At 44.8% G+C, this 281332-nt stretch overlaps 10 protein-coding genes across 19 annotated transcripts in view; 5 read left to right on the plus strand and 5 right to left on the minus strand.

Annotated features, from left to right (window-relative positions):
* Window positions 1-8799: 8799 nt before the first annotated feature.
* On the plus strand, window positions 8800-15321 carry LOC139366706 (thiosulfate:glutathione sulfurtransferase). The gene is made up of 4 exons (XM_071104395.1): window positions 8800-9121; window positions 14477-14599; window positions 14722-14884; window positions 15016-15321. The coding sequence occupies exons 1-4, from the start codon at window positions 8971-8973 to the stop codon at window positions 15068-15070; spliced, it is 492 nt and encodes a 163-aa protein (XP_070960496.1). The 5' UTR covers window positions 8800-8970; the 3' UTR covers window positions 15071-15321.
* A 16044-nt stretch (window positions 15322-31365) lies between these two features.
* On the plus strand, window positions 31366-60204 carry LOC139366707 (D(3) dopamine receptor-like). Its single transcript, XM_071104396.1, has 7 exons — window positions 31366-31677; window positions 32276-32388; window positions 37707-37843; window positions 41763-41959; window positions 44047-44112; window positions 49624-49993; window positions 60008-60204. The coding sequence occupies exons 1-7, from the start codon at window positions 31384-31386 to the stop codon at window positions 60202-60204; spliced, it is 1374 nt and encodes a 457-aa protein (XP_070960497.1). The 5' UTR covers window positions 31366-31383.
* A 51190-nt stretch (window positions 60205-111394) lies between these two features.
* Window positions 111395-135651, minus strand: LOC139366958 (queuine tRNA-ribosyltransferase accessory subunit 2). 6 transcript variants are annotated; one of them, XM_071104760.1, is made up of 11 exons: window positions 135600-135649; window positions 134878-135082; window positions 134725-134780; window positions 133409-133485; window positions 131299-131508; window positions 127042-127241; window positions 120925-121103; window positions 113543-113654; window positions 112655-113374; window positions 112334-112531; window positions 111395-111997 (listed from the first exon to the last, which is right to left on the minus strand). In XM_071104760.1, exons 2-9 carry the CDS (start codon window positions 135075-135077, stop codon window positions 113116-113118), a joined length of 1293 nt encoding a protein of 430 aa, XP_070960861.1. In that variant the 5' UTR covers window positions 135078-135082; window positions 135600-135649; the 3' UTR covers window positions 111395-111997; window positions 112334-112531; window positions 112655-113115. The 6 variants fall into 6 exon arrangements, with proteins under 6 accessions (XP_070960861.1, XP_070960863.1, XP_070960860.1 ...); XM_071104763.1 differs by having other exon boundaries at window positions 111396-111997; window positions 120952-121103; XM_071104762.1 differs by having other exon boundaries at window positions 112033-113374; window positions 120952-121103.
* A 779-nt stretch (window positions 135652-136430) lies between these two features.
* Window positions 136431-171129, plus strand: LOC139366803 (coiled-coil domain-containing protein 191-like). Its single transcript, XM_071104507.1, has 18 exons — window positions 136431-136505; window positions 142178-142216; window positions 142353-142488; window positions 142566-142718; window positions 142864-143045; window positions 143232-143449; window positions 143650-143797; window positions 143870-144060; window positions 144401-144653; window positions 145516-145648; window positions 153204-153504; window positions 154064-154155; window positions 157336-157418; window positions 157631-157732; window positions 161365-161508; window positions 164946-165098; window positions 170552-170706; window positions 170961-171129. Exons 1-18 carry the CDS (start codon window positions 136431-136433, stop codon window positions 171127-171129), a joined length of 2727 nt encoding a protein of 908 aa, XP_070960608.1.
* A 2470-nt stretch (window positions 171130-173599) lies between these two features.
* LOC139366960 (palmitoyltransferase ZDHHC23-B-like) lies at window positions 173600-196475 on the minus strand. 2 transcript variants are annotated; one of them, XM_071104765.1, is made up of 5 exons: window positions 195981-196475; window positions 194921-195094; window positions 194116-194808; window positions 191916-192083; window positions 173600-173980 (listed from the first exon to the last, which is right to left on the minus strand). In XM_071104765.1, exons 2-5 carry the CDS (start codon window positions 195055-195057, stop codon window positions 173707-173709), a joined length of 1272 nt encoding a protein of 423 aa, XP_070960866.1. In that variant the 5' UTR covers window positions 195058-195094; window positions 195981-196475; the 3' UTR covers window positions 173600-173706. The 2 variants fall into 2 exon arrangements, with proteins under 2 accessions (XP_070960866.1, XP_070960867.1); XM_071104766.1 differs by having other exon boundaries at window positions 191916-191996; window positions 195981-196432.
* An 856-nt stretch (window positions 196476-197331) lies between these two features.
* Window positions 197332-215526, minus strand: LOC139366709 (protein Aster-C-like). 2 transcript variants are annotated; one of them, XM_071104397.1, is made up of 18 exons: window positions 215443-215526; window positions 214373-214510; window positions 211483-211621; window positions 211185-211285; window positions 210855-210950; window positions 210277-210357; window positions 206489-206613; window positions 206198-206357; window positions 205833-205989; window positions 205550-205690; window positions 202576-202694; window positions 202359-202501; window positions 201792-201895; window positions 200272-200448; window positions 200023-200086; window positions 199727-199846; window positions 198991-199096; window positions 197332-198880 (listed from the first exon to the last, which is right to left on the minus strand). In XM_071104397.1, the coding sequence occupies exons 2-18, from the start codon at window positions 214460-214462 to the stop codon at window positions 198815-198817; spliced, it is 1989 nt and encodes a 662-aa protein (XP_070960498.1). In that variant the 5' UTR covers window positions 214463-214510; window positions 215443-215526; the 3' UTR covers window positions 197332-198814. The 2 variants fall into 2 exon arrangements, with proteins under 2 accessions (XP_070960498.1, XP_070960499.1); XM_071104398.1 differs by having other exon boundaries at window positions 198674-198880; window positions 214373-214482; window positions 215443-215524.
* Window positions 215527-217092: 1566 nt separating this feature from the next.
* LOC139366961 (V-type proton ATPase catalytic subunit A-like) lies at window positions 217093-234525 on the minus strand. Its single transcript, XM_071104767.1, has 15 exons — window positions 234431-234525; window positions 227516-227612; window positions 227160-227288; window positions 225789-226003; window positions 224914-225051; window positions 224680-224831; window positions 224244-224406; window positions 222575-222683; window positions 222325-222447; window positions 222073-222187; window positions 221834-221897; window positions 218620-218823; window positions 218390-218484; window positions 218018-218189; window positions 217093-217831 (listed from the first exon to the last, which is right to left on the minus strand). Exons 2-15 carry the CDS (start codon window positions 227595-227597, stop codon window positions 217739-217741), a joined length of 1854 nt encoding a protein of 617 aa, XP_070960868.1. The 5' UTR covers window positions 227598-227612; window positions 234431-234525; the 3' UTR covers window positions 217093-217738.
* A 1281-nt stretch (window positions 234526-235806) lies between these two features.
* Window positions 235807-252611, plus strand: LOC139366962 (N-alpha-acetyltransferase 50-like). Its single transcript, XM_071104768.1, has 5 exons — window positions 235807-236004; window positions 249248-249384; window positions 249528-249647; window positions 249927-249993; window positions 250936-252611. Exons 1-5 carry the CDS (start codon window positions 235997-235999, stop codon window positions 251111-251113), a joined length of 510 nt encoding a protein of 169 aa, XP_070960869.1. The 5' UTR covers window positions 235807-235996; the 3' UTR covers window positions 251114-252611.
* Window positions 252612-253729: 1118 nt separating this feature from the next.
* On the plus strand, window positions 253730-263962 carry LOC139366963 (basic helix-loop-helix domain-containing protein USF3-like). 3 transcript variants are annotated; one of them, XM_071104771.1, is made up of 8 exons: window positions 253858-253939; window positions 254436-254491; window positions 254859-254983; window positions 255065-255096; window positions 255198-255280; window positions 255868-255964; window positions 256494-261445; window positions 261628-263962. In XM_071104771.1, the coding sequence occupies exons 3-8, from the start codon at window positions 254940-254942 to the stop codon at window positions 263356-263358; spliced, it is 6939 nt and encodes a 2312-aa protein (XP_070960872.1). In that variant the 5' UTR covers window positions 253858-253939; window positions 254436-254491; window positions 254859-254939; the 3' UTR covers window positions 263359-263962. The 3 variants fall into 3 exon arrangements, with proteins under 3 accessions (XP_070960871.1, XP_070960873.1, XP_070960872.1); XM_071104770.1 differs by lacking the exon at window positions 254436-254491 and having other exon boundaries at window positions 253730-253939; XM_071104772.1 differs by lacking the exons at window positions 254436-254491; window positions 255868-255964 and having other exon boundaries at window positions 253851-253939.
* Window positions 263963-264166: 204 nt separating this feature from the next.
* Window positions 264167-281332, minus strand: part of LOC139366964 (brother of CDO-like) — a 48784-nt gene continuing 31618 nt past the window's right edge. Inside the window, exons 4-17 of the mRNA XM_071104773.1 lie at window positions 276366-276512; window positions 271619-271762; window positions 271168-271461; window positions 269606-270150; window positions 269136-269301; window positions 268946-269014; window positions 268257-268469; window positions 267840-268018; window positions 267506-267728; window positions 267177-267359; window positions 266148-266359; window positions 265902-265990; window positions 265625-265788; window positions 264167-265475 (exon numbers count right to left, since the gene is read on the minus strand). Coding sequence (XP_070960874.1) covers window positions 265324-265475; window positions 265625-265788; window positions 265902-265990; window positions 266148-266359; window positions 267177-267359; window positions 267506-267728; window positions 267840-268018; window positions 268257-268469; window positions 268946-269014; window positions 269136-269301; window positions 269606-270150; window positions 271168-271461; window positions 271619-271762; window positions 276366-276512 — 2780 coding nt within the window. The 3' untranslated portion in view covers window positions 264167-265323. The remainder of the gene's footprint in view (window positions 265476-265624; window positions 265789-265901; window positions 265991-266147; window positions 266360-267176; window positions 267360-267505; window positions 267729-267839; window positions 268019-268256; window positions 268470-268945; window positions 269015-269135; window positions 269302-269605; window positions 270151-271167; window positions 271462-271618; window positions 271763-276365; window positions 276513-281332) is intronic.

Genomic DNA, 281332 nt, shown 5'->3' on the forward strand with positions numbered 1-281332 from the left:
AGGAATGCCGCGTAGAACAAAGTCAGTCCAAAAATGTCTTATATGCTGCTGCATAAATGATGTAATATGCCAGGAAAATATGGTCAGCCATAACAGCTATGTTTTTTTTTTAAGGCAGTAAACGAAGCTGAATGAATTGTTTCGCTGCCAGATAAGACTCTGCTGATCACCTGGTGTAGCGGTGGTAAAGATTCACTCCATTGTGCTGGCAAGAAAGCTCTGCTGTTGGGACAGCTTTATGTAGGCCCGAAACGTTTGTGGGCACCGCTTGTCGCCGTTATAGTGCAATTCATGTATTGTTTAGTGTTGTGTAGTGGCTTTGCTGGCATGCAATCTAAAAAAAAATTGGGGGAGTTTACCCCCACCAAGATTTACATCCCAAAATCGCCACTGGGCCAATAATATTAATGTGGATTATCCAATGATAAACGTCCTCCGGCCATTGAAAATAAAGACTGGATAATCTGCGCAGGTTTGAACAGAATTTGGTGGCGTTCCATGCTGCCTACATTGCAGACATGTTGAGCAGATTATCACATAGTTCCTCATATGTAGAGATCTAATATACATTTGATCTGTATCCGATCTCTGAAAATGTGGACGTTGTGTTAGACATGGCATATTGATGTATTTACACTGAACAAAAATATAAATGCAACAATTTCTAAGATTTTACTCAGTTCATATAAGGAAATCACACAATTTAAATAAATTAATTAGGCCCTAATCTATGGATTTCACATGACTGGGAATACAGATATGCATCTAATAGTCACAGATACCAACAAAAAAAACGGGCATGGATCAGAAAACCAGTCAGTATCTGTCAGTTACCTCATGCAGCACGATATCTCCTTTGCATAGAGTTGATCAGGCTATTGATTGTGGCCTGTGGAATGTTGTCCGACTCCTCTTCAATGGATGTGCTTACTTGCTGGATATTGGAAAACTCCAATATCAACTCCGTTGATCCAGAGCACCCCAAACATGCTCAGTGGATGACATGTCTGGTGAGTACACAGGCCATGAAAGAACTGGGACATTTTCAGCTAACAGCAATTGTGTACAGATCCTTACGTCATGGGGCTGTGCATTATCATGCTGAAACATGATGTGATGGTGGCGGATTAATGGCCTGACAATGGCCTTCAGGATCTCGTCACGATACTTCTGTGCATTCAAATTGCCATCGATAAAATAAAAATTGTGTTCATTGTCCGTAGCTTATGCCTACCCATACCATAACCCCACCCCCCTCCACCATGGGAAACTCTGTTCACAACATTGGCATCAACAAACTGCTCGCCCACACAACGTCATACACGCTGTCTGCCATATGCCCGGTACAGTTGAAACCGAGAATCATCCATGAAGAGCACACTTCTCCAGCGTGCCAGTGGCCATTGAAGGTGAGCATTTGCCCAATGAAGTCAGTTACGACGCCAAATTGCAGTCAGGTCAATACCCTGGTGAGGATGACGAGCACACAGATTAACTTCCCTGAGAAATTATTTGGTTATGCAAACCCACAGTTTCATCAGCTGTCCTTGTGGCTGATCTCAGATGATCCTGCATGTGAAGCCGCATGTGGAGGTCTTGGGCTGGCGTGGTTGCACGTGGTCTGCGGTTGTGAGGACGGTTGGACGTACTGACAAATTTTCTAAAATGATGTTGGAGGCGACTTAAGGTAGAGGAATGAACATTCAATTCTCTGGCAGCAGCTCTGATGGACATTCCTGCAGTCAGCATGCCATCCTGTGGCGTTCTGCATTAGCATCGAATAGTCCCCGCGATATGCAACTTTTCAGGGAAGTCAGGAACCAATATACTCAGTCAGTTAGGAAAGCGAAGCCTAACTTTTTCAAACAGAAATTTGCATCCTGTAGCACTAATTCCAAAAAGTTTTGGTTTTACAAATCAGCCGGGCTAGACAATCTGGACACTCTCTTTCTAAAATTATCCGCCGAAATGGTTGCAACCCCTATTACTAGCCTGTTCAATCTCTCTTTCGTATCGTCTAAAATCCCCAAAGATTGGAAAGCTGCTGCGGTCATCCCCCTCTTCAAAGGGGTAGACACTCTAGACCCAAACTGTTATAGACCTATATCCATCCTGCCCTGCCTTTCTAAAATCTTCGAAAGGGAAACAGATCACTGACCATTTCGAATCCCACGGTACCTTCTCCACTATGCAATCATGTTTCGGAGCTAGTCATGGGTGCACCTCAGTCATGCTCAAGGTCCTAAACGATATCATAACCGCCATCGATAAAAGACAGTACTGTGCATCATCGACCTGGCCAAGGCTTTCGACTCGGTCAATCACAGCAATCTTATCGGCAGACTTAATAGCCTTGGCTTCTCAAATGACTGCCTCGCCTGGTTCACCAACTACTTCTCAGATAGAGTTCAGTGTGTCAAACCAGAGGGCCTGTTGCTCAGACTCCTGGTAGTCTCTATGGGGGTAACTCTGTTTTGTTTGATTTTGTCGCACTGCTCTGCTTTATCTTGGCCAGGTCGAGGTTGTAAATGAGAACTTGTTCTCAACTGGCCTACCTGGATAAATAAAGGTGAAATAAAATGAATACAAAATTGCACATTCTCTCTAAACTTGAGACATCTGTGGCATTGTGTTGTGTGACCAAACTGTACCTTTTAGAGTGGCCTTTTATTGTCCCCTGCACCAGGCGCACCTGTGTAACGATCATGCTGTTTAATCAGTATCTTGATATACCACACCTGTCAGGTGGATGGATTATCTTGGCAAAGGAGAAATGCTCACTAACAGGGATGTTCAATGTATAAACCCCAATTCGAGGTTTTTAAGCTACCAGCTGCCATATTTGTACTCCTCGAAAGGAGCAGTCCTCCATAGGAACAGATGGAATTTTACAGTATTTCAATAAAATGTCTCAAGGACAAAATTAAATGTATGTATTGTCCTCTGCTGCCCTCCACTGGTTGCAGCTCTCTCTCTAATTCTCTCTCTCTCTCAATTCAATTTAAATTCAAGGGCTTTATTGGCATGAGAAACATATGTTAACCGTGCCAAAGCAAGTGAACTAGATAATAAACAAAAGTGAAATAAACAATAAAAATTAACATTAAATCAAATCAAATTGTATTAGTCACATACCCATGGTTAGCGGATGTTATTGCGAGTGTAGCGAAATGCTTATGCTTCTAGTTCCGACAGTGTAGCAATATCTAACAAGTAATCTAACAATTACACAACAACTACCTAATACACACAAATCTAAGTAAAGGGATGGAATAAGAATATGTACATATAAATATATGGATGAGCAATGACAGAGTGGCATAGGCAAGATGCAATAGATGGTATAAAATACGTTATATACATATGGGATGAGTAAACATCATTATTAAAGTGGCATTAATAAAGTGACTAGTGATCCATTTGTTAGAGTGGCCAATGATTTCAAGTCTGTATGTAGGCAGCAGCCTCTCTACGTTAGTGATGGCTGATGGCCTTGAGATAGAAGCTATTTTTCAGTCTCTCGGTCCAAGCTTTGATGCACCTGTACTGACCTCGCCTTCTGGATGGTAGCGGGGTGAACAGGCAGCGGCTCAGGTGGTTGTTGTCCTTGATGATCATTTTGTCCTTCCTGTGACATCGGGTGCTGTAGGTGTCCTGGAGGGCAGGTAGTTTTCCCCCGGTGATGCGTTGTGCAGACCGCACCACCCTCTGGAGAGCCCTGCGGTTGTGGGCGGTGCAGTTGCCATACCAGGCAGCGATACAGACCGACAGGATGCTCTCAATTGTGCATATGTAAACGTTTGTGAGGGTTTCAGGTGACAAGTCAAATTTCTTCAGCTTCCTGAGGTTGAAGAGGTGCTGTTGCGCCTTCTTCACCACACTGTCTGTGTGGGTGGACCATTTCAGTTTGTCCATGATGTGTATGCCGAGGAACTTAAAACTTTCTACATTCTCCACTGCTGTCCTGTCGATGTGGATAAGGTGGTGCTCCTTCTGCTGTTTCCTGAAGTCCACCATAATCACCTTTGTTTTGTTGACATTGAGTGAGAGGTTGTTTTCCTGACACCACACTCCGAGTGCCCTCACCTCCTCCCTAGAGGCTGTCTCGTTGTTGTTGGTAATCAAGCCTACTACTGTTGTGTCGTCTGCAAACTTGATGATCGAGTTAGAGGCGTGCATGGCCACACAGTCATGAGTGAACAAGGAGTACAGGAGGGGGCTGAGCACGCACCCTTGTGGGGCCCCAGTGTTGAGGATCAGCGAAGTGGAGATGTTGTTTCCTGCCTTCACCACCTGGGGGGTGGCCCGTCAGGAGGTCCAGGACCCAATCGCACAGGATGGGGTTGAGACCCAGGGCCTCAAGCCTAATGATGAGCTTGGAGGGTACTATGGTGTTGAATGCTGAGCTCTAGTCAATGAACAGCATTCTTACATAGGTATTCCTCTTCTTCAGATGGGATAGGGCAGTGTGCAGTGTGATTGCAATTGCATCATCTGTGGACCTATTGGGGCGGTATGCAAATTTCAGTGGGTCTAGGGTGACAGGTAAGGTGTAGGTGAAATGATCCTTGACTAGTCTCTCAAAGCACTTCATGATGACAGAAGTGAGTGCTACGGGGCAATAGTCATTCAGTTCAGTTACCTTTACCTTCTTGGGTACAGGAACAATGGTGGCCATCTTGAAGTATGTGGGGACAGCAGACTGGGATAGGGAGAGATTGAATATGTCCGTAAACACACCAGCCAGCTGATCTGCGCATTGTCTGAGGACGCGGTAGGGATGCCGTCTGGGCCGGCAGCCTTGCGAGGGTTATCCACTGTATTGTAATAACCTCTGAACAGTGGAAGGGGGCTTCAAAAGCCTCTGCATTTGGGTGGGGTCGGCTGTGAAACTCTCCTGACATTTTTGGGCTCAAGGGATTTGACACCTCTCACTGCTAATTGCAGTCAGAGATGTTCTGTCCTAGCAAGCTTGGTAGCCTTACCTTAGCATTCAGTCCTTATAAATAAAATATATAATTGTATTGTATTTTTCTTCTTGGCTTTAAAAGTAGATTCAGACTAGACATTACTCACTCAGTTCCAGGTTAGATGGTGTTTTCAGGTTTATGTTGTTTGTTTGCCAGAGCACCCTCTGTATAGCTTGGAAATAAGAGTCTTGGTAGTATGAATCCTTCCAGGAAATGTTTTCCAAAATCACATTGTAGGTTTGGAGTTTTGATTTGGAGTGAAGGTTATGTTGTGGAGGGTAGTATCTTGTATATGTTCTTGCAGAAAAATTCACGTTTATCTAACTCTAAATCTATCTTTATGTAAAAACATGATAAAAAATGTGGGCGCTCATCTGCTCAATTCAATTCAAGGGCTTTATTGGCATGGGAAACATATGTTAACATTGCCAAAGCAAGTGAAATAGACAATAAACAAAAGTGAAATAAACAATAAAAAATGAACAGTAAACATTACACAAGTTCCAAAAGAATAAAGACATTTCAAATGTCATACTATGTCTATACAGTGTTGTAACTCTCTCTCTCTCTCCCTTTCCTCTGCGCAAGCTCCACTCATTCACTGATAACTCAGAGCCACACAGAATGTGATAGGGACAGCTGAAAGATAGGAGAGACGTGTGGCAGCGCAAAATTCAAGTCAAAATGATTTTTCTAATCCAGTTTTTAATACAGTCAAATATATCATCATCTGTGTGTACCTATGAATGCATAAATGAATATACATATTGTCACAGGTCTGAGCCCTCACCTAGCCTATAGATGCACCAAGTTAAGGCCTACATACAGGCCCATACACAAGTCATTTTAATTCATGTTCACCTCAGTTAGGCCTACATCATGCCGGTATTATGATACTGATGGTCTGTGGGGTCTGACAGTTTCTACCGTTGTGGCTAGATTGAGTACAGCTCCATCTAGTTGTCGCGTCGGGGACAACAGTTGTTGATAACAAGGATTTTACTAAGCCTAACACTAACCCTTTTCTCTAACCTTAAACTCATTCTCCTAACCTGCTACGTAAATTATCCTACACTGATACTCAGTGGCAATTTTAGCATGTAAATCTTGGTGGGGCAAAAACAAATAAAAAAGTGGGATCCATGGCAGCAAAGCCACTACACAACAAAACACTAAACAATACATTAATTGCACTATAACAGTGACAAATGGTGCCCACAAAACACCTGCATAAAGCTGTCCCAACATCTTACCACTGCTACACCTGGCTATCAGCAGAGTCCCAACATCTTACCACTGCTACACCTGGCTATCAGTGGAACCTTGTCTGGCAGCGAAACAGTTCATTCAGCCTCATTTACTGCCCTTTGAAAAAACATAGCTGACATGGCTGACTTGCTTAAACAAATGTGGTTTCTAATGACAATTGAGATGTACAAACTATTGCATAATGGGATGACAAGCGGATAAGAGGCCATCCGAAATTTCGATTAAGACATTGATGAGCGATCTAGGACAGACATAGTCAATATAACTATTTGTTTAGCACTTTTGAAATGTACAGCGACACAATTCAGAACATGGGCCGTTCTTACAGTGTTCTCCTTGTACACCAAGTCAGAACTGTAGGATAAATAAAGGGGCCATATAAACAGACAATGAAAGCTCTTACAATATTCAATGATTACATTTTTCTAAAACAAGTTATAGGCTACATGTGCACCACCAAGTTAGAACAGTAGGCAAAATTAAGAGGGGTAAAAATACCAAATTATTAGGGTGAGGCACATGGGCTACTAACATCTTATTACTCAACATAATCTTAGTATTACCTTCTTAGCTACAGGATACATATCTCCCTGGCATATTGCATAATTTATGCAGCAGCATACAGCATACTCATCTTGCTGTGCTGTACTCACTTGAACAGAAATGTGGCGCGGAGGTCCTTCGTGGGCAAATTTTATCATCAAAGTCTGACATTCTCTGGATTTATGGTGCTTTCACAACAACTGGGAACTCTGAAAAAGTTGAATCATGATGACGTCATTTATCTTCAGGTCGGAGCTCTAGAAAGAGGCCGGATTTACAATTCCGTGTTGGATGACCGTTCAAAACGTATTTTCTCAGTCAGAGCTTGTTTATTCCCGACTTCCCAGTTGTCTTGAACTCACTGAAGTCAAGTTATCGCAGTTCCGATTCAACAGTTATTTTGAATGCGGCACAAATCATGCATTGACATTCATTGACAGCATGGCGAATGTTGAATGTTTATCATTTTAAACTTGGACCACACAGCCACTCCACTGAATAGCAGGTGAGTGATTGCTTTGCAATGCTTGCAGTTAACCACTGTCACTGATTTCTTCCAAACCACTCATTGTTGAATTTGCCATTTCTACCTTGTTGTGTAATGTTTATGTCCAATAGTCGATGAGCACTGATACGTTTATCTATAATTTCCCTTTATTATTTATCTTCATGTGACAAGGATTAAAAAGTATTTGCCAGTAGATTGTCGACTTGATACATGATGATGACTGCTAGCTAAGATTTTTAAAGTATGATGTTGACATGATCAGTCCAATCAAAGCTACTGTAGATATAATGTGATTTGACATAATTTTATCTGTAGCCAATAACCTTGTGCCTTCTTGGATGGGCACTTCTAATGTAACTCTATGGCAGCACCCAAGGAGCTAGAATTCTCTAGCTCTACCCTTTGACTTGGTGGTGATGTAGTGTTCCCATGAGTGACAGAACACTGGGCCAATCACGACGCAACGCTGCATATTTTCTGCTGGCTTGCCCCACCACCACAGAAAGCACTGAGCTAAGCTGAAAGACCTGCATTTTGGAGCTGTATTAACTCAATTATATATATATTTTTTTTTTACATTGTTTAAAAAACTGATATGTGACACATATTAATGGCAAAATTACATGCAAAACAGGCAAGCCCCCCATCCCACACAATTTTTTTAATTACATTTTCGGTATTTCATTTTTTTTTAGGTATAAATGTGGGGCTCAAAACAGCCCCACCTGCCCTGAATGATGGGTCACCACTGATACGTTAATTATCCAAACCTGATACATTAATTATCCTAACCTGTCACATTAATTATCCTAACCTGCCATGTTAATTGTCCTAACCTGTCACGTTAATGATCCTAACCTGTCGTTAATTATTCTAACCTGTCATGTTAATAATCCTAACCTGCTATATAAACAAACCATCAGACCCGACAACCCATCAGTGTCAGCACGCTGGCAGACCGCTGATGTAGAAGTAGGCCTATGTAACTTTTTAGGGTCCACTGTAAATAATTCCCATGCACTGCACTGGAACGCAACATATTGCCTGTAAAATAGGCTAAACTAGAACAATGGTCAAGGTTCCTTTCTGTAGAAGATAAAATACACTTTATTAGTCCACGCCAGATGGGACTTTGTCGTCTGGGCGTTCCCTTTCTCTGGCCAGAAAAAAAAATACCAAGTGCTTATCTATGGTCACGTTTGTGTGGGTGAAACAAAAATACATTAATTAGAGCCTCCCACAATGCAGGCGATAGCTGCAGGATGCAGTTGGTGAAGAACTGCAGTAAAAAACTAGACTTTTTTTTTGTAAAGTTCATGCAGTCGACATGTAGGCGCAAGTCGGGCAATTTTTATTCCTGAAATGCAACACACGTTGAAAGGCAGTGATCAACGATGGTCACCTACTTGACAAAAGTAATCTGCTCGAACGCGCCCATTCACTAAGGGCCTAATTCCTTGAACTCATAAATCGACGCAATTGCCTCTTTCTTATCTTTCTCGATAATATGACTCGAGATAGGCATGGCCGAATTTCTCAACACTTTAACAATGGTTAGGGTACGTGCACTCTTGAAACATTGTTAACACGTATTTGTCGGCAGAGGGCAGAAAGAAAACACTGTGTAATACATTTATGATAAAGTAGTTTGTTCCTTTGCTTACAACGGGAAGCCGGTCTATGGTCAACATGGTGTCAGGTCTGCTGTTACGGAGAATATTTCTGACCGTTGCGGAAACCAGCAGCCGCGTTTCGCTCGGTATGAGAGGCCAATGGTGTGGTTTCACGACCTCAACAACCAGATTCAGCGAGTCCTCCTTGCCCAACCCCGGTAGGCTATAATGCTTTCATCTGTCACGGTCACCACTCTTCTTGAGGCCTGTCAATTTGGTTAATCAGTTGTTCAACCTGAATCCAACATAGACCTAGTTGTTGTTCAATGTGACTGCGCTATATAAACCCGTGCCTATGTGTTACCATGTCATCATATAGCCTAAGGCACCTTTTGAGTATTAATTTAAGGGCAATCTGCGATTGATACAACAATTTTGGACTTTTGAATTAATTATGTATAGCCTACCCATTGACGGTGCTTAAAATGTATGCACTGTGCAGAAATCACTCTGCTATTTCCTGGTTGCTAAAATATTAATAGTTTGCCTAATTTCAGTTTGTGACAAAACAAGCAACTATAGTAGAGAGTCATTGCACCATCTAAACCAATGTGAAATATATTTTCCATAACCAAAACTATTTTGTATTAAGCTACTTGAAGCCGGTGTGCAAAACCGAAGTTCAAGATGCAAAACCTAAACTTAAGAAAGGGAAATATAGAAATAGCGCTCTTAGACCGCTTCTTAGAGTGGCTTCCACTTTTCAATGTGAATTTGGTCAGGTAGCACAAAAAGTTACATATTGCAGCTTTAATTTGAGTCACCTCTCAGTTTTGGACTGTTTCGTTCCAGAACCTATTGTATAATTTTCAATGCAATGTAAAAGTTAATTGGAATGGCCTTCTAGTAAAATTTCCTGCCCCCTAAAAAAACCGTAATGTAGATTTTCAGCCGCTGCCTCATTATTCTAAGACTTGATTCTGGTTGGGAGGCCTGGGTTTATGGTTTGTGCAACTTTGTGGACAGAATGGGAAACAGGAAAATGCTCATCCAGAGGTGATGCTCCTAGTAGCCGGACAATATTGCAGGGAAACTTCAATCTGTTTTACTTAATTTCTACCAGCATGTTAAATGTGCAACCAGAAGAGAAAAAAAACTCTAGACCACCTTTACTCCACACACAGAGACGCATACAAAGCTCTCCCTTGCCCTCCATTTGTCAAATCTGCCCATTACTCTATCCTCCTGATTCCTGCTTACAAGCAAAAACTAAAGCAGGAAGTACCAGTGACTCGCTCAATAAGGAGGTGGTCAGAGGACACAGATGCTAATTCTGCTATGCTCTCCGACAAACCATCAAAGAGCCAAAGCGTCAAAACAGGACTAAGATTGAATCATACTACACCAGCTCGAGTGTTCGTCGGTTGTGGCAGGGCTTGCAAACTATTACGGACTACAAAGGGAAACACAGCTGCCCAGTGACACAAGCCTACCAGACGAGCTAAATAACTTCTATGCTCGCTTCGAGGAAAGCAACACTGAATCATGCATGAGAGCATCAGCTGTTCCAGATGACTGTGTGATCACGCTCTCTGTAGCCGATGTGAGTAAGACCTTTTAAACAGGTCAACATTCACAGGGCCAGACGGATTACTTGTACTCTGAGCATATGCTGACCAACTGGCAAGTGTCTTCACTGACATTTTCAACCTGTCCCAGACTGAGTCTGAAGCCATTCTTGTGATTATTGTTACTTGCCATTGTAATTGTTTGTAAGCTTGTGTAGTCTAAAATGAATCTATGATTGTATGCTATCCATTTGTTGTTTGTATGCTGTTCTTTGTATGCCATTTTAATAATTGAGAATTAACCAATGATATTAGGCCACTCTTGGCCATGATTACAGACACCTGTGTCTTTTGACACTATATAAACGAGTAATTCCGCAGTGTTTGTGATTATACCCTGATGACGGCTTGGCTGTTGGTAATTACATTTTTGCATCTGAGCTCCTAGAGTGTGCAGCTCTTTTATTTTCAAGTTTTTCGACTCCGCTAGCCAGCACCTCGCCTAAATAGGTGTGCATTTATTTTTCTTCTAGATGAGTCTTTAATACCAACATGTTTCAAGCAGACCACCATAGTCCCTGTGCCCAAGAACACCAAGGTAACCTGCCAAGATAACCATGAAGTGCTTTGAAAGGCTGGCTATGGCTCACATCAGCACCATTATTCCAAATATCCTAGACCCTCTCCAATTTGCATACTTCCCTAACAGATCCACAGATGATGAAATCTTTATTGCACTCCACACTGCCCTTTCCCACCTGGACAAAATAACACCTATGTGAGAATGCTATTCATTGACTACAGCTCAGCGTCCAACACCATAGTGCCCTCAAAGCTCATCACTAAGCTAAGGACCCTGGGACTAAACACCTCGCTGTGCAACTGGATCCTGGACTTCCTGACGGGCCGCCCCCAGGTGGTGAGGGTAGGTAACAACACATCCGCCACACTGATCCTCAACACGGGCTCCCCAGGGGTGTGTGCTCAGTCCCCTCCTGTGCCCCCTGTTCACCCATGACTGCATGGCCAAGCATGACTCCAACACCATCATTAAGTTTGCTGATGACACAACAGTGGTAGGCCTGATCACTGACAATGATGAGACAGCCTATAGGGATGAGGTCAGAGACCTGGCAGAGTGGTACCAGGATAACAAACTCTCCCTCAATGTGATCAAGACAAAGGAGATGATTGTGGACTACACAAAAAGGTCTGAGCAAGCCCCCATTCTCATTTACAGGGCTGTAGTGAAGCCGGTTGAGAGCTTCAAGTTCCTTGGTGTCCACATCACCAACAAACTATCATGGTCCAAACACACCAAGACAGTTGTGAAATGCGCATGACAATGCCTATTCCCCAACAGGAGAATGAAAAGATTTGGCATGGCCCTCAGATCCTCAAAAGCTTCTACAGCTGCACCATCAAGAGCATCCTGATTGGTTGCATCACCTCCTGGTATGGCAACTGCTCGGCCTCTGACCGCAAGGCACTACAGAGGGTAGTGCATGTGGCCCTGTACATCACTGGGGCCAAGCTTCCTGCCATCTAGGACCTCTATACCAGGTGGTGTAAGAGGAATGCCCCAAAAATTGCCAAGGACTCCCGCCACCCTAGTCATACACTTTTCTTTCTGCTATTGCACGGCAAGCGGTACCGGAGCTCCAAATCTAGATTTTTTTTTAAGTCTTAAAACTGCATTGTTGGTTAAGGGCTTGTAAATAAGCATTTCACTGTTCACTACACCGTTCGCATGTGACAAATAACATTTTGATTTGATGTTTGAGAACAACACATGGCTGACTGGCCAATTGTTTGCCAATTGTGGTAACATCATAAGAAATGGATGATGCATTGAAATAAATTTGACAAAGTTATAGAATTACTGCAGTCTGTTCAGAAATAAATGAAACAATTCAGAATACTACACCAGGAGAGGCTTATAACTTCACCACAGAGGATCCTAGCTGTTGATTGTGTGTAGCCCAATCACAAGCCATAGCCTACAGTCGGGAACTTGCTGCAAATCTTTCAGTGAACAGCATACAGCCAAAACAGGCCTTTCGCAACATTTCAAATACAATCACAGGAAAACACAGGTTGGAAAGCAAATGGCTCCTGTTGATCAAAGGGAAGACTTTTTAATCTGTACATTTCAGAATGGGGAGGCATGTCCCCCCCGTCCCATGTGAAAGTTGCGCCCCTGCATATACAGGTTAAAGGACTATTTTTACCCATGTAATACAGTGGTTTTGTTGTTTTTACTCGTCTATTGTAGACACATTCACAAAACATTGTATTTTAAAACAATGTCTGAGTCTAGATATCTAGCTTTGAATGTCATGATCAGTCCTGATGTTCCCAATTCCAACAACTCCCAAGATTCCCCTCTCTCTAACTAGGTGGAGTGGGCGGTGTGTGGGTTGAACCTCATCAAATATAAAACCGAAGAGATTGTTTCACAAATGTTTGAGTGACGAAAAGCAGCTCGCCGCCATGCTCTGTGCTCTCATGTCTGGTCATTGAGCCCAAGCGGAGTTGCTGCTATACTCACTCAGAGCAGCCATGAGCAGAACACATGCAGAGCGAACAGCACGCAGGTAGCGGGTGACACAGGGAAAAGCGGCTAATGGGTTTAGGTGTACTAACACGAAGTTATTTCTAGTTTCGGGTAGAAGCAATCGTGCCTGGGTAGGGTCTTAACAGGCATGGGTAGGGTCTTAACAGGCATGGGTAGGGTCTTAACAGGCATGGGTAGGGTCTTAACGTAGCAGGCATGGGTAGGGTCTTAAAGTAGCAGGCATGGGTAGGGCTGAGGCAGGGATCTAGTAAAAATTGGTCACAGAAGATAATTAGAATTAAACCCCCAAGAATCTGGACCCTAGGATGCTAAAAATGTTCCACGTGTGGAATGTATAAGTGCCTCTACTCTACTGCTCAGTGCTCTATGCCACTACGTAAATGCGGTGACATGCATTGCGTTATTATAAAGGGAATTTTTTTGGTTCCTTTGCCACCAGAGCTCCCAAGGAGAATGAAAAAAAACCCTCTCGCGCTCACTTTTTGTTCCGGCACCTCCTGATTTACACATTTAAGCACTACCCATTGATTGTTGAAGAATATAACTTATAAATGCCTCATGAACTCACTCATACCCCATACAACTGTCATGCCCCATCAGAACCCAAAATATAAGCTTGTTTTACTCCATTGTTTGTAATGTAGTTTTAACAGAGTTCGTTTACAATTATTATTTTGATCTCATGGTTAGTCAGTGCTAGCATCCATAACTCTGTCTATGAATTTGAGAGTGGAAACATTTATCCAGCCACATCCCTCAGATTTTTACCAATACAGTGGCGGGGTATCTGCTTTGTGATCATTTGATTGGCAGATTTCCCCTTTAAGGAAACTAGTTAAAGGCTATTTAATTGCAGCATTTCTGCTGTAGCCATATTGGTGACTGGTTCCATAACATGCTCCCTAACATGCTCTTGTTTTCAAATGCTCACCTAGAGTAGCAAAACATAATTAGAATGGCTGATGAGTGGATTGGTTGGTTAGCCCAGATGTTAGGACTAACTGAAAAAAAGGTAATCAGCACTTTCCAGTAAAAAGTGTGTGTGTGTGTGAATGGATCTGCTGCCATGCAGTTTGTGGTTGGGCCTGGTTCAAGTGATTCATTCATTGGCTTATTCATACTTTTCAACTATAGACTGTGTTTGGGGGTCCAGCACTATAGTCAACCTTTGTAACACAGCCTGCCTCTCATCCTCTATTAGTAAACCTCTGTCCTGAACAGTTTAGTTTCACTGAATTCACCACCACCAAATTTTGGCTGAAATTGTTCCTGGTTTACGAGTCTTTCTTTCAAGCAATGGATGGTGAGTCCAGGTTTATCAAGGTTTTAACAACAGACAACAATGTATATTGATGGGACAGGGGATATGATTATGGAATAGCAGTGAACCCATTATAGTGGTGTGTGTGTGTGTGTGTGTGTCTCAGATTTGGTGGTGAGCTACAAGCAGCTGAAAAACATGTTGTCCACTCACAACGTCCAGCTGTTCGATGTCCGCAACCAAGATGAGTTCATGGCTGGACGCATCCCGGACTCTGTAAACATCCCATGTGAGTAGACTACACATCATGGTGTATATTAACCTATCAAAGGTGTGTGTTTTTATGTGTACTGTATCTGTGCATGCGCGCAATCTCTACTGATGTTCAGCGTGTATGTGTGGGTCTGTCAGTGAGCCAGCTGGAGGAATCTCTAAAGCTGTCACCAGAGCACTTCCAGCTGCAGTTCGAGGTGAAGGCTCCTGGGAAAGATGATGACAACATTGTGTTCCACTGCCAGAAGGGCCGGAGGAGCGCCGAAGCTCTAGCCATTGCCCGACAACTGGGCTTCAACAGGTAGAACACACTTTAACTCACCTGGCATACCTTATTAGGGTACATTAGTGTGGACATACAGTATTCTCATATACACATACTGGAAGACACCTGAAAGATCTCCCCCTCTCTCCTCCCCTTCTCTCTCCTAGGGCTCGGCACTATCAGGGGGGGTACAGTGAATGGGCCGCACATGAGGGAAAGTGAGTCACTTTACATCCATAACATGAAGCCTGTATTGGAGTTCTGGTCCAGCCCTATAACTCCTCTAGTCTGAGTACTGCACCAGAAAGCCAAGACCCACATCGAAACACACGTCTTAGAGGACTCAAGTTTTCAGTTACTGTTCCTGACTGATTGACCTCAGTTATCTATGACAACTAACTTACTTGGAAGAGGTTGTTCTGGATCCTTATTTCCTACCTAATTTGGCTGAAAGACTGATGTGAAATGTAAAAGGCAAGATCATAAACTGAGAGACTTACTTCATCAATAAAGTCAATATTTAGGATTTATATGGTTGTATTACTGTTTATTTTATGCAGGAATTTTACATAAATTAACAATAAACAATGACATACAGTACCAGTCAAAAGTTTAGACACACCTTCTCATTCAAGGGTTTCTTTATTTTTACTATTTTCTACATTGTAGAATAATAGTGAAGACATCAAAACTATGAAATGACACATGGAATCATGTAGTAACCAAAAAGTGTTAACCACATAAAAATATATTTTAGATTCTTCAAAGTAGCCACCCTTTGCTTTGACAGCTTTGCACACTCTTCGCATTCTCTCAACCAACTTCACCCGGAATGCTTTTCCAACAGTCTTGAAGGAGTTCCCACATGCTGAGCACTTGTTGGCAGCTTTTCCTTCACTCTGCGGTCCAACTCATCCCAAACCATCTCAATTGAGTTGAGGTCGGGGGATTGTGGAGGCCAGGTCATCTGATGCAGCACTCCGTCACTCTCCTTGGTCAAATAGCCCTTACACAGCCTGGAGGTGTGTTGGGTCATTGTCCTGCTGTAAAGAAAAATGATAGTCCCACTAAACACAAACCAGATGGGATGGCGTATCGCTGCAGAATGCTGTGGTGTGCCTTGAATTCTAAATAAATTACTGACAGTGTCGCCAGCAAAGCACCCCCACACCATCGAATCTCCTCCTCCATGCTTCACGGTGGGAACCACACATGCGGAGATCATCCTTTCACCTGCTCTGCAGCTCACAAAGACAGCGGTTTGAACCAAAAATCTCAAAGGACATATTTCCACCAGTCTAATGTCCATTGCGCATGTTTCTTGAACCAAGCAAGTCTCTTCTTATTATTGGTGTCCTTTAGTAGTGGTTTCTTTGCAGCAATTCAACCATGAAGGCCTGATTCACTCAGTCTCCTCTGAACAGTTGATGTTGAGATGTGTCTGTTACTTGAACTCTGTGAAGCATTTATTTGGGCTGCAATTTCTGAGGCTGGTAGCTCCAATGAACGTATCCTCTGCAGCAGAGGTAACTCTGGGTCTTCCTTTCCTGTGGCGGTCCTCATGAGAGACAGTTTCTTCATCAGCGCTTGAGGGTTTCTGCAACTGCACTTGAAGAAACTTGAAAAGTTCTTAATTTTCTGTATTGAGTGATCTTCATGTCTTAAAGTAATGATGGACTGTCGTTTCTCTTTGCTTATTTGAGCTGTTCTTGCCATAATATGGAGTTGGTCTTTTACCAAATGGTACTATCTTCTCTATAGCACCCCTACCTTGTCACAACACAACTGATTGGCTCAAATGCATTACGAAGGAAATTAATTCCACAAATTAACTTTAAACAAAGCACACCTGTTAATTTAAATGCATTCCAGGTGACTACCTCATGAAGCTGGTTGAGAGAATGCCGAGAGTGTGCAAAGCTGTCATCAAGGCGAAACGTGGCTACTTTTTGAAGAATCTCAAATATAAAATATTTTGTTTTAACACTTTTGGTTACTACATGATTCCATATGTGTTATTTCATAGTTTTGATGTCTTCACTATTATTCTACAATGTAGAAAATAGTACAAAAAAAGAACCCTGGAATGAGTAGCTGTGTCCAAACTTTTGACGGGTACTGTAGGTGTGCACCTCTGCACCTCTGTTATCAAATCAATAGTGAAACAGTTTGCAATTCACCTATTCAGCCATAAGATGGCAGCAGTGTTTTATGTACCCCATAACTTTAACGTCTCCACTGATAACCATGCTCTTCTTAGTCAATTATATTGTTGTTTATGATGGTCCCCTGAGCGTTCACGGCCATTGATGTTGTTCAAACCTGCATTATGCTGACAGGGATGCAGCTGGTAAATAACAGCCAGACTCAACAGCTGTCAAACCCCATGGTCAGCTGTCAGACACAGGGTCAGCTGTCAGACACAGGGTCAGCTGTCAGACACAGGGTCAGCTATCAGACACAGGGTCAGCTGTCAAACACAGGGTCAGCTATCAGACACAGGGTCAGCTGTCAGACACAGGGTCAGCTGTCAGACACAGGGTCAGCTATCAGACACAGGGTCAGCTGTCAAACACAGGGTCAGCTATCAGACACAGGGTCAGCTGTCAGACACAGGGTCAGCTATCAGACACAGGGTCAGCTATCAGACACAGGGTCAGCTGTCAAACACAGGGTCAGCTATCAGACACAGGGTCAGCTATCAGACACAGGGTCAGCTATCAGACACAGGGTCAGCTGTCAAACACAGGGTCAGCTATCAGACACAGGGTCAGCTGTCAAACACAGGGTCCGCTCATGGTCTCTGCATCACCCATTCAGTAGGAAAGCTGCTCCCAGCTCTCTTTTTTTTTCTCTCTTTCTCTCTGTCATTTCTCTTTTCTCACTTTTTTTTTTATTTTTCTCTCGCTGTTTTTCTTTCTCTCCCTCATCTCATTTCATGTGTCTGCCGGTCAATGTCAGTACAGTAGACAGTGTGATTTCCCCCCCCCCCCCCTCCCTCTTGTAATGTTTACTAACTACACTGCTGATTTTTACTGGGGGGAGGGACATAAATACATATACTACTTAACTAAAACAATAATTGTCTGCCTCCCGGTTCAGCTGTCAGCGATTTGATCACTAAATGTATCAGGACATAGTAAACATTACAAACTACACTGCAGATTTTTACTGGGGGGAGGAACAGGGCGTATAGGGGGGGTCACAATCTCACCATTTCAAGGACGTGATAGTAGTCTCCCAGCTGGAAGGGAGTCAGGATAGATGCTGGCCTTGGTGACATGAAGAAGTTGTTCTCCCTCGGCTCTGACTTACTGTTGATTGAGCCTTTCATTCCCACATAGTCTCCTGCTAGTCTGCTCTAATGCTAGCTGACACTGAGCAGCTTTGATAGTCCACAGTTCTGCAGAGATTCTATAAAGCAGAGGGAGCACCACCCTAACCACGCTATCATCCAGAAGGCGAGGTCAGTACAGGTGCATCAAAGCCGGGACCGAGAGACTGAAAAACAGCTTCTATCTCAAGGCCTTCAGACTGTTAAATAGCCATCACTAGCTGGCTACCACCTGGTTACTCAACCCTGCATCTTGGAGGCTGCTGCCCTATAGACATAGACATGGAATCACTGGTCACTTTAAATGTTTACATACTACTTTACTCATTTTATATGTATATACTGTGTCCCATTCTACCGTATTTTTGTCATTGCCACTCTGACATTGCTCGTCCTAATATATTTATATATTTTTTTAATTCAATTATTTTACTTGTGTGTGTATTGTTGTGAATTGTTAGATATTACTGCACTGTTGGAGCATGGACACAAGCATTTCGCTACACCCACAATAACATCTGCTAAATATGTGTATGTGACCAATCAAATTTGATTTGATTTGAAAACCATGTTGGAGAAGATTGTTTCTCTCTGCATCTCTCTCTCGCTGCTTTGGGGGCTGATAGTCTACAGTACATGTATCAAGTGTGGATCTGGCTCTAGACTCTAAAATGCCTTTTCCAATTCTCTTTTCTCTTTCCTTGGCTCCTGTCTTTCTCGTCTCACCTCCCACTCATAGACCACTGGTGTGCAGCATACAGCATAATTCATCATCAGGACAAAAGGCCTCTGAAAATATAATTAGATGCTGTCAATCTTTCTCATACCCATTCATTTAGGGTTGAAGCCTGCTCATTTCCTCTAATGCATAGTGATGGTGTGTAATAAGGGGGAAAAAATGATTCATCATTTACTGCATGAGGTTGCAGGAAGTAGGGGTGCTGCGGGTGCAGAAACATTCAAATAAACATTTAAAATAAAATAAAAATTGATGAAAAAAAAACAAACAAGCAATGCACTGGGCCTTTATTAGTCTTGAATTAGCGGACAAAAAATGATCAACTATTTGCTCTGGAGTTATACTGACGCTGCATACCCTGTTCTGTATGTCCTGAACAGACCTTGAGCTTTTCAGGTTGGCTACTTCTCTCTTGTGTTTCTAACAGAACACACCAGACACAGACAGAACATTTTGCTAGAAGGTTCTGGTAACTTTTGTTTCAGTCAGTTCTAACAATTAGGCTAACCCAATAAACAACTCAAGGTGTCATGAAAAAATCAACGGCCTCCTCCCCAAATTGAACACCCCCCCCCCCTCATAGAATTAACCAAAAATAATGTTTACGACCACAACTAATAATAACTGTAGCAACCCTTTGTTTATAAGTGTGGATATCTACTTTGCCTCTTCAGGATGCTTTTGTGGCACAGCCGATGCCACGCAGGGCTACGGGCCAGAAGGTTGAGGGTTCGCCGACCACCACTGAAGAGCTCACGCTCACTGCATGTTTATTACACTACGATCAGAGCCAGTTGCAGACAATGATCAGCTAGGAGGAAATCAGATGTTCAACATTTTGATGCCATATTTATAGTTGTGTTAAATATATGGAACAAATTTTCCACCAACAGATTTCTGAGCCAATGCACCACAAAACCAATAAACAAAGCATATTAACTTTGGGCACTTCAATAGCATGGTTTGTGTTTTCAACACCACAATAAGTCGTCTGTCAATCTGGACTAACAGAAAATACATCACTCCCCACCTTGTAGGCTTACCCAGTATAGAAGGCTTGGCTTGACAATCTCTGAATGTCAGTAAACGTTTTGGTGTTTTGTTACAGATGTCTCTTTCCATTAATCAATTGGCCGCTGCACTGTTTGGATTTTTTAACATTTTTTTTATTTGTCAGTTTAAAAAAAAAAAAACATTTTTTTTAAGTGACTGGGATTGCACAATAAAGTCTGGGACATATTTCCATTTTGGTCCCTATTTGTTTTACATAAATACATATACAATGACATAGATACAGAGAGACAAAGAAAATGCTCAACCTCCAGATGAGTATGAGGGGGAATTTAAGTACAATTCTTACAAGCTTTTTTGGTTGGAATCCTATTCGTAACCATGATGTGCAGGCACAATCAAAGTGACAGTGGACTAGCACACTGGCTTGGTGTGTCTATAGCTAGGTTTCCATCCAGTTGGCGACAGATTTTAATGTGGATATTCTAAAATCTTCATGAAGACAATATGCCATTTCAGAGTGTACTTTAGGAAAAGTTGGCGCCGGACAACATGACAGGGAAGATTTTAATTTACCAGACATTTCAGAGTGTACTTTAGGAAAAGTTGGTGCCGGACAACATGACAGGGAAGATTTTAATTTACCAGACATTTGAGAAATGTTATGGGCATCCATATACATTTAGATCCAACCTGGTGTAGCCAGCTTTATTAATAAAATATGGATGTTGGCCAAATGAGACGCATTTACGTGTCCTTAAACAGCCTATAACAAATGATAACACTATATTCCTTGTGTTTCAATGTGTAATATATGCAAAACTTTTTAGCCTATTTTTATTTTTTATTTTTTTGGTTACTTTCCTAAAACAATAATTGTCCACCTCACGGTTCAGCTGTCAGTGATTTGATCACTAAATGTATCAGGACATTACATGCCAGGGCCTATAGGTTTAGGTGTCCACCACAGGAGGTTGGTGGCACCTTAATTGGGGAGGACAGGCTCATGGTAATGGCTGGAGTGGAACAATATCAAATCCATCAAACACATTCCATTCCATTTACTCTGTTCCAGACATTATAATGAGCTGTTCTCCCCTCAGCAGCCGCCACTGGTGTATACCGTGTGATATTCCTATATTATATATATATATATATATATATATATATATATATATAGAGAGAGAGAGAGATGCCACCAGCATAAAGAAATGTCTTTATGTCAGACGGCTACTAAGTCTGCTATGGGCGGCAGCGTAGCCTAGTGGTTAGAGCGTTAGACTAGTAACGGTTGCAAGTTCAAAACCCTGAGCTAACAAGGTACAAATCTGTCGTTCTGCCCCTGAAACCCACTGTTTCTAGGCCGTCGTTGAAAATAAGAATTTGTTCTTAACTGACTTGCCTAGCTAAATAAAATATAGATAAAGACATACAGAAGGAGGGTAATTGGCTAATTTTCTATCTGACTATTTTGTATAAAGATAACCATTATTGTTAGATTATAGGAGTAACTCTGTTAGGTCTGAAACAGTCTTCCTCAGCTCAAGTTAATCTGTCAGTCAGTTGAACACCGGTGTACACTGCCTTCTTATCATAAGCCTACAGTAGCCAAAGCCTAATAATAGCCATACCATACCAAACCTTCACAAATGTTTCTTAACTTTTTTAGGATATAACAAAATTAAGCCAAGCCATTGTTTATAGGGAAAATGTGTTCAGAAGAGCAAATGTAAACTAGGGAAAAAAACGCACTACCCTCCCTTGTACCCCCCAAAAAACACGCAACCCTCCCCAAAGCCAAAAAATAAGTTTCACAACCCTCCCCTATTTTGGACCAGCCCCCTCCCCCACAGTACATTTCCATCTGGTCGTTACCTCTCACTACCTGTGAATATTTCTTTGGGGGATTTCAATGAATCTGCACACTGGAGTGAAGTTTTATATCTTTTTTTAAATATAAAAATACTCAATGGCTCACGCAGAACCGACTTCTTAACCACATATTGAATGAGTTCGTCTCAGATGGGGTGTGTTTTAAGACATTTCAGATAATTAGCAGACGCGCTTATCCATAGCGATTAGAAAGTGCGCTCATTTTTGTACTGGTCCCACGTGGGAAACGAACTCCGAAACGAACTCCGGCTTTGCAAACGCCATCCTCTATCAAGTGAGCCACACCAGACATTTGCTCTTTAATGGCAACCGCACCAACAGTCACGGGCGCAATAAATGTCTCCCACGCTCTTTCCCCTAAAAAAAAAACGGTTGTCAGTAATGGGATGTTTGGACCTGCAGCCTGATGTAAACTAAGCTGTCATGCATTTTTCCATCGACTTCTACACGGGCATTTGACTAATGTTTATGAATGTACTTTAGGCCCCCATAGGGCATTGTTCATTTTCTGATTTGTTTTCTTCAATCCCAATAGCCTAATTAGCGTCAACCATATAACTGTATTTCATTAAGAACACTTATATAGGCCTAAATAGTACATTTGCTTGAACATGACTTGTAATGACCAGGTAGATGAACCACCACCACCATTAGCCTACTAATCACACTTTAAGCTCATTTTCATCGAGCCTAGTTGGCTACATCACGTTCCGAGATGCAGTCTCGTGCGCAACTCCAGAGATCAAAAGGGACAAGTGAACCAGTTGCTTTGCTAGAATAACTCAAGGGACAAATAGTCAATCGGAGTGGGTGAGTATTTATAGTCTTGTGCATTAATGAGGCTCCGTCTCTGGGCTCTCTGACTCAGAGCGCGCGGAGAATGGGCGCCTCGCAGCTCTGGGTACGGTTGGAATGCATAAAAACAGACCGGACAACTTTTACCTTTCAACCGACAGATTCCGCGATGGCACCTCGTGCATTCTGCGCTGGAAAAGCCTAACAGGTAGGACTGTCTGTTTTTGGCGCACACATAATACAGGTTTAGATTCATGTTGGGATTGTTATGGTCACCTGCCAAGTCTTGTTCTGATGCTTAAACGTTTTACATCCAGGATTGTTTTTGTGTTTGTTTATTCTAGCCCAGCCTACTTGATGCATGACTTTCAATGATTTTCAAAAACTTTATTCCGACTATTACCAATTTTCATTGTATGTGTTCCATTTGGGAATGCATGTTGGCTTGATATACTCCCCACACGTGATTGTGGTTTAGGTATCAGGGACTGACCCCTATTCAACGTCTTTTCCACGTTGGTTCTACGTAATTTCCTTGAAATGAAGTGGAAACAACGTTGATTCAACAAGTGTGTGCCCAGTGGTTCACGAGAGGCGTATCGAAGGTGTCGTCTGCCTCTCATGTAAAATGGAACAGATTTTCTCATTCACAAAAGTTGAAGGAAATGCAGCGTGACAACATTTCAGTTGACATAATATGTATATTAACTGTAATATGTTATATTGAATTTCTCAGAGGTGTGCATATTTCTAACAGACATGAGGATGTCTTAACACCAGGAAAAATTATTCAGATAAACATAAATAATTTCAAGAACTGCAGGTGGGAGATAGCATCCCCAAATTGATTTGTACAGTCAAACTGATTTGCTAATTGAACATTTCCAGTGATACTGACTGATTAGGAGTCAATCATTGTGATATAGACTATCAGAATAATGTGTAACACCTTTATTTTTGATAACCAGATTACATATGTCTATTAGCAATGTATTCTTGGATAAATGCTTTTGATGCCTACTGCTCTGTCAGTCCAGTCATTCTTCTCAGGTCAAAACCTTTATGTAAACCTGTGATTGCAGTGTGTGTGGGCCGTCTGATGGAGGTCGGTGTTATTGCTACATGTCCAAGTACATTGGCACCTTAACCTGAGCCAACAACATGACAAACATGCACTGCTCTGTTCCCAAGCGTGTATGTGTGCGCTTATGTGTGTGCGTGAATCCATGGGTGTGTGTGCATGTGTGTGGAAGAGACACACACTCTGCCAAAATATGTCTTTCTTTTTCTCTGTCTCGAACACACGCAGACCCACGCTGCATTGCTGTATTTTCGTTCCACATTTCCCATGATAGAGGTGTTTATTATCAGAGAACAGGAAGTGTGCAGCCCCAGTCACCATGAGCACTCTGAGTCACCATGTCTACATGCTGATGGAAGATCTCCCTCCCAGTAGACTCTGGTTGGGTCTGTTCAATCTCAGTACATGATCAGGAACTAGACCATAGACATAATTAAGTGATAAGGCGGTGTTTGGAGGATATATTTGCACAGGTCTTGTTAGGCTCAAGACGAAGTCGAGGGCTCGCAAACCGTGCCAATATATCCTCCAAACACCTGCTTTATTACAGCTGTGGAGAGTAGCATACGCAAATATGAGTCTGGAACAGCAAGGCTAGTATGGTGGGGATGGGGAGTAATGGGAGCTCTGTGGGACTACAAAACTTGAGGAGAAGAGGGAAGGGAGAGAAGGGAAGAGGAGGAAATAATACGAGGGGAGAGGAGGAAACAATACAAGGAGAGAGGAGGAAATAATACGAGGAGAGAGGAGGAAACAATACGAGGGGAGAGGAGGAAACAATACGAGGGGGGAGGAGGAAACAATACGAGGGGAGAGGAGGAAACAATACGAGGGGAGAGGAGGAAACAATACGAGGGGAGAGGAGGAAACAATACAAGGGGAGAGGAGGAAACAATACGAGGGGAGAGGAGGAAACAATACGAGGGGAGAGGAGGAAACAATACGAGGGGGGAGGAGGAAATAAAATGAGGGGGGAGGAGGAAACAATACGAGGGGGGAGGAGGAAACAATACGAGGGGAGAGGAGGAAACAATACGAGGGGAGAGGAGGAAACAATACGAGGGGAGAGGAGGAAACAATACGAGGGGAGAGGAGGAAACAATACGAGGGGAGAGGAGGAAACAATATGAGGGGAGAAGAGGAGAGGTTAGAATACGAGGGGAGAGGTGGAAACAATACGAGGGGAGAGGAGGAAACAATACGAGGGGAGAAGAGGAAAACAATACGAGGGGAGAGGAGGAAACAATACGAGGGGAGAGGAGGAAACAATATGAGGGGAGAGGAGGAAACAATATGAGGGGAGAGGAGGAAACAATATGAGGGGAGAGGAGGAGAGGTTAGAATACGAGGGGAGAGGTGGAAACAATACGAGGGGAGAGGAGGAAACAATACGAGGGGAGAGGAGGAAATAATATGAGGGGAGAGGAGGAAACAATATGAGGGGAGAGGAGGAGAGGTTAGAATACGAGGGGAGAGGTGGAAACAATACGAGGGGAGAGGAGGAAACAATACGAGGGGAGAGGTGGAAACAATACGAGGGGAGAGGAGGAAACAATATGAGGGGAGAGGAGGAGAGGTTAGAATACGAGGGGAGAGGTGGAAACAATACGAGGGGAGAGGAGGAAACAATACTAGGGGAGAGGAGGAAATAATACGAGGGGAGAGGAGGAAACAATACGAGGGGAGAGGAGGAAACAATACTAGGGGAGAGGAGGAAATAATACGAGGGGAGGGGAGGAAACAATACGAGGGGAGAGGAGGAAAACAATACGAGAGGAGAGGAGGAAACAATACGAGGGGAGAGGAGGAAACAATATGAGGGGAGAGGAGGAGAGGTTAGAATATGAGGGGAGAGGTGGAAACAATACGAGGGGAGAGGAGGAAACAATACGAGGGGAGAGGAGGAAACAATACGAGGGGGGAGGAGGAAACAATACGAGGGGAGAGGAGGAAACAATACGAGGGGGAAGGAGGAAACAATACGAGGGGGGAGGAGGAAACAATACGAGGGGGGAGGAGGAAACAATACGAGGGGAGAGGAGGAAACAATACGAGGGGAGAGGAGGAGAAGGTTAGAATACGATGGGAGAGGAGGAAACAATACGAGGGGAGAGGAGAGGAGGTTAGAATACGAGGGGAGAGGAGGAAACAATACGAGGGGAGAGGAGGGAACAATACGAGGGGAGAGGAGGGAACAATACGAGGGGAGAGGAGGTAACAATACGAGGGGAGAGGAGGAAACAATACGAGGGGAGAGGAGGAAACAATACGAGGGGAGAGGAGGAAACAATACGAGGGGAGAGGTGGAAACAATACGAGGGGAGAGGAGGAAACAATACGAGGGGAGAGGAGGAAACAATACGAGGGGAGAGGAGGAAACAATACGAGGGGAGAGGTGGAAACAATACGAGGGGAGAGGAGGAAACAATATGAGGGGAGAGGAGGAGAGGTTAGAATACGAGGGGAGAGGTGGAAACAATACGAGGGGAGAGGAGGAAACAATACGAGGGGAGAGGAGGAAACAATACGAGGGGGGAGGAGGAAACAATACAAGGGGAGAGGAGGAAACAATACGAGGGGGGAGGAGGAAACAATACGAGGGGGGAGGAGGAAACAATACGAGGGGAGAGGAGGAAACAATACGAGGGGAGAGGAGGAGAGGTTAGAATACGAGGGGAGAGGAGGAAACAATACGAGGGGAGAGGAGAGGAGGTTAGAATACGAGGGGAGAGGAGGAAACAATACGAGGGGAGAGGAGGGAACAATACGAGGGGAGAGGAGGAAACAATACGAGGGGAGAGGAGGTAACAATACGAGGGAAGAGGAGGAGAGGTTAGAATACGAGGGGAGAGGTGGAAACAATACGAGGGAAGAGGAGGAGAGGTTAGAATACGAGGGGAGAGGTGGAATCAATACGAGGGAAGAGGAGGGGAGAGGAGGAAACAATACGAGGGGAGAGGAGGAAACAATACGAGGGGAGAGGAGGGGAGGTTAGAATACGAGGGGAGAGGAGAAACAATACGAGGGGAGAGGAGGGGATGAAACAATACGAGGGGAGAGGAGGAGAGGTTAGAATATGAGGGGAGAGGTGGAAACAATACGAGGGGAGAGGAGGAAACAATACGAGGGGAGAGGAGGAAACAATACGAGGGGAGAGGAGGAAACAATACGAGGGGAGGGGAGGAAACAATACGAGGGGAGAGGAGGAAACAATACGAGGGGAGAGGAGGAAACAATACGAGGAGAGAGGAGGAAACAATACGAGGGGAGAGGAGAGGAGAGGAGGTTAGAATACGAGGGGAGAGGAGGAAACAATACGAGGAGAGAGGAGGAAACAATACGAGGGGAGAGGAGGAAACAATACGAGGGGAGAGGAGGAAATTATACAAGGGGAGAGGAGGAAACAATACGAGGGGAGAGGAGGAAACAATACGAGGGGAGAGGAGGAAACAATACGAGGGGAGAGGAGGAAACAATACGAGGGGAGAGGAGAGGAGGAAACAATACGAGGGGAGGAAACAATACGAGGGGAGACGAGGAAACAATACGAGGGGAGACGAGGAAACAATACGAGGGGAGAGGAGGAAACAATACGAGGAGAGAGGAGGAAACAATACGAGGGGAGAGGAGAGGAGGTTACAATACGAGGGGAGAGGAGGAAAACAATACGAGAGGAGAGGAGGAAACAATACGAGGGGAGAGGAGAGGAGGAAACAATACAAGGGGAGAGGAGGAAACAATACGAGGGGAGAGGAGAGGAGGAAACAATACGAGGGGAGGAAACAATACGAGGGGAGGGGAGGAAACAATACGAGGGGAGACGAGGAAACAATACGAGGGGAGAGGAGGAAACAATACGAGGAGAGAGGAGGAAACAATACGAGGGGAGAGGAGAGGAGGTTAGAATACGAGGGGAGAGGAGGAAACAATACGAGGAGAGAGGAGGAAACAATACGAGGGGAGAGGAGGAAACAATACGAGGGGAGAGGAGGAAATTATACAAGGGGAGAGGAGGAAACAATACGAGGGGAGAGGAGGAAACAATACGAGGGGAGAGGAGGAAACAATACGAGGGGAGAGGAGGAAACAATACGAGGGGAGAGGAGAGGAGGAAACAATACGAGGGGAGGAAACAATACGAGGGGAGGGGAGGAAACAATACGAGGGGAGACGAGGAAACAATACGAGGGCAGAGGAGGAAACAATACGGGGAGAGAGGAGGAAACAATACGAGGGGAGAGGAGAGGAGGTTAGAATACGAGGGGAGAGGAGGAAACAATACGAGGAGAGAGGAGGAAACAATACGAGGGGAGAGGAGGAAATTATACAAGGGGAGAGGAGGAAACAATACGAGGGGAGAGGAGGAAACAATAAGAGGGGAGAGGAGGAAACAATACGAGGGGAGAGGAGGAAACAATACGAGGGGAGAGGAGGATAACAATACGAGGGGAGAGGAGGAAACAATACGAGGGGAGAGGAGAGGAGGTTAGAATACGAGGGGAGAGGAGGAAACAATACGAGGGGAGAGGAGAGGAGGAAACAATACGAGGGGAGAGGAGGAAACAATACGAGGGGAGAGGAGGTGAGGTTAGAATACGAGGGGACGGGAGGTATGAATACGAGGGGAGAGGAGGAAATAATACGAGGGGAGAGAAGGAAACAATACGAGGAGAGAGAAGGGGAGGTTAGAATACGAGGGGAGAGGAGGTAACAATACGAGGGGAGAAGAGGGGAGGTTAGAACACGAGGGGAGGGGAGGTATGAATATGAGGGGAGGTTAGATTACGAGGGGAGAGGAGATATGAATACGAGGGGAGAGGAGGAAACAACATGAGGGGAGAGGAGGGGAGGTTAGAATACGAGGGGAGAGGAGGGGAGGTTAGAATACGAGGGGAGGGGAGTTATGAATATGAGGGGAGAGTAGGAAACAATACGAGGGGAGAGGAGGAAAGAATATGAGGGGAGAGGAGGAAACAATACGAGGGGAGAGGAGGAAACAATACGAGGGGAGAGGAGGATAACAGTACGAGGGGAGAGGAGGAAACAATACGAGGGGAAAGGAGAGGAGGTTAGAATACGAGGGGAGAGGAGGAAACAATACGAGGGGAGAGGAGGAAACAATACGAGGGGAGAGAAGGATGAGAATATGAGGGGAGAGGAGGAAAGAATATGAGGGGAGAGGAGGGGAGAGAAGGAAACAATACAGGGAGAGGAGGAAAGAATACGAGGGGAGAGGATGAAACAATACGAGGCGAGAGGAAGTAAGAATACAAGGGGAGAGGAGGTAAGAATACGAGGGGAGAGGAGGTAAGAATATGAGGGGAGAGGAGGTAAGAATATGAGGGGTGAGGAGGTAAGAATATGAGGGGAGGGGAGGTTAGAATACGAGGGCAGAAGAGGTATGAATATGAGGGGAGAGGAGGAAATAATACGAGGGGAGAGGAGGTAAGAATACGAGGGCAGGGAAGACTACAAGGGGAGGGGAGAGTAGTGGAGGAAAGAATACGAGGGAGGGGAGGAAAGAATACGAGGTTAGAGGGGGGAGGAAGGAATACGAGGGGAGAGGAGGGAAGAATATGAGGGGAGAGGAGGGAGGAATATGAGGGAAGAGGAGGGTTGAAGGGGCATCACCAGGAAGGAGACAAGTTGTACGTTTCCAACTTCCAATCCACTCTCTTTCTTCTGCCCTTGTGCACACCCCCTGCTGATCTGAAAGGTCTGGATAGGTTAAATGAATATAGCTGAAAGGTTTTTATAGGTTAACTTAATCTACCTACCACTGGGTCAGGTACAGCAAAGGTACGTCATGCTTGGAGTGTGTATTTGGACTGCACAGGTGTAGGCATTACCATTTTGCTGAGAGAGAGAGTGAGAGAGAGAGAGAGACACCGCCATCTAGGGAGTGATTAGCTCTCTCTGATGGCGAGGATTTACCGTAACAGGCCAAAGGCAATAAGACATGACTGTTGGGGATGATTGGGAAATCATCTTTTTTTTTTATTAAAAAGTGAATAGTTTCAATAAAATGAGATTGATGATGGTGCCAACCAACTATGTGTCTGCTGCAGTGCTCCAGCAGAAAACAATAACTTAACCTCTTAACCTCTACCAGCCTTCATCAAATACACATCTCCGACATTAAGCTGTTAAACTGCCGGAAATATAAAGTGAATAACAACAGTAACGTTTTATTGTAAAGACTGAGAACTCATTTATTTTGTCATTAAGACGATAAGATTTCTTTCTGCTGGGAGTCTGAGATTACGTCCCTCTGACCATGGCCTGTCATTCTCTGGAGGATATTGTGTTTTGTGTTTGCTGCGATGGCCTCATTGTGTAGGTGACACTATCATATGTGATGGCTTTATATCAGATGTGAGAGAGGGATAGTGTGTTCTGAATGGGGAATGGTTGACATATATTTGTGCAGGGTGGCATTTTTTGAGATGGAGGCAGCTCTGCAGAGTGGGCACAAAGTCATAAAATCTCATTTTAAACCAGACCCTAATCACACTGCTAACCCTAATGCCTAACCTTAAATTTAAGCACATTTTTACGATATAGCCAATTTTGGCTTTGCAGCTGGCCTATTTAGTGAAAATCGCTCAGTTCTGACTCTAGGACAAGACTTATGACAACAAACGTCAACCTTATGTGTATTCAATATCGTATATACACTCAGTGACCACTTTACCAGGTACACTCCTTTGCTTCCAGAACAGCCTGAATTCTTCGGGGCATGGAAACGTTGCTCAATTGGTATCAAGGGACCTAATGTGTGCCAGGAAACATTCCCCACACCATTACTCCACTGCCAACAGCCTGTACCGTTGACACCAGGTAAGATGGGGCCAAGGACTCATGCTGCTTACGCCAAATCCTGACTCAGCATGACGCAACAGGAACTAGGATTCCTTGGACCAGGTGATGTTTTTCCATTCCTCAATTGTCCAGTGTTGGTGATCTTGTGCCCACTGGAGCCGCTTCTTTTAGTTTTTAGCTGATAGGAGTGGAACCCGGTGTGGTCGTCTGCTGAAGTAGGACTGATGAGTTGTGTGTTCCGAGATGCCGTTCTGAACACCACTGTTGTATTGTGCCATTATTTGTCTGTTTGTGGCTCGCCTGTTAGCTTGCATGATTCTTTCCATTCTCCTTAAACCTCTCTCGTCAACCAGCCCACAGGACTGCTACTGGCTGGATGTTTTTTGTTTGTCGCACCATTCTCAGGAAATACTAGGCACTGTCCTGTCATGCATGAAAAGCCCAGGAGACGGCAGTTTCTGAGATACTGGATCTGGTGCGCCTGGCACCAACGGTCATACCACGCTCAAAGCCGCTTAGGTCACTTTGCCCATTCTAACGTTCAGTCAAACAGTAACTGAATTCCTCGATGCCTGTCTGCCTGCTTTATATAGCAAGCCACGGCCACGTCTGTAGGAACAACCCTTTTCGTGAACGGGGTGGTGTACCTAATAAACTGGCCTCTGAGGGTAGATCTTGATCATGGCGATGTATCAGATTAGATGGTGATGTGACTCAGCGTTTCCCTATGGGGAGGACATCTCATATGACGTGTATGGAGCTTTCTCTTAGTGGTTGTAATGGGATCAGCTCCGTCCCTGTCCCTCTCTCCCATGCAGGTCTCTCACCCAGCCCCTCTCCCATGTCACCGAGACGTCTCCATGGCAATGTTTCGCGTCACTGAACGCTTCTTCTGGAATGACTCGGAAGGGATTCGGGAAGACCTCCTCCATGGGAATTCCTCTGGTGGTTGGGAGGAGGATACAGAGTGTAACTACTACGCCATGCTGTATTCCCTGCTCATCCTGGCCATCGTGTTTGGCAACGTGCTGGTGTGTCTGGCTGTGGTGCGAGAGAGGTCCCTCCAGACCACCACCAACTACCTGGTGGTGAGCCTGGCTGTAGCTGACCTGCTGGTGGCCTTGCTGGTCATGCCCTGGGCTGTCTACCTGGAGGTGAGGGTCCACCTGGGTGGGGGGGTGGGGGGACCCGGGATGGGGAGGGAGGGTATTTGGAGGTGAGGGTCCACCTGGGTGCGGGGGGGACCAGGGATGGGGAGGGAGGGTATTTGGAGGTGAGGGTCCACCTGGGTTGTTTGGGGGAGGGAGGGAGCTGAGCATCACATAGGGTGTTTGACTGGACCCCATAAGGAGAGGAAGGGTGCATGTGGATGGGTGTGATTGTGTGTGTTCCCATCTAAGACCAGGAGATCCAGCAGTCAGGCGATGCAGCTCAGAACACATCTCTGTCAGACAGTTGTTACCACGTATTATAGTGCACAAAGGGAAGGCCTGTCTGAGCAGCACTATCTGCCTGGCTGAGGCGGGCTGGAACTGGGAGTGTGTAATTGTCCTTGTTAAGGGTGTGAATGTGAGGGCATAATTGAACTGTGTGTGAGTTTTTTTTCTCGATCATGTTGTATTGTGGAAGGGAGAGAGACAGAGAGAGAGAATCATATATTTGATGTTGTGTGTTATTTATGAATGATGATGATTGATATTGATGATAAAGCTGTTTGATTGTGTGTCATGTGACCCTGTGTTTCCTGTCCAGGTGGTCGGAGGGGCGTGGCTCTTCAGCAGGATGTACTGTAACGTCTTTGTCACCCTGGATGTTATGATGTGTACCGCCAGCATTCTCAACCTGTGTGCTATCAGCATCGACAGGTAAGGGGCTAGTTGTGCGTCTGTGTGTGTGTGTCTGTGCGTTTGTTTGTGAGCGTGTGTGTAAGAGATAGTGTGTCCGTGTCTTGAGTTATTTTTTGTTGTTTTGAAAGTGTGTTGAAATGGACATATACAGTAGGAGTGAGGTGTGTGTGCCTTAAATATTTGATTATAAACACTCTCACGAGAAACATTGCATTCATAAACATTTGCTGGCTCGGATCACCTTGTTATGTGCGTTTGCAGTATGGAGGTGCCTGTACCCTCTAGGTTAGCGTGCTGTATGGAGGTGCCTGTACCCTCTAGGTTAGCGTGCTGTATGGGGGTGCCTGTACCCTCTAGGTTAGCGTGCTGTATGGGGGTGCCTGTACCCTCTAGGTTAGCGTGCTGTATGGAGGTGACTGTACCCTCTAGGTTAGCGTGCTGTATGGAGGTGCCTGTACCCTCTAGGTTAGCGTGCTGTATGGAGGTGACTGTACCCTCTAGGTTAGCGTTCTGTATGGAGGTGCCTGTACCCTCTAGGTTAGTGTGCTGTATGGAGGTGCCTGTACCCTCTAGGTTAGCGTGCTGTATGGAGGTGCCTGTACCCTCTAGGTTAGCGTGCTGTATGGAGGTGCCTGTACCCTCTAGGTTAGCGTGCTGTATGGAGGTGCCTGTACCCTCTAGGTTAGCGTGCTGTATGGAGGTGCCTGTACCCTCTAGGTTAGCGTGCTGTATGGAGGTGACTGTACCCTCTAGGTTAGCGTGCTGTATGGAGGTGACTGTACCCTCTAGGTTAGCGTGCTGTATGGAGGTGACTGTACCCTCTAGGTTAGCGTGCTGTATGGAGGTGACTGTACCCTCTAGGTTAGCGTGCTGTATGGAGGTGCCTGTACCCTCTAGGTTAGCGTGCTGTATGGAGGTGACTGTACCCTCTAGGTTAGCGTGCTGTATGGAGGTGACTGTACCCTCTAGGTTAGCGTGCTGTATGGAGGTGACTGTACCCTCTAGGTTAGCGTGCTGTATGGAGGTGACTGTACCCTCTAGGTTAGCGTGCTGTATGGAGGTGACTGTACCCTCTAGGTTAGCGTGCTGTATGGAGGTGACTGTACCCTCTAGGTTAGCGTGCTGTATGATATTGTCAAATACTTAATCGTGTTTACTGTTGATGTGCATTTTGTAAGTACAGTATTTATTTGCTTAGTTCATATTTAACAACTCTGTGGGGGCTGAACCCACACAATCATTGGGCACAACATGCTCCCTGTTGCGACTCTAGGGGCAGTATTTTCATTTTTGGATAAAAAACGTTCCCGTTTTAAACGGGATATTTTGTCACGACAAGATGCTCGACTATGCATATAATTAACAGCTTTGGATAGAAAACACTGACGTTTCCAAAACTGCAAAGATATTGTCTGTGAGTGCAACAGAACTGATGTTACAGGCGAAACCCAGATAAAAATCCAATCAGGAAGTGCCGCATTTTTTGAAAGCGATTCATGCTCATTCAATGACTCCTTATATGGCTGTGAATGGGCTACGAATGAGCTTACGCTTTCTACGTATTCCCCAAGGTGTCTACAGCATTGTGACGTCTTTTTACGCATTTATGTTGAAGAATAGCCGTAAGGGACCACATTGAGCAAGTGGTCACATGATGGCTCCCACAGAAAATCTTGCATAAAGTACTGAGGTAGCCATTATTCCAATCGCTTCTAATGAGAAACAAATTGTCCCGACGGATATATTATCGAATAGATATGTGAAAAACACCTTGAGGATTGATTCTAAACAACGTTTGCCATGTTTCTGTCGATATTATGGAGCTAATTTGGAAAGAAAGTTTGGCGTTGTAGTGACCTCATTTTCCGGTCGATTTCTCAGCCAAACGTGAAGAACAAACGGGAGCTATTTCGCCTACAAAAATAATAGAGGAACATTTGCTATCTAACTGGGAGTCTCCTGAGTGAAAATATCCGAAGTTCTTCAAAGGTAAATGATTTAATTTGATTGTTTTTCTTATTTTCGTGAAAATGTTGCCTGCTGCTAGCAGAGCCTAGCATAGCATTATGCCATGATAAACTTACACAAATGCTTGTCTAGCGTTGGCTGTAAAGCATATTTTGAAAATCTGAGATGACAGTGTGATTAACAAAAGGCCAAGCTGTGTCTCAATATATTTCATTTGTGTGTGTGTGTGTGTTTTGCTTGTTTGTTTAGAGTGAAGGCGTATGGTTATTCGCTGTGTGTGTGTGTGTGTGTGTGTGTGTGTGTGTGTGTGTGTGTGTGTGTTTTGTTTGTTTAGACTGATTAGCAGCTTAGTCCTGACAGGTGAATCATTAACACCTCCGTGTGAAGGATGTTTGTATGCACGCGTGCGGCCGTGCGTGTGTGTGGGCGTTTGAACATTGGTGTGTGTGTGTGTGTGTGTGAGAGAGAGAGAGAGAGAGAGAATGTCCAGTGTGCATCATGTGTACACGGTATGTATTGTAATGATGCAGTGCAGCGACGGTCCTAATGATTTATCATTGCTCTCCCAGGAAACATTGCAACTTTATTATTTTTTCCAGAGAGAATTACCCTGCAACTGGGGGCATACACAGTACCAGTCAAAAGTTTGGACACACTTACTCATTCAAGGATTTTTCTTTATTTTTACTATTTTCTACATTGTAGAATAACATTGAAGATATCAAAACTATGAAATAACACATATGGAATCATGTAGTAACCAAAAAAGTGTTAAACAAATCAAAATATATTTTATATTTGAGATTATTCAAAGTAGCCACCCTTTGCCTTGATGACAGCTATGCACACTCTTGGCATTCTCTCAACCAGCTTCACCTGTAATGCTTTTCCAACAGTCTTCCAACAGCACCACACATGCAGAGATCATCCGTTCAACTACTTTGCGTCTCACAAAGACATGGTGGTCAAATTTGGACTCATCAGACCAAAGGACCGATTTCCACCGGTCTAATAATGTCCATTGCTCGTGTTTCATGGCCCAAGCAAGTCTCTTCTTATTATTGGTATCCTTTAGTAGTGGTTTCTTTGCAGCAATTCGACCATGAAGGCCTGATTCACGCAGTCTCCTCTGAACAGTTGATGTTGAGATGTCTGTTATTTGAACTCTGTGAAGCATTTACTTGGGCTGCAATTTCTGATGCTGGTAACTCTAATGAACTTATCTTCTGCAGCAGAGGTAACTCTGGATCTTTCTTTCCTGTGATGGTCCTCATGAGAGCCAGTTTCATCAAAGCGCTTGATGGTTTTTGAGACTGCACTTGAAGAAACGTTCAAAGTTCTTGACATTTTCTGGATTGACTGACCTTCGTGTCTTAAAGTAAAGATGGACTGTCATTTCTCTTTGCTTATTTGAGCTGTTCTTTTCATAATATGAACTTGGTCTTTTACCAAATAGGGCTATCTTCTGTATACCACCCCTACCTTGTCACAACACAACTGATTGGCTCAAACCCATTAAGAAGGAAAGAAATTCCACAAATTAACTTTTACCAAGGCACACCTGTTAATTGAAATGCATTCCAGGTGACTACCTCATGAAGCTGGTTGAGAGAATGCCAAGAGTGTGCAAAGCTGTCATCAAGACAAAGGGTGGCTACTTTGAAGAATCTCAATTCCATATGTGTTATTTCATAGTTTTGATGTCTTCACTATTATTCTACAATGTAGAAAATAGTACAAATAAAGAAAAACCCTTGAATGAGTAGGTGTGTCCAAACTTTTGACTGGTACTGTATGCTTAGGATATTTGATAGAGTGCCTTTCAAAGCACAAAAATACAGTGGTATTGCAATGCATTTGCAGTAAATGCAAGACATTCATAATGTCACATAGTTTATGGTGTTTAGTAATAAAAGATATTAAGAGAAACCAAGAATATGAAGATATATAAATAATTACAACCTGATTGATAATGTGATGTGCATGCCCAGGGGTCAGAGTTCCACATGGATCAACTCTGAAGTGTTCTGAAGTGCTCCAATTCCTCTTGCCCAATGCTTCTTCACTGTTGTCATCTAGTTCTGTGAAATTGTTTTCCACACATCATTTTTTGACCTGTCCTAGGATCAGCTTGAAAATGAGCAAAAAGACACAAAGAGAGTAAGAGAGAGAAAATGGGATAGTATTATTTTTAGCCTCTGATTGTTTCTCTCGTGTTTTTGTGCTATGTTACCCTACCTCGAAAGGTAAGCTGGATCGAATCCCTGAGCTGACAAGGTAAAAATCTGTCGTTCTGCCCCTGAGCAAGGCAGTTAACCCACTGTTCCCCGGGCGCCAAAAACGTGGATGACGATTAAGGCAGCTCTCCACACCTCTCTGATTCAGAGTGTCACGTTCTGACCATAGTTCTGTTATTTTATTCTTTGTTTTAGTATGGTCAGGGCGTGAGTTGGGGTGGGCAGTCTATGTTTGTTTTTCTATGTTGGTTTTTGTGTTCGGCCTAGTATGGTTCTCAATCAGAGGCAGGTGTTGTTAGTTGTCTCTGATTGAGAATCATACTTAGGTAGCCTGGGTTTCACTTTTGGTTTGTGGATGTTTGTTTTCCGTGTGAGTGTTTGGTCCACACGGTACTGTTTCGGTTTTCGTTCGTTCACTTTATTGTTTTGTATTTCAGTGTTCAGTTCGTTTCATTAAAGATTACATCATGAACACTTACCACGCTGCGCTTTGGTCCGATTCTTACTCCTCCTCAGACGAAGAGGAGGAAATCCGTTACACAGAGGGGTTGGGTAAATGTGGAAGACACATTTTAGTTGAATGCATTCTGTTGTATAACTGACTAGGTATCCCCCTTTCCATGGCCCTTTATTCCTCACCCCTTTACGTTCGGCGTGAGAAGAAAATGTATAATTACGTTGATGTGGTTAAACAATGGTGATGGCAGTAGGCTGGTTGTAGTGAAACGTGTTGTCTCATCAGTGCCTGAATCGGTGTGCCCCCTAATTACTGTTCCCTCTCTGTCACCGCCTCTACTCTCTCTGTTTGCACATGCTCATTACGCATTATTGGCATATAACACAAGGTTGATACAGGTTTTAATCAAAGCTTTACTGGTCATATTGCTGAATAGTCAAATTGAGTAATTGCGAAACAGTTTCAATATAAAAGTGCTTTGTTTGCTGTTCCATTGTGGGTCTTGACATCACAGTCTTAGTGCTTCCTTCTCTTTCTGTTAACTTCTAATTTATCAAACTTTTTTGGCGTCTGTCTTTTACAAACTTTTTTTCTCCCCCTTTTGTTTCTTCCTCTAACTTTCCAACTTCTTTGACTTCTCCCTCTTACAAATTGTCTGTGTGAGCCATGTCCAGGTACACAGCGGTGGTGATGCCTGTCCTCTACAACACCACACACAGCTCCAGGAAGCGGGTCTCGGCCATGATCGCGACAGTGTGGATCCTGGCCTTCGCTGTCTCCTGCCCCCTTCTGTTCGGATTCAACACATCAGGTGAGACACGTGAGTACAGGTGAGACGCACCCACACCCCCTTGCACATGTCAGACACGCCAGTGTAGATGAGATGGATGCCCAGTTTGAAATGAACCCCTAGCCAGCAAGGCCCTATAACCCTGTACTACTTCCTCATAGATCTGGAAGGATCGGATGGGTATGATATGGTAGCTGCGCCACCAAACCCTTTGGTTGGCTTGGTAGTGTTACCACCACATTGCTTTCGCCCAGCCAGTCCTTTTAGACATCTACAGGACATGTTGAGGCCGTTGTGGCTATTGAGACGGATTTTGGAATAGGCAACAGTCAACGGAACAGATGAGACACACCTTCAAAGATTAGGTAATGGAAGTAGAATTCTGTTCGATACTGCTATACAGACACCACAGAACAGGTGAGATATTAGACTTCACAGGTGAAGAACAGGTGAGATATTAAACCCCACAGGTGAACTACACCAGAACAGGGGACTTGCTTAGCTCCAGTCAGGGTTTGGTAGTAGTACTAGGTTGGGAAGGAGAGGACCTCCAGTCAGGGTTTGGTAGTAGTACTAGGTTGGGAAGGTGAGGACCTCCAGTCAGGGTTTGGTAGTAGTACTAGGTTGGGAAGAAGAGGACCTCCAGTCAGGGTTTGGTAGTAGTACTAGGTTGGGAAGGAGAGGACCTCCAGTCAGGGTTTGGTAGTAGTACTAGGTTGGGAAGGAGAGGACCTCCAGTCAGGGTTTGGTAGTAGTACTAGGTTGGGAAGGAGAGGACCTCCAGTCAGGGTTTGGTAGTAGTACTAGGTTGGGAAGGAGAGGACCTCCAGTCAGGGTTTGGTAGTAGTACTAGGTTGGGAAGGAGAGGACCTCCAGTCAGGGTTTGGTAGTAGTACTAGGTTGGGAAAGAGAGGACATCCAGTCAGGGTTTGGTAGTAGTACTAGGTTGGGAAGAAGAGGACCTCCAGTCAGGGTTTGGTAGTAGTACTAGGTTGGGAAGGAGAGGACCTCCAGTCAGGGTTTGGTAGTAGTACTAGGTTGGGAAGGAGAGGAGCTCCAGTCAGGGTTTGGTCGTAGTACTAGGTTGGGAAGGAGAGGAGCTCCAGTCAGGGTTTGGTAGTAGTACTAGGTTGGGAAGGAGAGGACCTCCAGTCAGGGTTTGGTAGTAGTACTAGGTTGGGAAGGAGAGGACCTCCAGTCAGGGTTTGGTAGTAGTACTAGGTTGGGAAGGAGAGGAGCTCCAGTCAGGGTTTGGTAGTAGTACTAGGTTGGGAAGGAGAGGACCTCCAGTCAGGGTTTGGTAGTAGTACTAGGTTGGGAAGGAGAGGACCTCCAGTCAGGGTTTGGTAGTAGTACTAGGTTGGGAAGGAGAGGACCTCCAGTCAGGGTTTGGTAGTAGTACTAGGTTGGGAAGGAGAGGACCTCCAGTCAGGGTTTGGTAGTAGTACTAGGTTGGGAAGGAGAGGAGCTCCAGTCAGGGTTTGGTAGTAGTACTAGGTTGGGAAGGAGAGGACCTCCAGTCAGGGTTTGGTAGTAGTACTAGGTTGGGAAGGAGAGGACCTCCAGTCAGGGTTTGGTAGTAGTACTAGGTTGGGAAGGAGAGGACCTCCAGTCAGGGTTTGGTAGTAGTACTAGGTTGGGAAGGAGAGGACCTCCAGTCAGGGTTTGGTAGTAGTACTAGGTTGGGAAGGAGAGGACCTCCAGTCAGGGTTTGGTAGTAGTACTAGGTTGGGAAGGAGAGGACCTCCAGTCAGGGTTTGGTAGTAGTACTAGGTTGGGAAGGAGAGGACCTCCAGTCAGGGTTTGGTAGTAGTACTAGTTGGGAAGGAGAGGACCTCCAGTCTGGTTTGGTTTGGTCTGGTTTGGTAGTAGTACTAGGTTGGGAAGGTGAGGACCTCCAGTCAGGGTTTGGTAGTAGTACTAGGTTGGGAAGGAGAGGACCTCCAGTCAGGGTTTGGTAGTAGTACTAGGTTGGGAAGGAGAGGACCTCCAGTCAGGGTTTGGTAGTAGTACTAGGTTGGGAAGGAGAGGACCTCCAGTCAGGGTTTGGTAGTAGTACTAGGTTGGGAAGGAGAGGACCTCCAGTCAGGGTTTGGTAGTAGTACTAGGTTGGGAAGGAGAGGACCTCCAGTCAGGGTTTGGTAGTAGTACTAGGTTGGGAAGGAGAGGACCTCCAGTCAGGGTTTGGTAGTAGTACTAGACTGGGAAGGTGAGGAGCTCCAGTCAGGGTTTGGTAGTAGTACTAGGTTGGGAAGGAGAGGACCTCCAGTCAGGGTTTGGTAGTAGTACTAGGTTGGGAAGGAGAGGACCTCCAGTCAGGGTTTGGTAGTAGTACTAGGTTGGGAAGGAGAGGACCTCCAGTCAGGGTTTGGTAGTAGTACTAGGTTGGGAAGGTGAGGACCTCCAGTCAGGGTTTGGTAGTAGTACTAGGTTGGGAAGGAGAGGACCTCCAGTCAGGGTTTGGTAGTAGTACTAGGTTGGGAAGGAGAGGACCTCCAGTCAGGGTTTGGTAGTAGTACTAGGTTGGGAAGGAGAGGACCTCCAGTCAGGGTTTGGTAGTAGTACTAGACTGGGAAGGTGAGGAGCTCCAGTCAGGGTTTGGTAGTAGTACTAGGTTGGGAAGGAGAGGACCTCCAGTCAGGGTTTGATAGTAGTACTTGGTTGGGAAGGAGAGGACCTCCAGTCAGGGTTTGGTAGTAGTACTTGGTTGGGAAGGAGAGGACCTCCAGTCAGGGTTTGGTAGTAGTACTAGGTTGGGAAGGAGAGGACCTCCAGTCAGGGTTTGGTAGTAGTACTAGGTTGGGAAGGAGAGGACCTCCAGTCAGGGTTTGGTAGTAGTACTAGGTTGGGAAGGAGAGGACCTCCAGTCAGGGTTTGGTAGTAGTACTAGGTTGGGAAGGAGAGGAGCTCCAGTCAGGGTTTGGTAGTAGTACTAGGTTGGGAAGGAGAGGACCTCCAGTCAGGGTTTCGTAGTAGTACTAGGTTGGGAAGGAGAGGACCTCCAGTCAGGGTTTGGTAGTAGTACTAGGTTGGGAAGGAGAGGACCTCCAGTCAGGGTTTGGTAGTAGTACTAGGTTGGGAAGGAGAGGACCTCCAGTCAGGGTTTGGTAGTAGCACTAGGTTGGGAAGGAGAGGACCTCCAGTCTGGTTTGGTTTGGTCTGGTTTGGTAGTAGTACTAGACTGGGAAGGTGAGGAGCTCCAGTCAGGGTTTGGTAGTAGTACTAGGTTGGGAAGGAGAGGACCTCCAGTCAGGGTTTGGTAGTAGTACGAGGTTGGGAAGGAGAGGACCTCCAGTCAGGGTTTGGTAGTAGTACTAGGTTGGGAAGGAGAGGACCTCCAGTCAGGGTTTGGTAGTAGTACTAGGTTGGGAAGGAGAGGACCTCCAGTCAGGGTTTGGTAGTAGTACTAGACTGGGAAGGAGAGGACCTCCAGTCAGGGTTTGGTAGTAGTACTAGGTTGGGAAGGAGAGGACCTCCAGTCAGGGTTTGGTAGTAGTACTAGGTTGGGAAGGAGAGGAGCTCCAGTCTTAGTCAGTCAGTCTCCCTCCTAGTGTCCTTGTGTGGTGAAGCATGCACTATTAATCTAGAGCAAACAGTGTTCAATCACGTCCGAATGAACACAGAGCTAACATGCAATTTGCATACTCCACAACAAGGGGTCAATGCCTCTAATAGAAACGGGCCAATTTTCAGAATATGGAAGGCTTCTCAACCCATGGATTTAAGTGGAGATTTAACAAAATGTGTCAATGCTACCTGGTTTGAGAGGTAGCATTTTACCAATGTGTATCAAACATTTTAAAATTAAGTGTGGGAAATAACAGATAACACTTACTACAGTTATCTTGCTAGTTGGCCGTACGAGCGGTGCTGAAAAGAGACGTGTTGTTGATGTGTATTGTTTAGTCATTTGGACATAGTGGTTTTCTTCTTCTCTCAGACGACCCGACGGTGTGCTCCATCTCCAACCCTGACTTTGTCATCTACTCGTCGGTGGTGTCCTTCTACCTGCCCTTCATCGTCACCCTGCTGGTGTACATCCGCATCTACGTCTTCCTCAGGAAGAGGAGGAAGAGGATTGCCATCCGCCAGGGCAGCAGCGGGAAGGTCCAGCCAGGTTCGGCCCAGCCCTCCGCGGTGAGAACACAGTCATATGGTCCCACAGTGACTGTGCAAATGAACATGGAAGTGAGTGCATTCACTCTCATACAACACACACATACAAACACATATGCATGCATCAGCCTAGCAGTTAAGAGTCTTGGGCCTGTAACCAAAAGGTCGCCGGTTCGAATCCCCAAGCCAACTAGATGAAAAATCTGCCAATGTGCCCTTGAGCAAGGCACTTAACCCTAATTTCTCCTGTAAGTCGTTCTGGATAAGAGCGTCTGGTAAAATGTAAAATGTAAGGATTTCCTTATAGAAGAGATAGCAAGCTCAATGTGACATGGAAAAATAAATAATAAACTCTGCACGCTCACATCAACATTTCACTCATGAATAGCCAATGTGGCATCTGTCATGGTGATGTCAATGTCCACCGACATTGTATAAAACGTGCACAATTGCCATGGAAACGGATTGAGGCGATTATCCAGATATTAGGTTGGCGTAGTTACAGGAGTGACAATGAAAAAACCTCTCCAAGGAGCTGCTGTGAGCTCCGCTCTGCTGTCTAGGTGACCTGGCTCCATGTGATGTAGAAAGGGGAATGTATCTGTGATGTGAGAGTTGAACAGGCTCAGTTCAGGTTATATGATAATGTGGGATCTGAGGAGCCGTAGGCTTGGGGAGTTTCTTTGATCATTGCAGTCACGATCAGTCAGTTTCAGGGTAATTTCCGTTACACTCGAGGTTTCAGTCAATGGAAATTAATTCATTAGACCCTAGTATATATGGATTTCACATGACTGAGCAGGGGTGCAGCCATTGGTGGGCCTTGGAGGGCATAGGCCCACCCACTGGGGAGCCAGGCCCACCCACTGAGGAGCCAGGTCCAGCCAATCAGAATGAGTTTTCTCCCACAAAAGGGCTTGAGAAAACGCATCTGGTGTTCCTGGGCTGGCATGGTTACACATTGTCTGAGGTTGTGAGGCCGGTTGGACGTACTGCCAAATTCTCTAAAACGACGTTGGAGCCAGCTTATGGTAGAGAAATTAACATTCAATTATCTGGCAACAGCTCTGGTGGACATTCTTGCATTCCTGCATTCCCTCAAAACTTGAGACATCTGTGGCATTGTGTTGTGTGACAAACCTGCTAATTTTAAAGTGGCCTTTTATTGTCCCCAGCACAAGGTGCACCTGCATTACTCTGTGCTCATGAAACATGGGACCAACACTTTATGTTGCGTTTATATTTTTGTTCAATGTACTTAGAAATCACATTGTCAAACAAATGGTAATTACATGATAATTCTAAACAAATGACTATTTTGTTATTTGGGATTCAGTAAAATAGGCCATTAAATTATTTTTAGTTCCAAAAAGTGCCAATTGTCAGATAATTGTCTTAGTTACCAAGCAACACCATCTGGAGGGAAGTCAAATAAATAGGATTGTATTAGTGACATGCGGGTTATGAAATCAAATCCTTCATTTGACTGGCAGATTGTGGAATCATTTCCAGTCTTTAAGCCCAGGTTTGGATCATATTCATTATGGGATGGTTGTGTAGTCAGGAGAAATCTGGGATGAGGGAACTAACGGAGTAGAGTGCTGTTTGGGAATGTTAGAACGGGGGTTAGTTCCAGCTAACTGGAGCAACATTTGAAATGGAGACAAGAGCCCCTGTTTATTTTTGCATTAAAGAATGTCATTTTTTTCTCACCTTCTAATTTTATTAGAGTCAAGCAGAGTTTACCTCAAGATCATCAGCAACACAGCAGGCAAAGATATTGAGAATCCGGTTTAAGTTGTTGGAGGGCCCTGTGACACAGGCGGTTTAGTTAACAGCTACTAGATGGATGGGTGGATGGATGGATGGATGGGTGGATGGGTGGCTGGGTGGGGGGATGGGAGGGTGCTGACTGCTGGAAGAAAGTTGTTTACCTTTTGAAGGGTGAGTCAGGTGTGATATTTCCTCTCTGCCACCCCTCTCTCCCTCCTCTCCCCATCTCTCTCTCCCTCTGTCTTGCCTCATGTGTGTTTACCTGTTGAAGGATGAGTCAGTCATCATTTGTATCTCTCTCAATCCCTGTCTCTCCATTCATCTCTCTCTCCCAGGAAAAGTGTCTGCAGGAGGAGTCCCCCAAGGAGAACAGAGACCTGTCCCCCATTAGGATCAAAGTGGTAAGAGCTGTGTGTGTGTGTGTGTGTGTGTGTGTGTGTGTGTGTGTGTGTGTGTGTGTGTGTGTGTGTGTGTGTGTGTGTGTGTGTGTGTGTGTGTGTGTGTGTGTGTGTGTGTGTGTGTGTGTGTGTGTGTGTGTGTGTGCCTTTGTAAATTCCTGTGTTTACGGTGTGTTGGAAGGTATGAGGAAGAGTACTGAAGATGAATAGAAACAGATACATAGATAGATAAACCTGAGTTTTTGGATGACTTGAGTGTGTGTGTGTGAGTGTGTGTGCCTGCGTGTGCCCATGTCATTAGTCTGTGCTAGCCCCCGGGCTGTGAGGGAGCTGAAAGTCTTCATTCTGATACCGGGCTCCTCTCCTCGCCTCACTGCCACTAAACTCCCAGGCTCTGGATGTTTATTTGTCACACCAATCCACAGGGCTGCGAGACATCAAAGATGGAGCAAATGACAAGCTTTAATTCCCCCCTGTAAACAGGGCTGCGAGGCTCGGCTGTTATACGCAAGTTTAGACTGACTGGCGGAAGCACGAGGAACAGGAAGGAAGAAGCAGTGAACCAGGAAGGGGCTGGGTCCCTGACAGGGTGGGGCGGAGATCAGGACAGAGACATGTGGAATCATGAATAAATGTCAGAGAGTCGGGTCAGCTGGTGTCCCAGGTCTGAATCAATCTCTTATTATAGGGGAAATATGAAAGCGAACAGCTGCATCTAAATTTCAGGCAAGGGGTTGTCTTTGGACCTGGGCCGGTTTCCCAAAAGCATCTTAAGGTTAAATTAATCTTATATCTTAATCCTATAAAATGAACTTAACCTTAAGATGCTTTTGGAAAACCGGGCCCTGATCAACAGTATGGTTGTCTATGGACCAGATCATGGCAAAGATGGCGCCGGAGAGGATGACTGACGTTTTATCGGCTCTTAACCAACCATGCTATTTTGTTACTTTTTTCACATTGTTTTTCACAACTTATTTTGTATGTTTCTGCTACCGTCTCTTATGGAAAGAGCTTCTGTACATCAGAACAGCGATTACTCACCAAGAATTAGACTAAGAATTTTTTCTTTAATGAGTCGGGAAGGATATACTTCAAAAACCTGAACAGGCCCTCATCCCCGTCATTTGCTGGAGAAAGAAACTGAGATTTCGCAGAAAGAGATCGGGGTGCCTTGTGAGGATCTGGCTAATCTGCGTTTGCCATTCGTACTGTTAGCCAACGTTCAATCGCTGGAAAATAAATCGGACGAACTGAAAGAACGTATATTCTACCAACGGGACATTAAAAACTGTAAAATCTTATGTTTCACAGAGTTGTGGCTGAACGACGACATTAATAACATAGAGATGGTGGGTTATACACTATCGGCAGGATAGAACAGCAGCCTCTGGTAAGACACGGGGCAGTGGCCTATGTATATTTGTAAACAACAGGTAGAGTATCTCATGATTGGCTGTATTTTTCGTAGCTGTCTTACATACCACCACAGACCGATGGTGGCACTAAAACCACACTCAATGAGCTGTATACCTCCATAAAGAAACAGGAAAATGCTCATCCAGAGGTAGCGCTCCTAGTGGCCAGGGACTTTAATGCAGGGAAACTTAAATCAGTTTTACCTCATTTCTACCAGCATGTTAAATGTGCAACCAGAGGGAAAAACACTCTAGACCACCTTTACTCCACACACAGAGACAGGTACAAAGCTCTCCCTCACCATCCATTTGGCAAATCTGACCATAATTCTATCCTTCGGATTCCTGCTTACAAGCAAAAATGAAAGCAGGAAGCACCAGTCACTCGGTCTATAAAAAAGTGGTCAGATGAAGCAGATACTAAACTGCAGGACTATTTTGCACAGACGGGAATATGTTCCGGACTTCTTCTGATGGCATTGAGGAGTACACCACCTCAGTCACTGGCTTCATCAATAAGTGCATCGATGACGTCGTCCCCACAGTGACTGTACGTACATACCCCAACCAGATGCTGTGGATTACAAGCAACATTCGCACTGAGCTAAAGAGTAGAGCTGCCACTTTCAATGAGCAGGACTCTAACCCGGAAGCTTATAAGAAATCCCACTATGCCCTCCGACAAACCATCAAACAATACAGGACTAAGATTGAATCGTACTACACCGGCTCAGACACTCGTCGGATGTGGCAGGGCTTGCAAACTATTACAGACTACAAAGGGAAACACAGCCGGGAGCTGCCCAGTGACACAAGCCTACCAGATGAGCAAAATAACTTCTATGCTCGCTTCGAGGCAAGTAACACTGAAACAAGCATGAAAGCATCAGCTGTTCCGGACGACTGTGTGATCACGCTCTCCACAGCCAGTAAGACCTTTAAACAGGTCAACATTCACAAGGCCGCTGGGCCAGACAGATTACCAGGATGTGTACACTGAGCATGCGCTGATCAACTGGCAAGTGTCGTCACAGACATTTTCAACCTCTCTCTGTCTGAGTCTTTAATACTAACATTTTTCAAGCAGACCACCATAGTCCCTGTGCCCAATAACTATCGACCCATAGCACTTATGTCTGTAGCCATGAAGTGCTTTGAAAGGCTGGTCATGGCTCACATCAACACCATTATCCCAGAAACCCTAGATCCACTCCAATTTGCATACCGCCCCCAACAGATCCACAGATGATGCAATCTCTATTGCACTCCACACTGTCCTTTCCCACCTGGACAAAAGGAACACCTATGTGAGAATGCTATTCATTGACTACAGCTCAGCGTTCACCACCGTAGTGCCCTCAAAGCTCATCACTAAGATAAGCACCCTGGGACTAAACACCTCCCTCTGCAACTGGATCCTGGACTTCCTGACGGGCCGTCCCCAGGGGGTAAGGGTAGGTAACAACACAACCGCTACACTGATCCTCAACACATGGGCCCCTCAGGGGTGCATGCTCAGTCCCCTCCTGTACTCCCTGTTCACTCATGACTGCACGGCCAGGCTCGACTCCAACACCATCATTAAGTTTGCCGATGACACAACAGTGGGTCACCGACAACGATGAGACAGCCTATAGGGAGGAGGTCAGAGACCTGACCGTGTGGTGCAAGGATAACAACCTCTCCCTAAATGTGATCAAGACAAAGGAGTTGATTGTGGACTACAGGAAAAGGAGGATGAGCACACAACCATTTTCATCGACGGGGCTGTAGTGGAGCAGGTTGAGCGCTTCAAGTTCCTTGGCGTCCACATCACCAACAAACTAACATGGTCCAAGAACACCAAGACAGCCGTGAAGAGGGAACGACAAAACCTATTCCCCCTCAGGAGACCGAAAAGATTTGGCATGGGTCCTCAGATCCTCAAAATGTTTTACAGCTGCAGCATCGAAAGCATCCTAAGGGTTGCATCACTGCCTGGTATGGCAATTGCTCAGCCTCCGACCGCAAGGCACTACAAAGGGTAGTGCGTACGCCAAGCTTCCTGCCATCCAGGACCTCTATACCAGGCGGTGTCACCAAGCTTCCTGCCATCCAGGACCTCTATACCAGGTGGTGTCAGAGGAAGGCCCCCAAAATTGTCAAAGACTCCAGCTACCCTAGTCATAGACTGTTCTCTCTGCTACCACATGGCAAGCGGTACCGGAGGGCCAAGTCTAGGTCTAAGAGGCTTCTAAACAGCTTCTACCATCAAGCCATAAGACTCCTGAACATCTAATCAAATGGCTACCCAGGCTATTTGCATTGCCCCCCCCCCCCCCCCCCCCAACCCGCCCTTCTATGCTGCATAGTCATTTTAATAACTCTATCTACATGTACATATTACCTCGACACCGGTGCCCCAGCACATTGACTCTGTAGCGGTACCCCCTGTATATAGCCCCACTGTTGTTATTTTACTGCTGCTCTTTAATTATTTGTTATTCTTAGCTCTTACTTTTTTTTAGGTATTTTCTTAAAACTGCATTGTTGGTTAAGGGCTTGTAAGTAAGCATTTCTCTGTAAAGTCTACACCTGTTGTATTTGGCGAATGTGACAAATAAAATTTGATTTGATTTAATCAACGGTAAGGTTGTCTAGGGACCAGATCAACAGTATTCTTGCCTATGACTCTCTTCTCTGTATATATCAATGATGTCGCTCTTTCTGCTGGTGAGTCTCTGATCCACCTCTACGCAGACGACACCATTCTGTATACTTCTGGCCCTTCTTTGGACACTGTGTTAACAACCCTCCAGACAAGCTTCAATGCCATACAACTCTCCTTCCATGGCCTCCAACTGCTCTTAAATACAAGTAAAACTAAATGCATGCTCTTCAACCGATCGCTGCCTGCACCTGCCCGCCCGTCCAGCATCCCTACTCTGGACGGTTCTTACTTAGAATATGTGGACAACTACAAATACCTAGGTGTCTGGTTAGACTGTAAACTCTCCTTCCAGACTCACATAAAACATCTCCAATCCAAAGTTTTATTTCGCAACAAAGCATCCTTCACTCATGTTGCCAAACATACCCTCGTAAAACTGACCATCTTACCGATCCTCGACTTTGGTGATGTCATTTACAAAATAGCCTCCAACACCCTACTCAACAAATTGGTTGCAGTCTATCACAGTGCCATCCGTTTTGTCACCAAAGCCCCATATACTACCCACCACTGCAACCTGTACGCTCTCGTTGGCTGGCCCTCGCTTCATACTCGTCGCCAAACCCACTGGCTCCAGGTCATCTACAAGACCCTGCTAGGTAAAGTCCCGCCTTATCTCTGCTCGCTGGTCACCATAGCTGCACTCACCCGTAGCTCGCGTTCCAGCAGGTATATCTCACTTGTCACCTCCAAAGCCAATTCCTCCTTTGGCCGCCTCTCCTTCCAGTTCTCTGCTGCCAATGACTAGAACAAACTACAAAAATCTCTGGAACTGGAAACACTTATCTCCCTCACTAGCTTTAAGCACCAGCTGTCAGAGCAGCTCACAAATCACTGCACCTGTACATAGCTCATCTATAAATAGCCCAAACAACTACCTCTTCCCCTATTGTATTTATTTGTTTATGTTGCTCCTTTGCACCCCAGTATTTCTACTTTGCATACTCATCTACTGTCAAATCTACCATTCCAGTGTTTTATTTTATTTATTTTTTTGAATATTTTATTTTTGCATTTTCCAATTAAGAACATTCAAAACAAAAGTGAAAAGATATTAGACAACGATAGGACAAAGTGACAGTAACAGACTTTACCTCCCTTATCTCACCTCATTTGCTCACATTGTATATATACTTATTTTTCTACTGTATTATTGACTGTATGTTTGTTTATTCCATGTGTAACTCTGTGTTGTTATATGTGTCGAACTGCTTTGCTTTATCTTGGCCAGGTCGCAGTTGTAAATGAGAACTTGTTCTCAACTTGCCTACCTGGTTAAATAAAGGTGAAATATATATATATTTTTTAAATAATTCCCTATGGACCAGATCAACAGTAAGGGCATTGCTCAGCACCTTCCAATGTGACTGACTGTGTTCCTTTCAGGAGAGTATAGAGCCGGCAGGGCCCCCTAAAGCTCACCTTCTGTCTGGGTGTCTGTGGCGTAAGCGTCCCCGGACGGCCCCTGTGGACAACACACTGCTGCCCCCGGTGGACATCCAGAACTACTGCAGCATCAGCCACGCCTCCTGCGGCCGCACTGAGCACGACCGCGCCGAGGAAGAGGTGGCCAAAGCGAAAGAGCGTATTCCTGTGCGGAGGAGCTGCGAGGTCAAGGAGCTGTCCAATGGACGCATTCACACGGCACTCCGTCCCGCCCCCCACTCCCAATCCCTGACCAGCCAACAACAACATCGAGTCAGGAGCATGCAGAACAGGGAGAAGAAGGCTACGCAGATGCTGGCCATTGTGCTTGGTGAGTAGCTCTACTGTTTGTATTAGGCCTATCACCATCTGTATAATGTACTTAGCTCTATTAACTCTACCATGTGATTTGACTGAGAACACGTTGATCATGAGAATGGACCAGTAATTCGTAGAACATAGAAAAAAATAGTTAAGCTATTGCTAAAGTACATTACATGTGCATCAGTGAGGCTGCTGAGGGGAGAACGGCTCATAATAATGGCCGGAACAGAGAAAATGGAATGGCATGGAAACCATGTGTTTGATACCATTCCAGGGCAGTAATTACCCAGAGCCCATCCTCCCTATTTAAGGTGCCACCAACCTCTTGTGATGTGCATTGATGGAATGCACTTTAGGGATCTAGTGAGTGACTATGTATTTTTTTAAATAAAAAGGTCAAATGTTAGTGCACTGTTAAAATGAAGTGCTCTATAACACAAAAACTAGTGGCAATTGAGCTGCCACCACCTTACAAACAAAACCTTGACTTGGCTGGAGTATTGAAACACGTGGTTCTGAGGGTATTGGGACAGTTTTGAAACATTCATCCTGAGGTGTTCTGAAACATGACATGGTGTGTTGTAACACCACTTAATCAAGAGTTGTGCAACACCTTGCCAGGGACTGGGAACACAAAGGCAGAAAAGGTTGAAAACGCTGGCATTTCGAGTCCTGTCTCGTGCAGAATTAGACCCCTTCTTCTGGTGTTTCCAAATACTGTGAATGGGAGTCCCTGCTCAAATATGGCGTGCTGATAAAAGCCTCATCAGTAATTCTAAAAGGTCAAGTGGACAGTATTATGCTCAAACAAAGGACACAAGAAAATACAGTTTTGTTAATAAGTTTGTCCAGGATAATAATGACTACAAAATGTGTTTTTCAAGACGAGATTGAAGCTTCAAATGCTTTCTTATTTGCAAATGATCAAATGACAACAAAACATTAACAGGTCTTTAAGATTTTTACATTGATCTGTAAGGTATTTATCATATTCTTCCAAAAGCAACAGAAATGTGGCATTATATTTCACGTTCATGGAATAAATAAATGCAGGCAATGACTGCTAATGTTAGCAGTAGTAGTCATACAAAACCTCAGCCCCGTCTCAATGCAATCCACCAGTCACCCATTATGCTAATGTCCTGGCCTGCGTCTTTATTTTAAGGTGATGGTACATGGAAGGTTGTACACATGAATTGAATCACAGTACAGTTGAGTTAGAGGATAGGATTGACAGTTGACAGTTGAGTTGGCATTAGTCTGTGATCTGGCTGTGGTTAGGATTGGCCAGCCGGTGTTTTTCTGCAGGGAAACAGAGATGGCTAATAATAATGACAAGCCATAATGAATGTATATGAATGCATCATTAGGATATCAAATGCTATAATATTAATACATTGCAATACAAATACAATTATTAAATATAAATAACAATATGTAAAAAATAATATGTGATTAAGCTATGCAAATATAGAGTCAAGATACCAATATGAATGTCAAGTGGGATGCGGTAGGCCAAAGCAGGAGCAGGCTAAAATGGCAGTGGCTAATTAGTTTAGCATATAGCATGTGGGGTATACATCAAAACAGTAGATACAACTCACGAAGCTAGTATTAACTAAAAAGCAGGCCTTCGTTTGCATAAAAAATAAAGTGCACGAAGGTACAAATACATTACGTGTCAGTTAACTACAGCACAAGTAGCGCCAAGAGCTGTCAGAGCAGCTCACAGATCACTGCACCTGTACATAGCCCATCTGTAAACAGCCCATATATCTACCTCATCCCCATACTGTATTTATTTATCTTGCTCCTTTGCATCCCAGTATCTCAACTTGCACATTCATCTTCTGCACATCCTACCATTCCAGTGTTTAATTGCTATATTGTAATTACTTTGCCACCACGGCCTATGTATTGCCTTACCTCCCTTATCCTACCTCATTTGCACATGCTGTATGTAGATTTTTCTACTGTATTATTGATTGTATGTTTGTTTATTCCATGTGTAACTCTGTGTTGTTGTATGTGCCAAACTGCTTTGCTTTATCTTGGCCAGGTCGTAGTTGTAAATGAGAACTTGTTCTCAACTAGCCTACCTGGTTAAATAAAGGTGTTCTCAACTAGCCTACCTGGTTAAATAAAGGTGTTCTCAACTAGCCTACCTGGTTAAATAAAGGTGTTCTCAACTAGCCTACCTGGTTAAATAAAGGTGTTCTCAACTAGCCTACCTGGTTAAATACAGGTGTTCTCAACTAGCCTACCTGGTTAAATAAAGGTGTTCTCAACTAGCCTACCTGGTTAAATAAAGGTGTTCTCAACTAGCCTACCTGGTTAAATAAAGGTGTTCTCAACTAGCCTACCTGGTTAAATAAAGGTGTTCTCAACTAGCCTACCTGGTTAAATAAAGGTGTTCTCAACTAGCCTACCTGGTTAAATAAAGGTGTTCTCAACTAGCCTACCTGGTTAAATACAGGTGTTCTCAACTAGCCTACCTGGTTAAATAAAGGTGTTCTCAACTAGCCTACCTGGTTAAATAAAGGTGTTCTCAACTAGCCTACCTGGTTAAATAAATGTGTTCTCAACTAGCCTACCTGGTTAAATAAAGGTGTTCTCAACTAGCCTACCTGGTTAAATACAGGTGTTCTCAACTAGCCTACCTGGTTAAATACAGGTGTTCTCAACTAGCCTACCTGGTTAAATACAGGTGTTCTCAACTAGCCTACCTGGTTAAATAAAGGTGTTCTCAACTAGCCTACCTGGTTAAATAAAGGTGTTCTCAACTAGCCTACCTGGTTAAATGCAGGTGTTCTCAACTAGCCTACCTGGTTAAATACAGGTGTTCTCAACTAGCCTACCTGGTTAAATACAGGTGTTCTCAACTAGCCTACCTGGTTAAATACAGGTGTTCTCAACTAGCCTACCTGGTTAAATAAAGGTGTTCTCAACTAGCCTACCTGGTTAAATAAAGGTGTTCTCAACTAGCCTACCTGGTTAAATAAAGGTGTTCTCAACTAGCCTACCTGGTTAAATAAAGGTGTTCTCAACTAGCCTACCTGGTTAAATAAAGGTGTTCTCAACTAGCCTACCTGGTTAAATAAAGGTGTTCTCAACTAGCCTACCTGGTTAAATAAAGGTGTTCTCAACTAGCCTACCTGGTTAAATAAAGGTGTTCTCAACTAGCCTACCTGGTTAAATAAAGGTGAAATTTAAAAGAAAAGAAAACAGATCAATGAATCCAAGTAGTTGTTTTACTTGGACTATTAGCATGTGTGGCCGAAATGTTACACAAAACAAATGTTTTTATTAACTGAATTCCTTTTCTGTTTCGTTCTTCAATGTGATAACATTTTGTTCTCACGTTTTCATTGACCCATGCTTTCTTGGGTTGTTTCAGCTGAGCATTTGGTGTGCTCTCACCTGTCTGAGTTGGTGAAAGACCTAAATACAGGGGAGGTGCCTGCAAACTTGTTTTTATACTTGACCATGCTAGAGGGCAAACCTGCCTAGAGGGCAAACCTGCCGGGAATGCCCTCCATCTTCCTCCATGCCTCAGACTGGGGGGAATTCTGAACACTACAGGAGCACAATGTCTGAAGTTCACATTTTGCCTTAAATCTATACATTTGTCTTCTGATATGAAGGTCTGAAAAAATAAAGGGTGAATTTCACAAATGAAAATTCTCCCTAGGCCCTTTTCAAACTTGAGATAAGTTGATTTAACGTGGAATGAATAAATAGATGAAAATGGACTTTAGTAAAACATTTATTCAGTCCATGTTAAGTCTACTTATGTCAAGTCTGAATGAGGCCCCATGTGCTCAGTGTAACGAGTGTGGTTCAGCACAACAGTTTAGTTGTGCTGAACCTAGAAGACAGGCTGAGTGGACTAAGGCGGGGTTTTGACAAGCAGGGTAACCGGGTTCACATCCACCTTCTCACAAGAATACCAGTGATGAGGACCCACTTTATCAATGTTACCTCTACTATGACTTACATAGCCCGAAACATGTTGATTGTAACATGATTTATAATCTCACAGTTGCCTGGAAACTGTAGCCTATAATTAGTGCCAAAGTCTACCTTAGGAAAAGTATACTTCCCCAGTGTCTTCTTTAGAATCTTAATGGAAATATTGACAGAACATTCCATATTTACAATCAATCTATTATTTATGCCGTGAATCAAATGCAATTTAAAAGCCTTGGATTGTATGAGAGACATTTATTTGAGTGTTTTGGTGCTGCCTTTTACATGCACTGAAACACCAGAGAGGTTCACAACACTCGAAAAAACACAATGATTCAGATTGAAGAGCCACTCCGGGTGTTTCAGAGTACTTCCATTCTGTTTTGAAGTACATTTATTGTATCATCACACCAGATCTCAGTTTAGGTGCATTACTTTTCATGGTTTTACAACACAACGATGGTGTTTTCAGTCCTATTTCAACAGGGATGATAGACTGTGAACACTGTTGTACAATAATGAGGTTATGGCCATGGGAGTCAGAGGACAGAATCACTTTCCCTCACAGATCTATTACCACCATTATAACACCATTATACTCCACAACACAATAGAACAATGTCTGCAGTGCATTACAAAGCCAATATATTGCCTATGTGGGATATCAGTTACAATTCATTCTCTTCACTGCTGGGAGCCTAGCACTAGTTAGTCTGCAGCTTAGGTGAGTCTTTAGTCAATCAGAACAAACCATTGGAAAGCTCAAATGTAAATTGGATGGGTGGATCCAAAGATAGATATCCACTCTATGAGACCAAACACCTGCTACCAAACATCTCTTTTTCACACACACACATACTGTAATGATTAGCGGTGGTGTTGACGGCCATTGGTCCAGGCTGTTCACTGTGGGAGCTGACATGTTGGTGAGTCCAGGCCCTACTGAGTGACACTGAAGCTAATCAGAGGTGTCTACTTAATGAGACAATCTCTCTCTCTCTCTCTCTCTCTCTCTCTCTCTCACACACACACACACACACACACACACGCAGAGCAGATGTCCTCAGCCTCACACTAGCTTATCTTGCCAAGAGATAATTGGATTGGTCTTTGAACTGTGGGGGAGACACTTTCTAAATTCCACATCGACCCTTAGCCTTGCCCCAGCCCTCTACCCTCTAAGCGCTCCCTCCCCCCAGCTCTCTAAGAACCCCCCCAGCCCTCTACCCTCTAAGCACTCCCTCCCCCCAGCTCTCTAAGAACCCCCCCAGCCCACTACCCTAAGCACCCCCCCAGCCCACTACCCTAAGCACTCCCTCCCCCCAGCTCTCTAAGAACCCCCCCAGCCCTCTACCCTCTAAGTCACAGCAAGCACTGCCAAAGTACTGCACGCCAAATGGCAGTGCATCGCCGCACACACACCCCTCCTCCCAGACCCACACACACACATGAGCCAGTCAGTGCGCTGTATCATCTCATCACTAATAGCACTGACCGAATCTTCGACCGGACCGAAAGTTGAAACGTCACACACACACACTCACACACAGAGCAGATGTCCTCAGCCTCACACACTCCCTAGCTTCTCTGGCCAAGAGAGAATTGGATTGGTCTTTCACTAATAGCACTGACCGAATCTTCTACCGGACCGAAAGTTGAAACGTGTTGTAGGCTAAATGTCCATGCCAAGTTTCGGTTCCACGAAACAATATGACGACCATACGGGTATAAGTTACTAATACAGGAGAATAGGGCACACAAGCGACTGCCAGTATAAATAAATATCTACTTTATGAAATTACAGCCTGCTGTGCTCGCTCACTTTGCCGAATTCAGCGTCAATTGCGCTGCTTTCGTGTCCGGTTTACAGCGCGCAGCAGAGGGAAAGTGTTCAGACACATGCCCGTCGTAACAAGGCTACTAAAATGTTGCCGCCTGCCTTCGGTTTTTAAAGCTTGACAATGAATAACCAAAAGACTAAACCTGCAACAAAACACAATACAAAAGAGAAACATGTAGGCCTGTTACAGCAACATTTGAGCAGTAGCCTCGGCTGGCTCCTCAACTACAACACATGTTGAGTGCCCCACGTAGTAATGCTGCACTCAACTGCACCGGTGATCCATGCAGTGCGACATAATAAAGAAAACTGGTTTCAAATGTAAAATTTACTGTACGTTTTTTTTCTTCCATTACACTTTTTGATTAGGGTTGCAGCATATTATGCACATCTGCAAGCATAGCAGCAAAGGCTGGATAAATGATTTCTCTCTTTTAATATGTTAAAATGCTATATACAGCATCCTATACATCAGTGGACATTATAAAGGCACATATTTATCCAAACAAAACAACATCCAGTTTGGGCCAGTTGTATGCACGTTGTTTGTAAAAACAAACATAATAAGCTATGTCTGGCCCGCAAATTTGTTTGTTTTTTCAATATGGCCTGTGCGCTGATAGTTTGACAGCCCTGCTCTAAGCACCCCCCCCCCACACACACACCCCTCTACCCTCTAAGCACTCCCTCCCCCCAACCCTCTATCCCCCCTCTACCCTCTAACCACTCCCCCACCCTCTACCCTCTAAGCTCTCCCTCCTCCCAACCCTCTAAGCGCTCCCTCCTCCCAACCCTCTAAGCTCTCCCTCCTCCCAACCCTCTCTCCCTCCTCCCAACCCTCTACCCTCTAAGCTCTCCCTCCTCCCAACCCTCTAAGCTCTCCCTCCTCCCAACCTTTTAAGCTCTCCCTCCTCCCAACCCTCTAAGCTCTCCCTCCTCCCAACCCTCTAAGCTCTCCCTCCTCCCAACCCTCTACCCTCTAAGCTCTCCCTCCTCCCAACCCTCTACCCTCTAAGCACTCCCTCCTCCCAACCCTCTAAGCTCTCCCTCCTCCCAACCCTCTAAGCTCTCCCTCCTCCCAACCCTCTAAGCTCTCCCTCCTCCCAACCCTCTACCCTCTAAGCTCTCCCTCCTCCCAACCCTCTAAGCTCTCCCTCCTCCCAACCCTCTAAGCTCTCCCTCCTCCCAACCCTCTAAGCTCTCCCTCCTCCCAACCCTCTACCCTCTAAGCTCTCCCTCCTCCCAACCCTCTAAGCTCTCCCTCCTCCCAACACTCTACCCTCTAAGCTCTCCCTCCTCCCAACCCTCTACCCTCTAAGCTCTCCCTCCTCCCAACCCTCTATCACAGCTAGAAAAATGAGACAGATATTTCACCATATGTATAATTGTGAAGCATCCGCTTGGCGTTTCCACTCACTACCATATATGGCAGTGAGAGGAAGGCCAGTGGCCGGCAGTGGGAGAAGATGGAAGGAGATGTCCGACATTCTGCAAATGTGTTCATCGATAAAACATTTTATCTCAAAACAGTTTTCTGCTCCCAAAACTAGAATATGTTATGAACGGAGTGGACTAAGTTTTGTAGACTTGTTTTGCGTTGTTTAGAAGGAGTGCCAAGGTGAATTCAGTTATTGCACATGTGCACTTCACAGAGTAGGCGTTCTCTAACAGAAATATACAGATGTGTGTTAGAACGGGCCAATAGGATCTCGCTAGCCCGTGCTTGGCTCTGCCCACCTCCTTGCTTATTTTGCCCACTATGACTCATCTGTTCCCATTGGAAAGGACAGGCTGTGGTTTATCTTGGTTTACTTAATACAAATCTTTGCCTCTACCATCTAAGAACCCAACCCTCTACAGTCTAAGAACTCCTGTGGATCTGAAACTATGAGAAGGTGTAAGCGAGCCAAGTACTACACTGCTTAAATCTATCTGACTCTTCAAAATCTACAGATATCATATCTTAATTTGATCACTCTGTTGTTGCTAAGAATTTTCCTGCGCAGCAGAAAATTCAAATGAGCCTCGTGATTTACATAAATTCACTGAAAACCTGCAGTTCTCTTTCTCTCTCGCTCAAAATGCTGAAGCACTAAGCAGAATAAATGCCCTGCTACTGTAGGTTCTACTACTGCGACATTCAAATGTTTTTTTAAAATCTGAAATGCAGCCATACACATCAACAACTGTCCTTTCATAAAACTTAATAACACAAGATGGATTGATTGGTCTCCATTACGACATACAAGTGTATCCCAAATGCAGCCTCGAGCTACAACTAAAATATAGTCTAGTGTAGCCTATCAAAACAAATTTCCCATTTTAAATGATCACTTTTATGAGAATAATCAAATCCTCCTGCCGCAGGATTATTTTACTCCTGTGTCAAAACTGGTCAAATTAAGATACTACATCTGTACATAACACATCTATAGGGGTATTGATCTACTTGGAATTCTGCTAGGGTGTTGAAGTTGATGTGTTAAAACATATTATTATTATTGTTACTAATGTACTCCCTCTCTCTTTTAATTTTACTATTTCACTGCCTCGCTTTATCTCCCTTTCCCTCTCACACTTGATCTCATGTTCTCTCTCCCTTTCCCTCTCACACTTGATCTCATGTTCTCTCTCCCTTTCCCTCTCACACTTGATCTCATGTTCTCTCTCCCTTTCCCTCTCACACTTGATCTCATGTTCTCTCTCCCTTTCCCTCTCACACTTGATCTCATGTTCTCTCTCCCTTTCCCTCTCACACTTGATCTCATGTTCTCTCTCCCTTTCCCTCTCACACTTGATCTCATGTTCTCTCTCCCTTTCCCTCTCACACTTGATCTCATGTTCTCTCTCCCTTTCCCTCTCACACTTGATCTCATGTTCTCTCTCCCTTTCCCTCTCACACTTGATCTCATGTTCTCTCTCCCCCTCCCTCTCACACTTGATCTCATGTTCTCTCTTCCTTTCCCTCTCACACTTGATCTCATGTTCTCTCTCCCTTTCCCTCTCACACTTGATCTCATGTTCTCTCTCCCTTTCCCTCTCACACTTGATCTCATGTTCTCTCTCCCTTTCCCTCTCACACTTGATCTCATGTTCTCTCTCCCTTTCCCTCTCACACTTGATCTCATGTTCTCTCTCCCTTTCCCTCTCACACTTGATCTCATGTTCTCTCTCCCTTTCCCTCTCACACTTGATCTCATGTTCTCTCTCCCTTTCCCTCTCACACTTGATCTCATGTTCTCTCTCCCTTTCCCTCTCACACTTGATCTCATGTTCTCTCTCCCTTTCCCTCTCACACTTGATCTCATGTTCTCTCTCCCTTTCCCTCTCACACTTGATCTCATGTTCTCTCTCCCTTTCCCTCTCACACTTGATCTCATGTTCTCTCTCCCTTTCCCTCTCACACTTGATCTCATGTTCTCTCTCCCTTTCCCTCTCACACTTGATCTCATGTTCTCTCTCCCTTTCCCTCTCACACTTGATCTCATGTTCTCTCTCCCTTTCCCTCTCACACTTGATCTCATGTTCTCTCTCCCTTTCCCTCTCACACTTGATCTCATGTTCTCTCTCCCTTTCCCTCTCACACTTGATCTCATGTTCTCTCTCCCTTTCCCTCTCACACTTGATCTCATGTTCTCTCTCCCTTTCCCTCTCACACTTGATCTCATGTTCTCTCTCCCTTTCCCTCTCACACTTGATCTCATGTTCTCTCTCCCTTTCCCTCTCACACTTGATCTCATGTTCTCTCTCCCTTTCCCTCTCACACTTGATCTCATGTTCTCTCTCCCTTTCCCTCTCACACTTGATCTCATGTTCTCTCTCCCTTTCCCTCTCACACTTGATCTCATGTTCTCTCTCCCCCTCTCTCTCCCTTTCCCTCTCACACTTGATCTCATGTTCTCTCTCCCTTTCCCTCTCACACTTGATCTCATGTTCTCTCCCCCTCTCTCTCTCTCTCTCTCTCCCCCTCTCTCTCCCTTTCCCTCTCACACTTGATCTCATGTTCTCTCTCCCCCTCCCTCTCTCTCTCTCCCCCTCTCTCTCTCTCTCTCTGTCACACTTGATCACTTGTTCTGTCTCTCTCTCTCTCCCTTTCTCTCTCTCTCCCTCCGTCATGCTCCCTCTCTCTCTCTCTCTCTCTCCCTCTGTCACACTTGATCACTTGTTCTGTCTCCCCCACTCTCTCAATCCTTCTCTCGTTCCATCTTCCAGGGGTGTTCCTGATCTGCTGGCTGCCGTTCTTTGTGACTCACATCCTGAACACCCACTGCAGGACGTGTCGTATTCCCCCGGAGCTCTACAGCGCCTTCACCTGGCTGGGCTACGTCAACAGTGCCCTCAACCCCGTCATCTACACCACCTTCAACATCGAATTCAGACGCGCCTTCATCAAGATCCTCAGCTGCTGAGAACACCATGGTCCACCATGACTGGGTCATAGCCATGCTCCTGACCTGTACTGGACTGCACTTTGGGCCCGGCATCCCTGAGTATGGATAAGATACATGAGCCATGGCCTCAGCCTGAGTACCCATTATCAGGGCAATGACTGTCCTTTATCGAGATCATTGTCAGACCAGGGTTCTGAGCTGTACTGGACCTCAGGCCAGCCACACCTGAGCATGGATACTGCACTTGAGCCATGGATACATGAGCCATGACCGTCCATCTTCAGGGTCAATGACTCGTCTTCATTAAAACCATCTCCTGCCGAGAGGATAGGTCCATAATGACCATGTCTGACCATTCTCTTCCACTGGACCTCCCAGCACACTGGTCCTCTCAGCACACGGGTCCTCTCAGCGCACTGGTCCTCTCAGCACACTGGTCCTCTCAGCACACTGGTCCTCTCAGCACACTGGTCCTCTCAGCGCACTGGTCCTCTCAGCGCACTGGTCCTCCCATCACACTGGTCCTCCCAGCACTGGTCCTCTCAGCACACTGGACCTCTCAGCACACTGGACCTCTCAGCACACTGGTCCTCCCATCACACTGGTCCTCCCAGCACACTGGTCCTCTCAGCACACTGGACCTCTCAGCACACTGGTCCTCCCATCACACTGGTCCTCCCAGCACACTGGTCCTCTCAGCACACTGGACCTCTCAGCACACTGGTCCTCCCATCACACTGGTCCTCCCAGCACACTGGTCCTCTCAGCACACTGGTCCTCCCATCACACTGGTCCTCCCAGCACACTGGTCCTCTCAGCACACTGGTCCTACCATCACACTGGTCCTCCCAGCACTGGTCCTCCCAGCACTGGTCCTCTCAGCACACGGGTCCTCTCAGCACACTGGTCCTCTCAGCGCACTGGTCCTCTCAGCGCACTGGTCCTCTCAGCGCACTGGTCCTCTCAGCACACTGGTCCTCTCAGCACACTGGTCCTCTCAGCACACTGGTCCTCTCAGCGCACTGGTCCTCCCATCACACTGGTCCTCCCAGCACTGGTCCTCTCAGCACACTGGACCTCTCAGCACACTGGACCTCTCAGCACACTGGTCCTCCCATCACACTGGTCCTCCCAGCACACTGGTCCTCTCAGCACACTGGACCTCTCAGCACACTGGTCCTCCCATCACACTGGTCCTCCCAGCACACTGGTCCTCTCAGCACACTGGACCTCTCAGCACACTGGTCCTCCCATCACACTGGTCCTCCCAGCACACTGGTCCTCTCAGCACACTGGTCCTCCCATCACACTGGTCCTCCCAGCACTGGTCCTCTCAGCACACTGGACCTCTCAGCACACTGGTCCTCCCATCACACTGGTCCTCCCAGCACACTGGTCCTCTCAGCACACTGATCCTCCCATCACACTGGTCCTCCCAGCACACTGGTCCTCTCAGCACACTGGTCCTACCATCACACTGGTCCTCCCAGCACTGGTCCTCCCAGCACTGGTCCTCTCAGCACACGGGTCCTCTCAGCACACTGGTCCTCTCAGCGCACTGGTCCTCTCAGCGCACTGGTCCTCTCAGCGCACTGGTCCTCTCAGCGCACTGGTCCTCTCAGCGCACTGGTCCTCTCAGCGCACTGGTCCTCTCAGCACTGGTCCTCTCAGCACACTGTTCCTCCCAGCACACTGGACCTCTCAGCACACTGGTCCTCCCAGCACACTGGACCTCTCAGCACACTGGTCCTCCCATCACACTTGTCCTCTCAGCACACTGGTCCTCTTGGCACACGGGTCCTCTCAGCGCACTGGTCCTCTCAGCACACTGGTCCTCTCAGCACACTGGTCCTCTCAGCACACTGGTCCTCTCAGCGCACTGGTCCTCTCAGCACACTGGTCCTCTCAGCACACTGGTCCTCCCATTACACTAGTCCTCCCAGCACTGGTCCTCTCAGCACACTGGACCTCTCAGCACACTGGACCTCTCAGCACACTGGTCCTCCCAGCACACTGGACCTCTCAGCACACTGGTCCTCCCATCACACTGGTCCTCCCAGCACACTGGTCCTCTCAGCACACTGGACCTCTCAGCACACTGGTCCTCCCATCACACTGGTCCTCCCAGCACACTGGTCCTCTCAGCACACGGGTCCTCTCGGCGCACTGGTCCTCTCAGCACACTGGTCCTCTCAGCACACTGGTCCTCTCAGCGCACTGGTCCTCTCAGCGAACTGGTCCTCTCAGCACACTGGTCCTCTCAGCACACTGGTCCTCTCAGCACACTGGTCCTCTCAGCGCACTGGTCCTCTCAGCACACTGGTCCTCTCAGCACACTGGTCCTCCCATTACACTAGTCCTCCCAGCACTGGTCCTCTCAGCACACTGGACCTCTCAGCACACTGGACCTCTCAGAAAAAATACTTTTACATTTGGACAAATGATGAAAAGGAAATTAAAATAAGTGTTCTATGGCACAGGATCTGGACACAATGTACAGCCATAAAAAAGAGCCTGGATGTCCTCTCATGGTGTGATCTTTGTTTCAGGAAACCAGGGATTATACTCTGTCCTGGGTTTGGTGTTTCAGACATTTGTTGGATCAAATATAACGCTAGTTTAACTGGTGACATACACAGATCAGACCACAGTCACAATCCTCCGTTTGATGATGCCTGGAACAGTGTAATGACCAATCATCTATACTGGCTACCAGAGGCCACTTATTCCGACGTCATGTGTCAATCAACACCACAGGGTCTTGCCTCAGTGGATATGAGTCGACAACTCCTAACGCAATCACAGATACATCATGCCTCCCAAATGGCCCCCTCTTCCCTTTATAGTGGACTACTTTTGACCAGACTTAGGGTGCCATTTCTTACACACTACTCCAGGTGATGACTCACAGCTATTACTGTAGCAAGGGTCATGACTTAACTGTCATTTGTTCAAATAGTCACTGAGGTTATCGGGCCATTATATATTCAGAGCAGCAGTATTTACTGTTACTAGTGACATCGTCCACCCCTCTTCCAACAGTCACCCACCACTGCATGCGTGTCAACGTTATCAGGCTGTTTTATATTTCAGTCGCTCAAAGGCTCCGCCCATCTGAATCACTAGGAAGACCTTATATATCTGTGGATGTGGAGATGTTTGGATCGCTGTTGGAGTCGTTTAAATCGATGTCAACACTTATGGATCACAGAGGAAGCATTTTCAAAATGCTTTTTTGGTGCCACTGTAAAATAAATTGATAAGGCTTCAGAGCAGAGGTGTCAAACTCATTTATCCCTGGGGGATTCAGTCTTCAACGAGGTCCGGAGGGCTTTGTCTGGTTATTTGGTTATATTTCCTTGCCCTCAAAATCTGCAAAACATGGTCCTCTATCCATCGTTTATTTCTGATGCTCCCTAACTGTCTAGCTTTCATTTCAGTGATTAATAGCGACCTGGGCTTTGTGGTGCCAGCGAATCGGACACGGGTGTGAATGGCGAAGTGGGCGGGGCTGTAACGGATAGGAAAAGTTTCTCTGTGTTGTGGTAAATAAAAGCTAAATGAAGCATTTCTCATGGGCTGCTTGTCATCTGTACACACACACACACACACACACACACACACACACACACACACACACACACAGACAGAGAAAGAGAGATGTTTGGATCACTGAAAAGATTTGGCAGGGGCCCTCAAATCCTCAAAAGGTTCTACAGCTGCATCATTGAGAGCATCTTGACTGGCTGCATCACCGCTTGCTATGGAAACTGCTTGGCATCTGACCACTACAGAGCGTAGTGTGTATGGCCCAGTACATCACTTGGGCCGAGCTCCCTGCCATCCAGAACCTCTATACCAGGCAGTGTCAGAGGAAGGCCCTAAAAATGGTCAACGACTCAGTCAGACTGTTCTCTCTGCTACCCCATGGCAAGCGGTACCGATGCACCTAGTCTGAAACAAACAGGACCCTGAACAGCTTCTTCCCGCAAGCCATAAGACGGATAAACAGTTAGTCTGGGTAGCTTTTTGGTTAACTATTTAACTGTCTGCATTGACCCTTTTTACACTAACTCTTTTTGACTCATCACATACCATGCTGCTACTGTTGATTATCTGTCCCTTTATTCCTAGTTATATGTACCTATCTACCTCAATGGCCTCGTACCCCTGCACATCCACTCATATGGTCAAGTTATTGTTAATCCTTGTGTATTTATTATTTTGATTTATTACTTTTCTATCCTTTCTCTCTGCATCGTTGGGAAGTAAGCATTTCACTGTTAGTCTATAACTGTTGTTTACGAAGCTTGTGAAGAATAAAATTAGATTTGATGTGCATGTGGAGGGAGATCGTGAGCGGTATGTGTAGTAGGGAGAAGCAGCTTGGGTTCTGGGGCAGTATCACAGCTGGACCCCAGCTGAGCCCTGCCAGAACCACAGAAACATGTAGAGAGATAGAAAAAAATTAGAAGATAGACGGAGGGCTGAAGATACAAAAGGAGAGGAAATATGAACGGAGCTAAATATATTTACAAAGACAAAAGGAAGGAGAGAGCAAGAGAGAGAGAGAGAGGCTAGCAGGGGATAGATGGAGATTGGAGCCAGTCAGTCAGGTGTGTCTCAGTGGAAAGAACACCAGTGACACTCGCTCCACTTAGAGAGATGTGCACCTGTTCCCCAACCACAACCCACACATCACCTCACACCTCCACTTAGAGAGATGTGCACCTGTTCCCCAACCACAACCCACACATCACCTCACACCTCCACTTAGAGAGATGTGCACCTGTTCCCCAACCACAACCCACACATCACCTCACACCTCCACTTAGAGAGATGTGAACCTGTTCCCCAACCACAATCCACACATCACCTCACACTTCCACTTAGAGAGATGTGCACCTGTTCCCCAACCACAACCCACACATCACCTCACACCTCCACTTAGAGAGATGTGCACCTGCTCCCCAACCACAACCCACACATCACCTCACACCTCCACTTAGAGAGATCTGCACCTGTTCCCCAACGACAACCCACACATCACCTCCACTTATAGAGATCTGCACCTGTTCACCAACCACAACCCACACATCACCTCACACCTCCACTTAGAGAGATCTGCACCTGTTCCCCAACCACAACCCACACATCACCTCACAACTCAGACTAATTGTGTACCTGTTCCCTAACCACAACCCACACATCACCTCACACCTCAGACTAATTGTGTACCTGTTCCCTAACCACAACCCACACATCACCTCACAACTCAGACTAATTGTGTACCTGTTCCCTAACCACAACCCACACATCACCTCACACCTCAGACTAATTGTGTACATCTGTGTGTTTGCGCGTGCATGTGTGCGTCCAGGAGTGAGAGAGGGGGAGAGAGAGAGCATAAAGCATATTGATGTAATAGAGAGGATGAGACACAAACACTACTATGTGTTTGTGTATACATATGCATATTGATATTTGCATATGGATATCTGCATGATGATATCTACATATTGATATTGGCATGTTATCTGTATACTGATATCTGCATATTGATATCTACATATTGATATCTGCATGTTATCTGTATATCTGCATATTGATATCTACATATTGATTTCTGCATGTTATCTGTATACTGATATCTGCATATTGATATCTACATATTGATATCTCCATGTTATCTGTATACTGATATCTGCATATTGATATCTGCATGTTATCTGTATACTGATATCTGCATGTTGATATCTACATGTTATCTGTATACTGATATCTGCATGTTGATATCTGCATATTGATATCTCCATGTTATCTGTATACTGATATCTACATATTGATATCTGCATGTTATCTGTATACTGATATCTGCATATTGATATCTCCATGTTATCTGTATACTGATATCTGCATATTGATATATCCATGTTATCTGTATACTGATATCTGCATATTGATATCTCCATGTTATCTGTATACTGATATCTGCATGTTGATATCTCCATGTTATCTGTATACTGATATCTACATATTGATATCTGCATGTTATCTGTATACTGATATCGGCATGTTGATATCTGCATATTGATATCTCCATGTTATCTGTATACTGATATCTGCATATTGATATCTGCATGTTATCTGTATACTGATATCTCCATGTTATCTGTATACTGATATCTGCATGTTGATATCTGCATATTGATATCTGCATGTTATCTGTATACTGATATCTGCATATTGATATCTCCATGTTATCTGTATACTGATATCTGCATGTTGATATCTACATCTGCATGGTGAACAGAATGGCCCCGGAAGGGACGGCTGACATTTTACGGGCTCCTAACCAATTGTGCTATTTTCTGTGTTTTTTCGCATTGTAACTTGTTTTGTACATAATGTTGCTGCTACCTAATCTTATGACCGAAAAGAGGTTCTGGACATCAGAACATCGATTACTCACCTCAAACTGGACAAAGATGTTTTATTTAATGAGTCTTACGCAAAGGATATGCTGTTTCTCCCGAACTAGGCCCAAATTGCCGACATTCGCATGAAGAAAAGACGGAGATACAGGGGGGCAGATCCAGGTGCCTTGTGAGAATTCATAGGTGAGTGGGTAACCCGCCTCTACCATTCATTATATTGGGCAACTTGCAATCACTGGAGAATAAACTGGATGAGCTCCGTTTGAGACTATCCTACCAACGGGACATTAAAAACTGTAATATCTTGTTTCACTGATAATATACAGGTGGCTGGGTTTTCCATGCATCAGCAGGACAGAACAGCTACGTCCGGTAAGATGAATGGTGGTGGTGTGTGTCTATTTGTCAATAACAGCTGATGTGCGATGTCTAAAATTAAGGAATTCTCGAGGTATTGCTCGTACCTCCTGATAAGCTGTAGACCACACTATCTCCAAAGAGTTTTCATCTATATTTTTTGTAGCTGTCTATTTACCACCACAAACCAATGCTGACACCAAGACCACACTAAACAAGCTGTATAAGGCCAAAAGCAAACAGGAAAATACACATCCAGAAGAGGCGCTCCTAGTGGCCGGAGACTTTAATGCAGGCAAACTTAAATCCGTTTCTACCAGCATGTCACATGTGCAACCAGAGGAAAACAAATTCTAGACCACCTTTACTCCACACACAGAGACTCATACAAAGCTCACCCTCCATTTGACAAATCTGACCATAATTATATCCTCCTGATTCCTGCTTACACGCAAAAACTAAAGCAGGAAGTGCCAGTGACTCATCTCAATACAGAAATGGTCAGATTAAGTGGATGCTACGCTACAGGACTGTTCCGGGATTCATCCAATGGTATTGAAGAGTATACCACCTCAGTCAAAGGCTTCATCAATAAATGCATCGACGATGTCCCCACAGTGACCATACGTGCATATTCCAACCACACATCTGCCATGCTGATCCTCAACATGGGGGCCACTCAGGGGTGCATGCTTAGTTCCCTCCTGTACTCTCTGTTCACCCACGTCTGCGTGGCCAAGCATGGCAGATGTGTGGTATACTTCCGGCGCCGACAGAGATGGCCGCCTCGCTTCGCGTTCCTAGGAAACTATGCAGTTTTTTTTTTTTACGTGTTATTTCTTACATTGGTACCCCAGGTCATCTTAGGTTTCATTACATACAGTCGACAAGAACTCATCTTGCCTATGCCGCTCTGTACCATCACTCATTCATATATCTTTATGTACATATTCTTTATCCCTTTACACTTGTGTGTATAAGGTAGTAGTTTTGGAATTGTTAGCTAGATTACTCGTTGGTTATTACTGCATTGTCGGAACTAGAAGCACAAGCATTTCGCTACACTCGCATTAACATCTGCTAACCATGTGTATGTGACAAATAAAATGTGATTTGACTCCAACATCATCATTAAGTTAGCTGATGACACAACAGTGGCCAGATCACCGACAACAATAAGACAGCCTATAGGGAGGAGGTCAGAGACCAGGCCGTGTGGTGCCAGGACAGCAACCTCTCCCTCAACGTGATCAAGAAAAAGGAGCTGATCGTGGACGACAGGAAAAGGATGGCTGAACATGGCCCCCATTCACATCGACAGGGCTGTAGTGGAACGGGTCGAGAGTCTAAAGTTCCTTATTGTCCACATCACCAACAAACTATCACGGTCCAAACACACCAAGATAGTCATGAAGAGGGCACGACAATGCCTTTTCCCCCTCGGGAGACTGAAAAGATTTGTCATGGTTCCCCAGATCCTCAAAAAGTTCCTACAGCTGCACCATTGAGAGCATGGTTGCATCACCACCTGGTATGGCAACTACTCGGCCCCCAACTGTAAGGCGCTACGGAGGGTAGTGTGTACGGCCCAGTACATCACTGGGGCCAAGCTTCCTACCAACCAAGACTCCAGTCACCCTAGTCATAGACTGTTCTCTCTGCTACTGCATTGAAAGCAGTACTAGAGCACCAAGTCTAGGTCCAAAAGGCTCCTTAACAGCTCCTACCCCAAAGCCATCAGACTGCTGAACAAATAATCAAATGGACACCCAGACTATTTGCATTGACCCCCCTCCCCCCCAACCTGCACCCCCGCACATTGACTCAGTACTGGAATCCCCTGTATATAGCCTTGATATTGTTTTTTTATTGTGTCACTTTTTTTAAACTTTCGTTTATTTGGTAAATATTTTCCTAACTCAATTTTCTTAAAACTGGATTGTAAGCATTTCAAAGTAAAGTCTACACCTGATGTATTAAGTGTGTGTGTGACAAATCAAATTTGATTTGGTATTGATATCTGCATGTTGATATCTGAATATTGATATCTGCATGTTGATATCTGAATATTGATATCTGCATGTTGATTTCTGCATGTTGATTTCTGAATATTGATATCTGCATGTTGATACAGTGCCTTGCGAAAGTATTCGGCCCCCTTGAACTTTGCGACCTTTTGCCACATTTCAGGCTTCAAACATAAAGATATAAAACTGTATTTTTTTGTGAGGAATCAACAACAAGTGGGACACAATCATGAAGTGGAACAACATTTATTGGATATTTCAAACTTTTTTAACATATCAAAAACTGAAAAATTGGGCGTGCAAAATTATTCAGCCCCTTTACTTTCAGTGCAGCAAACTCTCTCCAGAAGTTCAGTGAGGATCTCTGAATGATCCAATGTTGACCTAAATGACTAATGATGATAAATACAATCCACCTGTGTGTAATCAAGTCTCCGTATAAATGCACCTGCACTGTGATAGTCTTAGAGGTCCGTTAAAAGCGCAGAGAGCATCATGAAGAACAAGGAACACACCAGGCAGGTCCGTGATACTGTTGTGAAGAAGTTTAAAGCCGGATTTGGATACAAAAAGATTTCCCAAGCTTTAAACATCCCAAGGAGCACTGTGCAAGCGATAATATTGAAATGGAAGGAGTATCAGACCACTGCAAATCTACCAAGACCTGGCCGTCCCTCTAAACTTTCAGCTCATACAAGGAGAAGACTGATCAGAGATGCAGCCAAGAGGCCCATTATCACTCTGGATGAACTGCAGAGATCTACAGCTGAGGTGGGAGACTCTGTCCATAGGACAACAATCAGTCGTATATTGCACAAATCTGGCTTTTATGGAAGAGTGGCAAGAAGAAAGCCATTTCTTAAAGATATCCATAAAAAGTGTTGTTTAAAGTTTGCCACAAGCCACCTGGGAGACACACCAAACATGTGGAAGAAGGTGCTCTGGTCAGATGAAACCAAAATTGAACTTTTTGGCAACAATGCAAAACGTTATGTTTGGCGTAAAAGCAACACAGATGAACACACCATCCCCACTGTCAAACATGGTGGTGGCAGCATCATGGTTTGGGCCTGCTTTTCTTCAGCAGGGTCAGGGAAGATGGTTAAAATTGATGGGAAGATGGATGGAGCCAAATACAGGACCATTCTGGAAGAAAACCTGATGGAGTCTGCAAAAGACCTGAGACTGGGACGGAGATTTGTCTTCCAACAAGACAATGATCCAAAACATAAAGCAAAATCTACAATGGAATGGTTCAAAAATAAACATATCCAGGTGTTAGAATGGCCAAGTCAAAGTCCAGACCTGAGTCCAATCGAGAATCTGTGGAAAGAACTGAAAACTGCTGTTCACAAATGCTCTCCATCCAACCTCACTGAGCTCGAGCTGTTTTGCAAGGAGGAATGGGAAACAATGTCAGTCTCTCGATGTGCAAAACTGATAGAGACATACCCCAAGCGACTTACAGCTGTAATCGCAGCAAAAGGTGGCGCTACAAAGTATTAACTTAAGGGGGCTGAATAATTTTGCACGCCCAATTTTTCAGTTTTTGATTTGTTAAAAAAGTTTGAAATATCCAATAAATGTCGTTCCACTTCATGATTGTGTCCCACTTGTTGTTGATTCTTCACAAAAAAATACAGTTTTATATCTTTATGTTTGAAGCCTGAAATGTGGCAAAAGGTTGCAAAGTTCAAGGGGGTCGAATACTTTCGCAAGGCACTGTATCTGAATAGTGATATCTGCATGTTGATTTCTGAATATTGATATCTGCATGTTGATTTCTGAATATTGATATCTGCATGTTGATATCTGAATATTGATATCTGCATGTTGATTTCTGAATATTGATATCTGCATGTTGATTTCTGAATATTGATATCTGCATGTTGATTTCTGAATATTGATATCTGCATGTTGATTTCTGAATATTGATATCTGCATGTTGATATCTGAATATTGATATCTGCATGTTGATTTCTGAATATTGATATCTGCATGTTGATATCTGAATATTGATATCTGCATGTTGATATCTGAATATTGATATCTGCATGTTGATTTCTGAATATTGATATCTGCATGTTGATATCTGAATATTGATATCTGCATGTTGATATCTGAATATTGATATCTGCATGTTGATTTCTGAATATTGATATCTGCATGTTGATTTCTGAATATTGATATCTGCATGTTGATTTCTGAATATTGATATCTGCATGTTGATTTCTGAATATTGATATCTGCATTCTGCAACATGTGCTGCCATCATGTGTGGAAAATATGGTGTGTGTGTGTGTGTGTGTGTGTGTGTGTGTGTGTGTGTGTGTGTGTGTGTGTGTGTGTGTGTGTGTGTGTGTGTGTGTGTGTGTGTGTGTGTGTGTGTGTGTGTGTGTGTGTGTGTGTGTGTGTGTGTGTGTGTGCTTCTCTCTCCACTTCTACTGACTGAGTGTTTCTACTGACTGAGTGTTTGTTCAGATTCCTGGGTGTTCTGGTGTTCTCCTGTAGTTCTAACTTTACTGTGTGAAGTGTCCCACGTTCCACGCTGTATAGACTTAGGCTAAAGCTGTGTAGACTGGGCCAGCTATGTAGACACTCACACACACCCCTTCCCTTCCGCCTCTCTCTCTCTCCTTCCCATTCCACCTGTCTCTTTCCCTTTCCTCTTCTGTTTCCCTCCCTCTGCTCTCGCTTCTCTTCTTTCTTCTTCACTTTCTCTCTATCTCGCTCTCTCTATCACCTAACAAAAACTCAGAGCCTTGACAAACTGTGTGTGTGTGTGTGTGTGTGTGTGTGTGTTAGCATCCTACCCTAGGCAGATAAATAGAGCTGAAGGACAGTTATGGCACCTCTAATGGTGATAAAAGAAATGCAGGTGTGGGATAACATGTATTCCTTTGCATTTCACTGTGTCCCTCTCTCCACTCACTAGCGCTCACTGTTTCCTCCCACCACTGTCACAGAGCAGTCACACGCACGCACGCACACACACACCCATACTGTGTGTTCTTCATACATACACACACAGACACATTCTCAATAGAACAGTCACACAGTTAACGTAAATTGTGTCTGCATATAAAGTATGTGCACATTTCTGGAATAATTGCGTGAGACGAGGATTACTGTCCCAGAGATTTCCTCTTTGATGATTGTAACAGAATAGAAACAGAGCAGTGGACTGGGAACCATTGCATGCCTATATACGGCTTTGAATAGAGTAAATGTTTTTCTAAGTTCTCGCACACAGCTATATTTACAGTAACAGATGGGGGATGTAAACCTCACTACTCAGCTTCACATATACGTTCAGTGTACTTAGTCACTGCACACTCTACAAAGTTTGGCACTAGACAGACCAAAATGGCGGACCTTCAGTAAAAAAGCGGAACTTTAAAAAAATAAAAACAAATTAGTATGCTGGAGCTGCTCCATGTTCGTAACCATGGCATGGTAACCATAGCGCTGTTGCCGTGGCGCTGTGCTGTGATCATGGTGCTGTTGTGCAGCAGTAGTGTGGCCGTGACTAGACTAGGGTTATCTACAGTGGCAGTCAGTGCTATCCTGCTGGGAGCCCTCTAGCTATGTACATCATTACATGCTCTATCACTGTGGAATGCTTATACACCCTCTTCCCCCATTAACCCATGAAATGCATTCCCCCCTCCTCCATCTCTCCCCCCTCCATCTCCATTTAGTGTGTGTAGTTTACTGTATTTATACTTTGAATATCGCTTTTCAACATTAAAAGTTCATATCACTAGAGGACGTCTTTAAAGATCCAATGCAGACGTTTTTCTCTCAATATCAAATCATTTCTGGGTAACAATTAAGTACCTTACTGTGATTGTTTTCAATGAAAATAGTAAAAAAATAAACAAAAATAGCTTTCTTAGCAGAGGGCAATTTCTCAAGCAATAATTTTACTTGGACTGTCTGAGAGTGGTCTGAGTGAGAAGGGGAAAATGGAAAAATAGCTGTTAATTTGGTCTATTAACTAACTTGTTGCATGGTGATGTCATCAGGCAGGCCAAAACTCCATCCCATCAAAACAGGCTGAAATTTCAGATAGTCTTTTCAAACAGCTCTCATACTAAAAGGGCATTATCATAATTTTCACAATTTCACAGTATTATTCAAACCAGTATTATTCCAAAACACAGGAAAATCACATTTGACTGCACTGGGCCTTTAAAGTAGCTGTATATCCACCTCTAGTAGAGATTAGAGGACCCAGAGAATTACAGCAGAATAGAACCTTGTGTTTATCATCTGTAGGCCCAGGTCACAGCCAGGAAGCTGCCTGCCACTGCACACTCAACGACAGGAGGGACAGAGGAGGGAGATAGAGGGGGAGCGAGAGGAGTGATAGATTAACAAAACTCCAACAATTTATCCCAAAATGTGTGAGAAAAAGGTAAGGGCAAATCAGCCTTCCCACTGGGCACAAACTGGTTGAATCAACGTTTCAATGTCAATTGTCAACGTATAGTGACGTGGAATCTACATGGAAATGACTTTGGATTTGAAAAAAGTTATTAACTGTTGTTTTGAGGGGGAAATTTCAACAACAGGATTATATCATCAATGTAAACAAATATCAACATAGACAACCCCTATATGAAATAGGTTCAATTTGTACCGTCTGATCTTCAACATTATATCCACTATCAGAAAAAAACTATGGACTGGGCAGCACCTCCTACTGGAGAGTTGATCCATCTACAGCTCTTCTCCCATCCAGGGTTTAACCAAGGTCAGCCCTGTTTAGCTTTGATATTTGTCACTGACTACTACCAACATGTTATCATGAGAATGATTATTGAAAGATCTCTTAATAATGAAATATATTCACTGTTGCTATCGAAGTCATTCCAAATGGTAGGTTTAACTTCATTGGGATAGGGGGCAGCATTTTCACTTTTGGATGAAAAGCGTGCCCAGAGTAAACTCCCTGCTACTCAGTCCCAGATGCTAATATATGCATATTATTATTAGTATTGGATAGAAAACACTCTGAAGTTTCGAAAACTGTTTGAATGATGTCTGTGAGTATAATAGAACTCATATGGCAGGACAAAACCTGAGAAAAAAAACAACCAGGAAGTGGGAAATCTGAGGTTTGTAGTTTTTCAACTCAGCCCTATTGAAGTTACAGTGAGATATTGGTCATCTTGCACTTCACAGGGCTTCCACTAGATGTCAACAGTCTTTAGAACATTGTTTCAGACTTCTGCGGTGAAGGGGGGCTGAAGGAGAGGGGAATGAGTCAGAGGTCTGCCAGCAGCCACGAGCTCGTGACGTACGGTAATGTGAAAGTTACCTCGCGTTCCATTGCTTTTCTACAGACAAAATAAATCTCCGGTTGGGACATTATTGAAGATTTATGTTAAAAACATCCTAAAGATTGATTCTATACTTTGTTAGATTTGTTTCTATGACCAGTAATATAACTTTTTTGACTTTTTGTCCGACTTTTCCGCTGGACTTGCACACGCGTTTGGATTTGTTTACCAAACTCCCTAACAAAAGGAGGTATATGGACATAAATTATTAACTTTATCGAACAAATCAAACATTTATTGTGGAACTGGGATTCCTGGGAGTGCATTCTGATGAAGACCATCAAAGGTAAGTGAATATTTATAATGCTATTTCTGACTAATGTTGACTCCACAACATGGCAGATATTTATTTGGCTGGTTTGGGCTCTGAGCGCCGTACTCAGATTATTGCATGGTATGCTTTTTCTGTAAAGTTTTTTTGAAGTCTGACACAGCAGTTGCATTAAGGAGAAGTTTATCTAAAGTTCCATGTATAATAGTTGTATCTATTATCAATGTTTATTATGAGTAATTCTGTAAATTGATGTGGCTCTCTGCAAAATCACCGCATGTTTTGGAACTACTGAACATAACACGCCAATGTAAAAGGAGATTTTTGGATATAAATATGCACTTTATCGAAATAAACATACATGTATTGTGTAACATGAAGTCCCATGAGTGTCATCTGATGAAGATCATCAAAGGTTAGTGATGAATTTGATCTATATTTCTGCTTTTTGTGACTCCTCTTTTTGGCTGGAAAAATGGCTGTGTTTTTCTGTGACATGGTGGTGACCTAACATAATCGTTTGTGGAGCTTTCGCTTTAAAGCCTTTTTGAAAACAGACACTGTGGCTGGATTAATGAGAATTTATATTTAAAATGGTGCCTAATACTTGTATGTTTGAGAAATTTGATTTGTGAGATTTCTGTTGTTTGAATTTGGTGCCCTGCAATTTCACTGGCTGTTGGCGAGGGGTTCCGCTAGCCCCGTTCCCAGACAGGTTAATAGAGTAAATGAAATATCATCAATGATACTATGGCCTATATAGCATTTTCAAAGTCATTGTCATGACTGTCCTGTGAGGATCCGAATGGGACAGATTAACTTGGCAATAGATGACAGTAATCAGACCTCTTTCACCCAAAGAAGAGGGGAGGGGGGAGCTGGTGGGGGTTAACAGCTCACACCCTGTCGTAAATTAATGGAAAGGAGATCCAGGGAGATCTCCCTTTACAAAATCCACAAAGGAATGTGCTTTGTCTACACAGACAGTCTTCCCACTGAAACTATAACACGTCCTAAAGCGAATACTGGAACAATATTTAAGAACGTGGGAATGGTCAGAGATGATCTATGGAAAGTTAATGTCATATTGGTTTTATTTTGTGATGTCATTAAAAAGGTTATAAAGGAAATACTGTGACTTGGAAAGTATGTCCCATTTATCTGTCAAGTTTCCATCCTTAATAATGTTGTATATGAAATAGGAAAAATGATGCAAGTATGTTTGTTAAGATAGGGATTTGATTTTAGGAGCCATAAGAGAATTTGTCTTCTATGAACTGTGCACAGTAAGTAGCCACACCCCGAGTGAGGTCAGAGAGCGTGTCAGCCTGACGGAACCGACCTTTTCGAGAGAGTGCATATAAGTATTGGTAAAGAAATTAACATTAGACCAGAAAAAGATAAAGGGGTAGCTAAACGTTTGAAATGCATCTTCCAGAGTGAACAACAGTAGAAGACGGGAAAGGGGAGACCCCTTTCGGACAATCAGAGCCATACAAGCGTGCAGCTGAAAGGCCAACAACCTTCCTAAGGAGTGCTGGCTCCGACAGAGATAAACAGCGAACAAAGGCATTCACACATAAATACCTTCATGATTTCTTAGTTCATACGGGCGGCAGTTCATGTGCAAAGTATATGATTACTGTGAGAATAGTTTCTAAAGTGTATCAACGATAAGTGTCTCTCTATCTTTTTCTCTCTCTCTCTCTCTCTCCATGTCATTGTGTAAAAAGCCACCATATTGTGTCAGTCTGCTAGAGACTTTTTTCTCATGTATTAAGTGTGTATGTTTATTCTGTGATATTATTTAGTTAGCTAGTAAATAAATAATTAAACAAATTTGTGTAGTACTGAATCATAAGTAAGGCTGGGGTTTTTGCAGATCCAAGAAGGTTACAACTGTTCAGAATGATAATATGATAAGAGGTTATAATTAATATGTTGACTGTTTTATGGATGTGATAGGTAAAGATCTTTCAAAGTTGTTGTGTGTGGTTGTTAATTTTGACAGTGGTGTGGTAGATTAAGTGTTTGTGTATATGTGTGTGGTGTGGTAGATTGAGTGTTTGTGTGTATGTATGTGGAGTGCATGTGTACAGTGCCTTCAGAAGTATTCACACCCCTTGACTTTTTCCACATTTTGTTGTGTTACAGGCTGAATTTAAAATTGATTTAATTTGTGTTTACGAATTTAAAATTGATTGATTAATTAAATATGAACAGCTGTCTTGAGTCAATAAGCATTCAACCGTTTGTTATGGCAAGCCTAAATAAGTTTAGGAGTAAAAATGTGCTTAACAAGTCACATAAGTTGCATATGGACTAACTCTGTGTGCAATAATAGTGTTTAACATGATTTTTGAATGACCACCCATCTCTGTACCTCACACATATCTGTAAGGTACCTCAGTCAAGCAATGAATTTAAAACACAGATTCAACCACAAAGACCAGGGAGGTTTTCCAAATGGTTTGAAAAGAAGGGCACCTATTGATAGATGGATAAAAAAAGAAACAGACATTGAATATCCCTTTAAACATGGTAAACACCCTCTGGAGAGCCTTACGGTTGTGGGCGGAGCAGTTGCCGTACCAGGCCGTGATACAGCCCGACAGGATGCTCTCGATTGTGCATCTGTAGAAGTTTGTGAGTGCTTTTGGTGACAAGCCACATTTCTTCAGCCTCCTGAGGTTGAAGAGAAGCTGCTGCGCCTTCTTCACCACGCTGTCTGTGTGGGTGGACCAATTCAGTTTGTCCGTGATGTGTACGCCGAGGAACTTAAAACTTTCTACCCTCTCCACTACTGTCCCGTCGATGTGGATGGGGGGTGTTCCCTCTGCTGTTTCCTGAAGTCCACAATCATCTCCTTAGTTTTGTTGACGTTGAGTGTGAGGTTATTTTCCTGACACCACACTCCGAGGGCCCTCACCTCCTCCCTGTAGGCCGTCTCGTCGTTGTTGGTAATCAAGCCTACCACTGTTGTGTCGTCCGCAAACTTGATGATGGAGTTGGAGGCGTGCATGGCCAGGGAGCAGGGAGTACAGGAGAGGGCTCAGAACGCACCTTTGTGGGGCCCCAGTGTTGAGGATCAGCAGGGTGGAGATGTTGTTACCTATCCTCACCACCTGGAGGCGACCTGTCAGAAAGTCCAGGACCCAGTTGCACAGGGCGGGGTCGAGACCCAGCAAATTGGAGTGGGTCTAGGGTGTCAGGTAGGGTGGAGGTGATATGGCCCTTGACTAGTCTCTCAAAGCACTTCATGATGATGGAAGTGAGTGCTACGGGGCGGTAGTTCTTTAGCTCAGTTACCTTAGCTTTCTTGGGAACAGGAACAATGGTGGCCCAATTGAAGCATGTGGGAACAACACACTGGGATAAGGATTGATTGAACATGACCGTAAATACACCAGCCAGCTGGTCTGCGCATGCTCTGAAGACGCGGCTGGGGATGCCGTCTTGGCCTGCAGCCTTGCGAGGGTTAACACGTTTTAAATGTTTTACTCACGTCAGCTGCAGTGAAGGAGAGTCCGCAGGTTTTGGTAGCGGGCCGTGTCAGTGGCACTGTATTGTCCTCAAAGCGAGCAAAGAAGTTGTTTAGTCTGTCTGGAAGCAAGACATCCTGGTCCGCGACGGGGCTGGTTTTCTTTTTGTAATCCGTGATTGACTGTAGACCCTGCCACATACCTCTTGCGTCTGAGCCGTTGAATTGCGACTCTACTTTGTCTCTATACTGACGCTTAGCTTGTTTGATTGCCTTGCGGAGGGAATAGCTACACTGTTTCTATTCGGTCATGTTTCCGGTCACCTTGCCCTGGTTAAAAGCAGTGGTTTGCGCTTTCAGTTTCGCGCGAATGCTGCCATCAATCCACGGTTTCTGGTTGGGAATGTTTTAATAGTTGCTGTGGGTACAACATCGCCAATGCACTCGCTCACCGCATCAGCGTATTCATCAATGTTGTTGTTGGACGCAATGCGGAACATATCCCAATCCACGTGATCAAAGAATTCTTGAAGAGTGGAATCAGATTGGTCGGACCAGCGTTGAACAGACCTGAGAACAAGAGCTTCCTGTTTTAGTTTCTGTCTATAGGCTGGAAGCAACAAAATGGAGTCGTGGTCAACTTTCCCGAAAGGAGGGCAGGGGAGGGCCTTATATGCGTCGCAGAAGTTAGAATAACAATGATCCAGGGTTTTACCAGCCCTGGTAGCACAATCGATATGCTGATAGAATTTAGGGAGTCTTGTTTTCAGATTAGCCTTGTTAAAATCCCCAACTACAATGAATGCAGCCTCAGGATATGTGGTTTCCAGTTTACATAGAGTCAAATAAAGTTCGTTCAGGGCCATCTGCTTGGGGGGGAATATATGCGGCTGTGATTATAATCGAAGAGAATTCTCTTGGTAGACAATGCAGTCGACATTTGATTGTGAGGAATTCAAAGTCAGGTGAACAGAAGGACTTGAGTTCCTGTATGTTGTTATGATCACACCACATCTTGTTAATCATAAGGCATACCCCCCGCTCCTCTTCTTACCAGAAAGATGCTTGTTTCTGTCGGCGCCATGCGTGAAGAAACCAGCTGGCTATACCGACTCCGATAGCGTGTCTCGAGTGAGCCATGTTTCCGTGAAGCAAAGAACGTTATAGTCTCTTAGGTATCTCACTACACACAGTTGATAATTATATTAATTGAAATGCTAATCTTTTGCATATGAACGCTCACTTATTCGGGAATAATTTCAATCAATATTTTTCCGCCCATATGTCATTATGATCTTCTCTCTTGGAATCGTCGGTCCGTAGACAGTTCATCAGAGAGTCTCTGGTTACTTCTGGTGGTAGCTCTATCGGCGGCTCCTGTTTGTGTCTGTTGTAATGGATACGGCAAGTGTCCACAGTACTCAGAATAGATGTTTCGGCGGTTGTCAGGATTCGCATCCCAGGTTTACATAATTTCTAGCTGCAGACTAGTAATTAGTATCTAAGATTTGCTCTTATTCTGTAGGGATCAATATTCTCAGAGTTTAACCATTTTTAGCCTTGTAGCCAATGTTCCACGTGATATTGTTTTCTAGTCTTGGTACTCAACTATTCGTAATCACAGCTCCCACTGTGGGTTTGCTTAGTCTGAAGAGGATTTTCTCAGGAGGGTTTTTTATTCATAACAATAGAAAAGGGCGGTTCCATGACGCCAGTTCATATCTGTGCTCACGGGAAAACAATTCTCTCAAAATTAAAGGTTAGCATCACATTACATCATTTTACAAATAATTTCATCTTAAATCATTAATTTTATACAAGAATTAGATGCAAACACCATAACTGAGAAATGTACACATTCAGAGATATTGAATGCTTGTGTGTTTCCTGTCCTTCGTGAGGTCACCAAATGAAACACACTCAACATAAGTGTGCACGGACCATTCCCACAAGTGGACATCTTGCTTCATTCTCCCATTTTGAATATTTAGGAGTTTGACCACGTGAAGTCCTTTGTTCACTCTGTGGTGTCTCTTTCTACATGGCCAGGGGGAGAGAGTCTCCACCAGGAATTTACGACCTGAAATAACATAACCTGGGTGTAGGAGAGAGTGATAGAGAAGCCACGATCTACACCCAGAAAGGGCCACATCATGACACACCCTGTTTACAACAAGGCACTAAAGAAATACTGCCAAAAATGTGGCAAAGAAATTAACTTTTTGTCTTGAATTCATAGTGTTATGTTTGGGGAAAATCCAACACCATCACTGCGTTCATATTTTCAAGTATGGTGGTGGCTGCATCATATTATGGGTATGCTTGTCATCGACAAGGACTAGGGAGGTTTTTAGGATAAAAGGAAATGGAATAGGGCAAACACAAAATCCTAGAGGAAAACTTGGTTCAGTCTGCTTTCCAACAGACACTAGGAGACAAATTCACATTTCAACAGGACAATAACCTTAAACACAAGGCCAAATATACACTGGAGTTGCTTATCAAGACAATATTGAATGTTTCTGAGTTGCATAGTTCCAGTTCTGACTGTTCTCACAGCTGTAATCACTGCCAAAAGTGATTCTAACATGTATTGACTCAGGGAGTTGAATACTTATCTAATCAAGATAAATCAGGGGTTTATTTTTATTTTTTTATTTTGTGTAGATCGTTGACAATTTAAAAAAAAAAAATCAGTTTTAATCCCACTTTGTAACACAAATGTATTTATGCTTGCCATAACAAAGGGGTTGGATGATTATTGACATTTCAGCTTTTAATTTTTAATTAATTTGTAAACATTTCTAAAAACATTATGGAATAGTGTGTGTAGATCCATGACACAAAGAGTCAATTTAATCAATTTTAAATTCAGGCTGTAACACAATAAAATGTGTAAAAAGTCAAGGGGTGTGAATACTTTCTGAAGGCACTGTATCTGCTACCAGGGGTACTCAACATTTTATCCTACGAGGTCCGGAGCCTGCTGGTTTTCTGTTCTGCCTGATCATTAATTGCACACACCTGGTGTCCCAGGTAAATAGGTCCCTGATTAGAGGGAAACAACAATAAAATGAAGTGGAACTGGCTTGAAGGTCCAGAGACACATTTGAGGGTGTTACTGGATACCAGCAGAAGAGAAAGAGAGTGGAGTTGGTTCTCTGTGTACATGCCACACACAGGGGATCTGATGAATTCAGAACACAATATAATTACAGTGTAATTGGACCCAAACCATCGTAATAGTTTGTTAATTTCACACTTCATTTTCACATTCATCATCATTTCCATTTGAAATAGGCCGGCTAGGATTCTTCTCCACAAATCAGAGTAAACACGATAGCCCCCATAGACAATAAAAACCTCTTTCCAGCCATCCTCCGTTTGTTCTGTTCATGAATATTCTCGGACGTCAGGTTGGGCTCTGATTCAGCAACTCTCTCTGCCTCTGTGCCCAAGTTTTCAACTTCAGTTTTATCACATCTACACATCATTCACTGTAGAGTAGAGTAGCCCTAGCACCCTTAGCTGCATCTCTCACTCTCACTCTCTTGTTCTTGCTCTCTCTCTCTCTCTCTCTCTCTCTCTCTCGATTCAATCATCTAACACCATTCCATTTGTGCCCCATTCAACTTTGTAATTATGTTTGTGTGTGCGCGTGCACCCACATGCTCCTCACTCTGAGCACAGTGATTGGATGTCATGTATGTATTGATCGCTCTGTGATAATGCATGAATGTGATATGAAGAGTCAGTGAGTGATTGTGTGTGTGTGTTTTGTTTTTTTCTATCGTTGTGGGGACCAGAAGTCCTCACAAGGATAGTAAAACAAGGACCATTCGGACTAGTGGGGACATTTCGCCGGTCCCCTCAAGGAAAAAGGCTATTTTAGGTTTAGGAATTATGGTTAGGGTTTGGGTTGAAGATTAGGTTAAGTGTTAGGTTTAGGGGTTAAGAAAAATTGAATTTTTAATTTGAATAAATAGTTTGGTCCTCACAAGGATAATAAAACAAATGTTTGTGGGTGTGCCTGGTATTGACAGTTGTGTCACTGTGAGGGACACTGGCTGTATGTCTTCTGCATGTAAAAATGAGAGTGAGATCTTACATACAGGGGCACAACTTTCACTGGGGACGGGGGGGACATGCCCCCAACATTCTGAAATTGCATTTGTCCCCCCCAGTTTTAACATTTGAATGTGATACAAAACAAGGCACTTCTAAAACCAAAGTTGCACCCCTGAGTAAATATATTGCGTTAAAGGGTCACAATAAGTTTAGAAATGAATTGAAGACATGCTGCTGGACGATACGGATCCTCTCTCTCTCTTTCCTTATCCTTTGCTCTTTCTCTTTCCTTACCCTTTGCTCTCTCTCTTTTCTTTCCCTTTAGCTCTCTCTCTCTCTCTCTCTCTCCTTGCCCTTTGCTCTCTCTCTCTCTTTACCCTTTGCTCTCTCTCTCTCTTTACCCTTTGCTCTCCCTTTAGCTCTCTCTCTCTCTCTCTTTTCTTTCCCTTTGCTCTCTCTCTCTCTCTCTCTCTCTCTCCTTGCCCTTTGCTCTCTCTCTCTCTTTACCCTTTGCTCTCTCTCTCTCTTTACCCTTTGCTCTCCCTTTAGCTCTCTCTCTCTCTCTCTCTTTTCTTTCCCTTTGCTCTCTCTCTCTTTACCCTTTGCTCTCTCTCTCTCTTTTCTTTCCCTTTAGCTCTCTCTCTCTCTCTTTTCTTGCCCTTTGCTCTCTCTCTCTCTTTACCCTTTGCTCTCTCTCTCTCTCTTTTCTTTCCCTTTAGCTCTCTCTCTCTCTCTCTCTCTCTCTCTTTTCTTGCCCTTTGCTCTCTCTATTTACCCTTTGCTCTCTCTCTCTCTCTTTTCTTTCCCTTTAGCTCTCTCTCTCTCTCTCTCTCTCTCTTTACCCTTTGCTCTCTCTCTCTTTTATTTCCCTTTAGCTCTCTCTCTCTCTCTCTCTCTCTCTTCTTGCCCTTTGCTCTCTCTCTCTTTACCCTTTGCTCTCTCTCTCTCTCTTTTCTTTCCCTTTAGCTCTCTCTCTCTCTCTCTCTCTCTCTCTCTTTTCTTGCCCTTTGCTCTCTCTCTCTTTACCCTTTGCTCTCTCTCTCTCTTTTCTTTCCCTTTAGCTCTCTCTCTCTCTCTTTTCTTGCCCTTTGCTCTCTCTCTCTCTCTTTACCATTTGCTCTCTCTCTTTTCTTTCCCTTTAGCTCTCTCTCTCTCTCTCTCTCTCTCTCTCTCTCTCTTTTCTTTCCCTTTAGCTCTCTTTCTCTCTCTTTTCTTGCCCTTTGCTCTCTCTCTCTCTCTTTACCATTTGCTCTCTCTCTTTTCTTTCCCTTTAGCTCTCTCTCTCTCTCTCTCTCTCTCTCTCTCTCTCTCTCTCTCTCTTTTCTTTCCCTTTAGCTCTCTCTCTCTCTCTCTTTTCTTTCCCTTTAGCTCTCTCTCTCTCTCTCTTTTCTTGCCCTTTGCTCTCTCTCTCTCTTTACCATTTGCTCTCTCTCTTTTCTTTCCCTTTAGCTCTCTCTCTCTCCCTTTTCTTTCCCTTTAGCTCTCTCTCTCTCTCTCTCTCTCTTTTCTTGCCCTTTGCTCTCTCTCTCTCTTTGCCCTCTGCTCTCTCTCTCTTTACCCTTTGCTCTCTCTCTCTCTCTCTCTCTCTCTTTACCCTCTGCTCTCTCTCTCTTTACCCTTTGCTCTCTCTCTCTCTCTCTCTTTACCCTTTGCTCTCTCTCTCTTTTCTTTCCCTTTAGCTCTCTCTCTCTCTCTTTACCCTTTGCTCTCTCTCTCTCTCTCTTTAATCTATCATCCCCTTTTTGCTCAAACTCCTCCTCCTATTTTCTCTACCACATAGTTCTCTATTCATTTTCCCTTAAAACATTATATAATTCCAACCTTTTTTTCCCTTCCTCATAGCTCTTTCTTTCATTTCATCTTTTCTCTCCATCTCCTGTCTCCCTCTCTTCTCTATCTCTCTGTGTCCCTCCTCCTCTCTATTCATTCCAGCTGCAGGCCACTGTTACCCGTGTGAAACTCGTTATTTAAATCTGTAGATTCAGAGACCCACAAGGGAAACAATGTTTAATGGATGAACACAAATAAACAGCTTTGATTCCCTCCCTCAATTTCAGCACAATGCAACGTCAATTGGGACATGAGCATGAATGCACACACAATCACAAGCACACCCTCTTTATTCACACGTACACACACAGTGCACAAACACTCAACACTTTCTCTCCCTGGCTTTCAGTCTGTTTTTCTCAGTCTCCCAGTCTCAGAATCACTCTCGTTATTGCTACTAATCTCTCATGCACTCTTTAACTCTCTCTCTGTCTTCTCTTTTTAGTCGTTTTTTTTATTCCACATTTGTATTTTTTTGTATTTTTTTGTTGGGGGGTGGCACATTATCCATTTCATATCATACATTTAAGTTGTATAAAAAATAGAAAAGAAAAACAGTAAGAAATGCATACAGAGTTTAAGAGTTTAAGTGACAATAAATACAGTATAAAAAGGAAAAAGAAAAAAGAAGTGTGCCTCCACCCCCAACCTCTCATCCACTCTCCCAACATGTTTCCATCCACCCCCAACCTCTCATCCACTCTCCCAACATGTTTCCATACACCCCCAACCTCTCATCCACTCTCCCAACATGTTTCCATACACCCCCAACCTCTCATCCACTCTCCCAACATGTTTCCATACACCCCCAACCTCTCATCCACTCTCCCAACATGTTTCCATCCACCCCCAACCTCTCATCCACTCTCCCAACATGTTTCCATACACCCCCAACCTCTCATCCACTCTCCCAACATGTTTCCATCCACCCCCAACCTCTCATCCACTCTCCCAACATGTTTCCATCCACCCCCAACCTCTCATCCACTCTCCCAACATGTTTCCATCCACCCCCAACCTCTCATCCACTCTCCCAACATGTTTCCATCCACTCTCCCAACATGTTTCCATCCACCCCCAACCTCTCATCCACTCTCCCAACATGTTTCCATCCACCCCCAACCTCTCATCCACTCTCCCAACATGTTTCCATCCACCCCCAACCTCTCATCCACTCTCCCAACATGTTTCCATACACCCCCAACCTCTCATCCACTCTCCCAACATGTTTCCATCCACCCCCAACCTCTCATCCACTCTCCCAACATGTTTCCATACACCCCCAACCTCTCATCCACTCTCCCAACATGTTTCCATACACCCCCAACCTCTCATCCACTCTCCCAACATGTTTCCATCCACCCCCAACCTCTCATCCACTCTCCCAACATGTTTCCATACACCCCCAACCTCTCATCCACTCTCCCAACATGTTTCCATCCACCCCCAACCTCTCATCCACTCTCCCAACATGTTTCCATCCACCCCCAACCTCTCATCCACTCTCCCAACATGTTTCCATCCACCCCCAACCTCTCATCCACTCTCCCAACATGTTTCCATCCACTCTCCCAACATGTTTCCATCCACCCCCAACCTCTCATCCACTCTCCCAACATGTTTCCATCCACCCCCAACCTCTCATCCACTCTCCCAACATGTTTCCATCCACCCCCAACCTCTCATCCACTCTCCCAACATGTTTCCATACACCCCCAACCTCTCATCCACTCTCCCAACATGTTTCCATCCACCCCCAACCTCTCATCCACTCTCCCAACATGTTTCCATACACCCCCAACCTCTCATCCACTCTCCCAACATGTTTCCATACACCCCCAACCTCTCATCCACTCTCCCAACATGTTTCCATCCACCCCCAACCTCTCATCCACTCTCCCAACATGTTTCCATACACCCCCAACCTCTCATCCACTCTCCCAACATGTTTCCATACACCCCCAACCTCTCATCCACTCTCCCAACATGTTTCCATCCACCCCCAACCTCTCATCCACTCTCCCAACATGTTTCCATACACCCCCAACCTCTCATCCACTCTCCCAACATGTTTCCATACACCCCCAACCTCTCATCCACTCTCCCAACATGTTTCCATCCACCCCCAACCTCTCATCCACTCTCCCAACATGTTTCCATACACCCCCAACCTCTCATCCACTCTCCCAACATGTTTCCATACACCCCCAACCTCTCATCCACTCTCCCAACATGTTTCCATCCACCCCCAACCTCTCATCCACTCTCCCAACATGTTTCCATCCACCCCCAACCTCTCATCCACTCTCCCAACATGTTTCCATACACCCCCAACCTCTCATCCACTCTCCCAACATGTTTCCATACACCCCCAACCTCTCATCCACTCTCCCAACATGTTTCCATCCACCCCCAACCTCTCATCCACTCTCCCAACATGTTTCCATCCACCCCCAACCTCTCATCCACTCTCCCAACATGTTTCCATCCACCCCCAACCTCTCATCCACTCTCCCAACATGTTTCCATACACCCCCAACCTCTCATCCACTCTCCCAACATGTTTCCATCCACCCCCAACCTCTCATCCACTCTCCCAATATGTTTCCATACACCCCCAACCTCTCATCCACTCTCCCAACATGTTTCCATACACCCCCAACCTCTCATCCACTCTCCCAACATGTTTCCATACACCCCCAACCTCTCATCCACTCTCCCAACATGTTTCCATCCACCCCCAACCTCTCATCCACTCTCCCAACATGTTTCCATACACCCCCAACCTCTCATCCACTCTCCCAACATGTTTCCATACACCCCCAACCTCTCATCCACTCTCCCAACATGTTTCCATACACCCCCAACCTCTCATCCACTCTCCCAACATGTTTCCATCCACCCCCAACCTCTCATCCACTCTCCCAACATGTTTCCATCCACCCCAAACTCCCGGAAGCTATGTTTCCCAACCCCCATAACAATTAGGGTTGCCCCCCCCCCCCCCCACACTCCCCAAGTAGCCTATCAGTTAAGAGCGCTGGTTTGACTCGCCAAGCCGCCTAGGTGAAAAATCTGTAAGTGGTCCTTGAGCAAGGCACTTAAGCAGAAACATATGTAAATCAGGTTAAACAAATCCTGCACTAGTCAAAAAAATTGTTTCATTGTAGCCTACAGCGCATTTTCTATATTAACAGGATATGGTCAGATGCCAGCCTCAGATTTTCACTTTATCACACATAGTTGGGTGGTTGCGGATGGATTTATTAGCAGGTGCGAATGAACAAACAGTTGACCTGCGCACCACTACTGTGGACCATACTTTTTTAATGGCTAACTCAGGATATGAACTTTCCAAAAGCTGTTTATATATTATAGAGATCAGTCCTTTTGGGAGCCCAGATCATTTATTTATACATCTCATCATTAGATGGTTCGGTAGTTGGGTTTCCAAGGGACTCCATAGCTGACCTGAGTTGAAAATATAGAAAAAAGGATTGGCCTGGTAATGTGTATGAGTCTTTCAAATCTTGGAATGTTGTCAAACCATTACTATCCATGATATCGGCAAGTGTACGGATTCCACATTTGGTCCATTGGGAGTATGGGCCATTTTGATTCCCAGTTACATTGTTTTTACATTTTGCGCCAAATAGAAATTGTGTGAGCAGTAATAGGACCAAAGCATAGTTTACATTGTTTAAGGTATATATTAGTGAAGACCACCTCTTCTAGAGCAATAGGAGACACCATATTACATTGTTTATGGTATATATTAGTGAAGACCACATCTTCTAGGGCAATAGGAGACACCACATTTCTCTCTACACTCAGCCAGGGGGCAGAGGAATCATGTCTAAACCAATATAGGATGGGAAGAAATGCTAGTGCCTGGAAATACAACTTTAGATTGGGTACAGATAGTCCTCATACGTCTATCCCTCTTTGCAAGTTTGTTCATTTTATCTGGGATAACTTACCTTGCCATATACATAAACACTATGAATTGTATCCTAATAGCCAGAAGGGGGAGCCATGGGAAGCATTGAATGACAGAAATTCAGCCGTGTCAATATACTCATTTTGACAATAGATATTTTGCCAGTTAAAGCAACTGGGATATTAGTCCACCTACTGAAGTCAGTTTGAATTGATTTGAGCATTCTGTTAAAGCATCAGGTTATGGTTTTATCTAAGGAAACAATTGGGATTCCATATGTAGAGATGGAGTCCACATTTGGTTCGATTTATTTTATAACTTGAGATAGATCTGAAATAGTCTATTGATCTTCAGAGCGTTTGGGAGGGATTGAATTACATTGTCTAGATAAAGTAAGATATTGTGGGCGTATAATGAGGTGACGTGATCCGTAGAATCTAGAGATATTGGTGTAATTTAGAGATATTGGTGAGATGGGATCACCTTGACAGCTACTTCTAGTTATTCTGAATGGAACAGAACAAGACCCATATGGTTTCCTGCTTTGAGAGATAGAACTGCCCGAGGAGCTTTGGTTTCTTGCTTTGAGAGATAGAACTGCCCGAGGAGCTTTGGTTTCCTGCTTTGAGAGATAGAACTGCCCGAGGAGCTTTGGTTTCCTGCTTTGAGAGATAGAACTGCCCGAGGAGCTTTGGTTTCCGATAAAGCATGTAACATGTGTAATAGCCCCTTTGAGTTCATGGAGAGAGATTTGGGCTCCCAGCAAGCCGGCTTCCTCGGTTAATAGAAAATGAGTTTTTATATAATTTAAAAAGGATTCGATCTGGCTTGGTGTGAATTTACAATCAGAGGAGTACAAATCTTTATAGAAACGGGAGAATCTTTGGTTGATTAATTTGGGTTCTGATAGTAATTCACCTGATTCAGATTCAATAATTGCAATATCTGCTAATTGATCATTACTGAGAAAGCCTGTATACTTGTATATGTCGAATTTCTATTTTCTGATTTAAGAAAATTCAGGAGTAGATACAAGTATGACATCAATTTGTGAAAATGTTTTGTGCCTGTTTGTGTAGAAAGTGTACTCTTTTGCTTTAGGGTTATCAGCTCGACAGGCATCAATGAGGTTGTAATCAGAGAGCATATGTTGGAGAGCCTTGGATTGCAGTTTGTCTGATGAAATTTGTCCCGTATGTCCAGAATGGCATTCATGTCTGTCCAATAACCAGTTGGAATTCAGTAAAGTCTAACAATATGTTGTTCAAAGAATAAAAAACGTAGGATCATATGAATTTGTTGCATACACAATGGCTCACTTGGTAGAGCATGGCACTTGTCGGGGGGCCAAATGTCAGTCTGTTATATCTGGAATATTTATCCAGTCTTATCCGGTGTCCTGTGTGAATTTAAGTATGCTCTCTAATTCTCTCTCTTCTCTCTCTCTCTCGCTCTGAGGACCTGAGCCCTAGGACCAAGCCTCAGGACTACCTGGTCAGATGCCTCCTTGCTGTCCCCAGTCCACCTGGTCGTGCTGATGCTCATTTCAACTGTTCTGCCTGCAGCTATGGAACCCTGACCTGTTAACCGGACGTGCTACCTTGCCCCAGACCTGCTGTTTTCAACTCTCTAGAGACTGCAGGAGCGGTAGAGATACTCTGAATGATCGGCTATGAAAAGCCAACTGACATTTACTCCTGAGGAGCTGACTTGCTGCACCCTCGACAACTACTGTGATTATTATTATTTGACCCTGCTGGTCATCTATGAACATTTGAACATCTTGGCCATGTTCTGTTGAAATCCGAGCAAGGAGACATCAGAGACTGTAACATTCTTTGCTTCACGGAAACATGGCTCACTCGAGAGACGATATCGGAGTCGGTGCAGCCAGCTGGTTTCTTCACGCATTGCGACGACAGAAACAAGCATTTTTCTGGTAAGAAGAGGGGCGGGGGGGGGGGGGGGGGGGGGGTAGGCCTTATGATTAACGAGATGTGGTGTGATCAAAACAACATACATCAACTCAAGTCCTTCTGTTCACCTCACTTTGAATTCCTCAATCAAATGTTGACCGCATTATCTACCAAGGGAATTCTCTTCGATTATAATCACAGTCGCATATATTCCCCCCCCAAGCAGACACGTCAATGGCCATGAACTTTATTTGACTCTTTGTAAACTGGAAACCACATATCCTGAGGCTGCATTCAATGTAGCTGGGGATTTTAACAAGGCTAATCTGAAAACAAGACTCCCTAAATTCTATCAGCATATCGATTGTGCTACCAGGACTGGTAAAACCCTGGATCATTGTTATTCTAACTTCCACGACGCATATAAGGCCCTCCCCCGCTCTCCTTTCAGAAAAGCTGACCACGACTCCATTTTGTTGCTTCCAGCCTACAGACAGGAACTAAAACAAGAAGCTCCCACGCTCAGGTCTGTTCAACGCTGGTCCGACCAATCTGATTCCACGCTTCAAGACTGCTTCGATCACGTGGATTGGGATATGTTCCGCATTGCGTCCAACAACAACATTGATGAATACGCTGATTCGGTGAGCGAGTTCATTGGAAGGTGCGATGTTGTACCCACAGCAACTATTAAAACATTCCCAAACCAGAAACCGTGGATTGATGGCTGAAAGTGCGAACCATGGCTTTTAACCAGGATAAGGTGACCGGAAACATGACCGAATACAAACAGTGTAGCTATTCCCTCCGCAAGGCAATCAAACAAGCTAAGCATCAGTATAGAGACAAAGTAGAGTTGCAATTCAACGACTCAGACACAAGAGGTATGTGGAAGGGTCTACAGTCAATCACGGATTACAAAAAGAAAACCAGCCCCGTCGCTGACCAGGATGTCTTGCTCCCAGACAGACTAAATAACTTCTTTGCTCGCTTTGAGGACAATACAGTGCCACTGACACTGCCAGCTACCAAAACCTGCGGATTCTCCTTCACTGCAGCCTACTGCTCCCTGTTCACCCATGACTGCGTGGCCATGCACGCCTCCAACTCAATCATCACGTTTGCGAACGACACTACAGTGGTAGGCTTGATTACCAACAACGACGAGACGGCTTACATAGAGGGGGTGAGGGCCCTCGGACTGTGGTGTCAGGAAAATAACCTCACACTCAACATCAACAAAACAAAGGAGATGATTGTGGACTTCAGGAAACAGCAGAGGGAGCACCCCCCTATCCACATCGACGGGACAGTAGTGGAGAGGGTAGTCAATTTTAAGTTCCTCGGCGTACACATCACGGACAAACTGAATAGGTCAACCCACACAGACAGCGTTGTGAAGAAGGCGCAGCAGCCTCTTCAACCTCAGGAGGCTGAAGAAATTTGGCTTGTCACCAAAAACACTCACAAACTTTTACAGATGCACAATCGAGAGCATCCTGTCGGGCTGTATCACCGCATGGTATGGCAACTGCTCCGCCCACAACCATAAGGTTCTCGAGAGGGTAGTGAGATATGCACAACGCATCACCGGGGGCAAACTACCGGCCCTCCAGGACACCTACACCACCCGATGTCACAGGAAGGCCATAAAGATCATCAAGGACAACAACCACCCGAGCCACTGCCTGTTCACCCCGCTATCATCCAGAAGGCGAGGTCAGTACAGGTACATCAAAGCAGGGACAGAGAGACTGAAAAACAGCTTCTATCTCAAGGCCATCAGACTGTTAAACAGCCACCACTAACATTGAGTGGCTGCTGCCAACATACTGACTCAACTCCAGCCACTTTAATAATGGAAATTGATGGAAATTGATGTAAAAAATCACTAGCCACTTTAAACAATGCCACTTAATATAATGTTTACATACCCTACATTACTCATCTCATATGTATATACTGTACTTAATACCATCTACTGCATCTTGCCTATGCCGTTCTGTACCATCACTCATTCATATATCTTTATGTACATATTCTTTATCCCTTTACACTTGTGTGTATAAGGTAGTAGTTGTGGAATTGTTAGGTTAGATTACTCGTTGGTTATTACTGCATTGTCGGAACTAGAAGCACAAGCATTTTGCTACACTCACATTAACATCTGCTAAACATGTGTATGTGACAAATAACATTTGATTTGATTTAATCTCCTCCCGGCACAGCCAGAAGAGGACTGGCCACCCCTCATAGCCTGGTTCCTCTCTAGGTTTCTACCAAGGTTCCGACCTTTCGCTCTGGAGCATCTGTTAAATGACAAAATAATAAAGGCAATTTTCTTTCCATTATGGATACATCTAAGGAAAGTGATTGTGCCTTCTTTGTCTTCGCCTTTACCAAGGATTTGAGTTTCTTATGTATCCTTACGATTACACCTTTAGTTTTGTTTGAGGCTGATGAAAAAGCAGTACTAATGGTTCTCTACTCTATACTGAACAAACATATAAATGCAACATGTAAAGTGTTGGTCCCATGTTTCATAAGCTGAAATAAAAGATCCCAGTAATTTTCTATACGCACAAAAATCATATTTCTCGCAAATTTTGTGCACAAAATGTTAGTAACCATTTCTCCTTTGTCAAGATAATCCATCCACCTGACAGGTGTGGCATATCATGAAGCTGGTTAAACACCATGATCATTACACAGGTGCACCTTGTGCTTGGGACAATAAAAGGGCACTCTAAAATGTGCAGTTTTGTCACACAACACATTGCCACAGATGTCTCAAGTTTTGAGGGAGCGTGCAATTGGCATGGTGACTGCAGGAATGTCCACCAGAGATGCTGCCAGAGAATTGAATGTTCATTTCTCTACCATAAGCCGCCTCCAACGTCAGTTTAAAGAATTTGGCAGCACATTCAACCAGCCGCACATTCAACCAGCCGTACAACTGCAGGTCATGTGTAACCACGCCAGCCCAGGACCTCCACATCCGGCTTCTTCACCTGCGGGATCGTCTTGAGGAGGGGGAGGGGGGTGTATGTGTTGAGGAGTATTTCTATCTGTAATAAAGCCCCTTTTGTAAGGCAGGGTGGCGCAGTGGTCTAAGGCACTGCATGGCAGTGCTAGCTGTGCCACCAGAGACTCTGGGTTTGAGCCCAGGCTCTGTTGCACAATTGGCCTAGTCTCGTCCAGGTTAGGGAGGGTTTGGCCGGTAGGGATATACTTGTCTCATCGCGCACTAGCGACTACTGTGGCCGGTCGGGCGCAGTGCATGCTGACCAGTTCTCCAGGTGCACACATTGGTGCGGCTGGCTTCCGGGTTGGTTGCGCGCTGTGATAAGAAGCAGAGCGGCTTGGTTGGGTTGTGTTTCGGAGGACTCTTGACCTTTGTCTCTCCTGAGCCCAAACGGGAGTTGTAGTGATGAGACAAGACAGTAACTACTAACAATTGGATACCACAAAAAACATTTAAAGCCCTTTTGTGGGGAAAAACTCATTCCAATTGGCTGGGTCTTGCTCCCTAGTGGGTGGACCTATGCCCTCCCAGGCCCACCCATGGCTGCGCTCCTGCCTAGTCATGGGAAATCCATAGATTAGGGCATAATTTATTTATTTCAACGAACTGTAACTCAGTAAAATCTTTGCAATTGTTGCATGTTGCGTGTATATTTTTGTTCAGTATATGGGTGACCTTTTGGAGCAGGTGTGTTTCTTGGAGCACTACTATATCAGCATGGTTTCTTGCTAGGATATCAAGACAGCTGGAATGCTTGATAGGAATATTAAGGCCTTTCAAATTCCATGAGAGAATAGCTAGTGCTGCCATTGTTTTTCTAAAATGTAATTGTTATTTTTAGTGTTGATAAGCCGATGGATGGAAAATAAAAGCAGGACCCACACAGGGTCACTCCCCTGGGTCGCTCCCCAGCCAGAAGACCCTCTCTCTTTATAAATCGTCCCCACCTTTCCTGCCCCCCATTTCCCAGCCCCCTTTCTCTCTAGCCCCCAGTCCTCCCTGCCCAGTCCACTATAATTACAGGGTTGTGATGGTGTGTGGCAGCCTTACATATTAATTATCTTAACCAGCTCTTTCTATTCAACCCCTCTCAATATTTGCTCTCCCCATCTCGTGCACTATTTTCCTCCCCCTTGTCTTTCTGTCTCTCTGGCTGAATCCGAAACCACTCCCTTCCCCCTCCATTTGCGCATTCACACATACCTCCGCCATATGCACAAGTGTCCCAAAGCTGAGGGAGTGAAAATTAGAGGGTATAGGGGCTAATTAGATCCTCCGATAGCCACTTTGGCCAAGCCAGCAAGGTTGCAGGCTTCAGAGCGAAGTGCTATCCCGACGTACACCGCGATATGTTTAGAGTTTTCACAATTTGATACAAAAGAATGGATAGGCGTGCCTAATTGTAGTATGTGCCACCTGTATTTGTTTATGTCTGATGTCGAGGCTTGACATGTAACAGAGGAAATACCTCCAAAATTAAATGTTTAACTGTTTATATCTTGTTGTTCATTTCAATTGAACGCTTGTTTTATTATTTAAAAGTGGAACACTAATTGCATCATTCAAGTCACCGTGGGACTAAACACCTCCCTCTGCAACTGGTTCCTGGACTTCCTAACGGGCCACCCCCAGGTGGTAAGGGTAGGTAACAACACATCCGCCACGCTGATCCTCAACACAGGGGCCCCTCAGGGGAGCGTGCTCAGTCCCCTCCTTTACTCCCTGTTCACCCACGACTGCATGGCCAGGCACTACTCCAAAACCATAATTAAGTTTGCAGATGACACAACAGTGGTAAGCCTGTTCACGACAACGACGAGGCAGCCGATAGGGAGGAGGTATAATGGTCTTCTGATGGATGTAAGACTCTGTATAATCTGAAGCTGGCTCCTCAGCACTGGAGCTGGATGTGGCTATGCTAGTTTTACAGTCAAGGCAACAGAAAGGGCTGAGAATACTGGTAGACCATTGACGTATATAGTCACTGCTGGGATGATGCAAATTGGTATGCCAATGCACGCACACACTCTCTCTCTCTTGCTTCATGCATGCACACATGCGGAACACACACACAGTGTATATTGGATAAACAGAGGGAGTCCAGTACGCGATGCTCAGGGGTAGTTAGTCTCAGCTGTAGGTAGGTAGGTAGGTAGGTAGGTAGGTAGGTAGGTAGGTAGGTAGGTCGGTCCGTCGGTCGGTCCGTCCGTCCGTCCGCCCGCCCACATCTGGCTTCAAGCATGAGAGAGGAGCACAAACATAAACAGTTGACACTCAAGAAAAAAGAACAGAGAAAACACAGACATAATCGTTAAATACACACAGTGGCGTACTCACATGCATAAACACACACGGGGTAATCAGGCAGCTGTCCTCATCACTCTATTTGATGTCCTGTAGGGTGTTGAGTCAGTGGGCAGTGGAGATTTGTGTGTGTGCTTACGCACCTGTGTGTGTCCATCAGACAGCAGTTTAATCAACACAGGCATGGAGTGGTGTCTCTTTGCCGTTCTCCAGGCTGGACTGTACACCACTTTCTCTGGCTGACATTACTCACTCTGAGGGCTCAGCCAATGAGCTGAGAAATGAGACCATAATCACAGGCCACTAACTCACTATTAAAGTCAACTGCAGCTGACTAAGTCATAGACCTTTAATTCATTCTGAGGGCAAAACTAGTCCATTATCCCCTTTGCTTTGGAAACTATAAACTATTTATGCATGCAAGGTTGGGTGCGTCCCAAAAATGTGATGGTCATTTATTTTCCTTGACACCTTTATCTGATCTAAAGGATCTAATGGCAAATCCCCAGTTTCTGATTTGCTTGGGATGCATTTGAGTAGTAGAACAGGAACACAGAAGCCACTTTATAGTATTTAGATGAACCCACTGTGTCCCATGTCCCCAATAGTTCAGCGATGTGACTCCATCCCTTCCCGGTCCAACACAGCAGTGAACACACTAAAAGGAGGACCGACAAACTCAGTGTCTGATCTCTGCTAAACCCCTGGCCATGCCCTAATCCTGTCTGAATGATTTCTGCCCCCTTCAGTCCTTATTAACAGGCAGGATGGAAACTCACCTCCCATCATGGAGCAGCGATATGGGGCTTAAATCCAGATCCTTGAATAATCCCTAGGCTAGAGAATTGCATACAGTGGCAATCTACTGGATTATCTCCCCCACCCAACCATCTCCACACCGCTTCTCTCCCCAACCCAACCCCATCCTTCCATCTCCACACCGCTTCTCTCCCCAACCCAAGCAGTGGTTAGTCAGTTAACCACTGCTAGCGGTCATCAGCTATCCTTTAGCTCCGAAAACTCTCGGCAATTTGCACAACGCGATTCAAACCAGAGCATACCGGACCTATTTTCTCTCCATATACCTGGAACCCTATCGCAAGCTCTGAACCTTTTTTCACCTGGATCATCGCAGCTAGCTAGCTGCAATCCGAGTGGCTACTCCCAGCTAACGTCTCTGTCCCAAAGCAAGCACCAATTAGCCTGGAGCTAGCCCATGCTAGGCCCATATCCCGGCTAGCTGAAGAGGTCCATCAGCCACTCTACAGTACCTATTTTGCCAATTGGCCCGGACCCCTTTTACTGCCGGTACGGAGCTCCTTCACGACTGGACTATCGACGTAATCTGCCCGAGGGGGACATCCCCTGAAGGCCCATCTGCTAACCTGCTAGCCGCGGCCCGCTAGCTGCCTAGAGCATATTGGACTGTTAGCTGAATAGGTCCATCGGCCAATTTCTTTGGCCACTATACCTATTTTGCCAATTGGCTTGGACCCCTTTTACTACACGAAGCCCTGCTTATTCATCACAACTGGACTACCGACGTAATCTGCGCAAGGTTTTTTAATTTTCTCCAACAGGCCCCTCCGTCACGACGTCCCCTGAATGTCCATCTGCTAGACTGCTAGCCGCGGACCACTAGCTGTCTAGAGCATATTGGACTGTTAGCTGAAGAGATCCATCAGCCAATATCTTGGGCCACTATACCTTTTTTGCCAATTGAACTGAACCCCTTTGCTACACGGTACCCTACTACTCCATCACGACTGGTCTATTTGACGTAACTGCACGAGGAGGCTATAACAGACTTCTTCCATCGCGACGCCCCTATAAAACGTGTTATGGCTTGTGTCCAAAGTAAACTGCCTGTTACTCAAGCCCAGAAGCTAGGATATGCATATAATAGGTAGATTTGGATAGAAAACATTCTAAAGTTTCCAAAACTGTTATAATAATGTCAGTGAGTATAACAGAACTGATATGGCAGGCGAAAACCTGAGGAAAATCCATCCAGGAAGTTGGATATGTTTGATGTGTGTAGTTTTCAACTGCCTGCCTATACACTATGTGTTGGGTTAGGACCCAGATTGCTGTTCCTATGGCTTCCACTAGATGTCAACAGTCTTTAGACATAGTTTCAGGCTTGTATTCTGAAAAACGAGGAAGAATGAGACCATATTGTAAGTGGCATGCGGAATGAAGCAGAGCTCCTTTGCGCGCTTGACCGATTGCGCGCCGTTCGTTGTTTTTCCTTTCTATTGAAGATGCTATTGTCCGGTTGAAATATTATCAATTATTTAAACAATAGACAACCTGAGGATTAATTATAAACATCATTGACATGTTTCAACGAACTTTACTGGTACTATTAGGATGTATTCGTCAGCATGTTGTGACCGCCATTGAGCCAGTGGATTACTGAACAAAACATGCCAACAAAACTGAGTTTTTGGGACATAAAGAGGAACTTTATCGAACAAAACAAACATTTATTGTGTAACAGGAACTCTTGTGACTGCAACCAGATGAAGTTAATCAAAGGTAAGTGATTAATTTTATTGCTATTTCTGACTTTCGTGACTCCTCTACTTGGCTTGAAAATGTTTGTATGTTTTTGTAAACGGGGCACTGTCCTCAGATAATCGCATGGTGTGCTTTTGCCGTAAAGCCTTTTGGAAATCTGACACAGCGGCTGGATAACAAGAAGTTCATCTTTAAACCGATGTATAACACTTGTATCTTTTATGAATGTTTATAATGAGTATTTCTGTATTTTGTATTTGGCACTCTGCAATTTCACCGGATGTTGTCGAGGTGGGTTGCTAGCGGAACGCCTGCGCCAGAGAGGTTATTAGCCCTTCTGCAAGCTTACTAGCCCCGGCCTGCTAGCTGTCTGAATTGCTGTGTCTCCAGCCAGCCTAACAACTCACTGAACTCCTATGATCACTCGGTTACACATGCCTCTCCCTAGTGTCAATATGTATTGTCCGTTGCTGTTCTGGTTAGTGATTATTGTATTATTTCACTGTAGAGCCTCTAGCCCTGCTCAAAATGGCTTAGCCAACCCTTTAGTTCCACCTCCCACACATGCGGTGACATCAGCTGGTTTAAATGTTTCTAGAGACAATATCTCTCTCATCATCACACAATGCCAAGGTTTACCTCCAATGTATTCACATCCTACCATACCTTTGTTTTTGCATTTTGCCTTGAATCTATTCTATCGTGCCCAGACACCTGCTCCTTTTACTCTCTGTTCCGAACGTACTAGACAACCAGTTCTTTAGTCTTTAGCCGTACCCTTATCCTACTCCTCCTCTGTTCCTCCGGTGATGTAGAGGTTAATCCAGGCCCTGCAGTGGCTAGCTCCACTCCCATTCCCCAGGTGCTCTCATTTGTTGAATTCTGTAACTGTTAAAGCCTTGGTTTCATGCATGTTAACAATAGAAGCCTCCTCCCTAAGTTTGTTTAATTCACTGCTTTAGCACACTACCAACCCGGATGTCCTAGCCGTGTTTGGATCCTGGCTTAGGAAGACACCCAAAAACCCTGAAATTTCCATCCCTAACTATAACCGTTTCCGACAAGATAGAACTGCCAAAGGGGGCGGAGTTGCAATCTACTGCAGAGTTCGGTCTTACTATCCAGGTCTATACTCAAACAATTTGAGCTTCTACTTTTAAAAACCCACCTTTCCAGAAACAAGTCTCTCACCGTTGCCGCTTGCTACAGACCACCCTCTGCCCCCAGCTGTGCCCTGGACACCATATGTGAATTGATTGCCCCCCATCTATCTTCAGAGCTCGTGCTGCTAGGTGACCTAAACTGGGACATGCTTAACACCCCAGCCATCCTACAATCTAAGCTTGATGCCCTCAATCTCACACAAATGATCAATGAACCTACCAGGTAAAACCCCAAATCCGTAAACACGGGCACCCTCATAGATATCATCCTAACCAACTTGCCCTCCAAATACACCTCTTCTGTTTTCAACCAAGATCTCAGCGATCACTGCCTCATTGCCTGCGTCTGTAATGGCTCTGCGGTCAAACGACCACCCCTCATCACAGTCAAATGCTCCATAAAACACTTCAGCGAGCAGACCTTTCTAAATGACCTGGCCCGAGTATCCTGGAAAGATATGGACCTCATCCCGTCAGTAGAGGATGCCTGGTTATTCTTTAAAAGTGCTTTCCTCACCATCTTCAATAAGCATGCCCCATTCAAAAAATGTTGAACTAAGAACAGATATAGCCCTTGGTTCCACCTCTACGCAGACAACACCATTCTGTATACTTCTGGCCTTTCATTGGACACTGTGTTAACAACTCTCCAGACAAGCTTCAATGCCATACAACTCTCCTTTCGTGGCCTGCAACTGCTCTTAAATGAAAGTAAAACTAAATGCATGCTCTACTACCGATCGCTGCCCGCTCCTGCACTTCTATCCAGCATCACTACTCTGGACGGTTCTAACTTAGAATATGTGGACAACTACAAATACCTAGGTGTCTGGTTAGACTGTAAACTCTCCTTCCAGACTCACATTAAGCATCTCCAATCCAAAGTTAAATCTAGAATTGGCTTCCTATTTCGCAACAAAGCATCCTTCACTCATTCTGACCAAACATACCCTCGTAAAACTGACCATCCTGCCGATCCTCGACTTCGGCGACTTCATCTACAAAATAGCCTCCAACACTCTACTCAACAAATTGGATGCAGTCTATCACAGTGCCATCCGTTTTGTCACCAAAGCCCCATATACTACCCCACTGCGACCTGTACGCTCTCGTTGGCTGGCCCTCGCGTCATACTTGTCGTCAAACCCACTGGCTCCAGGTCATCTGTATTTGCTAGGTAAAGCCTCGCCTTATCTCAGCTAACTCGCCACAATAGCAGCAACCACCCATAGCACGTGCTCCAGCAGGTATATCTCACTGGTCACCACCAAAGCCAATTCCCCCTTTGGCCACCTTTCCTTCCAGTTCTCTGCTGCCAATGACTGGAACGAACTGCAAAAAATCATTGAAGCTGGAGACTCAAAACATAGATGCTTGTTCTAGGTCCCAAGAAATAAAGAGGTCTCCTGTTGAATCTGACAATTAATCTTGATGGTTGCACAGTCGTCTCAAATAAAACTGTGAAGGACCTCTGCGTTACTCTGGACCCTGATCTCTCTTTTGACGAACATATCAAAACTGTTTCAAGGACAGCTTTTTTCCATCTACTGTCCGTAGCATTGAAAAAAATCAGAAACTTTCTGGCCAAAAATGATGCAGAAAAATTAATCCATGCTTTTGTCACTTCTAGGTTAGACTACTGCAATGCTCTAATTTCCAGCTACCTGGAAAAAGCACTAAATAAACTTCAGTTAGTGCTAAACACGGCTGCTAGAATCTTGACTAGAACCCAAAAATCTGATCATATTACTCCAGTGCTAGCCTCTCTACACTGGCTTCCTGTTAAGGCAAGGGCTGATTTCAAGGTTTTACTGCTAACCTACAAAGCATTACATTGGCTTGCTCCTACCTATCTTTCCGATTTGGTCCTGCCTTACATACCTACACCTACGTTACAGTCACAAGACACAGGCCTCCTTACTGTCCCTAGAATTTCTAAGCAAACAGCTGGAGGTAGGACTTTCTCCTATAGAGCTCCATTTTTATGGAATGGTCTGCCTACCCATGTGAGAGACGCAGACTCGGTCTCAACCTTTAAGGCTTTACTGAAGACTCATCTCTTCAGTAGGTCCTATGATTGAGTGTAATCTGGCCCAGGAGTGTGAAGGTGAACGGAAAACGGCCTCTAACCCTATTACAGGGGCTGAGTCACTGGCTTACTGGTGCTCTTCCATGCCGTCCCTAGGAGGGGTGAGTCACTTGAGTGGGTTGAGTCACTGACGTGATCTTCCTGTCCGGGCTGGCAACCCAAGGGGGGCTTGGGTTGTGCCATGGGGGACATTATTATGTGTATACATTCTGCTGCAAATTCTGTTTAGGCAGCCTTTTCAGCTAACTCCTTCTGAGCTATATGAATAGGTCCGTGCACGCTTAACTGCAAGGACAAGATATCTTTGAGTTTAATAAACTGCCTTTTTGCTATACTTGATTCCACTCTGTCCAGCGTCTTGATTTGGTCTCTTTCTCTCGTAGTTAATCATCAACACCTTGCACTCCTTCTAAACAACGTAATTGGCAAAGGGTAAAGTCTACAAAACACAGTCCACTATGTTCCAGATTCTAGTTTTGGAAACAGAAAACTGTATGAAGATCAAATGTTTAAAATCAATGAGAAAATTTGCATAATGTTAGCCAAAATCCATCTCACTCCATCTTCTCCCTCTACCAGCCACTGGGCTTCCTCTCGTCACCATATTTGGTAGTGAGTGAAAACGCCAACCGGATGCTTCACATTTATACATCCGGTGAAATATCTGGCTCATTGTTCTATCTGTGACGTTACTCTGCTCTTGCTCAGTGGCAGAGATGCTGTTTATAGCTCAGTGGCAGAGACTAACTGCAAGTTGAACTTGGTGAGTAAGACTCCTAAATTGATAGTGCAGTTTGTTAAAGCTAGCTTCACATGCTGATATGGACTTTGGTATTATTGTGCGTAGCTATGTTTTCTAGCTAGCCAGCCAGCCCAGAGAGAGCATTGCATTAAGGGTTTTGTAGTGGATTTGAGCTGCAACAGATTTCCAGTAACGATTTTCACATTTCTACAAACCTTTTAAAACAACAAAATGATTGTTTGAACATTTGTTCAAAAAATTGTTTTCACATAGTGTTATTTAACACTGTTAATCAATGGCATTAGTGGCTTGGGGTGGATTATCCCTTTAAACTGTGCTTTCCAGTTACACATTCTGCCTGTCTTTCAGGCACTTCCTCAGTGTCTAGAAGGGTTCCCTCTGCCACACTGACAACACCAGTTCTGCTCAATATCACAGGCACTTTGAAGCCATAGTAATGGCTGCACTTTGAAATGGCCTGACGATAAAACACCACCTCGTGTAACTGAACCACTCCACGGCCTTAATCCTTATTAAACACCACCTCGTGTAACTGAACCTCCCCACGGCCTTAATCCTTATTAAACACCACGTCGTGTAACTGAACCCCCCCACGACCTTAATCCTTATAAAACACCACGTCGTGTAACTGAACCCCCCCACGACCTTAATCCTTATTAAACACCACATTGTGTAACTGAATCCAGCAATGCCTTACTCCTTATTAAACACCACCTCGTGTAACTGAACCCCCCCACGGCCTTAACCCTTATTAAATACCACATTGTGTAATTGAACCCCCCCCACGGCCTTAACCCTTATTAAATACCACATTGTGTAACTCAACCCCCCCCCACGGCATTAATCCTTATTAAACACCACATTGTGTAACTCAACCCCCCCCCACTGCATTAATCCTTATTAAACACCACATTGTGTAACTCAATCCCCCCCACGGCATTAATCCTTTTTAAACACCACATTGTGTAACTGAACCCCCCACGGCATTAGTTCTTGTTACACACCACCTCCCTAGCTCTGTGAAACAGGCAGCAGATAGCTGGCAGAGAGAGCAGGTTAAAGAGGGGGGGCCAGTGGGTAGCTGCCATTGATGTCCATAGCAATCTGGCTGGTGTGTGTCCAGGACCGATGTGAGACATCACACAGAAAAGTTGTGGAGAAACTTTAAAATATCTGCTGAAGTCTGTCGGTGTAATAAGTTCAAGCAGGCTGTGGGGCCTACCTGCTGCGTGTGTGCCACTCACAGGCCCCTTTCAAATGTAAATTGTAATTTTTAAAATATTTTTTAGACGCTGTTATCCAGAGCAACTTACAGGAGCAATTAGGGTTGTGTGCTTTGTTCAAATACTGCCCGCTGTCAATCACACCACCACAGCAGGGCACACACACGCTCTAAAACCTTTCATAATACCCATGAAAACACGCACGCCTACACACATTCACACCAGAACTCAAACTCGCACATGCCCACCTGCATTAATGCTCAATCACTCACACACATGCTCACCTGTCACACACACAAAAACTCAGTTACACGTGCACACATACACAACCCACCAATGCTCTCACAATAATTCCACCTACCCCGTAGTCACACAGTCAATTACAGTCACAATCCCTCAAAAGACTGGGGAACCTCTGGGGAACAGAACCACTGACAAACACTAGCGCATATGTATGCATGTGTATGCATGTAGGGAGCGTATCAATGTGTATATAAGTATATATATAATATAAGTGCATTCGGACAGTATTCAAACCCCATGACTTTTTCCACATTTTGTTATGTTACAGCCTTATTCTAAAATATATAAAAATAGTTTTACCCCCCCTCAATCTACACACAACACCCCACAATGACAAAGCAAAAGCAGTTTAGAAATGTTTGCTCATTTATAAAAACTAAAAAAACACATTTACGTAATTATTCAGACCCTTTAACTCAGTACTTTGTTGAAGCACCGTTGGCAAGGATTACAGCATTGAGTCTTCTTGGGTATGATGCTACAAGCCTGGCACACCTCTTTTTGGGGAGTTTTTCCCCATTCTTCTCTGCAGGTCCTCTCAAGTTCTGTCAGGTTGGATGGGGTGCGTCGCTGCACAGCTATTTTCAGGTCTCTCCAGACATGTTCGGTCGGGTTCAAGTCCGTGCTCTGGTTTGGCCACACAAAGACATTCAGAGACTTGTCCCGCAGCCACTCCTGCGTTGTCTTGGCTGTGTACTTAGGGTCATTGTCCTGTTGCACAATGGACCTTGTGGTGGAATTATTGTAATCAAAAGGAGAGAGACTTAAGATTTTTTCAAAACAATCAAACTTTACTATTTATTAGTTCAGTAATGGAGGTGGTCGGTAATCACCCCTGGAGGTGATCACTGAGAGCTGGTTTAAGCCACAGCATTTTATAGCAAAGTCCATCCTCCTTCAGTCTACATGACACACAACAGATGTATGGAATGGGTAACAAGGTTAAGATTTGAATGAAAGATACTGTCTGCAGTGAATTAATAGTATCTGCTGTAAAAACAAGAACTCATTGTGTAGAGAGCAGTCTCTGGTCCCCAACTCCATACTGGAGCCATCTCTCCCTGGTACTGTATAGAACAGAAACATTAACTCATGCTCTGGAATGCCAAATACATGGTAGATCTTCCAGAGGCCCATCCTCAGAACACACACAGATGAGCGTTCTAACAACCCCTTATTCTTTTGCATAAAACAAATCAAATTTTTAGTCACATGCTTCGAATAAAAACAATCATTTGATGCAATAAAAGTATCATAACATAATCTGATCGTGACTCGTCTCCCAGTCTCTGCTGCTGAGAAACATCCCCACAGCATGATGCTGCCATCACCATGCTCCACTGTAGGGGTGGTGCCAGGCTTCCTCCAAACGTGACGCTTGGCATTCAGGCCAAAAAGTTCAATATTGGTTTCATCAGACCAGAGAATCTTGTTTCTCATGGTCTAAGTCTTTAGGGGCCTTTCGGCAAACTCCCAAGTGGGCTGTCATGTGCCTAGCTGGAGGGGTGCTCTCATTTTATCTACCAACATAGACAGGGCTCTAACTCCTCTAGCTCCACAATTAAATAGGGTGCAGGCCAGGCAGCAGGCTGTTAGCCAGCCACTAGCACAGTCAGTGTAGTCAGCTCAGCTATCACCATTGAGACCGTGTCTGTGCCTCGACCTAGGTTGGGCAAAACTAAACATGGCGGTGTTCGCCTTAGCAATCTCACTAGGATAAAGACCACCTCCATTCCTGTCATTATTGAAAGAGATCATGATACCTCACATCTCAAAATAGGGCTACTTAATGTTAGATCCCTTACTTCAAAGGCAATTATAGTCAATGAACTAATCACTGATCATAATCTTGATGTGATTGGCCTGACTGAAACATGGCTTAAGCCTGATGAATTTACTGTGTTAAATGAGGCCTCACCTCCTGGCTACACTAGTGACCATATCCCCCGTGCATCCCGCAAAGGCGGAGGTGTTGCTAACATTTACGATAGCAAATTTCAATTTACAAAAAAAAAAATGACGTTTTCGTCTTTTGAGCTTCTAGTCATGAAATCTATGCAGCCTACTCAATCACTTTTTATAGCTACTGTTTACAGGCCTCCTGGGCCATATACAGCGTTCCTCACCGAGTTCCCTGAATTCCTATCGGACCTTGTAGTCATAGCAGATAATATTCTAATCTTTGGTGACTTTAATATTCACATGGAAAAGTCCACAGACCCACTCCAAAAGGCTTTCGGAGCCATCATCGACTCAGTGGGTTTTGTCCAACATGTCTCTGGACCCACTCACTGTCACAGTCATACGCTGGACCTAGTTTTGTCCCATGGAATAAATGTTGTGGATCTTAATGTTTTTCCTCATAATCCTGGACTATCGGACCACCATTTTATTACGTTTGCAATTGCAACAAATAATCTGCTCAGACCCCAACCAAGGAACATCAAAAGTTGTGCTATAAATTCACAGACAACACAAAGATTCCTTGATGTCCTTCCAGATCCCCTCTGTCTACCCAAGGACAAAAATCAGTTAACCACCTAACTGAGGAACTCAATTTAACCTTGCGCAATAACCTAGATGCAGTTGCACCCCTAAAAACTAAAAACATTTCTCATAAGAAACTAGCTCCCTGGTACACAGAAAATACCCGAGCTCTGAAGCAAGCTTCCAGAAAATTGGAACGGAAATGGCGCCACACCAAACTGGAAGTCTACCGACTAGCTTGGAAAGACAGTACTGTGCAGTACCGAAGAGCCTTTACTGCTGCTCGATCATCCTATTTTTCTAACTTAATTGAGGAAAATAAGAACAATCCGAAATTCCTTTTTGATACTGTCGCAAAGCTAACTAAAAAGCAGCATTCCCCAAGAGAGGATGACTTTCACTTTAGCAGTGATAAATTCATGAACTTCTTTGAGGAAAAGATTATGATTATTAGAAAGCAAATTACGGACTCCTCTTTAAATCTGCGTATTCCTTCAAAGCTCAGTTGTCCTGAGTCTGCACAACTCTGCCAGGACCTAGGATCAAGAGAGACGCTCAAGTGTTTTAGTACTATATCTCTTGACACAATGATGAAAATAATCATGGCCTCTAAACCTTCAAGCTGCATACTGGACCCTATTCCAACTAAACTACTGAAAGAGCTGCTTCCTGTGCTTGGCCCTCCTATGTTGAACATAATAAACGGCTCTCTATCCACCGGATGTGTACCAAACTCACTAAAAGTGGCAGTAATAAAACCTCTCTTGAAAAAGCCAAACCTTGACCCAGAAAATATAAAAACTATCGGCCTATATCGAATCTTCCATTCCTCTCAACAAGGCTGTCACTGCCTTCCTGAAGACAAACAATGTATACGAAATGCTTCAGTCTGGTTTTAGACCCCATCATAGCACTGGGACGGCACTTGTGAAGGTGGTAAATTATATTTTAATGGCATCGGACCGAGGCTCTGCATCTGTCCTCGTGCTCCTAGACCTTAGTGCTGCTTTTGATACCATCGATCACCACATTCTTTTGGAGAGATTGGAAACCCAAATTGGTCTACACGGACAAGTTCTGGCCTGGTTTAGATCTTATCTGTCGGAAAGATATCAGTTTGTCTCTGTGAATGGTTTGTCCTCTGACAAATCAACTGTACATTTCGGTGTTCCTCAAGGTTCCGTTTTAGGACCACTATTGTTTTCACTATATACAGTGCCTTGCGAAAGTATTCTGCCCCCTTGAACTTTGCGACCTCTTGCCACATTTCAGGCTTCAAACATAAAGATATAAAACTGTAATTTTTTGTGAAGAATCAACAACAAGTGGGACACAATCATGAAGTGGAACGACATTTATTGAATATTTCAAACTTTTTTAACAAATCAAAAACTGAAAAATTGGGCGTGCAAAATTATTCAGCCCCCTTAAGTTAATACTTTGTAGCGCCACCTTTTGCTGCGATTACAGCTGTAAGTCGCTTGGGGCACATCGAGAGACTGACATTGTTTCCCATTCCTCCTTGCAAAACAGCTCGAGCTCAGTGAGGTTGGATGGAGAGCATTTGTGAACAGCAGTTTTCAGTTCTTTCCACAGATTCTCGATTGGATTCAGGTCTGGACTTTGACTTGGCCATTCTAACACCTGGATATGTTTATTTTTGAACCATTCCATTGTAGATTTTGCTTTATGTTTTGGATCATTGTCTTGTTGGAAGACAAATCTCCGTCCCAGTCTCAGGTCTTTTGCAGACTCCATCAGGTTTTCTTCCAGAATGGTCCTGTATTTGGCTCCATCCATCTTCCCATCAATTTTAACCATCTTCCCTGTCCCTGCTGAAGAAAAGCAGGCCCAAACCATGATGCTGCCACCACCATGTTTGACAGTGGGGATGGTGTGTTCAGCTGTGTTGCTTTTACGCCAAACATAACGTTTTGCATTGTTGCCAAAAAGTTCAATTTTGGTTTCATCTGACCAGAGCACCTTCTTCCACATGTTTGGTGTGTCTCCCAGGTGGCTTGTGGCAAACTTTAAACTACACTTTTTATGGATATCTTTAAGAAATGGCTTTCTTTTTGCCACTCTTCCATAAAGGCCAGATTTGTGCAATATACGACTGATTGTTGTCCTATGGACAGTCTTCCACCTCAGCTGTAGATCTCTGCAGTTCATCCAGAGTGATCATGGGCCTCTTGGCTGCATCTCTGATCAGTCTTCTCCTTGTATGAGCTGAAAGTTTAGAGGGACGGCCAGGTCTTGGTAGATTTGCAGTGGTCTGATACTCCTTCCATTTCAATATTATCGCTTGCACAGTGCTCCTTGGGATGTTTAAAGCTTGGGAAATCTTTTTGTATCCAAATCCGGCTTTAAACTTCTTCACAACAGTATCTCGGACCTGCCTGGCGTGTTCCTTGTTCTTCATGATGCTCTCTGCGCTTTTAACGGACCTCTGAGACTATCACAGTGCAAGTGCATTTATACGGAGACTTGATTACACACAGGTGGATTGTATTTATCATCATTAGTCATTTAGGTCAACATTGGATCATTCAGAGATCCTCACTGAACTTCTGGAGAGAGTTTGCTGCATTGAAAGTAAAGGGGCTGAATAATTTTGCACGCCCAATTTTTCAGTTTTTGATTTGTTAAAAAAGTTTGAAATATCCAATAAATGTCGTTCCACTTCATGATTGTGTCCCACTTGTTGTTGATTCTTCACAAAAAAATACAGTTTTATATCTTTATGTTTGAAGCCTGAAATGTGGCAAAAGGTCGCAAAGTTCAAGGGGGCCGAATACTTTCGCAAGGCACTGTATTTTACCTCTTGGGGATGTTATTCAAAAACATAATGTTAACTTTCACTGCTATGCGGATGACACACAGCTGTACATTTCAATGAAACATGGTGAAGCCCCAAAATTGCCCTTGCTAGAAGCATGTGTTTCAGACATAAGGAAGTGGATGGCTGCCATCTTTCTACTTTTAAACTCGGACAAAACATAGATGCTTGTTCTAGGTCCCAAGAAACAAAGAGATCTTCTGTTGAATCTGACAATTAGTCTTAATGGTTGTACAGTTGTCTCAAATAAAACTGTGAAGGACCTCGGCGTTACTCTGGACCCTGATCTCTCTTTTGAAGAACTTATCATGACCATTTCAAGGACAACTTTTTTTCCATCTACGTAACATTGCAAAAATCAGAAACTTTCTGTCCAAAAATGATGCAGAAAAATTAATCCATGCTTTTGTCACTTCTAGGTTAGACTACTGCAATGCTCTACTTTCCGGCTACCCGGATAAAGCACTAAATAAACTTCAGTTAGTTACGCATGCTAGAATCCTGACTAGAACCAAAAAATTTGATCATATTACTCCAGTGCTAGCCTCTCTACACTGGCTTCCTGTCAAAGCAAGGGCTGATTTCAAGGTTTTACTGCTAACCTACAAAGCATTACATGGGCTTGCTCCTACCTATCTCTCTGATTTGGTCCTGCCGTACATACCTACACGTACGCTACGGTCACAAGACGCAGGCCTCCTAATTGTCCCTAGAATTTCTAAGCAAACAGCTGGAGGCAGGGCTTTCTCCTATAGAGTTCCATTTTTATGGAACGGTCTGCCTACCCATGTCAGAGACGCAAACTCGGTCTCAACCTTTAAGTCTTTACTGAAGACTCATCTCTTCAGTGGGTCATATGATTGAGTGTAGTCTGGCCCAGGAGTGGGAAGGTGAACGGAAAAGCTCTGGAGCAACGAACAGCCCTTGCTGTCTCTGCCTGGCCGGTTCCCCTCTTTCCACTGGGATTCTCTGCCTCTAACCCTATTACAGGGGCTGAGTCACTGGCTTACTGGGGCTCTCTCATGCCGTCCCTGGAGGTGGTGCGTCACCTGAGTGGGTTGATTCACTGATGTGGTCATCCTGTCTGGGTTGGCGTTGGCGCCCCCCCCCCCCCTTGGGTTGTGCCGTGGCGGAGGTCTTTGTGGGCTATACTCAGCCTTGTCTCAGGATGGTAAGTTGGTGGTTGAAGATATCCCTCTAGTGGTGTGGGGGCTGTGCTTTGGCAAAGTGGGTGGGGTTATATCCTTCATGTTTGGCCCTGTCCGGGGGTGTCCTCGGATGGGGCCACAATGTCTCCTGACCCCTCCTGTCTCAGCCTGCAGTAGTTTGTGACGGGGGGCTAGGGTCAGTTTGTTATATCTGGAGTACTTCTCCTGTCCTATTCAGTGTCCTGTGTGAATCTAAGTGTGCGTTCTCTAATTCTCTCCTTCTCTCTTTCTTTCTTTCTCTCGGAGGACCTGAGCCCTAGGACCATGCCCCAGGTCTACCTGACATGATGACTCCTTGCTGTCCCCAGTCCATCTGGCCGTGCTGCTGCTCCAGTTTCAACTGACCTGAGCCCTAGGACCATGCCCCAGGACTACCTGACATGACTCCTTGCTGTCCCCAGTCCACCTGACCGTGCTGCTGCTCCAGTTTCAACTGTTCTGCCTTATTATTATTCGACCATGCTGGTCATTTATGAACATTTGAACATCTTGGCCATGTTCTGTTATAATCTCCACCCGGCACAGCCAGAAGACGACTGGCCACCCCACATAGCCTGGTTCCTCTCATGGTTTCTTCCTAGGTTTTGGCCTTTCTAGGGAGTTTTTCCTAGCCACAGTGCTTCTACACCTGCATTGCTTGCTGTTTGGGGTTTTAGGCTAGGTTTCTGTACAGCACTTTGAGATATCAGCTGATGTACGAAGGGCTATATAAATTTGATTTGATTTGAGTGGATTCCGTCTGGTCACTCTACAATAAAGGCCTGATTGGTAGTGCTGCAGAGATGGTTGTCCTTCTGGAAGGTTCTCCCATCTTCACAGAGGAACTCTAGAGCTCTGTCGGAGTGACCATCAGGTTCTTGGTCAACTACCTGACCAAGCCCCTTCTCCCCTGATTGCTCAGTTTGGCCGAGCGGCCAGCTCTAGGATGAGTCTTGGTGCTTCCAAACTTATTCCATTTAAGAATGATGGAGGCCACTGTGTTCTTGGGGACCTGCAATGCTGCATAAATGTTTTGGTACCCTTCCCCAGATCTGTGCTTCGACACAATCCTGTCTCGGACCAATACGGACAATTCCATCGATCTCATGGCTTGGTTTTTCTTCTGACATGCACTTTCAACTGTAGGATCTTATAGGCAGATGTGTGCCTTTTCAAATCATGTCCAATCAATTGAATTTACCACAGATGGACTCCAATCAAGTTGTAGAATCATCTCAAGGATGATCAATGGAAACAGGATGCACCTGAGCTCAATATTAAGTCTCATATCAAAGGGTCTGAATACTTATGTAAATAAGGTACGTTTTATTTTTATTAGATTTGCAAACATGTCTAAACCTGTTTTCGCTATGTCATTATGGAGTATTGTGTGTAGATTGAGGATTTATTTTTATTTAATCCTATTTTAGAATAAGGCTGTAGCGGAAAAGGGGTCTAAATACTTTCTGAAGGCCCTGTATAATACACCAAATAGTGTATTCCTCATGGACGTTGCCCCGACAACCATTCATTTTGCACGACTGTATACCACGGTACAGGATGCATCAGTCACTTTTATACAGTGTGTGTGTTTGCATACGGAAAATGAATGAATAAAACCGTCAGGTATAAAGCACAATTACTTTTATTAGACGTGGGGAAAAAAAGTATCCCAGTTTTCATCAGATACTTGATTGAGTGCGAAAAATATGAATTACAGAAAAAGAGGGACCTAAATGAAAAACAGATAAATAAAGCAATAGGCAATGATGCTGACAGCATCAGAGGTGGTTAAAGACGGATGCTGACAGCATCAGGTGTATTTGTAAAATGATGCTGACAGCATCAGAAGTGTTTATAGAAGGATAACTCCACAGTAACATCGAGACCGATGTATAAAATGTATGTCAAACAAAAAACAATGATTGCCAAGTTAAACTAATGATACAGGTCTGCACAAGGACTACTTTTAACAATTTCCACAGAACATTTGACAAAAAGACATTTACTTGAAGAACAGTGCAGATGTCAAGTTTGGTAACAGAACGACAGTTTGTGCTGTTTGAGCCGTCATTCTGTTACCAAACTTTGCATCTGCACTGCCCCATTTCCACTGGCCCTCCACCTGGTCCTCCTGCCCCATTTCCACTGGCCCTCTACCTGGTCCTCCTGCCCCATTTCCACTGGCCCTCCACTTGGTCCTCCTGCCCCATTTCCACTGGCCCTCCACCTGGTCCTCCTGCCCCATTTCCACTGGCCCTCCACCTGGTCCTCCTGCCCCATTTCCACTGGCCCTCCACCTGGTCCTCCTGCCCCATTTCCACTGGCCTTCCACCTGGTCCTCCTGCCCCATTTCCACTGGCCCTCCACCTGGTCCTCCTGCCCCATGTCCACTGGCCCTCTACCTGGTCCTCCTGCCCCTCCACCTGGTCCTCCTGACCCATTTCCACTGGCCCTCCACCTGGTCCTCCTGCCCCATTTCCACTGGCCCTCTACCTGGTCCTCCTGCCCCATTTCCACTGGCCCTCTACCTGGTCCTCCTGCCCCGTTTCCACTGGCCCTCTACCTGGTCCTCCTGCCCCATTTCCACTGGCCCTCTACCTGGTCCTCCTGCCCCATTTCCACTGGCCCTCCACCTGGTCCTCCTGCCCCATTTCCACTGGCCCTCTACCTGGTCCTCCTGCCCCATTTCCACTGGCCCTCCTGCCCCATTTCCACTGGCCCTCTACCTGGTCCTCCTGCCCCATTACCACTGGCCCTCTACCTTGTCCTCCTGCCCCATTTCCACTTGCCCTCTACCTGGTCCTCCTGCCCCATTTCCACTGGCCCTCTACCTAGTGCTCCTGCACCCTTTTTCCACTAGCCCTTCACCTGGTCGGCCTGCCACCTGATCCTCCTGCCCCCTTTCCACTGGCCCTCCACCTGCCCCCTTTCCACTGGCCCTCTACCTGGTCCTCCTGGCCCTCTACCTGGTCCTCCTGGCCCCTTTCCACTGGCCCTCCACACCCCTTCACCTGGTCCTCTTGCTCCCTCTATTGTCATATCTTTTTTATTTGTTGAGATGCCTATTTTGTTTTTATGGATGACTGCCACCCGCTGCAAAGCCAATTTCTCCTTGGAGTCCCCAAAATGCATCCTGACTGCCTGAAAGTAAATCACTGATCTGACTGGGTAGGTGAGTGCAATTAAACAGAAACTGTGCCTTCATCTAGCCACCTTTCAAACCAACAGAGTCTCCTCAAGGAAGGAGAGAAAAGGTCTCCCAACACTTTCACCTGGATCACGCCCTCCATTCCTCCCACCTTCTCCCCAGCCCCTCCCTGTCCCACCCTTAACTCTAAAACAAACCTATCCATCCCCCTCCCCGCTCATCCCCTTGCCTGGTCCTTCTAGTACTCTTTTCTTGAGGTGGTCCAGCTTGTCGCTGGCTAGCGCCCCCCTGAGGGCAGTGAAGAAGGCGTAGTAGTGGGCTGTGTTGTGGAGCATGAGCAGTACTCCAGCCAGCAGCTCATTGGTCACCAGAAGGTGGTGTAGGTACGCCCTCTGGTGGTTCCTGCAGCAGTAGCAGCCACACCCCTCCACCAGGGGACTGAAGTCCTCTCTGTACCTGGAGAGCAGAGGGTCACACACACACGGACAGACACACACCCAGAGTGACACACACGCGCACACAGATGAAACAGGAACACACACACACACATTCCTTAGAATAGAGTGAGAGGGACAGAGGCACACGTGCATACACCAACTGGCACAAACACTAATGGACACAAACCTATTATCTTTCAGGTTAATCTCAAAAGGAGTCATCTTGGTTTGGTCTTCTTGGGGATTATCGGTTCCATTCTTCTGACCTACAGCAGCTTCGGACTTGTCCAACTCCACAACTGCCAAAATACACACCAATCAAATCAATCCCTTTGGCCACACCCATTCAACTAGACCAATCTGATCCATTTACTAAACCCACACATTCCAAAGTCCATAGCAGTCAGATCATGTCCTAAAACCATACATCCTAAACCAATTATGGCCCATTGTGTTCCAATTTCACGATCTTCTCCTTTCCCACAAAGGAATATCAGTATTTGCTGTATTCAAGGCCCCGTCCACCAAAACCCACAAAAGCATCCCCCCCACACAAGGGAAATTCCTCACCCAACAGCTTCATTAAATTATTATCAGGCACTTCCATCTAAAGGTCAACTGAAGGGCAAACAGAATGATCCAGTCAGTGTGACAGAGAGAGTGCGAGCGAGAGTTAAAGGTGAAAATAAGAATGGAGAGAACAACAGGATGGGGGTGGGGCAAAGGAGGTGGGAAAATAGGTGAAAAATGGAGAGGAGAGAGAGCACGAGAGACAAGTCAGGTCAGGAGGGAATGATAGTAAAGAGAGGGAAGATGAGTTTGACAGATGGAAGGAGAGAGGGGGCAAAAGGGATGGAGGGAGAGTGAATAGAAGGAGTGATCTGAAGAGCAAGGGAGGATAGCGAGAAGGAGAGAGAGAGGGCAAGGATGGCAGGTGGTAAGGCTGTGACACCACCTCTCCACAGAGCCCTCTAATTAGCTGAGGGGGGATTTGGATGCTGTCTCCTCATTCGCTGATGGACCCCAGTCCTGTCCTAACACTCACCTCCAGTGAACCTCGTTACACTCCCCCGTGCAGAATCGATTAGTGCTATCTGATACTTAAATCGGTCTGATCCTCAACTTCTGAATCTGTTACTTTGGCCTGATATAAAAACTTTTACAGTTCTCAAATGGAAAACCTTGCGGGAGGCTTCAATTTCCCTCAGGAACACTTTAATCATATTGTGTTTTCTTTTCCTTTATCAGAGATTAACGGCAGGGCATGATTTAATTGTTATCGGTTTACTGGGTAACAGTGAGATCGTTCATTGATTTAATTTCACCATCTGACCCGTTGGGTTTGTATCTCCACCCATTTATTTGATTTAACCGAGGGCTAGAAAACACATACGGCATCTTATCCCCACAAACAAACACACACGTCTCTATTTATCTTGTTCACACACACAGCAAGGGACACAATTATAAAGAAAGACACTTTATCATATTCACACAGTAATTAAAAAACACACACTCGCTGGTCTTTGCTGCCATAATGCTCAGTGGTATTGAACTGGAAGCTGGTTGGGAACAAAGTTTGTTGATTAATTCATGATGTTAAGCCAAAGAAGCCTCTGTTCAACAGAGAGATCTGTCTACAGTGGCAGACGGATCTGAGTGAATTACAGACTGCTGTACTCTGCTGGACTCCCTGCGGTGAGGGAAAGCCCAACGCCCCATGACTCTTAACTTCAAAATCCTCCTCATCATCATACTGATTAACATCAATTATCTTCAACAGCGTGATCACAGCCTTCGCCCATGAGAGCCCACTGTAATGTTTAATCATGTACAGTGCCTTGCAAAAGTATTAAGTTGGCGGTTTCCCTATTTTGTTGCATGATATCCTGTAATTTAAATTGATTTTTATTTGGATTTCATGTAATAGACATACACGAAATAGTCCAAATTGGTGAAGTGAAAAGCATAAAATAAAACACAGAAAAGTGGTGTGTGCATATGTATTCACCCCCTTTGAAGCCCCTAAATAAGATCTGGTGCAACCAATTACCTTCAGAAGTCACATAATTAGAACTACCCATCCCGGATCTGGGAGAATTGTCATCAACTACACTAATTAGCATATCGCAACGGTCAAAAAAATATTACTAGAAAATATTCATATTCATGAAATCACAAGTGAAATATAGTGAAACACAGCTTAGCCTTTTGTTAATCACCCTGTCATCTCAGATTTTGAAATTATGCTTTACAGCCAAAGCAAGACAAGCGTTTGTGTAAGTTTATCGATAGCCTAGCATAGCATTATGTCCAGCTAGCAGCAGGAAGCTTGGTCACGAAAATCAGAAAAGCAATCAAATTAAATCGTGTACCTTTGATGAGCTTCGGATATTTTCACTCACGAGACTCCGAGTTAGACAGCAAATGTTCCTTTTGTTCCATAAAGATTATTTTTATAGCCGAAATACCTCAGTTTCTTGTCCACGTTTTGTTGAAATCCACCGGAAATTACGGTCACGACAACGCCGAAAAAAACTCCAAATTAGATCCATAATATCGACAGAAACATGGCAAATGTTTTTTATAATCAATCCTCAAGGTGTTTTTCAAATATCTATTCGATAATATCAACCGGGACAATAGGCTTTTCAGTAGGAGCGAGAGGAACAATGGCCGCCTTTGTCTATTACGCACAAATCACTCCGAGAGCAACCAACAGACCACTGACGCAATGTTGTCGTTCACGCTAATTTTTCTAAATAAAAGCCTGCAACTATGTCTAGTGGCTGTAGACACATTAGGGAAGCCATAGAAAAAGGAATCTGGTTGATATCCCTTTCAATGGGCAATAGGGATGCATAGGAACAAAATAAGAGAGTCACTTCCTGATTGGATTTTTCTTTCCTTCGCCTGCAATATCAGTTCTGTTATACTCAGACAATATTTTGACAGTTTTGGAAACTTTAGAGTGTTTTCTATCCTAAGCTGTCAATTATATGCATATTCTAGCATCTGGTCCTGAGAAATAGCCCGTTTACTTTGGGAACGTTATTTTTCCAAAAATGAAAATAGTGCCCCCTAGTTTCAAGAAGTTAAATAAAGTCCACATGTGTGCAATCTAAGTGTCACATGATCTCAGAATATATACATACACCTGTTCTGAAAGGCCAAAGAGTCTGCAACATCACTAAGCAAGGTACACCACCAAGCAAGCGGCACCATGAAGACTAGTGGTCGACCGATTATGATTTTTCAACGCCGATACCGATTATTGGAGGACCAAAAAAGCCGATACCGATTAATCGGACAATTTTTTTCAAATAGATTTGTAATAATGACAATTACAACAATACTGAATGAACACTTATTTTAACTTAATATAATACATCAATAAAATCAATTTAGCCTCAAGTAAATAATGAAACATGTTCAATTTGGTTTAAATAATGCGAAAACAAAGTGTTGGAGAAGAAAGTAAAAGTGCAATATGTGCTATGTAAAAAGCTAACGTTTCAGTTCCTTGCTCAGAACATGAGAACATATGAAAGCTGGTGGTTCCTTTTAACAAGAGTCTTCAATATTCCCAGGTAAGAAGTTTTAGGTTGTATTTATTATAGGACTATTTCCCTCTATACCATTTGTATTTCAGTAACCTTTGACTATTGGATGTTCTTATAGGCACTTTAGTATTGCCAGTGTAACAGTATAGCTTCCGTCTCTCTCCTCCCTGGGCTCGAACCAGCAACACAACGACAACAGCCACCCTCGAAGCAGCGTTACCCATGCAGAGCAAGGGAAACAACCACTGCAAGGCTCAGAGCGAGTGGCGTTTGAAACGCTATTAGCACGCGCTAACTAGCTAGCCATTTCACTTCGGTTACACCAGCCTCATCTCGGGAGTTGATAGGCTTGAAGTCATAAACAGCGCAATGCTTGACGCACAACGAAGAGCTGCTGGCAAAACGCAAAGAAAGTGCTGTTTGAATGAATGTTTACGCGCCTGCTTCTGCCTACCACCGCTCAGTCAGATACTTAAGATACTTGTATGCTCAGTCAGATTATATGCAACGCAGGACACGCTAGATAATATCTAGTAATATCATCAACCATGTGTAGTTAACTAGTGATTATGATTGATTGTTTTTTATAAAATAGGTTTAATGCTAGCTAGCAACTTACCTTGGCTTACTGCATTCGCGTAACAGGCAGTCTCCTTGTGGAGTGCAACGAGAGAGAGGCAGGTCGTTATTGCGTTGGACTAGTTAACTGTAAGGTTGCAAGATTGGATCCCCTGAGCTGACAAGGTGAAAATCTGTCGTTCTGCCCCCGAACGAGGCAGTTAACCCACCGTTCCTAGGCTGTCATTTAAAATAAGAATGTGTTCTTAACTGACTTGCCTAGTTAAATAAAAGGTATATAATAAAAAATAATAAAAATCAGCAAATCGGCGCCCAAAAATAGAGATTTCCAATTGTTATGAAAACCTGAAATCGGCCCTAATTAGTCGGCCATTCCGATTAAATCGGTCAACCTCTAATGAAGACCAAGGAGCTATCCAAACAGGTCAGGGACAAAGTTGTGGAGAAGTACAGATCAGGGTTGGGTAACAACAAAATATCTGAAACTTTGAACATCCCATGGAGCCCCATTAAATCCCTTATTAAAAAATTTTAAGAATATGGCACCACAACAAACCTGCCAAGAGAGGGCCGCCCACCAAAACTCACTGACCAGGCAAGGAGGGCATTAATCAGAGAGGCAACAAAGATACCAAAGATAACCCTGAAGGAGCTGCAAGGCGCCACAGTGGAGATTGGAGTATCTGTCCATAGGACCATTTTAAGCTGTACACTCCACAGAGCTGGGCTTTACAGAAGAGTGGCCAGAAAAAAAGCCATTGCTTAAAGAAAAAAATAAGCAAACACGTTTGGTGTTTGTCAAAAGGCATGTGGGAGACTCCCCAAACATATGGAAGAAGATACCCTGGTCAGATGAGACTAAAATTGAGCTTTTTGGCCATCAAGGAAAACGCTATGTCTGGCGCAAACCCAATACCTCTCATCACACCTCTCATCCAGCAGGACAATGACCCAAAGCATACTGCTAAAACACTTGAGTGGTTTAAGGGGAAACATTTAAATGTCTTGGAATGGCCTAGTCAAAGCCCAGACCTCAATCTAATTGAGAACCTGTGTTATGACTTCGATTGCTGTACCTCAAACTTGAAGAACCCATAAAATTTGAAGGAGCTGGAGCAGTTCTGCCTTGAAGAATGGACAAAAATCCCAGTGGCTAGATGTGCCAAGCTTATAGAGACATAAACCAAGAGACTTGCAGCTGTAGTTGCTGCAAAAAAGGTGTCTCTACAAAGTATTGACTTTGGGGGGGGGGGTGAATAGATGCACACTCAAGTAAAAAAAATTAAAAGTATTATTTCTTGTTGGTTTCATAATAATAAATATTTTGCATCTTCAAAGTAGTAGGCATGTTGTGTAAATCAAATGATACAAACCCCCCAAAAATGTATTTTAATTCCAGGTTGTAAGGCAACAAAATAAGAAAAATGGCAAAGGGGGTGAATACTTCGCAAGCCACTGTACATTTTCAAATCAATGCAACGAGCGTACTGGGATTAGTATCAATCCCACACAAATCAATAACATAACGTCAAAGACGTCATTTTAACACTGTCTGTCACGTTAGTCACTGACCCCATCACACACACGACGAGTCCGACACGGGTTCTGAAAGGTCCGGATAGGCATAACAATATAATGCTACAGGCTTAGGCAGACCTACAATCAGGCCCAGAGGACGTTTCTCCTTCATGACAACACCTGTCCAGTTTTTCAGAGCTGTAACCACTGTAGCAAAACAAGGTAGTGAAAGGGGCTGAAGGGCCAAATGGAGCGGGTCCATGGTTCTGACAGTACTGCATCACAGCGGTCTGTGTGGAGCGTGCCCATGGTTCTGACAGTACTGTATCACAGCTGTCTGTGTGGAGCGTGTCCATGGTTCTGACAGTACTGCATCACAGCTGTCTGTGTGGAGCGTGCCCATGGTTCTGACAGTACTGCATCACAGCTGTCTTTGTGGAGTGTGCCCATGGTTCTGACAGTACTGTATCACAGCTGTCTGTGTGGAGCGTGTCCATGGTTCTGACAGTACTGCATCACAGCTGTCAGTGGCCATGGTTCTGACAGTACTGCATCACAGCTGTCAGTGGCCATGGTTCTGACAGTACTGCATCACAGCTGTCAGTGGCCATGGTTCTGATAGTACTGCATCACAGCTGTCAGTGGCCATGGTTCTGACAGTACTGCATCACAGCTGTCAGTGGCCATGGTTCTGACAGTACTGCATCACAGCTGTCAGTGGCCATGGTTCTGACAGTACTGCATCACAGCTGTCTTTGTGGAGCGTGCCCATGGTTCTGACAGTACTGTATCACAGCTGTCTGTGTGGAGCGTGTCCATGGTTCTGACAGTACTGCATCACAGCTGTCAGTGGCCATGGTTCTGACAGTACTGCATCACAGCTGTCAGTGGCCATGGTTCTGACAGTACTGCATCACAGCTGTCAGTGGCCATGGTTCTGATAGTACTTTATCACAGCTGTCAGTGGCCATGGTTCTGACAGTACTGCATCACAGCTGTCAGTGGCCATGGTTCTGACAGTACTGCATCACAGCTGTCAGTGGCCATGGTTCTGACAGTACTGCATCACAGCTGTCAGTGGCCATGGTTCTGACAGTACTGCATCACAGCTGTCTGTGTGGAGCAGGTCCATGGTTCTGACAGTACTGCATCACAGCTGTCAGTGGCCATGGTTCTGACAGTACTGCATCACAGCTGTCAGTGGTCATGGTTCTGACAGTACTGTATCACAGCTGTCAGTGGCCATGGTTCTGACAGTACTGCATCACAGCAGCTGTCTGTGTGGAGCTGGTCCATGGTTCTGACAGTACTGCATCACAGCTGTCAGTGGCCATGGTTCTGACAGTACTGCATCACAGCTGTCAGTGGCCATGGTTCTGACAGTACTGCATCACAGCTGTCAGTGGTCATGGTTCTGACAGTACTGCATCACAGCTGTCTGTGTGGAGCGGGTCCATGGTTCTGACAGTACTGCATCACAGCTGTCAGTGGCCATGGTTCTGACAGTACTGCATCACAGCAGCTGTCTGTGTGGAGCGGGTCCATGGTTCTGACAGTACTGCATCACAGCAGCTGTCTGTGTGGAGCGGGTCCATGGTTCTGACAGTACTGCATCACAGCTGTCAGTGGTCATGGTCATGACAGTACTGCATCACAGCAGCTGTCTATGTGGAGCGGGTCCATGGTTCTGACAGCACTGTATCACACCTGTCTGTGTGGAGCGGGCCCATGGTTCTGACAGTACTGCATCACAGCTGTCAATGTGTTCTCAACACATCACAAGTAGCCAGCAGAATGAAAATAATTGAATTGGGTGGCATCTGATGCACCCCCATTTGTTTAAGTCATTCAAGTAGCTGGTCACAAAGGGTTAGTAGTCAGCTATTTGGTGCTTATGGAACACACAGACCTGTTGGGGGTACCTGTACACCTGTACCTGCTGCCTCTGGGTCAGTGGTGATGTTGAAAGGGAAGGTGAGAGCACAGCCTCGCTCGGTCACCTGGAAGGGGAAGAAGCTCTCAAACAGGTCCACTCCCGCCTCCACGCACGCCAGCACCTCGTCTGGCCGCCCCACACCCTGCAGCAGCCTGACAAACAGAAAGAGAGAGGCAGGCGGGCAAACAGACAGAAACGTATTACACTGTTGATCAATGATTGAATTACCAGACAAACTGAAAGACTCTTACCCATCTCTCTTATCAGTGTTATCCCTGAAGCACTACAGATGCAGCATCTCTCTCTCTTGCTCACACACACACAAAAATCAATACAAAAACTGAACATCCATACACAGAACACATGCATGCTCATAGCAGACAGAAAAAAACAGATTGCACCCCCCCCCCCCATCTTCCTGAAACCCATTCCCCCCTTAACCCACCTCAGTCTCAAAATCACTCACTTTTCCCCCTCACCCTCTCTACTCCACTGCCTCGAGTTTCCAGGGCCAAACTAATTTACCATCCCATAATGATGGCCAGGGGTAGGGAGTGGATCTCCCAGCACCACCACAACCCAGGGGCAGGCTGACCCAGCACAGGCCCGATGGAGCCTCTTTTCATTATGGAAACGCAGTACGGCCCAAAGGGAGCGTCTGGGGGTCTCTGATACCACCTGCAGCACCACTGTCTCTCTCCACTACTCCTTCTCCACCCTAGAGCCCCAGTCGGCTCCCTCACCTCCAGGGCAAGGAGGAATAGGACAGAGGTCTCCCCACCACCGGGGCACTGGGAAGCAGGCTGAGTTCAGTGGGGAGTCTACTCTCTAGCCAGACCAGTATTCCCAGTGCAGCTGGAAGCAGAGTGGGAATGGGGTTGCCATGGCTCCCAGGAGGGAAGGCAGGGGTTGCCATGGTTTCCTGGAGATTCTGAGTGAGCATTATGAGCGCAGAGTGATGGAAGGACAGAGGGAGGGGTGTCCGTCTTCCTCTTAATCTCCCACTGTGAGTAACAGCAGTCCACTAGGGGGTTTTAGGGTTGAGTGTGTGTGGGGTAGAATTTAATAATAGTGTAGAATATGGGGGGTGTGGGTCGCTGTGTTTTCACCAGGGGTTGGAATTGAAATTATTTTTCAAAACATTTTGTTCGTTAAGTTCCGTTCCACTGTTCCGACCTGCAAAATAAAGTCCAGAACCAGTACGTACCGGTTATATCATTTCTTTGCTACATTAGCTCAACCTTAAATTACTTCACCAATCAGTTTGGACAGAGCAGCTTGCTATAAGCGGGCAAGTTATAGTTTGGACAGACAAGTGTAGGGCGCGAGATACGACTGAAATTTTGAAGGTGGGGAGAGGGCGAGAGAGGGTGGACGAGGGCATTGTTATGACATGTATTATCTGAACTAGGCCCACAGAAATATACCTAAGAAGTGGCGGCTTCTATGAAGGAATGTCTTTACACTGCAGACACTTGGCTTGGTGTTGGAATAAGGTCGCTAACAAGTTTGTGTGTGCACAGCGGCACAAGAATTAAAAACACGTCTTACCTTTTCGTAGTTAATAAATCCAATGTGAAACGTGATAACTATTGCATCCGTAACTAGCATGGAAAAAGTTAATACATTTTTCTCTAATTAAAAATCTCTCCCTAATTTCAGAATCACACTTGTAACGTCAGTAGGCTACCTTGGCCTAAGCTTCGGCGGGGGGAGGGGCAGGTAGCCTAAACACGCACTGACAAAGAATTTCAGCTGGCAGGCAGACACTGGAACACGTTTCTGAGTGATGGACTGAGGGCTTTGCATAGGCGCCGTGTTGCGTTTGTTTTGGTGAAACTGACAAAATGCCTGGAATGTAAGTTATTAATCTGTTCTCATGCTTTTAAAATAGCGGTTCTGTTCCAGAACAGTATAGATCACTTTTCTTCCTGGTTCTGATTCTGTTGCTCTAAAAATGTGGTTGGTTTTCACAGGTGTCACATGATCACTCAATTAGAGCCATTACTTGGTCAGTCAGTCCTCTCTCCTCACTTGGTCCCTGCTGTACATTCTAAAATTGGTCTGAGTGGAGAGAGAGAAGAGCCAGACAGCAGATGAGACAAAGAGGAGTGGAGAGAGGGAATAGACAGACTGGAACAGAGGAGAGAGGAGTGGAGAGGGAGATAATTAAAAAGTGTTAAAGGAGGTATGGATTGTTTTTGAAGAGTATCCTGCTTTGGGGGGGTGGAGTGAGGGAAGGAGAAACACAAATAATTGGTGCTGTAAGGGGAGGAGGAGTGAGTCAGGGAAGAAGAGAGAGTGGGATGGGATGAAGGTGCATTCATATTTAGGGTTTATGGGCGTGTAGGTGTAGACAGGGTGAGTAAGAAGGGTAAAAGCTGGCAACTGGAGCTGGTGTGGAGGGGCAGAGACTGGAGCTGGTGTGGAGAGACTTCGCTAGCAGGAGCGTATGAAGTGTTAATGGGCAGGGTTGCCAACTCGGTAGCTTTGATCTATGTTATTGTGACATTTCAGATTCCTGCCAGCAACTTTTCTTCCCTCTGAAAAAGATTAGCAACATATTCAGATACTTTTTTTTAAGGCAGCCTCAGTTTTTCCTCTGAGAGATGTTGATAGATTTACCAACTAACTTTTACTGCCGTGAAGCAGCCGAAAAGAGGGAGAGAGAGAGTGGGAGAGAGCAGCTGCCTGAGGCAGAGCTGCAGCACACACACAATGTGCTGACAAAAAGCACATTGTTCTGTTTTGACAGTTTAGTCATAATAAACAAAACATAGTGGGATATGTCATTCCTGCCAATGCCCCCTACAGAGGGAGCTCTTATGTCACAAGCTATAGACCCCTTTCCAGTACACGACACACTGATGTCACGCACAGATGCGAGCAACTCTTGGCTGCAGTGAGGGAGTCATCGCCATCTGCGCCCATTCAAAAGATTTACGTTTTTATTACGTTTTATTACTTACTATAACAAAATAACCTTTTGGGGTTCTCACATGATTAAAATGTTTTGATTATTGCTTGAACATAAGCTAAGATTATATTTGGTTGTTATCTTCGCAAAATAACTATTTTGGATGCAGCATTTGTTAGCTAAAATGCTAAAGCTCAATGACATTGGCTGTAACAAAAGCTAGCCAATGTGTTTTTTAAGTATAATTCAGTTGATTTGCGATTATGATGCAAACATTATACACTGCTCAAAAAAATAAAGGGAACACTTAACTTCTTGCGACTCTCAAACCCGGATCCGGGAGCGTAATCATCGACTCAAACGAATTAGCATAACGCAGCGGACATAAATACCCCTAGAAAATCTTCCTATTCATGAAAATCACAAATGAAATATATTGAGACACAGCTCAGCCTTTTGTTAATCACACTGTCATCTCAGATTTTCAAAATATGCTTTACAGCCAGCGCTAGACAAGCATTTGTGTAAGTTTATCATGGCATAATGCTATGCTAGGCTCTACTAGCAGCAGGCAACATTTTCACGAAAATAAGAAAAGCAATCAAATTAAATCATTTACCTTTGAAGAACTTCGGATGTTTTCACTCACGAGACTCCCAGTTAGATAGCAAATGTTCCTTTTTTCAAAAAATATTATTTTTGTAGGCGAAATAGCTCCCGTTTGTTCTTCACGTTTGGCTGAGAAATCGACCGGAAAATGCGGTCACTACAACGCCAAACTTTTTTCCAAATTAGCTCCATAATATCGACAGAAACATGGCAAACGTTGTTTAGAATCAATCCTCAAGGTGTTTTTCACATATCTATTCGATAATATATCCGTCGGGACAATTGGTTTCTCATTAGAAGCGATTGGAATAATGGCTACCTCAGTACTTTACGCAAGATTTTCTGCGGGAGACATCCTGTGACCACTTGCTCAATGTGGTCCCTTACGGCTATTCTTCAACATAAATGCGTAAAAAGACGTCACAATGCTGTAGACACCTTGGGGAATACGTAGAAAGCGTAAGCTCATTCGTAGCCCATTCACAGCCATATAAGGAGTCATTGGCATGAAGCGCTTTTTAAAAAATGCGGCACTTCCTGATTGGATTTTTATCTGGGTTTCGCCTGTAACATCAGTTCTGTTGCACTCACAGACAATATCTTTGCAGTTTTGGAAACGTCAGAGTGTTTTCTATCCAAAGCTGTCAATTATATGCATAGTCGAGCATCTTGTCGTGACAAAATATCCTGTTTAAAACGGGAACGTTTTTTATCCAAAAATGAAAATACTGCCCCCTAGTCACAAAAGGGTACTTACAACACAATGTAACTCCAAGTAAATCACACTTCTGTGAAATCAAACTGTCCACTTAGGAAGCAACACTGATTGACAATAAATTGCACATGCTGTTGTGCAAATGGAATAGACAACAGGTGGAAATTATAGGCAATTAGCAAGACACCCCCAATAAAGGAGTGGTTCTGCAGGTGGTGACCACAGACCACTTCTCAGTTCCAATGCTTCCTGGCTGATGTTTTGGTCACTTTTGAATGCTGGCGGTGCTTTCACTCTAGTGGTAGCATGAGACGGAGTCTACAACCCACACAAGTGGCTCAGGTAGTGCAGCTCATCCAGAATGGCACATCAATGCGAGCTATGGCAAGAAGGTTTGCTGTGTCTGTCAGCGTAGTGTCCAGAGCATGGAGGCGCTACCAGGAGACAGGCCAGTACATCAGGAGACGTGGAGGAGGCCGTAGGAGGGCAACAACCAAGCAGCAGGACCGCTACCGCCGCCTTTGTGCAAGGAGGAGCAGGAGGAGCACTGCCAGAGCCCTGCAAAATGACCTCCAGCAGGCCACAAATGTAAATGTGTCTGCTCAAACGGTCAGAAACAGACTTCATGAGGGTGGTATGAGGGCCCGGCGTCCACAGGCGGGGGTTGTGCTTACAGCCCAACACAGTGCAGGACGTTTGTCATTTGCCAGAGAACACCAAGATTGGCAAATTTGCCACTGGAGCCCTGTGCTCTTCACAGATGAAAGCAGCTTCACACTGAGCACATGTGAGAGACGTGACAGAGTCTGGAGACTCTGTGGAGAACATTCTGCTGCCTGCAACATCCTCCAGCATGACCGGTTTGGCGGTGGGTCAGTCATGGTGTGGGGTGGCATTTCTTTGGGGGGCCGCACAGCCCTCCATGTGGTCGCCAGAGGTAGCCTGACTGCCATTAGGTACCGAGATGAGATCCTCAGACCCCTTGTGAGACCATATGCTGGTGTGGTTGGCCCTGGGTTCCTCCTAATGAAAGACAATGCTAGACCTCATGTGGCTGGAGTGTGTCAGCAGTTACTGCAAGAGGAAGGCATTGATGCTATGGACTGGCCCGCCCGTTCCCCAGACCTGAATCCAATTGAGCACATCTGGGACATCATGTCTTGCTCCATCCACCACGTTGCACCACAGACTGTCCAGGAGTTGGCGGATGCTTTAGTCCAGGTCTGGGAGGAGATCCCTCAGGAGACCATCCGCTATCTCATCAGGAGCATGCCCAGGCATGTAGGGAGGTCATACAGGCACGTGGAGGCCACACACACTACTGAGCCTAATTTTGACTTGTTTTAAGGACATTACATCAAATTTGGAACAGCCTGTAGTGTGGTTTTCCCTTTTAATTTTGAGTGTGACTCCAAATCCAGACCTCCATGGGTTGATAAATTTGATTTCCATTGATAATTTGTGTGATTTTGTTGTCAGCATATTGAACTATGTAAAGAAAAAAGTATTTAATAAGAATATTTCATTCATTGAGATCTAGGATGTGTTATTTTAGTGTTCCCTTTATTTTTTTGAGCAGTGTATTAAGCAGGACATTCATGCAAGCTTTAAAATCCAATTAAAATCCAAAAGTAGTGTGAAATACAGTCATAAGCAAATAAATAGGAACTATTAAGAACTCCCATTGCCCTTGTGCAACAACTTCTGCACATTGCCCTTGTGCAACTATTTTTTTCTAACACAGAAAGGGGTCTGTGATGCATCCATGTAGTGCCTATGAAGAGTTTTTGTATGCTATATAGCCTTTATAAGATTAACATTTGTTTACAGGTGGACCACACACACACACCTGGGTTTGTCCTCAGGCAGCTCCTTGATGACAGCGGTGATGAGCTGGGTCCGGAGGTGTGTCTCCATGGCTGCAGTATGGAGCCCGTCCAGACAGAATCCTCCTACTGGCCGCTTGGCCGTCTCCCTGGCCGACCGCACCCTCTCCTCCAGCACATCTCCTCCCTCCACCACCCCCAACACCTCCACCCCACTCAGCTCCTGGAGACCCCAGAGAACGAAAGACAGGGTTCATACACATTTTGACATGGAATTGTATGACTTTTCCATGACTTTTAACCAAATTTCCATGACCAACGATTGACGGCCTCTCTATGTACAGAAGGTATAAAAAAGTATGCGTAATGTGGTGTCGACACTGGGAGGCTGCTCTCTGATTCCATGAACCATCTCCTGTCTCTGAGCAAGGCACCTCGCACAAAGTAGATTACCTGTTAGGCAACTGTATAAAACATGTGGTCAACCCTCAGACTGGAGAGCTACTGGGTGTGCAGGCTTCTGATCAAGCCCTGCTCAAACACGTCAGAGACAGTTTATCAGGGTCGGTTGATCAGCTTACTTCTAAAGTGTAGTTTGCTAGAGGAGGACAAGAATAAAAGCCTGTACACCCATTGGCTATCCTGGAGGATGGTTGACCACCCTTGATGTAGAACATTGCAACCACATTTTTTTTTAAAGTAAGGTCACTCATTCAATATATTATAAATAAAGAATCCACACATTTTCTTCAGTCATATTTGGCTACCTTAGAAGTGTTTACTTTGCAGGCTGACTAGCATCTATTGAGTTACAATGCCTCAAACTGGATGCCCAAATCAACTGGAAGTATCTACAAAACAAGATCCACATAATCCAAAATAAATGGTACATCTCACAAATTTTCCTAATATTAAATGTTCCCGATTCACAAATTATTCTGATTCAGATGATTCAATTCAACGTGATTCAACCGAACCCCAACTAATACAATGGCAAAGTGAATTGTTTGTTTCAATAAAAAAATGATTGTTGACATGAATCATATAATTTGTTCAAAAAAGTAAATCAACTTTGCATTTATTTTTATTTAACTAGGCAAGTCAGTAATTTTTATATACATATATATTTTTTACAATGATGGCCTACCAAAAGCCCTCCTGTGGGGCTGGGGGATTAAAAATAAAATTAAAATATTGGACAAAACACACATGACAGTGTGGCCTTATTCACAAGTGTCATGACGTTGGCCTGGGGGTAGGTTTATGACAGTCATAAATACCTCTTCCCCCCTTTTTACTCTCTCTACCCTACTGATGTGACATTTGAAAAACCCTTGGTTAACATAGAGATTCTGGGAACATCAGAAGGTGGGGGGAAATTAACTATATTCTGGTAATCCAACCAATTGAACATATGTACTTAATGAATATGATGTCAGTTCGGTTGTCATCTGAGACATTCTCATCAATGATAGGATGACAAACTCTACAGTGGAAAGTCTGCACATTGTAGTTATCGGATTCACATGGAATTGTTGTTCAATTGAAATGTTTGAATATAAAATTATTGGTGAAGAGATTAAATGTAATTTTAGCTTCCAAATGAGAGATTTGGGTTTTCATAAGATTAGGGCTCTGCTCAATCAGTGGCCCGCCCCTGTGAAGAGACATGGGTTATAAAACTTTTCAAACACACCCTTCTCGCTCCACTATATAAAGCCTTGACGTAAATGTAAGCTCCTGTTCCAAGTATGTGAGGTCTGCAGCCTCTGCGTTAAAAGGACTAACATGTCAACTACAGAACTAAGCCAACCTCAGCATGAGCTTTGGTTGCGAATGGTATGAACTTAGAACTCTTATTCACTACAGAAGTGATACCTCCTAGCCGTTGAGTTAGCAACAGCAGCTGCAAACGTGGGCTAGGAAAGAACAGACAGAGTATCCCGTCGACCACACAATGACATTACCACAACGTATCCAATTTACCACCAGAGACATTCTTCAAAGGACTCGGTTGGGCAACACGGCCTTACATCTATCACCAACCTACCGAAATTGCAGCTCAGAGTAAATATTTATTACATTTTCCTTTCCCAAATGGCCGGTAATTTAGAATGCATAAGATACTGTATTTACGATAGCACAGCTTCTCCCTTTGTTCCTCAGTCTTCCCGCTCTTTCACTCAAACCCAGCCCCTTTTCTTTTGTGTAACCAGCTGTCATATCTGTTCTGTCCTGGGACGTTTTCCTTTATGACATAATTTGTAATCAAGGTATAATTCATTCTGTGTATATGTAATTATGTGTGATTAGTTGGGTATTTAGTAAATAAATAATTAAACCCAATTTTGTATTGCTGATTCAAATTGTTAGCCAGGGTTCGTGAAGATAACCGAGAATTTACAACTTTCAGATGAGACTGAATTAAGGTGACGATTAATATTGACTGCTATTGATGTAAAATATTACTAGGTCTTTAAGAGTTTATTCGGAAGATAACAGCTCTATAAATATTATTTTGTGGTGCCCCTGCTCTCTAGTTAATTACATTTACATGATTAGCTCAATCAGGTAATATTAATTACAGAGAAAGGATTTTATAGAATAGCATGTCATATCACTTAATCCGGCAAAGCCAAAGACACGACACAAGTGTCAGTGGTTTTTTGGGACATTGACATCTACGACCAGTAATATAACTTTTTGGACTTTTCGTCCGACCTTTCCGCTGGACTTGCCCGCGCCGCGTGAGTTTCGATTTATTTACTAAACGCGCTAAGAGAAGGTGGTGTTTGGACATAAAGGATGAACTTTATCGAACAAATCAAATCAAACATTTATTGTGGAACTGGGATGCCTGGGAGTGCATTTTGATGAAGATCAAAGGTGAGTGAATATTTATAATGCTATTTCTGACTAATGTTGACTACACAACATGGCGGATATTGCTTTGGGCTCTGAGCGCCGTACTCGAGATTATTGCATGGTATGCTTTTTCCGTAAAGTTTAAAAAAAATCTGACACAGTGGTTGCATTAAGGAGCAGTTTATCTAAAGTTACAATGTATTATTGTTGTATCTATTATCAATGTTTATTATGAGTATTTCTGTGAGTTGATGGGGCTCACTGCAAAATCACCGCATGTTTTGGAACTACTGAACATAACACGCCAATGTAAAATGAGATTTTTGGATTTAAATATACACTTTATCGAACATACAGGTATTGTGTAACATGAAGTCCTATGAGTGTCATCTGATGAAGATCATCAAAGGTTAGTGATGAATTTGATCTATATTTCTGCTCTCTTTGGCTGGAAAAATGGCTGTGATTTTCTGTGACTTGGTGGTGACCTAACATAATCGTTTCTGGAGCTTTCGCTGTAAAGCCTTTTTGAAATCAGACACTGTGGCTGGATTAATGAGAATTTTATCTTTAAAATGGTGCCTAATACTTGTATGTTTGAAAAATTTGATTTATGAGATTTCTGTTGTTTGAATTTGGCGTCCTGCAATTTCACTGGCTGTTGGCGAGGGGTTCCCGTTCCCAGACAGGTTTAAAGGCAGTCAACTTAGTGTATGTAAACTTCTGACCCACTATAATTGTGATACAGTGAATTATAAGTGAAATAATCTGTCTGTAAACAATTGTTGGAAAAATGACTTGTGTCGTGCACAAAGTAGATGTCCTAACCGACTTGCCAAAACTATTAACAAGAAATTTGTGGAGTGGTTGAAAAAAATAGTTTTAATGACTTTAACCTAAGTGTATGTAAACTTCCAACTGTATGTTTTGAATTGTCTACCTACCTAGTTAGTCTGTTCTCTATCACATTTTATAGGCCTACTACCTGCTGCTGCTGAATTGTCCGACTGTCTATCTCTCCTTGAGCAACAGCCCACTCGTCTCACACAAAACAGACACACTTTGTTATTCCGAACCTGGCTGATATATGTTTATTTGACTGTTAAAATATATAACTGTGAATAAATAAATTACATTAAACAGAAATGTAATTCATTCTATGACTTTTCCTAAACTTTTCAGATTTTTTTTTTAAAATTCAATGACTTTTCCAGGATTTTCATGACCGTACACACACTGGAAAGGGTGAGAGAGAGACAGATATTTTGACAGTAAAAGTAGCCCATGTGTGTACAGTATACTTATAAATGACTCCCACACCCCATGTAGGTGAAGCTTTTAATTGAATTCCTCTAATATTGGGAGCATCATCATGGCCTTGTGTGAGGCTACAGCAGCATCAGTCCCAGACAGACCTGTGTTTTGTGGTGGAGCAGCAGACACTCATCCAGGTGGGCCAGGGTGCGGTCCACTGACTTGCGGACCCTCTTGCGAGAAGTGTTGATCTGCCAAGTCTCTCCGTCTGCCATGCTCTGGTACAGGTCTGGCTGGACAGCCTTCTGAAGAGCCATGAACTTCGCAACCGTCAGCTCGATACGACCGCCACTGCCCCACACAGACACCGTCTGGAACAAACACAGACAGTGTTAGCACAGATGGAATAATGAGCCAGATAATTCACTGGATGTATAAATGTGAAGCATCCTCTTGGCGTTTCCTCTCAGTACCAAATATGGTGATGAGAGGAAGCACAGTGGCCGGAAGTGGGAGAAGGTGGAACAAGAAGGGTTTTGGCCGACATTCTGCACATTTCCTCACCGATAAAACATTTGATCTCAATAAAGTTCTGTTCCCAAAGCTATCTTGGTATACAGTGCCTTTGGAAAGTATTCAGCCACCTTGACTTTTCCCACATTTTGTTACATTACAGCCTTATTTTAAAATGGATTTTGCAGATGTATTACAAATTAAAAACACCTTACTTACATAAGTAATCAGAACCTTTGCTATGAGACTTAAAATTGATCTCAGGTGCATCCTGTTTCCATTGATCATCCTTGAGATGTATCTACAATTTGATTGGAGTAAACCTGTGGTAAATTCAATTGATTGGACATGATTTAGAAAGGCACTCACCTGTCGATATAAGGTCCCACAGTTGAAAGTGCATGTCAGAGCAAAAACCAAGCCATGAGGTGGAAGGAATTTTCCGTAGAGCTCCGAGACAGGAGTGTGTCGAGGCACAGTTCTGGGGAAGGGTACCAAAACATTTCTGCAGCATTGAAGGTACCCAAGAACACACCGGCCTCCCTCATTCTTAAATGGAAGAAGTTTGGAACCACCAAGACTCGTCCTAGAGCTGGCCGCCCGGCCAAACTGAGCAATCGGGGGAGAAGGGCCTTGGTCAGGGAGATGAACAAGAACCCAATGGTCACACTGACAGAGCTCTAGAGTTCCTCTATGAAGATGGGAGAACCTTCCAGAGGGACAACCATCTCTGCAGCACTCCACCAATCAGGCCTTTATGGTAGAGTGGCCAGACAGAAGCCACTCCTTAGTAAAAGGCCCGCTTGGAGTTTGCCAAAAGGCACCTAAAGGAGTCTTAGACCATGAGAAACAAGATTCTCTGGTCTGATGAATCCAAGATTGGCCTGAATGCCAAGTGTCACATCTGGAGGAAACCAGACACCATCCCTATGGTGGCAGCATCATGCAGTGGGGATGTTATTCAGTGGCAGGGACTGGGAGACCAGTCAGGATCAAGGCAAAGATGAACGGAGCAAAGTACAGAGAGATCCTTGATGAAAACCTGGTCCAGAGCACTCAGGATCTCAGACTGGGGTGACGGTTCACCATCCAACAGGACAACGACCGTAAGCACACAGAAAAGACAACGCAGGAGTGGCTTCGGGACAAGTCTCTGAATGTCCTTGAGTGGCCCAGACAGAGCCCGGACTTGAACCGGATCAAACATGTCTGGAGAGACCTGAAAATAGCTGTGCAATGACTCTCCCCATCCAACCGGACAGAGTATGAGAAGATCTGCAGAAGAATGGGAAAAACTACACAAATACAGGTGTGCCAAGCTTGTAGCGTCATACCCAAGAATACTTGAGGATGTAACCGCTGCCAAAGGTGCTTCAACAAAGTACTGAGTAAAGGGTCTCAATACTTATGTAAATGAAATATTTCCTGTTTTTGTATTTTTTAATTTTTTAAATACATTTGCAAACATTTAAAAAATAAAAGTTTTTGCTTTGTCATTGTGGGGTAGAGTTATGAGAAAAAAATGTAATACATTTTAGAATAAGGCTGTAACGTTATAATGTGGAAAAAGTAAAGGGGTCTGAATACTTTCTGAATGCACTGTAGTTATAACAATCTGTTGTTAGTGTCAACTCTGACACATACGCACACACAATCACACTTAACTCCCAGAAATGTAAAGCATTTAGACAGACACCAATGCTCAGTCTAAAATATATTTTTTGCTGGATAAGTAGAACCTCAATCATGACCTCTGACCTTGTTGGTGATGTGACCTGGGGGGCATGAGGTCGCAGGGTCGTGGAGGGAGCAGTACAACACTGTGTCATGAAGACCTGTGAAAGGTCAACCGCAGTATTAAAGCATGCATAACACTGCATTCATCCTACTGCAGAACAGACAGCACAGCCGGTCCAGTAGCATGAGTAAAAGACGCATCGACTAATAGTCTACACAGCAGCAGGAGGCAGATACATAGACTTGTTGGTAATGTCAGATAGTTAGTTAATTCTGTTAAATACACACTGGAAGCCATGCAAGAGAGGAGGCGTGGCCTTAGAGGCTAGCTGTGAGAGAAGATCAGAAGGTGACAAAACCAGAACCTAAACAAAAGCAACAAGCACTGGCAGGCGGTGGCACGCTCACTTTTAATTACCCAATCAGGTTACTCCCTCCCTGCCCGCCTCAAGATACAATGTAATAATTCCATGCGTGTGAACAAGTGCTGGGACGCTAATTACATTTTCTCATTTCAACTTGGCTTGCCCAGGGGCAGGAAACAGCTCAGTGGTGCCACACTACAGCCAGCCATCTCTGTTAGAGAGTGATGACTTTTGACTTTCCTACATAAGGACTGTTTCAAAGCCATTTGGGACTTATGAAGCATACATTCGGAGCTCTTAGAAAGGGCTAAGGCCGATTGTGCTTTTCAACACTGCACTTCTGCCTCATCCATTCAAATATTCAGCAACAAAGTGATGTACTTTTCTCTTTATGTCCAACTGCTTTCTAGTTAAGTTGAGACAAAAATGTATAGAAAGTTCTATACATGTGTTCATGTCAAAAACTAAAGACACTTTCACTTACATGAATGAAAGTTTGGTCACTCAGTAGAGCACGTCTAATATGATATGCTCTAAGCATATGAATGCATGACATGTTCGACTTTCCTACTGCACCGGCGCAGACAGTAGATGTAGTGAGGGGGTGGAACGTTCCAACAGGAATCTCTTTCAAAAACTTGGTAAATTACAAGGTTGCCAACAAACAACGCATACAAAGTTGTATAGGGGCAGAATAAGATACCGGGTAGGGCGTGGGCTATTTCATTAAGTTTTTCACTCTTTCCACACTCTGGTAGCCTATGGACAAACATTAAGAATAAGCTACGTGGTGAATTGATGCCTATTCGGCAGCTAGTTAGCTAGGTAAATTGAGCATGCTACTTTGTATCCGTTGCTTGTTGGCAACCTTGTACTTTACCAAGTTTTTGAAACAGATTCCTGTTGCATTGTTCCACAAATTATATCCACCCCTAGTGAGGCATAATATCAACAAGAATAGTCAGTGCCAACCTGCAAACTTCCTGACTCCCTCCTTGAACTCCTCCAATACTTCCTGGTGTTCCGCTCTAAAGGAAGTACACACAAAGCAAGTACTTTAAATACTATTTTGATGTGTGTGTTAGAGAGACAGGAAAAGAGTGTGCTAATGGAAGAGGCTCTCACAGTGTGTTCAGGGTGAGCTGTGTGACGGAGGGCAGGTTGTTCAGTGTGTGCAAAGTGTCCTGGGTGAGGTGTGGCACGGTGCCGCAGCGGGTGTACAGCAGGCACCCCGGCACCTCTAGGGAGTGCTGTCCTGCCCTGCCCAGTCCCGTCAGCACACCTAGACGACAGCCCTGCACTACCATGGACAGCTCCAATTTCATCCTGCCTGACAGACAGAGGAGCGAAACAAGGAGGATGGTGACAGATGATGAAAGAGTGGGCTTGTTTTACATCGATATTTTGACTGACTGATCTACAAATAATGAGTAGTAGATCGGTCAGTCAAAATATACCCACAATGCATCACAGATTTGATGCCCTCTAACACGCAAGTGTGAAATATGGAGTATTGACATTTGTGGTGCAAGTAGAAAGGTATATCATAAGCATATAATAGAACATAATATAAACGGATGATTCCAGTAATTAACAGATGTTTACGGTTTAAAATGTCTGTCCATACGTACTATGGCCAAAATGGGAAAACAACTGGCTAGCTTGACGATGTTGTTAGCATTCGCTATCACTACTGTAGCCAAATTCAGTGGCGTTTTTAATAGTCCAGCATAATAAATGTTTACATTTGTCTGATTTTCGAAAACCTAGACAAAGCTCAACAGGATAAAGTAACGTTTTCATATTTTCAAAACATAGTAATTGAACATTAAGCATCTTTCGCTTACCAGGAACCAAAGCACGTGAAACTATACGTCGCGAACTTATGAACGGCGCACGCACTCCAGTCACTTCCATTACACGTCATCATTTTCGGAGCTTGCAGAGAGAGGGTCGTCACTATTTAACAAATCCCCATTCATAATTATGGCTGAAGCCCGCCTATTTGTACAATTTATCTTATTAAAATCTGCTGCTGCCCCTAACCTAACCTTAAATTAAGACTAAAAAGCACATTTTAGTTTCCATAAATGTGTACGATATTTTGACTTTGTGGCGGTGATAAACTAGTGACAATTTGCAGAACTCTCGTTACAAAACATAATTTGCTGTTGAATAGACAGAGTGTGTGCATACATTATAACATCTGCAAACTCTTTCTGTGGGACTATGATAATGCTGTGTGGACTTTTGCAAATTCAATCAAGGTTGATTTAGGGTATATTTTTACAACACAGTCAAACGTTCAACATTTGGGGAGGGATCCAAAGTTACCATAGTTACCAAAGGGACGCTTCTGTTGACAAAAGGTTGGAATGGGACTTGTAGTTTACTAATGCCACTGTCAAGCAAACAGTGCGTTTGAGAAACGTGGCTATTGACTACATTACCAAGGCATCTCGTTCTATTTTCAACGCACTAGCAAACAGCAGAACAGCATGGAGCTAGCTACATCACGTTTGGATTAGCTTCAGATACCTATTTCAGTGCAAAATTAGACTTCTAACTAAGAATTTTTTAGCTAGTGCTATGAGTAGTTAATATAAATTATGTAGCAAGTAAAATTGTATTCCTCTGTATTAATTAGGTAATAAGTGGCAGCTAATTTGGCGTCAGAAATGGCATACTCACATAACCCTGATATTTTTCGCTGGAAAAGAGTTACTAAGACTAAAAAACCCACTGCAGATAAGGTACTGTCAATATGTATGTGTGCACTGTGTGTGTGTCTAGGTGAGTGAGAGAGAAGTTTACCGTTTAATTTGCTACTTTTGACAGGTATGAGGTAAAGTAAAGTGTCACCTAAAATTGAGTGTCACCTAAAATTAAAGTGATGCAAAAATCATGAATTGATTACCTCGAACTGATCTTTCAATGCATGATCAAACACTGCATGACTGCAAACAAAACTTTTAAAGGCCTGGTGCAGTCAAAAACATGATTTGCCTTTATTACATTTTTTGTTGATTTCCCGCCCCTTTTTTCGTGATATCCAATTGCGATCTTGTCTCATCACTGCAACTCCCCAACGGGCTCCGTAGACGCGAAGGTCAAGTCATGCCTCCTCTGAAACATGACCCGCCACACCGTCCTTCTTAACACAAGCCCTTCTTAACCTGGAAGCCAGACAACCGAAGTCAGCCTGCAGGCTCCAATTATGCTAATGCAATTTTAGTGTAAGCTGTTTAAAAAGACCGCCTGAAATTTCAGCGTGTTTTGTTGGGATGGAGTTTTGGCCTGCGTGGTGACATCACCAGGTGGCAAATTATTTAATAGACCAATAAGAAAGAGAGTTCCAAGCTTCTCTGCCATTAACAGCTTATTTTCAATGTTCCCCTCTGCACTCAGACAGTCCAAGCTACATTTTTACTTGAGAAATTGCTCTTTGCTCAGAAGCAATTTTTTTATTTAATTTTTATCATTTTAATTTAAAACAATCACAGCAAGGTACTTAATAATTGTTACCCAGAAATGATTTAATATTGAGGTAAAAACAGCTGTGTTGGACCTTTAAATATATTCAACTGTATCATATTTTCTGTCTCCATCTCTCAGACATTTCCTTACTGGAAGAAACCTATCGAGATGGGTAAACCATAATAAAAGTGCCCTCAAAGCTATCTTTAGAAATAAAGTGGGGCTTCAGAATGTATGGATTTATACATCCCAGTGACTGGAGAAGGCTGAAGAAGCCCTTACAGTTTAAATGGCCTTTTTGATGTTGTAACTTGACATTAATTAACATGAATCTGAAGACTGTTATTTAGCTAATTAACTATGTTTAATTGTTACCCAATTAAATTAATCATGTAACAATTAATTCATTAGGATCTGGGGCACAACGAGATCGATTCTTTAAAGAGTCCCCCGAATTAAACTCAAAGATCTTTACCTATCACATCTATAAACAGTCAACTTATTAATCATAACCTCTTATCATATACCCATTCTGAACAGTCGTAAGATGACTGAAGATGTAATACGCTGAAAACAGGTCCCTAGCGGAATGACAGCAATGATGCTTCTTTAAAGATAGGCTAGCCAGCCATATCGATGGTTCCCCAGTGGTTTGATGAGAGTAGCATAATACGATGGTTTGAGCAGAGTAAAAGGATGGTCCTGCTTAAATTCGCTTTCGAAGATACTTTACTTAGGAGAGCTAACCAGCCGTACCAGTGATTGTCCGAGAGGTAATTTTATCGTCTCCACCTCGTGTTGAGATTCGAAGTTCAAACCGTTGCAGCTGCCCATTCACACTTTTCTGGTTCAATGTGTTTTTTCCTTAGCCCATCATTTATACCTTTTGCTCAAAGGGCGGTCCCGTCAGGCTGACACGCTCTCTGACCTCACTCCGGGGCAGTGATTACTCACTGAGCAAAGTTATGGAAAACCGTTATCTTTTATAGCTTCTCACATCACATCCCTCTCTTAACAAAAACACTACAGAGATGGCGCCGACAGAGATGGCCGCCTCGCTTCGCGTTCCTAGGAAACTATGCAGTATATAGTTTTTTTTACGTGTTATTTCTTACATTGGTACCCCAGGTAATCTTAGGTTTTATTACATACAGTCGGGAGGAACTACTGAATATAGGAGCAACGTCAAATCACCATCATTACGCCCAGGAATACGACTTTCTCGAAGCGGATCCTCTGTTTTGCCCACCACCCAGGACAATGAATCGGATCCCAGCTGGCGAACCAAAACAGCATCGCCGTAAAATGGGCAGACGAAGCGTTCTTCTGGTCATGCTCCGGAAACGGGCACATCGCGCACCGCTCCCGAGCATACTACTCGCCAATGTCCAGTCTCTTGACAACAAGGTTGATGAAATCCGAGCAAGGGTAGCATTTCAGAGAAACATAAGAGACTAACGTTCTTTGCTTCACGGAAACATGGCTCACTCGAGACACGCTATCGGAGTCGGTACAGCCAGCTGGTTTCTTCATGCATCGCCCAGACAGAAACAAGCATCTTTCTGATAAGAAGAGGGGCGGTGGGGTATGCTGGTATTATGATTAACGAGACGTGGTGTGATCATAACATACAGGAACTCAAGTCCTTCTGTTCACCTGACTTAGAATTCCTCACAAGCAAATGTCGACTGCATTATCTACCAAGAGAATTCTCTTTGATTATAATCACAGCCGCATATATTCCCCCCCAAGCAGACACAACGATGGCCCTGAACAAACTTTATTTGACTCTATGTAAACTGGAAACCACATATCCTGAGGCTGCATTCATTGAAGCTGGGGATTTTAACAAGGCTAATCTGTAAACAAGACTCCCTAAATTCTATCAGCATATCGATTGTGCTACCAGGGCTGGTAAAACCCTGGATCATTGTTATTCTAACTTCCGCGACGCATATAAAACCCTCCCCTGCCCTCCTTTCGGAAAAGCTGACCACGACTCCATTTTGTTGCTTCCAGCTCTCAGGTCTGTTCAACGCTGGTCCGACCAATCTGATCCCACGCTTCAAGATTTCTCGATCATGTGGATTGGGATATGTTCCGCATTGCATCAAACAACAACATTGACGAATACGCTGATTCGGTGAGCGAGTTTATTAGCAAGTGCATTGGCGATGTCGTACCCACAGCAACTATTAAAACATTCCCAAACCAGAAACTGTGGATTGATGGCAGCATTCGCGCGAGACTGAAAGAACGAACCACTGCTTTTAACCAGGGCAAGGTGACCGCAAACATGACCGAATACAAACAGTGTAGCTATTCCCTCCGCAAGGCAATCAAACAAGCTAAGCGTCAGTATAGAGACAAAGTAGAGTCGCAATTCAATGGCTCAGACACAAGAGGTATGTAGCAGGGTCTACAGTCAATCACGGATTACAAATAGAAATCCAGCCCCGTCGCGGACCAGGATGTCTTGCTCCCAGACAGACTAAACAACTTCTTTGCTCGCTTTGAGGACAATACAGTGCCACTGACACGGCCCGCTACCAAAACCTGCGGATTCTCCTTCACTGCAGCCGACGTGAGTAAAACATTTAAACGTGTTAACCCTCGCAAGGCTGACAGCATCCCCAGCCGCGTCCTCAGAGCATGCGCAGACCAGCTGGCTGGTGTATTTACGGTCATGTTCAATCAATCCTTATCCCAGTGTGCTGTTCCCACATGTTTCAAGAGGGCCACCATTGTTCCTGTTCCCAAGAAAGCTAAGGTAACTGAGCTAAACGACTACCCCGTAGCACTCACTTCCGTCATCATGAAGTGCTTTGAGAGACTAGCCAAGGGCCATATCACCTCCACCCTACCTGACACCCTAGACACACTCCAATTTGCTTACCGCTCCAATAGGTCCACAGACGACCCAATCGCAACCACACTGCGCACTGCCCTAACCCATCTGGACAAGAGGAATACCTATGTGAGAATGGGTCTCGACCATGGGTCTCGACCCCGCCCTGTGCAACTGGGTCCTGGACTTCCTGACTGACCGCCCCCAGGTGGTGAGGGTAGGTAACAACATCTCCACCCCGCTGATCCTCAACACTGCGGCCCCACAAGGGTGCGTTCTGAGCCCTCTCCTGTACTCCCTGTTCACCCACGACTGCGTGGCCATAAACGCCTCCAACTCAATCATCAAGTTTGCAGACGACACTACAGTGGTAGGCTTGATTACCAACAACGACGAGACGGCCTACAGGAAGGAGGTGAGGGCCCTCTGAGTGTGGTGTCAGGAAAATAACCTCACACTCAATGGCAACAAAACAAAGGAGATGATCGTGGACTTCAGGAAACAGCAGAGGGAGCACCCCCCTATCCACATCGGCGGGACAGTAGTGGAGAGGGTAGTAAGTTTTAAGTTCCTCGGCGTACACATCACGGACAAAAGTCCAGGTATGTGTTGGAGGTGTAAAGTCCAACATCCTCCAGATTCTTGCCCGCTCTATGTCCAGCGTCAGGATTCAGGAAAAGGTCAGAAAGGACAGATGACTGAAAGTCTACACAGGCGTGGTGGCTTGCATACAATTGGGTCAGCTTTAATGCCCACCATGAAGCCTTTAGACAGCACAACTAGCGGTCTTATTCCGCAACAACTATTGGTTCCTCTGACTGTTATTAACTGGAGAGGGAAGGCCATATTCGACACAGGGGCATCTTACACCCTGATGCAAGAGGCCCTGTGGCAGAACATGGCATTACCTCATGAGGAGCTACGAACATGGGAGGAGGGACCATTGTACTTGGCCAATGGAGAACCTACCACTCCCTTGGGCTGGATTAGTATAATAATAAAACTGCATGGTGAGACTATTAACCTTCCTGTGGCTATTCTTGCAGATTCAAGCCTTGCATTTGTAGTCCTTGGCCTAGATTTCCTGTTCTTCATTGGACGGACCATCTCGATGTCCCAACCCTCCTATCGGCTGCACTCTGACTATTCTCAGCCTCATCCATTTCAACCTGGTAATGCACTGATTACAGGCTGGAGCCTGCTACATTATGCAGAGTCCGGACAAGGTCAAGTCAGAGACAGAGAAAATATAAAGAGACAAAGACAAAAACATGTTCCACCAGTGAAGTCTGAGAACCCAACTATCACCCTGATTACCGCCGTACCCCCCCTTCTATCCGAGAGCAAAAACAAACCTGATGCGGATTTCTACATCAAACAAGCAGTGGACCAGGCATGTCTGTCGGATGATGAAAGGTGGCAGCTCTCCCAGATGTTGGACATGAACAGTGAGGTCTGTACTCTTACACTCGGCCGTACAACCGTTTTCAAACACTAAATCTATACCCGGCATGATGTCCCCATTAAGCAGCGTCCCTACAGGCTGTCCCCCGCCAAACTGGCAATTCGCAATGAACAGCTCAAAAGTATGTTGGAGAATGGAATTGTTATACATTTTGTTCCAGTAGTTGCTTTTGAATGTGTTAGAGTTTCAGAGGGAAAAAGGTCTGTTGAGACAAAACACATTCCTTTGGTGAATTTGGAGAGCGCAGGACTGGGTCTTCTCCCTTGATTTACAACAGGATGTGAGTTGTTAATCCCCACTAATTATTTCCTTCCCCTCTGCGGGTGAGAGGGGGTCTGATTGAAGTTATTCATTGCAAACCTGATCTGACCTGTTGGGATTCTCGTGGACAGTCATGACACGGAGATCCTCTGGTAGTGCTCAGGGTGACACAGGGATACTTGAATCACTCTTAGAAGAGGAGGGAAAAAAAATTACCTGCTATAGGAAATTAACCTGAAATAATCCTCAGACATCAGGCATTGGCTGGACTCTCTTGGTTTTACATCCACCGGTTAACCACTCTCACGGTCTGTGAAACGGTCTGAGCTCCTGCACTTGTCATGATAAATAAGTCTCATTTTCTACAATAACAGGTGCAGCTCAATAATGGGGAGATCAACCAATGGATGAAGGTGAGAACTCTCTTTCACTTTGTCCATCTTTACCTCCTGAAACCAGAGATACACTGTTTGTGTGCAGAGGATATTATTCTGCTATATCTGTCTATAAGGCCATATGTATTCATGAGGTGTGCTTTTGTGTCCCCAGACAGTGGAAATGGCCTCAGACATTGCAGTGACTGAGGTTTTTTCCCTGAAGAAGCCCCATTCAGTGATAAGCAGTCAGTCAATGGCACTATACAGCACAGAGCAGCTGCTGGATCATGACCAAGCATACGGGGAAGGTAGGACGCACACACACACACACACACACACACACACACACACACACACCTTTTTTGTGACTCTTTTTTTCCTGTAGCCCAGGCTCTTCTTAGTGATTGGATGAACAGCAAGTTGCGTCTGGAATTGGAGATGGAGGAAGAGGAGGATGTGATTGTCTCCCCTGAGAAGAACAGTCCAGAAGCCATGCCACCTGCCCAGCCTGTCTCCCTGGACTACAGCAACTTTGATGGTACAGAGACACTAACCTATACAACAACACACATTTAACTCTTAACTTCCATCTGACAATATATGGTTCAGTTAATACATCATACCACAGTCAATGGGTCAATAAGGACCAGATGTAATACAGTACACCTTCGTCTCTTTCTCAGACCTGTATTCCCACCTGGCTGAGGAAGAGGAGAGCTCAGCGGTTAACAACTTCCTTCAAGACCTCATGGAGCGGGAAGTGGTGGATTCTGGGATAGTGGAAGATCTGGCACTAGACTCTGAAGAGCGAGACAGGAGGATGAGGAGGGACCCGAGCCTCACCATGGAGGCACGTCACCGACAGGTACAGAACCAGAGAGACGTACACAGGATTGGACAGTCAGGATTGGACAGATTCCCAAGAAGTTGAAAACATAGGGAGCCAAATGGAAGTCCCAGTGAATGGAAGTGAATTAAGCTGTTTACTATAACCTTCTGCTCTCTTTTATGACATCATCCACGTCTAATTCCTCCTTTTTTCTCATTCCAGGTGCGTGAGAACCGTGCACGGCGGGACGCGGAGCGGGAGAGGTTGCACAGGGAAAGGGTGGCGCGGAGGCAGGCCAGGGAGGAGGCGCAGAGGAGGGAGCAGGGGGAGGAGAGGCGGAGGAGGCAGGAGGCACGCAGGCAGGAGGAGATGGTGCAGCAGGAGATGGTGCGACTGCGCCGCGAGACGGAGGAGAGGAGGAACCTGGAGCAACTAGCCAGGCAAATGTACAGTAACCATGGAAACAGCAAGACAAACAAAACCACGCATTTACTTCCACACTCCTACAATCACCTGCATCACGCCCATGCAATGAGCTCTTATTCAGAATGCTGGGTCTCTAAAATAAGCCAATCCGTTTGGAGCTAGGTCAGGGCCCTGTAGGTCTAACTGTGTCTGGGTGTCTCCCCCACAGGGAGAGGGAGAGGATCGCTAGGAAGACGGCAGCTAAGAGCTCACTGGTACTCCAGCCAGGCCCTTCATTCTCTACTGCACAGAAACAACGTGACACTGAGAGACCACTCAGACTACAGCAAGTAGAGGTCAGGGTTCAGATGCACAACCTTAAGGTTAGTAGAAGGACAGAGTTCTGTTGGTGGTGTGTGTTTAGTGTCTGAACAACACATTGGTGTGTGTTTCAGTGTCTGCAGAGGCACTTCTCTGGCTGGTACTCAGTGCTGTTGGAGAGGAGGTTGCAGATGGGCAAGGCGGCAGCGCTCTGTGATTGGAGGAACCAGCTGAGGGCGTGGCGAGACTGGCAGGCGCTGGTGTGGGCAGGGCGAGAGCAGCGGGAAGCGGAGAGAACAGAGGAGGAGTTACGGACCCAGAAAAGGTAAGCACAGAATGGAGTCTGTCCCAACATTACAATCTGCATACTTTATTTAGCTTGCCTGGTGTTCTGGGAGGGGGAAGTTTTATGTTTCGCACTTTGGTTCAAACAGTGAAGACTATACCTAACTGGCGCGCAGGCTGAATTTAATATTAACACAGAATCTGACTTCTGAACATTGAGGAAGAAAACCTAGACAGTTTTAAATCAGGTCATTTGTTTTGCCTTGCCAAGTAAACAGGTGCCTGTAAACACCTGGTGAAGATGATTAGCAAATCTGGCCCTCAAACTCATCACAGTCACACCAGGTGTTTTGTCTCTAATAGTGCGTAATCCCTCGTAGACGCTGCCAGGTGGCGATGGTGAGTGACCGGAGGCGTTTGCTAAGACGATGCCTGAGTGATTGGCGGCTGTGGTGTCGGGCGGAGAGAGAACGCCGGGAGCTGTTGTCACAGCAGCAAGAGACGCGGCGCAAGATGGCCGCCCTGATTAATGCCGTGGCAACTGGGAAACTCAAGATGATGGAGGAGACGCATACTCCTGAGCCAATCACTGCCCTACCTGAGCCTTCTGACCAATCAGAAACCGTAGAACTGGTGAGTGACACTTGTAGAGCCCTCCCACTGAGGAAAGTCAACACAAACAAAGTATAGGCATAGCTACGTAGGAGGACACAGACAAAATGACAGATACAGATTCAGACTCACACACTGTTGTCTGCCCATTGGATATACATTTGCTGGAGTGTATCACAGTACAGACAGAAGCCCGAAGGTGGTAACGATCTGTAGTCATGAATTAAATATTAGCTATAGCTTAATTCTGCAATGGTAAAATGAATCTGCAAGGCAATAAAATTTGCTTTTGTATTAATTTGGTGAAAGTCATGCATTAGTCTATCAGTATCTACTGAATAAACAAGTTCTGTTTCAGAGTTCCTCTCCTCGCATGAGTTGGCCTGTACTTTTCTCTCTGGGAGTTGATGAAATATTCACAACACTGCAAGGTTTGCTTTCTCCTGAGAGAGAGAGAGAGAGAGAGAGAGATTGAATAGTGCTTGAGGGAGAGAGGAGAGGGGAACTTCTATCTACATCAGGGGTGTCAAACTAATTTTGCCATGCCGCATTTGGTCTTCACTGAGGTACAGAGGGCCGCACTTAAAATTGGTTATAATATTTCCTTGACATCAAAATGTCTTAAAATTAGTCCCATATCTATCACTGTTGGAATTTTCTATGCTCCCTGACTGTCAAGCATTCGTTAGATGACTGTTAGAAGAGACTATAAATGTAGGTCATTATCATTAATATACAGTTTAAATGTCATTTTAGCTGTTTCAATGTCAATTGAGATTGTTTTTCCCAAGAAAAACATTATTTGTATTTTTTCATTATCAACTTCATCCCATTTCCCCTATTTCCATGTGACCCGTAGACTTCACAATTCCTGTCTCTGCAGAAAGGTCAGCCAGGGTCACAACCTGCTGGCCCCACCCCCTCTCCTGCCTGTCAAGGGGACGGACCGCTGGGGGCTGTGGTCCTGCACACCCTCCCCTGGCAGGTGACAAGGCGTAACGCGGCGCTGAGTGCAGGTGAGTGATCAAAGTAAATGTTTAAATATATTAGGGGAAACTCCTACCTACAGTTGAAGTCGGAAGTTTACATACAGTTAGGTTGGAGTCAATAAAACTTGTTTTTCAACCACTCCACACATTTCTTGTTAACAAACTATTGTTTTGGCAAGTTGATTAGGACATCTACTTTGTGCATGACAAGTCATTTTTCCAACAATTGTTTACAGACAGATTATTTAACTTATAATTCACTGTATCACAATTCCAGTGGGTCAGAAGTTTACATACACATACAAGTTGACTGTGCCTATAAACAGCCTGGAAAATTCCAGAAAATTGTCATGGCTTTAGAAGCTTCTGATAGGCTAATTGACATCATTTGAGTCAATTGGAGGTGTACCTATGGATGTATTTCAAGGCCTACCTTCAAACTCAGTGCCCCTTTGCTTGACATCATGGGAAAATCAAAAGAAATCAGCCAAGACCTCAATTTCCAAATGCCTGAAGGTACCACGTTCATCTGTACAAACAATAGTACGCAAGTATAAACACCATAGGACCACGTAGCCTGTATACCGCTCAGGAAGGAGACGCGTTCTGTCTCCTAGAGATGAACGTATTTTGGTGTGAAAAGTGCAAATCAATCCCAGAACAACAGCAAAGGACCTTGTGAAGATGCTGGAGGAAACAGGTACAAAAGTATCCATATCCACAGTAAAATGAGTCCTATATCGACATAACCTGAAAGGCTGCTCAGCAAGGAAGAAGCCACTGCTCCAAATCCCCCATAAAAAAGCCAGACTACGGTTTGCAACTGCACATGTGGACAAAGATCATACCTTTTGGAGAAATGTCCTCTGGTCTGATGAAACAAAAATAGAACTGTTTGGCCATAATGACCATCGTTATGTTTGGAGGAAAAAGGGGGAGGCTTGCAAGCCGAAGAACACCACTCTAACCGTGAAGCACGGGGGTGGCAGAATCATGTTGTGGGGATGTTTTGCTGCAGGAGGGACTGGTGCACTTCACAAAATAGATGGCATCTTGAAGAAGGACTACCGACGTAATCTGCCCGAGGGTTTTTTTCAACTGGCTCTTCCGTCGCAACGTCCCCTGAATGCCCATCTGCTAACCTGCTAGCCGTGGCCCGCTAGCTGTCTAGAGCATATCGGACTGTTAGCTGAAGAGGCCCATCGGACAAGTTCTTTGGCCAATATACCTATTTTGCGAATTGGCCTGGACCCTTTTACCACACAGGGCCCTGCTGATCCTTCACGACTGGTCTGCCGACGTAACAGCACGAGCGGGCTACAACAGACTTCTTACGTCGCAACGTCCCTCTAAGGCCCTTATGCTAACTTGCTATTCCCGGCCCGCTAGCTGTCTGAATTGCCGTGTCTCCAGCCCGCCGAGCTACTCACTGGATCCCTATGATCACTCGGCTATGCATGCCTCTCCCTAATGTCAATATGCCTTGTCCATTGTTGTTTTGGTTAGTGATTATTGCCTTATTTCACTGTAGAGCCTCTAGCCCTGCTCAATATGCCTTAGCTAACCCTTTAGTTCCACCTCCCACACATGCGGTGACCTCACCTGCTTTAAATTATGTTTTTTAGAGACAATATCTCTCTAATCGTCACTCAATGCATAGGTTTACCTCCACTGTATTCACATCCTACCATACCTTTGTCTGTACATTATGCCTTAAATCTATTCTACCGTGCCCAGAAACATGCTCCTTTTACTCTCTGTTCCGAACGTACTAGACGACCAGTTCTTATAGCCTTTAGCCGTACCCTTATCCTACTCCTCCTCTGTTCCTCCGGTAATCCAGGCCCTGCAGTGCCTAGCTCCACTCCCATTCCCCAGGCGCTCTCATTTGTTGACTTCTGTAACCGTAATAGCCTTGGTTTCATGCATGTTAACATTAGAAGCCTCCCTAAGTTTGTTTTAAGCACTGCTTTAGCACACTCTGCCAACCCGGATGTCCTAGCCGTGTCTGAATCCTTAGGAAGACCCCCAAAAACCCTGAAATTTCCATCCATCCCTAACTATAACATTTTCCGACAAGATAGAACTGGAGGGCGGAGTTGCAATCTACTGCAGAGACAGCCTGCAGAGTTCTGACTTACTATCCAGGTCTGTGCCCAAACAATTTGAGCTTCTATCTTTAAAAAAATCCACCTTTCCAGAAACAAGTCTCTCAACGTTGCCACTTACTATAGACCACCTTCTGCCCCCAGCTGTGCCCTGGACACCATATGTGAATTGATTGCCCCCCATCTATCTTCAGAGCTTGTGCTGTTAGGTGACCTAAACTGGGACATGCTTAACACCATAGCCATCCTACAATCTAAGCACTATGCCCTCACTCTCATTCAAATTATCAATGAACCTACCAGGTACAACCCTAAATCCGTAAACACGGGCACCCTCATAGATATCCTCCTAACCAACCTGCCCTCCAAATACACCTCTGCTGTCTTCAACCAGGATCTCAGCGATCACTGCCTCATTGTCTGCGTCTGTAATGGGTCTGCGGTCAAACGACCACCCCTCATTACTGTCAAACGCTCCCTAAAACACTTCAGCGAGCAGGCCTTTCTAAATCGACCTGGCCCGGGTATCCTGGAAGGATATTGACCTCATGTCTGGTTATTCTTTAAAAGTGCTTTCCTCACCAACTTAAATAAGCATGCCCCTTTCAAAAAAATGCAGAACCAGGAACAGATATAGCCCTGGGTTCACTCCAGACCTGACTGCCCTTGGCCAGCACAAAAACATCCTGTGGCGTACTGCATTAGCATCGAATTTCCCCCGCGATATGCAACTTTTCAGGGAATTTAGGAACCAATATACACAGGCAGTTAGGAAAGCAAAGGCTAGCTTTTTTAAACAGAAATTTGCATCCTGTAGAAAAAACTTCAAAACGTTCTGGGACACTGTAAAGTCCATGGAGAATAAGAGCACCTCCCAGCTGCCCACTACACTGAGGCTAGGAAACACTGTCACCACTGATAAATCCGCGATAATTGAGAATTTCAACAAGCATTTTTCTACGGCTTGCCATGCTTTCCACCTGGCTACCCCTACCCCGGTCAACAGCCCTGCACCCCCCACATCAACTTGCCCAAGCCTCCCCATTTCTCCTTCACCCAAATCCAGATAGCTGATGTTCTGAAAGAGCTGCAAAATCTAGACCCCTACAAATCAGCCGGGCTAGACAATCTGGACCCTCTTTACAATTATCCGCTGAAATTGTTGCAACCCCTATTACTAGCCTGTTCAACCTCTTTCTTATCGTCTGAGATCCCCAAAATGCTGTGGTCATCCCCCTCTTCTGACTCTAGACCCAAACTGCTACAGACCTATATCTATCCTACTCTGTCTTTCTAAGGTCTTTGAAAGCCAAGTTAAACAGATCACCGACCATTTAGAATCCCACCGTACCTTCTCCGCTATGCAATCTGGTTTCTGAGCTGGTCATGGGTGCACCTCAGCCACGCTCAAGGTCCTAAACAATATCATAACCGCCATCGATAAGAGACAATACTGTGCAGCTGTATTCATCAACCTGGCCAAGGCTTTCGACTCTGTCAATCACCACATTCTTATCGGCAGACTCAGCCTTGGTTTCTCAAATGACTGCCTCGCCTGGTTCACCAACTACTTCTCAGAGTTCAGTGTGTCAAATCGGAGGGCCTGTTGTCCGGACCTCTGGCAGTCAATGGGGGTGCCACAGGGTTCAATTCTCAGGCCGACTCTCTTCTCTGTATAGATCAATGATGTCGCTCTTAATGCTGGTGATTCTCTGATCCACCTCTACGCAGACAACACCATACTGTATACTTCTGGCCCTTCTTTGGACACTGTTAACTAAGCTCCAGATTAGATTATATTGCCATACAACTCTCCTTCCGTGGCCTCCAACTGCTCTTAAATGCAAGTAAAACTAAATGCCATGCTTTTCAACCAATCGCTGCCCACACCTGCCCGCCCGTCCAGCATCACTACTCTGGACGGTTCTGACTTAGAATATGTGGACAACTACAAATACCTAGGTGTCTGGTTAGACTGTAAACTCTCCTTCCAGACTCACATTAAGCATCTCCAATCCAAAATTAAATCTAGAATCGGCTTCATATTTCGCAACAAAGCCTCCTTCACTCATGCTGCCAAACATACCCTCATAAAACTGACTATCCTAACGATCCTCGACTTCGGCAATGTTGTTTACAAAATAGCCTCCAACACTCTAATCAGCAAATTCGATGCAGTCTATCACAGTGCCATCCGTTTTGTCACCAACGTCTCATATACTCCCCACCACTTTGACCTGTATGCTCTCGTCGGCTGGCCCTCGCTTCATATTTGTCGCCAAACCCACTGGCTCCAGGTCATCTATAAGTCTTTGCTAGGTAAAGCCCTGCCTTGTCTCAGCTCACTGGTCACCATAGCAGCACCCACCTGTTGCACGCGCTCCAGCAAGTACTGGTCACCCCCAAAGCCAATTCCTCCGTTGGTGTCACGTATGTTGTAACGAGGAGACCAAGGCGCAGCGTGATGAAAATACATTCCTCTTTATTAAAGGAAGAACACGAATAACACTTAAACAAACTAAACAAAACAACAAAACGAATGTGAAGCTATATAACACGAGTGCTGAAACAGGCAACTACACATAGACAATAACTCACAAAATACACAAGGAATATGGCTACCTAAATATGGCCCCCATCAGAGACAACGATAAACAGCTGCCTCTGAGAACCAATCTAGGCAACCATAGACATAAAAACACCTAGCCTAGAAACAACCCCATAAACATACACAAATCCTAGACAGGACAAAGACACATATACTTGTGAAGACTTACAGAAAACGTTTGACCTCTGTCATTGCCAACAAAGGGTATATAACAAAGTATTGAGATAAACTTTTGTTATTGACCAAATACTTATTTTCCACCATAATTTGCAAATAAATGTATTAAAAATCCTACAATGTGATTTTCTGGATTTTTTTTCAAACTTTGGCTGTCATAGTTGTATTGTACCTATGATGAAAATTACAGGCCTCTCTCATCTTTTTAAGTGGGAGAACTTGCACAATTGGTGGCTGACTAAATACTAAATATTGGTGGCTGACCTAACCAAAATAATAAAGAAAACAAAGAATACTAAGGTCAGGGTGTGACATTTGGCCGCCTTTCCTTACAGTTCTCTGCTGCCAATGACTGGAACAAACTGCAAAAATCACTGAAGCTGGAAACTCATATCTCCCTCACTAACTTTAAGCACCAGCTCACAGATCACTGCACCTGTGCATAGCCCATCTGTAAATAGCCCATCCAACTACCTCATCCCCATACTGTTATTTATTTTGCTCCTTTGCACCCCAGTATCTCTACTTGCACACTCATCTTCTGCACATCTATCACTTCAGTGTTTAATTGCTATTTTGTAATTATTTCACCACTATGGCCTATTTATTGCCTTCCCTCCCTTATCCTGTAGTTGGATGGGCTATTTACAGATGGGGCGACAGGGTAGCCTAGTGGTTAGAGCGTTGGACTAGTAACCGAAAGGTTGCAATTTCAAATCCCCGAGCTGACAAGGTTCTGCCCCTGAACAGGCAGTTAACCCACTAGGGTTGTCATTGAAAATAAGAATTTGTTCTTTAACTGACTTGCCTAGTTAAATAAAGGTAAAATAAATAAATAAAAATAAAAAATCCTACCTCATTTGCAAAGAATGTATAAAGACTTTTTCTATTGTATTATTGACTGTATGTTTGTTTATTCCATGTGTAACTCTGTGTTGTTGTTTGTGTCACACCGCTTTGCTTTATCTTGGTCAGGTCGCAATTGTAAATGAGAACTTGTTATCAACTAGCCTACCTGGTTAAATAAAGGTGTTCTCAACTGGCCTACCTGGTTAAATAAAGGTAATCTCAACTGGCCTACCTGGTTAAATAAAGGTGTTATCAACTAGCCTACCTGGTTAAATAAAGGTGTTATCAACTAGCCTACCTGGTTAAATAAAGGTGTTATCAACTGGCCTACCTGGTTAAATAAAGGTGTTCTCAACTGGCCTACCTGGTTAAATAAAGGTGTTCTCAACTAGCCTACCTGGTTAAATAAAGGTGTTCTCAACTAGCCTACCTGGTTAAATAAAGGTGTTCTCAACTGGCCTACCTGGTTAAATAAAGGTGTTCTCCACTAGCCTACCTGGTTAAATAAAGGTGTTCTCAACTGGCCTACCTGGTTAAATAAAGGTGTTCTCACCTAGTCTACCTGGTTAAATAAAGGTGTTCTCAACTAGCCTACCTGGTTAAATAAAGGTGTTCTCCACTAGCCTACCTGGTTAAATAAAGGTGTTCTCACCTAGTCTACCTGGTTAAATAAAGGTGTTCTCAACTAGTCTACCTGGTTAAATAAAGGTGTTCTCAACTAGCCTACCTGGTTAAATAAAGGTGTTCTCAACTGGCCTACCTGGTTAAATAAAGGTGTTCTCCACTAGCCTACCTGGTTAAATAAAGGTGTTCTCAACTAGTCTACCTGGTTAAATAAAGGTGTTCTCAACTGGCCTACCTGGTTAAATAAAGGTGTTCTCAACTGGCCTACCTGGTTAAATAAAGGTGTTCTCCACTAGCCTACCTGGTTAAATAAAGGTGTTCTCAACTAGTCTACCTGGTTAAATAAAGGTGTTCTCAACTAGCCTACCTGGTTAAATAAAGGTGTTCTCAACTGGCCTACCTGGTTAAATAAAGGTGTTCTCCACTAGCCTACCTGGTTAAATAAAGGTGGATTAAAAAGTAAAAAGGAAAATGATGTGGTAATATTGAAGCAACATCTCAAGACATAAAGCTTGGTTGCAAATGGGTCTTCCAAATGGACAATAGCCCCAAGCATACTTCCAAAGTTGTGGCAAAATGGCTTAAGGACAACAAAGTCAAGGTATTGAATTGGCCATCACAAAGCCCTGACCTAAATCCTATAGAAAATTTGTGGGCAGAACTGAAAAAGCATGTGTGAGCAAGGAGGCCTACAAACCTGACTCAGTTACACCAGCTCTGTCAGGAGGAATGGGCAAAAATTCACCCAACTTATTATGGGAAACTTGTGGAAGGCAATTGAGTGTGTGTAAACTTCGGACCCACTAGAATGTGATGAAATATATCAAAGCTGAAATAAATCATTCTCTCTACTATTATTCTGACATTTCACATTCTTAAAATAAAGTGGTGATCCTAACTGACCTAAGACAGAATTTTTACTAAATGTCAGGAATTGTGAAAAAATGAGTTTAAATGTATTTGGCTAAGGTGTATGTAAACTTCTGACTTCAACTGTACATCTTAGTTAAGGGCAACTTGTCTGTCCTCTAGTTCTATCAAGCAGCGGTTGGAACCGAAACCATGTTCCAATCATTTGTTCTGAACAGAACCACTATTTTTTTTAGTTCCGTTCCAACCAAGGTACTTAAAATATATATCAGTGATTAGATTTCTACTTCCACAAAGGTTTAAAAATGTGCATCATTTCATGATAAAGTTATATTCTATTCAATAGGCGAGCTGAGGCAAGCACGGGAGAGGGGCGAGGTGGGCGATGGGGACGACAGTGTGGGTGCTGCCCCCCGGTCTCATACAGCAGCGGTGTGTGGGGGCCGGTTCGAGCATCGCCATGCCAGCCAGCAGCAGACCATTGCAGAGCAGAGGAAGCTCCTCAGGGAGCAACAGGAGCAGATCGCACGGCTCCAGGAGGAGCAGAGCATGATGGGACTGAGGCAGGAGGCCCAGACAGCCGCCCAGATCGCTGTCCCAGCATCCCCAAGGCCCAGAGGGATGACCTCTGACCCCAAAGAATCCAGGTTGGTCCCTCTTCACATTACCATGGGAACCCAGGTGAGGAGAAGAGGCGCACAGGTTGCCATTCTGGGGTGTGTCTGACCTTAGCCCAACGTTATACATCAGGTTAGGGCCAAGTAGGGCCTGTTTTTCCATCAATAACAAGGGTACAGGTAGGGCTCTAGCATCACTAAATTGATCACTAACATTTTGAAGCTGAGCCATTTGCGCCTGCTAGTCTTATCTGACTAAGATCATAACATGGTGTCACAAGTGCTTCAACCTCGTCAAATATACGACAGGAGAGATTATTTCACAAAGTTTAGTGTGATGAAAAGTAGCTTACAGCTCCACTGCTCTCTCATGTCTCATCATTGAGCAGAGCAGCCCAAGCAGAGCCGTTGCTATGGATACTCACCCACTCAGAGCCACCATGAGCAGAGTGGATACAGAGAAAGCAGTGTGCAGGGAGCGAGTGGGTGCAGGGCTGGTTGGGTCAGTCTGGTAAATTGGGAATAGAGTAGATCTATATTAGAGAGTGAATATTTAATGTGTGTTTCTGGGTGATATTCTGTGTTTCAGGGCTGGAAGAGTCGCTCGGGGGAACGATGGCCGTTTCTCGGCCTACAGGAAACCAGCTGTCCGTCAGCAATGTCATCATCCCACCGTCATGGGTCAGTCAGCACATTCACCTCCATGTTAAGCTCTGAGTAGAGCTAAACTACACACACACAGATAAATAGTTTCCAGATGGTTGATCACACAATGGTCTATGTTGTCGTGGAGAATAATAAGAAAGAGGATAAAATGTATTTCATATCCGTGAGTGGGATGTATTGTGCTGTAGATGTATAGAGCTGTAGCTAGCGTACATGGAGGAATAAAGAGTCTCTGTTACTCTGTTTGGCTGAAGTTTCCTATACATAGGAATAGAAGGGCCGTGGCGAGAGCAGGGGCAAGGCATGTAGATACTCTCACACACACACACACACACTCTGTCTCTTGCTCTGTCAAACACACATTCTCCTTTGGAACAATACACCACAAATGTACAGTGCATTCGGACGGTATTCAAACCCCTTGACTTTCCCCATATTTTATTACGTTACAGCCTTATTCTAAAATGTATTAAATTGTTTATTCCCCCCTCACTCTACACACAATACCCCATAATGAAAAAGCAAAAACAGGGTTTTAGACATTTTTGCATATTTCTTAAAAATACAAAACTGTACCAGTCAAAAGTTGAGACACACCTACTTATTCCAGGGTTTTTCTTTATTTTTCTTTCTTTATGAAATAACACACATGGAATCACGTAGTAAACAAATCTAAATATATTTTACATTTGAGATTCTTCAAAGTTTGCCTTGTTGACAGCTTTGTACTCCTGGCATTCTCTCAACCAGCTTCATTTGGAATGCTTTTCCAACCGTCTTGAAGGATCTAAAATATAAAATATATTTTGGTTACTACATGATTCCATGTGTTAATTCATAGCATTGATGTCTTCACTATTATTCTACAATGTAGGAAAAACCCTTGAATGAGTAGGTGTGTCCAAACTTTTCACTGATACTGTAATTATTCAGACCCTTTACTCAGTACTTTGTTGAAGCACCTTTGGCAGCGATTTCAGTCTCGAGCCTTCTTTGGTATGATGCTATAAGCTTGGCATACCTGTGTTTGGGGAGTTTCTCCATACCTCTCTGCAGATAATCTCAAGTTCTGTCAGGTTGGACAGGGAGCGTCACTGCTAAGCTTTTTTCAGGTTTCTCTAGAGATGTTTGATCGGGTTCAAGTCCGAGCTCTGTCTGGGCCACTCAAGGACATTCAGAGACTTGTCCCGAAGCCACTCCTGCGTTGTCTTGGCTGTGTGCTTAGGGTTGTTGGCCTGTTAAAAGATGAACCCTTGCCCCAGTCTGAGGTCCCAAGTGCTCTGGAGCAGGTTTTCATCAAGGATCTCTTTGTACCGTTCCCTCGAACCTGACCTGTCGCTGAAAAACATCCCCACAGTATAAAGCTGCCACCACCATGCTTCACCATAGGGATGGTGCCAGGTTTCCTCCAGACATGATGCTTGGCATTCAGGCCAAATAGTTCAATCTTGGTTTCATCAGACCAGAGAATCTTGTTTCTCATGGTCTGAGAGTCTTTAGGTGCCTTTTGGCAAACTCCAAGCGGGCTGACATGTGCTTTTAACTGAGGAGTGGCTTCCGTCTGGCCACTCTACAATAAAGGCCTGATTGGTGGAGTGCTGCAGAAATAGTTGTCATTCTGGACAGTTCTCCCATCTCCACAAAGGAACTCTGTAGGTCTGTCAGAGTGACCAACGGGTTCTTGGTCACCTCCCTGACCAAGGCCCTTCTCCCCTGATTGCTCAGTTTGGCCGGGCGGCCAGCTCTAGGAAGAGTCTTGCTTTTTCCAAACTTCTTCCATTTAAGAATGAGGGAGGCCGGTGTGTTCTTGGGGACCTTCAATGCTGCAGAAATGTTTTGGTATCCTTCCCCAATCTGTGCCTCGACACAATCCTGTCTCGGAGCTCTACGGGCAATTCCTTCAACCTCATGGCTTGGTTTTTTCTCTGACATGCACTGTCAACTGTGTGGCCTTATATAGACAGGTGTGTGCCTTTCCATTTAATTGAATTTACCACAGGTGGACTCCCAATTAATTTGTAGAAACATCTCAAAGATGATCAATAGTGTCACACCCTGACCTTAGTTATCTATGTTTTATGTATTATTTTGGTCAGGTCAGGGTGTGACGAGGGTGGGTGTGTTTTTTGTCTTATCTAGGGGTTTTTCTATATCTATGGGGTTTTTGTATGTCTAGGTATATGTAGGTCTATGGTGGCCTGAATTGGTTCCCAATCAGAGACAGCTGTTTATCATTGTCTCTGATTGGTGATCCTATTTATGTTGTTTCTATTTTGGTTTGGTGGGTTATTGTCTATGTGAAGTTGCCTGTCAGCACTGGTGTTATATAGTTTCACGTTCGTTTTGTTTCTTTGTTAGTTTGTTTAGTGTTTATTCGTTAACTAAAAGAAGAATGTATGCTTATCACGCTGTGCCTTGGTCTCATCAATATGACGAACGTGACAGAATAACCCACCAAACCAGGACCAAGCAGCGTGTGAATGAGGAGCGGACATCCTGGGCCTGGGAGAAAGATGAGTGGAGGACATCCTGGACCTGGGAGGAGGTAATGGCAGGGGACAAGACCCTTCCATGGAAGCAGGTGGAGATAGCACCGGAGGAAAGGCGACGATACGAGGAGTCAAGGCGACCACAGAAACCCCAATAAAACATTTTTTTGGGGGGGCACATGGAGCAGTCGACGGAGCCGAGGAGTAAACCAGAGCCAGTCTGGGAGAAGGAGGAGGATTCGGAGAAAATGGAAAGGAGGAGGATTCGTAACAAATGGAACAGGATGCACCTGAGCTCAGTTTCGAGTTTCATTGCAAAGTGTCTGACTACTTATATAAATAATGTATCCGTTTTTTTTTATTTTTAATACATTTGCAGACATTTCTAAAAACCTGTTTTCGCTTTGTCATTATGGGGCACCATGTGTAGATTGTGGGAAAAATAATTTAATCAATAAGGCGTAACAAAATGTACAAAAAGTCATGGGGTCTGAATACTTTCCGAATGCACTGTATGTACATTAGAAAAAAAGATCTAGAACCAAAAAGGGTTCTTTGGCTGTCTCCATAGGAGAACCCTTTGAAGAACCCCTTTTGGTTTCAGGTAGGACCCTTTCCAAAGAGGGTTCTACAGTATATGGAACCCAAAATAGTTCTACCTGGAACCAAAAAGGTTCTCCTATTGGTCTCTCTCTGCCCTTCTTAGCCATGGAGGAACGTGCTCGTCAGCGAGCGGAGCGCAGGAGGGAGGTGGAGGAGCTGAAGAGAAAGAAGGAGGAGGAGAGGCTGGTGAGAAATGTTTAGGCCAGTGGGGGATATGGAATAGTTTGGTGTTGTTCAGATAGGTCAATAGAGGCTGGGAATTAGAGAGGCTATTGAAGTATATATAAAGTTATTGGGGACAATTAAACTGTTTGCAGGGGAGTGTGTGTGCAGTCCATTGGAGAGAGTCTGGGGCAGTGTGCTAGGAAGCATTACATTCAACTTTCTTCTCTTCTCAGGCCCAGCTGAAAACAGCAGTGAAGGAGAGGCAGAGGGAGGAGGAGGATGAGAAACGTAGAGCAGTGGAAAGGAGGAGGGAGGAGAAGAGACAAGAGAGAGAGGTGACGCAATGTTTACAGTGGAACTGTACTGGGGACAACTTTCAAGTTGAAAGGCGTATTTGAAAAAAAGCTTCCACTTCACAGAGTGTATTTAGGACTTTAGATCCTAGATCAGCACTCCTACTCTGTGACGCTTGATACATACGGACCCAGATATTATTTCTTGCCATCACAGAAACACATACTGAACAAAAATATAAATGCAACATCTAAAGGGTTGGTCCCATGTTACATGAGCTGAAATAAAAGGTCCCAAAAAGCTTTTCTCTAAAATGTTTTGCACAAATGTGTTTACATCTCTGTTAGTGAGCATTTCTCCTCTGCCAAGATAATTCATCCACCTAACAGGTGTGGCATATCAAGAAGCTGATTATACAGCATAATCATTACAAAGGTGCACCTTGTGCTGGGGACAATAAAAGGCCACTTTAAAATGTGCAGTTTTGTCACACAATGCCAGAGATGTCTCAAGTTTTGAGGGAGTGTGCAATTGGCATGCTGACTGCAGGAAGGTCTTCCAGAGCTGTTGCCAGATACAGTGCCTTGCGAAAGTATTCGGCCCCCTTGAACTTTGCGACCTTTTGCCACATTTCAGGCTTCAAACATAAAGATATAAAACTGTATTTTTTTGTGAAGAATCAACAACAAGTGGGACACAATCATGAAGTGGAACGACATTTATTGGATATTTCAAACTTTTTTAACAAATCAAAAACTGAAAAATTGGGCGTGCAAAATTATTCAGCCCCTTTACTTTCAGTGCAGCAAACTCTCTCCAGAAGTTCAGTGAGGATCTCTGAATGATCCAATGTTGACCTAAATGACTAATGATGATAAATACAATCCACCTGTGTGTAATCAAGTCTCCGTATAAATGCACCTGCACTGTGATAGTCTCAGAGGTCCGTTAAAAGCGCAGAGCGCACCGTGAAGAACAAGGAACACACCAGGCAGGTCCGAGATACTGTTGTGAAGAAGTTTAAAGCCGGATTTGGATACAAAAGGATTTCCCAAGCTTTAAACATCCCAAGGAGCACTGTGCAAGTGATAATATTGAAATGGAAGGAGTATCAGACCACTGCAAATCTACCAAGACCTGGCCGTCCCTCTAAACTTTCAGCTCATACAAGGAGAAGACTGATCAGAGATGCAGCCAAGAGGCCCATGATCACTCTGGATGAACTGCAGAGATCTACAGCTGAGGTGGGCGACTCTGTCCATAGGACAACAATCAGTCGTATATTGCACAAATCTGGCCTTTATGGAAGAGTGGCAAGAAGAAAGCCATTTCTTAAAGATATCCATAAAAAGTGTTGTTTAAAGTTTGCCACAAGCCACCTGGGAGACACACCAAACATGTGGAAGAAGGTGCTCTGGTCAGATGAAACCAAAATTGAACTTTTTGGCAACAATGCAAAACGTTATGTTTGGCGTAAAAGCAACACAGCTGAACACACCATCCCCACTGTCAAACATGGTGGTGGCAGCATCATGGTTTGGGCCTGCTTTTCTTCAGCAGGGACAGGGAAGATGGTTAAAATTGATGGGAAGATGGATGGAGCCAAATACAGGACCATTCTGGAACCTGATGGAGTCTGCAAAAGACCTGAGACTGGGACGGAGATTTGTCTTCCAACAAGACAATGATCCAAAACATAAAGCAAAATCTACAATGGAATGGTTCAAAAATAAACATATCCAGGTGTTAGAATGGCCAAGTCAAAGTCCAGACCTGAATCTAATCGAGAATCTGTGGAAAGAACTGAAAACTGCTGTTCACAAATTTTGCATGCCCAATTTTTCAGTTTTTGATTTGTTAAAAAAGTTTGAAATATCCAATAAATGTCGTTCCACTTCATGATTGTGTCCCACTTGTTGTTGATTCTTCACAAAAAAATACAGTTTTATATCTTTATGTTTGAAGCCTGAAATGTGGCAAAAGGTCGCAAAGTTCAAGGGGGCCGAATACTTTCGCAAGGCACTGTAATTGAATGTTAATTTCTCTACCATAAGCTGCCTCCAACATCGTTTTAGAGAATTTGGCAGTATGGCCTCACAACCACAGACCACGTGTAACCACGCCAGCCCAGGACCTCCACATCCAGCTTCTTCACTTGCGGGATCGTATGGTAGCAGCCACCCAGACAGCTGATGAAACTGAGGACTATTTCTGTCTGTTGTAAAACCCTTTTGTGGGGAAAAACCTCATTCTGATTGGCTGGGCCTGGCTCCCCGATGGGTGGGCCTGGTTTGAGTAGTCATGTGAAATCCAAAGATAAGGGCCTAATGAATTTATTTCAATTGACTGATTTCCTTAAATGAACTCTTACTCACTAAAATCATAGAAATGTTTGCATTTTATATTTTTGTTCAGTATATATGCACATAGATGTCATTAACACGAATGCAATACATAATAATAACATAATATAACATTACACTTAAACGTCTGTCCCTTTTAATAGCTGGTCAACGGCACACATTTGAGCAAATAAACACCGGGTCTTTATTTTATTTTAAATGAATTGTTTACGAGGATACCATGAATTGTTTGAGGTTTAATGTTTGATTTGTTATATTAAATCATTTAGCAATGACTTGAGAGAGGAGAAAGAGAAAAAAAAAGGAATCCTCAGTTTTTAATCGCCAGTAAGAAACTGCAAGCCATTGGCTGCTAACAGCTGAGAACTGCCAAGCACAAAAACAGTCAACAATTTAGGGAGAACAGACCCACAGAAATCATCCAATCAAGCCCTCTAGTGGTGAAAGTAATATCTGTCAAATGCAGTCAGATGAGAGTAATTATTCTGTCAAGGAAAATAAATAAAAAATTCCCGAAACAAAGCCATAAAAGACAAAAGAAATGTGACAGTAACCACATTTCCATCCAGTCTTTATGCAAGTCATAACGTATACATTTAGAATAAAAATCACAACAGCTGTGATGAAACAGGAGGTTTCAGTACAATGTTGTAAATGCAGACAGAAGACCAGAGTAGGCACATTTGCTATTTAACGTAACAGTTTTTGTGACAACTATCGCTAGAGTTGAAAATGCAATGGAAACACATTGAACATTCCATTTTTATTCCTTTAGATCTGTAGTGATGTTTTGATGGTAGCTGTTCAAAGCATTGATGCAATGGTTGGTCAATGTTATGTGTGATAATGTTGGCCTTACATTACACTGACACAGCTTGATGGTCAGATCTAACTAGACATTTAGAAGCTCTTGAAAAGGTGGGTCTTAGTTCTGATACTAGCAGCTTAATCACAAACATAAAACAGAACCATGTGTACATAAAGCAGCTACACATTAACACAGTAAGTACCTGTGAGTGTGTGTGTGTGTGTGTGTGTGTGTGTGTGTATGTGTCTGACTATGTGTGTGTCTGACTGTGTGTCTGACTGTGTGTGTGTGTCTGACTGTGTGTGTGTGTGTGTGTGTGTCTGACTGTGTGTGTCTGTGTGTGTGTATGTGTCTGACTATGTGTGTCTGACTGTGTGTCTGACTGTGTGTGTGTGTGTCTGACTGTGTGTGTGTGTGTGTGTGTGTGTGTGTCTGACTGTGTGTGTGTGTGTGTCTGACTGTGTGTGTGTGTGTGTCTGACTGTGTGTGTGTGTGTATTCAGAGGGAGCAGGAGAAACAGTGGAGGTTGGAGCGAGACCAGCAGCTCCAGACCCAGGCCCAGCAACACTACCACAGAACTCTTTTACTACGGCGAGGCCTGGAGCCATGGAAACGCCTAGTCGCCCAGAGCCAAGCCAACACTCAGGTAATCACTGGCGCTGTCGGCCTCGACCAATCAACTGGCCCCATGCAGGGTCTGCACAGAGAGACTCAACACACACTCACACACTCTCCCCTAGAGTAACATAGCTCAGGACAGCCAATCAAACACAGCAGACACCATATTGTATTCGCTGATGGGAGTCCATCGTATCCGATGATGACTTCCATTTCAGAGTTAACAGTGAAGTCTTTGGTGGCTGTAGAGTCCAATCTGAGATCCACACACTTTATTGCAGCATGTCCAGCATGTGCAGTCTGTGTTGGTGGGGACAGGCATGGTAGTATGTCTCATTCTGTGTTGGTGGGGACAGGCATGGTAGTATGTCTCAGTCTGTGTGTCTCAGTCTGTGTTGGTGGGGACAGGCATGGTAGTATGTCTCAGTCTGTGTTGGTGGGGACAGGCATGGTAGTATGTCTCAGTCTGTGTGTCTCAGTCTGTGTTGGTGGGGACAGGCATGGTAGTATGTCTCAGTCTGTATGTCTCAGTCTGTGTTGGTGGGGACAGGCATGGTAGTATGTCTCAGTCTGTATGTCTCATTCTGTGTTGGTGGGGACAGGCATGGTAGTATGTCTCAGTCTGTATGTCTCATTCTGTGTTGGTGGGGACAGGCATGGTAGTATGTCTCAGTCTGTGTTGGTGGGGACAGGCATGGTAGTATGTCTCAGTCTGTATGTCTGTGTTGGCGGGGGCAGGCATGGCTGTATGTGTGTTGGTGGGGACAGGCATGGCTGTATGTCTCAGTCTGTATGTGTGTTGGTGGGGACAGGCATGGCTGTCCATGGAGACCTCTGAGCTCAGAAGAGGCTCAGTCTCCCTCAGCCTTTCAGCTCAGAAGAGGCTCAGTCTCCCTCAGCCTTTCAGCTCAGAAGAGGCTCAGTCTCCCTCAGCCTTTCAGCTCAGAAGAGGCTCAGTCTCCCTCAGCCTTTCAGCGAGAGAGTGATGGAACTCGTCCATTTCTGGAGATTTCTCAAGCCGGGTACAGTGCAGATGCCTCTTACTGCAGGTGTTGTGGGGGGGGACGTATTATCAGTGTCATCTGTCCAGCATTCTGCACCCCTCATGGTAGTTGTCAGCAGGACGTCATTAATGCCAGAACGTCTCACTATGATGTAGTCAATCAGGGGCCAGTGTTTGGAGCGTGGGGGCATCCATGATGTTTTATATTTGTTCTTCTGTTGGAACAAGGTGTCAGGGATGATGAGATCGTGCTCGGCACATAGTTAGCAGTGTCATGCCGTTCTTATTGACCTGGCCAACACCATGCCTACCCAGAACTCCATATCCTGTTGTTTTGTCTCATCCTATTATTGAAGTCACCCAGCAGAAAGGTCTTGTCATTCCTGGGGATGCGCTGAAGGGCCTCGTCTGGTGACAGTCCTTTGATGTATTCGCAGCTGCACTCAAATACACTCATGTAAGGGCCTCCCAGGTGGCGCAGTGGTTAAGGGCGCTGTACTGCAGCGCCAGCTGTGCCACCAGAGACTCTGGGTTCGCGCCCAGGCTCTGTCTCAACCGGCCGCGACCGGGAGGTCCGTGGGGCGACGCACAATTGGCCTAGCGTCGTCCGGGTTAGGGAGGGCTTGGTCGGTAGGGATATCCTTGTCTCATCGCGCACCAGCAACTCCTGTGGCGGGCCGGGCGCAGTGCACGCTAACCAAGGTTGCCAGGTGCACGGTGTTTCCTCCGACACATTGGTGCGGGCTGGCTTTCGGGTTGGATGCGCACTGTTAAGAAGCAGTTGGTTGGGTTGTGTATCGGAGGACGCATAACTTTCAACCTTCGTCTCTCCCGCGATGAGACAAGATAGTAGCTACAAAAAAAATAAAAAATTGGATACCACGAAATTGGGGAGAAAAAGGAGTAAAATTTAAAAAAATAAAATAAAATACACTCATGTATTCACAGCTACACACATGTATTCACAGCTACACTCAAATACACTCATGTATTCACAGCTACACTCAAATACACAAACAGACTATCTAAACAACTACAGGTTTTAAAGGTGTGATTCAGATACCAACAAACCCTCACATAATTCCAATGGAAATATGGCACACACACACAACATCTTAAACCAAATGCACATACACCCAGACATCACGCTCAGAGCTGGAATTATGTTTACAGTATTCTGTTTATGAGCACCTGCTTGATGGTATTAAACACATAGTTTACATGTGCTTGATGCCATTCCATTCACTCCCTTCTGGCCATTATTATGAGATGTCCTCCCCTCAGCAGAATCCTGTGCTCAGCAACATGTTCACTTCCAATTTACTGTATACAATCTTGAGCAGCTGAACAGCTCGTTTAATATCCCATGTTCTATTCTTCTACTGGTTTACCTGGACTCCCAACAACTTACCTGGACTCCCAACAACTTACCTGGACTCCCAACAACTTACCTGGACTCCCAACAACTTACCTGGACTCCCAACAACTTACCTGGACTCCCAACAACTTACCTGGACTCCCAACAACTTACCTGGACTCCCAACAACTTACCTGGACTCCCAACAACTTACCTGGACGCCCAACAACTTACCTGGACTCCCAACAACTTACCTGGACTCCCAACAACTTACCTGGACTCCCAACAACTTACCTGGACTCCCAACAACTTACCTGGACTCCCAACAACCTACCTGGACTCCCAACAACCTACCTGGACTCCCAACAACCTACCTGGACTCCCAACAACTTACCTGGACTCCCAACAACTTACCTGGACTCCCAACAACTTACCTGGACTCCCAACAACTTACCTGGACTCCCAACAACTTACCTGGACGCCCAACAACTTACCTGGACTCCCAACAACTTACCTGGACTCCCAACAACTTACCTGGACTCCCAACAACTTACCTGGACTCCCAACAACTTACCTGGACTCCCAACAACTTACCTGGACTCCCAACAACTTACCTGGACTCCCAACAACTTACCTGGACTCCCAACAACCTACCTGGACTCCCAACAACTTACCTGGACTCCCAACAACCTACCTGGACTCCCAACAACTTACCTGGACTCCCAACAACCTACCTGGACTCCCAACAACTTACCTGGACTCCCAACAACCTACCTGGACTCCCAACAACCTACCTGGACTCCCAACAACTTACCTGGACTCCCAACAACCTACCTGGACTCCCAACAACCTACCTGGACTCCCAACAACTTACCTGGACTCCCAACAACTCTATTCTCTTTATTTACCAGTGGTCAAAGTCCTATCTTCTTTAAAGACCATGAGTTGGAAATAAATGTCAAATTGTACTGTCAATTTCTCAATATATGTTCACCATGTCCGCCTCAATGGCATGCAGGTTCCTTATCCTTTTGTACCATGCCATTGTTTGTTACCTGTGAATAGGTGTGCATGCATACGCAGTATTCTTTTCATTCCCTTCCAGCTGGCCAGGGCTCATCACAGGCAGTCCCTCCTGAGACGGTGCACGCTGTCCTGGCAGCAGGTAGCAGGCGAGTCCCTGGCTCTGAAATGGGCCTCTGCCGACCAACTGCATCAACACATCCTGCTACGGAGGAGCCTGGGCAACTGGAAAAGGGTGAGTCTATGAACACCACACACACACACACACACACACACACACACACACACATAATTTAGCAGACGTGCTTGTCCAGAGCGACTTACAGTGAGTGCATTCATCTTAAGTAGCTAGGTCGGAAAACCACATTTCAGTCATAGTAAGTAAATGTTTCCTCAATAACGTAGCTATCAACAAAGTCAGAACTAGTAAGGGGGAAGAGAGTCAAGTGTGAGTGTTAGTTTACGGAAGTTTCTTGGGTGGGTTTTCAGGGGGGTGCAGTGGGATTATTTAAGATACTCTTTAAGAGGTAGGGGTTTCAGATGTTTTATGAAGATGGGCAGGGATTTATGAAGCTGGTTCTACCATTGGGGTGCCAGGAGAGAGAAGAACTTGGACTGCGCTGAGCGGGAGCGGTCCTCCCGTAGGGGTGGGAGGGCCAAGAGACCTGAGGTGACAGAACAGAGTACTTGGGTTGGGGTGTAGGGTTTGAGCATAGCCTGAAGGTAGGAAGGTGCAGTTCCTCTTGCTGTTCTGCAGGTAAGCACCATGGTCTTGTAGTGGATGCGAGCTTCAACTGGAAGTCAGTGGAGTGTGTGGAGGAGCGGGCTGACATGAGAGAACTTGGGAAGGTTGAACACCAGGTGTGATGCAGCGTTTTGCAGGGGTTTAATGGCACAAGTGGGGAGCCCAGCCAACAGTGAGTTGCAGTAGTCCAGACGAGAGATGACAAGTGCCTGGATTAGGACCTGCACTGCTTCCTGTGTGAGGTAGGGTTGTACTCTACAGATGTTGTAGAGCATGAACCTGCAGGAGCGAGTCACAGCGTTGGTGTTTGCAGAGAACAACAGGGTGTTGTCCAGGGTCAAGCCAAGGTTTTTTGCACTCCGAGAGGGGGACACTGTGGAGTTGTCAACCGTGATGGAGAGGTCTTGGAGCAGGCAGGCCTTCCCCGGGAGGAAGAGCAGCTCCGTTGAGTTTGAGGTGATGATGCCGAGATATCTGCCAGGCACGCAGAGATGCGTGTCAGAAGCAAGGTGGAAAATGAACACACGCCAAATGTGGGTAGAGTTTGTCATTGGTGGGTAAGAATGTCTATTTCACCAGCCATGTTGGTGGGTGGTTACAGAGAATTTGGGAAGCGTTTTTTTTTCAATCCAAAGCCCACATGTAGAAGTTGGTCCAATTGACCTGAAAGGCTACTAAAGTGTGACTTTTATATTCACACGCTAGGTTGTTCAATGTTAGAGTCTGCGACAACGGTCTGCTGCTAGGAAGACGTCGCAGTCTGAGATGTTTTCATCACAGACAAACAAGTGACCAAGTTACCACGGCAATGGCCCATCACTTAAAGTGGCAGCTGAACAAACATTTGTCTCACCTAATGATTAAGCAATACCCCATTACTTCTTACTAGTAATACATTTGTTTTAGAAACATTGGCTGGTTGACCAAAAAGTTAATTTTAGTGAAGGAGAAAAGTAGTTGAGTGTCATCCGCATAACATTGATAGGATATATAATGTGAGGAGGATATGACGGAGCCTAGTGACTTGGTGTAGAGAGAAGAGGAGAGGGTCTAGAACCGAGCCCTGGGGGACACCGGTAGTGGGAGTGTGTGGTGCAGACACAGATCCTCTCCACGTCACCTGGTAGGAACGGTCTGCCAGGTAGGATGCAGAGCCTGAGATGCCCAGTTGTGAGAAGGCGGAGAGGAGGATCTGATGGTTCAGAGGGTCAAAGGCAGCGGATAGATCTAGGAGGATGAAAACAGAGGAGAGAAAGTCCGCTTTGGCAGTGCGGATGGCCTCCGTGACACAGAGAAGAGGAGTCTTGAAGATCTCCAGAGATGGTCTGGGATGGGGTCGAGCTGGCATTTCGGACGGCCAGACCTCACTAGTCACAGTATTTCATCTGGAGAGAGGGGAGAAAGAGGTCAAGGCGTAGGGTAGTTCTGTGTGAGTGGGACCAGTGGACTCAATAGGCTGAGTGAATGATGAGCGGATGTCGTCAACCTTCTTTTCAAAGTGGTCAGCTGCAGAGAGGGAGGGGTGGGGGGTGGAAGATTAAGGAGAGAGAAGGTAGATAAGAGTTTCCTAAGGTTAGAGGCAGAAGCTTTACATTTAGTGATAGAAAGTGGCTTTAGCAGCAGATACAGAAGAAGAGAAGGTAGAGGGGAGGGGTGTTTCCATTCGATCAGTAGGCAAACAGCCTCTAGTATAGATGAGGTCAAGCGTATTGCCTGCCTTGTGAGTTTGAGGGGACTGGGAAAGGGTGAGGTCAAAAGAGGCAAGGAGGGGAAAGAAACAGGTGGAAATAAATTAATCGAAGCCAGACATTGGGAGGTTGAAGTCGCCCAATAAGAGCGGTGAGCCCATTGTCAGGAAATGAGCTTATCAAGGTGTCAAGCTCATTGAGGAATTCTCTAAGGGCACCTGATGGGTGATCGAGTAGCTGGACAAGTGAAGAAATGGACAGGTGAGTGAGTGAGGGAGAAAAGAGAAAATCTCCACTTAGGAAAAATGAGTAGCCCTGTGCCATCACCACGACAACCAGATGGTCTCGGACTATGCGAGAACAAGTAGTCAGATGAAGAGAGAGAAGCTGGAGTAGTAGTATTCTCTGGGATGATCCAGGTCTATGTCTGGGTCAATAAGGGCAGCATAGACTAAGATGAACACAGCGTTCTTGACCGCAGATAAGCAGGTCCAAACCCTGCCGAAGACAAGGAATTCCTCATGGGTTGTGTGCGCAGGGTACACTAAATTAGAAGGGCTGCAGCCAAGGGGTGGGGAGAGTCTGTAAAACCTACAGGGAGAGGAGTGAACAGGCATATTAAAACACACAGTTGACAAAGCTACAAAAGAGCAGAATTAACTATTCTGAAAATAACTAGGTAAGATACTGTTGCAGGAATTAAATTCCTCTGTTTTAATACCCAATTAAAATCAAACACTCTGTCAATTCATAAGGATTTGTATGACCCTTCTTTGTATAAAATGGACAGAAGCCCAATCTTAGTCAACCAGCAGCTTTTATTCACGAGAGTACTGCTCATTACACATTTTACCACAGGTTATAAACTGAAAATGACATCATTAGTTTCAGTACCAGCCCGCGTCATCTCCGCTCTAGTACAATGGCTGTATGGTTCTCACATGTCTCTCCCTATTAAGATAATATATGACTGAGCCAAGGTCAGCTAGTGTAGATAAGCCTTCTAGCCAGACTGGCTATAAGTTCATTCATGTCTACCATGGTACAGACAGTCATTGTTCTAATTCTTGATTATATTTACACACATTATAATTCAGTACTAGGATTAAAAAGAACATTCATACATATACAGTAACATAATAGTATTCTGATTAGTCAGTCCTGATTTGAAATGTATACATAATTAGTCATCATTGATAAAAATTCCATTAACAGATACTCAAGTAAGAGTAGAGCCTTTCTTTCCTTCCTCGAACAACACCACAGAACAGTCTTTTTTAATTGAACCTTTATTTAACTAGGCAAGTCCGTTATGAACAAATTCTTATTTACAATGACGGCCTACACTGGCCAAACCCGGACAACGCTGGTCCAATTGTATGCCGCCCTATGGGACTCCCAATCATGGCCGGTTGTGATACAGCCTGGATTGTTTTGGCTGCAGTCTTAGTTTTGGCCATGAGACTGCCACTGACATGACCGCCGCTGACACGACCACTGCTGACAAACCAGGGAAGACTGAAGAACTAACACTAACTGCTGATTGCCTTGCAGAGGAGAAACCTCTCCCCCTCCAATACAGCCACTGATTACCAAAACAACAGTCACAAATTGCCCTGCCCCTTCATCCTGGTTGATGTGTCAACAATCATCTGCTAGTTATGAGCAGTGAGTAGTTCACACACCAAGTAGGCTACTGGGGAGAGGCAGCACCTAAAGTAGATGGCCCTAGCTAGCTAACCAGTACTAGACAACAGATGAAGACAAAAATGATACCTATCCCTCCTGGAGATATCAGGCGTTCTCTAGCGATACATAGAAGCACACTAACTCTCACACAAATAGAGACTGAGGCATACAAATGGCCACTCTGTAATTTTTCCAACATAAATACATTATAATACTGATCTCAGTTTAATAGTGACGCGGTGGGCAGTCTTTGGTATATCAGTCCCTATTGATATAGACATTCCTGTGTACTGTATCCAGACCTGACCCCTTATCCACCCCTGACCCGTTATCCACGCCTGACCCCTTATTCACCCCTGACCCCTTATTCACCCCTGACCCCTTATCCAGACCTGACCCGTTATCCAGACCTGACCCCTTATCCACCCCTGACCCGTTATCCACGCCTGACCCCTTATTCACCCCTGACCCTATTCACCCCTGACCCCTTATCCACGCCTGACCCCTTATCCACCCCTGACCCCTTATCCAGACCTGACCCGTTATCCACCCCTGACCCGTTATCCTTTGTCTTTGTGGGCTATACTCAGCCTTGTCTCAGGATGGTAAGTTGGTGGTTGAAGATATCCCTCTAGTGTTGTGGGGGCTGTGCTTTGGCAAAGTGGGTGGGGTTATATCCTTCCTGTTTGGCCCTGTCCGGGGGTGTCCTCGGATGGGGCCACAGTGTCTCCTGACCCCTCCTGTCTCAGCCTCCAGTATTTATGCTGCAATAGTTTATGTGTCGGGGGGCTAGGGTCAGTTTGTTATATCTGGAGTACTTCTCCTGTCCTATTCGGTGTCCTGTGTGAATCTAAGTGTGCGTTCTCTAATTCTCTCCTTCTCTCTTTCTCTCTCTCGGAGGACCTGAGCCCTAGGACCATGCCCCAGGAATACCTGACATGATGACTCCTTGCTGTCCCCAGTCCACCTGACTGTGCTGCTGCTCCAGTTTCAACTATTCTGCCTTATTATTATTCGACCATGCTGGTCATTTATGAACATTTGAACATCTTGACCATGTTTTGTCATAATCTCCACCCGGCACAGCCAGAAGAGGACTGGCCACCCCACATAGCCTGGTTCCTCTCTAGGTTTCTTCCTAGGTTTTGGCCTTTCTAGGGAGTTTTTCCTAGCCACCGTGCTTCTACACCTGCATTGCTTGCTGTTTGGGGTTTTAGGCTGGGTTTCTGTACAGCACTTTGAGATATCAGCTGATGTACGAAGGGCTATATAAATAAATTTGATTCGATTTATCCAGACCTGACCCGTTATCCACCCCTGACCCGTTATCCAGACCTGACCCCTTATCCACCCCTGACCCGTTATCCAGACCTGACCCCTTATCCACCCCTGACCCGTTATCCAGACCTGACCCGTTATCCACCCCTGACCCGTTATCCAGACCTGACCCGTTATCCACCCCTGACCCGTTATCCAGACCTGACCCGTTATCCACGCCTGACCCCTTGTCCACCCATGACCCCTTATTCACCCCTGACCCGTTCTGTTTTACATGTTCTGGCTCAGCTGAAGGATCACTGCATGGTTCTGGAGGGGCGGGCCGAGCGGTTCTGGCGCACGCATACTCTGAAGAGGGCTCTGATTGGACTGCTAGATCACGTGACCCAGGAGAGGATGGCAGATTGGGATCGGGAGCAGCAGGCTCAGGAACACAGTACCAGGTGGGTGTGTTTACCTGGGCCTTTACTGCCTGTACCAATAACACCTGTCCTAGAAACATGACACCTGTCCTAGCCACCTGATCCTGCTGTGTAAGATGCAGACATGCTCCATATGTAGGACCTGACTGTATAATCGCTTGTTGTTGTAAGGGATTTCTAAGTTGTTCTGTTTGCTTCTCTCTGTCCCCTCTCTGTCCTGTGTGTGCATGTCTGTCTGTCCCTCTTGGTTTGTCCCCTCTCCTTCCTTGTCCCAGGCGGGTGGTGCGGAGCTGTTTCCAAGCCTGGAGACGGTATCCGGGGTGGCTGCGTGAGGAGAGAGGGAGGGAGACCAGGAGGGAGCAGCTGAGACGCCGAGTGGCAGAGGTCCTCCCTGACTTCTGCTCTTCTCCTCTGGACTGTACCTGGGAACAAGGCCCTCTGTGACCCACAGAACACACACATGTACAGTAGACATACGTACAGTACACTCACAGACAGGCAGGCAGGCAGAGAATACTTGCATAGAGGATAAATCAGTGGATAGGACCCAAAGCAGATGATTAAGTTGCTGCTGTAACAAGCACACACATACCAGCTGTTGGTCTACCTTCATTACCTGAGAAAGGTGGATACAACTTTTAATGAAGACAGTTTGGAAACTTTTGTAACAGCAATGACTCATTTAAAATTGCAGTTAAAATTCAGGTTATTTAATATTTTTGAAGTCACAGTTTGATGCAGTTTGACAAGAGCTTGAAGCCATACAAAATAAAAAGCATTATGTTATTCATATCACCATAAACGATTCTCACTGTGGGTAGTCTGTCGAAGTTGTTCTCCCACAACTCTGTGCTTTTGTTGTTTTATTCTCTTAAGTCCTGTGTAGCTCAGTTGGTAGAGCATGGTGCTTTCAGCTGAGCCAGAACATGGAAAAGGGCTTTGGGCCAGTAACTGAAAGGTTGCTGGTTTGAATCCCTGTGCTGACTAGGTGAAAAATCCATGTTACCTTGAGCAAGGCACTTTATCCTAATTGCTTCTGTAAGCAAATGACTAAAATGTAAATGTGATGTTTAATGCAACAACACTTCATCTACAGAGATGTATCAACACGATGCGGTTTGATAAATACCCATAACCTGTTTTCTTCTGAAGCTCACAGCAACTGTTGCACATAAAAATAACATATAGTGACAACAGCTGTTCCTTTCTTGAGGAGTGTTAATCAGTGTTGAAAGGAACGTCTAGGGCTTCGTTTTATTTTGGTCATGTGGTTTGGTCACCTCTCCCTTCAAAGGCACTTCAACTGAGGAAGGAGAGAGCGAGAGAATGGTAGAAAGAGATTGCGCGGGGAAAATTAAGAGAGAGAGGGAGCGTGAGACAGATCGATGGAGAGATAGAGATGGATGAAAGGTGCACGGAGCAATTGCAGCACTAGAATGGGAGGAAAGGTCAGGGAGAGAGAGAGAGGAGGGGTAGAGATGGTGAGATTTGATTGAGGCTGTCAGTCAGTAAAGTTAACAGAAGTGGTTGTGTGTTATTGTAGCCTATGGTTCAGCTCAGGGACGGTATTGTGGGGGGCGCTACTTCACAACAGAACCGATCACTGTGACACCTTAACAAAGGCTTGTGATTTCAGACTGGCTCGGCCTCCCTCCCAGTCCCAGACAGAATAGGGAAGGAGAGGACAGAAGAACTGACTGGGGAGAACAGAAAGACATAATAGATAGGGAGGGGACATACAGACAGACAAGGTAGAAGACTGATTAACAGGAGAGAGGGAGATGTCTTTACAGTCTGAGGTGTGGAGATATGATGCCACCTGGTGGTGAAAGATAATACAGCAGCCACATCCTCCAACTCTTGTCAATATTTATTTTCATTTATTTAACCAGTTAAGAACAAATTCTTATTTACAACGGTGGGCCAATTGTGCGCCGCCCTATGGGACTCTCGATCATGGCCGGTTGTAATACTCTATATCACAGAGTAGGGTGAAGTTGACCCCCCCCTCTCTCCCCAGACTGATCTACGGTCAGTTTTATGTACTTCCCCCTAACGGTTAAAGTCAGATTGTATGAGGGTAAAAGATGACTCTAGATCTGTAGGCAACTTCTACCTGGATCGTCCAATTGATCAATGACTTCTAACATGCTGACCACACCGCTCGCGTCGCAAAATCAATGTACACATACATGTTATTCAATCATCGCACCCACACTGCTCACGAGCGTACGCGTAGCCAGGCGCTAAAATAGAACTTGGTTCTATTTGTGACGCTTGATGAATCCCACCTCATTGGTTTTTAGGAGCATATACCCACTGGGTGATTGAAAGATGAACTGAGATTCAGCGGTAGTGGTAACGCACCTTGAAGTTGTTTGCCAACCACCATATAAAGTCCAGAGTTGAAAACTGGAGGAGCGATTACTTGATATTTCAACCTCCGTGTCCTGATCACATCTGGTGTGGGTGGACAAAATCAACATGCGCACGAGCGGTCTGGTCAGCATGTAACGATGACATTATGCTGTTGAGCAGCTCAGCTACACCAGAGGAGAGTTCAACAGAGCTTCTGTTTGCGGTGAACATGTTGCCAGAGTAACAATTTGAGTTGAATAAATATTCCAAAATGTTACAGTGAAACTTTTTGTAATGATTTTCTGTGGCTTTTTAGCGACAGTATTCAAACTGAAAATGACTTAGCTACTCCTACTAAATATAGTAGAAAGTCTACATGGCCACTTGATTTTGTAGCGGCAGTTAAGACCTGAAACCGATACTTACGTTCACCGCACACTACCTTCTGACTGTTAGCTAACGTTAGCGAATGGTCGTGGCTAACACAAAACAAATGGAATATGTTAGCTAACATTAGCCAATGTTCGCAAACTATTTTCCTTGTTGAACGCACCCCAGGTCAGTGAGGCTGGGCCAGGGGGTGTCCGGACCTTCTCCAATGGTCAGCTACACCAGGTCAGTGAGGCTGGGCCAGGGGGTGTCCGGGCCTTCTCCAATGGTCAGCTACACCAGGTCAGTGAGGCTGGGCCAGGGGGCGTCCGGGCCTTCTCCCATGGTCAGGAACTCTGCCCAGTTGCCACGGAAACCATGTGAGTAGACTCCTGTGTCAACGACAAGGCCCCAGTAGAGACTGTGGGCAGTCTTGTCTCGGAGAGCGGTGCGCGCCTCTCGCTCCGTCACATTGTAGCTGACATTGATGAGCTGCAGGACCAGCAGGTGTAGTAGTCCACTAGTCACTATGCAGCTATACCACGCACAGGTGAAACACAGCGCTGAGCTGGAACACACACACACACACACACACACTGAATAGAGGACATGACTCATACATTCCTGAAAATCATCTCTAGCCCCTAGCCCAAACCCTCTATTTTTAGAAACCAGATGTGTTAACAATGAGCTAAGAGGAGCTTTAATACACAGATTCCACCTATCTGGTTTCTACAGATCTATAAAACACCCATGGGGAGGGAAGGGGCTATACATATACAGATCTATAAAACACCCATGGAGGAGGGAAGGGGCTATACATATACAGATCTACAAAACACCCATAGAGGAGGGAAGGGGCTATACATATACAGATCTACAAAACACCCATAGAGGAGGGAAGGGGCTATACATATACAGATCTATAAAACACCCATGGGGAGGGAAGGGGCTATACATATACAGATCTACAAAATACCCATGGAGGAGGGAAGGGGCTATACATATACAGATCTACAAAACACCCATGGAGGAGGGAAGGGGCTATACATATACAGATCTACAAAACACCCATGGGGAGGGAAGGGGCTATACATATACAGATCTATAAAACACCCATGGGGAGGGAAGGGGCTATACATATACAGATCTACAAAACACCCATGGGGAAGGGAAGGGGCTATACATATACAGATCTACAAAATACCCATGGAGGAGGGAAGGGGCTATACATATACAGATCTACAAAACACCCATGGAGGGGGGAAGGGGCTATACATATACAGATCTATAAAACACCCATGGAGGAGGGAAGGGGCTATACATATACAGATCTATAAAACACCCATAGAGGAGGGAAGGGGCTATACATATACAGATCTATAAAACACCCATGGAGGAGGGAAGGGGCTATACATATAGCGCCATGGGGGAGGGAAGGGGCTATACATATACAGATCTATAAAACACCCATAGAGGAGGGAAGGGGCTATACATATACAGATCTACAAAACACCCATAGAGGAGGGAAGGGGCTATACATATACAGATCTATAAAACACCCATGGAGGAGGGAAGGGGCTATACATATAGCGCCATGGGGGAGGGAAGGGGCTATACATATACAGATCTACAAAACACCCATAGAGGAGGGAAGGGGCTATACATATACAGATCTACAAAACACCCATGGGGGAGGGAAGGGGCTATACATATACAGATCTACAAAATACCCATGGAGGAGGGAAGGGGCTATACATATACAGATCTACAAAACACCCATGGAGGGGGGAAGGGGCTATACATATACAGATCTATAAAACACCCATGGAGGAGGGAAGGGGCTATACATATACAGATCTATAAAACACCCATGGAGGAGGGAAGGGGCTATACATATACAGATCTACAAAACACCCATGGAGGAGGGAAGGGGCTATACATATACAGATCTATAAAACACCCATGGAGGAGGGAAGGGGCTATACATATACAGATCTATAAAACACCCATGGGGAGGGAAGGGGCTATACATATACAGATCTATAAAACACCCATGGAGGAGGGAAGGGGCTATACATATACAGATCTATAAAACACCCATGGAGGAGGGAAGGGGCTATACATATACAGATCTATAAAACACCCATGGAGGAGGGAAGGGGCTATACATATAGCGCCATGGGGGAGGGAAGGGGCTATACATATACAGATCTACAAAACACCCATGGGGAGGGAAGGGGCTATACATATACAGATCTACAAAACACCCATGGGGGAGGGAAGGGGCTATACATATACAGATCTACAAAACACCCATGGAGGAGGGAAGGGGCTATACATATACAGATCTACAAAACACCCATGGAGGAGGGAAGGGGCTATACATATACAGATCTATAAAACACCCATGGAGGAGGGAAGGGGCTATACATATACAGATCTACAAAACACCCATAGAGGAGGGAAGGGGCTATACATATACAGATCTATAAAACACCCATGGAGGAGGGAAGGGGCTATACATATAGCGCCATGGGGGAGGGAAGGGGCTATACATATACAGATCTATAAAACACCCATAGAGGAGGGAAGGGGCTATACATACACAGATCTACAAAACACCCATAGAGGAGGGAAGGGGCTATACATATACAGATCTATAAAACACCCATGGAGGAGGGAAGGGGCTATACATATAGCGCCATGGGGGAGGGAAGGGGCTATACATATACAGATCTACAAAACACCCATAGAGGAGGGAAGGGGCTATACATATACAGATCTACAAAACACCCATGGGGGAGGGAAGGGGCTATACATATACAGATCTACAAAACACCCATGGAGGAGGGAAGGGGCTATACATATACAGATCTACAAAACACCCATGGGGAGGGAGGGGGCTATACATATAGCGCCATGGGGGAGGGAAGGGGCTATACATATACAGATCTACAAAACACCCATGGGGAGGGAAGGGGCTATACATATACAGATCTACAAAACACCCATGGGGAGGGAGGGGGCTATACATATACAGATCTACAAAACACCCATGGAGGAGGGAAGGGGCTATACATATACAGATCTATAAAACACCCATGGAGGAGGGAAGGGGCTATACATATACAGATCTACAAAACACCCATAGAGGAGGGAAGGGGCTATACATATACAGATCTATAAAACACCCATGGAGGAGGGAAGGGGCTATACATATAGCGCCATGGGGGAGGGAAGGGGCTATACATATACAGATCTATAAAACACCCATAGAGGAGGGAAGGGGCTATACATATACAGATCTACAAAACACCCATAGAGGAGGGAAGGGGCTATACATATACAGATCTATAAAACACCCATGGAGGAGGGAAGGGGCTATACATATAGCGCCATGGGGGAGGGAAGGGGCTATACATATACAGATCTACAAAACACCCATAGAGGAGGGAAGGGGCTATACATATACAGATCTACAAAACACCCATGGGGGAGGGAAGGGGCTATACATATACAGATCTACAAAACACCCATGGGGGAGGGAAGGGGCTATACATATACAGATCTACAAAATACCCATGGAGGAGGGAAGGGGCTATACATATACAGATCTACAAAACACCCATGGGGAGGGAGGGGGCTATACATATACAGATCTACAAAACACCCATGGAGGAGGGAAGGGGCTATACATATACAGATCTACAAAACACCCGTGGGGAGGGAGGGGGCTATACATATACAGATCTACAAAACACCCATGGAGGAGGGAAGGGGCTATACATATACAGATCTATAAAACACCCATGGAGGAGGGAAGGGGCTATACATATACAGATCTATAAAACACCCATGGAGGAGGGAAGGGGCTATACATATACAGATCTACAAAACACCCATGGAGGAGGGAAGGGGCTATACATATACAGATCTATAAAACACCCATGGAGGAGGGAAGGGGCTATACATATACAGATCTATAAAACACCCATGGGGAGGGAAGGGGCTATACATATACAGATCTATAAAACACCCATGGAGGAGGGAAGGGGCTATACATATACAGATCTATAAAACACCCATGGAGGAGGGAAGGGGCTATACATATACAGATCTATAAAACACCCATGGAGGAGGGAAGGGGCTATACATATAGCGCCATGGGGGAGGGAAGGGGCTATACATATACAGATCTACAAAACACCCATGGGGAGGGAAGGGGCTATACATATACAGATCTACAAAACACCCATGGGGGAGGGAAGGGGCTATACATATACAGATCTACAAAACACCCATGGAGGAGGGAAGGGGCTATACATATACAGATCTACAAAACACCCATGGAGGAGGGAAGGGGCTATACATATACAGATCTATAAAACACCCATGGAGGAGGGAAGGGGCTATACATATACAGATCTACAAAACACCCATAGAGGAGGGAAGGGGCTATACATATACAGATCTATAAAACACCCATGGAGGAGGGAAGGGGCTATACATATAGCGCCATGGGGGAGGGAAGGGGCTATACATATACAGATCTATAAAACACCCATAGAGGAGGGAAGGGGCTATACATACACAGATCTACAAAACACCCATAGAGGAGGGAAGGGGCTATACATATACAGATCTATAAAACACCCATGGAGGAGGGAAGGGGCTATACATATAGCGCCATGGGGGAGGGAAGGGGCTATACATATACAGATCTACAAAACACCCATAGAGGAGGGAAGGGGCTATACATATACAGATCTACAAAACACCCATGGGGGAGGGAAGGGGCTATACATATACAGATCTACAAAACACCCATGGAGGAGGGAAGGGGCTATACATATACAGATCTACAAAACACCCATGGGGAGGGAGGGGGCTATACATATAGCGCCATGGGGGAGGGAAGGGGCTATACATATACAGATCTACAAAACACCCATGGGGAGGGAAGGGGCTATACATATACAGATCTACAAAACACCCATGGGGAGGGAGGGGGCTATACATATACAGATCTACAAAACACCCATGGAGGAGGGAAGGGGCTATACATATACAGATCTATAAAACACCCATGGAGGAGGGAAGGGGCTATACATATACAGATCTACAAAACACCCATAGAGGAGGGAAGGGGCTATACATATACAGATCTATAAAACACCCATGGAGGAGGGAAGGGGCTATACATATAGCGCCATGGGGGAGGGAAGGGGCTATACATATACAGATCTATAAAACACCCATAGAGGAGGGAAGGGGCTATACATATACAGATCTACAAAACACCCATAGAGGAGGGAAGGGGCTATACATATACAGATCTATAAAACACCCATGGAGGAGGGAAGGGGCTATACATATAGCGCCATGGGGGAGGGAAGGGGCTATACATATACAGATCTACAAAACACCCATAGAGGAGGGAAGGGGCTATACATATACAGATCTACAAAACACCCATGGGGGAGGGAAGGGGCTATACATATACAGATCTACAAAACACCCATGGGGGAGGGAAGGGGCTATACATATACAGATCTACAAAACACCCATGGGGGAGGGAAGGGGCTATACATATACAGATCTACAAAATACCCATGGAGGAGGGAAGGGGCTATACATATACAGATCTACAAAACACCCATGGAGGAGGGAAGGGGCTATACATATACAGATCTACAAAACACCCATGGGGAGGGAGGGGGCTATACATATACAGATCTACAAAACACCCATGGAGGAGGGAAGGGGCTATACATATACAGATCTACAAAACACCCATGGGGAGGGAGGGGGCTATACATATACAGATCTACAAAACACCCATGGAGGAGGGAAGGGGCTATACATATACAGATCTATAAAACACCCATGGAGGAGGGAAGGGGCTATACATATACAGATCTACAAAACACCCATAGAGGAGGGAAGGGGCTATACATATACAGATCTATAAAACACCCATGGAGGAGGGAAGGGGCTATACATATAGCGCCATGGGGGAGGGAAGGGGCTATACATATACAGATCTATAAAACACCCATAGAGGAGGGAAGGGGCTATACATATACAGATCTACAAAACACCCATAGAGGAGGGAAGGGGCTATACATATACAGATCTATAAAACACCCATGGAGGAGGGAAGGGGCTATACATATAGCGCCATGGGGGAGGGAAGGGGCTATACATATACAGATCTACAAAACACCCATGGAGGAGGGAAGGGGCTATACATATACAGATCTACAAAACACCCATGGGGGAGGGAAGGGGCTATACATATAGCGCCATGGAGGAGGGAAGGGGCTATACATATACAGATCTATAAAACACCCATGGGGAGGGAAGGGGCTATACATATACAGATCTACAAAACACCCATGGGGAGGGAAGGGGCTATACATATACAGATCTATAAAAACACCCATGGGGAAGGGAAGGGGCTATACATATACAGATCTACAAAACACCCATGGGGGAGGGAAGGGGCTATACATATACAGATCTACAAAACACCTATGGGGAGGGAGGGGGCTATACATATACAGATCTACAAAACACCCATGGAGGAGGGAAGGGGCTATACATATACAGATCTATAAAACACCCATGGGGAGGGAAGGGGCTATACATATACAGATCTACAAAACACCCATAGAGGAGGGAAGGGGCTATACATATACAGATCTACAAAACACCCATGGAGGAGGGAAGGGGCTATACATATACAGATCTATAAAACACCCATGGGGAGGGAAGGGGCTATACATATACAGATCTATAAAACACCCATGGAGGAGGGAAGGGGCTATACATATACAGATCTACAAAATACCCATAGAGGAGGGAAGGGGCTATACATATACAGATCTACAAAACACCCATGGAGGAGGGAAGGGGCTATACATATACAGATCTATAAAACACCCATGGGGAGGGAAGGGGCTATACATATACAGATCTATAAAACACCCATGGGGAGGGAAGGGGCTATACATATACAGATCTATAAAACACCCATAGAGGAGGGAAGGGGCTATACATATACAGATCTATAAAACACCCATGGGGAGGGAAGGGGCTATACATATACAGATCTACAAAACACCCATGGAGGAGGGAAGGGGCTATACATATACAGATCTATAAAACACCCATGGGGAGGGAAGGGGCTATACATATACAGATCTATAAAACACCCATGGGGAGGGAAGGGGCTATACATATACAGATCTACAAAACACCCATGGAGGAGGGAAGGGGCTATACATATACAGATCTACAAAACACCCATGGAGGAGGGAAGGGGCTATACATATACAGATCTATAAAACACCCATGGAGGAGGGAAGGGGCTATACATATACATATCTACAAAATACCCATGGAGGAGGGAAGGGGCTATACATATACAGATCTACAAAACACCCATGGAGGAGGGAAGGGGCTATACATATACAGATCTACAAAATACCCATGGGGAAGGGAAGGGGCTATACATATACAGATCTACAAAACACCCATGGGGGAGGGAAGGGGCTATACATATAGCGCCATGGGGGAGGGAAGGGGCTATACATATACAGATCTACAAAACACCCATGGAGGAGGGAAGGGGCTATACATATACAGATCTACAAAACACCCATGGAGGAGGGAAGGGGCTATACATATAAAGATCTACAAAACACCCATGAGGAGGGAAGGGGCTATACATATACAGATCTATAAAACACCCATGGAGGAGGGAAGGGGCTATACATATACAGATCTATAAAACACCCATAGAGGAGGGAAGGGGCTATACATATACAGATCTACAAAACACCCATGGGGAGGGAAGGGGCTATACATATACAGATCTACAAAACACCCATGGGGAGGGAAGGGGCTATACATATACAGATCTATAAAAACACCCATGGGGAAGGGAAGGGGCTATACATATACAGATCTACAAAACACCCATGGGGGAGGGAAGGGGCTATACATATACAGATCTACAAAACACCCATGGGGAGGGAGGGGGCTATACATATACAGATCTACAAAACACCCATGGAGGAGGGAAGGGGCTATACATATACAGATCTATAAAACACCCATGGGGAGGGAAGGGGCTATACATATACAGATCTACAAAACACCCATAGAGGAGGGAAGGGGCTATACATATACAGATCTACAAAACACCCATGGAGGAGGGAAGGGGCTATACATATACAGATCTATAAAACACCCATGGGGAGGGAAGGGGCTATACATATACAGATCTATAAAACACCCATGGAGGAGGGAAGGGGCTATACATATACAGATCTACAAAATACCCATAGAGGAGGGAAGGGGCTATACATATACAGATCTACAAAACACCCATGGAGGAGGGAAGGGGCTATACATATACAGATCTATAAAACACCCATGGGGAGGGAAGGGGCTATACATATACAGATCTATAAAACACCCATGGGGAGGGAAGGGGCTATACATATACAGATCTATAAAACACCCATAGAGGAGGGAAGGGGCTATACATATACAGATCTATAAAACACCCATGGGGAGGGAAGGGGCTATACATATACAGATCTACAAAACACCCATGGAGGAGGGAAGGGGCTATACATATACAGATCTATAAAACACCCATGGGGAGGGAAGGGGCTATACATATACAGATCTATAAAACACCCATGGGGAGGGAAGGGGCTATACATATACAGATCTATAAAACACCCATGGGGAGGGAAGGGGCTATACATATACAGATCTACAAAACACCCATGGACGAGGGAAGGGGCTATACATATACAGATCTACAAAACACCCATGGAGGAGGGAAGGGGCTATACATATACAGATCTATAAAACACCCATGGACGAGGGAAGGGGCTATACATATACATATCTACAAAACACCCAGAGAGGAGGGAAGGGGCTATACATATACAGATCTACAAAACACCCATGGAGGAGGGAAGGGGCTATACATATACAGATCTACAAAATACCCATGGGGAAGGGAAGGGGCTATACATATACAGATCTACAAAACACCCATGGAGGAGGGAAGGGGCTATACATATACAGATCTACAAAATACCCATGGAGGAGGGAAGGGGCTATACATATACAGATCTACAAAACACCCATGGAGGAGGGAAGGGGCTATACATATACAGATCTACAAAACACCCATAGAGGAGGGAAGGGGCTATACATATAGCGCCATGGGGGAGGGAAGGGGCTATACATATACAGATCTACAAAACACCCATGGAGGAGGGAAGGGGCTATACATATACAGATCTACAAAACACCCATGGAGGAGGGAAGGGGCTATACATATAAAGATCTACAAAACACCCATGATGAGGGAAGGGGCTATACATATACAGATCTATAAAACACCCATGGAGGAGGGAAGGGGCTATACATATACAGATCTATAAAACACCCATAGAGGAGGGAAGGGGCTATACATATACAGATCTACAAAACACCCATGGAGGAGGGAAGGGGCTATACATATACAGATCTACAAAACACCCATGGAGGAGGGAAGGGGCTATACATATACAGATCTACAAAACACCCATGGGGGAGGGAAGGGGCTATACATATACAAATCTACAAAACACCCATGGGGGGGAAGGGGCTATACATATACAGATCTACAAAACACCCATGGGGAGGGAAGGGGCTATACATATACAGATCTATAAAACACCCATGGAGGAGGGAAGGGGCTATACATATACAGATCTACAAAACACCCATGGGGAGGGAAGGGGCTATACATATACAAATCTACAAAACACCCATGGAGGAGGGAAGGGGCTATACATATACAGATCTACAAAACACCCATGGGGAGGGAGGGGGCTATACATATACAGATCTACAAAACACCCATGGAGGAGGGAAGGGGCTATACATATACAGATCTATAAAACACCCATGGAGGAGGGAAGGGGCTATACATATACAGATCTATAAAACACCCATGGAGGAGGGAAGGGGCTATACATATACAGATCTACAAAACACCCATGGAGGAGGGAAGGGGCTATACATATACAGATCTATAAAACACCCATGGAGGAGGGAAGGGGCTATACATATACAGATCTATAAAACACCCATGGGGAGGGAAGGGGCTATACATATACAGATCTATAAAACACCCATGGAGGAGGGAAGGGGCTATACATATACAGATCTATAAAACACCCATGGAGGAGGGAAGGGGCTATACATATAGCGCCATGGGGGAGGGAAGGGGCTATACATATACAGATCTACAAAACACCCATGGGGAGGGAAGGGGCTATACATATACAGATCTACAAAACACCCATGGGGGAGGGAAGGGGCTATACATATACAGATCTACAAAACACCCATGGAGGAGGGAAGGGGCTATACATATACAGATCTACAAAACACCCATGGAGGAGGGAAGGGGCTATACATATACAGATCTATAAAACACCCATGGAGGAGGGAAGGGGCTATACATATACAGATCTACAAAACACCCATAGAGGAGGGAAGGGGCTATACATATACAGATCTACAAAACACCCATAGAGGAGGGAAGGGGCTATACATATACAGATCTATAAAACACCCATGGAGGAGGGAAGGGGCTATACATATAGCGCCATGGGGGAGGGAAGGGGCTATACATATACAGATCTATAAAACACCCATAGAGGAGGGAAGGGGCTATACATACACAGATCTACAAAACACCCATAGAGGAGGGAAGGGGCTATACATATACAGATCTATAAAACACCCATGGAGGAGGGAAGGGGCTATACATATAGCGCCATGGGGGAGGGAAGGGGCTATACATATACAGATCTACAAAACACCCATAGAGGAGGGAAGGGGCTATACATATACAGATCTACAAAACACCCATGGGGGAGGGAAGGGGCTATACATATACAGATCTACAAAACACCCATGGAGGAGGGAAGGGGCTATACATATACAGATCTACAAAACACCCATGGGGAGGGAGGGGGCTATACATATAGCGCCATGGGGGAGGGAAGGGGCTATACATATACAGATCTACAAAACACCCATGGGGAGGGAAGGGGCTATACATATACAGATCTACAAAACACCCATGGGGAGGGAGGGGGCTATACATATACAGATCTACAAAACACCCATGGAGGAGGGAAGGGGCTATACATATACAGATCTATAAAACACCCATGGAGGAGGGAAGGGGCTATACATATACAGATCTACAAAACACCCATAGAGGAGGGAAGGGGCTATACATATACAGATCTATAAAACACCCATGGAGGAGGGAAGGGGCTATACATATAGCGCCATGGGGGAGGGAAGGGGCTATACATATACAGATCTATAAAACACCCATAGAGGAGGGAAGGGGCTATACATATACAGATCTACAAAACACCCATAGAGGAGGGAAGGGGCTATACATATACAGATCTATAAAACACCCATGGAGGAGGGAAGGGGCTATACATATAGCGCCATGGGGGAGGGAAGGGGCTATACATATACAGATCTACAAAACACCCATAGAGGAGGGAAGGGGCTATACATATACAGATCTACAAAACACCCATGGGGGAGGGAAGGGGCTATACATATACAGATCTACAAAACACCCATGGGGGAGGGAAGGGGCTATACATATACAGATCTACAAAACACCCATGGGGGAGGGAAGGGGCTATACATATACAGATCTACAAAATACCCATGGAGGAGGGAAGGGGCTATACATATACAGATCTACAAAACACCCATGGAGGAGGGAAGGGGCTATACATATACAGATCTACAAAACACCCATGGGGAGGGAGGGGGCTATACATATACAGATCTACAAAACACCCATGGAGGAGGGAAGGGGCTATACATATACAGATCTACAAAACACCCATGGGGAGGGAGGGGGCTATACATATACAGATCTACAAAACACCCATGGAGGAGGGAAGGGGCTATACATATACAGATCTATAAAACACCCATGGAGGAGGGAAGGGGCTATACATATACAGATCTACAAAACACCCATAGAGGAGGGAAGGGGCTATACATATACAGATCTATAAAACACCCATGGAGGAGGGAAGGGGCTATACATATAGCGCCATGGGGGAGGGAAGGGGCTATACATATACAGATCTATAAAACACCCATAGAGGAGGGAAGGGGCTATACATATACAGATCTACAAAACACCCATAGAGGAGGGAAGGGGCTATACATATACAGATCTATAAAACACCCATGGAGGAGGGAAGGGGCTATACATATAGCGCCATGGGGGAGGGAAGGGGCTATACATATACAGATCTACAAAACACCCATGGAGGAGGGAAGGGGCTATACATATACAGATCTACAAAACACCCATGGGGGAGGGAAGGGGCTATACATATAGCGCCATGGAGGAGGGAAGGGGCTATACATATACAGATCTATAAAACACCCATGGGGAGGGAAGGGGCTATACATATACAGATCTACAAAACACCCATGGGGAGGGAAGGGGCTATACATATACAGATCTATAAAAACACCCATGGGGAAGGGAAGGGGCTATACATATACAGATCTACAAAACACCCATGGAGGAGGGAAGGGGCTATACATATACAGATCTATAAAACACCCATGGGGAGGGAAGGGGCTATACATATACAGATCTATAAAACACCCATGGAGGAGGGAAGGGGCTATACATATACAGATCTACAAAATACCCATAGAGGAGGGAAGGGGCTATACATATACAGATCTACAAAACACCCATGGAGGAGGGAAGGGGCTATACATATACAGATCTATAAAACACCCATGGGGAGGGAAGGGGCTATACATATACAGATCTATAAAACACCCATGGGGAGGGAAGGGGCTATACATATACAGATCTATAAAACACCCATAGAGGAGGGAAGGGGCTATACATATACAGATCTATAAAACACCCATGGGGAGGGAAGGGGCTATACATATACAGATCTACAAAACACCCATGGAGGAGGGAAGGGGCTATACATATACAGATCTATAAAACACCCATGGGGAGGGAAGGGGCTATACATATACAGATCTATAAAACACCCATGGGGAGGGAAGGGGCTATACATATACAGATCTACAAAACACCCATGGAGGAGGGAAGGGGCTATACATATACAGATCTACAAAACACCCATGGAGGAGGGAAGGGGCTATACATATACAGATCTATAAAACACCCATGGAGGAGGGAAGGGGCTATACATATCCAGATCTACAAAATACCCATGGGGAAGGGAAGGGGCTATACATATACAGATCTACAAAACACCCATGGAGGAGGGAAGGGGCTATACATATACAGATCTACAAAATACCCATGGAGGAGGGAAGGGGCTATACATATACAGATCTACAAAACACCCATGGAGGAGGGAAGGGGCTATACATATACAGATCTACAAAATACCCATGGGGAAGGGAAGGGGCTATACATATACAGATCTACAAAACACCCATGGGGGAGGGAAGGGGCTATACATATAGCGCCATGGGGGAGGGAAGGGGCTATACATATACAGATCTACAAAACACCCATGGAGGAGGGAAGGGGCTATACATATACAGATCTACAAAACACCCATGGAGGAGGGAAGGGGCTATACATATAAAGATCTACAAAACACCCATGAGGAGGGAAGGGGCTATACATATACAGATCTATAAAACACCCATGGAGGAGGGAAGGGGCTATACATATACAGATCTATAAAACACCCATAGAGGAGGGAAGGGGCTATACATATACAGATCTACAAAACACCCATGGGGAGGGAAGGGGCTATACATATACAGATCTACAAAACACCCATGGGGAGGGAAGGGGCTATACATATACAGATCTATAAAAACACCCATGGGGAAGGGAAGGGGCTATACATATACAGATCTACAAAACACCCATGGGGGAGGGAAGGGGCTATACATATACAGATCTACAAAACACCCATGGGGAGGGAGGGGGCTATACATATACAGATCTACAAAACACCCATGGAGGAGGGAAGGGGCTATACATATACAGATCTATAAAACACCCATGGGGAGGGAAGGGGCTATACATATACAGATCTACAAAACACCCATAGAGGAGGGAAGGGGCTATACATATACAGATCTACAAAACACCCATGGAGGAGGGAAGGGGCTATACATATACAGATCTATAAAACACCCATGGGGAGGGAAGGGGCTATACATATACAGATCTATAAAACACCCATGGAGGAGGGAAGGGGCTATACATATACAGATCTACAAAATACCCATAGAGGAGGGAAGGGGCTATACATATACAGATCTACAAAACACCCATGGAGGAGGGAAGGGGCTATACATATACAGATCTATAAAACACCCATGGGGAGGGAAGGGGCTATACATATACAGATCTATAAAACACCCATGGGGAGGGAAGGGGCTATACATATACAGATCTATAAAACACCCATAGAGGAGGGAAGGGGCTATACATATACAGATCTATAAAACACCCATGGGGAGGGAAGGGGCTATACATATACAGATCTACAAAACACCCATGGAGGAGGGAAGGGGCTATACATATACAGATCTATAAAACACCCATGGGGAGGGAAGGGGCTATACATATACAGATCTATAAAACACCCATGGGGAGGGAAGGGGCTATACATATACAGATCTATAAAACACCCATGGGGAGGGAAGGGGCTATACATATACAGATCTACAAAACACCCATGGACGAGGGAAGGGGCTATACATATACAGATCTACAAAACACCCATGGAGGAGGGAAGGGGCTATACATATACAGATCTATAAAACACCCATGGAGGAGGGAAGGGGCTATACATATACAGATCTACAAAATACCCATGGAGGAGGGAAGGGGCTATAAATATACAGATCTACAAAACACCCATGGAGGAGGGAAGGGGCTATACATATACAGATCTACAAAACACCCATAGAGGAGGGAAGGGGCTATACATATAGCGCCATGGGGGAGGGAAGGGGCTATACATATACAGATCTACAAAACACCCATGGAGGAGGGAAGGGGCTATACATATACAGATCTACAAAACACCCATGGAGGAGGGAAGGGGCTATACATATAAAGATCTACAAAACACCCATGAGGAGGGAAGGGGCTATACATATACAGATCTATAAAACACCCATGGAGGAGGGAAGGGGCTATACATATACAGATCTATAAAACACCCATAGAGGAGGGAAGGGGCTATACATATACAGATCTACAAAACACCCATGGAGGAGGGAAGGGGCTATACATATACAGATCTACAAAACACCCATGGAGGAGGGAAGGGGCTATACATATACAGATCTACAAAACACCCATGGGGGAGGGAAGGGGCTATACATATACAAATCTACAAAACACCCATGGGGGGGAAGGGGCTATACATATACAGATCTACAAAACACCCATGGGGAGGGAAGGGGCTATACATATACAGATCTATAAAACACCCATGGAGGAGGGAAGGGGCTATACATATACAGATCTACAAAACACCCATGGGGAGGGAAGGGGCTATACATATACAAATCTACAAAACACCCATGGGGGGGAAGGGGCTATACATATACAGATCTACAAAATACCCATGGAGGAGGGAAGGGGCTATACATATACAGATCTACAAAACACCCATAGAGGAGGGAAGGGGCTATACATATACAGATCTATAAAACACCCATGGGGAGGGAAGGGGCTATACATATACAGATCTATAAAACACCCATGGAGGAGGGAAGGGGCTATACATATACAGATCTATAAAACACCCATGGAGGAGGGAAGGGGCTATACATATACAGATCTACAAAATACCCATGGAGGAGGGAAGGGGCAATACATATACAGATCTATAAAACACCCATAGAGGAGGGAAGGGGCTATACATATACAGATCTACAAAATACCCATGGGGAAGGGAAGGGGCTATACATATACAGATCTACAAAACACCCATGGGGGAGGGAAGGGGCTATACATATAGCGCCATGGGGGAGGGAAGGGGCTATACATATACAGATCTACAAAACACCCATGGAGGAGGGAAGGGGCTATACATATACAGATCTACAAAACACCCATGGAGGAGGGAAGGGGCTATACATATAAAGATCTACAAAACACCCATGAGGAGGGAAGGGGCTATACATATACAGATCTATAAAACACCCATGGAGGAGGGAAGGGGCTATACATATACAGATCTATAAAACACCCATAGAGGAGGGAAGGAGCTATACATATACAGATCTACAAAACACCCATGGGGAGGGAAGGGGCTATACATATACAGATCTACAAAACACCCATGGAGGAGGGAAGGGGCTATACATATACAGATCTACAAAACACCCATGGGGGAGGGAAGGGGCTATACATATAGCGCCATGGGGGAGGGAAGGGGCTATACATATACAGATCTATAAAACACCCATAGAGGAGGGAAGGGGCTATACATATACAGATCTACAAAATACCCATAGAGGAGGGAAGGGGCTATACATATAAAGATCTACAAAACACCCATGGGGAAGGGAAGGGGCTATACATATACAGATCTACAAAACACCCATGGGGGAGGGAAGGGGCTATACATATACAGATCTATAAAATACCCATGGGGAGGGAAGGGGCTATACATATACAGATCTATAAAACACCCATGGAGGAGGGAAGGGGCTATACATATACAGATCTACAAAACACCCATGGGGAGGGAAGGGGCTATACATATACAGATCTATAAAACACCCATGGAGGAGGGAAGGGGCTATACATATACAGATCTATAAAATACCCATGGGGAGGGAAGGGGCTATACATATAGCGCCATGGGGGAGGGAAGGGGCTATACATATACAGATCTACAAAACACCCATGGGGAGGGAAGGGGCTATACATATACAGATCTACAAAACACCCATGGGGAGGGAAGGGGCTATACATATACAGATCTACAAAACACCCATGGGGGAGGGAAGGGGCTATACATATACAGATCTACAAAACACCCATGGGGAGGGAAGGGGCTATACATATAGCGCCATGGAGGAGGGAAGTGGCTATACATATACAAATCTGAGCAACATAACATTTATTACAGTGCTGAGTAGGAGACAAAATGGCTGTTACACTACACACATAACAACAACACAAGCATTATCAGCAAACACACACTAACACACATTTACCCATGCCATGCTGAGCCACAGTAACTGCTCTGTAAATCTGGGTCAGTAGGAGGGCAGGTAGGGGAAAATATAATGATGGAGTCTCTTATAGAAACTTCAATCAACCTACATTTCCCCTGTAAATATCCAATTATTCCAAAACATCACAGCTTTAAGTGTCCCAGACAAAAGAAAATACTGCTTTGATGCAAATAAAAAACACTTGTTCCCTTAGAGTTACCAGGATTGGAATTACGAACAGTGGTTTGTTCGTTATGTTCGACTGTGGTGAATGAGCCTACAGCAGCCAAGGTGATAATGGCTGGGGTCATTTTTGCTTGTGTTTCCTGTTCTCCAAATAGCATTTTAAAGTGTTTAAATTGTAAAGAAATGCAGTAAATGAGCTTCAACTTTCAACCCGCTCCCCGACCTCACTAAAACCGTGGTTACGGCCCTGGTGCCAGTGGGTATTTTAGGACACTATTGATCTACACCACCTCATTTTACAGGCTCATTTTAGCCTCTAATGCCTAACATGCTGACTACACCACTCGCGTCTCATGCGTTGCAGAATAAATGTACACATACATGGTATTCAATCATTGCACCCACACTGTTTGCGCGAGTTAACGAGCGTCCACGTAGCCAGGCGCTAAAATAGAACTTGGTTCTATTTGTGATGCTTGATGCGCTGCAAGTTCCGCCTCTCCCATCTCCTCATTGGTTTTTAGGAGCATATGCCCACGTGTGTGATTGAAAGATGAACTGAGGTCCACACTCCAGTCGGTTGTGGTAATGCACCTAACATTGGTTGCCAACCGCCATATAAAGTCCAAAGAAGAAGCCTGAAGGAGATATTACTCAAAACAAACTTTTACCCTTTTATCTGTGGATTAATTGTCGGAGTAGAGGACCTTGTGCATTTCAGGTAAAATAGCCACCCAATGTTAATATACCAGGACAAATGAGCTAGCAACAGCAAGCTAGCTGGTTAAATTGCCATAAATATTTAATGCTTTTTGACAAGTCCCCGAATAATTGGTTCAGTTTGTTATGATATTTCAACCTGCGTGTCCTGATCGCATCTGGTGTGGGTGGACAAAATCGACATGCACGCGTGTGGTCTGGTCAGCATGTAATAGCGTGTGTGTGTGTGCATTATGTATGGTGTGTGTTACCTGTGCTGGTTGTAGACGCCAGGGCAGTAGACCAGAGCGGTGACAAGGTTCTGTTGAGGACACACGCTGCGCAGCACCAGACTGATCCCATACAGAGAGGTCAACAGGAAGAGGAGGAGTGTCAACAGGAAGCTGCGGTGATTGGACTGGCCCACACAGCTGTTTATCCTACCACAGTGTTGACATGACACACACACAGACACAGACAGCCAATACACTGTACTAAGATCATTGGGTTACACCACACACAGTACAGCGCTGACTAATTTGGATGAGAGCACCTGCTGCTAAATGAATATAATGTACAGTTGAAGTTGGAAGTTAACATACACTTAGGTTGGAGTCATTAAAACTCGTTTTTCAACCACTCCACAAATTTCTTGTTAACAAACTATAGTTTTGGCAAGTCGATTAGGACATCTACTTTGTGCATGACACAAGTCATTTTTCCAACATTTGTTTACATACAGATTATTTCACCTATAATTCACAGTATCACAATTCCAGTGGGTCAGAAGTTTACATACACCAAGTTGACTGTGCCTTTAAACAGCTTAGAAAATTCCAGAAATGTATGTAATGGCTTTAGAAGCTTCTGATAGGCTAATTGACATAATTTTAGTCAATTGGAGGTGTACCTGTATTTCAAGGCCTACCTTCAAACTCAGTGCCTCTTTGCTTGACATCATGGGAAAATCAAAAGAAATCAGCCAAGACTTCAGAAAAACAATTGTAGACCTCCACAAGTCTGGTTCATCCTTGGGAGCAATTTCCAAACACCTGAAGGTACCACGTTCATCTGTACAAACAATAGTACGCAAATATAAACACCATGGGACCACAGAGCCGTCATACCGCTCAGGAAGGAGACACGTTATGTCTCCTAGAGATGAACGTACTTTGGTGCAAAAAGTGCAAATCAATCCCAGAACAACAGCAAAGGACCTTGTGAAGATGCTGGAGGAAACAGGTACAAAAGTATCTATATCTACAGTAAAACGAGTCCTATATCGACATAACCTGAAAGGCCGCTCAGCAAGGAAGAAGCCACTGCTCCAAAATAGCCATAGAAAAAGCCAGATTACGGTTTGCAACTGCACATGGGGACAAAGATCGTACTTTTTGGAGAAATGTCCTTTGGTCTGATGAAACAAAAATAGAACTGTTTGGCCATAATGACCATTGTCATGTTTGGAGGAAAAAGGGGGAGGCTTGCAAGCCGAAGAACACCATCCCCACCGTGAAGCACAGGGGTGGCAGCATCATGTTGTGGGGGTGCTTTGCTGCAGGAGGGACTGGTGCACTTCACAAAATAGATGGCATCATGAGGCAGGAAAATTATGTGGCTATATCGAAGCAACATCTCAAGACATTGAGTTGAGGCTTGGTCGCAAATGGGTCTTCCAAATGGACAATGACCTCAAGCATACTTCCAAAGTTGTGGCATAAGCTTAAGGACAGCAAAGTCAAGGTATTGGAGTGGCCATCACAAAGCCCTGACCTTAATCCTATAGAAAATGTGTGGGCAGAACTGAAAAAGCATGTGTGATCATGGAGGCCTACAAACCTGACTCAGTTACACCAGCTCTGTCAGGTGGAATGTGCCAAAATTCACCCAACTTATTGTGGGAAGCTTGTGGAATGCTACCCAAAACATTTGACCCAAGTTAAACAATTTAAAAGGCAATGCTACCAAATACTAATTGAGTGCGTGAACTTCTGACCCACTGGGAATGTGATGAAAGAAATACAAGTTTATTCTATTATTCTGATATTTCACATTCTTAAAATAAAGTGGTGATCTTAACTGACCTAAAACAGGAAATTTTTACTAGGTTTAATGTCAGGAATTGTGAAAAACAGTTTAAATGTATTTGGCTAAGGTGTATGTAAACTTCTGACTTCAACTGTAAGATGTACTTAGAACCCATGATTCCACCAAACACACACACATACACATCTAAAGGGTTTGAAGGTTATTGTTTTTGCACGATTGTGTGTGTTACAGATCAGTGAGTTTCTCACACACAGGCCTATGGCTGATGACAGAGACAAGAGAATGTCACTGATAATTGCTGAGACATTGCTTCTTAGGTCTGGCATGACACTGCGGAGACATTGCTTTGACGTGGCTGTGTAATAATTGACAGATGAGCCTCCTGTGTGTCCAGGCAGACAGGGGTGTTTTAATGGGACCCACCAGACACAGTGGTGGTCCAGCCTCAGGACACAGATGTCACAGATCCTGCAGTGTCCCGCCCTGGGGGGCCGCAAAACCCTGCACACAGAGCACCAGTTCCTGCTCCGCTCACTATTCATCTGCTCCACCCCCTGGCCCTGCTGCTCCGACCCACTACCCCGATTGGCAAGCATTACTTCCTGCCCGACCCCATTGTGGCCGGGGTCTCTGTCCGGTGGAGGGCTGTGATAGGTCACTGTGCTGTGGACGTAAGCCGGGTGTGGCCATACGTAGCGAGGTTCTCTCTTGGTGTGGACAAGGGCAGCCAGAGTCAGGGCCACCCCCAAGGTCACTGTGCCCAACTGGGTCAGCCCTACACCCCCCCTGGGGAAGATCTCAGTGAGGAACAGGTAGTACATGTAGCCCAGGGAGAACAGGGCCAGGCTGAGAAAGAACAGGGTCCGGCCCTTCTTGCGGTGGGTGACATAGTAGTACCATAGAACCAGGACCGGTAGAGCAGTCAGAACAACTATACCCAACAGGAAGTGAAGGGCTGCGACGTGTAGGAGGACAGGAAGTAGGAGCAGCGGGGGGAGCACCGATAGGTCGACACGCCGGGCTCCACCCCAGAACCAGGGAACACGGAGGCGGTCGGTCATCACAGTAACCAGATGGGACAGTGAGTTGGCCTTCTGGGGCTCTTTTTTCAACCATCTGAGGGAGAGAAGCAGACATTCACTTTCTGATGTGATACCAAACTGGATGAAGAACCATTAGCTACGAGTGTGAAGGTAACTGGCCGTAGATGGGTAAGCCACTCTCTCACCTGTCACAGGCATCGTCCAGGTCCTCACAGTCACAGCAGCAGGCTGCCACATGGCTCCGCTCCCCCTGACGGTCCACATACTCACAGCAGCACAGAGGCTCATCCTGCTCCAACGCCTTATTGGCTTGCTTCTTCATGACGGACAGCCAGGGAGCCTGGAAAGTGATCAGTCTCCTGTGGGGAACGAGCCAACAGGAAGGAATGGAGATGAGTGGTGTGTGCGTGTCCTATTCTCATGGCGGTGCAGATAGATAAATGTGTGGCAGGGACTGGTTAATCATTTTTAGATTGGTAGTTAGTCTAGCCAGCTATCTAAACTTGTAGTAATCATGGCTGAATACTGACAAATAATTTTGACTCCTATATCGGTCCACTAATACAGAACCAGTAAAGGCCCAGTGCAGTTTTTCATGGGGCAGCACCCCTATTTCCCGCGGCTCTGTTGTCCAATGAACCCTTAGTATACATCTCTGAGAAGTCTAGCAAATGAGGGAGGCAAGAGGAACGTGTAGGGGCTTCCGTATTAGCTCTGTGGCATTGGCTGTCATTGAAAATCCGAACCGGAGACGGGAGTGGTTTATTTCTCGGTGGTCTCCAATGCGCTTTTACGCAGAGGTCACTGCTACCGATATGGGCTCTCAGCGGGGCGACAGACTGGTGTTTCTGCCAGCCAGTCGTGAAGACTTGTGCGTATCAAATGTCACATCCGCTGTGGCCAAGAGAACGGCCAGTGGAGTAAATGCCTTTCCTTCCTCAATTGTTAAAAAGTTCCTAGAAATGAAGGCCATGTTTTTTTCCCCCTCAGTTAACCCAGGGAATAGTGAATGCATATAGACTTAGGCTACATTCGATCGGGGAGTCGAAAAAAGCTATCTGAATGCTGTAGCAGACGATTGTCTGCCTTAACCCTAAAGCCCTGGATAAAATGTCACCGTCTTGAAAGTTGATACGAAGTATCGTTACATGCGTCAAGATTAGCGGTTACCAGTTGACTCTATATTTAATAACCCTATCGTTAACTACAAACATGTCACGTGGAATGGGAAATAGCATAACCTACCAGTATTCGTGTAGTTTGCTGAAAACGAATCACATGTGCTACTTCCTTACAAAAACTGTAGGCTGGGCTACATTAGAAACTGCTTACTGAACTGTCGCGGAAATGACAGACTGGCCAGTGGCCACAGACAACGGTGTTCGCAACTAAACATGTTCAACTGAATGTAGCCTAGATATGCAATTGATTTAGGCTACCTGCACAACAGTGTTGTCAATCCAACAAGGTACAGTATTTGTCGTCTCCCTTACGGCATAAAAGTAATTCCATAGCGTATCCCAGACCGCGAATTACTATTGTGCCACGGAAAGCACCGGAACCCTATAGTCGCTCCATTTAACCCTTTCAAAAGGCTGCTCATCTCCGATGGTATGTTTGTATTAAAAGTGAGGTCTTCAAATATACCTCCTCCTCCGTCGCTGGTGTAATCTTATCAGGCAAGCCTGCCTCTCCTGTTTACAGAGTGGCAGGGCAAGTGTCTTTCTCCCTCAGACTTCTGACGTCAATACAGGGAGTAACCCTTTCCTTTCCGTAGGTCAACTTTTGCCAATGCGCATCAAGACAAGGTAGTCCTATTGTCTATCAACAATCCCATGTTCAATGAAATAAGCAAACATTAAGCCTATTATAGGCTAACTTGCAAGCTATTTGGGCCCAACGTCAAGGTGTTTCTTCAAAGGTCAAAGATAAGTGTTTGGCTAAATGTAACCTATCAACTGGAGAGCTAAGGCCGCTGTAAATTAAAGCACTTGTCTCTTCTAACGAAGTTGATTTCAACAGCCACAATAATGATGCCTATTCATTTGAAAGACAGTGGGTGTTCTTACACATTAAAGGTAGACTTAGCAAATGACATTGCCTCTAGCAGCACCCCAGATATTGAGATGCAAGATTTCACTCACACACCATATCTGCGCAAGTGCACGTTTCACGCTTTTAGCCAAAACAGCAGAGAACAGACACCATGCGGTCTACTCTCTCGGAGACTACCTTTAGTCTTTAAGGACCTTTAAGGACTTCTCTCAACTACAGTTACGGAATATGCAGCATCAGACTTCTGGAGCTGGTACAAATACTTCACGGACAATCGAAACACGGGGGAGGGGTGTATCTGTGCATGGTCCCAAACCTGGTCCCAAGAGACCAATACTAACGAACCACCCACCTTCAGACTGCCAGCACAAATGCATGGGTGGTATTTCAACAAAGTGAAGTAACCCCTAACGCACTCTCACATGTGGTTAATAAATCCTGTTATGTACCCTCCCCAGAGAATTAGGATCAAGGTATAAAGATCCTGATTGTAGTCAGTGGTTTTAGCATGCCATACCCCCACCTCACATGAACAATAATATGTGGAGAAATATCGTTTCTTTATTCAAAGCATCAAATCTGTCTTACAAATGTGCAAAATAGCCAACGTAATTCAACTTCATATGGATAGTGTGGAAAACAAATAGTGTACCCTTAAACTAGTCACATCCCATAGTTTACACTAATGCAATGTAAACATCAAACAAAACTATGGAAGATTCCTGTGCAATTATAAAACAAGGATGGGTTTGACATACAATATGACATTTTACCGCCACACACAAGTGGCATTTGTTTGAGAAAATGTAAAATGGTGATTAACAATTAAAAAAAACAGAGCTAACAAGGCACTAGTGTGGATTCAACTCAGAACCCGCTGCTCAAATTCTTATAGTGGGTGTACAGATATGCAGTGCAGTGTTTGAGTGACGTGGCTTCCTGAATGGGTTTGTTTTACCATCATGTGGAATGAATATGAATTACAGAACATTCACTAACCCTCTTAATTTAGCTTATTGTATATGGAACGGTCATCAGGACTTTAACGTAATTAACTAAATGCAATCAGTATTATTATTTGCATATTTTAGCTCTAACCAATTAGTCCTGAGAAAGTTCACCTGGGCGTGTGTTCAGTGGGGTGCAACTTTACAGAAGGTTCAGATAGATATTATGTAGAACAAACATGCTTCTCCATCATGTAGAATAAGGATTCATGACAGCTTTATAGAAGGCATTTCTATCTGCAGTGTTCAGAACATTGCACCCTTCTAAATACAACACTGATCTTGAGCTCTGCTGTATATTTACAAACCAGCTGCAAAACCACCCAAAGATAATTTTCTTTTTTTAAATTCATCATCTGTCAATCCAAAACAGCATAATTATTCACATTTACACGAGCAGAAACCCACAGCCATTCAAATATTATTAATAAATTACATTCAAAGTATTTTCTAATTGAAAAAAAATGTATTCTAAATAAATCTAAAAACATAAAAAGTACACAAGGCACTTGTGCAAAAAGTAAAAATCTTACATTGGGATTTATTTCTATAACATCATTGGCTCATCTGCTGTGATGAGCTTGGCAATGGAAGGGGTACGCAGTGAGGCATGCTGGGACTGCATGGAATATACAGTAGTCCAGAAGAACTTCAACTTAATCACTGTAACCCCAGAACATTAAGGAAGAATAAAGTACTCCCTAACCCAACAGACAATAGAACCTCACATAAACCCAAGTCCAACAGTCGCCTCCCAGTGTTGGTGATGTTTGGGAACCATTCTCTTCCGCCACAGCGCAGGACCAACAGTTGAACTTTAAAAGTACATTCATCCACCTAGTAACACACTATCAATGGCCCTGGGACTTGTACCGTTGTTGCTCTTAGTAACACGTAGTCGGTGTGTGGGTAGTCCCTATAGCAACACCCCTACTTGGGAGAGTGAGTCCTCTGAGGCGCATCCCTGTAGCCTTTACGACCCCAGGGTTCATAGGGCGTAGTGAAATCACGACGGCGTCACTGAGGCGTTGCTGTCCTATTGGTTACAAAGTTCTGCTGAAGCACCAATAGAGAGCAGCGGAGCTGTAGAGAAAAGAGGAAGAAAACGGTCAATGACCGTCCAGATACACCTGCAGGGGTCATCTGGGAGGCTGTGACACTGACACACCAACACAACTGGTCATCTGACTCACCTGCTCCAGTAGGTTGATGGAGTCCTGTAGAACAGCTTTCAGCAGCAGAGTCTCCTCTCTGGTCCTGTGTGGAGGGGCCGGTCCGGGACTAAAGTCTGGGGCAAAACTGAGGAGACGGACAAAGACAACAGGAGAGAGAATTCCTCAACATAGCTCACGCCAACCCAACCGTCAGAGCAGTGATTACGCCAAGGAATGGAGAAGGAAAGGATGCTTCCAAGTCAGGTAAACTAAGGGGATGTGGCTGACCAAAACAATATTTAATTTGTTCAAATTAGATTAGGGTTAGGGGTTTGCTTAAGGTTAGGTTATAGATTTTGGCTAGTCGGGCTGTCAATTTTTTTATTTCACCTTTATTTAACCAGGTAGGCTAGTTGAGAACAAGTTCTCATTTACAACTGTGACCTGGCCAAGATAAAGCATAGCAGTGTGAACAGACAACAACACAGAGTTACACATGGAGTAAACAATTAACAAGTCCATAACCCAGTAGAAAAAAAGAAAAAAAAAAGAGAGTCTATATACATTGTGTGCAAAAGGCATGAGGAGGTAGGCGAATAATTAAAATTTTGCAGATTAACACTGGAGTGATAAATGATCAGATGGTCATGTGCAGGTCATGTGGGATGCTGGTCAGAGATGTCCCTTCAGTCTCTCCCACCTAAGTCTTGGAACAAGGCCTCAGCCACTCAGAGAGAAGTACTCGTAGGCTTTCACTCAGTGTGCAGCAGCCTACCTGCTCTCGGCCCTCTCCCGGAGGCGGTTCTTGGTGCTCAGGTACATGCGTGTGACCACGTCCTCCATGGCCCACAGCTTAAAGAACAGCCCCAGGTTCAGTACTGTTAGGATCAGCATACTGGGAAGAGCAAGAGAGAGGAGGCAGTAAGGTTTCTGATTATTTGAGTTCAACAAACACCTGGCTAATATACTGCAAATACACCCATGCCTAAGTACTGTTTGAGCTCATGGAGCAGAATGTACTCAGACAATAGAAAGGTTGCATGCTGATTTACGCTTTGAGTGTTGACTTACATGATGCTCATCCCAGCTACGATGGTAGAGACGTTCCACTGTGGACCCTTCATATCCATGGGATCTGACACACAACCGGAGACAGGAAGTCATTACAGGAGACACAGCTTGAATGGAAGACGGATGACTGTGCATTTTATAGGTGATCAAGTCATGTGCTTGATTACTGATTGTTTGTATTGTATATGTAATGTTATTCATGTGGGCAGAAGATGGTTGTCCAGGGCTAAATAACAGAAGAACATGTACCCGTGTTGCCCTCTCTGTGAGGATCTAGGTCAGGCCTGTACTGGTTGCTGGGGTTCAGGTGCTCCTGTAGTGTCCGACTGAATGTCCTCCTCCGCCGGTGACGCAGCCCGCCAATTGTCTTACCGTGGTCTCCGCCTCCCTGGTTCAGCTCCGCCTCCTCTTCCATCAGCTCCGATTCTGTGATGACATAGGGTGAAAGGAAAAGTCAGGTTAAATGCCTTGGAAGGGGGTGGATAAGGGGGTGGATAAATGACTAGCAGAGGTGGTAAGGGTTATGTAGAGAGGACTGCCGTGCAATCTGTGGGTGGGGGGGGTTCTAATTGACTTCTCATGAGGCGAGTTGGACTGTCAGTGCAGGGCTTTGATTCAGATCTACTCTGACGAGACTGGAGCGGGTGACGAAGACGGGTCGTCACACACACTATAGGAGAGGGGTCGTCACACACACTATAGGAGAGGGGTCGTCACACACACTATAGGAGAGGGGTCGTCACACACACTATAGGAGAGGGGTCGTCACACACTATAGGAGAGCGGGTGACGGGTCGTCGCACACTATAGGAGAGCGGGGGACGGGTCGTCGCACACTATAGGAGAGGGGGGGACGGGTCGTCGCACACTATAGGAGAGGGGGGGGACGGGTCGTCGCACACTATAGGAGAGGGGGGGACGGGTCGTCGCACACTATAGGAGAGGGGGGGACGGGTCGTCACACAGTATAGGAGAGGGGGTGACGGGTCGTCACACAGTATAGGAGAGGGGGTGACGGGTCGTCACACAGTATAGGAGAGGGGGTGACGGGTCGTCACACAGTATAGGAGAGGGGGTGACGGGTCGTCACACAGTATAGGAGAGGGGGTGACGGGTCGTCACACAGTATAGGAGAGGGGGTGACGGGTCGTCACACAGTATAGGAGAGCGGGTGACGGGTCGTCATACAGTATAGGAGAGCGGGTGACGGGTCGTTATACAGTATAGGAGAGAGGGTGACGGGTCGTTATACAGTATAGGAGAGCGGGTGACGGGTCGTTATACAGTATAGGAGAGGGGGTGACGGGTCGTTATACAGTATAGGAGAGGGGGTGACGGGTCGTTATACAGTATAGGAGAGCGGGTGACGGGTCGTTATACAGTATAGGAGAGCGGGTGACGGGTCGTTATACAGTATAGGAGAGCGGGTGACGGGTCGTTATACAGTATAGGAGAGCGGGTGATGGACAGAAACCAGTGAAGCAGCAACATACTTAAAGAGCAGGAGTTTATTATGGCCAACCCAACACACTCACAGGCAGAGACTCATTGGAGAAAGTGTAGGGTCACGCGTACACTAACAAAATCGGGAAGCAAGTACAGGGAGTGAATTTAATACACAAACAATAGAACAAAACCAAGAAACACGAGTAGCGTACAGACATGAAACAAACAATAACGCCCGAGGAAGGAACCAAAGGGAGTGATAGATATAGAGATTCTGAAAGTTGGCGTGGGAGAAAGACGAGATCTCCAAGGCTGCTACTCACCCAGGTGTCTGAAGTAGTCCTCCAGGCCGCTCCAGGAGTTCTTGGTGATAAAGGACTTGACCAGCCCCCACGGCTGCTTCTTATACTTCACATCAGTATACACCCTGAACACATCAGCTCTACAGTTGTAATTTAATCAGTTACATGGGTAATTAGTCCCCACAAACTCTCAAGTACCAAACAGTGCTGATTTTCGTTCTCTGTAATCAGGAACTGATTCAGATTGACCAATAGCTACCAGCAAGAAGAGAGAACCAACAGTACATAGGCCAGCAATATGTGGAAGTGAATGTACCTTTCCTAAAGGATATTGGTCTTCACAAAACCCACTGGGCACACACTGGTTGAATGAACCTTATTTTCACATCAGTGAAAGACGGTTGAACCGACATTGAACAGACATCGAATTGACATCTGTTCCCAGTGGGAAACATGTAAAGGCACCTTTGCACTGAACAAAGACTGACCACAATGAGAAACTCAACCCCAATACCCTAAAAGTCCTTACACTAAAGTAAACAGAGCAAATATTAAATGTCTGAAGGGTGTGTTGTCACTGCTGCTCACCTGAGTCGACACTTGTGTTTGGAGTGGCGGATGATACAGTAGAGGTTCTGAGTGTAGAAGTAGTCGTGGTACGGGACGTCGTGTGTGTAGACTTCCGCGTCGACGAGGTAGTACTGACCCTCCCTGGATTCCTTGTACAGGATCTGACAGGACAACAGAGTTACACACTCTGGAAAACACACTACACAACACACACACCCTGGAGACCTGGGCTCACCTGGTTCTCTGTGGCGGTGGAGAACTTGCCCACCAGAGGGTTGGTGATGGCGATGGTGTAGTTGAGACTCCTCTTCATGGCGCCTGACGCTTCACTCTGCCACGGGGCAAAGCTGGCATCTAAAGACAATCACACATAGGTTAACAAAACACACCTATTATTCTATTTGGTACTGCACTGAAATGGAAAGGCCTGAATTATTTCACACACACACACAACATTTGGATCAGGGATGGGCACATGCGCGCGCGCGCCCCCCCCCCCCTTTTGTAGGCCTGCGGATCAATCTCCTCCCCCCAAAAAAATACTCAGTAGTGTGTTTTCCAGAGTGTGTAACTCTATTGTCCTGTCAGATCCTGTACAAGGAATCCAGGGAGGGTCAGTACTACCTCGTCGACACGGAAGTCTACACACACGACGTCCCGTACCACGACTACTTCTACACTCAGAACCTCTACTGTATCATCCGCCACTCCAAACACAAGTGTCGACTCAGGTGAGCAGCAGTGACAACACACCCTTCAGACATTTAATATTTGCTCTGTTTACTTTAGTGTAAGGACTTTTAGGGTATTGGGGTTGAGTTTCTCATTGTGGTCAGTCTTTGTTCAGTGCAAAGGTGCGAGTCTCAACTAAATTTCGAAATTTGGTTGTGCATCAGCAGTTTCTCTTATGTCAGTCACTCATCTAGCCAAGCCAGCTAACATTTTATAGATTGGTAAGTTAGTCTAGACGATCTAAACTTTTAGCAATCATGGACAAATAACTGACTGGGTGGGCCCCCATTAAATTTTGTTAGTCACTCAGATATACACTTTAGTTTTAAATATCTCTCTGCCCCATGGCAAACTGTATAAAACTGCACATTTCTCTCCGCCCCTCCACCATTGTTTAGTAAGGCAGAGGGGCCCTCCAAACAAATGTTTACTTAGGGCCCCCAAAAGGATCTGACTGCATGTGTGAGTACTGTATGCAGATCCAGGAGACACTGTGGCCCCTCGTTGTGCACATCCCAATTTAGAAATTACAACAACTCTGGCATTCACATTCAAAAGATTGATTAGGATGGATTACTCATCACAAGCTGAGGACTGTGCCATTTAACAGGGAGTGTTGAGGACTGTGCCATTTAACAGGGAGTGTTGAGGACTGCGCCATTTAACAGGGAGTGTTGAGGACTGCGCCATTTAACAGGGAGTGTTGAGGACTGCGCCATTTAACAGGGAGTGTTGAGGACTGCGCCATTTAACAGGGAGTGTTGAGGACTGCGCCATTTAACAGGGAGTGTTGAGGACTGCGCCATTTAACAGGGAGTGTTGAGGACTGCGCCATTTAACAGGGAGTGTTGAGGACTGCGCCATAACAGGGAGTGTTGAGGACTGTGCCATAACAGGGAGTGTTGAGGACTGCGCCATTTAACAGGGAGTGTTGAGGACTGCGCCATTTAACAGGGAGTGTTGAGGACTGCGCCATTTAACAGGGAGTGTTGAGGACTGCGCCATTTAACAGGGAGTGTTGAGGACTGCGCCATTTAACAGGGAGTGTTGAGGACTGCGCCATTTAACAGGGAGTGTTGAGGACTGCGCCATTTAACAGGGAGTGTTGAGGACTGTGCCATAACAGGGAGTGTTGAGGACTGCGCCATTTAACAGGGAGTGTTGAGGACTGCGCCATTTAACAGGGAGTGTTGAGGACTGCGCCATTTAACAGGGAGTGTTGAGGACTGCGCCATTTAACAGGGAGTGTTGAGGACTGCGCCATTTAACAGGGAGTGTTGAGGACTGTGCCATAACAGGGAGTGTTGAGGACTGTGCCATAACAGGGAGTGTTGAGGACTGCGCCATTTAACAGGGAGTGTTGAGGACTGCGCCATTTAACAGGGAGTGTTGAGGACTGCGCCATTTAACAGGGAGTGTTGAGGACTGCGCCATTTAACAGGGAGTGTTGAGGACTGCGCCATTTAACAGGGAGTGTTGAGGACTGCGCCATTTAACAGGGAGTGTTGAGGACTGTGCCATTTAACAGGGAGTGTTGAGGACTGTGCCATTTAACAGGGAGTGTTGAGGACTGTGCCATAACAGGGAGTGTTGAGGACTGTGCCATAACAGGGAGTGTTGAGGACTGCGCCATTTAACAGGGAGTGTTGAGGACTGCGCCCAGGGATAACTGCGCCAGGGAGTGTTGAGGACTGCGCCATAACAGGGAGTGTTGAGGACTGCGCCATTTAACAGGGAGTGTTGAGGACTGCGCCATTTAACAGGGAGTGTTGAGGACTGCGCCATTTAACAGGGAGTGTTGAGGACTGCGCCATAACAGGGAGTGTTGAGGACTGCGCCATAACAGGGAGTGTTGAGGACTGCGCCATAACAGGGAGTGTTGAGGACTGCGCCATAACAGGGAGTGTTGAGGACTGCGCCATAACAGGGAGTGTTGAGGACTGCGCCATAACAGGGAGTGTTGAGGACTGCGCCATAACAGGGAGTGTTGAGGACTGCGCCATTTAACAGGGAGTGTTGAGGACTGCGACATTTAACAGGGAGTGTTGAGGACTGCGACATAACAGGGAGTGTTGAGGACTGCGACATAACAGGGAGTGTTGAGGACTGCGACATAACAGGGAGTGTTGAGGACTGCGACATAACAGGGAGTGTTGAGGACTGCGACATAACAGGGAGTGTTGAGGACTGCGACATAACAGGGAGTGTTGAGGACTGCGACATAACAGGGAGTGTTGAGGACTGCGACATAACAGGGAGTGTTGAGGACTGCGACATAACAGGGAGTGTTGAGGACTGCGACATAACAGGGAGTGTTGAGGACTGCGACATAACAGGGAGTGTTGAGGACTGCGACATAACAGGGAGTGTTGAGGACTGCGACATAACAGGGAGTGTTGAGGACTGCGACATAACAGGGAGTGTTGAGGACTGTGACATAACAGGGAGTGTTTAGGGTGGATGGGGTGATGACTCACTGGTGATCTTCCTGGCATTCATGAATCTTCGCATGAAGTGGGAGTCAGTAAAGAGCAGCTCAAACATCTTCTCTGCGCTGATGTTGAAGACCTTGTTCACATAGAGCCTGCCCTGCTGCTCGGAGACACACACCCTCTCCTCTATAAGAGACACCGGGAGAGGGGTTAACATGATCTGAGGAATGCCTCTGAAAACACATCTAAGATGGTGTCAATAGCATCACACAAACACATACTCTAAAGATGCATGCATTTAACAAACACATTTGGGAATAATTCTCACCCTCCTCTGCGCTCTCCTCTGCGCTCTGTTCAGAGAAGTGGTCCAGGTTAGTGTTGAGGTCCAGAGAGAGCTCTGAGCGCTTGGAGACTCTCTCCGGGGCAGAGCGGTCCAGGGATGGGTCAGGAGTGCACTGAGACGAGGTGCTGTGAGCATCATCCTGTAGGACACAAACACAATGGCAATGTCACTCTTTCTGTCACTCTGGCTATGGAAGCCTTGCTATGTACATGTATGCCATCAATGGGACTCATCCTTCATTTGCAAAACTCAGACAATGAAGAAACAATATGGAGACAGTATGCCTCTACAGAGATCACTTAATATCATCCAAGCCTTTTGTGACATTAACATGCCAGGTGTCGTACCGCATTCCTCGAATTGGCGGTGCTCTGTCCGAGAGGTGAGGGTAAGTCCTCTCCCTGGGGCGTGTTGGGCTCAAAGGAGCCCTGATCCCCTGGCTGGAGGCGCAGAGTAGAAGGCCTCTCCAGCCTCCCAGAGTCCTCTCCACCGGGCCTCATGGTCAGGCTGCCAGGGACCAGATGGGGAAACAGATTAAAGAAATGTGTTAGTCAGACAGATATAGGTGAATGCATGCTGTTCACCATGCAGCACCAGATTGATAGATAAGATAGATGAAGAGTCCTGCTAGTCCTCACCTAGTGTGTGTCTGCGTGGTTGATTCTGCTGATCCCTGTAGACTCTCCATTTCTTCATGGCTCAGGCCCAGATCATTACCATAGTGCTGCTTGACCACCAGCCACAGCTCCAGACTAGTCAATGGCTAGGAGAGAGAGAGGACAGAGGAGAGAGGGGGTTTAATTGGGAGGAACAGAGGTTGGCACACAGCAAACAGTGGGGCTTGATTAGATTTTTGGTATCATGGAAAAGCAACTGATTTTGGTGTACACAGTTTCATCATCCATCAGCTGCTTGTAGGCTATAGCTTGCAAGAGCTCAATAATCAAAATCAGGAGGATTAATTCCTCTGTCTGGCTTCCTCCAGCATAACCATTTTCTACCTGTGCATGAATCTCACATCACCTCCAGTCTTAGTTTCAACCAAACAAAACAGCCCTAACCTGCTCCACACTGATGCCACAAGATATCAAAAAGCAACTCACTGTAGATTAGCGCTTAAGAAATGCAAACAATTATATAAAGAACTGACGCAAAGACGATAGCTGCTACCTTGCGCAGTTAAATTGTAGCCTATAGCTATTGACTAATAGCTACAAAATATACTCAGCAAAAAAAGAAACGTCCCTTCTTCAGGACCCTGTCTTTCAAAGATATTTCGTAAAAATCCAAATACCTTCACAGATCTTCATTGTAAAGGGTTTAAACACTGTTTCCCATGCTTGTTCAATGACCCATAAACAATTAATGAACATGCACCTGTGGAACGGTTGTTCAGACACTAACAGCTTACAGACGGTAGGCAATTAAGGTCACAGTTATGAAAACTTAGTACACTCAAGAGGCCTTTCTACTGACTCTGAAAAAAACACCAAAGGAAAGATGCCCAGGGTCCCTGCTCATCTGCATTAATGTGCCTTAGGCATGATGCAATGAGCCATGAGGACTGCAGATGTGGCAATAAATTGCAATGTCCGTACTGTGAGACGCCTAAGACTGGGCTACAGGGAGACAGGACGGACAGCTGATCGTCCTCGCACTGGCAGACCACGTGTAGCAACACCTGCACAGGATCCGTACATCACACCTGCGGGACAGATCCCGGATGGCAAAAACTGCCCGAGTTACTCCAGGAACGCACAATCCCTCCATCAGTGCTCAGACTGTCCGCAATAGGGTGAGAGAGGCTGGACTGAGGGCTTGTAGGCCTGTTGTAAGGCAGGTCCTCACCAGACATCACCGGCAACAACATCGCCTATGTGCACAAACTCACCGTCACTGGACCAGACAGGACTGGTGAAAAAGTGCTCTTCACTGACGAGTCGCGGTTTTGTCTCACCAGGGGTGATGGTCAGATTCACGTTTATGGTTGAAGGAATGAGTGTTACACAGAGGCCTGGACTCTGGAGCGGGATCGATTTGGAGGTGGAGGTTCCTTCATAGTCTGAGGCGGTGTGTCACAGCATCATCAAACTGAGCTTGTTGTCATTGCAGGCAATCTCAACGCTGTGCATTACAGGGAATACATCCTCCTCCCTCATGTGGTACCCTTCCTGTAGGCTCATCCTGACATGACCCTCCAGCATGACAATGCCACCTGCAAGACAGGAATGTCAGTGTTCTGCCATGGCCAGCAACGAGCCCGGATCTCAATCCCATTGAGCACGTCTGGGACCTGTTGGATGAGGGTGAGGGCTAGGGCCATTCCCCCAAAAAATGTCTGGGAACTTGCAGGTGCCTTGGTGGAAGAGTGGGATAACATCTCACAGCAAGAACTGGCAAATCTGGTGCAGTCCATGAGGAGATGCACTGCAGTACTTAATGCAGCTGGTGGCCACACCAGATACTGACTTACTTTTGATTTTGACCCCTCCCTTTGTTCAGGGACACATTATTGAATTTCTGTTAGTCACATGTCTGTGGAACTTGTTCAGTTTATGTCTCAGTTGTTGAATTTTGTTATGGTCATACAAATATTTACACGTTAAGTTTGCTGAAAATATATCCAGTTGACAGTGAGAGGACGTTTATTCATTTTTTTGCTGAGTGTAGATTGTTTATGGACACTATGACAAATACAAAGTATATTTTTTAAACTATATGGAGGGAGAATAATAAGTAAATGTAGATTAGAAATGTATTTTGAGTTTGTTCAATCGTTCAAAAAAACAATTTATTAGGATTGATTTCCTACAAACAGGCACGCGGGGAACCTGCCCTGGAGGTCAGAGACCCCCCAGATAGCAGATAAAACACGTCATAAGCCATGACAAAATATGTCGAATAGCAGATAATTAGCTTTTAAAAAAATCTGAAAATAAAGTAGGTGCCCCAAGACCCCAAATCCAGCCCTGCCCATGCAACAGAATCCATTCAAGCAAGCCCCATATAGAACCAGTTTCTTCAATCCAAATTACACACACCTGATCATCATTTAGATGAATAATCAGTCACTTGTTACCAATCAAGTCAAAATAACAGTTTTAAAAGATGTTTTACTTACTTCTCGGTAGCCATTTTACTCTGCTCGGGTCTCTGGACTGAACTGTGATAACCTGTACACTGTCACAAAACAATCAGGAAGTCCTAGCGCCCTCAGCCCGACAATTGGAACACGAGCGCTCCACCCATTGATACAGAGATAGGTAACCTCGATAACAGCTCTACTGAATGCCAAAACTCTGGTTCAGTGACAACGAAAATCAGATCGGTTGATGAATAGCCTCTTTGTGGCGTAATGCGAACGACTGCCCTGAAGAATGGATAGGTAATGAAAAGACAGATCTTTCTGTCTTAAGCAAATAAACCTTCCTAGCCACACCTTGAGGGGTCATTGAACTTTACCGTCATTCGCTAACTCCCGAGTCACACTAGTGTTATTGTGGAGTTGTTTGCACAGCTTAATTCCCTTGGTCCACAGTCTTCCGGGTATTGCACTAGTTGGCCATAGAGTTTGCATTCATTCCAGGTGCTAGAATGTTTTAGCCCCACTTTGCTATCAAAAGAGCGAGTACATTATAAAATGTACTTCTATTCCCCTTGTATACTACATAATTACCAAATGTTAGGGGCATGGGGCCAGTCCGAGGAGCATGGTGTGTACTCAGGATTGATTAGATAAGAGCAGTCTGCCAGGGTAAAGTCACCAAAGCCTTGCATACTAAATAGGACTCCAGATAAGTTGCATGGAGCTATGATAACCAGATAGTGTCCATGTTGCAGGGTTATCTAGTCGTTGACTTTCTTCATGTCACTGGATCAATGCCATTCCATAGGTGATTACTGGGAACACGTTGCCTTTTAGACACAGAGCCAAGGTCAGTTTAACTTGTTGTCAAGGGTAGGATTGAGTGAGGGGAAGATGATCCTAGATCTGTGCTTAACATAACTCCTACTTATAGAAATGCCCTTGCCATAGAAATGCTTGCTGTCGAGACAACCAAAACCATGGTGACAACAATGTTGGAAGGGGGGGGGGCAGGGCAGTGTGTAACTGGGTGTGGAAAAGGCCCAGTGTTGAAAGGAGGGGACATTCTGGGTGTCCCATTTCCAGTGTTTTTGACAGCCCTCAATCCATATCCACACAATGCTCTATCTGGACAGGACAGCCGATGGTGTTTCAACATAAACAGAACCGTGGACCTGCCATAGCTAACAGTACTTTACACCCAGGGTGCATCCTGAATATGGCACAGGGCCCGGGTTAAAAGTAGTGCACTTTATAGGGAATAGGGTGCCATTTGGGATGCATGCCCCAGTGAGTGAAGTGAGGTTATATGAGGTCGCTGTCAGCTGATCTGTGCCTCACCTTGTCCATCAGTGTGTTCTGCCACATCCGGAACACTCCCTGGTAACTCTTCTCTCTGGCTGAGAATGAAGTGAAGAACAACTGTAGGGAAGAGAGACGCTTCAGTTCAAATTAAAATTCCACCCCAAAAACGGTCTGCTTTGCATATCAGCAATCAAGTTTTCAAGATATATAACTACTGAAATAAAATACAGAAATACAGCCGGTATGATGCATTTTGCATCATATGATTCCCCCCAAAAAAATATTAGTCCCAAAATGTTTTGCATGTCAAAAAATGTTGGGATATAGTAAGTACTACAATATAGTTTGTGTGTGGAGTTTTGCTTTAATATTATTGCAGTGATAACCGTCTATTGATTTGCATTGAGGATAGACAGAAGGGGTAAGTAGCATGTTATTTTGTCAGTGCTGCTGTACTCTTGATCATGAAAAGTTGCTTGATGGGTTAAACCATGAAAAGTTGCTTGATGGGTTAAACCATGAAAAGCACAGCGTCTCTTAGCTCTGGTCCAAGGCGTTAGTGCAACTGTTCAGGGATATCGAACAGAACCCAGGTGTTGTTTGAGTGACTGTACCTTCTCAGAGTCTGTGCAGATCTGAATGGCGTTGGGGATCAGCCGTGCTGTCTTCTCTCTGTACATGGCCTTGATGTCCCTCAGAGTCAAGACTATCTACGACCACAGAGCACAGTGATGTCCCTCAAGAGTCTAGGCTATCTACGACCACAGAGACGTCCCTCAGACTCTAGGCTATCTACGATTCCAGAGCACACTGATCACATCCTTAACACGACCAGAATAATGCAATATATATACATATTTACGATATATCATTTTCCAATTTAATTCATCCTCTAAACAGAAAACGGTGCCTTTATTTTTCCTTTCCCTCATGTGTGAGCTCACCTTTGTCCCCCAAAACACATTGCTATAGAAACAGAGCCAGTTCTCCGACAGGTAGAGGCGTCCCTGCAGTAGAATGTCTCTCTGGAGGGCACAGGTGTAGTCTGGGGAAAATACACGGGACGCAGCGAGAGATGGGTATACGCTTAGACACAGGTAAGGTACAGGTGTGCTGGTATATGCAGGTAAGCTCTGTATATAGGACGTCTGGTGAGAGAGGTGCCGATATGTTTGGTTTTTGAGAGATGGTGATAGGGGAGCCGTATCTGGCTTCTTTCTCTCACATACACACACAACTCACCCACGATGAGTCTCTCTGACTCAGGCAGTTCTCTGAACAGCTTCCTAAACTCCTCAACCCTCTGTTTGTAGGTGGGGGCAGGCAGGGCTTGGGGGGCGGCCAGACACTGGCCCTGAGGGTCGGATCTCGGATTAACAGGCTGCAGAAATAACATTAGAATCACATCAAAGCTCATTTGAAAACGAATTACTATACTACAGAGGTCATGCTGGCTGAACCTCTGTTGAATTCAGTATATAGAATATATTAATCTGACAATTGGTCAATATGCTCTCGCTATTCAGTAAATACAGAAAAGGCCAAGAACTGAACACTAATGCAGCTGAAAAACAGTATCACCCCACAAGCATTGTACATTGTCAGTGTTGGGGAAGCTACTCTGAAAATATCTATTTCTTCACACCAAAATAAGTTAAGCTACACTAAAGCTACCCTTATGAAAAAGTAGTTCACTACAACCAAACTACTTCCTGAGAAATTCTATTATACAAATCTGAAATGTCAGACTACAAATTGCAAGAGCAGATCTGTTTGGGGTTATACAGTGCCTTCGGAAAGTATTCAGACCCCTTGACTTTTTCCACTTTGATACAAACCTATTCCAAAATGGATTACACTTTAAAAAAAACAAAAGAGAAAAGTTTTTGAAATTTTAGCAAATGTATTAAAATCATAAACAGAAATGCCATAATTTACATAACTATTCAGACCCTTTGCTATGTGACTCGAATTTGAGCTCCGGTGCATCCTGTTTCCATTGACAATCCTTGAGATGTTTCTACAACTTGATTGGAGTCCACCTGTAGTAAATGTAATTGATTGGACATGATTTGGAAAGGCACACACCTGTCTATACAAGGTCCAACAGTTGACAGTGCATGTCAGAACAAAAACCAAGCCAAGAGGTCAAAGACAGGGTTGTATCGAGGCAGAGATCTCAGGAAGGGTACCAAAAACGTCTGCAGCATTGAAGGTCCCCAAGAACACAGTGGCCTCCATCATTCTTAAATGGAAGAAGTTTGGAACCACCAAGACTCTTCCTAGAGCTGGCCTCCCTGCCAAGCTGAGCAATCAGGGGAGAAGGGCCTTGGTCAGGGAGGTGACCAAGAACAACATAGTGACTGACAGCTCTAGAGTTCCTCTGTGGAGATGGAAGAAACTTCCAGAAGGACAACCATCTCTGCAGCACTCCACCAATCAGACCTTTATGGTAGAGTGACCAGACGGAAGCCATTCCTCAGTAAAAAGGTACATGACAGCCCGCCAAAAGGCACCTAAAGGAGTCTTAGACCATGAGAAACAAGATTCTCTGGTCTGATGAAACAAAAATTGAACTCTTTGGCCTGAATGCCAGAGGCACGTTTGGAGGAAACCTGGCACCATTCCCACAGTGAAGCATGGTGGTGAAGCATGGTGGAGGCAGCATCATGCTGTGGGGATGTTTTTCAGCAGCAGGGACTGGGAGAGTAGTCTGAATCGAGGCAAAGATGAACGAACCAAAGTACAGAGAGATCCTTGATAACCTGCTCCAGAGAGCTCAAGACCTCAGACTGGGGCGAAGGTACACCTTCCAACAGGACAACGACCCTAAGCACACAGCCAAGACAATGCAAGAGTGGCTTCAGTGGCTTCGGGACAAGTCTCTGAATGTCCTTGAGTTGTCTAGCCAGAGCCCGGACTTGAACCCGATCAAACATCTCTGGAGAGACCTGAAAATAGCTGTGCAGCAACGCTTCCCATCCAACCTGACAGCATGCGAGGATCTGTAGAGAAGAATGGGAGAAACTCCCCAAATACTAGTGTGCCAAACTTTTAGCGTCATACCCCTGAAGAGTCGAGGCTGTAATCGTTGCCAAAGGTGTTTCAACAAAGTACTGAGTAAAGGGTCTGAATTCTTATGTAAATCTGATGAGTTTTATTTGTATTACATTTCCCAACATTTCTAAAAAACTATTTTTGCTTTGTCATTATGGGGTATTGTGTGTAGATTCAGAGGGGGGGACTATTTAATCAATTTTAGAATGAGGCTAACAAAATGTGGGAAAAGTCAAGGGGTCTGAATACTTTGACAGCACTGTACATTAACAATGTGTCATTCAGCCTATTAAACACAAAAAGGTTGTTTGAAGTGAGAATTAAGCAGGCCTGATGCCCAAAAAAGGAAATTGCCTACTTCATCCACATTTATTTTGACAAAAAAAATAGTCTAGTTCCAGTACTTAGCTACACCACTACATGGAGAAACAAAGTAAAGAACCACTGAAAACACTACCTAGATTTAGATTACTAGTTGAACTACATGTATTTTATTTAACTAGGCAGGTCAGTTAAGAACTAATTCTTATTTACAATGACAGCCTACCGGGGAACAGTGGGTTAACTGCTGTGTTCAGGGGCAGAAGGACAGATTTATACCGTTTCAGCTTGAGGATTCAATCCAGCAACCTTTCGGTTACTAGTCCAACACTAACCACTAGGCTACTTGCCGCCCCGTGTAATTGTGTCACTAGTACATCAAGTCAATAGCTAATGTAATGATATGTCTACATAACACATTGGAGAATAGTCAGAATGGTCTTCTCCACTAGAGTGCAGTAACAGTTGATGGTTTGATGTGTGTATGAGTGGGGAGTAGGCGGGCTTCATGGCATATCGATCACAGGAAGCTGCTGAGGGGAGAACGGCTCATAATGGAGCAAAGGGAATGGCATCAAACACCTTGGAAACCATGGAAACCATGCGTTTGGTGTTTTTGATACCATTACACTCCAGTCATTACCACAAGCCTGTTCTCCCCAATTAAGGTGCCACCAACCTCCTGTGTATACTATGTAGGGGTAAGTGCATGATAGTCACAGACAGGTAAACAGAGGGGCTCCCTGTATCTTACCTCATGATCCTCAGAGTTCCTATACTCCCCCATGGAGGCTGTCTCGTCTGTGACATCAGTGCCCACCCCTGACCGGGACACCTGGTCCATCAGATCCACTGTTCCGCTGACTGGGTAGTAGAGACAGAGGCCTAGTAGCTTTAGCACACAAGATAATTCCAGCAGTCCATGTCAGTATAGCAGGACTACTGGACTGGACATCCTGCTGCTATAAAGGGATTTGTTTGTTCATGGCTGGTCTCCACTGAAGATGGTCAAACTTTGCAGACCATGCTAAGAGGTATGAGGATGGAATTGATATCCTATGCAGGACTCTCACTTAACCCACTTTTCTGATGAGAGAGTGAGAGCACAAAGAAAGAGGCACAACAAAACTGGTTTATCCTGCCCTGCCTGTCACCCATGAGAAACATTGTGTTCTGAATGAGAAGTGTTTTGAGATTATTTAATATCATTAGTTCTATGAATTGATACATTCTGATCACTTTGAATTCATATTTATATTCTGCGCTCTCAGGCGAACTTGTCATTTCCATTTTGTTCGCAGTGAGTTCAAAAGACTGGACATGAAGAGCAAACATTTTAGCAGTGCGAATCTCAAGTGGTTAAAAAAGATTGTATGATATCTAAACACTGCGTAAAGGGAGATGCGTCTTTGCTCGTCCACTGTGCCAAATTCCGTTGGCAATACGGGCCTACATGCCACGTTTGGGTGGTAGTCGGGACTAGGAAACTCGGAAATGTCCGATTTACTAACTGGTTGTAGTTATACACGTGCCGCGTTCAACCAGTCGGAAATGTCCGATTTTTCTTAGTTCCGACTAGCACGTGAACGTGGCAATAGTGCGTGATCGCATCAGGCCAGTTGTCAAATTCCTCATCCATCACCATAGTTGCGTTCAATACAATACAGCTAACGACTTGGAATAGCGAGTTGGATGACAGTCAAAACATTTTTCCCAGTCAGCTCTTTTTTTAAAAGTTGTTTTGAACGAGGCACATATCCGATCTCCTGTGGGATACAACATCAGTAATAAGCAGGTCAAAGACTGTGCACATTCATAACCTACCTGGAAATGACACGAGATCTTTATCTTCTGCACGGAGGCCTATGTGAGTCCGGGATGAAGCTTTGTGAAGACCCAGATTCTTGTAAGCATGTCACCACCGGCTCCGTTTGACATGTGTCATTCATGCAAAACTAACTCAGGCCTTTCCTTCGGCAATGTGCACCGGTAGGTTCCTTAAATAAATGTGTGGCGTCATAAATAGCCTATATGTGCTGCAAGCCCGTCCACCTGATAACAGGTGAGACGAGTGGACGGATGCTGCGTTCATAACCAAGTGGGAAGGTAGTATTTACCATATTCGAGTACGATGGGAAAAATCAGTTGAACGGCCATCCAACTGGTAATTACTAGTGGGAAACGAATCTCTCATCCATGAGCTCCGACTTCTTCCACATGTTGAACTCTGACGTCACCTACTAAGGAAATTACCTGGATTACAGCATTTACAGCAGTTAAATGCAACAAAATATTACTTATAAAAATCAATCTACTAATGGTTTTTGAACACAATAATTTGTTCACAAGCATGATAGCTGTTCTTTTAGTTCATGGGTAATGTTTGCCATTAGTCAATCAGCACTTCTCAACGAGTTCAACGCATGTGAATGCATCCAACTTCTATTTATGACTTCACAGCGGGTAATCACCACCTTCCCACTTGGTTATGAATGTAGCATTAACTTTTCACCTGACCCAGCCCATCGAGGAAAATACCACGAAGGAGTTGTCACCATGGTTATGCTTTGCTCATTATCATTTGCATACTTTAACTGGTGGCTGTCAAACAGGTCTAAAAAGAGCAATCATTCTTTGTTCTGTTCAAACCTCACAGATCTTGTTCTAGAGCTGCATTACCAAATCAGTTCTCTCTACTCCCATTTCAAAGAATGATAATTGGCAGCCACAGGATGCAATACATCAAGCTTTTATATTTTTAACAGGCAAATTCTGAGAATATGATTTCTTGTACCTGCCCGACCTGAGCCTTCATCACCTGCATAAGCCCCCAAAGGATTTTTTTTTTTAAAATATTATTTTTATAGGAGATCATCACACAAACAAAAAAAATTGTGCAAATTATTTTTGTTCAGTGCAGCTGTACTGCAAAAACATCACAGCTCAGTAACTAATCAAAACTATCTAGCTACATACTTTATATAATTACTGCAGTCACTGAAACTAGTCAAGGAGATGAATGTATGTGTGTAGTTTCACTAGTTGTGTCTGGCAAACACTCCTCTTCCACTAAGCACATTCAGACAAAACTAAAGGGCGGAGTGCCACAGATTCCACATAGGAATTAGAGACACATAGCAAGGCTAGTCCAACCAGCAGCACCAGAATTATTATTTTGTCACTCTCACACACCCACTCATACGTGACTGAGAATACCAGTGGAGGCTGGTGAGGGGAGGACGGCTCACAACAATGGCTGGAACGGATTACCATGAGCCATTACCACGAGCCCATCCTCCCCTTAATAAAGATGCCACCAACCTCCTGTGGTGTATATACTTATTAACATGATCACCTGTATGTTCACTACTATTGTTAGTACAGTACATACACTAGTAGCAACCTGTTGATTACACTCACAGAACATGCAGAGAAGACTGACATTACTGAAAAACACAGAAAAAATGCCCACCATTTTGTTTTGTTGCCTTTTATTCTTTGGGACTTGTTCCACGAGCAGTAGAAAGGACAGGGCGAGAGAGCCCCCCTCTTTCTCTCACACACACGTACAGCAAGTACACAAGACTACACAGCATAAATCACTAAATATGAACAACAACCAGACCACACGTTGTCCTTGTCAGACGCCTGCAACAAATATAGAGTCACTCTGCTTATTAAGTATTTGATGTTAATCTTCATCAATATTCTGTACAGATAGAGGGGAAGTCTTCAGGTACACAGCTAGGGCCAGAGAACATGTCCAAAACAAACAGGGGGAAGGGAAGGGCAATGCAGGGGTCTCACACACAGACATGTAAACACACACACGGGGCAGATTTTTGACCATGTTGGGGCAAATACACTGGGGTATTTAGAATGTGTGAGGAAACAGAATACAAGAATACAGTACATTTTGTTCTCTTCTTGCCCATACACATTCACACGTTGAGTAAACTGATGGCAGGAGGTTGGGTGTAAACACAAGGCAGTGGAATGTGAGGCCGCAGTGGGGGTGGCTGCAGAGAGAGAGGGGGGGCAACAGACATGCACTGTCCCTGGGGTCACAGGTGAGGGGTCAGGGGTGAAAGGTCCGGGGTGAAAGGTCCAGGGTGAAGGCTCAGTCCTCCAAGCTGCGAAAGGAGTTCTGCATGTCCTCCAGCAGCTGGGCGTAGTCAGACTTGATCTGGGTCTCTCCCTCCTTCACTGGGTCCTGAAACAGACCAGAAATATAGAGTTAGAAGCTGGGTCCTGAAACAGACCAGACATATAGAGTTACACAGACACACAAAGAGATTGTGATACAGACAAATAGTAAGAGAAACACTCATAGCAGCGTAGAAATACACAGAGAGAGATAGAGAAAGACAAACGAGAAACAGTCAGACAGCAGATGTACTTTGAACTTCATGGAGCTGAGTCTGTAGAGGATCTCTCCCAGGTGTTCTCGGATCATGGACCAAGTGATCTTGTTGTCGCTCTGAGCTGTGGTCTCCACCGCGTGCCTCGCCATGTCGTAGAACGCAATGATGTTGGACAGGATGCCTACCGTCTTATAGAAGGGACAAAACCTGCAGGGAGAGGTCAGAGGACAGGCAGAGGTCAGAAGGCAGGGAGTTACAGTTGGAATGACTTCAGTCAATCTTTCAATATTACTCAAATATATGAGTAGGTCAGTGAGAGTAAGTGCGTTTGAGAGAGCGAGTGTTTTACCTGTCGTAGGGGGTGTAACGAGTGTTACCTGTCGTAGGGGGTGTAACGAGTGTTTTACCTGTCGTAGGGGGTGTAACCATTCTGTTGCAGGAAGTCATCCTTGAGGAGCTTGGCCACCTCCAGGGTGATCTTATCAGTTTCTGCCAGCGATGCCTGTCACCATGACAACCAGGATAATCTCAATATTATGAATCAGAGGAGACATTGAGAGAAAACCTCAGACTATAGAGATGCACCCCAATATTGTCCCCGCCTTCTTTCTTCCCCCTCCCCTCAGTTCCCCCTCACCTTGCCGACCAGCTGTACGATCTCAGCCAGGTCCTCCTCCTCCTGCAGGATCTCCTTGGCCTTGGTGCGCAGCGGGACGAACTCAGGGAAGTGCTTGTCGTAGTACTCGTCCAGCGCCCGCGTGTACTTACTGTAGCTGATCAGCCAGTTGACTGACGGGAAGTGCTTCCTCTGGGCCAGCTTCTTATCCAGACCCCAGAACACCTGAGAGAGGGAAGGATAGAGGGAGAGAGAGAGAGAGAGAGAAGAGTGAGTGGGCAGAGAGAAAGAGAGGATGAAGGCAGGGTGAGAGGGAGGGAAAAAGAGGATGAAGAGTTGCATTCCCTTGCTCAGACGTTGCATGAACCAACCAATGGTTGCGTGCCACGTCATTGATTGTGTGCCACATCATCGATTGTGTCAGACCGACAGATTGCTATAACATATGATGTGGTTAGTTGATATGTAAAATACCTATCCAGGCGTTGTAAGATCTGACAGGCATCAGCATCAGGAGCGTACCCAAGGATTGATAATTGAGTCCCTAAAGCTTGTCTTTATTTCTTTTCTCCATATGGATGAGTGTAATGACCATAGTGATCACTGTTTTACAGCCTGTGTTCGTAATGACTGCTCAGTGAAACGACCTGTCCTGATTTGTCATAGACGCTTGCTAAAAAACTTGAAGGAGCAAGCCTTCCTTCATGAACAGGCCTCTGTAAAATGGTCTAGAATCAGCTTGATCCCCTCTGTCGAAGACACTTGGACCTTCTTTTTTGATATTTTCAGTGGTATTGTTAACAAACACGCCCCCATAAAGAAAATGAGAATTAAAAACAGGTTCAGCCCCTGGTTCTACCGTGATCTTGCAGAGTTACTCTACCTCAGGAATTGCATTTGGCAAAAGGCTCGGCACACACATACTCAGGCTGACTGGTTTTCGTTCAGGCAAATGAGAAATAAGTGCACTCAGGCGTCCTGAAAGGCCAAAGTTAGTTACTTTAAGGAGCAGTTCTCTCTCTGTGGGTCCAACCCCAAGAGGTTCTGGAAAACGATTACAGACCTGGAGAATAAATCCTCCTCCTCACAGCTGCCCATGTCCCTTAATGTTGATGATGTGGTTGTTACTGACAAGAAGCACATGGCTGAGATCTTTAAAGCACCACTTCCTGAAGTCAGGATTCCTATTTGACTCAGCCATACCTCCATGCCCGTCCAACATTTCCTCATCTCCCACCCCTTCTAATGCAACTATCCTTGATGCTTCTCCCTTTTTTCCCCCCTGCCTCGCTACCTGCAGGCTGTCACTGAGTCTGAGGTGCTAAAGGAGCTCCTTAAACTTGACCCCAAAAAAACATCTGGGTCAGATGGTTTAGACCCTTTCTTCTTTAAGGTTGCTGCCCCTTTTATCGCCAAGCCGGTCTCTCCTTTCTGGGGAGGTTCCCATTGCTCGGAAGGCAGCCACGGTTTGTCCTTTATTTAAAGGGGGAGATCAAGCTGATCCTAACTGTTACAGGCTAATTTCTATTTTGCCCTGTTTAACAAAAGTGTTGGAAAAAACCTGTCAATAATCAACTGACTGGCTTTCTTGATGTCTATAGTATTCTCTCGGGTATGCAATCTGGTTTCCACTCAGGTTATGGATGTGTCACTGCAACCTTAAAGGTCCTAAATGATGTCACCATTGTCCTTGATTCTAAGCAATATTGTGCTCCTATTTTTAAATCGACTTGGCCAAAGCTTTTGATACGGTAGACCATTCCATTCTTGTGGACCGGCTAAGGAATATTGGTGTCTCTGAGGGGTCTTTGGGCTGGTTTGCTAACTACCTCTCTCAAAGAGTACAGTGTATAAAGTCAGAAAACCTGCTGTCTCAGCCACTTCCTGTCACCAAGGGCGTACCCCAAGGCTCGATCCTAGGCCCCACGCTCTTCTGAATTTACATCAACATAGCTCAGGCAGTAGGAAGCTCTCATCCATTTATATGCAGATGACAGTCTTATACTCAGCTGGCCCCTCCCCAGATTTTGTGTTAAATGCTCTACAACAAAGCTTTCTTAATGTCCAACAAGCTTCCTCTACCTCTAACCTTGTTCTGAACACCTCCAAAACAAAGGTCATGTGGTTAGGTAAGTAGAATGACCCTCCTCCCACAGGTGTGATTACTACCTCTGAGGGTTTAGAGCTTGAGGTAGTGACCTCATACAAGTACTTGGGAGTATGGCTAGATGGTGCACTATCCTTCTCTCAGCACATATCAAAGCTGCAGGCTAAAGCTAAATCTAGACTTGGTTTCCTCTATCGTAATCGCTCCTCTTTCACCCTAGCTGCCAAACTAACCCTGATTCAGATGACCATCCTACCCATACTAGATTACAGAGACATAATTTAAGGATGCTCTCGAGGTAAGGGTGCTCTCGAGTGGCTAGATGTTCTTTACCATTAGGCCATCAGATTTGCCACCAATGCTCCTTTGAGGACACATTACTGCATTCTATACTCCTCTGTAAACTGGTCATCTCTGTATACCCGTCGCAAGACCCACGGGTTGATTCTTATTTATAAAACCCTCTTAGGCCTCACTCCCACCTATCTGAGATATCTACTGCAGCCCTCATCCTCCACATACAACACCCGTTCTACCAGTCATTCTGATAAAGGTCCCCAAAGCACACACATCCCTGGGTCACTCGTCTTTTCAGTTCGCTGCAGCTAGCGACTGGAATGAGCTGCAACAAACACTCAAACTGGACAGTTTTATCTATATCTCTTCATTCAAAGACTCAATCATGGACACTCTTACTGACAGTTGTGGCTGCTTTGTTTGATATATTATTGTCTCTACCTTCTTGCCCTTTGTGCTGTTGTCTGTGCCCAATAATGTTTGTACCATGTTTTGTGCCTCTACTATGTTGTTGCTACCATGTTGTTGTTATGTTGTGTTGCTACCATGCTGTGTTGTCATGTGTTGCTGCCTTGCTATGTTGTTGTCTTAGGTCTCTCTTTGTGTAGAGTTGTCTATCTTGTTGTGATGTGTGTTTTGTCCTATATTTATATTGTATTTATTTTAATCCCAGCCCCCGTCCCCGCAGGAGGCCTTTTGCCTTTTGGTAGGCCGTCATTGTAAATAAGAATGTGTTATTAACTGACTTGCCTAGTTAAATAAAGGTTAAATAAAATTAAAATAAGTGGGTTCTATCAGAGCCAGACAGAAACACGCTGTATCCACAGTTACCTGCACGATACCCAGGGTAGCTGATGTCACAGGATCAGAGAAGTCACCACCAGGGGGAGACACACTGTAAAAATGAAACAAAACATTGGTATCATGTGGTTATAACATAAGAAGAAGCACTCCACTTCCACCTATTCCAGTGTGGCTAGATTGTGTTGGCAGGTTTCTGAGGTCTACTGGAGAGCTGAGAGGAGGAACAAGGGCTCCCCCGTGTGGTGAAGAGATGTAACTGTACTCACGCCCCCACAATGCTGACGCTGCCCTCTCTCTCTGGGTTGCCTAGACACTTCACCCTGCCGGCACGCTCGTAGAATGATGCCAGACGGGCACCCAAGTAGGCTGGGTAACCACTGTCTGTGGAGACAAAACAGGCCTTACTTGATATGTTCGAGATAACTGATTTAAACCGAATTCACCCCTCTAGCCCTAGAAGATGTCCTATACATTGCATTAAAAATTCTGTATTTTGGGTGTTACCAGCAGCCACTCACCAGCGGGCATCTCAGCCAGTCGACCAGAGATCTCCCTGAGAGCCTCGGCCCATCGAGAGGTGGAGTCAGCCATCATGCTAACATTGTAGCCCATGTCCCTGAAGTACTCAGACAGCGTAATCCCTGCAGACACACACAGAGGACAAGTAGGTGATTGGTCATAGGGGTGTGCTCCATGTTGTGGTCTCAGGCCTGTCATTGGCTGGGAGGTTTGTTGTGTTATGCTCTGGGCCCTGTGATTGGTTCCTACCTGTGTAGATAGAGGCCTCTCTAGCAGCCACAGGCATGTTGGAGGTGTTGGCCACCAGCGCTGTTCTCTTCATGATGCTCTCAGTCTTCCCATCCACCTCCATGGTCAGCTATTAGACAGACACACTGTCAATCATCCTGACCTTCAATAAGAAAAAGGCTAACGCTAATGATGATGATCATGATAATCTAATCGGAAAGTTCAGACCCTTTGACCTTTTCCACATTGTTACTTTACAGCCTTATTCTAAAATGTATTAAACTAATGTTTTTCCCCCTCAATCTACACACACACACACACACAACACCCCACAATGACAAAGCAAAAAATGTTTTTTTTAGAAATGTTTACAAATGTATAGAAAAAGAAAATAAAAAGAAATACCATATCTACATAAGTATTCAGACCCTTTGCTCTGAGACTCGAAATTGAGCTCAGGTACATCCTGTTTCCATTGATCATTCTTGAGATGTTTATAAATGATTGGACATGATTTGGAAAGGCACACACACCTGTCTATATAAGCTCCAACAGTTGAAAGTGCATTTCAGAGCATAAACCAAGCCATGAGGTAGAAAGAATTGTCCGTAGCGCTCCAAGACAGGATTGTATTGAGGTACAGATCTCAGGGTACTAAAAAACATTTATGCAGCATTGAAGTTCCCCAAGAACACAGTGTCCTCCATCATTCTTAAATTTAAGAAGTTTGAAACCACCAAGACTCTTCCAAGAGCTGGCCGCCCGGCCAAACTGAAAAATCAGGGGAGAAGTGCCTTGGTCAGGGAGGTGACCAAGAACCGAATGGTCACTCTGACAGAGTTCTAGGGTTCCTCTGCAGCGATAGAAGAAACTTCCCGATGTACAACTATCTCTGCAGCAGTCCACCAATTAGGCCTTTATGGTAGAGTGGCCAGACGGAAGCCATTCATCAGCACCTAAATGACTCTCAGAATATGAGAAACAAGATTCTCTGGGCTGATGAAACAAAGATGGAACTCTTTGGCCTAAATGCCAAGCGTCACGTCTGGAGGACACTTGGCACCATCCAGAAGCATGGTGGTGGCATCCAGAAGCATGCTGTGGGGATGTTTTTCAATGGCAGGGACTGGGAGACGGAAAAGTACAGAGTGATCCTTGAGGAAAACCTGCTCCAGAGCTCTCAGGACGTCAGACTGGGGTGAAGGTTCACCTTCCAAAAGGAAAATGACCCTAAGCACACAGCTAAGACAACGCAGGAGTGGCTTCGGGACAAGTCTCTGAATGTCCTTGTGTGGCCCAGCCGGAGCCCGGATTTGAACCTGATCGAACATCTCTGGAGAGACCTGAAAATAGCTGTGCAGCAACGCTTCCCATCCAACCTGACAGCATGAGAGGATCTGTAGAGAAGAAATACAAATACAGGTGTGCCAAGCTTATAGCGTCATACCCCGAAGAGTCGAGGCTGTAATCACTGCCAAAGGTGCTTCAACAATGTACTGAGTAAAGGGTCTGAATACTTGTATAAAATAAAAAAAACTATCACATTTACATATCTGCAAAAATGTCTAAACCTGTTTTTGCGTCATCATTATGGGGTATTGTGTGTAGATTGATGAAGGGGGAAAAGCAATTTCATCCATTTTAGAGTAAGGCTGTAACGTAACAAAATGTGCACTGTAACACCACCCACCTCGGGGAAATCTCGCAGAACTTCTGACATCTCGTTCCCTCGCTCCCCGCAGCCTACGTAGACGATGACATCACTGTTGGAGTACTTTGACAGGGACTGGGAGATGACAGTTTTACCACAGCCAAAGGCTCCGGGGATGGCTGTGGTTCCTCCCTGGACACACCTGGACACAGAGACAGACAGAACAGACCGGGGGCAGGGAGATGGAAGCAGAGGTTGAGTATATTGGCAGATTCAGATAACACTTTCTAATTCAGTTTCCTTGTAGCAGAACATTGAAGACAGATGGACAGAAAGACATTCTGATAGTGTCCTTGAGGAAAGGGGTGAAAATGGGAGAATGCTAAGAGAGAGATTCCCTGACGCAGAGACAGCGAGATGGAGGAAGGTGAAGGAAGGATAGATGGAAAAGTGGGGTAAGAGAGAGGGGACTCACGGGAAGAGGGCGTCCAGTACTCTCTGTCCGGTCAGCAGTGGGTGATTGGCCGGTAGCTTCTCTGTGACCGGACGAATCTGTCGCACTGGCCAGACCTGGATCATGGTGAACTTCTCCTTCATACCCTCAAACTCCAGCTCCAACACCACGTCCTGAAACACACACAGTCTTAATACATAAATGACCCCACATGTATTACTATGGATTTAGACAAGGTTGGGTGGTGGAACTAACCGAGACGTCATAGTTTCCGGGGGGAGCCACATAGGTGACTGTTCCTCTGTTCCTCGGGGGCAGCATGATCTTGTGCTTGATGAGGGAGTTCTCAAACACCATCCCGTAGATATCACCCCCTGTGATGTGACTGCCCACCTAAGAGAGAGGGGGGAGATAAGGGGTAAATTATTATCAATTCAAACTTTAACATGAAAGCTAGAATCCTTAGTTGCTACATACATTTTTGACTTATAGATTAACGATATATACTCATTGACTCATGAAGAATATAACTTATGAGTCATGAGCTTAGTTCAACTGTCGTACCATTCAGAACCCAAAATATAAGCTTGATTTACTCCGATGTTTGTAAACAACATAAACAAACACTGTATAGCCTCAAAACTACCATTTTGATATCATGGATGGTCAGTACTTGCATCCATAGCTCAGTCTATGAATTTGATTGTGGTTCCCGAGTGGCGCAGCGGTCTAAGGCACTGCATCTCAGTGCTAGAGGCGTCACTACAGACACCCTGGTTCGAATCCAGGCTGTATCACAACCGGCCATGATTGGGAGTCCCACAATTGGCCCAGCGTCGTCTGGGTTTGGCCGGTGTAGGCCGTCATTGTAAATAAGAATCTGTTCTTAACTGACTTGCCTAGTTAACTAAAGATTAAATTAAAAAATGTTTTAAAAATTCTCCAGGCCCATTGCTCATCTTACTCCCAAAACAGAGGCGGGGTTACCACTTTGTTATTGTTCCAATTAAAGATTCTAGCTTAAAATGTACAGTTCAGTATGTGGTCTAAGGACACTTGAAATTGTGGATAGTGTAGCGCATCGAGTAAACCATGCAAACCCTTTCCTCAGAGTAGTAGGATGCACCCACCCGTAAGCTCTTGACAGGGGAGAACTCCCATTTCAGGTCTCGGTTGAGGGCTCCGATATTGACTCCGCGGGGGATGTAGATGCTCTGTGTTAGGTCATTGATGTCCTTCAGGGGGCGCTGGATACCATCGAAGATGGAGCCCATGATGCCTGGGCCCAGCTCCACTGACAGAGGCTTCCCTGTCCGCAGCACCGGGTCCCCAACGGATACACCCGCTGTGACAATGCTCAGGAACACACGCACAGTGTGTGTGTGTGTGTGTGTTTCAGTAGATTTCAGATTTGTTTTCATGTGTCTGTGAGTGTTATCAAGAGGTTGCTATGGTGTATAAGACTGAGTGTGTATGTACCGTAAAAATGTGTTGAGTAATGAACACTAAGGTGATTAATTAAAAATAAAGTAAGTATGTATACACACACACACCAAGACAGTTGTAACCGGTTCAGGGAACCAAACCAAAAACCCGAAAATAACCAAATATTTTGAGGAACAGAATCAGTACTGCGAATGAAAGTGACCTATAATGTTCCGGGAACAGAACTGTTATTTTATAATCATGGGAACCGGTTAATAATGTTTTTTTTACATTCCGGGTATTTTTTTCTTCTGTCCCACTAAAAACGCTGTAAAGCACCTCTGCAAAGCCCTCACCCTCAAACTTATTCCAGTGTCTACCCACTAGAAGATTTGCGCCAGCATCTGTGCCAGGGTTTCCATTTGGAAAATTAGAAAAAACATCCATATGCATTCAGATTGAACCTGGTGCATCCAGCACCATTAATAAACAAGGGAGATTGGCCAAATGAGCCACATTTATGTCCTTAAAAAAACTATTAAGATATGCAAAATCCCTCCCTCTCAGCATGCTACGACACACATTTCTTTATGTCAGATGGCTAGGCCTTGTCTGCTATACAGATATTGGCGTATAGAAGGAGGCTAATTTGTTCATTTTCTATCACAGTAAAAGGAAGGAACGATGTAAACCGGTGATTCAGAAATGTATTTTGCTGGTCAGAAAGGGAAAAAATGATGGTTCTGTTCAGAAAAAAAACTATTGGAAGATTATTTTTGGTTCCAACCCCTGACAGACAGGTGCAGTCATGTACACACAGGCATAGCACTGTATGTACCAGGAGAACACTGACAGTCATGTACACACAGGCATAGCACTGTATGTACCAGGATAACACTGACATTCAGGTACAGTAAAGCTTGCATCCCAAACAAAACCCCTATTAACTTTACAGTGCACTTCTTTTAACCAGGGCCCATATTTCTCTGGTCAAAAGTAGTTCCCTATGTAGGGAATAGGATGCCATTTGGGATAGAACCAGTGAGGTGCAGTAACAGTATAACCCGTTAGGATACATGTCTCCTCGTAAACCTGGATGGTGGCCATGTCTCCCTCCAGCCTGATGATCTCTCCCACCAGCTCACTGTGGCCCACTCTCACCAGCTCATACATGGCCGCTCCCGCCATGGCAGTGGCCGTCACAACTGCAGCACAGCCAGGGGACAACACAGGTCAGAGGTCACACACCATGCAAGAGAGACGGATCTCTAGTCCAAACAGATTTTGAAAGTTTTTTTAATCATTTAACCTTTATTTGACCAGGCATAGCTGAGGCTATTACCAAAGCATCCCCTCTTCAGCTAGCCTAAAACCTTTAGAGCCTAAACAGAGGCACATGAGACATAGGTGAATGTGTATGTGAGATAGTGACCTGGGCCGGAGACTCCATGGACGTATCCAAACTCGCTCTCTTTCTCCTCATCCCGGATCTTAGGCAGCTTGGACAGGTCCATCCTGACAGGCTAGATCTGAGAGAAAGAAAGAAGAATGGAGTGAGTGTGTGAATGACTGTGATAAAGAAAGAAGAACGGAGTGAGTGTGTGAATGACTGTGATAAAGAAAGAAGAACGGAGTGAGTGTGTGAATGACTGTGATAAAGAAAGAAGAACGGAGTGAGTGTGTGAATGACTGTGATAAAGAAAGAAGAACGGAGTGAGTGTGTGAATGACTGTGATAAAGAAAGAAGAACGGAGTGAGTGTGTGAATGACTGTGATAAAGAAAGAAGAACGGAGTGAGTGTGTGAATGACTGTGATAAAGAAAGAAGAACGGAGTGAGTGTGTGAATGACTGTGATAAAGAAAGAAGAACGGAGTGAGTGTGTGAATGACTGTGATAAAGAAAGAAGAACGGAGTGAGTGTGTGAATGACTGTGATAAAGAAAGAAGAACGGAGTGAGTGTGTGAATGACTGTGATAAAGGGAGTGAGGAGAGAAAGAGTGGTACACAGTCCACCACTGACAGGTTGGTTGTTCAGCAACAAAACCATTGTGTGCACAACTATGGGGAAAAACAGACGGGTTGGCTTAGGTTGTTGACCACATGTAAACTATATTTAGTCTCCTATGTTTATTGAAAACAAATACATTTTCTAAATGGTTCACTGACATGGATGAAAATACCCTCAAATTAAAGCTGACAGTCTGCATTTTAAACTCATAGTCATTGTATCATTTAAATTCCATAGCGAGACAAAACATTTGTCACTAGCTAGGTTTCCATTCAATTGGCGACAGATTTTCATGGGAATATTCTAGAATCTGCATAAAGAAAAGCATTTTCCCACCAGTGGTATGTTTCCACCAAATTGACTTCTTGCGGATAAAAATCAGTGCGTGATGACGTAGTGCACACAAAATGTACTTTTTCACTTAGGTTTTTCATGTATCAAATAAAAATCTAAAGATCAATGTGTTTCCATCGCATTTGTCACAAAAACTGTTGCGTTAAATAGTAAATGTGCCTACGCCGGTCTTGGTACCTGTGCTCCAGCCTACAGATACAGTGCGGGTAGGCTGTGCGGGTTGTCTAGTCTACATGATGAGATGATTATGGATTTCTATTTGTCAAACGGCAGTCAAACGGCAGTCAAGCATCAATCATGTCACCAGAATAAGACACTCAATATTTATTGGAAAGCAGCATCAAGCTCATTACCGTGCACTTTCACCACCCTGTGAAATTAATCATAATTATTTCATCTGTAGCCTACTAAACTGCATAGTTTTCAGAGTCGTGTGACTCCAAATTTACTTCGATATGATGGTTATTATATCAATAACAATAACAGGACCAGCCTCTGTGTAACTCTATACGTCTGGCGCATAAAGTAGTTTCCACCTCCATGTCCCAAATAATACATTTTACAGACACAAAAACACCTCACCATCTCCAACAAACAAAGTCTGTCGGCGTTAATGAAAATTGTACCGAAACCACCTGTTTCCATCACAGCTGTCACGATTTATTTTGTTATGGTAAGACTTTACTTGGAAGGATGGAAACGTGGTTACTGTCCCAGTATGGAGCTCACCGTATATATATATATATATATACAGCTGTATTGATTTGTATTATAACTGACTGCATCCCAGACCACAGTGAGTTATAGTCCTGGCTGGGACACTATTGACCCAGTCATTAGAAGGTCAATGGGCTTCTCATCCAACTCAAAATCCACCCACCCATCCATTCTGAATCTGTTCAAAGCAGCTTGGTAACCCTCTCCGACACTAAAAACATACACACACTAACAGAGTAGGACAATTACTACATGATGATTACACACAGACAAATTCCCTCCCATACAGAGGCTTAAAAATGAAGCTTTCTGCAATGGTGAGAGGGACTCGCAAACATATAGCACACTATCGGGAAACAGTCTGTACACACGGATCCCTGTCCCACTGTTCTGTTACCATGACAATAACACCCCTTTTCCGAACCGTGACCATGGTGATATCCAAGCGACTAGAGCCTAACATCATGACTCTGCAGCTCTCTTTCTCTGGGGGGGGGGGGGGGGGGCTGACGCTACAGTGGCTAACATTATGGTGCTGCTGAATCTATACTGCATGGGTTTAACAACAACCCCTCATCACCCACTCTGTCTGTTGACACACAAACACCATCCCTGCTTCAGTGCCCTTTTGTCCTTGCCACTGATAGCCAGTCTAGCATGGAGGAAAAGGCCCTATGTTATCTGTGTAGAAATACAGCAGCCCCCCTCAACAGATCTAGTCTGGAGCAGCAGGATACAGACCAAAGGATGTGGCATCCATGGCCAAGCTTAGCTTACATGGCATTTGTACCTCCATTCTTAAGAGATTTAAAACAATGCAAAAAACGTACTTTCTTTATCAAGTGCTCAATTCTTCCCTTTCTCTTGAATGTTTTATTCCCTCTGGATCCTATCAGGTGCAAAATACTTACTGTAAAACAGGACAGACATGCATACAGAAATGCATGTATACACACACTGACAGACACACACTTGGACATAATTGAATCATTTCCATTGTGACTTTGGCATAGAGACTCATAGGGTGGAAGATATACATGAGGCGTCACATGACTGTGGAACATGGCTGGCTGAGTTATATGGGCCATTTGAGGAAGTGGAAAAGCCTAGTGTGGGGTAGGATTGGGAAGTCAACTAAATTAGTGTCTTTGTGAATTGTATGAGATTCAGACACAGTGATTCACAACACTCTGGTATTTAAAAAGCTAGAGGATTACATCCATATCCCTTGATACAACAGTGAGCACACTGCCAGGCCTCAAGACAGCCACCTACCAAGCTCAGCAATCTCTGGTACAATGCAGGCTGAAGTTGCCCTTAAACAGATCAGGGATCAGTTTACTCTCCCCAACGTTCCTACCTTTATTGGGGGGGAAAAGTACTTCCATACTAACAGTTGTGGAAGTAGAGTCAGTACAGTCAGAGGGTAAAACCCAGACATGCATCAAGTTTCTATGGACTCAGCCACATCACATGACACCAGTCATGTGACATATGGAATCCTTTTATCAAGGATACACTCACTGAGCACTGCAGTGTTACAATGTAAACGATCCACACTCAGGAATGTCTCTCCAGTGAGGGTAACCAGTGACAAAACAAAGGAGCTTTACCCTAATAAAATAATGTCCCTTTCAGCATAATCTCTCATAATGAAACTAGAGTGAGTGCTGGTTGCAAGGTGTTGCATAATCCTGTAAACCCAACGGCTCACATTTAACTTCCTGTTCAAGTTTTCAAATGTCATGAAATAGTGCTAATTTACTAAGTAAGTGCATCCCAAATTGACAATGGATTCACACATTCACCAACAACCACCCTTCCCCTGGCCGCCAGTGATTCTGAAGGGCAGAATCAGTAAGGCAAGCACTGAAGAGAGGGAGACGGCCTACAGTACATGCCAAGGTTCTAGGGCAGGGGTAGAACATAATTATAATAATTTGTACACTGCAAATTGATCACAAATTTGCCCAAAAAGAGGTACTATTTGAAAATATAAATAATTTCATACGTTGATTACATTGAGACACGATCACATATATGTCTCCTTGTTTACATGTGGCAATACTTGGTAACAGATTTTCTAAATTAAACATTTATTTTGCTGAATTCCTGAATTTTACAGTCTTTTTTGACCCAAAACTTTAAAGAAATATATACACAAACAGTCAAAAGTTTGGACACCTTCTCATTCCAGGGTTTTTCTTTGTTTTTACTATTTTCTTCATTGTAGAATAATCATGAAGACATAAAAACTATGAAATAACACATATGGAATCATGTATTTTATATTTGAGATTCTTCAAAGTAGCCACCCTTGATGACAGCTTTGCACACACTTGGCATTCTCGCAACCAGCTTCCTGAGGTAGTCACCTGGAATGCATTTCAATTAACAGGTGTGCCTTTTTAAAAGTAAATGTTTTGAATTTCTTTCCTTCTTAATGCATTTCAGCCAATCAGTTGTGTTGTGACAAGGTAATTTAAATGGATTCCAGGTGACTACCTCATGAAGCTGCTTGAGAGAATGCCAAGAGTGTGCAAAGCTGTCATCAAGGCAAAGGGTGGCAACTTTAAAGAATCTCAACTATAAAATACTTTGATTTGTTTAACACTTATTTTGCTTACTAGATGATTCCATATGTGTTATTTCATAGTTTTGATGTCTTCACAATTATTCTACAATATAGAAAATAGTCAAAATAAAGAAAAACCCTTGAATGAGTTGGTGTGTCCCAACTTTTGAATGGTACTGTAGTTATAAACTGTGTGGTTCAAGCCCGGAATTCTGACTGGCTGACAGCCGTGGTATATCAGACCGTATACCACAGGTATAACAAAATATTTATTTTTACTGCTCTAATTACGTTGATAACCAGTTTATAATAGCAATAAGGCACCTCTGGAGTTTGTGGTATATGGCCAATATGCCACAGCTAAGGGCTGTGTCCAGACACTCCGTGATGCATCTAGTCTAAGAACAGCCCTTAGCGGTGGTATATTGGCCATATACCACACCCCCGTGTGCCTTATTGTTTAATTATATATGCAGATCTACCCCAATTATCTCTTACACCTGCAGATCACCTTGGTACTGGTACCCTGTGTGTATATAGCCAAGTTATCGTTACTCATTTGTATTAACTTTTACTTTTCTATTTTCTTTCTCTGCATTGTTGGGAAAGGCCCGTAAGTAAGCATTTCACTGTAGTTTTTGTGAGCAAAACAATTTGATAACAATGTAAAATAGTTCTCCTTTCTCAGTCCTAGTATTGAGCCATAGAGCTGCAACTAAAACTGGTCCTGAATCAACACTTAGTTAAAAAGAGGTTTAACAGGTTTTCCCTAACTGTTCTTTTTATTAACTCTTCTGTTCTTTGTTATCAAAGATAGAAGACACAAATGGTAGATCTTATTCTCAATATTCCTGTGGCTTCCTTTCCCCTTCCTTGTCTTGTGTCCTTCATTAGACACTGCACTATACACAGGTGAAAGAAAATCAATCGATGGGGGATTTCTCAATATTGCTTTAACTTAGGGTTTCCCAAACTCGGTCCTCGGGACACACGTTTTGATTTTCACCATAACACTACACAGCTGATTCAAATAATCAACTAATCATCAAGCTTTGACCATTTGAAACAGCTGTGTAGTGTTAGGGCAAAAACCAAAACGTGCACCCCTTGGGGTCCCAAGGACACCATTTCGGAAACAGTGATTTAACCTATCCTTACTTCTCAGATCAGTGCAGATGAAGGAGAAGGGAAGAGGATCTGAACTCACATTATTGAGATTCCGCCAAACAGGCCCTAGCCTATAAGCAGACACTTCTGATGAGAAATTCAACATCCAAGTGAGGATGTGGGGCTGTGGCAGGTGCACAGGGTCCTAACGCGCTTGTGCTAAATGCAATGAATGATTCTTCCTCTTCTGTAGTCAAACATAATCATCCTCATGTGCCACTGTCACACTTGCCTATGTCACTAGGGACAAACCAACGGAATATGGCCCGCTTGAGAATAATATGTGATTTTTCTTTGATTTACAATACCACTCTCTGCATGTATCTTGAATTGATAAGACTAGTAGCCCAACTACAAATGTTATCTCAGGTGCATTACCCAAAAGTCTGCTGGTCAATCAACTGAGATTAAAGTAGCCCAATAATGGACTAAAGTAGCCTAACGTTACTGTTTATAATCCAATGACTTTACATGTTCTGTTTATCGGTGAATTGGCTCTGGAAGCCAAAACGGCCAAATAATCCATCTAAAACGCGATCGATCGATTCTCAATTGCGGTGCGGTTCAAGAAATATGAATCCCTCTACTTTCATATCAAAATAATTTCACAAACGAAAAATACACACTGACTGTGCACTGTTATAACCGGTTAACAGTTGCAGCCTACTGTATTTTTTATTTTTTTGTGACATGTTTGTGGTGTCGGTCTTCCGTTTACACAGGTGTTCAGACACCGATAGCTAATTAGCACAAAAAGTCCACTCGGTCTTCCATGTTTTCCATAGACAAGCATTGTAATACGGAAATATTGGCTTGTGGGATCCCTATAAAAAGGTGTATATCAATAGAACATTTTGTTTTTTTACAATTATTTCTCGCCGATATGAAAGACAAGGTTCTTATGTTTCCAAAACCGTACCACAAGCAATGCGTGTTAATGTTCAGACCAAGCGATGACGTCTTAGTCCAATGACTCTTATGTGTAATGTAATGGAACCGAGAGCCATGATCAACCGCTACATTGCCAAAGGTGTCTGGTCAACATAATCACATGACCACCAATGCGCTGTAGCGTCGACATCATTTTTTTTTTTTTACATGGTCGAATCTATCCATGGCCATGAAACAGAAAATAACATAACTAGTTGCATTGTTGCTATAAACAAAACACATTGAGAGACAAATACATAACGTGAGGCACGATGTTTACGCATTTTTTGCGCAACAACAACTGACATTTGAGAAGCCGCATTGCCAGCGTTGCAATTTGATTGTGATACAAATCAATGTAATGTTTAATTCAAATAGGCCTACATTTGAATGAAAAACCAAGACCATGAATACATTTAAATGTATGTTCCAATTATCAAAATCCTTTGATAAACGACCTTATTATTTAATTCTAGGTCATCTGTCAAAATCGCTGGCTATGCCATTTTGTTGCATTTCGAAAGAATTATGAAAAATCACATAATATAGACATTGCATTTAATCTAATTTGATTATAATAAAACGGCATAGCTACCTTCAGAAATTAAACAGTCCAGCGTCTTGATCCTCTGCCTAGGGAAGATGTGAGTGGCGATACGACAGCAAATGATCAGCTGACTTCATTCAATCCGAGTTTTGCAGATCGCGAGACTCGGTACTCACAACACTGCTTCCATTATGGCTCAAGCTCACTTCGGTGTCAAATATGTAGATGGAAAGATATCTACTTCCTCTTGATATTCGTCTATAGTTTGAAATAAACATTTAAAAACAACAACAAAATAACAGCTGATTAATTAGACATGTTCCACGGTTGAGGCTCGGAAAGAAAAAAATATTGAAGGCTCCACAATAGGCTGAGGGCAGAAAATCAAACAGTAGAATTATGTGGTCTTTTTCGAGAAAATATCATTGCATTTGAGCCAAAATGGCGGTAGAACAATAGGATGTTGCTGTTACTTGTTAAATATGGATTGCACTGTTGGACACTGGAGATTTGCATGACACAATATTTTACGTCAGTGCTATGAATTCAAATGAAATACCGAGTTGCGCCACAAATGATTAGAAATTGAATAATAGCTAATTATTATTAAGACATGTAAAAATCTAACAAAAATGTCAAAGCCAATGGTCAATACATACTTCAAGAACAAAAATCCTAAAGTGTTTCAATATTTCAAAAACAGAACTTGTGTTTTTATTCAACATAAATATTTAGGTAATTTGCTCAACCCATATAATACAAATAACTGGATTAAAAAATGTGAACGTACAGTGACATTCTGCGATTAGACGGATGGGCATACAGATAAGATTGACTTGGGCTGAAGCCCAGTGGGGATGTTGATGTTGTAGTTTCAATGAGCAAGGCAGAGGCAAAAAGCCTGATATGGACAGTGATGGTGCCGAGATGGCAGAAGCAGTGGAATAGAGATACTAAGGGCAGGCATTTATTTCAAGTACAGAGGAAAGTCGAGGAGGGGAGGATGGCAAGGAAGGGACAGAAGAGAGGGAGTTATTTTTTACAAAATTAAGGGTGGGACACAGCCATTTGAATACGACCTTATATGTGATAGGAAAACATCCAAAAGCAAAGTGTGATTATTGGCAGGAAACAGAGAGCGTGGAGCATGTATTGCTACAGTGTGGGTAGTATCAGAGGGAAAGAGAGAGGCTGAGATCTATTACGAGGGAAAAGGGGGTACAGGAAATTAGTTTAAAGAGTATGTTTAGTAGAATGTCATTAGACATAGTCTCCAATATGTTGTAATCTTTGTTAAGATCAACGGGGCTCGCAGGTAGGATTTAGTTTCTCCCTGTCTCTGGCCCACACTCCAGTACAGTAGGTGGCGGTAATGCACCATAACGTTGGATGCCAACCGCCAATAAACCCCACCGAAGAAGAAGAAGTGACGTTCTGCGCATGCGGGGTCAGAGTTGACAGTGGATGATTGCGGTAGCTAAGCTAACAGTTAGCAACATACATGTGGAGGGTACGACAGGAGGAAACACCAACTCTGTCAAAATTCCTCTACCCGAACTGTAAACTACTCAGAACTTCAACCACATCGAAACTAAAGAATAACAGTAGTTTACAATGAAAGGGTGAGTAAAGCCATTAAAAGAGCTGTCTGTGTTCCTAGCACGACTAAAGTTTTTTCTTGTCTTTTTTTTTTTTTTCAACGGGGGGCGGGAGAGGTGGTTGCAATGCTAACGTTAGCTAGCTAAACCGTTTGCACGGTTAGGTAAAATAGTGATTTTCGTCTCTACCAGTTATTAGACACAGTATCTCGTTGGTTAACTAGTTAGCAAATAACATATTTAACCTGCTAAGTGTGTCTAGTAGCGCGTGCATTTCCCATCAAATTAAACTTTGACCAAAAAGTCGGATAAGTTTGTAACATGCCTGTTAGTTCGTGTAGCTAGTTAGCTAACTAACGTTAGCTGGATTTCGAAACGTTTGAAGTCCGCTCTACTTTGACGCAACTATAGTTAATTACTAGGCTACTTTACGCCACTCAACTCTAAGCTTGTTCAACTAGCAACGTTAGCTAACGTTAGTTACTTTACTTGGCTAGGTAGCTAACGCTAGCTAATTTGAGTTAGAACAAATTAGATTAAAACTGTAGCAGTACTGCCTATTAGCATGCTGACGTTGGTCAGTAAATTGACAATCATATTTAGCCATTGTCTAATATTACTGATTTCTGTGAAGGAGTGTATTTCGCTGACGTTAACTAGTTTTATTAGGCAATCTTAAAATTACTCAAGTAACCCATTGATTCAACTACTGTTTGGGGCGTGAGCATAAACCACAACCTGCTCTGAGCATTTTGTATTATTCTGTACGTATTCATATTATACTGTGCATTCATAAAGTATTCTGACCCCTTGAGTTTTTCCACATTTTGTTACATTACAGCCTTATTCTAAAATGGATTGTTTTTTTTGCCTCAACAGGTGATTTATTAAACATTAAAATATTACATTTACATAAGTAGTCAGACCCTTGACTCTACGTTATTGAAACAGCAATTACAGCCTTGAGTCTTCTTGAGTATGATGCTACAAGCTTGGCACACCTGAATTTGGGCAGTTTCTCCCATTCTTCTCTGCAGATCCTCTCAAGCTCTGTCAGGTTGAATAGGGTGTGTCGCTGCACAGCTATATACAGGTCTCTCCAGAGATATTAGATCAGGTTCAAGTCTGGGCTCTGGCTGGGCCACTCAAGGACATTCAGAGGCTTGTCCCGAAGCCACTCCTGCGTAGTCTTTTCCCCAGTCTGAGGTCCTGGGCACTCTGGAGCAGGTTTTCTTGAGGGTCTCTGTACTTTGTTCCGTTCATCTTTCCTTCGATCCTGACTAGTCAAATCAAACTTTATTTGTCACATACAAATACAATAAGTGTAGACCTTACTGTGAAATGCATACTTACAAGCCCCTAACCAACAGTGCAGTTCAAGAAGAGTTAAGAAAATATTTACCAAATAGACTAAAGTAATTTAAAAATAAGAATAAAAAGTAATACAATAACAATGCTATATACAAGGGGTACTGAGACAGTGTGCGGGGGTACAGGTTAGTTGAGGTCATTTGCACATGCAGGTAGGGGTGTTGTGACTGCATAGATGATAAACCGCTGAGTAACAACTGTACAAAAGTGAGGGGGGAGTCAAGGTAAATAGTCCGGTGGTGATCTTATTAATTGTTCAGCGGTCTTATGGCTTGAGGGTAGAAGCTGTTTAGGAGTCTTTTGGTCCTAGACTTGGCGTTCCGGTACAGCTTGCCGTGCGGTAGCAGAGAAAAGTCTATAACTTAGGTCACTGGAGTCTGACAATTTTATGGCCGTTCTTCTGACACCGACTATGATATAGGTTCTGGATGGCAGGAAGCTTGGCCCCAGTGATGTACTGGGCCGTACGCACTACCCTCTGTAGCGCCTTGCGGTCAGATGCCGAGCAGTTGCCAGACCAGGCGGTGATGCAACCGGTTAGGATGCTCTCAATGGTGCAGCTGAATAACCTTTTGAGGATCTGGGGACCCATGCCAAATCTTTTCAGTCTGATAGTTTGTTGGTGATGTGGACACCAAGGAACTTGAAACACTCTCAACCCACTCCACTACAGCCCGTCGACGTTAATGGGGGCCTGTTCAGCCCTCTTTTTCCTGTAGTCAACAATCAGCCTCTTTGTCTTGCTCACATTGAGAAGGAGGTTGTTGTCCTGGCACCATACCGCCAGTTCTCTGACCTCTCTATACGCCATCTCATCGTTGTCAGTGATCAGGCCTACCACTGTTGTGTCGTCAGCAAACCTAATGATGGTGTTTGAGTCCAGTTTGGCCACGCAGTCATGGGTGAACAGGGAATACAGGAGTGGACTAAGTACACCCCCCTGAGGGGCCCCAGTGTTAAGGATCAGCGTGGCAGAGGTGTTGTTGCCTACTCTTACCACCTGGGGGAGGTCTGTTGGGAAGTCCAGGATCCAGTTGCAGAGGGAGGTGTTGAGTCCCAGAGACCTTAGCTTAGTGATGAGCTTTGTGAGCACTATGGTGTTGAGCTGTAGTCAATGAACACCATTCTCACATAGGTGTTCCTTTTGCCCAGGTGGGAAAGGGCAGTGTGGAGTGCGATTAAGATTGCGTCATCTGTGGATCTGTTGGGGCGGTATACGAATCGGAGTGGGTCTAGGGTGTCCGGGAGGATGCTGTTGTTAGCCATGACCAGTCTTTCAAAGCACTTCATGGCTACTGACGTGAGTGTTATGGGACGGTAATCATTGAGGCAGGTTGCCTTCGCTTCCTTGGGCACAGGGACTATGACGGTCTGCTTGAAACATGTAGGTATTACAGACTCAGTCAGGGAGAGGTTGAAAATGTCAGTGAAGACACTTGACAGTTGGTCCCCACATCCTTCTGAGTACACGTCCTGGTAATCCTTCTGGCCCAGCGGCTTTGTGAATGTTGGACTAGAGGTCGACCGATTAATCGGAATGGCAGATTAATTAGGGCCGATTTAGAGTTTTCATAACAATCGGAAATCTGTATTTTTGGGCGCTGATTTAAAATAATAAAATTACACCTTTATTTAACTAGGCATGTCCGTTAAGAAAACATTCTTATTTTAAATGACGGCCTAGGAACGGTGGGTTAACTGCCTTGTTCAGGGGCAGAAAGACAGATTTTCACCTTGTCAGCTCGGGGGATCCAATCTTGCAACCTTACAGTTAACTAGTCCAACGCAATAAGGACCTGCCTCTCTCTCGTTGTACTCCACAAGGAGACTGCCTGTTACGCAAATGCAGTAAGCCAAGGTAAGTTGCTAGCTAGCATTAAACGTATCTTATAAAAAACAATCAATCATAATCACTACACTGATTGATGATATTATTAGATATTATCTAGCGTGTCCTGTGTTGCATACAATCTGACTGAGCATACAAGTATCTAAGTATCTGACTGAGCAGTGGTAGGCAGAAGCAGACGCGTAAACATTCATTCAAACAGTACTTTCGGGTGTTTTGCCAGCAGCTCTTCGTTGTGCGTCAAGCACTGCGCTGTTTATGACTTCAAACCTATCAACTCCCAAGATGAGGCTGGTGTGACCGAAGTGAAATGGCTGGCTAGTTAGCGTGCGCAAATAGCGTTTCAAACTTCACTCGCTCTGAGCCTTGGGGTGGTTGTTTCCCTTGCTCTGCATGGGTAACGCTGCTTCGATGTGGTGGCTGTTGTCGTTGTGTTGCTGGTTTGAGCCCAGGGAGGAGCGAGGAGAGGGACGGAGGCTATACTGTTACACTGGCAATACTAAAGTGCCTATAAGAACATCCAATAGTCAAATGTTAATGAAATACAAATGGTATAGAGGGAAATAGTTCTATAATAACTACAACCTTAAACTTCTTACGTGGGAATATTGAAGACTCATGTTAAAAGGAACCACCAGCTTTCATATGTTCTGAGCAAGGAACTAAAACGTTAGCTTTCTTACATAGCACATATTGCACTTTTACATTCTTCTCCAACACTTTGTTTTTGCATTATTTATACCAAATCGAACATGTTTCATTATCTACTTGAGGCTAAATTGATTTTATTATCGTTGATGCACTTATTGATGAAGCCGGTGACTGGGGTGATTTACTCCTCATGCCATTGGATGATTCCCGGAACATATTCCCCTCTGGGCTAGCAAAAGTCCTGTAGTGTAGCATCCATGTCATCTGGCCGTTGCATCCGCGTCATCTGACCACTTCCGCATGGAACGAGTCACTGGTACTTCCTGCTTTTAGTTCTTTCTTGGAATCAGGAGGATCCAGACGTGCTCAATGGGATTGAGATCTGGGCTCCTCGCTGGCCATGGCAGAAGACTGACATTCCTGTCTTGCAGGAAATCACGCACAGAACGAGCAGTGTGGCTGGTGGCATTGTCATGCTGGAGGGTCATGTCAGGATGAGCCTGCAGGAAGGGTATCACATGAGGGAGGAGGATGTCTTCCCTTAACACAGAGCATTGAGATTGCCTGCAATGACAACAAGCTCAGTTTGATGATGCTGTGACACCGCTCCAGATCATGACGGACCCTCCACCTCCACATTCGATCCCGTTCCAGAGTACAGGCTTCGGTGTAACGCTCATTCCTTCGACAATAAACGCAAATCCGACCATCACCCCTGGTGAGACAAAACCACAAATTGTCAGTGATGAGCACTTTTTGCCAGTCCTGTCTGGTCCAGCAACGGTGGGTTTGTGCCCATAGGCGACGTTGTTGCTCAGTTTTGCCGGGTGGCTAACTCTAGAAAGAGTCTTGGTGGTTCCAAACTTCTTCCAATTAAAGATGAAGGCCACTGTGTTCTTGCGGATCTTCAATGCTGCAGAATTTGTAAAAATCCTTCCACAGATCTGTCTCGGCACAATCCTGTCTCGGAGCTCTTCCACGCTCCATCAACTTGGGACATCTGTGGCATTGTGTTGTGAGAAACATGCACATTTTAAAGTGGCCTTTATTGTCCCCAGCACAAGGTGCATCTGTAATGATCGTTCCGTTTTATCGGCTTATTGATATACCACAACTGTCAAGTGGATGAATTATCCTGGCAAAGGAGAAATGCTCATTAAACAGGGATGTAAACAAATTTGTTCACAATTTGTGAACATTTTAGAGAAACTTTTTGTCCATATGGAACATTTCTGGGATCTTTAATTTCAGCTCCTGAACCATGGTAACAATAATTTACATGTTGCGTTCATATTTTTGTTCAGTATAGTCGAAGTTGCTAATTAGCTAAAATGCTTAAGTTGTCCGTGATGAGAATCAAACTTGCAACCTTTGGACTCGTAACCATACCAAACATCATACTAATTAGAGTAGCTCAGAATAACATTTACTATGATACCTCTAGTCTGAGACCAGGCTGTTAACCAATGTGCTTTCAGGTAGTCGACCCCTATCTTATGCAATTATCTGCCAAGGTTACAAAATATCAGTTCCCAAGTGGATACTTTGTAAATGGCTAAGTTCTGTTACTTACTGTAACACACAGCTAGCTAGTTGAAGTGAAGTTATACAAGGTAGCCCAATAATGGACCAAAGGAGCCTAAGGTTAACTCTTGTAGTCTAAGGTCCTTACATGTTCTGTTTAGAGGTGAATTGGCTCTGGATGCCAAAACAGCCAAATGCTCTATCTAAACGTGAATGGATTCTCAATTGCGGTGCAGTTCAGGAAACATAAATCCCTCTACTTTCATATCACATCAAAATAATTTCACAAATGCAAAATATACACTTACTGTTAAAACTGGTTTTAACACAGTTGCAGCCTACAGTATTTTTCAGTGACAACACGTTTGTGGTGTCTTCAGTTTACACACAGGGGTTCGGAGACGCAGATGGCTAATTAGCGCAGGTAGTTCACTCCGTCTAACGGCTGTTTTCCGTTAACAAGCGTTGTAACTTGGAAAAATTGCCATTTGGGAACCCTAACACTAAAGGTGTGCATCAATTTAACCTTTTTTTGATTTTAGAATATGTATTTCTTGCTGATATGAAACAAAGTTCTTATGCTTCCAAAACCGTACTGCAAGCGATGCGCGTTAACTCCCCCGTACATAAGATGCGTTAGTCCAATGATTTGTGTGTAATGGAACAGTCATGATCAAGGGCTCGATACAATGTAGCGAACGTTTACAGTATATGTGGCTACGTGATTTTATCAATGGGGACGAAAGCCTACCGATAGAGGATCAAATAACACTGATGTGTAGTTTCCATGTTGATACATAATCAAACCACAATTTCAGGTTGTTTGCTTATTTACTAAACAAGTTCCCCTAACAGTGGTTACCAAACTTTTTTATAGTCCCGTTCCCCTTCATTCAACCTCCAGCTGCGTACCCCACTAGCACCAGGGTCAGCACACTCTCAAATTTTGTTTTTTTGCCATCATTGTAAGCCTGCCGCAAACACACTATACGATACATTTATTAAACATAAGAATTAAGGATGCACGATATATCAGTGAACATATCAGAATTGGACGATATTAGCTTCAAAATGCAAACATCGGTAACGGCAGATGTCTAGTTTAACGCCGGCGTTAAAAACCGATGTCAGAGCTGATGTGCATACCTATAATAACGTAGGTAGATGACGTGCATACCTATAAAACGTAGGTACAGTGCCTTGCGAAAGTATTCGGCCCCCTTGAACTTTGACCTTTTGCCACATTTCAGGCTTCAAACATAAAGATATAAAACTGTTTTTTTTTGTGAAGAATCAACAACAAGTGGGACACAATCATGAAGTGGAACGACATTTATTGGATATTTCAAACTTTAACAAATCAAAAACTGAAAAATTGGGCGTGCAAAATTATTCAGCCCCTTTACTTTCAGTGCAGCAAACTCTCTCCAGAAGTTCAGTGAGGATCTCTGAATGATCCAATGTTGACCTAAATGACTAATGATGATAAATACAATCCACCTGTGTGTAATCAAGTCTCTGTATAAATGCACCTGCACTGTGATAGTCTCAGAGGTCCGTTAAAAGCGCAGAGAGCATCATGAAGAACAAGGAACACACCAGGCAGGTCCGAGATACTGTTGTGAAGAAGTTTAAAGCCGGATTTGGATACAAAAAGATTTCCCAAGCTTTAAACATCCCAAGGAGCACTGTGCAAGCGATAATATTGAAATGGAAGGAGTATCAGACCACTGCAAATCTACCAAGACCTGGCCGTCCCTCTAAACTTTCAGCTCATACAAGGAGAAGACTGATCAGAGATGCAGCCAAGAGGCCCATGATCACTCTGGATGAACTGCAGAGATCTACAGCTGAGGTGGGAGACTCTGTCCATAGGACAACAATCAGTCGTATATTGCACAAATCTGGCCTTTATGGAAGAGTGGCAAGAATAAAGCCATTTCTTAAAGATATCCATAAAAAGTGTTGTTTAAAGTTTGCCACAAGCCACCTGGGAGACACACCAAACATGTGGAAGAAGTTGCTCTGGTCAGATGAAACCAAAATTGAACTTTTTGGCAACAATGCAAAACGTTATGTTCGGCGTAAAAGCAACACAGCTGAACACACCATCCCCACTGTCAAACATGGTGGTGGCAGCATCATGGTTTGGGCCTGCTTTTCTTCAGCAGGGACAGGGAAGATTGTTAAAATTGATGGGAAGATGGATGGAGCCAAAGACAGGACCATTCTGGAAGAACCTGATGGAGTCTGCAAAATACCTGAGACTGGGACGGAGATTTGCCTTCCAACAAGACAATGATCCAAAACATAAAGCAAAATCTACAATGGAATGGTTCAAAAATAAACATATCCAGGTGTTAGAATGGCCAAGTCAAAGTCCAGACCTGAATCCAATCGAGAATCTGTGGAAAGAACTGAAAACTGCTGTTCACAAATGCTCTCCATCCAACCTCACTGAGCTCGAGCTGTTTTGCAAGGAGGAATGGGAAAAAAGTTCAGTCTCTCGATGTGCAAAACTGATAGACATACCCCAAGCGACTTACAGCTGTAATCGCAGCAAAAGGTGGCGCTACAAAGTATTAACTTAAGGGGGCTGAATAATTTTGCACACCCAATTTTTCAGTTTTTGATTTGTTAAAAAAGTTTGAAATATCCAATAAATGTCGTTCCACTTCATGATTGTGTCCCACTTGTTGATGATTCTTCACAAAAAAATACAGTTTTATATCTTTATGTTTGAAGCCTGAAATGTGGCAAAAGGTCGCAAAGTTCAAGGGGGCCGAATACTTTCGCAAGGCACTGTACATGATGTAATGACGCCACGTAACATTTTGCGCTACACTTTAACACAGCATTCCTAACCTAGCCCACAATGTCTGCTGTGTGGATTGAGCAGTCAACAAGTCGAGCAGTCATTTGAAAGAGTAAGACATTTTCAGCGAGACATTAAAGCTATCTACTGGGGTAACTAGCTTTAGCTTGGTACCTAGTTAGCACCAATACAACCAGCCTGAAAACAATGAGCAGTAGAACCTGCAGTCATTTTCATTATTTTTAGCAAAGATTTAGGAATCTTTGTAAGTTGTTGTTCGCCTATGGAAATTGAACTTCAATTCATGAAAATAAATAGCTAACGTTGTAAGCAGCCAGCTAGCTTCATCTGGCTAGTGATGCCCGACCAGACATGTGTTGTGAAGCTAGCCACAATAAGGATTAGGCACAATAGTTGAATTTTCGGTTTGCCTTCAAAATAAGTGTCATTGACAGTGACGCAAATGAATAGAAATAGAATAATTGTCATACTTTAATTTTAGAGGCTAACCGCTATTGTGGCTAATCATTATTGTGGCTAGCTTCACATAGATGGGTCCGACCACCATTAATCAAATAAGAGCTGTCTTATAAATTAGGGTTAATTTAGATGACATCTGGATTACATTGTTTTCCTATGTTTTTGGGAAAGAACATTGTTTGCATTCATGAGCTAGCAAGCTTTTTTTAATGAGCAGCACTGTAGGATGCGCGAGACAACTTTACCACCATCATAGCATACGTATTGATGAATCGTTGTGACATATGAAATTAATGATAGTGTAATTAATATGTATTAACTTAGTCAAATTAATGAACGCGTTAAATTATTGTGACGTGTAGTATTATTCAGGTCCTGATTGGTCAACAAGCTTTTTTGACATGGAAAGACCCAAACGGCGTTCCGTAGAAAACCTGATTTGAGAATGAAACGACTGAATAAATTAACAACGAAACAGCACAGCAAGTAAATGAAAGAAATAGGTTTTGATGACATTTTACTGGTAAAGGGGACATGCGTAAATGCCAACAAAATACATTTTTGGTGCGTGTGTGTAACCTTTATTTAACTAGGCAAGTCAGTTAAGAACAAATTCTTATTTACAATGACGGCCCGGGCAACGCTGGGCCAGTTGTGTGCCGACCTATGGGACTCCCAATCACAGCTGGTTGTAATACAGCCTGGATTTGAACCAGGGACCTCTGCGTCAACTACTTAACTGTAACAGAATGCTTAAAATGCCACTTTTTTTTGTCAAGGAAAATGTCTGATATCGGTATTGGCAAAAAATGTAATGTCAGTGCATCACTAATAAGAATGAGTGAGTTTTTGTCACAACCCGGCTTGTGACGAAGAGCTCTTATAGGACCAGGGCACAAATAATAATATAAAAATAATCAGTAATTTTGCTCGTTATTTAGCTATCTTATATATAAAACCTTATTTGTTCATTTAAAAAAAAAACTCACCACCGGTTAATGAGAAGGGTGTGCTTGAAAGGATGCACATAACTCTGCAGTGTTGTATTGGGGAGAGTCTCAGTTTTAAGTCATTTTCCACACAGTCTGTTCCTGTATTTAGTTTTCATGCTAGTGAGGGCTGAGAATCCACTCTCGCATAGGTACGTGGTTGCTAAGGGCATCAGTGTCTTGCCAAGGCAAATCGCTGAGCGCAGCCATATCCAGAAATCTGGCAATAGCTTCTGATTAAATTCAATTTTCACTGAACTGCTTGTTGCAATTTCTATGAGGCTCTCTTGTTCAGATATCGGTAAGTGGACTTGCATGAAAGGATAACGAATCCAGTTGTCATCCATTTCGGGAAAGTAATTGCGCACCCAGCTCACTCGGGTGCTTCCCTATATCACATTTGACGTTGTCCGTCAGCTTGAGTTCATTTGCACACAAAAAAAATCATCCAATGATGGAAAGAGCTGTGTGTTGTCCTTGTTAATGCAGACATAACTTAACCATAGCCTCAATTTTGTCCCTCACATTGAGTGTAGTTGCAGAGAGTCCCTGTAATCCTAGATTCAGATCATTCAGGCGAGGAAAAAACATCACCCAGATAGGCCAGTCATGTGAGAAACTTGTCATCGTGCAACCGGTCAGACAAGTGAAAATGGTCAGTAAAGAGAACTTTAAGCTAGTCTCTCAATAAAAAATAAAAAATGTCAATACTTTGCCACTTGTTAACCAACGCATGTTGTAAAAGTGTTACATGGTTGCTGCCCATATCATTGCATAATGCAGAAAATACACGAGAGTTCAGTGGCCTTGCTTTAACAAAGTTAACCATTTTCACTGTAGTGTCCAAAACGTATTTCAAGCTGTCAGACATTCCCTTGGAAGAAAGGGCCTCTCGGTGGATGCTGCAGTGTACCCAAGTGGCGTCGGGAGCAACTGCTTGTAAGTGCGTTACCACGCCACTATATCTCCCTGTCATGGCTATTGTGCCATCTGTACAGATACCAACATATCTTGACCAACAAAGTCCATTTGTCACAAAGCTGTCCAGTACTTTAAAAAATATCCTCATGTTGTCCTAGTTTCCAGTGGTTTGCAGAAGAGGATGTCTTCCTTAATTGACCACCCATAAACATAACGGACATATACCAGGAGCTGTGCCAGGCCCGCCACGTCTGTTGACTCATCCAACTGTAACGCATATAATTCACTGGCTTGTATACGAAGAAGTAATTGTTTCAAAACATCTCCTGCCATGCCACTGATGCGTCGTGAAACAGTGTTGTTTGATGAAGCCATTGTTTAGTTGGCTTTTTCCCACAGCATTGTCCCAGCCATATCCACAGCAGCAGGAAGAATTAAGTCCTCCACAATAGAATGGGGCTTGCCTATCCTAGCCACTCGGTTGCTCACCATATAAGATGCTTCTAGCCCCTTCTTATTTATGGTATCTGTTGCTTTATTACATGTCTTACTCTTCAAAAGTCATCTTTATTCTCGCCTGAACTCATTTTCACATTGTTTTGTTTATAAATGTCTGCGCAAGATTTCTCACGAGAGTAACGGTTTTGATTGGTTGTTAATTATTTGACTAGGCTACCTGTTTGATTTATTCACTGAACACTAGATTGTTTAACTTTATTCTTGGCAGTGAAACTAGGCTACTCGGGTTAGAAAAAAATATCACCCAAATGTATAACCCTGTTGAAAAATATAAATGTACTGTTTGAAAATGTGAAGATTAAAAAATATATATATATTAGAAATACAATTATCACAATTTTTATTTGTTGTACCCCTGGGGGTACAGACTAATGGTGGGGTCTCAGGGCAGATGTCTTAGATTTGAATATTGGCGACGTCGCCAGGTCTCTGCTGTCACTCTATCCGGCCTGTCTGATTGCCGTCGAACACGTGACCAGCAGCTGTTGTCAGCATTGAGGTTTTAACATGAGTCGCCCTATAAATACCTCTGTGCGCTTCCAGGAGTAAATCAATTGGAGGCAAATGGTCAAACTCAAGAGACACGAAAAAAAACTCTCAGTCCCAGAGATTGACATTTACCTAAACATCATGCCTAATCTTTCATGATCAAGGCACACAGGAAAGGCTGTTTACATGCACAAAGATTGCATGTAACATGTCAGTCATCCCAATTGAATTAATGTGGGGTTTTGCCTTGGGGGGCAGATTTTGTGTCTGGTGTAGTGCTTGTGTGCCTGATGCCACTGTTAACCTTTTGGGATGACAGTTGGCAGCTGTCAATGCATCTGGGCTGGTCCAGGTGGCACACAGTGGCAGGAGAACTGGCTGCCCAGCCAGCTCCCTAGACGAGCTCAAGGCAGACCATATCATGTCCTCAGGCACTGTTAGACATCTGTGTTTACCAAAATACTTAATGCGAGTTGTGCCTTGGTCATGGTATGTGTACACACTTGTGGATCAGTCACTGTGGATATGAGCGCCACATTTAAAAGTAAGTGGACACCCCTTCAAATGAGTGGATTCGGCTATTTCAGCCACACCCGCTGCTGACAGGTGTATAACATCGAGCACACAGCCATGCGATCTCCAAAGACAAACATTGGCAGTAGAATGGCCTTACTGAAGAGCTCAGTGACTTTCAACGTGGCACCGTCATAGGATGCTACCTTTCCAACAAGTCAGTTTGTCAAATTTCTGCCCTGCTAGAGCTGCCCCACTCAACTGTAAGGGCTGTTATTGGGAAGTGGAAACGTCTAGGAGCAACAACTGCTCAGCTGCGAAATGTTAGGCCACACAAGTTCACAGAACGGGACCGCCGAATGCTGGAACGTGTTATAATGGTCTCACTACCGAGTTCCAAACAGCCCCTGGAAGCACGTCAGCACAAGAACTGTTTGTCAGGAGCTGAAATGGGTTTCCATGGTCGAGCAGCCGCACACAAGCCTAAGATCACCATGTGCAATGCCAAGCGTTGGCTGGAGTGATGTAAAACTCGCCGCCATTGGACTCGAGCAGTGAAAACACATTGTCTGGAGTGATGATTCCGCTTCACCATCTACCAGTCAGTGGATGAATCTGGGTTTGGCAGATGCCAAGAAAACTACCTGCCTTAATGCATAGTGCCAACGGTAAAGTTTGGTGGAGTAGGAATAATGGTATGGGGTTATTTTTCATGGTTCGGGCTAGGCCCCTTAGTTCCAGCGAAGGGAAATGTTAACGCTACAGCATACAATGACATTCTCAATGATTCTGTGCTTACAACTTTGTGGCACCAGTTTGACAGCATGACAATGCTCCCGTGCACAAATAGAGGTCCCTACAGAAACTGTTTGTCGAGATCTAATCGCTCAACAAAAGTGCCCGACCTCACTAATGCTCTTGTGGCTGAATGGAAGCAAGACCCTGCAGCAATGTTCCAACATCTAGTGGAAAGCATTCCTAGAAGAGTGGAGGCTGTTATAGCAGCAAAGGGAGGACCAACTCTATATTAATGCCCATGATTTTGGAATGAATTATTTGAAAAGCAGGTGTCCACATACTTTTGATCATTTAGTGGGTCATTTTGCTTGGTTGCCCAGCTGGTTGACTGTTCTGCTCTTGTTTCAGTAGCCGGATAGAGCTGGGGGACGTTACGCCCCACAACATTAAACAGTTGAAACGCCTCAACCAGGTCATCTTTCCCGTCAGCTACAATGACAAGTTCTACAAGGACGTGCTCGAAGTGGGAGAGCTCGCCAAGCTAGGTAAGACGAGACGGGCTTGCCCAATGACGTAGTCCCTTGTAGTCTGATATTGATGCACTTGTTTTGGTTGTTTACTTATGGAGTGTTGTGAGAAAATGCTACATGGCACTGATGTGTAATACCTCTGACCCCTGTGTTTGTAGCATACTTCAATGACATTGCGGTGGGGGCAGTGTGCTGCAGAGTGGACCACTCTCAGAACCAGAAGAGACTGTATATCATGACACTGGGCTGCCTAGCGCCCTACCGCAGGTTAGGCATAGGTACGGTGCAGATCATTTTGTTTTCGTACATCGACAATAGCCAGCTTCACACCATATTCACTTGTATCCTCTTACTGTTTGCAGTTTTTTTTACATGTTATATATATATATATATCTTTTTTTTATATACATAATCTTAAGCAACCTAGGTGGGACAACCACATATCAGTCATAGCTACTATATTGAGGGAAAAGGTATTTACCATCTGCCAAGTCAGAGCTAGTCACTGGTGTTGCATGTTGTCAAACTCCTGATCTTCTCTCTTGTATTGTGACCAGGAACAAAGATGCTGAACCATGTGTTAAACATCTGCGAGAAGGATGGCACCTTTGACAACATTTACCTGTAAGTCTATAATGAAGGATCTGTGTTCTGCGTCTTAAGGCGCTTACAGATGTGCCACGGTAAACGGCAATCGAACCACAAGAGACTCTGCCTACCGTATGTAGAGACCAGCGCTTCCAGTTGTCAGCTTGAATGTTGTCATTAAAACATTGTTTGATTGGTTGACAACTCCGCTCATTGGTCAACCATGTGCAGCGGACGCTTAAGACTTAAAGCTAATTGTCATATTTTGGCGTCTCGAGTGCCAAGCCAACAGCGCCGCTCACGGGAACGTGGACCACAAACTACAGCGCTAGCAAAACTGCCTGCGATTTGCCACCCTACCCATGGAAGTTTACCTTTGGTGCTTAGTCTGTAAGCTCTTTACTGTGCATCTCAGTATATCTAAATGGGCTCTTCTCATGTCCGTTCACTGTGTTGATGTGAAAGAACTGGACAGGTGAAAGCAATTGCCTGGTATGGGCATACTATACACCATATTGCTTTCACCATTTCTCTGTTTTCACATCAGTGCAGATGGAGGAAAAGCCCTGCTATTGAGATGCATCCTCAGTGGTCAGTTGAAAATGTTCGTCATCCTTTACCTCCTAATTCACACGCTTCTATCTGCGTTGACCCTTTTTGCACTAACTCTTTTGACTCATCACATACCATGCTGCTACTGTTTATTATCTATCCTGATGCCTAGGTATATGTACATGTCTACCTCAATTACCTCGTACCCCTGCACATCGATTCAATGCTCGTACCCTGTGTATATATCCAAATTATCATGACTCATTGTGTATTTATTCCTTGTGGTATAATTGTTCTATTATTTCTCTTCTCTGCATTATTGGAAAGGGCCCGTAAGTAAGCGTTCCGCTGTTGGTCTACACCTGTTTATGACGCATGTGACAAATAAAATGTTATTTGATTTGGATTCATTCTCTCATCTGACAGTCACGTGCAGATCAGCAACGAGTCGGCCATCGACTTCTACCAGAAGTTTGGCTTTGAGATCATCGAGACGAAAAAGAACTACTACAAGAGGATAGAGCCTGCAGACGCCCACGTGCTTCAGAAGAGCCTGCGCAGCCCGTGTGCGCCCCCTGGGGAAGAGCTGCAGAAGACCGAGTAGGGGCTGCAGCCTCTGGAAAGAGCATGGTCGTGCCCCCCTCCCCCAGAAACAGAACTGTGACAGATGCCTATGGGTCGACACATTCACCACTTTCTTCAAAGGATGTTAAAAAGAAAGAAACAAAAAATCTAAGTTTAAAAAAACAAAACATGGCATTTTTATTTTGCAAAAAAAGAGTCCCAATAAAAGATTTTTAAAAACTAATCTAAGGGTTCAGAATCCAAAAGTTCTCAGAAAAGCTGCAGACTTAAGACAGTTTAGAAATGTTGGGGGGGTTCTGTGTTTGCCAATCATACTTTTTGTGTTTGAGTTTTTAAAAGCGGTTATAAAGGTAAGGGGACATATCTTTGGTGTCTGGACAAAAAAAAAACAATAGAACTGAATAGGAAAAAAGTACGGTAAGAGACTATCGTTGACGAAGGAAGTCCCCAACTGGCAACACATTATTGATGCTTTGAGTCGTCATGGTGACTCCTTCATAACACTGAACTCCAGCCCATCACCACCCGAGCCCAGGAACTTATGGGAAGTTATTACTGGTGGGTGAGACTTCCTGTTTCTTCTTCTGGCAACATGCGAAGTGTGAGCCTTGCATAGGGGATGCAGTTCTTCTTCGTGATGTCAAAGCTCTGACGCCACTCCAGAGGTGGAAAGGAGAAATGAGAGCCCTCATAGAATGGGCATGAGGATTGATGAACAGTTTCAAGGTGTGGGAAGATTTGGGGGAGTGGATTCTCCTTTTGTTTCTGAGTGGTTGTTTCTCAACCCATCTTTAATTCTCTCTTCAGCTCTTTTTTTTTTTTTTGTTCTTAAATGCCAACTGGCTCAGGGCTTCTCCTGGGCTTGCCACAGATGCTGTGTGAGAGTGTTCAGGAAACCCTCAGAGTTCGGGGTGTGAGATGGGCAAAGATGTATGAGATCAAAGGATATAACTGGTGATGTTGATGTTTTTGTCAAAGTACAAAGATGGAACAAGACATCCAGTAGGGGGGGTTGAGTACCCAGTCTGTGTATTTACAATAATTGTGGCACCAATCTATTGTATCTCCATTTCAGGACTAGAGCAGTTCAATTGACTGGCTAAGATGGAGAGCTCTCTGCCTTAGTGGAGTGCATGAATGAGTTTGTTGTGGATGCTTCTGTTTAGATTGGCACTTTATAGTTAGCCTGAGTACTGTCTGGTACCGAGACTAACCTTTAGTAGGAGGTTGTAACCAAGTCAACTAGATTTCTCCAGTAACCTTTCTGTGCGCTTCACTCATGACCATCTATTCAACATTGTGGGAAGGTTGCATGTTGGTTTGGGAGTTTCCTCTGTGGGCCCCTCAGAACAAAACCAGAAGCCCAGGAGAAACCTTGCCGACTGCATGCTGGGAGAGTAGTCCCCCCTCCACTGTTGTAAAAGCATGTTTTGTTTTCTTTGAAGAATTTTATATTTTCTGGAGCTCTATATTGTAAGACTTTTTAACCACCTAAATAAAAATAAATACTATTTGCATTGTGGGTTCATGTTTAATTCTTTGTATATCCAAAACCACTGTCCAAGACTGGGATATGGAGCAGATTGAAAACAGCATAATGAAGAAACCTATTTGAAACTAGTCCATATTGCACAAGTGTATTTCAGAGGGAATGTTGATCATCTCCTTATACTCAGATAATCTTTATTATCCCTGAGGGGCAATTTGCTCTACAGCAGGAAGTCCAAATACATGAGTATAAAAATGCACTATTGTACAACAAGCTCAAATCTGACTTTCAATGGTTTGTACAGTGATCCTGCTTGAGCCGTCAATCTTTCAAATCACATTCCAGGAGTATGACCCAGTACATATTTTGATTGGATCATAGACCGAATCTCTTGATTCCAATTCGTTTCAGTTTATCTACGCCTCTTTCTCCTTACTACTTGATTTTTGTGTTAGGTTGTGAGAGTTGATTGGATCCTGGATGCTGATTGGTTGATATGAGGGCGTTGTGGGACAACCACTCCCGCAACATACCATGACGTATTGGATATTTATTAAATCATTATTTATTGAAGTTCTTGTCTCATCATTGATTAGCTGCATGCTAACGTGCCAATTATTTGTTTAGCATAGCAACGTCGAAGGATTAGAATGAAAAGACTGGGTCAAAACATGAAAAAGTAACTAATGCTGCGCTTGGATCGTCTTTCAATAAGAGCACGATGGTAAATGCCGTCACCGTAGACCGGACTTGCAGCCAGAGTTCAAATATCTCATCTTGCGGTGAGCCATATCATAATTTTCTACCGGATGTTGTTTAGCGGTGATTTGTTTACTGAAATTACCATAGCAACGCATACCATCGTGCTGGCTTACTTTTGCGGTCACCCGCTTTCTTCTTTTTTAATAAATAAAAAAACGCTTTCTTGTCCCGAAATGCCGACTGGTATGGCCGTTTTTGCGTCCCTCTTCTAACGCAGCATAACGACCAGCCGTCCCACTTGTAATTATTTTGGAATATTCGGTGTCGGGTTGTTGACGTCGAGAGATGCTACTAGCCTCATGTCATGAATAGCCATCTCGAGACAACTCAAAGTTGCCGGGGTGTCACGTGTCCTACTTATATCAGTACAATCGTAACAACATAAGCATTATATTATATCAAATAAGCCTCACGTGGCAAATAAGACATTCACTGTTTTGTTTAGCAAATTCGACACTGGCCTCCATTCTAAAAATAAAAAAATATGCCACCTGCTGGAGGGAGACAGATTTTCCGCCGAGTTGGGCCTCTTCCTCCTCTCTGGGAAAACCAAAGTTTTGACAGGAACTAAATTCCAAAATGGGGAAGGTACAGGTAAGTTGCTAGCTAATTCATTTAATAATTTTCCTAATTCACAAGTGATTTGACAATCACAAGGGTGATTTGCCAATTTTTCCAGGCGGCCTTTTGATTGCATTATTTTGTTCACTAAGTAAGCTTGATGTGAAGCCTAGCTAGCTAACACTGCTAGCTAGCAAGCTGGAGGGTGGGTGTTTAGATTTCCACGATATTGTTATCCCATGTACTGTGCATGTGAGTATGATTGTTGTGTTTTATTTCTGTCGTTCAAATTAATACTTCAAAAGAGGGCTTATTTTATGCGAACCTACTTTAACATCAGGATAGCAGTGCTAGTTAGCTAATGAGCTAACGTTAACTACCTAACAAGTAAGTTAGGTTCAAAATGGGGATGTTTATGGGTCAAATCACTTTGCCAACATCACGTTTGTTCTCCAAGAATAACCGCTATTGCCCGCAATATATTTCATTCAAGGCAGCATGTCAGATAATATTAATTCATTATTTTCAGGTAGCTAACTGGGATAACCGACTCGCTCAGCGTTGGACTAAGCTCATTGTTTACATGTAAGGCCACAGTATCTTTAATTCCAACGACCTGGTTATTGGCAAGGGTCTGCTTTCCGCATATCGTCCCATCTTGTTGTTATAAATAGATGCAGCACAGTGTTATTCAGAATAAACACAGCTAACTAGTAGATGGTGATTATCACAGAATTTCAACCATATAAATGCTTAATAACAAAACGGTTGTGTGGCTCATGTCTGACCTTACAAATTAGTTGTTAACATCATGGGGCTACTTGCATTTGAGAGGACTGTTGTTGCTGAACAGCCGTGTCTTATTCATGAGTGTGCATCTATTACATATTTATAATCAAGTGTTTTGTCATCATCCCTCCTCACTCCTTGGTCTCTTATGTTTGGGTTGCAGGTCGGCCAGGGAAGGGATTTGATGGTAGGCCTGCAAGCGGGGTGACCAGTGCCTGTTATACAGGCAGTAGAGTAGGCCAGGATGCCAGAGATGACAGAGAACCAGACTCCTGGCCATAAACCACGGTAAGAGCAAATAAAATCTCCTGCATTTAAGTTTTCAGGCACCCAACATTGTCTAGCCTCTTTATCCATTTTCTCTTTCAGAAAGAAGAAAAACAAGGAATCTCACAATGCAGGTGAAATATTGTTGTTGTAGTTTGGCCTTTCCTGTCATTTCCCAGCACTTCCTGGGAGTGACTCACTAAGTTTTTGTTTGTTTTGTTTGGTTGTCCTTAAGTTGAGAGACAGCGAAAAGAGAAGATCAATGCTGGAATTAACCGTATTGGGGACCTTCTACCATGTTCCCAGGCACTGAAGCAGGTAACACAGGCTGCGTTTAGACAGGCAGCCCAATTCTGATATTTTCATTAATTGGTCTATTGCCCAATCAGATCAGCTATTAAAAATCCTGAGCTTTGCAGCGGTCTAAGGCAGTGCTAGAGGCGTCACTACAGACCCCGGTTCGATCCTGAGTTGTATCACAACCGGCCGTGATCAGGAGTCCCATAGGGCAGCGCACAATTAGCCCAGCATCATTAGGGTTAGGGAAAGGTTTGGACGGGGTAGGCCGTCATTGTAAATAAGAACAAATTCTTAACTGACTTCCCTAGTTAAATAAAGGTTCAAAAATAAAAGATCTGATCTGAAAAGATCTTATGTGATTGGTCAAAAGACCAATTAGTGCAAAACAGATCATAATTGACCTGTCTGTGTTAAACACAGCCACACACACACTCCTTTGTGTGTTTTTGCACCAAACCATAGAACTTACGGGCTCGGTTCTTTTCTCAAGGTGTGATATTTATCCTTTGGTCTGAGGCTGTAGCTCCTGTTGATATCCTGCTGTATGCGTTTGTCTTGTGTCAGTCTCCATGTAAATCCCATGCTGACATCCCCTTCGTCTTTAGAGTAAGAACATGATCCTTGACCAGGCCTACCTTTACATAAGTGAGCTGCAGAAACAAAATGACGCCATGCTTCTCGAAGGGGGAGAACGAGTACAAGGTGTGTGCTTCACAATAAGTAGGGTGTGACAGTGCATTTTCCAGTTTGTTTGCTTGCATTTTACAGTGTTTGAGCGTACACGTCTAGTTGTGCCAGTCTATCTACATACAGTGTTTGAGCGTACACGTCTAGTTGTGCCAGTCTGTCTACATACAGTGTTTGAGCGTACACGTCTAGTTGTGCCAGTCTGTCTACATACAGTGTTTGAGCGTACACGTCTAGTTGTGCCAGTCTGTCTACATACAGTGTTTGAGCGTACACGTCTAGTTGTGCCAGTCTGTCTACATACAGTGTTTGAGCGTACACGTCTAGTTGTGCCAGTCTGTCTACATACAGTGTTTCAGCGTACACGTCTAGTTGTGCCAGTCTGTCTACATACAGTGTTTGAATCTACCTGTGTGAGGTACTGATAATATATGCCATTTAGCAGATGCTTTTATCCGAAGCTGTTTTTTCAAACATATAACATACAGGTGTTTGAGAGTCTGTGTTGACGACCACTCATCCTTGTTGTCTCCAATCCCTGCAGTTGAGGAGATCCGGCGGCTGCGGCGTCAGCTGGACGAGCTGCGGAGGGAGAGCGGCCATTACATTGAGTTGCTCAAAGCCCACGACATCAACTTCCTGGACGACCCCACCGTCCACTGGAAGGGAAAGCTGCGCTGTGCAAAGGTCGCCAAAGTAACGCCCACTCACCAGCTCCCCAAAGGAATTATTGTCTACTCCAATGGGAATGTGATATGCCCAGCAGGGAAGGAACCTAGTCCAGCTTCCGATCTGGGGAAGCAACCAGTCATGGCTGGGATTGTTCAGTCGTCTTGTGACATCACAGCAGGGGTTAGGGTGAACGTGGCTCTTCAGCACGTCAGTGTCCCTTCCTCTGCCCCTCCGCTCCTCCCTAAGGCAACCCTAGCCCCTATAGTGTCTACACCTGGCATGAAGCTGGTGGAACAGTGTGTAGAAGAGGTACCTTTAGCCCCCAAACTACCCCCCTCTGTGTCCTACATCACCCTCCAGGGTATCTGCCCTCTCCCCACGGTCACTGCAGCCTTGCCCCAGCCTGCCACCCCAGCCCCTAGTCTCCCCGTTGCAGCCAGTTTGGCCACCCCACTCTCGCTCCATCCTGTCCCCAGCTTTACAGCCTTTCCCCAGGTCATAACCACCCAGAACGCTGCCACCAGGACTATGAGCTATACGACTATCAACAGCAGCCCAACCGTCCTCGGGGCCAGTGCAGCAGGGAGCACACAGACCACCTGGACTACCTTACAGCTGGCTGGGAACACAGTGCAACCTGTCTGCCAGTCACTCCCCACCCCAGAGACTAGCACCTCTGGGCAGCAGAGTATCCAACAAATTGTGGGCACTAAACTATCAGTTCAACCCATTCATATTCAAATGAGGCCACAGGTAACCATACAGCCCCAGGCACCCATCACTGCCCATATCCAAGCCCAGCCTTCCATCCAGAGGACACCCCAGCTACGGCCAGCTATCCTGGCCCAGCCCCAGCCAGTCATGGCTTCCCAGCCACACTGTACTGTCCTCCCTCAGTCAGCCATCATGCCCCAGCCTGCTGTGGTAGCCCACTCAACTATGATATCACGACCTCAACCTGCTGTACACCAACAGGCAACAGTCCCCTCCCATCCACAGACTGTCCTCATGACTCAACCCCAACCAGCTATGCTTCCTCAGGTCCAGGCTCAAGCCCACCCCCAGGCAGCTGTTAGGCCCATCCTCCAGACCATGCAGGTATTGCAAATGAACCCTACTGGGACAGCAATTGCTGGGGTAACGACTCCCCAGAACACTAACAACCCGAGTGTTGTCATCCTACAGCAGGCCAATCCCTGCTCAGCCCAGTCGGTTGTCAGTGACGACTTAACCAATCAGACGCCTTGTCAGCACATCGTCATCATCCAGGCCTCCAATCAGCCTCCACCTGCACCTCCTCAGAACCCTCAGGTTGGCATGGTGCCCGCAGCAGCACCCAATCAGATTGTCGCTACCAGCTCCACAACTTCCACCACTGGGCAGCAGATCGTTGGGGGTAAACAGTTGGTTCACATTCTACCACGTCCCGTCCCTCAAACCCAGACACCCCAAGCCCCCCCGGTTCCCCCGAACCCTCAGACCATCACTGTGAACGGGCAGGTGTTTGCCTTGCAGCCCATGAAGACCTCTGAAAAGTCAGGCTGTAAGGGTGGCCAGAGCAGTCTCCAGCTGATCCAGCCCAGCACCGCTGAGGAGCCCAGCACCGCTAAGGAGCCCACCACCAACATGCACACCCTGGGAGCCCTCAGCAGTCTCAACCAGAGCATCTCACAGGGCATGCCGTCATGCATCTCCACCCAGAGTAACGTCCAGCGAACCCTAGCCTCACCATCCTACTCTATAGTGCCACAGCAGAAGCCATCTTCTGTCCCCATTTTAGCAGCTCCACACAGTTCCCCCGTCAGGCAGATCCAGATCCCCAGTGTGACTCCACACAGACCAGGGCTGGCGATGGGTACAGGGAAGGCCTTGTGGAGTCAGCCTGAAACAGCCTCAGTGCCCAGACCTAAGAGGGCCATCACCAAGAGGACCAAGTTAGTGAGTAAGAAGGAGCCCAAACAGGGACGGCCTGTCACCATCTCAGCGAAGCCAGTGGCTTTAACAGGGGACCGTCTGGAACAAGAGGTCACTGTGCCTCAGGGAATCCCATCCTCTGTTGCTGTGACAGTTCAGCCAAAGCCACTCCCTGTCAGCACTACAGCTAACACACCCACAGTTAGTAGTAGTGAGGCTTCAACACAGACCAGACCTGTTGAGCTTAGTATCAACTCTACACTGTCCTCTCCTGAAGGTAATAGTGTGACTACTAGTTCATATAGTGGACCAACTGTCTCCAGTGAATGCACCACACAGAGTAAAACCTCTGTGACAAGTGTCACTCCGTGTACAGCAGCAGTTAGTAGTAGTAGTATTTTTAGCTCCACACAGAGTGAACTCATTATCACTAGTGTTGTGAGTCTAGCTACTGTCACTTCTGCAGCAGATAAGCCTACAGTCACTTCTACTGTTTCTTCTCAGAGTAAACAACCTGCGGTCGCCGTTAGTGACAGGTCCACTCACCTCAGACCTACAGTCACTTCTACTGTTTCTTCTCAGAGTAAACAACCTGCGGTCGCCGTTAGTGACAGGTCCACTCACCTCAGACCTACAGTCACACAGAACAGACAGCCGGTCACTACTACTATCAGCACTGTGCAAACTAGATCAGCTATCACTAATGGCAGTTCTAGACAGAGCAGATCTATCGGTGCCTGTTCCACAGAGACTAGATCTAGGTCTACGGGTGTGATGTCTTCAGCAGCATGTCAACCCTCAGTCAGCACTGTAAACTCAATAGGAAATAGACCAGTGGCGTCTCTCCAGTCTGCTCAGCTCACTTTGTCATCACAGGGTCAGACCAAGCCAGCCAACAGCCAGGAGTCTCAGCCTACAACCCAGACCCAGTCCCAGCCCGTGGCTTCTCCTTCGGGCCCCTCCACTCCCACCCCCTGTTCTGGCGCCCTGTCTTTTGCCTCACCCTCTGTAACAGTCCCCATGACCATGCCATCAGAATACAGGAAATGGGTCCCCTATAACAGACCCTCGACCCAGCAAATGACCATGCCCACTTCCACACCATCCCATCCTGCTGAGCTCAAAGTGACAGCGGTGTCAGGCAGGGAGAAGGAACCTCGGGCAGAAGGCCCCCCCAGCGCAGCGATGGAGAAAGCGAGCGTGAGGAGTGATGCTGCTCCCTCTAGAATGGACTACACTCTCCCACAGCAGGTGTACGTGCTAGACCACGAACCCTTGGATCAGCCTCCAGCTCCTAACAGACAGACTGACTCGCTCATGTCTGGTGGCGCAGGTGGTGGAAGGGGCTTCTCTGTGGCGTCTATGCTTCCCACAGGCCACAGTGTCAGTTCCTCGCCAGGTCATTTTGGACCGTTTACTTTTGCCAGCGAGCAGACTGATATCCTGGCTATGTTGGAGCAGGACAGTCCTGGGAGGAGGGTGGGGGGCTGCACCGTGGACAACTCCACCTCAACAAACACCCCAACACCTGCATGGGAACCCAACTCCAAGTCCCAGCAAGCCTCCAACAGCAAAGAGAGGAGTGCTGGACAACAGACAAAGCTCACCAAACAGATGGAGACTCCAGTGGCTAAACAGGTGTCTGTTAGGGTCCAGGCTGGAGATCAGACATCCGCAGTCAGACATCCACAGAACATCTCCTTCTCCCAGTCCCACTCTCACCCCCAGAGCCAGGCCCAGTCTGGTACCTCCGGCACCCTCAGCGTCAACAACCTGATCCGGCCCAGCTCCAGCCAGCAGCAGGCCTACCCAGGCTCCCTCAGTCTGGCTGGGCAGCAGGGCTCAGTCCCATCCCCTGCGGGGAACTCAGCCCATGTTTCCCAAACCTCCACCCCTGTCCTTCCTCCCTTCTCAGGTTCAGTCCAGCTGAACGAGTACGCCCCCCTGATGAGGCCCCAGGTGGGGGTGGGTGAGCCGCGATACATCAAGGACTTGTCCAAGAGGCCAGCCCAGGATGATGTGATACTGTCCAGCAGTAACAAGCGACAGAAGACCTGCTCGACGGCCTCTAACGTGGGCCGCATGGAGGTCAAACCCCTGGACCACAGCCAGATGATGGTACCCCAGCTACCCCCTACCACCTCATCCATCATGACCAGGATCAACCCAGACGGAGTGGGTACCCTGTTCTCGGGCAACACCTTCATGAGTACAATGCTCCGACCCACCGAGAGCCACTGCACCCCCCAGCTACCCACACAGGAATACAACCAACCAGGTGTGCTCCACCTGCCCCATGGCCACCCCCAGCATGGTGCACCCCAGCCAGGCCAACACCTCGGGGGCAACCCCTACCTGAAGCAGCAGCAGCAGCAACAACAACAACAACAACAGGAGCAACAGGGGCACCACCTGTACCAGCTCCAGCATCACCTGACCCAGCCTGACCCTGCACACCTCCACAGCCTCCACCAGAGGGCGCTTCAGCAGGTCCAGAAGAAGCGGGGGCTGGTTGGAGGGGGTCAGAAACAACACCACCAGGAGAAGAGAGGAGTTCAGCAGCACCAGCATCAACAGTCACAACAATCACATCAACAACAACCTCAAACACACCAGCAGCACCAGCAACAGTCGCAGCAGCAGCAGCACCAGCAACAGTCACAACAACAGCACCAACAGCAAACACAACAACAGCACCAACCACAAGCCCTGTCACAGCAGCAACATCTGCAACAACACCCTCAACAGCAGCACCAGCAGCAGAGCTCCCACTCCAGACACCAGCACCTCCAGCAGCAACAGATCCAGCACTTTGGGTCGCAGCACCAGGAGAAGAGCTGTGACGCCCAGCCAGGACCAGCGGGACCCCGAGGTCACCACAGCAGCCACCTGGCCCAGGAACACCTCAAGGTACAGGAACTACTGAGGCTGTGTTGAATACATAATGATAATGATTTTATTATCTTGTTTTGTGGCTCTGAGTATACATTAAAAACATGTGCACGCCCTCCATTAGGATGATTTACAATAAAGTCTGTTTTCTGTATGTTTTTATCCATTATTTTCTTCTCTCCTCTTTCCCCTCCCTTCAGCCTGATCAGGACCACAGCACCATGCAGAGGCTGATGAGCTCTAGAAACCTGGAGCAGCACCTGACCTCCCAGCCCAGCAACCCTGCCTCCCAGCCCTCCGACCTAGGCTGTGCTCCCCCGCGCCAGGATCACCACCGCGTCTCCAGCTACTCTGCAGAGGCCCTCATTGGGAAGGGCTCGTCTAGTGATGAGCAGCAGCGCATGGTGCTTCATCTGCAGGCCACCCGCGGTACTACACAGGAACAGCCAGACCTACGGGGATACCTGGACACACCCAGAGTGAAGGGCAATGTCACACACAACCCTCAGAGCCGGCTGCCCCCAGACCACCCAGGTTCTGCAGACGTCCAGAGGGTCTCTGAGTGTCCTCCGTTTAAAACAATGGCCGGTGCTGAAGGGGGGCATCAGCTGGGGGGCTTTGAGGACATGACACCTAAATCAGGTCCCTCTTCTCAGAGAGGCCAGCAGGGGGGTTTCAGGATGAACCCGGGGCCTCCAGGGGATGGGCGAACCCGTGGGGGGTACAGTGGACCCCATCCTGGGGTGCAGATTGGTGCTCCAGGTCTTACCCGGGACCAGGAGGGGTGTCATCAGAGTTTTATGCAGAGTCTCCTGGAGCAGACCGACCACCAGAGGGCAGTCCAGTGCTGTCCTCCGGTCAGTATGGAGTACGGCTGTGTGTCTGGCAGCTCTGTAGGGGACATGCAGGCTAAAGCATCCAGCCCCAGTGTTCCTCCCACTCAGAAGGCCCCAGCTATGAGGCTTGGGGAGTGCAACAAGGGCCACATTCATCATGGTAGTGGGAACATGGGCACCCACCCAGGGGTACGGACAGGCCTCCCCCACCCCCTTACCCCCCACAACAGCTCTGAGCCAGGCCGCACCACAGCCTCCTCCAGACCGCCCACCGCAGTCAGCCAGCGCTCCCGCCAAATCACCCAGGAGGCCCAGAGCGGGAAGCTGAGGCCTGGAGAGCGACCACGGTCAGGCAGCCTGAGACCTGGGAACCCCTTTGAGCCTGACGTCCACCTGCTGGGTCGACCACAGTCGGGGAGTGAGGCGCGGCGCAGCAGTATCGTTCGCTTTATGGCAGACAGTGCCCAGGTCTCCGGGGACAACAACCTGGTGCCTGACCAACACCTGGCCCAGAACTTTGGCTTCTCCTTCATGCCGGATGGAGGAATGAACCTCCCTCCTATCAACGCCAACTCTACTTTCATCCCCCCTGTTAGCCAGACCAACTCCTCCCGCCCCTCGGCCCTGCTCCCCGTAGAGCCGCAGAACACCTTACCCTCATTCTACCCCTCCTACCCCCCTGCCGCCCACCCCAGCCTGGCCAGCGACATCCCCATCCAGTACTTCTCCAACCAGATGTTCACCAGCCCCGGCGCCGACAAGAGCAGTTCTGCCCCCCTCAACAACCGCTTCGGCTCCATCCTGTCTCCCCCGCGCTCCGTAGGGTTCGCCCAGGCAACCTTCCCCCTACTCTCAGACATGCCCCCTATGCCCATCAGCAACTCCTCTGCCATTACCCCACACCTGTCCAACTTCAGTCTCACTTCGCTGTTCCCTGAGATCGCCACGGCGATGCAGCCTGATGGTTCTGCCATGCCAATGTCCCCTTTGCTGTCGCTCTCCAACAATTCCTCTGCAGACTCAGGCAAGCAGCCCAACCGCCTCGCCCACAACATCAGCCATATCCTGGGGCATGATGGGAGCTCTGCCGTGTAGGTGAGGGGACTTAAGATGTTGTCGTGCCAACGTGGCAGTCAGGAATGTTCTGATTCCATTTCAGACTAAACATTTACTGAGTTCTATTACGTGGAGTAATGTCATGCCATGGCCAATTGAATTGACAGGATTTCAACTGTTCTGTTTGGATTAAAGTGGGTGGAAGGGCTGATCTTTTCTGTTGGTCAGCTGAATGGTTTTTATCATATTATTTATGGTTAGTGTTATACTTTAACTTCCTGGCAGTTCTATCGATACCCTAACATGGCAGTGGTTGCCCTAGTTACTGAAGTCATAGAATTTCACTGATCAGGCACTCCTATGGCTCTAGGATGGGGGAAATGAAGCTCGTAAACCATATGGTTTGCAAATAGGTCTGACTTATCTGCTAGTAAAATTATATGAAGAGTTTTGTAATTTCATTGACTAACTTCTAATGAGGATCCATTTGAAAAACACGTGCACAAAATTCTCAAACTTAAATTTACTAACTTAAAATCAGGGTGTACAGTACAGAATATATGAGATGTTTTGTAAATAAGTTTATGATAATTGTTAGTTTGATATGTGTGTATCTGTAAATAAATAAAGTTGATTAACATTTTTTTATTGATTAGAACCATGTCTGTAAATGTCCAGTTGTCATCAGTTTCCCTCCCTAAATAGTCACAGTACTGTAGGGGCCTTCAGTTGGGTGAAGGACAAATCAAGTGAGGGATGAATCTGAAATGGAGTCTTTGATTACACCTAATTTCAATTCCGTGCAAACCATTTAACAGGGTTAAAATGAAATGCAAAAACAACCAAGGAAATGTCATTATAAGCTTTATTTACATGCAATAGTGCTTCTGCCTGTGTAACCACGATGTCTACACACATAAAGATGGGTTATAGATTCAGGAACTCCTTCATTTTGATCTCAGATGCCTCGTGGGGAAGGCTAATACTGATGCACCTAGTTGTGAGGGAAGAATAATACTGACACGCCAGTCAGATTCCCTCACAAGGCACAGTCGTTTGGAGTAGTGGCCAGCATAAACAGACTGTAATTTCTGTCTAGAATAAAATGGAGCAGATTAAACTTCCAGAATCTTTCCCATTCAGCGATAAGGGGAAAAAAATCATGCTCCCAAAAATAAATAACTATACAATATATAAATCTCTGTTCTGTAAAAATAACAAAAGGCAGAATGCTTTAAAGTTGCATACGTCCGTTAATACTTTGTTAATGATGAAAAATGCATAATATTTCTCAGTTATTTCTATACGAAACGGAAGACGTTGAGAATCGCACCCCTATGACAACACAGAACAGGTTTGAAGTGGGAGTATATATACAACACTGCATCACAACATACATGAGGGTTGTGTCCAATGTGCATTATCATTGAGCATATTCAGGTAGTACCTCGTCCAAATGCTTGCTCTCCAGTCACCTCTACTGAGCAGCACAACCCTGTCCGTTGGTCTTTTATTTCCAGCTGAGGATAGTACAATAACCAGATGTCTGAGTTGTGGAAAATGTGAATTCTACAGGGAATGACTGAGGAGACTGGTAGATGTGCTGCTGATGCCTAGTCAGAGAGACAGTAGAATGACACTTCTCTCCATCCTGTAGTATCTCATCCACATTCTATTGAAGATTTCATTTGTGACTTAAATCAGCACCAGGATTGGAATCACATTCACGAAATGCAGACATTAATATATACGAACACAGATCTGTCTTTATAACACAGAGTAGGATTACAGCGTGATAACAGAAACTCCCTTTGTCCTGGTTGTAGCGACAGGACCCACAGATAAGTGTCTTTCAGTATGAACATATCCTTGTACACAGCATAAAACAACGTTTTTGTATGTACAAAAGCATAAATATATAAATATCTGTCATACAAAAATATATACTTTTTGTTTTCTGTTTTTCTGATAGTGTTTTTCAAGCGTCCGTTTAATCTGACGGTGTCAGGCAGATTGTTCTACCAGCGGTGTTTCACTCTGGAGGGTGTTCACTTCCTGGAGTGGAAGTGCATCTTGGGATTCTGGCGTTGTAGCTGCTGAGGTTGTCGCCTTGGAGTTCTCCTCCAGTGATAGAGGAGAGGGAGAGCAGGGTGGGTCTACACAGACAGAGGGGAGTATAATACATGTTTATATAAAATGGTCATTTGAAATCTGCAGTGGGCATAACACACATTCATAGCTCCTTAAGCATGAGGTAAATGCATAAGTTGCATCATTTTAAAGTTTTGTGAGAACGGACTTGTACCTTGATTGATGGCATTCTCCTTTATGATGTCCCCATTGTAAAAACGGGCGTTCCCCATCAGGTCCTGACTGCTGATTGGCTGTTCTGAGGTGTTGAGTAGCTGGAGGGTGGAGTCTTCGTGCAGAAAGCAGTGATCTTCTCCGTCCCCATGTTGCTCAGGCTCACTGAGAGGAGGGACATGTTTGGGTGAGAATGCTTCTATACACACGTGTACATACACACACAGAGTCGGACCGACTGACTGAAATTGAGGATGTGAGAACAGTCCTGTACATACCTGTTAGAGTAGTGGTAGACTGGGGCGTGTCCGTTTGACATGGTCTGTGCTAGTAGCGTGTCACACTCCATATCATACTGCACATCCTCCTGCAACAGGAACAAGAGACATCAGTTAGACTTCTGTTATTCATGAAAAACAATGTGCCCAAAACTGATATGCTCCCAACAGGGATTTATCGGTGAGAAGCACAAGACACGAACTTGGCGAGCTTAGGTTCCCAATGGGGATGGAACTCAATCTGACCTGATGTAGTCCTGGCAGGCAGTGTGTGGGCCGATGGTGTTTCCCGTTGGAGGTGTACAGTCCGATGGGTGGGTAGATGGCGTGCGGTGGGGGCAAGTGGGGGTCCAGGGGGCAATGCCCGACCAGTGCCAGGCCCTGCAGGGGCACCATGGTGTACTGGCAGGAGGAGACGGGCGACGCCATAGCTGGGAAACACAGGTCTGACATTTCCTCTGGAGGGGAGAAAACACAAGCACCGTTGTTAGACATGGAAGGATTCCAGGGCTGATATATCAAGGGATTAGTCCATTCAAAATGGCGTGATTGGTCAGTAACATTTTAGTCATTTAGTAGATGCTCTTCTCCAGAGTGCATTCATCTTAAGATGGCTTCAATACATCTGACAAACACATATTACAGTTATAGTCACTATATTTTTCCTCAATAAAGTAGCTATCAGCAAAGTCATAAAGGGGAGGGGAATTATACTTTTTTGTACTTTTACCCCTTTGTCTCCCCAATTGGTAGTCTTGTCCCATTGCTGCAACTCCCCTACGGACTCGGGAGAGGCAAAGGTCAAGAGCCATCTGACCAAGTCGCACTGCTTCTTCTTGACACACTGCTTGCTTAACCCGGAAGCCAGCCAAATCATGTATCAGAGAAAACACTGTCCAACTGGTGACCGAAGTCACCTTGCAGTTGCCCAGCCCGTCACAAGGAGTCGCTAGAGCCCGATGGGACAAGGACATCCCCGCTAGCCAAACCCTCCCACAAACGCGACGACGCTGGGCCAAATGTGCGCCGCCTCATGGGTCTCCCGGTCATGGCCGGCTGTGACACAGCTTGGGATCGAACCCGGGGCTGTAGTGACTCCTCAAGCACTACGATGCAGTGCCTTAGACCACTGCGCCACTCAGGAGGCCTCAGGAGGGGGAATATTTGAGATACTCTTTGAGTTCAAACAACTACAGTTGTTTTTGTGACTAAATCGAACTTGATCCAACAACTACTACCACCACCCTCCTCATCATCATCCTCGTCACTACTCACTCTCTTTGGCCCAGGCTCTCCACAGGCAGAAGGGGATGAAGGCTACGATGATGAACACGAGGGCCCCCAGGACCACGCCCACTATGAGGTAGGGGAGGTCGCTGGGGCGGGGCACAGGCCCCCCGGAGTGCTCTGGTCTCTGGGACGACGTCTCCGACGGGGAGGGCCGCTGGTTCAGACGAGCTGGGGGAGGGAGGGGTTCATTTAGTTGATGTAACATTTATTACAGTCAGGTTATCAAATTCATTCTAGAAACAATGTTGCATTTCTCTGTGAGAGTACACGTGTGAATGAGATGGCTATACAGGTAGAGACAGAGATCTGATTACCTTTAGTTTCTAAGATAACCACGTTGCCAAACTCGCTCTCTCCCCCCTCGTTGAAGCTCTGCATCTTGATGTCGTAGGCCGTCTCAGGCTGCAGGTCACTGATGGAGTGCCAGTAGCGGTCACCCTCCACCACGTCCTTCTTATAGTCACTGTCGTTGTCACTGTCTGTCGGCCGGTAGAAGATGTAGAAACCGTAGACGGGGGTGTTGTTGACGGCAGTGTACTGTGGTGAGAAAAAATATGAAAGATTGAATATTAACAAAATGACAGTAATTCAAGTTTTCAGCCATACGTATAAGATGACAACACAAACATAACAGCCTGTTCCACTCACTGTCCATTTGAGGATGATGGTGGTCTCGTTGATGGCTTCATTATAAGTGATGTATGGTCCGTCTACAGGGCGTTCGTTGGGCCTGCCGCCACCCAGCACCGTGTAGGCCTTAGAGGGGACACTGGGGGGGCTGGCGCCAATCACATTCACTGCCAACACACGGAACTTATAAGACATGCCTACAGGGAAACAGAAAGCACACACAGGTTAAAATAACCAAACAAACCTCTGTCTTTCTCTGACCACACTAATGGAGACCAGATGGTAACCGTGTTGATTACTTAGTCATTATTCAAATAGGTATGATTATGATGATTACTAAAACAGTAATGTTGATGATAATCAGTCATGCTAATGATGAGGATGATGAGGCCATTTGTCATGAGGAATAACGATGATGATGGTGATGAAGCTCACCTTTCTCCAGGCCAGTGATCTCCACAGACAGTCGTTGGGGGGGGATATTAGTGACAGCCACCTCCCATTCCCCCCCTCCCTTCCCTTTCAGCTTCTTAAACTCCACCCGGAATGACTGGATGGGGAAACCACGGTTACCGCGCGGGATCCACGTTACGTACGCAGACGTCTCTGTCGCCGTGGAGATGGTGGGCTTATCAGGGGCCTCGGGAGCTGTGGAAAAGTGATAGAAGTTAAACGGACATCAAATCTATTATTGGTCCATATTAATGCACACATAACCACACTGACACAAGGACAGACTTACTCTCTCAAACACACTGAAGCTAAAACACTCAGACACAAGGACAGACTCACTCTCAATAACACTAAAGCTAAAACACTCAGACACAAGGACAGACTCACTCTCAATAACACTAAAGCCAAAACACTCACAGACACAAGCAGGTAACGTAAACAATGTACAAAGACTTACTGTGAGCTCATCCTTTAGTGTTAAAAGTGAGAGAGAGATCAAGACAGAGCACATGTTAGTACAGAGTAGAAGAGTGAGGGGGTTAACAGTTAGTCAAACAGTTTAATAACAACTGTCAGGATGTTAGAAACAGCTGAAAGGGCTAAGAGTTAGAACTGTGGTCCATCTATGTTCCAACCATGCTGGACAGTAGGAGAGGGGGACGGGGACTTACGAGAGAGGCGAGGTGATGGTACTGCAGGAGTTTTAGGAGGCTCGTTCTGTCCCCCTGGACCCCTACGACCTGTTGGCACGGAAACAAGAGTATTAGCAAAAAGACACAAATACCGGGGAATGCGTCAACATGGGGACATTTATGATAATCATTTGGATGAATAAATGAATCAATAGGTAAATAAATGTACCTTTGCCTGTCCTGAAGGTCATCATGGCCGGTTGTCCCAGGCCAGCACAGTTCTTAGCAGACATCTCCACCTCGTACAGACTGGCTGGCTGCAGCTTGGCCAGGGTCAGCTTGTGGAGAGACCCAGATATACAGCTGCTGGTCCACTCACCTGGAGGGTCCTCAATCTGATGGAGAGAAGAGAGGAGGCATTAGTTAGTTTGTGAGGACATGTAAAGACATATGTCGTTGTAGACAACTTTATATAATATCTATTTCATTTTTTTTTTCAATTTTATTAGTTGTACTATTTAAATATTGATTACTGCACTGTTGGGTAGAGCATGCGAGTTAAGCATTTCACTGTACTTATGGATGTGGCAATAAAAGCGGAACTTAACATGTAGTTGTAGACAAATATAAATCTACACTGAATAAGCATAACAGTGTGTGTATTAGTACATGTGGGTTTCTGAGTTAACCAGCCTGTACCTTTCTGTACTTGACGATGTACTCCACCACAGCAGAGCCGCCATCGTGGCGAGGTTTCCAGGTCAGATCATAGAAGTCGGCCTTGACAGTCCTGGGCTGGCTGAGGATGACAGGGGCCTCTGCCACAGAGATCTGCCCAGTCAGCTCAGAGCAGTCCAGGGTCAGCACGCTCCCCGTGGCCCCGGGCTTCACTGGGACCTGCTCCCGCAGCACCTTGTCTGGGCTCAGGGGACACAGGCTGGACGTCAGCTTCCCTGACCGTGACGGGTTACTGGTTGACAAGGTGACCAGTCTGGCAGCGGCCTGCGAGCTGCCCACGCCGTTCTCAGCCATGCACTGGTACAGGCCATCGTCCTGTGGGCCCACGTTGATGACACGCAGCACGCGGGCAGACAGGCGGTGGCGTGGCGACGTGGCCAGGGGGCGGGCGTTGTGGAGCCATACGACAGAGGGGGTGGGTTTACCCCTGGCCTGGCAGCTGAAGCGTGCGTTCTCCCCCCACATCACTTCCTGTTGCTGGAGCTCTACGGTCACCTGGGGAGGCTCTACAGAGACAGAGAGAGATGGTTAGTTTGTGTATTGTGAGTATAATGTAAGGTCATGTCTAGCATATATGCTTGAATAATGGCTGATTGTGAGTGACTGTATGGCTGTGTGGGAGTGAGGTTGATTAAGTATGTCTGTATGGTTGTGTGGGAGTGAGCTTGATTAAGTATGTCTGTATGGTTGTGTGGGAGTGAGCGTGATTAAGTCTTAAGTATGTCTGTATGGTTGTGTGGGAGTGAGCGTGATTAAGTCTTAAGTATGTCTGTATGGTTGTGTGGGAGTGAGCTTGATTAAGTCTTCATTAAGTATGTCTGTATGGTTGTGTGGGAGTGAGCTTGATTAAGTCTTAAGTATGTCTGTATGGTTGTGTGGGAGTGAGCTTGATTAAGTCTTAATTAAGTATGTTTGTATGGTTGTGCGTGCCGGCGTGTGTGTTCATGTATATTTGTGTGTGTGTGTGTGTGTGTGTGTGTGTGCGTGCGTGCCGTGCAGAGACTTTCCAAGCCAGTCAGTTGATGGTTGGCTGGTCATGAAGAGGCAGAATTCATTATCCCTTCAGCAGCCCTCACACTTTAATTAGTGCCAGCTGCTACGAGACGAGCACACAACCCAAACTCACACAGAACCAGTGTAAAAAAACACTGACCCAGTCCTGCTATGAGAGCTCTGCCTCCACACACATTCTAAATAACACAACCCTGCCCTTTTATGTTTCCCAACAACGCTCTGCCAAGCTCACACACACACAAACACACAGCACCCACTATTCTCTCGCTTCGCCAAACGGGAGTCAGTCTAATCATCAAGTCTCTCCTCACGAAAACCCTGTCAAATGGAGGGACTCCATAAGCCAAGTTAACCCCACCTCACTGTTACAGTAACTCTGTTTCAGATCCTTTCACAACTTGTAATATGTGTCATCACACAGGGCCTTCAGAGGAACAGGAACCTACAAACCTCCATAACACCTCATCTTAGTATCATCCTACTGAACCCAAAGTTTCGGCCCAACTCACCGAACACCAGCACGTCATACATCACTGTAGCGGCGCTCTCCGATCCGATGCCGTTGTCAGCGTGACACGCATACGTCCCTGAGTCGCCCTCGCCCGCCGAGTCAATCAGCAGGTTGCTGAGCAGAAAGCGCGTGTTGTTATGGAAACGCAGGTCCTGGCCGTCCTTGGCCCATGTGACCTGCGGGGTCGGGATGCCGCTGGCCACACATTCCAGAACCAGACGCTGTCCCTTAGTGACCATGATGGAGCGAGACACTGGGGGGTAGATGATATGGGCCGCCTCTGATGTTGAACCTAGAGGGAGGGAGGGGTTGTTTATCAATGAAGTCTAACTGGCCTTGCTTGTTCTAATCTTATTAAGAGGTATTTCAATGTTACAAATCACATCACTTTATCATGCTCATAATGAGAGTTTGGTCGTGTTTGGTCGTGTTTGGTCATGGTGACTCACGGCGTATGCGCAGGCGGTCAGTGGAGGTGGAGGTCTTGACTTCCTGTGTGACAGGGTTGTAAGCAGCACACTTGTAAGGCCCCTCGTCGTCCAGAGTGGCGTTGGCTATCTGCAGGTTCCCTGATGGCATGATCAGGTAGTTCCCTGTTCACAGACAGACAGAGGGAGTTTTTTAAACATTGAGGCTACACTGGGTAGGTACTGGATAGTGATAGGCCAACACAATTACAACTGGTCCGAGAGACAATTCTGTCGCTGTAATCCTCGGGCATAGACAGGGCAAGCCATCTACAGTGAGCTCCAAAAGTATTGGGACAGTGACCCATTTGTTGATGTTTTGGCTCTGTACTCCAGCACTTTGGATTTGGAATGATACAATCACTATGAGGTTAAAGTGCAGACTGTCAGTTTTAATATGGGGGTATTTTCATCCATATCAGGTGAACGGTTTAGAAAATCCAGCACTTTTCTACATATTCCCCCCATTTTAGGCGGCCAAAAGTATTGGGACAAATTCAAAAGTTTAGTACTTTCGAAAGTAAAGTTTAGTATTTGGTCCCATATGCATAGCGTGTAATGACTGCATCAAGCTTGTTACTAAACATTTGTTGGATGCATTTTCTGTTTGTTTTGGTTGTGTTTCAGATGATTTTGTGCCCAATAGAAATGAATGGTAAATAATGTATTGGGTTATTTTGGAGTCACTTTTGTTGTAAATAAGAATAGAATAGGTAAACACGTCTACGTTAATGTGGATGCTGCCATGATTATGGATCATCCTGAATGAATTGTGAATAATGATGAGTTGTCATACCCCTCCCAAAAATGCTAACCTCCCCTGTTATTGTAATAGTGAGAGGTTAGCATGTCTTGGGGGTATGATATTTGTGCGTCTGTAACTTTCTCACTCATCATTATTCACGATTCATTACCGATAACCATGGTAGCATACACATGAATGTAGAAGTGTTTAGAAACATATTATATTCTTATTTAGAATAAAAGTGACTCCAGAATTATAGTGACTTGAGTATCCTGAGCGGGCTTAACCATTAAAGCCGGGACCGAGAGACTGAAAAACAGCTTATCAGGGCCATCAGACTGTTAAATAGCCATTACTATCCGGCCTCCACCCAGTACCCTGCCCTGAACTCAGTCACAGTCACTAGCCGGGTACCACCCAGTTACTCAACCCTGCACCTTAGATGCTGCTGCCCTGTGTACATAGACATGGAATCACTGGTCACTTTAGTAATGTTTACATACTGTTTTACCCATTTCATATGTATATACTGTGTTCTAGTCAAGGCCATCTTTTTTAACTACTGTACATACACTATTCTATCCTACATAATCTTCAGGTATACTACATATTCTATCCACTTACTGTCCACAATGTCTATTCATCCCATAACATATACAGTGCCTTGCGAAAGTATTCGGCCCCCTTGAACTTTGCGACCTTTTGCCACATTTCAGGCTTCAAACATAAAGATATAAAACTGTATTTTTTTGTGAAGAATCAACAACAAGTGGGACACAATCATGAAGTGGAACAACATTTATTGGATATTTCAAACTTTTTTAACAAATCAAAAACTGAAAAATTGGGCGTGCAAAATTATTCAGCCCCTTTACTTTCAGTGCAGCAAACTCTCTACATGACCAAAAGTATGTGGACAAGTGCTCGTCGAACATCTCATTCCAGAATCATGGGCATTAATATGGATTTGGTCCCCCCCTTTGCTGCTATAACAGCCTCCACTCTTCTGGGAAGTCTTTCCACTAGATGTTGGAACATTGCTGCAGGGTCTTGCTTCAATTCAGCCACAAGAGCATTAGTGAGGTCAGGCACTGATGTTGTGCGATTAGGCCTGGCTTGCAGTCAGCGTTCCAATTCATCCCAAAGGTTTTCGATGGGGTTGAGGTTAGGGCTCTGTGCAGGCCAGTCAAGTTCTTCCACACTGATCTCGACAAACCATTTCTTTATGGGCCTCACTTTGTGCACGGGGGCACAAAGTTGGAAGCACAGAATCATTAAGAATGTCATTGTATGCTGTAGCGTTAACATTTCCCTTCACTGGAATTAAGGGGCCTAGCCCGAACCATGAAAAGTAACCCCATACCATTATTCCTCCTCCACCAAACTTTACACTAGGCACTAGGCATTGGGTCAGGTAGCGTTCTCATGTCATCTGCCAAACCCAGATTTGTCCGTCTGACTGCCAGATGGTGAAGCGTGAATCATCACTCCAGAGAACGCGTTTCCACTGCTCCAGAATCCAATGGCTGCAAGCTTTACACCACTCCAGCCAACACTTGGCATTGCACATGGTGATCTTAGGCTTGTGTGCGGCTGCTCGACCAAGGAAACCCATTTCATGAAGCTACCGACAAACAGTTCTTGTGCCTACGTGCTTCCAGAGGCAGTTTGGAACTCGGTAGTGAGTGTTGCAACCGAGGACAGACAATTTTTGCACGCTTGGTGCTTCAGCACGTGGCGGTCCTGTTTTGTAAGCTTGTGTGGCCTACCACTTCACGGCTGAGCTGAGCTGTCACAATACCATCACTTATAGTTGACCGGGGCAGCTCTAGCAAGGCCAAAATTTGACTTGTTGGAAAGGTGGTATCCTATGACGGTGCCACATTGAAAGTCACTAAGCTCTTCAGTACAGGCCATTCTGCTGCCAATGATGGTCTATGGAAATCGCATGGCTGTGTGTTTGACTTTATACACCTGTCAGCCAACAAGTATGGTTGAAATAGCCAAATCCACTAAGTTGAAGGGGTTTCCACATACTTTTGTAAATATATATATACACTACTGGCACTGTATATATACACTACCGGTCAAAAGTTTTAGAACACCTACCCATTCAAGGGTTTTTCTTTATTTTGACTATTTTCTACATTGTAGAATAATAGTGAAGACATCAAAACTATGAAATAACACATATGGAATCATGTAGTAACCAAAAAAGTGTTTAACAAATAAAAATATATTTGAGATTTGAGATTCTTCAAATAGCCGCCACCCTTTGCCTTGATGACAGCTTTGCACAGTCTTGGCTTTTCCAACAGTTTTGAAGCCACACATGTGGAGATCATCCATTCACCTACTTTGCATCTCACAAAGACATGGTGGTTGAAACCAAAAATCTCAAATTTGGACTCATCAGACCAAAGGACAGATTTCCACCGGTCTAATGTCTATTGCGCATGTTTCTTGAACCAAGCAAGTCTCTTCTTCTTATTGGTGTCCTTTAGTAGTGGCTTCTTTGCAGCAATTCGATCATGAAGGCCTGATTCACACAGTGTCCTCTGAACAGTTGATGTTGAGATGTTTCTGTTGCTTGAACTCTGTGAAGAATTTATTTGGGCTGCAATTTCTGAGGCTGGTAACTCTAATGAACTTATCCTCTGCAGCAGAGGTAACTCTGGGTCTTCCATTCCTGTGGCGGTCCTCATGAGAGCCGTTTTTATCATAGCACTTGATGGTTTTTGAAGAAACTTTCAAAGTTCATAACATTTTCTGTATTGACTGACCATGTTTTAAAGTAATGATGGACTGTCTTTTCTCTTTGCTTATTTGAGCTGTTCTTGCCATAATATGGACTTGGTCTTTTAACAAATAGGGCCATCTTCTGTATACCACCCATACCTTGTCAAAAGACAACTGATTGGCTGAAACGCATTAAGAAGGAAAGAAATTCCATAGATTACCTTTTAACAAGGCACACCTGCTAATTGAAATGCATTCCAGGTGACTATCTCATGAAGCTGGTTGAGAGAATGCCAAGAATGTACAAAGCTGTAATCAAGGCAAAGGGTGGCTACTTTGAAGAATCTCAAATATAAAATATATTTGTATTTGTTTAACACTTTTTTGGTTACGACATGATTCCATGTGTGTTATTTCCGTTTTGATGTCTTCGCTATTATTATACAATGTTTGAAATAATGAAAATAAATCAAATCCTTGAATGAGTAGGTGTCCAAACCTTTGACGGGTACTGTATATTTATTTATACTCCGGACTCCAACATTGCTCATACTAATATTTCTATATTTCCTAATTCCATTATTTTACTTTTTGATGTGTGTATTGTTGTGTATTGTTAGATATTACTGCACTGTTGGAGCTAGGAACACAAGCATTTTGCTACACCCGCAATAACATCTGCTAAACATGTGTATGCGACCAATAAAATGTGATTTGATTTGATTTAGGCCTACAGCACTTTCAACAACAGAGTGCACTGTCAGCACCAGCCACATGGTGGTGTCCTTGAGTCTCACAGAGAGACAGCCAGTGAACTCTCCTCAACGTGGTTATCATTTCCCTCTCTCTCTGTAAGCCACACATCCTCTCCTAAGGCTCCCAGCCATCTACATATCAGCCACAGAGAGGGCCTTTTTCTCTCAAATAACTCAAGAAATAAATGGTTGCAAAATAAACAAGAGTATTCCCATGTTTCAACATTACCCAGATAATTGCCTGCAGTTTAATGATGGGCCAGATAGCTTGGATAGATACAGCATTCCAGTAATCCAGGGAAAGATATAGTGAAAGAGAGAAAGATAAAGAGAGGGGGAGCGAAAGAGAGAGAGAATGCCAAAGAGAGAGAAAAGGTATTAATTACAGTAGAGTACAAGGAGAGAGAAAGAGGGAGGAAGTGAGAGGGGGATAGAATGCAAACTAGACAGGGAGAGAGAATAGGCCTGTAACAGAATGATCGATCCATACCCTTGGAGGTCTCGAGCCACTCCTGTTTGACACTGTAGCGGACCTGTGCCTTGGGCTGGCTCTCAGGGAGGTGACATACAATCACAGCCGTGTTCCCCTCATCCACCTCAATGTCCTGCTGGTCGTCTTGTTCAAAGTCACGCAACTCTGAAATACAGGGAGGACAAGAAAGAGGTCAGGAGAGACACTAACACACACAGATACACATAAACATGTCCCACCATGGAGCCAACCCTGTCAGAGCACCACAGAAGCTCTCCCATAAACACAATTGCGGAATATACACACATTTGCTTCCTCAACCAAGCCAGCCTGTGTAAGTGCTCCAGTCTGTAGTCCATCAATCTGGAGCAGGATGACAACACAATAACTATGAAATGGGAAGATGGGAACTACTAAAATGGGCATTCCAATTCAAGGCAATATTCTATAACAGTGCAAATGGACCAGTCCAGCGGCCATATTGGGCTGTACCATTCTAGACTGTTTGATTCATTCTACTTCTATGAATAGAGCATGTGTGTGTGTGTGTCAGAGCTGAGCAGGGGGCTGACTGTGGGACAGAGACTGAGGGCCTGCCTGGTTAGTGGTTGGTTACTGTGGGAAACTGGAGAGGGATTACTGGAGGGCCATGTGCTCCCACTCTGTCCTGCAGACACACAGTCTGCACAGCACAGACACTGGGCTGACCTGTAACCCCTCACCCCCCTCAGAGGGGGCCGCAGGGGCTGGACCAGGGGTCAGAGGTGAGCGGTGCCTGCCTCTAGAGTTTCAGGGAAAGAACAACCAGTTTGGATTGGGAGGAAATTGCGCTGCTAGGCTTTAGAACGCTGATGTCAGAGTGGGGGAGTAGACTACAGGATATTTAAGTGTTGAGGGAGAGAGAAAGAAAACAGTTTAATAGAGAGAAAAATAGAGAAGTGGAAAGAGGGAACATTCAACAACAATGATCAGAGCTGTAGTGTATGCTAGAGGCAGGGAATCCAGCGGTGAAATGAAACAAAAATACAACTCCCTCACCTAATTAAATGTCAACCAGTCTCTCTTGATTTATTCTGTTTCACAAAGATGGCGGCGCTCCATTATTTTCAGAGGTGCACAGCTAGTTGTTATTCTTGGACCGTTCAACTCTTTGTCAAAACAGAAGTAACCAAGCCACTCATATACAGTGGACTGACTAGACAACCAGATATGGTTGTTTACACTTCAATGTAGATGAACACAGCTTAGTTAAGACCAGAGTTAAGGCATCTACTGATATAAACACAATAGTGATTCACTTTAGATGCTGACTATACACCTTTACTGTGGGTGACTAAGAATGCATGATGTTTTTTCATATCTGATCTATTTCCGGTGCAGGCAGTGTGTGTGTTTCTGGCTTTCTGGGGGAATTTTTAAAAAGGAGAGGGGAGCTACAGGGGTTGGCCTTGACAGGTGCCGCCCTCCCACCCCCCACCCACCTCCACCCAACCCCGATTCCAAGAGAGATGGGACGCACAGGACCTGTCATGCTGAGTTGTGTCCCTGTGTCTGTGTCCCTGTGTCTCTGTGTCTGTGTCTGTGTCCCTGTGTCCCTGTGTCCCTGTGTCTCTGTATCTCTGTGTCCCTGTGTCTCTGTGTCCCTGTGTGTGTCTGGACAGGGGTAGAGTCTCAAAGAGAGACTGTGATGCTCCATTTGCTAAATGAATCAGGCCCTGTTTTTACAGCTACCCCCTGACTCCCCCCTCTGACTCCCCCAGGCTCTACTAAATTCCTCCAACTATACCTTTAACCCCCTCCTCCCCACACCTCTCTCTATCCCTGCATTCTTCCACTGAACTGCCCTGTATGTGTGTCTCTCAGGTGAGAGACAGAAAGAAACAAGACAAAGACAAACAGACAAAGAGTGTATAAGTGACAATAGTATGAATAACTGTAGAACAACTATATAGGAATAACTGTAGAACAACTATATAGGAATAACTGTAGAACAACTATACATGAATAACTGTAGAACAACTATATAGGAATAACTGTAGAACACTATATAGGACTATATAGGAATAACTGTAGAACAACTATATGGGAATAACTGTAGAACACTATATAGGAATAATTGTGTATGGAGTATGTGTGCATGGAGTATGGAGTATGGAGTGTGTGTGTGTGTGTGTGTGTGTGTGTGGAGTATGTATTTATGGAGTATGTGTGTAATGGAGAGTGTGTGTATGGAGTATTTGTGTATGGAGTTTGTGTGTATAGATTATGTGTGTATGGAGTATGTGTGATTGTGTGTGTATGGAGTGTGTGTGTATGGAGTATGTGTGAGTGTGTGTGTATGGAGTATGTGTGTATGGTGTATGGTGTATGTGTGAGTGTGTGTGTATAGAGTATGTGTGTATGGTGTATGTGTCATAATACTATTCCTGGGGTCTACACAGAACATGACATAATACTCTTCCTGGGATCTACACAGAACATGACATAATACTCTCCCTGGGATCTACACAGAACATGACATAATACTCTTCCTGTTGTCTACACAGAACATGACATAATACTCTTCCTGTGGTCCACACAGAACATGACACATGACATAATACTCTTCCTGGGGTCCACACAGAACATGAAACATGACATAATACTCTTCCTGGGGTCTACACAGAACATGACATAATACTCTTCCTGTGGTCTACACAGAACATGACATAATACTCTTCCTGTGGTCTACACAGAACATTACATAATACTCTTCCTGGGGTCCACACAGAACATGAAACATGACATAATACTCTTCCTGTGGTCCACACAGAACATGACATAATACACTTCCTGGGGTCTACACAGAACATGAAACATGACATAATACTCTTCCTGGGGTCTACACAGAACATGAAACATGACATAATACTCTTCCTGGGGTCTACACAGAACATGAAACATGACATAATACTCTTCCTGGGGTCTACACAGAACATGAAACATGACATAATACTCTTCCTGGGGTCCACACAGAACATGAAACATGACATAATACTCTTCCTGTGGTCCACACAGAACATGACATAATACACTTCCTGGGGTCTACACAGAACATGAAACATGACATAATACTCTTCCTGGGGTCTACACAGAACATGAAACATGACATAATACTCTTCCTGGGGTCTACACAGAACATGACATAATACTCTTCCTGGGGTCCACACAGAACATGAAACATGACATAATACTCTTCCTGGGGTCTACACAGAACATGAAACATGACATAATACTCTTCCTGGGGTCCACACAGAACATGAAACATGACATAATACTCTTCCTGTGGTCCACACAGAACATGACATAATACACTTCCTGGGGTCTACACAGAACATGAAACATGACATAATACTCTTCCTGGGGTCTACACAGAACATGAAACATGACATAATACTCTTCCTGGGGTCTACACAGAACATGAAACATGACATAATACTCTTCCTGGGGTCTACACAGAACATGAAACATGACATAATACTCTTCCTGTGGTCCACACAGAACATGAAACATGACATAATACTCTTCCTGGGGTCTACACAGAACATGACATAATACTCTTCCTGTGGTCTACACAGAACATGACATAATACTCTTCCTGTGGTCTACACAGAACATGACACATGACATAATACTCTTCCTGGGGTTTACACAGAACATGACATAATACACTTCCTGGGGTTTACACAGAACATGACACATGACATAATACTCTTCCTGTGGTCTACACAGAACATGACATAATACTCTTCCTGGGGTCTACACAGAACATGACATAATACTCTTCCTGGGGTCTACACAGAACATGACATAATACTCTTCCTGGGGTCTACACAGAACATGACATAATACTCTTCATGTGGTCTACACAGAACATGAAACATGACATAATACTCTTCCTGGGGTTTACACAGAACATGACATAATACACTTCCTGGGGTTTACACAGAACATGACACATGACATAATACTCTTCCTGTGGTCTACACAGAACATGACATAATACTCTTCCTGGGGTCTACACAGAACATGACATAATACTCTTCCTGGGGTCTACACAGAACATGACATAATACTCTTCCTGGGGTCTACACAGAACATGAAACATGACATAATACTCTTCCTGGGGTCCACACAGAACATGAAACATGACATAATACACTTCCTGGGGTCTACACAGAACATGACATAATACTCTTCCTGGGGTCTACACAGAACATGACATAATACTCTTCCTGTGGTCTACACAGAACATGAAACATGACATAATACTCTTCCTGTGGTCCACACAGAACATGAAACATGACATAATACTCTTCCTGGGGTCCACACAGAACATGACACATTACATAATACTCTTCCTGGGGTCTACACAGAACATGAAACATGACATAATACTCTTCCTGTGGTCCACACAGAACATTACATAATACTCTTCCTGTGGTCTACACAGAACATTACATAATACTCTTCCTGGGGTCCACACAGAACATGAAACATGACATAATACTCTTCCTGGGGTCCACACAGAACATGAAACATGACATAATACTCTTACTGGGGTCCACACAGAACATGACATAATACTCTTCCTGGGGTCCACACAGAACATGAAACATGACATAATACTCTTCCTGGGGTCTACACAGAACATTACATAATACTCTTCCTGGGGTCCACACAGAACATGAAACATGACATAATACTCTTCCTGGGGTCCACACAGAACATGAAACATGACATAATACTATTCCTGTGGTCCACACAGAACATGAAACATGACATAATACTCTTCCTGGGGTCCACACAGAACATGAAACATGACATAATACTCTTCCTGTGGTCCACACAGAACATTACATAATACTCTTCCTGTGGTCTACACAGAACATTACATAATACTCTTCCTGGGGTCCACACAGAACATGAAACATGACATAATACTC

Source organism: Oncorhynchus clarkii, chromosome 15 (genome assembly GCF_045791955.1).
Source record: "Oncorhynchus clarkii lewisi isolate Uvic-CL-2024 chromosome 15, UVic_Ocla_1.0, whole genome shotgun sequence".
Taxonomy (NCBI): domain Eukaryota; kingdom Metazoa; phylum Chordata; class Actinopteri; order Salmoniformes; family Salmonidae; genus Oncorhynchus; species Oncorhynchus clarkii.

What these genes read in the sequence shown, in the direction of transcription:
- LOC139366706 (XM_071104395.1), top strand. Translation starts at nt 8,971, where the DNA reads ATGGTCAACATGGTGTCAGGTCTGCTGTTACGGAGAATATTTCTGACC. An exon ending in GTCCTCCTTGCCCAACCCCG is followed by an intron (nt 9,122 to 14,476) that starts GTAGGCTATAAT and finishes TGTGTGTCTCAG; the next exon opens with ATTTGGTGGTGAGCTACAAG. An exon ending in CGACAACTGGGCTTCAACAG is followed by an intron (nt 14,885 to 15,015) that starts GTAGAACACACT and finishes TCTCTCTCCTAG; the next exon opens with GGCTCGGCACTATCAGGGGG.
- LOC139366707 (XM_071104396.1), top strand. Translation starts at nt 31,384, where the DNA reads ATGGCAATGTTTCGCGTCACTGAACGCTTCTTCTGGAATGACTCGGAA. An exon ending in GTTCGGATTCAACACATCAG is followed by an intron (nt 37,844 to 41,762) that starts GTGAGACACGTG and finishes TTCTTCTCTCAG; the next exon opens with ACGACCCGACGGTGTGCTCC. An exon ending in GTTCGGCCCAGCCCTCCGCG is followed by an intron (nt 41,960 to 44,046) that starts GTGAGAACACAG and finishes TCTCTCTCCCAG; the next exon opens with GAAAAGTGTCTGCAGGAGGA.
- LOC139366958 (XM_071104759.1), bottom strand. Translation starts at nt 135,077, where the DNA reads ATGAAATTGGAGCTGTCCATGGTAGTGCAGGGCTGTCGTCTAGGTGTG. An exon ending in TGTACAGGTACCCCCAACAG is followed by an intron (nt 113,655 to 120,924) that starts GTCTGTGTGTTC and finishes GTATTTTGGCAG; the next exon opens with TTGTGGAGTTGGACAAGTCC. An exon ending in ATTAACCTGAAAGATAATAG is followed by an intron (nt 113,375 to 113,542) that starts GTTTGTGTCCAT and finishes TCTGCTCTCCAG; the next exon opens with GTACAGAGAGGACTTCAGTC.
- LOC139366803 (XM_071104507.1), top strand. Translation starts at nt 136,431, where the DNA reads ATGGCATACTCACATAACCCTGATATTTTTCGCTGGAAAAGAGTTACT. An exon ending in AAAAACCCACTGCAGATAAG is followed by an intron (nt 136,506 to 142,177) that starts GTACTGTCAATA and finishes CTACAATAACAG; the next exon opens with GTGCAGCTCAATAATGGGGA. An exon ending in AGAAGGAGGAGGAGAGGCTG is followed by an intron (nt 157,419 to 157,630) that starts GTGAGAAATGTT and finishes TTCTCTTCTCAG; the next exon opens with GCCCAGCTGAAAACAGCAGT.
- LOC139366960 (XM_071104765.1), bottom strand. Translation starts at nt 195,057, where the DNA reads ATGAAGAAGCAAGCCAATAAGGCGTTGGAGCAGGATGAGCCTCTGTGC. An exon ending in CTGGACGATGCCTGTGACAG is followed by an intron (nt 194,809 to 194,920) that starts GTGAGAGAGTGG and finishes TCTCTCCCTCAG; the next exon opens with ATGGTTGAAAAAAGAGCCCC. An exon ending in GGCGTCTACAACCAGCACAG is followed by an intron (nt 173,981 to 191,915) that starts GTAACACACACC and finishes TGTGTGTTCCAG; the next exon opens with CTCAGCGCTGTGTTTCACCT.
- LOC139366709 (XM_071104397.1), bottom strand. Translation starts at nt 214,462, where the DNA reads ATGGACCAGGTGTCCCGGTCAGGGGTGGGCACTGATGTCACAGACGAG. An exon ending in TCACAGAGAGGGCAACACGG is followed by an intron (nt 200,087 to 200,271) that starts GTACATGTTCTT and finishes GTTGTGTGTCAG; the next exon opens with ATCCCATGGATATGAAGGGT. An exon ending in CCATCAACCTACTGGAGCAG is followed by an intron (nt 198,881 to 198,990) that starts GTGAGTCAGATG and finishes TTTTCTCTACAG; the next exon opens with CTCCGCTGCTCTCTATTGGT.
- LOC139366961 (XM_071104767.1), bottom strand. Translation starts at nt 227,597, where the DNA reads ATGGACCTGTCCAAGCTGCCTAAGATCCGGGATGAGGAGAAAGAGAGC. An exon ending in CTACCCTGGGTATCGTGCAG is followed by an intron (nt 218,824 to 221,833) that starts GTAACTGTGGAT and finishes TCCCTCTCTCAG; the next exon opens with GTGTTCTGGGGTCTGGATAA. An exon ending in TCGTACAGCTGGTCGGCAAG is followed by an intron (nt 218,485 to 218,619) that starts GTGAGGGGGAAC and finishes TCATGGTGACAG; the next exon opens with GCATCGCTGGCAGAAACTGA.
- LOC139366962 (XM_071104768.1), top strand. An exon ending in GGGAGAGCTCGCCAAGCTAG is followed by an intron (nt 249,385 to 249,527) that starts GTAAGACGAGAC and finishes CTGTGTTTGTAG; the next exon opens with CATACTTCAATGACATTGCG. An exon ending in CTACCGCAGGTTAGGCATAG is followed by an intron (nt 249,648 to 249,926) that starts GTACGGTGCAGA and finishes TATTGTGACCAG; the next exon opens with GAACAAAGATGCTGAACCAT.
- LOC139366963 (XM_071104770.1), top strand. Translation starts at nt 254,940, where the DNA reads ATGCCAGAGATGACAGAGAACCAGACTCCTGGCCATAAACCACG. An exon ending in CAAGGAATCTCACAATGCAG is followed by an intron (nt 255,097 to 255,197) that starts GTGAAATATTGT and finishes GTTGTCCTTAAG; the next exon opens with TTGAGAGACAGCGAAAAGAG. An exon ending in GTTCCCAGGCACTGAAGCAG is followed by an intron (nt 255,281 to 255,867) that starts GTAACACAGGCT and finishes CTTCGTCTTTAG; the next exon opens with AGTAAGAACATGATCCTTGA.